This window comes from Adiantum capillus-veneris, chromosome 12, assembly GCF_014529385.1.
Source record: "Adiantum capillus-veneris isolate H3 chromosome 12, ASM1452938v2, whole genome shotgun sequence".
Classification (NCBI taxonomy): Eukaryota; Viridiplantae; Streptophyta; class Polypodiopsida; order Polypodiales; family Pteridaceae; genus Adiantum; species Adiantum capillus-veneris.
In genome coordinates this window covers 33,027,986-33,288,479 of record NC_140942.1, presented here as the reverse complement: position 1 = coordinate 33,288,479, position 260,494 = coordinate 33,027,986, and the positions used below count along the sequence as shown (strand labels likewise).

The 260,494-nt window shown below is 43.3% G+C and overlaps 1 protein-coding gene across 1 annotated transcript; it reads right to left on the bottom strand.

Moving 5' to 3' along the window:
• Positions 1-105,266: 105,266 nt before the first annotated feature.
• LOC147445550 (uncharacterized) lies at positions 105,267-227,181 on the bottom strand. Its single transcript, XM_086525030.1, has 13 exons — positions 226,765-227,181; positions 209,325-209,442; positions 209,035-209,205; positions 179,991-180,136; positions 179,816-179,915; positions 179,598-179,722; positions 170,691-170,771; positions 170,462-170,574; positions 114,435-114,658; positions 114,106-114,341; positions 109,435-109,579; positions 105,641-105,837; positions 105,267-105,498 (listed from the first exon to the last, which is right to left on the bottom strand). Exons 1-13 carry the CDS (start codon positions 227,067-227,069, stop codon positions 105,432-105,434), a joined length of 2,028 nt encoding a protein of 675 aa, XP_086381156.1. The 5' UTR covers positions 227,070-227,181; the 3' UTR covers positions 105,267-105,431.
• Positions 227,182-260,494: the final 33,313 nt, after the last annotated feature.

Here is a 260,494-nt window from a genome sequence, read left to right as displayed (position 1 = left end):
AAAGGGATATACATTTGAAAAATGTTGTAATGTCTATGACGAGACAAAGTTAAATGCATCAATTATTACAGATTATAGGGATGGTTACAGTCGAGATTATATCCAAGCAAGGTTGTCTACTGATGAATGCTTTTTCTAGTATACATGTTCAATTCTTGCAAATGAAAAGTATTTCAAGAATAAATTTTTGATCAAATGGTTGGTAACGCAGAACGTCGGCTCGCATTTTTGAAGGTGGATGTCGAGTGTGTTTTATCTTTCTACTTTTATAGTTATTTGTGTTTTGCCTTTCTTCTTTTGAACTTATTCCCGTTACAATGAATGAGGACAGCGATACATGTAATTTCACCTTCTGGGTTTAGTATTATGGCGTTGACAATGCATGTTGCATCGTTTACCGCACCGATTGTCAAGTTGATGTTTTCAATAATCATGCAACTGCCAATTGCGATTGAATCTAGCTTGTTGAACTTAGGGTCTAGAAGCCACTACTGAAGGACGTTTATGTTGCCTCCTTTCATCTTCATTTCAACTTTTGTAATGTCAATTTGATTGTACAACTTATTCAAGGCAAGGTTGTTATAGTATTGGAGGTCTGATATGTGAGTACAGATTATCGGAGTGGAGTTGTTGATGTAGTCGTGCACATGTGCTTCATCTATAATAGATGCATCCAAGATACAATAGATCTCATCTACAACTGGTTTTCTTTCACAAATAATGGTCAAGAATTGAAGAAATTCACGTCGGCCGTTGCATGTCTTGAATAGAGAGGGGATACTGTTGATTCGTGGTTGGTATCTTGAACTGGTAATGGACTGTAAATGCAATGCTGCTAAGTCTTGTTGTTGTCGGTCCGATGGCAAAGCGCCCAACAATAATACAGAAGTGAGGCAAGCAGGAGTGTCTATTTTATTTGTCTGTCGACCTCGTTTATCGCTATATATGTGAGGTATGCCGCCGCACAAGAGAGACATATTTCTAGATTGTGAGCAAAGATGCCACATTACATGCTCCAGTCTTTATACAATGAAGTAACTTTAAATCATGACCTAGCATATGGATGGTAAGCTAGTTTCAATCTGGCTCCAGATTGCTCCCTAGCCTATTGACACGTGGATTGTAATCTTCTAGGTCTTGAGAACTTCATACTGACACCTAGTACGCGAGAAACGAGGACATATATAGTATGGCTTCAATTATTTAGACACCTTTCTATGGTATCAATTATTTAGAGCTAAAGTAAAGATGCACAAGGTCAATTCACTAATGTGATATACCACGTGCATTCACTACTTGTGTATTCAATATTGTAATACATCACATGCATTGGCTAGCAACCGTATGCAAAGAGTTGTGTGTGTAACTAACATGTGCAGATGTTGATCGTCATCGAATGTATAGTTCTGAAAATGAGATCCAAATAAACCGAAGCAAAGGAAGTAATGCGAAAAATTCTAAAACAAGCAAATAAATAAAGCATGAATGAGCTGCAACAATAAATGAGGTTCTTTACTGACCTACAATGTTATGTTGTTTTTCGATTGTCCAATCTACAAGCTTATATTTGAGTCAAGCTACAAAAAAAAAAATGTAAATAGTTAAACATATCGTCTTGCAATGAAACGTCACAGACTGAACGTGCAAAGTATACAGTGCATGTCATACAGAGGTGCCATACAAAAGTGTGGTGGAGAGTTGGCATTGTGGTCTCTCCAAAAATTTATAAGAAACGGAAGCCGTGTCCTTCCGCATAGCATTTATGTGTTGCGTCAAGCAAATGCATGTGCATGGAAAGTTGGATGTAGATAACAAACCTTGCAGTGTGGACAAAAAACCTTTGAGAAGATATGAATAGATTTTCACTACCGGTCCTGGAGTAGCTCTCCTCCAAGAAAAAATGAGGGTTTGTGTTGACTACAATATCAAACTGATGTGTGCCATCTGCAGCCATCTAAACTTGATCCGATAGATGTTGCGTATATGGACCTTTGCTCATAGGATCCACCACCGAATTGTGGTTATTAGCAAGAGAAGCTCTTTACAGGCTGCAATATTGGCCATAATGTCTGTAAACTTTCTGTTATGCCACCCATTTGTTGAATGGTCATAAGTGAACCGTTGTTAGTGGCTAATGGGTGCTGACATATTGGTGTAGCATTTAATGGTCTAGTAACTTGTGTGTAGCGGAAAATAACATAGACATAGTGAGCATTTCATTAAGAATAGATTCCTAATGAGCATAGCAAGAGTGCTTGGATGGAGAGAGCAACAAAAGCATAACACCTCGTTAGATAGACACGACCAATACTTCAAAAAGAGAGAGAAATTAAGCTTTTGACAACAGTTGAGGACCGGATTTTCATGGAGCCGGTCCCCCCTCCAAAAGGCTTTGTATTATAGGTTTCCCCCATCAAGGGAGACATTTTACAATACAATACTTTGTGTTCCTTCAATAACTTGCTGGTGCAATGAAGATAGAAGCTTCAAGTACCAAGCTTACACTTGAAAACACAACATCAATTCCCTCACAGTCTCAGACCCAAGACCTCACACACCTTCGAAGATGGTGAGAGCTAGCGAGGTATGAGAGTAAATCGAGAGGAAGAAGGAGTATTCTTACGAGAAAGAAGTATGTCTCCTCACATAATCACTCTTAATAGCTTAGCATAGCTTAGTAATTAGCATGGTAGAGGAGATGAGCATGCATTGGAGCTTGGCTCTTGGTTGGATTTGCATCACAAATCCAAGAGTTGTTGGTGTAGGCCTCCCTTCTCACAAGCTTGAAGTAGATGATGAGCTTTCCATTAAAGCTTGAGAAGGAGATAGTCTTCTTTACTTCACACATGAGCTTGTGTGAGTGTGTGTGAGATAATGCCTTGCAAAAATCAGTCCCCCTCTCTCTCTCTCGGTCGACCCCTCTTGCTATTTGCTCATGTTGGCATCCTATTGGCCCCTCCAAAGCTTAGCCAATGACAATTCAGAAGCATAAGTGATAGCATTATGACATGTGTCCCCCTTTCTCCTTTTGTGAGAGCTTTAGGTGTTGGAATTAGGGTTGCAAGAAAACACACACGGCTTGGAGAAGCTGAAGGAAGCTCAAGGCACACAACTAAGAGTGTGTTACTTAGTGTGCAATGGAAAGATAGATAGCCCTAGAATGAATGGGCGTATATACAATCCACAGGGGAAAAAACCTCCTAAAGAGGGAAAAAATGCCCCGGCGGTCCTAGTGTGTTCACACACATCACTACCACATGTATATGGTAACAGATCCCCCTTGGAGTGATGTGGTGTATGAGAGCTAGCACATGAGTAAAGGGAAGTGCCATACCCTGAGGACATGATCAGTCCTCAAAGGGGAGTAAGCCAAAGCTTTGCGGAAAGCTTCGAACTTCTCACAAGACAATGCCTTTGTGAAAAGATCTACAAGGTTTTTCTGTGTTGGCACATAAGGCAAGCTGATCTCTCTTGCTGAGAGCCTCTTCCTGACATAGTGGTAATGCACCTCAATGTGCTTTGTGCAAGCATGAAAAATTGGGTTCCTTGCAAGTGCCAATGCGCTCTGACTGTCAATGTAGATAGTGTTGGCAGTGTCCCATAAGGCGTCTGAGCCATACACACTCAATCGTAGCTGTGAAGACTGCTTTGAACTCAGCCTCACAACTCAAAGTGTCCACATTAGGTTGCTTCTTGCTCAACCATGATATATATGAACTGCCAAGCATGAAACAAAAACCACTTGTGGACACTTGAATGTCAAAACAACCATCCCAACTTGAGTCCGAAAAAGCATGTAAGTCTGGCGGCAATGATCTCCCCTTGGAATAAAACAAGCCAAGATATAAAGTGCCACTAAGGTACCGAGAAATCCTCTTGACAGCTTGCCAGTGCTTAGGCCCTGGGCTATGCATAAATCTGATGACCTGTGAGACTGCAAACTGAATATCTGGCCTCGTGTTGCATACATAAATGAGGTATCCAACAGCAGTTTGGTAAAGAGTGACGTCAACAGGATCGCCAGCATCATGTAGACTCAACTTCAAACCTGTTTCCATGGGAGTGGCAATAGGTTTGCAATTACATAGCAATGTCTCTATGTAACTTTTCTGACACAAGGCAATACCACCATCACAGTGCTTAATCTGTATGCCCAAATAATGATGCAACAGCCCCAATTCTTTCATCTTGAAAGTAGCATTTAAATCAGTCTTAAATTCAGCAATATGTGCCTCATTGGGACTAGTGATCAGCAAATCGTCCACATAAAGAACAACAATGAGAAGTACATTGCCCTCACGCTTAACATACAATGTGCTTTTTGTTGGACTGTTACAAAAGCCTCATTTTGACCAAATGAGTGTCATCTTTCTCATACCAAGCACGAAGAGATTGCTTCAACCCATACAAAGCCTTCTTACATATGCACACTTTGTCCTCGTCCTTTCTTGACAAAACCGCGAGGCTGCGTTACATAAACTTCCTCAAATATGTCACCATTTAAGAAAACAGTAACAATGTCTGATCGATGTACATCCCAACCAAAATGAGCTACCAATGCACATAGAAAATGCACAGTAGTCATAGGACAAGTGGGAGCAAAAGTCTCTTCATAATCTATGCCCTTTTGCTGTGTATAACCCTTTGCAACAAGTCGAGCCTTATGACGATCGATCTCACCATCTGGCTTGCATTTCAACTTGTAAACCCACTTCGTACCAATGGCCTTTTTGCCAGGAGGCAAATCACATAAAGTCCATGTGTCATTTTCTATAAGTGCATCATATTCTGATTGCATGGCAATGATCCAATTTTCTAAATTATTTTCTTTATCAAAAGATAGAGGTTCCTCAACATCATGTAAGCTAGACACAACCAAAGCATAACAATCTAATGCATAGGATGCATGGCTAGAGCTTGAACGAGTACTACTAGACAAATGTACATCCAATTTATTGTCACGCAATGTATGCATCATCTATTTTGGCATACCTCTAGCCTGCTCATTTTCAGCCCTTTCCTCATCAAGTACATCATGTACATCTGCATCAGTAATAGACTAGTCTGTAACATTTTCGGAAACCCCCATAGGCTGTATATTTGCCTCATTGGAATTTACATTCGAGCTTCCACCACTGAAAAGAGGCAACAAAAGTGTCATAAATGTCCTGTGAGCTTACATTACTATCTCTAGTACATGACAGCAAGGGCTGAACAGAATCTTCCACAAACACTACATCCCATGAAACCAGAATACGCTTTGTTTGTGGATGATACAACCTTTAACTTTTGCTTTCAGCACTATAACCAACAAAAATACATTCGACAGCCTTATCATCCAAGTTTCTGCGATGTGTTTGTGGCACCAAAGCATATGCCAAACAACCAAAAACACGCATGTGCTCAATAGAAGGCTTTTTATCATGCCATGCTTCATATGGAGTAATAGACTGCAAAGCTTTCGTAGGACACTTGTTAAGTACATAAGTGGCACACATGATGGCCTCAAGCCAAAAAGAATGCGGCAAAGCTTGACTTTTGACCATACATCGTGCCATTTCCGTAAGTGACTTGTTTTTCCTCTCAGCAACACCATTTTGTTGAGGCGTATAAGGCACTTACATTGGTGTTTTATCCCATGACTAGCCATAAATGCATTAAATTCATGAGACATATACTCCTGTGCGCTCCTTGCCGCACTGTCGAAGCAAGGGCCTTGCCTAACACTGTGTGCGAGCCACAGATGGCTCTAAGCACACAACTAGCTTAACTAGTAAGCTCAAAAGAGGGCAATGGTGTGTCACTCACCGCTCTATGCTCCTGCTGTGGAGGATTCCTCGCCGCGAAGAAGAAGGAGACACCGCTACGTCGCGCTCAACCGCTTCACCGCCGTAGTGCCGCCGCAATGCTCGATCGCACTCTCTCTCTCACATACACACACACACAAGGAGGTGAAGAAGAAGAAGATGGAGATGGAGATGGAGCAAGAGCACTCTTCTATTGTACAAATGAGAGAATGAGTGAATTTTAGGTTTAGTTGGCTTTTATATGAGCTCACCCCATTCACACTTGGGCGCCCATGCTTAGCCAACTAATCCCTTGAATGTCCCAGTTAGAGTGCGCCTCTCATCGGCGATCACTCTTACCCTTTTCCTATTGGTCACAAGCCCGGTACCTGACTCTACCAAATACATAATACACGTCCGTCGTAGGTGATGGGGTGTCCGTGAGCCGTGAGGGTTAACATGCCCCCCTTCGTGATGTAGATTCCGTCCTCGGAAGCTATTGAGTTGAAGCTCGTTCGTCGAGGTGGAAGAGCATTTGAGATGAATGTCCTTAGCCTCCTTCAGTCACTGCAAAATCAAACAACATTGGCACAGTAATTGCATTCTCATAAGTGATTAAAAAGCATATGCAGTTTTAGGTAGACAAATTGATTGGTAAAAGAATTTCAAACAATTTGTCAGCAATGAACATTAAATTGCAATGTAATCAAATGCATAAACAGATGTAAAGGTAAAAAATTAAACAATTCTGGGGTCGCTAATTTGACGGTCGAAAGGCACTAGAGATCGAATATTAATACCATGGGTAAGCTTCTTAATTTTCTGTGGTCAATTAAGTTGTTTAATCGCGAGAGCCAAGTATTCATGTTCGAGGGCTGACTAGAGGCTATATCTAGAAGACCTTGTAGTTAAGCTACCATAAAAGGAATTTCTCATGAAATCATCGCCTGACTAATTACTTTTTCTTTGACCCCCCAAAGTCTTTTCATAGTGATTCAATTTGATGTGTGTGCTTATTTTGTATGCCTTGGGTTTTTTGCTTTTCAAGGAAAAGCGCCCACACTGGGAACCTCTAGGGCTCTAGTACCATAGGCAATACATGTGAGTGAAGTACCAAATCAAGCTGAGATTTCTCTTCTAGCTTAAGATTTTACAGTGTGGCACTTTGATTTTTTGTTTGTTCATTTTCAGCATTTTAATTTTGTAACTTTGGGGGGTTATATAACACTGATACACCTCCCCATGCTCATCACACTAGTTAACTCCCTTTATAATACTTAAGCTAAAGGTCAATAGGGTCAAGCCCACTAGAAAGCCCTAGTACATTTCACACAATGCTGCCTAAATCGGATTAAGAACCTAAGTAACCATTGATTATTAGGAAGGCATTCCCCATGGTATTAAGAGAAGATCTCTAACACCTAACTTGGTCAAACTAGCTTAGTCGGACTGCTTGATTTTTAAACCTAGACAAGTGATTATGACAAAAAATTACATTGAATTAAATGTTTGATACTAAGCAAATGCGGTGAATATTAGGCTACCAATCACAATTAAAGCAGACAATCATAGATGCAAAAAAGATAAGGGGCAATGCTAATGGACAAGAAACACCTGTTTGTGTCGATGGTCGCGCTTGATTTGAAGAGTGAGTCGAGATAAAGATTCCATGAAGGTCCAAATCCTATCAATAGCAACACGCTCCTGTACACACTAGGAATCAAAAGGAATACCTCCAGGAGGCACATTAGTGGGAAAAGGTACCAACACTTATTGAACACAACAAAAAACATAAGGAACCCTAACCTAATTATTTGCACTCCCCCTAGAGAGTCAAGGGAATAGGATATTGTAGAGGTTGGGGGGAAACCCTAAGGCTAAACCCCTATCCTCGTTGTCGAGATAAACAAAGTCATCATCCATGAGACCATATGTGCCATCCGTGTAGTCTTGTAAATTTTCTTCTTCATCATAGGTGCCCATGTTTACTAAGAAGGTCACTAGACGCCTATAGTCATCTTGGTCAAAAGGGTAGGCTTGTGCAATGGGAGAAACGCTCTCTACTAAGTATGGATCAGACGTGGTCAAGAGACGTATCAGCCATTCTAACTCCTCAAAATTCCTCTCACATGCTAGCGTACCTATCAAATCCCATTCACATGCAAGCACTGGAAAGACCATGTGAAATATTTGGGAAAAGTAACGAGGGTACCTCTCACCCAAGGCAGGAGTGGATGATTCTAGCGTACTAGCCATATCTGTACACGCAAATAGATGATGGTTAGAGTGCAAATATTACAAGGGTCGTGTTCTTGTGCATAATTTGTTTTTATGATTTGTGTTATGGCTCTTGCTCTTTTACTTTTTAATCTTGTTTTTGTGAGTATAAGGCTTTATATATACATTCCCTAAGATTGGAGATTAAGAGGTCAGGGAGAAAGGTTGAGAGGGAAGCAAGTGAATAATGGATGTCCACAAACACTCCCCCCTTCCTTGGGTAGATCATATCGTTTGAAATGATGTTGTCACCCTTTGAAACCAGTTGTTCCAAGTTGTTATAGGTGAAGATTTTTGCCAGTAGTTTTCTATTACCTTAGGTGCCTCGTCGAGTTGCAAGGGTGGTAAGGTACTCTCCCAGGATCGAACTTGAAGTGGTTCATTAGGTGATTCTTGAACACTGGAAGGTGTGGATTCCTTTGTAGCTTCATGGAGGTCCACTATTGTAGGTGGAGGCTGTGTAGAAGCTTTTACCTCTATGGATGTATTACATGAGGAGCTAGAAGCTTCATGGAACTCCCCCCTTCCTGAGCTAGGTGGAATAAATTGGTTTTGCCTTGGAGCCCAAACTAGCTCTGGACTAGGGGTGTAGCATTCTGTGATCTTTCCCTTCCCACGGTCTGCCATTGGCTTTAGCGTTACACTGTTTGACTCATATGGGTTTGTTGTCGATAGGGAAGGACACATTTTACGTTTAGGTACCCAGATTTGCTTATTTTCATCATAGTAGCCTTGGGCTTCTAATAGTCATTTTGGAATCCATCGTGATTTGGTCTTGACCCTCCTAGAGCGCGCTCTTGGTTTTCCAGGGAAATTTTTTCTTGGAATGGATGGGAGGGTTGAGGTAGTTGGAAGTAAGGCCTTGGGGTCCCATTGATATGTACTCTTAGGTCGTGCAGGTTGAGTACTTGCAATATTACTGCTCGCTGCAACTACAAGTATTGAAGTGCTAGGTTCATGGGTAGCTGGCAAAGACGAGTTAACCACCTTGGCTTGTGAATGTTGGCTACCTTCAACTTTGCTAGAGTTTGCAACGTAGGTGACTTTGCTTGAATGATAGGGGTAAGAGTCGGTGGTTGCGTCATGACACTACCAGTATCCCAATCAATAGTGCATTTGGTTGCCAACATCCACATGCGTCCCACGTTTACGTTGCCTTCCATAGCTCTGGCGGGCATGACTAGAAACCTCTGCACTATGCTTCCATTGTCATAGACAACAGGGGTCTGAAGGACTCCAAGAATAGCAGTTTTCTTTTTATTAATGCCCTTGACTTGCATCGTACTCGGGGATAGGGTCGGTTTCCCTAATTGACACCAAACTCCATAGGATAACAAATTGTGTTTAGCTCCCGTATCTAATAAGGCATTGTATAGTACTTTCCCATAGGGGCTATTCAGCTCAATTGGGTATCGTAGGGGTGGCTCAAATTCTAATGAGTCGTCATCCGTGTCCTCGAAAAATGCTTGCGTGATTCCCAGATTAGCCTCTCGTTGGCGTCTAAGATGTTGTTGTCGTTCTCGAGCCTCAACTCTTGCTTGGATTTTTTTAAGCTCTGCTTGTTCCTTGGCATCCTTCTTTTGATGGATGGCTTGCAACTCTTCCTGGCTTAGAGGATCATAATATCTTTTGAATTTACTCCCATTAAGGAATCCAATGGTTTCAACTCCATCTAGAGTCTCCACACGAATGGTACCTTGCGGGGTAATTTCACACACTCGATATGGTTCCTTACCAGCGTATTTCAATTTCTTCTTTTCATTACGTACCCCGTACATAAGAACTTTATCACCAACCTTGATGTCTTCATCCTTTAAATGGCTATCGAACCACTTCTTTCTCCTATCCTTCTCCACTAGAGCATTTCGCACAGCTAATTGCCTCTCTTCATCTAGCCTTTCCAGGATATATAATCGCTCAACTAAGGGGTTACCATCCCAACCTTCTTGAGAAGCTACTCGAAGACTAGGAATGACAAACTCCCATGGCATAACTGCTTCTTGGCCATACACCATCTTAAACGGTTGCAATTAATAACAATTTTACACGCAGTACGATACTCCCATAAAGCTGATGTAAGCTTTAGGTCCCAATCAGTGCGATGAGCCTCAATTGTCTTTGTCAAAATGGAGATGAGAGTTTTGTTGGTACTCTCAGCTTGGCCATTTGCTTGGGGATAATAGGGTGTAGACTTGTGGTGAGATATCATGAAGTTTGATGTGAGTTCTTTTATTACTTCATTTATAAAATGAGTTCCATTGTCACTCACAAGTTCAAAGGGGCATCCAAAACGTGTGATAATGTTCTCAAAGAGGAACTTAGCTGTTGTTTTTGCATCCGCCTTTCGTGTTGCTTTTGCTTCAGCCCATTTGATTACATAGTCAGTAGCCACAATGACATATCATGATTGCGTGTTACGTGCAGCCGGACTAATCGGTCCTACAAAGTCTAAGCCCCACTTTTCAAATGGTTGGGTTACCTTGATGGGATGTAGAGGCATCCTATCACTTCTTTGTGGCTTCTTGAAGCGTTGGCATTCATCACATCCTTTTGCAAAAAGTGATGCATCCTTAAACAAAGTGGGCCACCAATAGCCTGACTGTAAGATCTTTCAGGCAGTCAACTTTCCTGAAAAGTGACCACCAGCTACGCCCATGTGTTCCTCTTGTAGAATATATAAATACTCATCCTCGCGGGCACAACGTCTAAGAACATCATCTTTTCCTCTCTTATAGAGAGTTCCAGCCAGTAAGCGATAGGGTTCGCATTCCTTGATTAATTTTCGAGCTATATCTTTTCGCAGCTCTTTGGGTGGAAAACCATTAACTACGAAGTTAACAATCTTTTCACTCCATTCAGGCATTGTCTCAACAATGAACAAAGGAGTATCAGGCAATTCATCATCAACCCCTGTAGGAGCTTCGCCATTAGGGATACGAGATAAATGATCCGCCATGACATGTTTTCTCCCAGGCCTCACAACAACGGTGAAGTCAAACTCAAGAAGAATTAACAACCATCGTGTAATTCGACCTGTGGAACACGGCTTGTTTACCAAATATAGCAATGCTTGATGATCCACATAAAACACAAACTTGGTAGCAAGAAGGTAATAGTGAAATTTCTTTACTGCGTAAATCATAGCTAGACCTTCGCGCTTTGTAGTAGTGTAGTTCATCTCGGCATCATTTAATTGGCGACTTGCAAAGCTAATAGGGTAGTCCAATTTATGTTCTCTTGGTTGAGTTAGAACACACCCAATAGCAAAGTTTGATGCATCAATATGCACATGAAAAGGTACATTCCAATCAGGTGTTCGCAGGATTGGAGCACTTGTTAGGGCCTTCTTTAATAACTCATAAGATTGATAACATTCGTCCATCCAGTGAAACTCGATAAGAAGCTTGTACAATGGACGCGCTATCTCGGCAAAGTTTAAAATAAACCTTCGATAATAACCAACATGGCCCATAAATCTTTGAACTCCTTTATAGTTCGTAGGTGGTGGCAAATCGGCAATGGCTTTAATCTTACTCTCATCTGTGGATATCCCATTCTTGGACACTATATGCCCTAGAATGACTCCATGCTTAACCCAAAATTGGCATTTGAAAGGGTTTAATGAGATGCGATAAAATCTGCACCTTTCAAATATTTTTCGTAGATATAACAAATGCTTTTCCCAAGAAGAATAAACACAAAGGTCGTCTAGGAAAGCTTCACAAAACTCCCTTAGAAATTCTTTAAACGCAGTGTTTATTAATTGGAATGTAGCAGGGGTATTTGTTAAGCCAAAAGCCATAACGCGAAATGCAAACACTCCAAACTCTGTGATAAAAGCAGTTTTAGCTTGGTCCTCTAATGCAATTGTGATTTGATTGTAACCAGAGTACCCATCTAAAAAGCTATAAGCTTCCTTGCCCGCAACTCTCTCAAGCACATGTTCTGAATATGGCAAGGGATAATGATCTCTCCTAGTAGCTGCATTAACTTTCTTGAGGTCCACGCACACTCTTAGTTTCCCATTCCTTTTTGGCACAATGACTATTGGAGAAACCCATTCTGAGTGCTCAATAGGGTATATGAATCCACATTGGATAAGTTTTTCAATCTCCTCTTGTACAATTTTGGCGTACTTAGGATTCATTGGATAGGGTCGTTGCTGGACGGGTTTAGCAGTGTTGATCATGGGAATCGTATGTTGCACCATAGAAGGTGAAACGCCCTTCATGTCATGATATGTCCAAGCAAAGATATCCTTGTATTCCTTGAGGAGCTCCTTAAGTACAGCCTCTTCAGTTTCGGTAAGGTCTTGAGCAATAAAGACTGGTTTAGACTCCTCACCTGGTTTTGCTAATTCTATCTCTTTAACTACCGCTGTACCATCATAGACTCCACTGCTTCCATTGGTAGGTATTCGTTGGGCTTTGGCATACACAACCTTTCGCTCCCCCGTGGTATAAGATTTAAAAATTTCAGGAGCCGTATGTAAGTCAGCAGGCTCTTGTCCTAACAGAGACCTTTCTTTTAGTTCTGCCTCCTTTTGTTGTTGTGCTAACTCTCGATTTTGACGTCTTCTTATAGTTCGACTCAATTTCGGCTCTGTAACCTCCAATTGAGCGAGGTCAATGGGTCGCGGGCTGCACCACATGACACTCTAGAGATGTTCACCCCAATTCTCTACTAGCTTTTGATGAGCATCACATGCCCCTAGATAGCTAAGCCATTCTGCAGTAGATCTTTCCTTGTTTATCCTAGCTCTCACATTTGCTCGATATCGTCGTCTCTTATATGACCTTTGTTTCTTGTTAAGGTTTTGATTTTGGTAAATGTTTGAACTCGACTCGCTTGATAGGTCTTCGCTTGTATCTTCTTCACTCTCATATAAATTACCATAGATGGTCGTACTAGGCCTTGAGTGTTCAGTTTCTATACTTGGTTCACTCGATGTTTCTTCAGGTTCTGAATCCATTTCTCCATGAGATTCCGTTTCTGATGTGTATGTTAAGTATGGAGCCTTGATTTACCCTTGTAATTTTCTGTGGTAAAAGCGCACATTTGTAAGGCCCCCATTATGAGGAGAAGCCATCGTGCGTGAAGGAAAATCACTCATCGGAAACCAAAATTTTCACGGACAAGAATCAGGGGCAACTTTAGAAGCCTCGGGGGCGGAGGCCCCTGAGACTTTTTTTTTGCTGGAATATTCCTTTTCGCCGGAATATTATGGCCGGCCGGCGGCCGGAAAGTGGTCGGAAAACAACCGTTCGGTTGGCCGGTAGTCAATGGCCGATGGCCGGTGGTCGGAAGTCAATGGCCGGTGGCCGGTGGCCGAATTCAAAAGCGGACTTGTCTTCTCAAGGGCGGCCACACATGGGCGGATTGGAGGGTCCGATTTGGACTTATTCGCACAAGGGCGGCTACACATGGCTGTCTCTCATAAGAGAGGGCAGCCCTTTTGGCCTATAAAAGGAGGCCATTTCTACACACATTGCATAGTGTGAAGTTGATGCAACAAGGTGAGTGTGAGGTGGTGAGAGTGAAGCAAGGCGGGAGCTCCATTAAGGGTATAATCCCTTTGTAAACTACTTCTTGTTTTGAAGAACTAAAGCCATTCAGTGGCTGCTTTCCCGTGGACGTAGCCCACATTGGGTGAACCACGTATATCGTGTGTACTCTCTCTCTCTCTCTCTCTCTACTCTATAATCTCGTGTATGTAAATCTGTCTCTCTACATTAAGTAATCTACTCAATTATCTATTTAGCTACGTCTTATTTCCTAACAACCGGTATCAGAGCAAGGTTTGCTTGTAGCTAAATTATCTCAAGGAAAGATTTCCTTGAATTGAGTGGGAGTTATGGTGGAGGAAGGGAAGCTCAAGATTGAGAAGTTCAATGGCAAAAACTACCAACATTGGAAGATGCAGATTGAAGACTATCTCTACCAAAAGGACCTCTATTTGCCACTAGGCGGTCTTGCGAAGAAGCCCGCAACAATGGCAGATGAAGCATGGATTGTCCTTGATTGAAAGGCACTGGGAACAATCCGGTTAAGCTTGGCGTCAACGGTGGCCTTCAATGTTTCGGAGATGAAAACCACGGAGGACTTGATGAAGTCACTTGACGACTTCTACGAGAAACCATCGGCATCCAATAAGGTATTTCTTATGAAGCGCTTGTTCAATCTAAAGATGGCAGAGAATGGTTCAGTTGCAGAACACCTAAATGACTTTAACACAAACATAAATCAACTTCGATCAGTGAAAATCAATTTCGATGATGAAGTGCGAGCTCTCCTTATACTATCATCTCTACCGGATAGTTGGGACAGCCTTGTGATGGCTGTAAGTAATTCTATCTCTGGCACAAGTACTCTTAAGTTTGATGATGTTGTGGGTGTTCTCCTAAGCGAGGAAATGCGAAGGAGAAGTACAGGAGAATCATCAAGTGCTGCACTATCAGTGGAAACAAGAGGAAGGCCTAAGGAGAGGTTCAAAAACCAAAAGGGTCGTGATCGCTCAAGGCGGAGCAAGTCACGCACAAAGTCAGCTCTTGAATGTGGGAACTGCGGCAAGAAGGGCCACGTCAAGAAGGATTGTTGGTCCAAGAAGAAGAAGGAGACAGAGTCTCAAGACAACAAGCCAACATCGGAGGCCAATGTGGCAGGTAAAGTAGAGCAAGATGCTCTAATTCTCTCATTAGACAATGTGTCTAATTCCTGGATAGTAGATTCCGGGGCTTCATTCCATGCGACACCACACAAGCAACATTTCCAAGACTACACCAAAGGTAATTTTGGGTATGTATACTTGGGGACAATGTGCAACCGTCAACTAAATGAGGAGCCTCAACCTATTCCCCGAAGATCTACAAGAGCAAGTAGACCTCCAGAAAGGTTTGTTCCTTCCTTCAACCATCTCTTGATCTCAGATTCTGGAGAGCCGGAATCATATGAAGAAGCTATGCAACATGAATCCAAAGAAGAATGGACAAAGAGCATGCAAGTGGAGATGGACTCACTACATCGCAACCAAACATGGGAGTTGGTTAAGTTGCTTAAAGGTAAGCGGGCACTTCAAAACAAATGGGTGTACAAGCTAAAGGAAGAAGAAGGTGGGAAGAAAAGGTACAAGTCTAGGCTTGTGGTAAAAGGTTTTTCTCAAAAGAAAGGTATTGACTTCAATGAAATATTTTCTCCTGTTGTAAAAATGAACTCAATTAGGCTTGTCTTTAGCCTTGTGGCTGCTCATGATCTAAATCTCGAGCAAATGGATGTAAATACGGCATTCCCTCAGGGTGACTTAGAGGAGGAAATCTACATGCTTCAACCAAAGGGGTATGAAGTAAAAGGTAAGGAGAAAATGGTTTGCAGATTAAAGAAGAGCTTGTATGGTTTAAAGCAAGCATCAAGACAATGGTACTTGAAGTTTGATCGATGGATGTTGGATCATGGATTCACAAGATGCAACTTGGATCACTGCGTCTACACGAAGAATTTGGGAGATGGGAAATTCATCATCCTAATGTTGTATGTTGATGACATGTTGATTGCAAGTGCTAACATGCAGGACATCAAAGACCTAAAAGAGGAGCTGTCCAAATCTTTTTCAATGAAATATTTAGGTGCTGCAAAGAGGATACTTGGTATGAAAATATCAAGGGACAGGACGAAGAAGACAATAAAGCTATCTCAAGAAGATTACATCAAGAAGGTACTAGAAAGTTTTGCAATGCAAAATGCAAAACCAGTTTCTACACCTTTGGCTGGTCATTTTAAACTAACAAAGGATATGTGTCCAAAGACACAAGAGGAGATAGCCTATATGTCTAAAGTTCCATATGTTGCAGCGGTAGGTTCTCTAATGTATGCTATGGTCTGGACAAGGCCAGACATTGCACATGCAGTGGGAGTTGTGAGTAGGTTCATGGACAACCCAGGTAAAGAGCATTGGCAAGCTGTGAAGTGGATACTTAGGTATCTAAAAGGGACAACAACAAATGCTTTGTATTTTGGAGGAACTGATATTTTTCTAGAAGGGTATGCTGATGCAGATATGGCAGGTGACAAAGATACTCGAAGGAGCACTACTGGCTATGTGTTCACGGTTGGAGGCACAGCAGTAAGCTGGGCTTCAAAGCTGCAGAAAGTGGTTTCACTTTCTACCACGGAAGCAGAGTATGTAGCAATGACGGAGGCAAGCAAAGAAATTATGTGGCTTCACAGATTCTTAGAAGAGCTTGGATTCAAACAAGACAATTGTGTCTTGTACAGTGATAGCCAAAGCGCTATCCATCTTGCGAAGAACTCAGCCTTTCATTCAAGGACAAAGCACATTGAGGTGAGATATCACTTCATACGCACTCTTTTGGAAGAGGGACAACTAAAGCTAGGAAAGGTGCATACAAGTGAAAATCCCGCAGACATGTTTACAAAGGTGGTCAACAAGGAGAAGTTGAGCTTTTGCTCATCTTCAATCGGCATTCAAGGATAAGAAGCCAAAATGGAAAGCAGTCACAGGTTTGGTTTGGAGATCAGTATCCAAGTGGGAGATTGTTAAGTATGGAGCCTTGATTTACCCTTGTAATTTTCTGTGGTAAAAGCGCACATTTGTAAGGCCCCCATTATGAGGAGAAGCCATTGTGCGTGAAGGAAAATCACTCACCGGAAACCAAAATTTTCACGGACAAGAATCAGGGGCAACTTTAGAAGCCTCGGGGGCGGAGGCCCCCGAGACTTTTTTTCGCCGGAATATTATGACCGGTCGGCGGCCGGAAAGTGGTCGGAAAACAACCGGTCGGTTGGCTGGTGGCCGGTAGTCAATGGCCAATGGCCTGTGGTCGGAAGTCAATGGCCGGTGGCCGGAAGTCAATGGCCGGTGGCCGAATTCAAAAGCGGACTTGTCTTCTCAAGGGCGGCCACACATGGGCGGATTGGAAGGTCCGATTTGGACTTATTCGCATAAGGGCGGCTACACATGGCTGTCTCTCATAAGAGAGGGCAGCCCTTTTGGCCTATAAAAGGAGGCCATTTCTACACACATTGCATAGTGTGAAGTTGATGCAACAAGGTGAGTGTGAGGTGGTGAGAGTGAAGCAAGGCGGGAGCTCCATTAAGGGTATAATCCCTTTGTAAACTACTTCTTGTTTTGAAGTACTAAAGCCATTGAGTGGCTGCTTTCCCGTGGACGTAGCCCACATTGGGTGAACCACGTATATCGTGTGTACTCTCTCTCTCTCTCTCTACTCTATAATCTCGTGTATGTAAATCTGTCTCTCTCCATTAAGTAATCTACTCAATTATCTATTTAGCTATGTCTTATTTCCTAACAATGTATTGGCCTGAAGCCTTTGAGGAATCATCGGTTTCACTCTCAGGTAGGTGTGCCTCTTTCTTATCATCGGATGTTACATGCGCTACACCTAACATGTTTACTGGTGCAATGTGTGGTATCTCTTCCCCATCTGGTGTTACCCAGGTTGTTCCTCTAGCTCCCCATGTATCTATAGTTGCCGCTAGGTGCACCTAATTGACATTGTCTGACTCAGCCATTCCGGGTAGGATATCCATATAAGGAGAGTTCTCCCCAATATCCGTGTCTTCGTTACACGTGTAACAATACTGTAATGGAACTGAGTGAATTGTCGTGTCTGATCGATTATCAATGATGAATTTATTTCCTAGAGGATGCGTTCGACCACTTAAAAGATCAACTCGAATGACAGAGCCTTGGAACTGTAAGTAGATGTGGTTTTTGGACCAGTCATGCACCATTTTTTCTTCCCTCATGAATGGACGCCCTAAGATCATCTCAAATGACATAGGATGCTTGGAAAAATCCATAACAATGAAAGTCTGCCTTACCTTGTGTCCCAAGACCTTGATTATGAGATCCTTTAGCATTCCAATAGGCGTAACAATAGATCCATTAGCCATTTTTACCACTACGCTTGTGGCTTCAAGGTGAGGTCGCCCCATAGACTCCCAACAACTCTTTTTCACCATGCTGACTCCCGCACCACCGTCAAGGACCCCCTTTACAGTTAATCCATTAGTAGTGATTGGTAGAGTAGCATTAGATTCATCACCTTCAAAGGATTGCCCCAACTTGTTAACGGGTACTTCAATTACAGATTCATGTCCCGCTAGGTCAGATGGTGGTGCTAAATGTTCCTCATCATTCATTACCGAGTCAGGTTTGTTCATATGTGCAAACTGTGGTAATCCGGCCTATAATTCTCCATTGAGGAAGGCTCGAAGAGCTGAGACTAGCTCGGGGTCTTTATATAGTTTGGACATGATGGTGGTTCTAACATCTGAAGACATGAAATCCATCAATTTGGCAACATTTAATGGCATCTTGTGGGACGTAGGACCCTGACAAGAGAATGGTGAAGATGGAATCTCCACTTCCTCAAGGGGGTCGGGCATTCCCTCACCAAACATTCTCTCTAGTAGGAAAGGTGTGTGTCCACTTTCAGATGTCCTACCCTCACTCTCTTCCCGAATGATACTGGGTATAGCTAACGGCCTGTAGTTCTTGTGAGGTTGAACTTGTGTGGGAAACACTGTGTCCAACATCTGGATATGTTTGGGTTCAGGTTCTAATGTTCGTTGAGTTTCTTCCACCAAACCCCTCAGTTGTTGGACTCGTTCAATTTCCACTGTTGGGTTTGGATAGGTTCCAATCTTTCTCTTGCAATCCTCATTTTTTGTCTCTCGTGGCTTATCTTGGGGGTTCGCAACTGGGTGGTTTAACTTTGAATACTCTTTTGGTGTTCGTCGTAATTCCCTCTCGTGATCCTCCTCACTGGCTTTTTCCTTTGTAGTAACAGTTTTGGTCTCCGTGGTCTCTATCGAATCCGAGTCATCCTCATGGTCATTCATATACACGGGATCCTCTCTAGTCCCCATGTTAGTCTTTGAACTAGGTTTTGAGCTAGACGCATTAAGGGATTTCTTTCTTTGTGTTTTCTTCTTTCTCGCTCGGCCAATGGATGCAGCATCTCTCTCTTCGAGGATGTAATTTTGCTTTTGGAGCATCGACCGTGTGAGTGCATTCACTGGTGCTATGTTTATAGTTGGTGGTGTCCCATCAACAATCTCTATTATGTTCAATGGTGTGATTTTCGGTGCGTTTGGATTGTTAGGACACTGTGCGATCAAATGATCTATGCCATAACGATTACAAGTGAGTATTGGCATTGCCAATGCACTCCCTTGACTTGTTTGCATTAGTGCAGCATTCTTTTGCATTCTAATGGGGCACTCAGCTACTCGATGTGGTCCACCACATTCGTAGCACTAAAGAGGTGGTCTCCTGGCAAAACTATTAATGTTTTGGCCTCTTGCTGCTAGCGCAGTAGCTTGATATACCGGTTTGATTTGTCCCCAATGGTCTTCCATATAGTACATGGGACACTCCTCAAGCATGTCGACTCCATAGGTGATACTAGAGTCTATGTCCTCTTCGCAATCTACATAAGTACTAGATGACTCGCAACCTATTTGGTTCATAGGTGTAACTCTTGGATGAGGGGTTTGCGGTCCTAGCACTGGAGGTGGCAACGGTGTGGTTTGGACCACATTTTGGGTTCTAGGGACCATGTGCTGTAATGGCAACTGTTGCTCCATGGGTGGGGTAGGCATCAATGCAGGAACTCGAGGTGATTCTGCCCAAGCTATAGGCGGTCTATTTTCCATGATGCGTTTAAGCATTAGGCAATCCTTCGCTTGATGGCCATACCTACCACACGCATTACAAGTCCCGTTAAACTTTACTCTGAAAGTAGGGCATTCACTCGTAGTATGTGGGCCCAATCAAATTGAGCACCATTGTTGCTCCCTTCTTGGATACATATGAGTGTTTTGTGGAGCACGATTACCCCTAAGGCTTTCTTGGATGGCCTTGGTGAGATCTGCCAAAGTCATCTCAGATATCGTTTGCTTGTTCACGATTGGCTTTATCTTCATTGGCTCATGCCCTGACGCTTGCGAGCTACTAGACTTCGGCTCGGCGGACACTCTTTCTCCTGCAATCATTAAATTATCCTCCAATTGGATTGCATTCATGGTGACTGCTTCCCAAGTAGTGATACCTCTAATGACTAGACCATTATAGATACTTTCATGTCGTAGTCCCCTGATGAATCTATTGAGCAATTGGTTGTTGTTGAATCGCTCGTTTGGATTGCATCGAGAATTCAAATTCTTTAGGCGACTAATGAAGTCTCTCACGGATTCACCTTCTTCTCGTTGGGCTTTCTGGAGCTGAGAGACTACACCCCAAAGTACTCCCTCTCGTATGTATTATTTTAAGAACAGTCTCCTAAGAGTAGAGTAGATCGTTTTCTCTTCTACTCTTAAGGTTCTATACCAATCTCCAGCCTTTCCGCTTAGGGTCAAACTCAAAGCTTTACACTTATGTAGCTCATTGTGCTCTTCCAAGGAATCGCACACATGTTCAAAGACTTCCATATGCTTTCTAGCATCTCCGTCTCCACTGAATTTCTGTGTGAGTTTAGCTACTTGAACTGCCTTGCTCCTAGGCTCTCTATCAGGTGCACTACGCATGTTTTCCACATAGAGCGACCGATAGTTTGAGCAAATGCTGCCAAATCTCCTATTTGAGCAGTTATAATGGGTGTATGTGCTCCTGGAACCACATGTGAGATGGGAGTTGGCCTTGGCCTTGGCATACGCGCGGCTCTTGGGTCCCATATTTCGTATGGTGGTGTACCAGACGGTGGTCCAAAGTTTACAGGCGTGGTCCTAGGCATAGGGGGTGCCTGATATGGCATGTTATTAATAAATGGCATGGCTCCACTTGTATAAGAGCTTGGATAATGCCATTGTGGATTGTAAGCTCTTGGAATAATCGGAGGTGTAGGAGCTACATGAGGCTGAGGTACGACAGGTGCACATGATTGATACATACATGTAGGTATAGTTGGGGGCACTGTGCTACTAGGCATCGACGCAGTGTTAGCAAATGAACTCCATGGTGTACTTCTTGTCATGATCACCACTGGGATATGCATGGTAGCCGTAGTGTCATTAAGAGAAAGATGAGCTAGATCTGGGAAGGTAAAGCTGCCACTTGTGGGCTCAGATTGTATTGAGGCTCCTGGCGAAACAACATATGGAGGATCAATGGGGCTCATTGAGGGAGTCTCCATTTGTGATAGGGTTGGTTGGTTGGCCTTTCCCGTATCCAAGAATCTCATTAGGCCTGTTGAAGGCATGTTGATCCCTATGTTCTGTCTTTCTAACTCGACAATCCTATGGAGGACATCACAGACTTTCTGTTGTTGCTCATCTATGCTAGTAGCACCCGATGTGGATTGTAGAACATCTAACCAACCCACATGATAGGTGTGTCCTGTGTACCGATTAGTTAAAGCTTCTGCTTGTAGGTCATACTCCCAATTTTTGTTTAGGAATATCCCATCTAGGCCTGGCATGCTGGAGGTTTCCCTCAAGGTGGAAGCATTATTGCTCCCCATCGCTTGCCCCTTCGTGACTGCTACCTTGGGAGCACTCGGTTGCTTGGCTGGCATGATTGTTGTCATAGGAGCCTTTGCTTTCAGGGCTCGACTTTGTTCTAGCCTTCGTAGGTTCTCAATTTCCCTCTCCCTTGTTGCTTGCATATAGCGTTCGATCTCTTGTACTTCGGCAAGACTCCTACCATCGGGTAGTAAAACCTCAGAGGGAGATAGTCCTAAAGGATCAGGAGGTGCAGTGGACGGAACATTCACATGCACACTCTCAAGAAGCATAGGGTCTATTTTAGGCATGAATGACGAATTTACTTCCCCACTCCCTTCATTTATTTCATTAACCACATGTTCGGAGCGAGTAGCTCTACTAAGGGTCTCTTTTAAGCGGCTAAACACGCTAGACCCGGGCCGTGGGCCCATGGCATGCATGTCTTGACTTGAACTATCAGGGTTTGGTGTAGGATACCCTTCCATGACTTCGTAGTCAGAGGAAGAATCACTAGACGCGATATGAGGATCTTGGGTCGCGCTACCTTGAGTCCCGGCCGAAGGTCCAGAACCTAGGGTGGAGGAATAATGGGTGCCCGCGTAAATGGAGGCACTACCAATATGCTCGTGCTCTAACACTCGTCCAGAGCATAGGTTCATATGACTTGGATCCCCTAGAAGTATCAGTGAGTGCCCGTGAAGGCTGCTCACCTAGTATTTTTGGGTGTTTTGCAACCCAAGTCTTTTCTTAATTTTTTTTAAATTTTTTGATTTTTTGGTCCTTTTTTTTTGACCCAGCTATAGAATAGAATGTATGATAGCTCAAAACGAGCGTCTCGGTCAGAGGGACGTGTCGTGCTTTACAGCCCTCCGTTTGGTCACTTTATGCCCTCGGAATCCCTAAAACCGTCAATTTCTAGTAGGGAACTAGGCCCAAATTAGAAAGTCTAAGGATGCAAGTGGGAAGAGAAGGGAGGAGAGTGGAGGAGTTGCCCCACATGCTCTCATTCCCTCTTGAGGGGGTAGGGTATATATATAAGAGTGAGTCTAGTATATATCATAAGATTGAGGCTTGGGCTTGGGCTTGGGCATGGGCTTGGGGAAATGATCTCGATCCCGATCAAAATTTTAGTGTAGCCCCCCAATCACTCACGCTTAAATATTTTCAGTTTTTTTATAAAAGATTTTTAAAAAAAACTTAATTTTATTTTTATTTATTTATTTATTTAAGCGACGACCGCGCGCGGTTTAGGTGACCCTTTCTTGGCCACACACACTATCAACACCTACCTAACCTCTCTGTCAACAGCTCACAGACAGCTCACTACCTTATCTACTTACTAACAGTGCTGCTAACCACTAACTAATCTGTTAACCACTCTGCTAACTGCTTACTGACAGTGGGCTAACTGTCCACCTACTTCCTCTCTCACTACCTTACTGTGCAAAGACTGTGTGCAGGCAAACCTTGACAGAAAACTGTGTACAGACTGTGTGCAAACAGAAATTGCTAATTGTCTACCTACTTATTCATTCACTGCGAACAAGCTAACGACTACTAATTGTGCAAAGACTATGTGCGAACAGAAATCACAAAACTTGCAGACAATACAGAAATTAACAACTTGCAAAAAAATAACTTATTCCTCTTCCTCTTCCTCTTCTTTCCTACTACAAACAACTCATAGGAGAAGCACAAAGTGCCTCTTGGGCTTAGTGCAGGGCGATTCCCCGGCAGCGGCGCCAAAAATGTGCGCTCCTTGCCACACTGTCGAAGCAAGGGCCTTGCCTAACACTGTGTGCGAGCCACAGACGGCTCCAAGCACACAACTAGCTTAACTAGTAAGCTCAAAAGAGGGCAATGGTGTGTCACTCAGCGCTCTATGCTCCTGCCGTGGAGGATTCCTCGCCGCGAAGAAGAAGGAGACACCGCTACGTCGCGCTCAACCGCTTCACCGCCGTCGTGCCGCCGCAATGCTCGATCGCACTCTCTCTCTCTCTCTCTCTCTCTAACACACACACACACACACACACACACACACACACACACACACACACACACACATACACACACACACACACACACACAAGGAGGTGAAGAAGAAGAAGATGGAGATGGAGATGGAGCAAGAGCACTCTTCTATTGCACAAATGAGAGAATGAGTGAATCTTAGGTTTAGTTGGCTTTTATATGAGCTCACCCCATTCACACTTGGGCGCCCATGCTTAGCCAACTAATCCCTTGAATGTCCCAGTCAGAGTGCGCCTCTCATCGGTGATCACTCTTACCCTTTTCCTATTGGTCCGACAAGCCCGGTACCTGACTCTACCAAATACATAATACACGTCCGTCGTAGGTGATGGGGTGTCTGTGAGCTGTGAGGGTTAACAACTCCCCCCTCGATCAGAACGGAGGATGCCCATAGTACATTTCGAGACATTTTCAACCATAGCCAAAAATTGTTTGAAGCACATAAAAACTTCGGACTTTGCTTTAAGCGAAAATACCCATGCATGCCTAGAGTAATCATCAATGAAAGTCACGAAGTACAGGTATTTGCCCAAGGATGGAGTTTGCATGGGCCCACAAATATCACTATGCATAAGTTGGAACCTGCATGTGGCCCTAACTGAACCATCCTTTGGAAACTTAGAACGCCGCATTTTACCCAAATACAACCTTCACAAACATGTTTGACAGGTACTTCAAGAGGAGGCAAAGAAGCAACCATATCAGATTTCTGCAAACACAGTAAACTGACAAAATTCAGATGCTCAAAATGTGCATGCCATAGTTTTGCATTTGAAACAACCCTTGAATCTGCAATTGCATTTGCAATGTTTTGTCCACACTTGTCATACAAAGTGAGCTTATACAGCCCACGAGACAAAAGGCCAGATGCAACAATTTCATCACCAAAAGTGAGATCATGAACTGTAAATTTGTCATCCACAAATTTGACTACAAGTACAAGTCTAGCAAGTGTAGATACAAACAAAAGATTCTTCTTGATCCCAGGTACATAAAGTGTATCAACAAGTGTGAAATAACTTCCATTTGGACCAGTAAGCACAATCTTTCCAACTGCTTGAACCGGATAAGAGGCATTGTTGGCACAAGTGACTGAATTTCCATGAGGGGCAAACTCGAGAGAGGTGAACAATTCATGATGCGAGGTAATGTGCTTTGTAGAGCACCACTGTCAAAATACCACACATGTGAATCTGCAGCAACTAACATGCATGCATCGTGGACAATAGGATTTTAAGTGCACTTTGCACTAAAAGCCGATTCTGCATCAACATCAACATCACAGTCTCCTTTCACAGAAGACTCAACAATGGCTGCATTTGTAGTTGAACGAACCACCCTCTTTCTTCTTAGCCTCTTTGGCCTTCAACTTAGGACACTGCTTGATCAAGTGATCATTAGCTTTACAATAATGGCAACGCATCTTCTTTTTGCCCTTAACACCCGAATTTTCAGACAAATTGTTGCCAGTAGAAGCATTAGGAACATAATTTTTTCCACTCGCACAGAACCATAAGAAGTGGCTGCATTGATGTTACCACCCTTTCTCTGAGAAGCAATAAAAGCCTGTTCCACTGCACGCTGCCTAGTCCTGTTGTTTTTTTCTGGAAAGTGACTCTTGCAATAGCAATGTGCATAATGCATCAAACTTGACAACTTCAGGATGTCCTTGGGTCATAAGTCTCCAAGTACTAGCAAAAGTCTGGTAAGAATCTGGTAAGGCATCAAGAATAGTCTGCACAAGGGAACTGTTTGAAATGACTTCGCCTGCAGAAATAAGTTGCTCATTGATATCCTTGACACTAGCAAGAAAAGTGTCCATGTCATCTTCCTCATGCATAATCTTTGATTCTAGCTCTTTACGCAGCAAAGCAATTTTAGCCTCATTGAGGCTTGCATAAAGACCTACTAGAATATCCCAAGTCTATTTTGCAGATTTTGCTGAACGAATGTTGGGTGTAGTGGTGCGCTTCACAGACAACGCAATCAATGCATGAGTCTATACATCCTTTACATCCCAACGAGCTTGTTCTGTCATAGGCAAAACAACTCTAATAGCAACAATCCTTGCAGCAAGACCTGCCACATCCTCAACATCGCCTACATCCTCAGAACCAGAACGTACATCAATGCCCTGCACAATATTTCAGACGCCCTTTGACACAAGAACATGTTGCATCATGTAAGCCCACATAGGGTAATTGTCCCCATCCAATTTGTTCTCAGTTTCAAACATCTTGAACACATCTGTGTTGTTGTCAGCCATGGAAAATGCATGCACCTGATGTGAAAGCTGTCCGAAATGAGGAGAAACTGAGTGAGACCAGCACGAACCTGCAACATACTGTATGGGACCTGCTATAGTAATTGGCGCTAACAAAATTTTTGTAGAAAATGATGAAATTGCCTGCACAGACGTGGCTGTAGTGGAAACAGAGGCCAAAATGAGCCCGAATTAGAAATCTGATCAGACTTAGCTCTACGAGCACTCCTGAAATTTTTTTCGACCTGCGAATGCTCGCCAAAGCTCATAGAAATCGAAGAAAGTGAGCAAGCGTGTGCTGGAGCTGTTGGCGACTAAGCCCGAGAGGACGCAACCTGCTCTGATACCACTTGTTGGAATTAGGGTTGCAAGAAAACACACAAAGCTTGGATAAGACGAAGGAAGCTCAAGGCACACATCTGAAAGTGTGGTACTTAGTGTGCAATGGAAAGATAGATAGCCCTAGAATGAATGGACGTATATACAATGCACAGGGGGAAACCCTCCTAAAGAGGGAAAAAATGCCCCGACGGTCCTAGTGTGTTCACACACATCAATACCAAATGTATATGGTAACATTAGGTATTTAAATAATGCAATTAAACTCTCATTGGACCTCTTAGTCTTCTGGCCAATAGGAATCAGGCAAGCCATTGGGCTGTTGAATGCGCAGTGGACCATTGGGAGACTGTCCCAATAGTCTTCTAGAGAGCGTAATTTCTATTGGTTCTTTTATCAAGTGTTTTAAATGAATTAAACTAAATTTACTCTATCCTAATTCTCATCGGTCCACCTCTATGGCCATCCAATAGGTTTTGAATGCACCTTGGGGGCAAATGGGGTAGGAAGCTGACATGTGTCCACTATGCCCTTTGTGTAAAGGGAGCTTGGAAGAGTGTGTGTGTGTTTTTGTCTCATCCCCTACAAATTGGGCTCGCCCCCTCCTTCCTAGGGATGTGAGAAGACTTTTTAGTCTTCCCCATGACCATCCAATTCTCCCACACTTTGGCCATTGGACATTATCTTTGAATTTTGGAACCTTAGCATTTTGGAAGTCTTAATGGCTAAACCTTAGGGTCTTTGAAGCCCATTGATGCAAATTTCTCTTTTGCAGATCCCCCCCCCCCCCCTTGGTTCCCTACTCTGATCGGTCTGCCAGCCTAACCAATATTCTAGCTTTTTCTCCCCTGGTACTTCCCCATATTAAATGATCAGTTTCACATTAGAAAATCATTAACAAGAATTAGATATTAGTTATTATGACATATTGGTATGTCTGTCTCCAAAAATTCCATTACTCCGTAGTCCCTTCTTTGGCTTCTCCAGCATCTAATCTCTTTTTGTGGAAAAAAGAATTAGCTTCCGCTTCTAATCTTTTATTCTTTCGAGCCTGGTTGGTAGCATAGGCACCTGCATCATTGACTACTTGACTTCCGTTGCAATGCTGCTGCATCTCCTTGGAGCTACACGTTAACCAATTCCCACAGACACCATATTTTACATTGAATTGGTAATGAGAGATGTTTTTGTTTGTCTACAAATTGTTCCGAAATGCTTGCCTCATCAAATTGGCTATCAATAGAGCTGGATGAGGAGTGCGATTAAAGCCAACGGCTCATTAGACCATGACTTGCACTATAAGTGGCAATATTTTGCAATGCCTTCCCCTCAACATTGAGCTGTCTGTCACTAATCCCCCCACACTCTCTGCTAAAAGTGCAAGCAGCTAGCACTGAAGTCCCTAGCTTAATTACTTGAGGATAACCATCATAAGCTTAATTCGATGTGATCGAACCTACTAAGCTTTTCTGCCCTCATGTCCACTTTGACGTTTACTCTTTCCATTTCTTTGGCATTTGCATCGCCAACAGTCTGATAGCATGAGCAGAAAAATGTGATGAACATGCCTATGAGAAGGCAATGAGTTTTGGTGATTCGTCCACTCTAGAGTAGGCCAATTGATCATCGATTGAAATCTGATATCTTCTGTTTCAGTAGCAATAGAACAGATCTATGCCATGGGTTCATCGCACGAAATATCTGATATTTGAGAGTCCTCATCACGTTGGCAAGCATCTGAAGTACTCTCTAGCTAATGAGCAACGCAAAGTGCTTTTTTGGTAGCCTTTCACGTCGTAGTTTTTTTTAGAGCTCTTCCTGGCATGGATTTTTTTAAAAATATTTAAAATTAATGCCATGTGGTGGCTTGAGATACTAGAAAGAGAGCCTTGGGCTCACCAAGTAAATAGCAATTAGTGGGCAGGTTGTACGGACGGCCCAGATTTCACATTGACTGTTGTATGGACGACCCAAAAAACGGGATGTTGTGCTGATGTGGCAAGCCATACGAAATTTTGCAAATTGCATCGGATTTTACACTAGCTGATTGAAGCGCTAGCTTTTGGGGTACTCTATGCTTTTGAGTTTAAAGGCTTTTCATGCCTTGCTTATGGAGATGCAAAGTCAACAACAGGTTGATGAGTGCACATAACATATGCTCCAGTTTGCAAAAGATCCATAGTGTGCAATTTTTTTTTACTCGACACTCGATTGATGAAGTGCATACACATTGGCAGAAGGCCATCAAAACACCGATCAAATCGGCCCTTAAGAAACCTCCTACTCCAAGGATGTTTACTAAAGAAGAACTTAATGACGTCGTCGAAAGGCTAGTCAACTAACTGTTGGGGGCACATAAACAATCAAAGTTGCGCAATAAGGGGACTGATTACCCCGGTTATTTGGGCCGTCAATCTTCTTTTACAAATGCACGAAAACAGAAGAAGCATGTATGTTTCAAAGGACTATCCAGTTCTTCCTCTTTTGACAGGTCGGATAGCTCTTTCTCTTCCAATTCAAGCGAAGAGAATAGAAAGGGCAAGAAGTGAAGCAAGAAACAACATTTTGGAAAGAGCAAGAAGAGCCAAAGAAGAGCATATCCGGACTAGTTTCTGACAGTTTTACTGAGGATTCATCCTCCTCGAAGAGTACGAAATTCAATGATCACATGTTTTATTCTAAGAAGAAACGCTTCTACAGAGCCAATCAATACGATTTTCGCAAGGACAAGGGAAAACAGACCAAGGAATATAAGGAAGGTGGAGAGACAGTAAAGTTGGAATCCTTTTCAGGATTCCAAGATCCCAAGACTTTAGCCTTTATTCAATAGTTTGGCATAGCATTCTTTGGAGGGCGCTACTCAGAGCACTCCAAAATCAGGAGGGCAACACCTTATTTGAAAGAAAATGCATGGACGTGGTGGTCCACTCTTCTTAAATGGAAAGAAGCCCTGACCAAGTGGATAAAATTCAAAAGGCTCTTTATTTCTTCTTGGTTGACTCAGGGATACGAACGAGATGTGATGACCGCCTGGAACCATCTTCGGATGACGAAGGTTGACACTTTGGATGTTTATTGTGAAAGGCTTTGGGACGCTTTTCTATCGGCCTCTTCTTTCAAGAAGGTCACTTTTAAAACAACAAATCAAGCGGTTTTGTTGTGGACTTCCAAAAGAGATCATAGATTATTGCCTTGACCAGAAGCTCGAGTCCATACAACAATTGACGGGACATGCTAAGTGCGGATTCACTATGCATTCGAGTAACTTAACTTACCCCACTGATCAAGTTTCGACACTAAAGATCGAAAAAAACTCAATAAATGATTATAGAAGAACGATGAAGTTCCAAAAAAAGAAGGATGCACGACCTCGATTGACCCAGGATCAGAGATTGGATTATCTCAAGGAGGGGAAGTGTTTTGATTGCGGAGAACAAGGAGACCTTTGCAAAGTGCCCTAAAAAGGTAGATCAAGGACAATCAAAAGACAGGCCAGAGAGTTTTCCACAACACTATGAGGCCCTCAAGCTAGCGAGATCAAGCCTCCTAGAACTGCATGCTATGCATCGTGAGATCTATGTAACTTGGAGCTCAGGGGTGTCTCCTACCTCTCACAGTCTCAACGTGATGTAGGGTGACCCCTCGTCATGTTTTTGTGATGAGTGGGGTGAGGGTGGTGGTCCTTAGAATAATTTTATAACCTGTTATTGTTTACCATCCCCTAGTGCGACTAGAAAATGACCAAACTGATGCTCATCTCTAGACTCCATGATCTGTCATAGGGTGTCCTACAAATAGAGCCTCATATTTTTTCTTTGATAATCTCACATGTTGGACATTGGTAGGAAAAGTGCTCCCTCCTCATCCTCAATCACCCTCTTTATGAAAAGTTGGCAGAACCTCTTAGTTTGACAGGTGTGAGTAGTTCTTCCTACCTCTATGTCTGGCCAATTTGATGATTCCCAAAGCTCACTAGTCACCACATGTGAGTCGTGTGGCATGTATGTGTCCACATAGCATGGTCTTTGGATGAACCCCTCATCTACCAAGGTCAAGAGTGCTCATAGTAATATAGCATCTTTGGGAAGAGGCTATCTAGGTAAAAATCATGTCACTATGGAGCTGCCATAGATCCTAAGTATTGTGTTTCTTTCATTGTCTGAGAGTTAGATAAAGGATGAGTCCTAGTTTTATACTAAAAGGGTATTAATCTATCCATGTCTAGTCCATGTGATCCAAACCACTCTCTCGCGTGTAATTATCAAGAGGAAAATAGCCTCAAATAGCATGGGTGGATTGGCTATTCTTCTCTAATAGTCTATAAAGTCGTGTGGTACAAAGGGCTTGCTGCGGAACAAGGGTGATATCATACATAATTGTGGTCTCCCAATCTATGTCATTGAGGTAGTTGATAGTATAGTGACCCATACTTTTGCAACATACATCAAAGCTAGGGTGATCAAAGTGTCATTTGGTGTAGTGCCCCTAGAGTGTGCCTGATGAAATCTCCTTTCTATTATGGTCAAAGTTGCATATCCTTTGGTAAGTCTAATCGTAGCCATCTTTTCCATGGTAAAGTGTCGAGGTAGGTTGGCAAAGGTGACTGCCAAGTATACATAAGACTCCACCACCTCTACTCATTTACTTGCATCAATAAAGACTATTGCAATCAGTATAAAGATTACTCGACTACCCTAGCAATGCGAAATATCATTACCTTGGTTTTCCTTAGGTTCACTGTCATCCCTCTTCCTATACAAAAGTTGTCAAGAGCCTTGAGGTGTTGCTATAAGCCCTTCTATGATTTAGAGATCAAAACAATGTCGTTATCATAAAGCATAACATGTACTAGGGTACCTTCAAGGTCTACATCCTTGCCATTGACTCGCAGTATGTAATTCGAAATCGCATCAATGTATATCCCGAAAAGGGTTGGGGAGAGTGGACATCCTTACTTCACGCTAATGGTGCTAGCAAGTAATAAGGCCTGATAGGCCTCTGGGACATCGTACTCTCCTTGTCACCTGCTTACATATATAGCCCAAGTCATTTATGAAGGTACACCGAGGCTCTAGAGGTGTTGAAACAGACTCACACATAATGTATCAAATGCTTTGTGAAACTCCACAAAGCTGCAAGGTAGTCTCTTTTTCTCGGGTTTTTGCCACGTTAATGAAGCAACACAGAACAAAGATGTGATCTATAGTAGAAAAGGCCCAAAGTGCTTCCCTCTCAGCATATGAGATGAGCTCTATCTCAAGTATTTCTCCATAGAATTTGGCAATGGTGTGGCCAATAATGATGGTCCTGGGTCTAAGGTGCTGCTAGACTTGTGGATACACACAATATTGTGTCTAGTCCTCCTATAAGGACCCATGCCACAGTTGAGAGAGAGAGAGAGAGAGAGAGAGAGAGAGAGAGAGAGAGAGAGAGAGAGAGAGAGAGAGAGAGAGAGAGAGAGAGAGAGAGAGAGAGAGAGAGAGAGAGAGAGAGAGAGAGAGAGAGAGAGAGAGAGATATGAAATGAGTTGTTATATCAATGCCTTCAAAAGGCCAAAATGACTTCTAAGACCAAAAGGCTATATCCATGTGTGGCTTGAATACAGTGTTAGGGAAATACAAAGATAAAAATAAATGAGGGTACCTAGAGTGGGTAGGTATGTAAGCCTAACCTACATCCTTATAATCATCAACATCCTCATCACATAATACATCAACTCAAATATATGGAGAGGGGTACAACAACATGCGGGCTATTGAGATGCACAATCAAGAGAGAGAGAGAGAGAGAGAGAGAGAGAGAGAGAGAGAGAGAGAGAGAGAGAGAGAGAGAGAGAGAGAGAGAGAGAGAGAGAGAGAGAGAGAGAGATGATATGATATATTAACTTCTTCAAAAGGCCAAAATGACATACAAGACCAATCCGTTATAAAGTGATGAATCTAATACCATGTCTCTGTAGAAAAAAAGAGATACTAAAATGAATCTAGAACTGCTACTAGCTATACAAATGTGCGGGGTATGAACGACTATTGATACAATGGCCCGAGGAATTCACTCTCAATAGAAAAGGACATGCCACCTACGAGTGAAGAGTCTTGAAAAAACCCATCTTTATGGCTCATGAGTAGTAAAAATTACCCCTCTTTCTAAACTTATATGACATATAGTTACTAAAATTATTATGCCCCTAACCTATATATAAGATTTCGTACAGTTTCTTATCTTCAAGTTAAAAAAAATAAAACTTGATGCCATACAAGTAACATTTTTAAAGTTAATACATTAATCCCCCGGGTACAATGGGTGCCCAATACAAGAGAGTGATATATTGGGTGATGAATTGTTGGGGGGGGGGGGGGGGGAGAGAGAGAGAGAGAGAGAGAGGATGAAATGAAATTTTATATTAATGTCTTCAAAATGCCAAAATTAAATATGATACCAAAGGTTACATCCATGTGTGACTCTACTAGTAAGTGCAAACATAAAGATAAAACTAAATGAGAGAGAGAGAGAGAGAGGGAGATGAACCTAAATGAAAATTTTTCCATGGTCTCATTGTACATCTTCAAGGTTTTTCCCATATTTCTTGTGGATGGACCTTTTGGCTGAATTTTATGTAATGCAAAGGATCACAAGCTTGGTGTGTGTGTGTGTGTGTGTGTGTGTGTGTGTGTGTGTGTGTGTGTGTGTGTGTCCCGGATGGAGAGAGGGTGTGTATGTGTATGACAGGTAGTGTGCCTTGCTCTTTCCCTATGCGCCCTCATCAGCTGCACGACCTCAATGCCTCAGTCTCTGCGTGACTTGCACGAGCTTCCTTCCCTGAGCGTCCTACACGTTTGCCATGTTGCAGCCAGCTCTCGAGTCTCAACGCAGCAAGTTGCCCCTACACAGTCAACCAACAGAGCTGCGTTCTGCCCTATGCATTCATTTTTCTATTGCAAGCCTCAGCGTAGTAGATTGCCCCTATGCAATCAACCAGTTCAGTTTTGCGTGAAATAGGATCTCTGTGTACAACAACGTCTTAGTGGTGTTGAAGTAGGATTTGTGTTTTTGGTGCATCTGGTTCTGCACAAGAGTACAAAAAAAGAAAAAAAACTAGCGAATGTTCAATAGATTTTTGTGTACTGTGAGTGTCTTTGAGTTCTATAAGAAAGTAACAGAAGATGTGAAAGGTGGTTGAAGGGAAGATAGCTTCGAAAAAATCAGCATTTTGAGTTTCATGACGGATAATTCCTGCATCTACAAAAGACATAGAGCAATGGACTCTTCATCGGATGAAGCCCTCATCAAGGAATGCCGATACAAAGATTTTGATGATGCTTGTAGGGCTTGGAAGGGTCCGGAACTTGAGAAAGAAGTCATCATTCCTTGGCAAAATGCCCGTGGCACAGGATGTGGGACAATGGGTGGATTTCATGCTTAAACGGCAAGCGATTCGTGGGGTATATTTTGGAGCTCGAGGATTTTACGAGGTTTTGCTCGCAGATAGTGCGGCTAGGGAGGCCCTGCTTGAAATATCTCCGTTGTTCTTCAACAAGAAAATATCACATGTATTGCCATGGGCTCTTACTAACATAAATGCCCAGTATGGGTGGAGGTGGTAAGACTTTCCTCATACATGACGTCACTTTCTTCCGTTACTGGCTTCCAAGTTGGGAAAAGTTGTTTGTCCTCCCAAGTTGGATGCAAATACTAATACATTCTGCATCTTGTGGGATACAAATGTCTCTACGCCGGCAAGCATAATGATAAATTTAGGTGACCCTTTGGTAGGGGAACACCCTTCTACGCTGAAATGGGGCTCTTGTATTTGTTGTGGTAAGTTTGGTCACATGCAATCAAAATGTCCGGAGCCGCATTTGCAGCTTCCTCCTTTGGAATTACCCCCTGCACAACCTTCTTCACCTCCAAAGTCCTCTTTGAAATTTAGGCACAATGCTTCTTTGAGTTTGACAGCACCCTCTTTTATGAATAAGAGGAAAGGAAAACAGGTATTGATGCTTATTGCACCTCCTTCTGTAGCTTCAAAAGAAAAAGAAAAAGAAAAGGAAAAAGAAAAGGAGTTAGAAAATGGCAAAGACAAGAACACAGTCAAGGATGCTTGGATCGTTCCAAAAGAGACGGTCAAGGTTTGAACTCCAGCCTCTTCCCATAATTATGTGCCCCCATGAAGAGTGCATCTCAAACAAAGCTTCTTGACATTAAGTCTCTAGCAGAGGCATGGAATAAGGTGGTCCGTTCATACAAGGAAGAAGTTACACAAGAATTGGCTTCTTTGTTGGGTGCTCTTTAGTCTTTCTCTGCTACCCATTGTGCGCTTTTACCGCACGCATTAAAGGTTGGGAACTTGCTAAATACTGTGTGCGAGCCACGAACGGCTGCAAGCACACAACTAGACTGTCTTAGCAAGTCAAAGGGGCAATGGTGTGTCACTCATCGCTTAATGCTTTGCCATCGTGCAGGATTCCGTGCCACGAAGAAGAGGGAGCCACCGTCGGCGTGCTCAACCGCCTCATCACCGCTGCAATGCTCTCTGTTTCTCTCTCTCTCTCTCTCTCTCTCTCTCAAGCGCGCACACACACACACACACACACACACACACACACACACACACACACACACACACACACCCTCGTGAGCACACAATGTAGAAGAAGGTAGAGGTAGAGAAAGAGAACTTCTTTAACATTCACCTCCAACAATGAGGATTGTATGTCAATATGGACCTTTTATATGAATCCGACCCATTCACACATGGACGCCCACAGTGATCGGTATAGCAAAAATCATGTAAAAATGGGATAAGTGGTGCACCTCTCATCGACAATCACCTACGCACCTATAGGACCAATAAGCCCGGTTCATGACTCAAATAAGTGATAAGGTGTCTATTAAAGGTGATAGGGTGTTTGTAAGTGGTTAGCATGCTCCCCTCCCTGATGTAGATTCTGTCCTAGAAAGCTAGTGAAGTGAAGCCCGTTCATCGAGGTGGAAGAGCATCTGAGATTGAATGTCTTTAGCTTTCTTAACACTGCAAAATCAACCAAAAATAGCACAGTAATTGCATTCTCATAGAGCACATAAAATGAAAAATCATATGCGGTGAATTGACACACAAATTGATTGGTAACATACTATTAAACAACTTTTCAACCGTAAACATTAAATTGTAATATAATCAAACACATAAGCACTTGTAAAGGTCAAAAAATAAACAAGTCTAGTGTCACTAATTTAACAACCGAGAGGCACTAGAGGTCAACTATTAATATCATGGGCAAGCTTCTCAATTCTCTCTGGTCAATTAAGCTGTTTAATTGCGAGAGCAAAGGATTTTATGTCCGAGGGCTGACTAGAGGCTATACCTAAAAGACCTTCTAGTTAAGCTACGATAAAAAGAATTGCATATGAAATCATTTCTTGAATTATTTCCTTTGTTTGACCCACCAAAGTGTTTTCTAGATTGATTCAATTTTTGACGTGTGTGCTTATTTTGTATGTCTTGGGATTTTTTCTTTTCAAGGAAAAGTGCCCACACTGGGAATTTCTAGGGCTCTAGTACCATAGGCAATACATGTGAGTGAAGTACCAAATCAAGCTGGGATTTTTCTTCCAGCTTAAGATTTTACATTTTTGGCACTTTTTTTTTCCACTGAATATCAATTTTGTAACTTTTGGGGGTCACATTGACACTGTTACCCTCCCCAAGCTCATCACAATAGTAAACTCCCTTTATAAAACTTAAGCTAAAGGTCAAGAGGGATTAAGCCCACTAGAGATCACTAGTACATTACAAACAATGCTTCATAGTATCAGATTAAGAACCTAAGTAACCATTGACAATTAGGAAGGCATTTCCCATGGTATTCAGAGAAGATCTGTAATGTCTATCTTGGTCAAACTAGCTTAGTCAGACTTCTTGATTCATAAACCTAGATAGGGAACTATGAAAAAAATTATATTGAATCTAATGTTTAATACTAAACAAATGGGCTCAATATTGTGCTACCAATCACAAATAAAGCAGACAAACATGGATGCTAAAAATATAAGAGGCAATGATAATGGACAAGAAACGCATGTTTGTATTGATGATTTCACTTGATTCAAAGAGTGAACTAGACAAAGATTGCATGAAGTTCCAAATTCCAATACCGTAATACGTTCCTGTACACACTAGAAAACACAAGGAATACCTCTAGGAGGCACATCAGTGGGAAGAGGCATCAACCTTTATTAAACAACATAAAGAACCCTAACCTAATTATTTGCACCACCCTAGAGGATCAAGGAAACATGATATTGAATAGATGGGTGGGTAGCACTAAGTCTAAACCCTTATCCTCGTCATCGTCCGTGAGACCATACGTGCCATCCGTGTAATCATGTAAATCTTCCTTATCATTAAATGCACATATGTTCACTATTAAGAATATCACTAGGCGTGTATAGTCATCTTGGTGAAAAGGGTAAGCTTGTGCAATCGGAGAGACGTTCTCTACTAAGTAGGGATCAATCGTGCTCAAGAGGCATATCAACCATTCTAACTTCTCAATTTTTTTCTCACAGGCTAGTGTATCTACCAAATCCAATTCATAGGCAAGCACCGAGTAGACTATGTGAAACACTTGTGAAAAGTAAAGAGGGTACCTCTCACCCAAGGGAGGAGTGGATGACTCTAGCGTACTAGCAATATCTGTACACACAGATAGATTTTGGTTAGTGTGAAAATATTATAAGGGTCATGTCAAAAGGTCGTGTCCTTGTATTATTATGATTTTTGGATCATGTACTAGAATTTATAGGTTTTCAGCTTATTGTTTGGTGGCTCTTGCTCTTTTACTTTTATATTTTTGTTTTCTTAAGTATAGGGCTATATATATACATTCCCTAAGATTGGGAGATTGAGAGGTCAGGAAGGAAGGTTAAGAGGGGAGCAAGTGAATGATGGACATCAATAAACAGTCCCCCCTTCATAGGGTAGATCATACCTTTTGGAACAATGTTGTCACCTTTTGAAACCAATTGTTCCAAGTTGTAATGGGTGAAGACTTTGACCAATAGTTTGTCATGACCCTAGGCATTTCATCTAGTTGCAAGGGTGGTAAGGTACTCTCCCATGATTTTACTTGAGAGGTTGTTTTAGATGATGGATTTACAATGGGAGGTGCTTTTCTTTCCTTGTTTTTTTGTACAATTTTGGTGGTAGGTGGAAGTTGTGAAGAAGCTTGTGTTTTGGTAGAAGAACAACATGAAGAGCAAGAAGCTTCATTCGTCTTTTCTATGTTTGAGTCGAGCGACACAAGTCGTTCTCGCTTGGGTACCCAAACTAGCTCCTGATTAGGTGTATAGTATTTTGTGATCTTTCCCTTTCCACGTACTTCACTTGGCTTTATTGTTATAGGATTTGACTCACATGGGTCTATAGGTGATAGGTAAAAACACAATTTACATTCAGGCACCCAGATTTGATCATTCCCTTTATAGTATCCTTGGGCTTCCAATAATCATTTAGTAATCCAACACAATGTTTTCTTACATTCCTTGGAGTGAGTGGGGCGTCTCTTACAAGGCTTCTATTTTTTACCGTAAAAAATAGTCGCTAAAGATGATTTAGGGACCCATTTGTATGATTTCTTTGTTATTTTACAATGAGTCTTGTGTGTCTCATGCTTTGTTTCAGCTACCGAAATTGAAGCTCTAGAGAGTTGGGCTATAGGAACAGATGGTTCAACCTCTTGGACATGCAATGTTTTGGGTTGTATTTCCTCAAGAGGTGATATCTCAGGGACTATCACTTGAGTGGTAGGACTAAAACTTGGTTTCTATGTTGTGACACTCCCAGCGCCCCAATCAATAGTACATTTGGTCGCTAACATTGACTTGCATCCTAGGTTTATATTGCCTAAATAGTTCCAGCAGGCATGACTAGAAAGTCTTGAGATACAACCCCGTTTTCATAACTGACATAAGTGTGTGAGGTTCCAAAAACTGTAGTTTTTTTTCTTGTTGATATCCTTGACTTGGATGGTACTCTGAGATAGAGATGGATTTCTTAACTGACACCACACTCCATATGATAGCAGATTATATTGAGCACCTATGTCGAATAAGGCGTTATATAGCACTTTTCCATAGGTGCTATTTAACTCAATAAGGTATAATAGAGGTTTGTTAGAGTCCAACCAATCATCCTCTATTTCAACTTGAAATGCATGTGTAAATCCAAGGTTGGCCTCTCGTTGGCGTCTAATACATTGCTGATGCTTCTTACCCTCAGCTTGAGCTTGCATCTTTTTCAATTCTGCTTGTGGCTTGGCTGCCTTTTTTTAATGGATGGCACCTAGCTTCTCTTGGCTTAAAGGAACATAGTATCTTTTAAATTTACTCCCATTGAGGAATCCAATGGTTTCAGCTCCATCCTTGTGGGGTGATTTTGCATACTCTATATGGTCCTTTTCTCGCATATTTCAACTTTTTCTTCTCGTTATGCACTCCATATATAAGGACTTTATCCCCAACCTTGATATCCTTGTTCTTTAAATGACGGCCAAACCATTTCTTTCTCCTATCTTTCTCCACAAGTGCATTTTGTACAACCAATTGTATTTCTTCATCTAACCTCTCGAGGATATATAAACGCTCAACTAAAGGGTTACCATCCCAACCTTCTTGTGAAGCTACCCACAGAGGAATTATAGACTCCCATGGCATAACTGCTTCTTGGCCATATACCATTTTGATTGGTGTACAATTAATAGACACTTTGTAAGGAGTACGATAAAGCCCATAGAGCTGATGTCAGCTTCAATCCCAATTTGTGCGATGAGCTTCCACTGTTTTGGTCAAGCTAGAAATTAAAGTCTTGTTAGTGCTTTTAGCTTGGCCATTTGCTTGTGGATAATAAGGTGTAGACTTATGGTGGGCTATCATGAAGTTTGTCGTGAGTTCCTTTATCACTCCATTTATAAAATGAGTACCATTCTCACTCACAATATCAAAGGAACAACCAAATCACATAATAATGTTCTCAAAGAGAAACTTAGCAGTTGACCTTGCATCAGCCTTGTGTGTTGCCTTGGCTTCCGCCCACTTTGTCACATAGTCAGTGGCAACAATAATATATCAAGATTGAGTGTTACAAGATGCCAGACTAATTGGACCTACAAAGTCTAAACCCCATTTTTCAAATGGTTGAGTCACTCTAATAGGATGTAAGGGCATCTTATCCTGTTGTTGTATGATCTTTTAACGTTGGAAATCATCACATCCTTTTGCAAAAAATGATGAATCCTTGAATAAGATAGGCCACCAATAGCCTGATTGCGACACCTTTCTACCAGCCTGTCATATCTTGGGCAATGAAAATAGGTTTGGACTCCTCACCTGGGTCTGCTAACTCTATTTCCTTAACTATCACTGGACCATGATAGACTCCATTAATTCCATCAATAGGTGTTCTTTGGGCCTTTGTATACACAACCTTACACTCTTTCGTGCTGTAGGTTTTGAAATTCTCAAGTGCAAGATGTAAATCTGTGGGGTCTTGTTGTTCTGTGGACTGTGATTCCTCTTCTGCTTCCTTTTGTTGTTGAGTTAGCTCTCGATTTTGCCATCTCCTTACAATACGACTAAGCTTTGGCTTCTTTGTAGCTTCTAGTTGTGCGATGTCAATGGGTTGTGGACTGCACTACATGACGCTTTGAAGGTATTCACCCCAATTAACTACCAACTTTCGATGAGCATCACATGTCCCCACATAATTAAGCCATTCTCCGGTAGATTTATTTTCGTTTATCCTAGCACACCCATTTGCTCGATATCGTCACCTCTTATATCTCTTACTCCTCTTGTCTTATTTTTTACTATGGCCGATCTCCAATGAAGAGTCACTAGATGAATTGCTACTTGTGTCTTCTCCTCTCCAGGATAGATTGTCTTCTAGGATACCACTAGGCCTTGAATGGTTTGTCCCCACATTTGCACCAAGATTTAACTCATATTCTTTGTCCTCAGAGTCAATTTCAATTTATGATTTGGACTTCGAATCATGTGGGCTATAGTCTTTTGAGATGCTACTAGTTCCAATGTCAGTCAAGCCTTCATCTTGTAGGTCATTAGAAGCTATATGCATTGCTCCTGTCATATTTAAAGATACGAGTTGTGGCATTTCATCCCCCTCAGGTGTTACCAGGGTCGTTCCCCTATTTCCCTTAGTGTCTATGGTTACTGCTAGGTGGACCCAATCCACATTGTCAGACTCAGTCATCCCAGGTAGAACTTCCATATAAGGGGAATATTCTCCAACATCAGTGTCCTTTTTACACGTGTAACAATACTGCAATGGGACCGAGTGAATTGTGGTGTCAAATCTATGATCAATTATAAATCTATTTCTTAGAGGGTGTGCTCGACCAATTACAAGATCAAATGGAATGACAGAGTCTTGGACATGCAAGTAGACATGGTTTTTAGACCACTCATGCACCATTTTGGTTTCCCTCATGAAAGGACGTCCTAAAATCATCTTAGGTGACATAGTGTGCTTGGAAAAATTCATAACAATAAGGGTATGCGTTAACCAGCGGTGGTTAATGGCACTTTACCATGGACGTCTATGCCATATTTTACTATTTTTAGTAAGTGTCGGTGATACCAAATGGTGTGGATGTGACGCTAAGATGCAAATGAAGTGAAGATCATTGGAAGATGCAAAGAAGAGAAGGACTAGATGCCAACAAAAGGAATTACAATCATCATCAACGGCTACCTATGCTTTATGTAATTCCCCGTCAAAAGACTACAAGTGCAGATTGTAAATATGTATTGGGCTCCTCGTGAGTTCCAACTTGTAACATTTTTGCTATTCTTAGAGCCTAGGCAGTGTAGACATCAGATAAGTGAGTTTGGCCATTTGGGCACCCGACCACTTCTAAAAATTGTGGGAAGTATATAGGCCAAATGCACAAATGTGAAAGTGACTTTTGGAGAGATTACTTTTGGGAGACCTACTTTTGAAGAGAGCAAGCTCTTGGCTACGGAGTTGTGAAGAAGAAGATGGCTATGGAGTTCTCAAGCTCTCTACATGCATGCATTGGCGTATTCGGTGTCAAGCACTAGCTAAACTCTCACCTCTTCTCTCTCATCTACGCATTGATGTAATCCTTGTTCGATTAATACATGATTTGAGACTGATTTGTGTGTTAATTGCTCGCATTAATCAAGTTCCCTCTCTTGTTAAGAATGTGTGTGTAGATCGGTGTAGTCCGTGTGTGGCTTGTGTATGCTTGTTTATGCGCGTGTGCACTTGATTAGTGAATGGTTAGTGGTTGATTAGTGAGCTATGAGCATGATTAAGCTTGTGTGTGAGAGATTAGACCGAATGGTAGAGTAGTAGCATGCTAGCTCATAGCAAAGGCCGTTTAGGCTTTCTTCTCCTTGCCATTAGCGCTCTAATTGTGTAGATTTCCCATCCTAATCCTCTACGTGGCACGCACAAGCATCTCTTGTGTGTTTCCATGCCCTAGCCGGGTCATACTCTTCCTTGGATTTGACAATTATGGCACATGCAAACATTGGCGCCATTGCTGGGGAGTGAATGCCTAAGCTAGAGGTGCCATTGGAGTGATTAGAGGATATTAATTTCTCTCAATTTCATCCTAATTTTCTTGATTTTGGGTTATGTGTGTCGCAAATTGGAGGAAAATTAGTAAGCGTGTGACTTAAATATGCAAAGATTGAGGCTTGCATTACACAAAACAACCCCCACACATTGATTTTCATCACTAATTTCACTTCTTTAAATCAATAATTTTTACTAATTTTCACTAACTTTGGGCTTAATTTCTCATAAATTAGTTGCTGTTTTTGTGCTACACACAAGTGGAATTCTAATTGGGTGTGCTGACAACATTCTTATGTGATCCACACACTTTACTTATACTCCAAATGCGCGCAATGAGTAGCAAAAATAATAAACTAATCACTAATTTTCACAAACTTTGATCACTAATTTCTCACAAATTAGTTGTTATTTTTTGCGCTACACACAAGGGGAAATCTAATTGGGGGTGTGGAAAACATTCTTATGTGGTGTACACACTCTAATTACATTCCAATTGAGTGCAAGGAGTAGCCAAAATTCATCAATTAGTTACTAATTTTCACTAATTTCACAAAAAAATTAATGTGGCATTTTGATGGGAGCTGATTCTAATCATGATTTGGATATATGCCCAATTAGATCGTGTGTCTAATTTCATGCAATTTGATGCTACACATGATTTTTGGTGATTTGTGCTTGTAGGTGAAGCGGCGGTGCGGTTGCCTACACACACACACACACACACACACACACACACCCACACACACACCCACACATACACACACACACACACACACACACACACACACACACACACACACACACACACACACACACACACACACACACACACACACACACACACACACACACACACGTGTGTGTAATCGTCAATTGGAGTGGTAATTTTAATGCGAATGATGATCTAATGTGAGTGCATTTGATCACTCTAAATTTTGATATTTGTAGGTTTTGCTTAAGAAAATTGTGCACACATTTGATGCAAGGTTTATGTGCAGTTTATGCCCGTCTATGTGTAGACGAAGGTGCTAGTTTTGCACAAAAATTGATGCAATTGGTTGACAATTTTGATGCCAAAATGATGATGTAAAACCATTGATGATTTATGGTTATTGTGACACGATGCGTAGATTTTGATGCAAAAAGTGTGTTTGTGGTCAATTGATCTTGATGGATTTCATGTTTGTTTGTGTCAAAACGCTGATTTGGATGTGTCCCATTGGTGTGCGGAAGTTGCAAATTTCTGCACTAATTTTTGGGTCGATTTTGGGCAAAAAACGTAATTTTCAAGTGGCCGTGAATCCTGTTTAATGCAATGCCGAATGATGATTTGACGATTTTTTTGAGTGTGTTTGCATGATCATGTAGCTCAAGAAGTGCAAAAAATTGCTTGATTTTTTTAATACAAAGGCTAATTTTTGGTAAATTTAGCAATTTTTAACTAATTATTTGCCAAAAATTTACTTCAAATTAGTTAAAAGTTATAACATTGAGAAACTTTGTGCATTAACTTAACGTCGGAGTGTGCACGATGATCCCGTGAGAACCTATGATTTTTTTGCCTATTTTTAGCATTTTTTGTGGTATTTTTATACCTTGCGGTGAATTTTTACCGTCAACGTGCACTTGCGGTCTCGCACGCACACGTGCGCGCACTCGAGTTGCACATGTACGCTCACTCCCTCACTACCACACTCTCTCCTTGCCTGTGAGTTTTTGCTGCCCCCGATCCAGCACCCGCACCGTGCAAGGCACACTCCCGCTGTAAATCACGTGTGAATCTCCTCTTTTGATTTCTTTTTTTTTAAAACTTTTTAATTTTTTATTTTTGATTGATCTATTTATTAAAAAAAAACCCCCCTTTTAATTGATTCTATCATATTATTTTGGCTTTATTTTCTATTTTTTATTGTTAAAAAAAAGAAACCAAACTAAAAACATTAGAAAAATAAATAAAAGAAAATGCATAAAAAACAAAAACCTGCACGCTGTCAACCTTTTTCTCTCACTCTCTACCCTAAAAGCGGGCCTCGGGGCTTGAAGCCCCCCGCCAATCACACGCCCACTCATCACCTCCTCCTGTACGTCCACGCGGGCCCTGTAAGTTTGGTGCGCCGAATACGACCGAGCCTGCTCCTCCAATCATGATGGGTTTTTTTGCCCTGAGCTCATCCGGAGCTTCCATCTTATCCGGGGCCACCACTCACGGTCCTGCCAGTGCCCTCTCTCCCTTTCTTCTTCCTTTCTCCTACGTTGACTCCTCATTCCTTGACCTACAGTCTCAAGGCTCCCCCTTGACACCTACTTGCCACCCCAATTCTCCCTCGGCTCCCTGCGCACTACACGCCAAGCCTCTTCATATGCCAACTGGTTGCAGCTTGGGCCTGCAGGCTGCAACAATGTTCTATCACCCTTTTCTCTCTCTCTCTCATCATCATACGCTATATCACTCTCTCTCTCTCTCTCTCTCTCTCTCTCTCTCTCTCTCTCTCCAGCTCCACCACTCGCCTCTTCCTATGGACCTGCAGGTGGAAAAAATTCATACGCCACCCTTCTCTCTCTCTCTCTCTCTCTCTCTCTCTCTCTCTCTCTCTCTCTCTCTCTCTCTCTCTCTCTCGTTGTCATGCACTTACCCTCCTCGGACCTGCAACAACGCTCTCTACCCTTCTCTCTCATCATCATACGCTATCACTCTGTGTGTGTGTGTGTGTGTGTGTGTGTGTGTGTGTGTGTGTGTGTGTGTGTGTGTGTGTGGCTCCACCCCTCGCCCCTTCATACGGACCTGCAACGCGCTCTACCACCTTTCTCTCTCTCGCTCTAAGAAGCTCCACAACATGCAAAGAAGGCAACTTGTCCACTGCCATGTCCAATTCTCTGATCAAAGTTAGTGCAAAGCAGCTGAAGGTGCTACGATAGATTTTTTGGGCCAACTTTTACTCGGTGGAAATGCCTCCCTCTTTCTCTACATGCCTAGGCTCCGCATAAACACGTCAAAGGATGAATAATCATTAACAACAAAAATATACTTGAAATCCTATGTTTCAATGCCTGAATAGAAAATGACAAGACCAGGCAAATGGAGATAGTGGTTGAGATAGGCGAAATCTGTAAGGTCCCTCCCTAAACCCTAGAGCCATTCAGAACTTTTTCAGCCTAGAAAATAATTTAGAAAAAGCAAAACCGACAAAGAAGTCATGCGGACAACGAGACTTTACTCCAGAATGGAAAGACAAAGATATTCCGGAAAAAAATTTACGTAATCCCGAAATTTTTTCCAAAAAGATTAAGATTATTTTTATACTTCTTTGTTAAAAGTCGCGTGGAAACTGATTGAAATCGAGAACTGGCAGAAAAAGGGACTAACTTGATTGGAAGATAAAGTTAAGAGATAGGAATTGAGAAAAAATTGGGGTCCAATAAGAATTAAGAACAGAATTGGGGTCCAATAGGAATTGAGAAGAAATTGGGGTCCAATAAGAATTTAGAAGAGAATTGGGGTCCAATAGGAATTGAGAAGAAATTGGGGTCCAATAAGAATTGAGAAGAGAATTGGGGTCCAATAGGAATTGAGAAGAGAATTGGAGTCCAATAGGAATTGAGTATGCTACCCACCATTTCCTATATAAGCACCCCCTCTCCTTTGTAATTTTACACACATTATTGCTAAGCTACTTACATACTTGCCATGCTCAAGATTATGCTTAAGTAAATCAAGGTTTTCATTAAACCTTGCTCTTGCTCTCTCAATCTCTTGAAGGCCAAGCCCTTGAGGGGTTTGTGAAGAAGCTCCTCTTTCCTTCCTCTTCATTCTAAATCCCTTTCGTTCTTCCTTGAGCCTCACATCTCTTCAAGAAGGACTTCAACCCCACCTCCCTCTTGTTTAGAGGAGGTAATATTCACTTCTAGTATGATTAATTAACTTAAACCATGTGTTTTAATACTAGGAAGGTTTATGTGCATCATATTAGGTTTAAACTTTACTGATAACCTTGGAATTAGGGTTAAGTATTAATGGTAGTTATGCATCATTAAGTTAAGCTTCAAAGGTAGATTTGCATCTTTAAAATAAACTTTAATGATCACTTTGCACTTAGGTGTAAGCTTTAGTGACTACCTTGTACTTTAGGTTTAAGCTTTAATGGTAACCTCGCAATTAGGGTTAAGTGCTAAGAGTATCTATGCATCATTAACTTAAGTTTCAAAGGTAGATTTGCATCCTTAAGCTAAGCTTTAATGGTAACTTTGCACTTAGGTGTAAGGTTTAGTAACTACCTTGTATTTAAGGTTTAAACTTTAATGGTAACCTCGTAATTATGGTTAAGTGCTAAGAGGTATCTATGCATCATTAAGTTAAGCTTCCAAGGTAGATTTGCATCCTTAAGCTAAGCTTTAATGGTAACTTTGTACTTAGGTGTAAGCTTTAGTGACTACCTTGTGTTTTAGGTTTAAGCTTTAATGGTAACCTCACAATTAGGGTAAGTGCTAAGAATATCTATGCATCAATAAGTTAAGTTTCAAAGGTAGATTTGTATCCTTAAGCTAAGCTTTGATGGTAATTTTGCACTTAGGAAAAGCATTGAAAGACAAGCTTCCAATTTAGGGTTTAGCTTCCATGGTGACTTTGTGTGTGACTACGGTTAAGCTTCCATGGCCACCTTGTGTGATTAAGGTTAAGATTCCATGGAAACCTTGTCTCATTAAAGAGAGAAAAGTTTAGTCTCATTATGGTAATCAAGCTTAGGGTTTGCATGTCCCTTGACGGTAGGAAGAGTGTATGGTTATAATCCTCTCTTCCAAGCTTTAATGGAAAGCTCGAACACTCATAAACTATAGGACGACCTTTTAGCTTTCTAAATGGAAATCTAGGCACCATAAGAAAAGAGTAGTTGTCTGAATTCGATAGAAGTAGTTCAATTTTTGGTATTGAAGAGTATTTCTAAAGTTGTCAATTTCAAGTTTGTTTGCAAATACGGGATGGGGGAGATAGGGGATAACTTCGCAGAATTGATCTTCGTGTTGTTTTGAATCAAAAACTCTACAAGCTTCCATGGAGATGTCCCATGGATGGCAAAGGATTACAAAACCTGGGAATCGTACAAAACGGAGATTGAACTCAAAAAGTTGGCATTTTCGAAGAGACATTAACCATCGAATGTCTATGGCAAAAACTCGTTTGTATTTTCTAAATAAACTTGAATGGTAGATAATTAATGAAAGTAGGAATTAAGGTCGATAAAAGAATGAACCTGAAAATTACCAACTAGGAGTTAAAAAGGAATCTCAAGAGGTGATAGACATAGCCCATTGCAAAACATAGATTTAACTAGGAGTTTTGAAGATTGTTTGGAAATGACCGGAAACCAAGATTGAACTTCTGGGGGTCAATTTGATTGAAAGGCCGGTCCATTGAGAGGATTCTCTTTGGGAACTTGATGGAGATTGGCCCTTTTCAGCTAGGGCAGCATAACTGACAAGTTTGTTATACCTAGGTCATTCATGCCTGAAGGATAAGGGATGAATGGGTTTGTTTTATTTTTGCCCGACCGGGTGAAGTAGTCGCGGTTTCTTATTGGAAAACGGCCATAATCCGGATATGGCATGATGCCAATAGTTGGATGAGAAGGTCATACTCAGGGAGGATGATGTGAATTTAATTAAGAAAATTTGTTCAATTCGGTTGCTTAAAAAGGAACTGAAAAGGCTAGAAATATAGGGGCTATCCTCGGCATCTGTCACGAGATGGTGCTATACCTCTCGAAATAAAATGCTTAGGAAGGAATGGTTAAATTACTTGACGAGCCTTTCCCAAACACTTATTTCTAGAAAATATTGTGAAGGTGCTGCCATTTTGAGGGCGTGTAACCGATTATCTTGGTCCTGAGTGAGGCAAGATGAATTGGTTGAAACTAAATCTGTTGCATGATTAGTTAAGAAACTAGTTACAAGTTAATTGTAGTAGATAAAGGTAAAGAAATGAATTAAAAGTTTCTAATTAAAGATCTGGTGGGAACAACCAGATGAATTTTCTTGAACAAGGGTATGCAACAGATTGTATGCTGCTTGTTGTCTGACAATGTCTGATAGACTGTCTTCCTGATTTTGTAGTAGATAAGTACTACCTCGGGAAGGGATTTTCATGAAATGGTTCGGTGGGTGGGCGGATCCGGAGGGTCAGATGGCCGGATGTTGAATAAAAATTTTATGTTAAACACTAGGACTATGCGGGATAAAAACGGGTAAGCGAGAACGAGCGAGACCAGGTAGGATTACAAGATCCCTCTTCTTAGGGAAAAGCGATAACTGCCATGTCTGCTTGTCAGAAAAAAGGGGTTATCGCCATGAACCAAGGGAAAACAAGAAAGAAAGAGCAGATCCTCAAGTTAAAGATCAAGAGAATCAAGACTAAGGACCACAATTTTGGGTGTGGGTAATTGAAAGATGCCAAGGACGGATTAAATTATGATAAGTGGATAGAGTCGTCAAATTGATGGGATTTACCCCCTTGGGTTGGCATTCGAGATAGGTCGGAGTCCTGTCTGGGTGTCTGTCCCAAGTGGGAAGGATACCTGCAAATAGATCTACGTCATTCCCTGGAGCAGTCTGGAAGACTGAGGGAGGTGAGTAGGGTCGAGTCTGGGTAATTCCCTCACAAGTGGTATCAAAGCCTAATTTTGAATCTTGGACCTTGGAATTTTGGATTAATGCATGAGGGAAAAACAACTCAGTCTATTCTACACCCAAACTTCAATAATATATTACAAAATGAAGTCTTGATGTTCCAATAAATTATTCAAAAATTTTCAAGATGGCTTGGGATCTGCCAGAAGAAATTCAGTGGATTATCTATGAGAGGATGGAAACTGCTACGCTAGAGCGAAGGCTCGCTATGCTGGAACATTTTAGAGAGCTCTTATTTTCAGAAACCTATACTTGTCCCTAGGATTTAAGAAAGTGGGAAGTGTGAGTAAAGTTGGAAATGAACGATATAGAAATTTGTGAAAGAATAGGTAATGCACTTGTGCGAAGACGCATGGAAGTAGCATAAATGAATGAAGACGCATGCACTTGTGCGAAGACACATGAAAGTGACATGGATGAAACTTTTATTGAGCTTTACTTGTCATTCTCTCTTAAGCTTAGTAATAAGGAGCAAGATTGGGTAAAGTAGCTACCACATAAAGAATCGATTTTTAGGACATTGACTGGAAGATAATTTTGAGTAATAATGAAGAAATCCAAGAAGTTCTTGTGATTAACCACAAATAAAGCTATAAGTATATATAGCAAGATTCGTTTTGAAATTACTGATGGCTTGAAATATTCAAGAAGAAGAAGTTTATAGGATAGTCCTGAAAGAATGGGGATAGCCGAACCAGAGAACACGTTAGTCATGTTGAGACACCTTATCAAACTTTTCTCCCCTAAGAAAAGTGCCATTTCTACTAAGAAATGGAGAACTTGTGGGTCGAATGGAGTTACACGGTCAACCCTATGGGAACGCGTACAACTATTGAATAATTTACGGATTGAAATAATGAGAGAAAGATGGGATTGGGACCAAAGAGATATGGTATGGTCCAATATTATTTCCAAATTTTGAAAGTAAACTTCTACTTATAGCGTCCAATTTGCCTCATGAAAAGATGTTTATTTATCCAAGCTAGAATTCTGTCTCAGAATTGTGCTAGTCTCTCTTGCTAAATAAAGAATATGATATTGCATATAGTAACCATGCCACCCCGTCGAAAGCTGAGAGAACAAGTTGCCCCTACTGTTGTGCCGATAACTTGCCCTGAAAGACCTGTAAACCCTTCAGAGCAAGTGTCACTTGAAGTTTCAGTAACCTTTATACCTAAAACCACCACTATTGATGCTATTCCTCACCTACCCTCAATTTATTCCAAGATAGATCTCAGGTCATGTTACTACCAGGTTAGGATCAAGGAGCGAGACATTCCCAAGATCGCCTTCAACACCAAGTTTGGGTATTACAATTTTACAGTTAGGCCTTTTGGTCTAACTAACACCCCTGCTACCTTTAATCGCATGGTGACAGATCTCTTCACGAAGAAGTTAGAGGTATTTGTTTTGGTCTTCGTGGGTGACATTTGGTTTATTCAGAATCCAAGAAGATCGTAAACAATATCTATGACAATGTCTTAGAAAGCCATTGAACATGTTTTGAAGCTTCCAAATTTGTGATAAGGTTTTTGAAGTTTTAGTAGCGGATGTCATGTCCCCCATAAATAGGAGAGATTCTACAGCAAGAAGTTTACCCCGTAGCCTATGAATCTTGAGCGCTTAGGATCTCCAAGAAAAACTATCCAATGCATGTTGTAACCACTTCTCTTTTAGCGTTACTATCCCTTTGTGATATGTAAGATCTTGATGTTTTGATTATAGGATGAATACAAATTTTCAACAATATGTAAGATCATGATGCTGTAATTTTTGGAAAAAGAAGGTCAATCCAACCTTCTACTTTCAAGTTCTTGTAGTGCAATGAGAAGTTATTGCTGTGCATTTGACAAATAAAAAAGACAATAAATGAGACGTGCTTAAAAACTCACAAGGAATCAAGATGGGAAAGTGCAATAGATAAGCTCATAAATATTGCGGACATTTAAACTCCGAAGAAGAATAAGAAAACAAACTTATGCGTTAGCCAAGAACTCAAAGTTGGAATCTTTACTCAAGGCACTAAATAGAGATGTATTTAAGAATTTAATTAAAGAGGAGAGACTGACATTTCAAGACAAGGAAGTACCGACAATACTCAAATTTTTCAAAAAAGGGTTATTTCTTCAATTAAAGCCAAAAAGGATTACAAGGGAGGCAGGAAGTGATTACGAGAGAGACAAAAAAATTTACAGCTCATCAAGATCCTCTAATATATGGTCACATAACCAAGTATCGCAAGAACCGCACATATTAGGATGCTCATCCTCTGGAATGCGTTTAGGAGAAACAGCTTGAGCAATTTTGTGGGTATGAGCTGAGAAAAGAAAAGGACCTCTAAGAGGAAGACTCCAGATGGTATCAAGGCAAAGCTTGGAATGGGGGATAAACTGCACAAGCAAGAACAACCTTGCGGATAACACAGGATCTCGTGTCCTTTTGACGTAGTAGTATTGAGGGCCAAGTCCCAGAGCCTCTGTAACCATAGCAAGTCGGGTATTGTTACGAAAATGGTCTCTACCCCAGAGAGTCACTCTTGTGAGATGTCGCCATGTCTTCCATATCTTCTGGCCGACACAAGAATTTGGCTGAAGAAAGAGGAGATCTTTGTATCGCTCTAGGAACTGTCTTTTAACTGCCTCATCTTCACTCTCTTGTAACTTAGTCATTTCCTTATCTGATGACATCTTGGCAAGAAGACTTGGTTCTTCCTGTATGCATCTCTCACTTGCAGAAGCCACAAACACGATGCCTTATTCAAGAAGATAGCTTATTAAGAAAGATTTTCCATGACTCCAATATTATATTAGCAGATTTTTGAGGATGAAGAAGTGTAAGAGAGAAGTCAAGTTGAAAGCGTTAACAAGAAGTTAAGTTGAAAGACGTATCCAAGAAGCTTCATCAATTACATATTTTATTCGAGTTGACAACTCTTTCTTTTTTGTTGGGGAGAGATGCTGCTTTCAATAGACTCAAAAAGACCTCTTGACCAACAGTCTTGTCCTCATCAAACCCTGACTAATTTACTCCTTAGCTCTTCTTTACCCGAGGAAGTTCAACAAGAAATTTAGGTAGAACCCTATTTCAGACCTCTTCTGCAAGAGATTCAAACTCAGAACCCAAGGGAACACTTAACTGACTATACCTTAGCAGATGGTTTATTTTACTACCTGGAAAGCTTCAGCCCCTATATATTCCTCAGATGAAGTGAGAATGTCTGAGTATGGACTTTGTTACAAGTCTTCCAAAGACAACTGGAAACTATGATTCTATTTTTTTCATAGTAGATAAGCTCACTAAGGTGGCTCATCTAATTCCAGTCAAGCAGACAGCCACCGCCATCGTCATAGCCCAAGTATTTGTCAAAGAGGTAGTAAGATTACATGGAATCCCTCAAGAATTATCAGTGATCAAGATGCCAAATTTACTTCTAAGTTTTGGCAAGCCATGTTTCGATCTCTGGGTACCAACTGAATCTCAGCTCAGCATATCATCCAAAGACTGATGGTCAAACTGAGTGAGTGAATCAAGTCATTGAAGATATGCTTCGAACATACTGCAATCAACAGCCCCATCAATGAATCAAGTTTCTTCCCCTAGTTGAGTTTGCTTATAACTCTTCTCACGATCGCAACCTCAGAATGTCACCCTTTAAAGCCTTGTATGGTCAGGAATGCTGAGTCCCTCTTCGATTAGCTGACCTAGCTCTTCATGTTTCTGCCACTAAGTCTACCCTGGAAGATATGGATCAACAACTTCTAGTCATTAGAGACAACCTAAAGAGAGCTAGTGATAGGCAAAAGAGCTATGTTGATCTTCACCGCTCCGCTAGAAGCTTTAGCGAAGGTGAACAAGTTTTCCTCAGAGTTAAACCCAAACGCAGCTCCTTAAAGCTAGGGAAATTTTGTAATCTTGCATTCAGATATTGTGGACCTTTTGGAATCCTTGGAAAGATAAGAGAACAAGCCTACAAGTTAGCCTTACCGCCTCCCATGCACATTCATAATGTTTTTCATGTCAGCCTCCTTAAGAAATATGTTGCTGACCCTCTACATGTTCTGAATCATGATGACACCATTCTCCTCAATCAGGAAGAATTTCAAATGGAACCAAAACAAGTTCTGGAAACTAAAGAGAAGCAATTGTAGCACATGACAATTCAAGAAGTACTAATCAAGTGGAAGGGCTATCCGGTTGAAGATGCTTCCTGGGAAGATTGAGACCAGTTAATTACCCAATTTTAAAGTTTTGGCGGACGAGCACATGTAATTCATCTTTTGGTATCAAATCAATATCTCCCTTTTGTCCAAACCCTTGATCATATTTTTGGTTGATTCTTCGGAACAACTTATAATTATTCTTCAAGATACGATGGCACTTTTGATATAGTTTTTATGCGGATGTAATCAATCATCATATTTATGGAATTCAAGCATCTCTAGTCAGTCAATTCTTTTGAGATTCAAATCGTCTATGGTGTTTTACAAGTCTAATTATACGTGAAATATCTGATTACCAAGTGAAAGATGAGGCAGTAAGCTATATACATAAGAGAAATAAGGATGGAGGAAATAAATTGGGTAACAAGGAAGGAGACATTGCAAGATTAATTGAAAGATCAGTATGAAATCCTTAACTGTCAAGAACATGGTATCAGCTGGATGATATCAGTAGAGAAATGAGTCAACGCTCAAAACGGAAAAAGTTAAAGTCTCGGTAAGAATGGTAAGATTTTTACAAAGTGTATTGAGGCTAGATAGAGAAAGAAGTGAAGAAATGATTTTCAGATCTCACAAGAGAAACACAATCCGGTCACACCAAAGGAAAAATACCTAGTTGAGTAAGATCACATTTAGTAATTAAAGTAACCCAGAGTCATTAAGACTTCTTTATGATTAAGACTTTGGAGTCAGTGCTAAAAATGGAAGAGAAGTGTATTATTCAAGATCCATACCAGCTTCACTGTCTTTTAATCTAAATACCCTAAAGTTATTGGCCATCTTCAATCATAAGTTGACCGAAGATTGAGTCTGACTACTCTCTAAAGCATGTCCCAAGTTGAGGACAACTCTTTCTTTTTGTTGGGGAGTTTGTAAGGTCCATCCCTAAACCCTAGAGCGATTTAGAACTTTTTCAGCCTCGAAAATAATTTAGAAAAAGCAAGACCAACAAAGAAGTCATGCGGACAACGAGACTTTACTCCAGAATGAAAAGACAAAGATATCTCGGATAAGAAATTATGTCATCCCTATATCTTTTCCAAAAAGATTAAGATTATTTTTATACTTATTTGTCAAAAGCCACGTGGGAACTGATCTAGATCGAGAACTGGCAGTAAAAGGGACTAACTTGATTGGAAGATAAGGTTAAGAGATAGGAATTGAGAGGAAATTGGGGTCCAATAAGAATTAAAAAGAGAATTGGGGTCCAATAGGAATTGAGAAGAAATTGGGGCTCAATAAGAATTTAGAAGAGAATTGGGGTCCAATAGGAATTGAGAAGAAATTGGGGTCCAATAAGAATTGAGAAGAGAATTGGGGTCCAATAGGAATTGAGTATTCTACTCACCATTTCCTATAAGCACCCCCTTTCCTTTGTAATTTTACACACATTATTGCTAAGCTAATTGCATACTTTCCATGCTCAAGATTATGCTTAAGTAAACCTTGCTCTTGCTCTCTCACTCTCTTGAAGGCCAAGCCCCTGTGAAGAAGCTCCTCTCTCCTTTCTCTTCATCCTAAATCCCTTTCCTTCTTCCTTGAGCCTCACATCTTTTCAAGAAGGACTTCAACCCCACTTCCCTCTTGTTTAGAGGAGGTAATATTCACTTCTAGTAGGATTAATTAACCTAAACCATGTGTTTTAATACTAGGAAGGTTTTTGTGCATCATTTTAGGTTTAAGCTTTAATGGTAACCTTGGAATTAGGGTTAAATATTAATGGTAGTTATGCATCATTAAGTTAAACTTCAAAGGTAGATTTGCATCCTTAAGCTAAGTGTTAATGGTAACTTTGCACTTAGGTATAAGCTTTAGTGACTACCTTGTATTTTACGTTTAAACTTTAATGGTAATCTTGCAATTAGGATGAAGTGCTAAGAGTATCTATGCATCATTAAGTTAAGCTTCCAAGGTAGATTTGCATCCTTAAGCTAAGCTTTAATGGTAACTTTGCACTTAGGTACAAGCTTTAGTGACTACCTTGTATTTTAGGTTTAAGCTTTAATGGTAACCTCACAATTAGGGTACGTGCTAAGAGTATGTATGCATCATTAAGTTAAGCTTCAAAGATAGATTTGCATCCTTAAGCTAAGCTTTGATAGTAATTTTGCACTTAGAAAAAGCATTGAAAGACAAGCTTCCAATTTAGGGTTTAGCTTCCATGGTGACTTTGTGTGTGACTAGGGTTAAGCTTCCATGGTGACCTTGTGTGATTAAGGTTAAGCTTCCATGGAAACCTTGTCTCATTAAAGAGAGAAGGTTTAGTCTCATTACGGTAATCAAACTTAGGGTTTGCATGTCTCTTGACGGTAGGAAGAATGTATGGTTATAATCCTCTCTTCCAAGCTTTAATGAAAAGCTTGAAGACTCATAAACTATAGGACGGACTTCTATCTTCCTAAATGGAAAGCTAGGCACCATAAGAAAAGAGTAGTTGTCTGAATTCGATAGAAGTAGTTCAATTTTTGGTATTGAAGAGTATTTCTAAACTTGTCAATTTCAAGTTTGTTTGCAAATACGGGATGGAGGAGATAGGGGATAACTTCACGGAATTGATCTCCGTGTTGTTTTGAACCAAAAACTCTACAAGCTTCCATGGAGATGCCCCATGGATGGCAAAGGATTGCAAAACCTGGGAATCGTACAAAATGGGGATTGAACTTAAAAAGTTGGCATTTTCAAAGAGACATTAACCATCCAATGCCTATGGCAAAAACTCGTTTATATTTTCTAAATAAACTTGACTGGTAGATAATTAATGAAAATAGGAATCAAGGTCAATAAAAGAATGAACCTTGAAATTACCAACTAAGAGTTAAAAAGGAATCTTGAGAGGTGATACGGATAGCAAACTCCACTCTTTTTTCTCAATTCAAGTGAAATTTTCCTTATATTCCTTCCACTTAAATAACTACTTTGCATTTGCGATCGGCTCAACACTGCTCACAATTAAATCATTCTAAACGTGCAATAACAAGTTAATGCCAAACATCAAACTGATTTGACTAAAAGGGGACTATCGTAAGGAAATTCAAGGGAAATTTGGTGCTGCTAGCTTCAACCAGGCAAACAAGTGTAGGAATTAGAACAAGTCAGTGAGCTTAGGCTAGAAACAAGCTTTTCTAAATCGTCTAGCTAGAAGCTCCAAGTGAACCTTAAGCCATAAGGAACATTTGCCTAGATTCAAGTCTGCAAAAGTCTTCGAAGCTTACCCTAAAGTGTCAGTAACTCTTAGATGCCATACCAAGAGATTGACTTAGAGATACTAAGGTACAATATTTTGGAAGCATGAAACCAATCATAGGCTAAGATCATAAAGTACCAGTTTCTCTTACCTTAGGAAATCCTAAAGACCTATGTCAAGTGATGAAATGGTAAAACCATATGGGCAAAACATTTATACTTCCAAACAAATCTAGAGCCAATAGCAATAGTGACTATCGTAGTGGCCATAGGAAAACTGGAAATTGAGCACTGCCAGGTAAATTTTGCACATTGCAAGGCATTAATGAGTCACCTTCAGGCCACTTACATCCCAAATTGCATTAAACAAAGGATCACTTAAGTGGGCAGCCGAGACACTTGGAGCAACACTGAAAGTGGGATTGATTCTTTGCCAAATTCAGAGCATTAAATATTGATTAAGACATCAGATTAAAGATCAATACAGAGTTGAAAGCCAAATTTAAATAATTGAGTGTGCCAAGAGCACAACTAGCATCGGTTAGGAGCAAATTGACGGGCAATTTACCCAAGATATAAAATTTTGTAAATCAGTGCAGGAGGCACAATTCCTAGCTAGATTGCAAAAGAAAAAGAAAAAGAAGTAAAAGAAGCTACAAGAACGGCCAATCCACAAAAAAACCTAATGGAAGATTGTATGGGATCTGTGTACATGAAGCTAAGACCAAGTTTTGAGTTAGACATATATATGTTGTCCACGGAAGATCTTCCAGAAGTTAACAATTTTTGAGGCACTGTGCACTTGATAAAAACCAATCTGATGCACAAAAACTTGGCGGTCTCTACAAAGATGTGGAAGGTAGAAGGTACAACTCCGAATCAGCTAAAGAAGCAACGAAAGGAATAGATCAATACTTCAAAGCTCATGAAGATGGTTCAAAGTTAGGTCAAAGATACATATCGACAAAGTGGTAATATTTACTGCTTAGTAATGAGCTTATCGTTAGCTTCACATATAGATCCAGTGGTGTCTCAGACCACGGAATCCACTCAAATGACGGGGCCTACCATGAACCATTTGCCAAAAAATGAAGCCATTGTGAGTAGGAAAGAATTCTTGGAAGCCATATATAAACGACAGTTACCATCCACACCTTCAGTAGTTAGTGTACAACCAGAATCAATAGCACTCAAATGGATGCACGAAAAGAATTGGAAAGATCCAATTTACTTGGATTCTCATGCACAAAGATGGATTCAAATGACTAGAGTAATGACTGTTGGCAAGACAGTTCCAAGAATACTATGGGCCAAGCGCATCAAAGACCGAAGCTATGATATGGATGGAAGATGCTATTATCCAGATCTTATTGCAAAAAAGTTCTCAGTACAAGCTGCATATTTCATCTTGTCACTTGCAACACGAAAAGCCCAAATTGAGCGCTGGACACAAGAATATTTGATACCAAATCAGGTAAAAGTCTGCCACCCTATCCCTTATGTACAACACAAGTCATTGGACGAGAGAATAGTGCACAATACTAACCCTAGATCTTTAGTGACATATGATCAGACTGTGCATGTACACGAAAACCGATCAAATCCTTTCATTACAGAGTGCCATAGACAAGAGCCACAACTACAAAACATTGCACATGCATCACGCATTGCACCAACACAAACAATTTCACAATCAAGGAAAGTACCAGCTATAGTGTTAGCACAACTTCACAAAGACCTAGCTCCATCAGCAAAGCTAGTTGACAAAGCTCAAGAAATGCCCACATCAAGAATAAGTAACATGCCTTTTACAGATAGGGAACACTCTCGGATGGGGGGAGTCCAGTCTCCACCTAAAATTTTGCCATCAGGGCAATCCTATCAAGTGCAAACATCAGTAGAGAGTTTTAATACTCTCTTAAATATCAACAAAAAACAGAAGCCACATGGAGGATCAAGCATACAACATAGTCGGGGACTATGCAGAAGCCACAGGTGAAAGAACACATGCTGGTTGCAGACCTATAATAGTGCACAATACTAACCATAGATCTTTAGTGACATATGATCAGACTGTGCATGTACACGAACACATATCAAATCCTTTCCATTACACATGTGAGTGCCACAGTACAAGAGCCACAGCTACAAAACATTGCACACGAATCACGCATTGCACCAATACAATCAATTGCACAATCAAGGAAAGTACCAGCTATAGAGTTAGCACAACTTCACAAAGACCTAGCTCCATCAGCAGAGCTAGTTGACAAAGCTCACGAAATTCTCACATCAAGAATAAGTAACATGCCTTTTATAGATACGGAACACTCTCAGATGGGGGGAGTCCAATCTCCACCTAAATTTTTGCCATCAGGGCAATCCTATCAAGTTCAAACATCAATAGAGAGTTTTAATACTCTCTTAAATCTCAACAAACAACAAAAGCAACATGGAGGATCAAGTAGACAACATAGTCCTAGGACTATGTAGAAGCCACAGGTGAAAGAACACATGTTGGTTGCAGACCTAGAATTGAAGCTGGTCACAGGAACAAAGGCCGAAACGACCATCTATCAGGGTAATAATGGAAGCTATTATAGGATTCTTGAAAATGAAACAGTGGAAAAAGATAAAGACCCCAAGGCAAAACCATGATCAGTAAAGGTCTTCAAGTACATACATGTCATCCACATGACATACCTACTTAAAGATGCTATGGCCAAGGAATATCAGCAGTATTATGGAAAGATACCCCGTCCAGATACTGTACAACTAGAGAAAAATGGACATTTCTAAAAATGTGGAATTGACCACTTAATACCGAATTGCCCGGTCAAGCTACACTTAGAAAAAATGAAGCAGCATGACAAGCCATTGTAATTGAAGCCACATATGAAATACTAGAGAAAAAGTCTCCGAATGGTTCCCCAAAATGAAAGAAAATCCTATCAAAGGGCACAAGAGACAAGCTTATGACACAGATACTGGAGGTCAAGGGCATTAATGATGTTTTGATCGAAAATTAGGCTGTTAAAAAAGATCAGCTACATCGGATGATCACCAAGAGATTGAAAGATTTAAAGCAAGAGGTCATTACTTATGACACGGATGTAGCAGACAATCCAATTTCCAAGCAAGTTGATGCTAAAATAATTTGTGATACAGTGGAAGAGCAAGTAAAGGCGGTCAAGGACCTTATTCCAATGATATCACCAACCAATAATAATAGCATAGAAAACTCATTGGTCCATGATCTACTTAGGAATGTGATAGAGACAGAGATTAAGTCTCATAGCCAATTCTTTTGTTTACATGATGACTTGATTCAAAAAGCAAAAGTGGTAAAAAGGTCAATTCCTGATACTGTCTTGCAAGAGAGTAACACAAAAGAAGAGTCAAGGATGACACACATTAGGACCAACTTGAACAATCCATAGCAAATGGTGCAATCAGCACAAGACACCTATCAAAAGATGACTGTAAAGATGCCTAAAGAACAATGTAAACCAAATGCCACGGTAAGTGTTGCTACTGAAGAAAAGAGTAAGATTCCTTCTGCAGAGAAATCTAAAGACTCAATCATATGATAAAAAATAGAGGCACATAAAATTGTTCAGTTAACTCCAAAATTAGACAAATCCAGGCCATGTCAACCACAAGACAAAGTTCAAACTTCTCAGGTCAACAAAACTTGATGCTTATCAATAGCTGGCAAAGGCAAGGAAAACGTCCAAGAAAACCCTACATCTTCCTCTATAGAATATAAGTCCAAACAGAAGGACACAAGTACAATTAAGTCATCTCATCCGACAACAACGGCCTCCACATCAAAGGGACCTCAACAGCCTAAAAGGATAATTCAGCCTAAATACCCAACACTAAGCAAACAGAGATGCCAAAGGCATGATAATGTCTATGTTGCATCCCATTACATCCAATTCAAAGATCTAGTGTGGGTAAATGATCCTAGTCAAAGAAAATCGGGTAAACACATGGGATGGATTTCTTCCCAATACAGCTTAAAAGAGAAAGGCTACTATAGTGGTCAAAGGTTTGGTTACCTAAACCTTTAGGTCTTAGGCTATACAGTGGAAAGTGGCTTCAAAACAAGCAAGTCAAGATCAAATCCATCTCAGAGTAGGAGATCAAACAACAAGGCCAAGAATAATCACAAAAATAGATATCATTTTAAAAGGCCTACACATTTTCAAGGGAATTCAACACCCACAGTTCCCAAAGACGACAAAGGATAGCTACATTTGGATACCAAATCAATGACAACACGATTTGCACCATCAAACATTCTTCAAGCGCAAGGGTACTACAAAGGTCAGAAACAAATCTCGCTACCAAAGGCACCAAGGCTAGATTCTTCAAGTGCACAAAAACATCTTGGAGATAATAGATATTACAAACATGAATAGATCACAGATAAAAATCCAGTCAATGCAAGGTAATCTGCAAAACTCAGCTAATGACAAGTAGCAAATACATGTGGGTGCCAAAGAAACAAAATCAGCAGAAGAAGATTGAAGTCATCTCCAACCTCCAACAAAACCAGGAAAATCAACAATGTAAAAACAAAAATGGATCCATCCAATCTTCGCAACTAATGGACCAAAAAGTAAACCAAGCAGTTTTGACAACCAAGGTCACCGAGGTATGGAAAAGGAAACCTATCTTGCCAACATGGTCCTTCAAAAATCCTCTTTTTGAGGATTCAAGCTCTGAATGTCTAGATATATTCTTTGTTGAGAGCTCAAGAAAATAAGTCAAGTCACTAAAAAATGTCAAAAGTCGGGCAGCTAAGCCAATAAATGAGCAAAGCATTAGATCTACTATTTTATGTGGTCTATGCGTCTAGATATTTAGACTATAGCTCAAGCTGGAAGAGTTGGGCATATTGTAAAATTGAGTCGCTCACGCTGGATAGGTGAGCATACGAGTCAAAGTCAATCATTTTAATTGGTGGAGTGGCAAAGTAGTCCAAAAAACACTCACGCACATGTCCATAGTGACGAGAGTGAAAAAACCTTGAGCTTCAAAAGCCCTTCTTGTGAGTGATGGCAGCTCTTGCGGTCATATTTAATTTTGCTTCTCTAGCTACATTCACTCCTAGAAGTACCCATTCAAACTCTTCTCACAGATCATATTGTTTCCCATGCATATATTTGTGCAAGCATATAGAAGGTCCCATCATTGGAAATTTGCATTTGGCACATTTTTTGTTTCCACCCATGCACTCACCTTACAGGTACCAACAAGGACAACTACTCGCATCAACTGTGTGACAACAAAGACTCAACACTTGACGATGGCTACTTTTATTATTCACTCACATGTCATTCAGTATCCTATATTATTGATGTACCTTACTTCACAAAAATTAAGCCACCCATGGCCTAAGAACATTAATAATTTCTAATGCAAGTATACCATTGGGCATTTTCTCCCACGTGGTTTTTCCCCATTGGTCATCCAGGTATTAGACCCTAATCTAGCATAAATACACCCTTTATTTGTACTTTTATTTACTTTTACACTCAACCAAAATTCACTTCATAATTGACCCTTTAATTCCAATCACCATAAAACACATCCCACTTACCCACCCTTGAACACACTAGAATAAACATTCACCTCTAGCAAAAATCATCCCACTATGCAGCCAACCGCAGAGCGCACAGGGATGTGTGCTTCAATTGGATTGGGGGAGTGTTAACCAGCGGTGGTTAACGGCACTTTACCATGGTCATCTATGCCATATTTATTGTTTTTAGTAAGTGCCTGTGATACCAGATGATGCGGATGTGACGCTAAGATGCAGATAAAGTGAAGCTTATCAAAAGATGCAGAGAAGAGAAGGATCAGATGCCATCAAAAGGAATACAGTCATCATCGATGGACACTTATGTTTTATGTAATTTCTCGTCAAAAGACCGCAAGTACAGATTGTAAATATGTATTGGGCTCGTCGTGAGTTCCAACTTGTATCATTTGTGCTATTCTTAGAGCCTAGGCAGTGTAGACATCAATTAAGTGAGTCTGGCCATTTGGGTGGGTGCCCGACCACTTCAAAAATCCTGGGAAGTATATAGGTCAAATGCAGAAATGTCAATGTGACTTTTGGAGAGATTACTTTTGGGAGACCTACTTTTGAAGAGAGCAAGCTCTTGGCTATAGAGTTGTGAATAAGGAGATGGCTATGGAGTTCTCAAGCTCTCTACAGGCGTGCATTGGCGTATTCGACATCGAGCACTAGCTAAACTCTCACCTCTTCTCTCTCATATACGCATTGATGTAATCCTTGTTTGATTAATACATGATTTCAGGCTAATTTGTGTGTTGACTGCTCGCATTAATCAAGTTTCCTCTCTTGTTAAGAATGTGTGTGTAGATTGGTGTAGTCCGTGTGTGGCTTGGCTATACTTGTTTATGCGCATGTGTGCTTGATTAGTGAGTGGTTAGTGGTTGATTAGTGAACTATGAGCATGATTAAGCTCTTGTGTGTGAGAGATTAGACCGAATGGTAGAGTAGTGGCATGCTAGCTCATAGCAAAAGTCGTTTAGGCTTTCTTCTCCTTGCCATTAGCTCTCTAATTGTGTAGATTTCCCATCCTAATCCTCTACGTGGCACGCACAATCATCTCTTGTGTGTTTCCTTGGATTTGACATTTATGTTGGTAGCATCCACTATACTATGGCACACGCAAACAATATGCCTTATTTTGTGTCCACATACCTTGATCTTGAGATCTTCTAGCATCCCAATAGGTTTAACAATAGTCCCATTGGCCATCTTTACCACTATGTTTGTAGTCCCAAGGTGAGGTCTTCCCATAGATTCCCATTAATTTTTAGTTACAATGCTAGCCCCAACGCCACCATCAAGGACTCCCTTAACAATTAATTCCTTGGTAGTGATTGGTATGGTCGTGTTGGATTCATCACCTTCAAAGTATTGTCCCAATTTGTTAACACGTATTTCAACAACAGAGTTCTCATCTAGGTTTTGTTGTAGATCTAAGTGTTCCTCCTCTATTGGCACCTCCCTAGCTCCATCCATCTGTGTAAATTGTGGTAGCCCAACTTTCAGTTCTCCATTGAGGAAAGCTCAAAGAGCCAAGAATAGCTCGGGGTCTCCATATAATTTGGACATGATGGTGGTTGCAACTTTTGAAGCCATGAAACCTATAAATTTGGCAATATTTAACGGCACTTTTTGGGCTTCAATCCCTTGACATGGATAAGATGGGATCTTTATTTCTTCATTAGGGTTAGGTAATCCCTCTGTAAAAATCCTCTCCAACAAGAAGGGAGTACGCCCACTTCTTAATGAATTAAAGTCACTTTCTTCTTGGATGACACGAGGTATGACTAGTAGTCTATGGTCTTTGTGAGGTTGATTTTGCGTAGGGAACACTGTGTTTGTAGTTTGAATCTGCCTAGGTGCTAGCTCTAGATCCCTTGGGTCTCTTATACCAAACCCATTAATTGCTTGAGTCGCTCGATCTCCTCTATAGGGTTTGGGTACATTCCTATCTTCCTATTCGGTTCCTTGGGTCCTGGCCATTGTGGCTCATGATGATCTTCCTTGTTTGTTTCTTTCCTACTGACCATTTTAGTCTCCATGGTTTCGTTCGAATCAAAATCCTCTTCAACGTCGTTCATATACACGGGGTCTTCACCAGTCCCTATGTTGGTCTTTGAACTGGGTTTGACTTCGTTGCTTTTGCGATCTCTTCCTTCCTGTTTTCTTCTTCTTCTAAGATTGGGCAATTGATGATGTGTCTCTTTCTTCAAGAATATAATTTTGGTTTTGGAGCATTGATCATGTGAGTACATTTACTGGTACCACATGTGCACTTTGTGATGGCTCCTCGATAACCTCAATTAAGTTCAATGGCGTGATCTTTGGTGCATTTGGATTATTAGGACATTGGGCAATCAAATGATCTATGCCACATCGATTACACATGAGTATTGGCATTGTAGTTGTACTCGCTTGATTGGTTTGCAGTAGTGTGGAATTCTTTTTTAGTCTAATGGGACACTCGGCTACACGATGTGGACCCCCACACTCGTAGCATTGAAGAGGTGGTCTCTTGGCAACGAAATTGATATTTTGGCCTCTTGCCGCAAGAGCAGCTACTTGATAGACCGGTTTGACTTGTCCCCAATAGTCCTCCATGTAGTATTGTGGACTTTCTTCAAGTGCATCAATCCCATAGCAAATATTAGGGTCTAACTCGTTCTCGCAATCCACACAAGCAACAAATGATTCACGACCCACTTGATTCTTAAAAGTGATTCTCAAATGTGGGAGTTTGTAGTCCTAGCACTGGAGGTGGTAATGGTGATGACGCTGACTCTCCACAAGATGGTCACAAGCTGCACATGCTGCCCAGAGACCACTATGTACAAGCCAACTCCCAACTACTATAGCTCAATGTGCAACCAGCCACTGGAACAAAGTGACTCACCTCGGCTGTCTGGAGTCCCACAACCTCTCCCAAAAATCTAACAAGAACTCAACTGTGAGACCCTCCTTTGCCAATGAGGTACTGCAGGAGGACAAGCCTCTCTCCGTGCTGTCGGCATGTGACATCCTAGTGGAATAGTGTACTGAAAGAAAGGGACGCCTGGATGATTTGCTGAGGAGAAAGGGTCCCTCCAAAACCACTCGCCAGAGGAAAGCTCTCCCAATCCCACAGTCTCTAGTGGCCAGCAGTCTCAAGAGTTGTCGGGTCAGGATCTATGACACAAGTCCTCCCATAGATGCCCACCACTCGGATCCTCTAATGAAAACATCACTCTGCCACCCATGGGACCTCTACTAAAAGTGGATGTAAGCGTCCCCCACCCTGTAGCTCAAAAAACAGGGAGGGTATAGTCTTTGACCAAGCCCAAACTGAGATGAGAACCTCAAGTTGCATGAAGGCTCCCATCCATCTGGGTGCTGCTGACTCGAGAGGTGTGAGCCAATCAGCTGGTACTACCTCTAAGATGTCCTGATACTACTTGCTCTACACCCCTCTCATGCCCTGTAGCTTGATGCTCTGAAGCTCCTGTCACAAGCCTGAGAACTGTAGCCAGTTACCTAGAGTGCATGATGGACCCTCTGCCATGGGACTCCAGGAAACATGAGACCTACTACCAAACCAAGTGGCCTCTCTGAGTGCTAACCATGGGGTTCCAAACAAGGGGCTGTCTCAGGCGCTCCTCCATGCAAGTAGGCTGACACTACTCCAGGCCTCTCCACAGCTGCTCCCAGGATTGGAGTAGAGTCATAGGGAAGCGGTCCTCTAGTCTTCTGCTCAAGCCAACTCTGTGTATCTCTCTAAAAATCCATCTGGTCGTAGGTTGCCAGGGGCCTCCAGCCTGAGTCACTCTAACACTAAGATGCTAAAGCAAGAACTCCTTCGAGGGCTCCTCTCCTGGAAGAAGTCCTCTCATGATAAACTTCCCTAGAAGGGCTCTGCTCTGTTGTGCTAGGTTTGTGATCCCCAACCCTCCTTGATAACAAGGAAGAATGATGACCTACCATCCCACTTTGGCCTGGGCTATCTGAGTGTCACACCCTGACCAAAGGAAGTTCCTGATCAGCCTCTCTACCTGATTGATGCAAGAACTCAAAAAGATCCAACAAGAAGTGATGTACCACATTGTAGCCAACAAGACCTGGTTTGTCACTACAACTCTGTCTGCCAAAGAAAGTCGTTTGGAGCTCCAATGTAACAAATTCCGCTTGATGGACAGGAGGAGGGGAGCAATCTACTGCTCGAGAGACAAGTCCAAGCCAACCTGACAACCCAAGTATCAAACTGTAGTCCCTAGGGAAATCCATCTGAAACCTGTACCTGGAATCCAATCCGAAGTAGGAGCACTACAAACCTAGAAAGCCACTATCTTTCTCTAGTTGATCAGTGCGCCTGATGCACAACAAAAGGTCTCAAGAGCCTGCTCCCCCCTGTGAAGGTTGGCCTCATGGCCATCCAAGTACAAGGCTGAGTCGTCCGCAAACTTAGCATCCAGTACCTCATCTCCCTGAATAGGGAGCGCTAAGCCACGTAAACCTGCATGCTGTGAAACCAAAAACCTGCTCATCGCCTCAGCATAGAACAAGAAGAGGAAGGGGGCAAGTGGGGAGCCCTGTCGGACCGAACGTGTGAGCATGAAACAATCACCTCCACCTCCTGACAAAAGTACCTGACTATGTGCCCGTCTGTACAGAGCTGACACACCTATGATCCAAGCATCTAAGAAGCCCATCTTGTGTAGAGTGCCCTCCAAAAAGTCCTAGTCAACTCTATCGTATGCCTTCTCAAAATCAAGAAGAAGTATCACCAGATCCTCACCACACGAAGCCGCGCGAGGATAGAAGCCTCCCAAAAAGTAAAGATGTTGTCAAGGATACTACACTTCTTGACAAAACCTGTCTGTGTCCCATGTATAATGCTCTCTAGAAGTGGCTAAATCCTCAAACTCAGAGCCTTGGCAAGATTTTTGTAGGATGAGTTGAGGATAGTGATGGGTCACCACTGTCAAATCTCATCCAAGGGGCCACCCTCCTTGGGAATGAGGTAAATTAGGCCCTCACTCATGCTGTCAGGCATCTCTCCTATGTGCAGGATGTGCTGAAAAGCACTGCAGAGATTTGAGCCAAGCAAGTCCCAGTACTCCAAGAAAAAGATGGGAGTCAAACCATCCTCACCTGGACACCTACCACGGGGAAGTTCTCTAAAAGCTATGTGTAGCTCCTCTAGCTGAAGAGGCAGCTCAAGCCTCTGGTGCATCTCCTCAGTCATAAGAGAAGGCATCTGTGTCCACACCTGCTCTTTGCATCGTGATGCTCTACCTGAGGCTTTGTAGATAATAAATCACGATAAAAGTCAGTAGCAACTGCATGCATGTCCTCTGGCTCTGACGCAACTGACAAATCGGGCCTCCTCAATTGACTAGCCTTGGTATGCATATGCCAAGGTCCCATTGCCTCAAAGAAAGAGCTTGTCACTCTGTCACCGACCTGGGTCCACTAAGATGCCTGTCGATAGAAAGCAAACTCATGGCACCTCTCCTCTGTGCTAACAAGCTCCTGGCGAGCGTGCTGCAATTGCTTCTCCAACCAAGGACTGTCTGGATGCTGCTCATGCATCATTTGCAAGGAAGAAACACCATGTTAGAGGTGCTGCTCCTCCTCTCTTGCTGCAGCTAGGCAAGTTGAACTCTTGAAGAAAGAGTCGACTAAGTTGAGAAAGTCTTGGGGCCACTTTGTTAGTAGGAGAATCCTGCATGTCTAAGCTCTCTGACCAAAGAGCCACAACCCGCTCTCTGAGTGCAAAGTCTACCAAGACTCTCTCAGGGATGTGTAGCATTGTGCTCCCCCTCCTCTGCCTATCTATCACTGTGAGGATCACTGGTGCATGGTCTGAAAAGGAAGTCCCAGCCATAATGCCAACTATCCCACCCAAGTCATAGAAGTGGTCACTATTGTAGAAACAATCTATCCGAGATTCACTCCTCCCACTCTGCAGTCCAAACGAGAGAAGGCAAGGATGCTTGAGGGCTTCACAAAGCTAGAATGTTGCCACACATCTGAAACTCGCAGTCATACAAAGCCTCTCCCAAGCTGCCAACTCATCTCCATGCACAGTAGTATGGCTACCTCCAATCCTTTCAGAGGGGTCCTCCCACATGTTGAAGTCACCCCCAATGCACCATTGCTCTACCTGTGGCACAGACTGAACAATCTGAGACCAAAACTCTGGACGTGCACTCACCACATTGGACGCATAGATGTTCAAGAAGCCCACGAGGCAACCCTAAACCTGCATAGTGATCCACTGAGCCCTGCCTGGCACAATAATCCCTCTGCCCACGAGGCAACCCTGAACCTTCATAGTGATCCACTGAGCCCTACCTGACACAATAATCCCTCTGCCCACAATGGCCTACTGTAGAGAATCCAAAATAGTCATACATACCCCACCCTGGATGCCTCGAGGTCCAAATGCTGCTGACCAAAAAGTATCATATCGTTCTCGCAAAAGCTGACCACTATGTCTTATGTGGCTCTCACACAGATGATGCTCCTGTAGCATAAGAAGGTCAATCTCTCCTCCCACAAGGCATCACTGAAGCTCCTGACGCAGTTGGCCTCTCTGACGCTGAAACTAAGGTCCACCTAATCCCTGCACATTCCATGAGACGATCCTTATGGGGGGTGAGAGAGAACTGATGCTGCAGCAGAGCAACTAACCATGCTATCTTTGAGGGAGGCTTGGATGGGGAATAATCTACATCCGAGCATCCCCAAGATAGGCATGACTGCAAAGAGTGTCTAGCCCAAGCCCAAGTAGAGCAAGCCGTGCACAAAGCAACCTCCTTTGTCCAAGAGTCCTCATGTATGTGTACGTAACATGGCGGGCTTTGCGTGTCAGCAAAGAAATGAACCACAATGTGTCTACATCCTGCTGCGTCTGGAGGTGTCACAAAAAACTTGGCCAATAGCCATAGAGTGTGAAGCAAGTTTGTAACCCCTAGGTCTCCCATGTGATGAGAGAACTCTAGGGCCTGTGTCTGCATCCACTCTAACATTGAGTCTAGAGACCACTGAGCCTAGTCCCTCCCACATCGAGGAAAAGAGAAGCCCACCACTGAGTCCAAGGCCTCAATCCCCCTAGCTGCAAGGAACATTTTATGAACTTTGAAGCAGGCTGCCTCAAGGTCTGGTAAGGGGTCATCGAGAAACCGTGTAAAGTCATAGGCAAAGAAATCCCAATGACGATGAATGTCGAAGCTCGTCAGACCACATCCGTTTGTAGTTCATACTCCCAATTTTCATTTAGATACCTCCATCTAGGATTGAGGTGCTAGGGTCCTTTGAACTAGATGCAATGTGGCTCTCTATAGTTTTACCCTTAGTGGTTGCTAATTCAAGAGCACTCGATTGCTCAACTAGCATGGATGATGACATAGGGGCCTTCGCCTTTAGATCTCTCCGTTGCTCTGCCTTGTGTAAGCTTTTGATTTCCTTTTTCCTAGCTGCAAGGATATATATCACTCAATCTCTTGCACTTTGGCTAAGGTAATATAGCCTCAGAGGGGAATAGCTCTGAAGAGTCAGGGGGTGCAGTGAATGGAGTATTCACATGCACACTCTCTAGGAGCATGGGGTCTACATTGGTCCTGAATGGTAAATTTACTTCTCACCCCCTTCATTACATTGCTAGCTCCATGTTTGGAGCGAGTAGCTCTACCAAGAGTCTCTTTCAAGCGGCTAAACATGCTCGGCCCGGACCGTGGCCCATGGCGTGCATGTCTTAGCTTGAACTATTAGGATTGGGCATTGGGTAACCTTCCATGATGCCGTAGTCAGAGGAAGAGTCAGTAGATGCAATATGTGGATCCTGAGTGGTACTACCTTGGGTTCTCGCTGAGGGCCTAGAGCCTAATGTGGAGGAATAATGAGTGCCTGTGTAAACGGAGACACTCTCTATGTGATCGTCCTCTAGCACGCGACCAGAGCATAAATGCATGTGACCTCAACACCGTAAAAGTGTTGGTGAGTGTCCATGAAGGCCGCTCACCTAGTTTTTGGGTGTTTCGCAGCCCAAATTTACTCTCAATTTTAATTTTTTTTGGTCCTTTTTCTAACCAAGCCATGGAATATGGTTTGTGATAGCTCAAAACGAGCATCTTAGTCAGAGGGACGTGCTGTGCTTTACAGCCATCGATTTGGTTACTCAAAGCCCTTGGAATTCTAAAAATAGTATTTTTCTAGTCGAGATGATGACTAAAATTAGTAAGTTCAAAGGGGTAAGTGTGAAGGGAAGGGTGGAGGACTTGGACCTATCCCACATGTCCTCCCTTCACTTGAGGGGGTAGTCCTTATATATATAGTACTATCTATACTATATCATAAGACCGTGACGGAGAACTGAGGCGTGGGCCTGGGCTTGGGCTTGGGCTTGGGGGATGATCCCGATCCTTTTCTTTTAAAATAAGATATATATCTTTTCTTCTTAAAAAAAAAACTTTTTCAAAAAAACTTTATGTGGATAATGTTTTGCTGGGTGGGCGTCAAGCTCACATCTGCACCTTGCAACTCTGTCTAAGCTACCTACAACTAACAAAACCAATTAACGCTAATTAGCACTGCACACACACTGCCTAACACAATAAACTCCACACTGACAGAATAGTCAACCTGCTCACTGTCTACTGCACATTACAGAACTACACTAACTAATAGACATGATAACACCTCCTCATTATAGACATTAACAGATATAACAAAACGTGTTAAAACCTGCACATTACAGACACTAACAGATCTAACATAAACTCATAAAAAACTAAAAATAGATGAAAAGAATGGCTTCAAGAGGCGGCATATAGTGCTTCTCAAGCTTAATGCAAGGCATCCCCGACAACACCTGCCTTCACACCCGGCAGCTTTGGGTAGTTCAGCCAAGTGGGTTGGCTTGTTTGTAAGATTTCTTGTGCTTTCCACGTCCTAACCCTTGGTAGAGGACAAAAGCTGAGGTTGTCTCTGATGTGTTTAGGTGCCTCTACCAAGTGTATTAGGTATTGCGGGTACTTGGTAAGCCAAGCCTTCCTCCACTTTGGCTGAGAATCCACTATGAGATTTACTCCTTCTGGCCTCGAGGTGTCTGCGTTGTAGAGAGGGACCGTTGGCTCTTCTCTGATTCGCCTGTTTATTGTTGCCGCCTCATATTTCAGCAATGGATATGGGAGAGAGGGTTGAATCCATTCACGCCTGAGATTGCTGGCGTCGATTTTCTGAATTGTCATAGATTTGAAAACCCTCTGTTCCCATTCCAAGGCTTCCTTTGTGCTTTCTCTGAGCTCTGCCTCTATTGCTTTACACAATTTTTCCTCCTCTTCTTGTGTTAGATCCCGTGGCTCTTGAGAGGATCCTGCTGTGCTTACCTCTGGCATGGGTGTGTCCACAGGATCTGCCACATTGTCGAGGTCGATGCCCTCATTGGCAGCTGGCCCTGAGCTTTCTGCTTCTGCTTGTTGCCGGCCTTTCAACTCCTCTATTTGCTTGAGGAGTGTCTGCTTTTCCGCTTCGGCTTCTCCGCCCATAGTCACGAGGAGGTCATTGAGTTCAACATTTACTTTTTTAGCTTCCTTGAGCTTTATCTTTATGCTCTCCAATTCTTCTTGTAGGGCTCTTTGGCTGTTTTTCATTCTGGTTTGCATTGCGATAGAACCTTCAGCCATCATCAACCTCTGCTTCTTCTCGAGAGTCAGCTCCTTCTGGAGTTCTTGCATCTGCTGCTCATATATTTGACTCTCAGAAATGAATTGAGTCGAGCTCATGGCTCTAACTCTAGCCGGTGATGCTCGCAGCCTCTGGATGGTTTGATCTTTGACTTTTAATTGGTCCTTGAGCTCAAGGACTTCATCCAGGCTTTCTTCTTGTTCTATTTCCGCCTTTTCCTTGGCATTCCTCATGGACTCTACTTCTTTAGTTTCTTCTGCTAGCTGGAGCGTCAGATTATCCCGTTCTTTTTCGGCATCTCACAATGACTTGCTGAGTTGCAGACACTCTTCTTCAGCTGCTTGTAATCTTTTTGCTGCTGCCTCATTTGCTTCTTCCTTTGCTTGGCAGTTTTGTAGAGCCGTTGCCAAGCTGGCCTGGAGGTCAGCTTCTCTCTCTTTTTGTCCTTGGTTTTGTGCCTGCAGAGTATCCCTTTCCCTCTTGGTCTTTTCTTCGGTGACCTTTAGAGTTATCAATTCTTCGTCTGATGCCACAGATTGTGCTCTTATTCCAGCTAGCATTGTCATCACCACGTCCCAATCATTAGAGGGCGGGTGCAGGTCTACCGTGTCGGTAGCAATTTCCTTTAGCTCAACTAGCCGGATGCCTGGCATCTGTTCTTTATGCTGTGTCCTCGCCAAGTTGAATGTGAATCTGACCCGTTCACACATGGGCACCCACAGTGGTCGATCATAGCAAAATCCATGTAAAAATGGGATAAGTGGTGCACCTCTCATCGGCGCGATCAACTACGCACCTATAGGACCGACAAGCCCGGTACATGATTCAAATAAGTGATAAGGTGTCTGTTAAAGGTGATAGGGTGTCCATAAGTGGTTAACACCCCTTGTAGTGATCCACCTATGGTTGCTTCTGCAGTGGACATGGATGTGCTGATGGAAACTTCCCCTTGATTCCCTTGCTCCACTGTCATATGTGCATATATCATAAAATGCATAGTTCATTGAGATGCATTTTATATAATGTGTGTGGGTTATGAAATCATGACAAGTAGAGGCTAACCTGGCACTATGTACATACATGTAAAGCAGATGTGGAAGTTCTCCATTGGAGGTGCCGCAGGAAGCGTGTGCAAGTGCAAGTGCGAGAGAGAGAGAGAGAGAGAGAGAGAGAGAGAGAGAGAGAGAGAGAGAGAGAGAGAGAGAGAGAGAGAGAGAGAGAGAGAGAGAGAGAGAGAGAGAGAGACCTGGTTTGGGTGGAGCGCACAACAACGTTATCCTATTGCAGCTCCTTATTCTATTGTATTAAAGAATAACTGTATAATGGTTAAGTTAGCAGATGGGTTAGTAGTAAGTGGGGTGTTTGGCCAGTTGGCCTGAATCCCAACAAACTCCCACTTGAAGTCCAATGCAGCCCAAGTGACATGGTATGTACAACTGTGAAGCAATCTAGTGGCTTCAGCCTATACCCGTCAACTCATTGCAATGTGTAAACCGCTCCAAAGCTAAGCCTTTTGTCAAAGCATCTGCTGGGTTGTCGTCAGTGTGTACCTTGACCAAATCAATGAGTTTTTTGGCCAAAAAATCTCTCACGAGATGACACCTGACTTCAATGTGTTTCGATTTGGAGTGAAACACGGGATTCCTTGCCAATGCAAGAGCACTCTGACTATCACAATACATCATTGGAGTCTCATCAATGCTAAGATTTTTGACCAAGCGAGATAACCATACAGCTTCTTGACTTGCATCCAACAATGCAGCATACTCTGCTTCCGTAGTGGAAGACGACGTACAATCTTGAAGACATGACCTCCAAGATACTGCTGCTCAAGCAAATAAGAAGACATAGCGAGATGTCGATCTCCTATTGTCGACATAACCCGCATAGTCTGCATCCGCATAACCGACGATGGATGCATCACTATTCTTGAAGCATAAACACATGCGGACCGTACCTTTGAGGTACCTAAGAATGTGCTTCACTGCTTCTTAATGCTTGCTGCCAAGATTTGCCATATATCGGCTCACTACTCCCACTGCAAAAGCAATGTCTAGTCTTGTGGACACCATAGCATACATGAGACTGCCCATTACCGAATAATATGGTACCTTAGCCATTTCAGCTCGCTTAGCATCATATTTGAGTGCATCTTCCTTGCCGAGTTTCAAGAATGCCTGCATTGGGGTACTCAATGCTTTCCCCCCCTGCATATTGAAACACTGCAAAACTTTCTCAATGTATGTTTCCTGAGATAACTCAAAAATACAATGTTTGCGATCTCTTTTGATTCGCATGCCAAGAAAGTGTGTAGCATCCCCCAAATCTTTCATTGCAAAATTATTGCTAAGTGTTTTCTTCAAGTTGGCAATTTTCGCAATGGATTTTCTAGCTATAAGCATGTCATCAACATACAAAACTAGAATGATCACGAGCCATCATCTAGCTTTCTTGTGTACAAGCATTGATCCTCTTCGCTCCTTTTATATCCTTGAGACCTCAAATTCATATATGCATCAAATTGATGATACCACAACCTTGAAACCTGCTTTAAGTCATAAAGTGCCTTTTTGAGCTTACATGCTAGCTCCTCACGAGAGGCATTCTACTGAACAAACCCTTCACGCTGCTGCATGTAAACATCCTCATCGAGATCCCCGTGAAGAAATGATGTCTTCACATCCATTTGGACAAGTTCCATGTCCTCAATCGCTACAAGACCAAGTATGGTTCTAAGCGTTGTCATCTTGACCATAGGCAAGAAGATTTCATCAAAATCGACTCCCTTTTGCTGTTTGAACCCTTTGGCTACAAGTCTAGCCTTGTACTTTGGATTTGGATCACCTGAGGTAAATTTCTTCTTGTAAACCCATTTGCAAGGTAAAGGTTTCGCATCATTTGGCAGTTCTACCAAGTCCCAAGTGTCATTAGCCAGAATTGAGTTATACTCAAATTCCATAGCATGCTCCCACTTCACCACATCATCCATCATCATGGCTTCTTGGTAGCAGCTTGGCTCACCGCAATCGATCAACATGATGTAATCAAGACCTGGCTCGAAACGCGCAGATGGATGAGAGACTCTAGTAGACCGTCTCACTCCTTTCCCTGTGAAGCATTGCTAGTAGAAGGTACATCACTAGCCCACTGAGTTGATTTCACTGTCTCTGAGGCAACATCCTCAAAAGCGACTCTCTGAATCTCTATTTTCTTGATAGGTTGTTTATGCATCTTTGACTCATTAAAGATCACATTTGAACTACGGATGACTCGATGAGATTCCAGGTGCCAGAGACGACATCCCATCTCTCTATCTGCACCATATCCAATGAAAATACATTTGTGTGGCTTTGGCTCTAACTTCTGTCGAAGTTGTTTAGGCACGTAAGCATAAGCTTCACAACCAAAAACACGTAGATGGTCATAGTGGGACTTATGCTTAGACCATAACTTCTGGAATCTCATAATTGAATGGCGTACTAGGCGAACGATTTATAATGTGCACTGCGGTCAAGACGGCTTCTGCCCAAGCGCCTTGTGTGAGATTTGCTCTAGAAAGAATGGCTGTAACTCTTTCTTGAATCATATGATTCATGCGCTCAGTAACTCCATTCTAAGCTGGTGTGTATGGTGCAGTAAACCGCCTTTTAATCCCCCTTTTAGCACATAAATTATCAAACTCCTTGGAGACATACTCTCCATCGTTGTTAGTCCGCAACCTCTTGAGTTTCTTGCTAGACTGATTCTCAACGAGTGCCAAAAATTTTTGGAACACAGGAAGAACTTGATCCTTATGTTTCAAAGGATATGCCCACACCTTTCGAGTAGAGTCATCTATGAATGTCACAAAATAGCTGCCCCCCCGTAGAGATTGATTGACATAGGACCACAAACATCACTATGTACTAAATCTAGAGGTTCAGCTCGCTTTTGACCCAATTGTAAGTGCACGGACCCAGTCTGTTTGCCATAGATACAGTGCTCACAAACAGGAAAATCAACATAAGACAAGACAGGTAAGTGGCCAAAACGAGTCAGAGTTCTCATTCCTTTTTTGCTAATATGACCTAGCCGGCAATGCCACAACTCAGTAGACGGCAGCTCGGCTATAGGTATGTAATCATGACCAATTTCTGACACATGCATGGAATACAAGGTACCATGATTTTGACCCTTTGCGTACTATCCACGAACCATTGCCAAATGTGGTGTTGTAGCCCAAATCATCAAGTTGACCAATAGAAATCAAGCTTTTAGTCAACATGGGCACATGTCTGACATTACATAAAGTAAAGTGCGTGCCATTCCTTAGATGCAATTTGAAGTTTCCGACACCAAGCAGCACCAAGTCTCACTTTGCCACAAGAGTGAGAATAAGTAGAGAACCACTCTCTATGTGGTGTCACATGGAAACTTGCACCAGAATCTACTATCCAATTCTATGCATACTGCGCATCTTCTGTAACAAGAGTCTCAACAAGTAGATCTGATGTGAAGACCAATACGTCAGAGGTAAGTGGCATAACAACCACTGGAAGAGTCTCTACAATAGGAGCATTTTAGGACTCTAGCACATTGATCTCCTCTATCTTTTCTTTGCCCTTGTTTGAATCATCAGACTTAGAAGTTTCACCAGATTGTTTATCCTTCTTGCTTTGCTGCCAATTTCTGCAATCCTTCTTCACATGCCCTTTTTTATGGCAGTGATAGCACTCGGCATTACGCATAGAACCTTGAGACTTACTGCTTTTGCCACCACTTTGAGTGCGACCCCTCTGTCTATCACTAGCAACATACACATCACCATCCTTCTTGCCTTCGAGAGATTTCCTGCAAATCTCCTCGGTAAATAGACTCCCAAGGACGTCATTGTACACTAAACCGGTACCAGGTTCTGAGTTGCTAATCGCAGTACAGAACGTATCCCAAGACGAGGGTAAACTGCATAGCAAGAAGATACATTTGATTTCCTCATCGAAAACCAAACCCTGAGTGGTCAACTGAGTGAAAATGATATTGAACTCATTAATGTGAGTAGAAATAGTGCCCTTTCCTTCATACAAAGGTCAAACAACGTCTTCATCAACAAAACCTTATTAGTGGCACTTTTGTTCTCATAACGAGAACACAACTTATCCCATACATCTCTAGCAGTCCTTTCTCCAACTATAGTAAAGTACACAAATTCGGCCAAATGCAAACGGAGGGTAGATTTGACCTTAGCATCAAGTTTCTCCCACTCAACATCTGTATACTCGCCCCTCTGGGTGCTCCATGATAGGATCCAATTGGACTTTTTGTATAAGAACACCTTGAATCTGCTCTTTCCAGATAGCAAAATTTGTCCCATCAAATTTTTGGATATTGTAAATATCCTTTTCACCACTAGATGACATGGCTGCAAGCTAAAGATAATATGGCGATAAACACTGGTAATTTTGGGGAAAATTTGGCAGAGTTTCTTCAAAAAAACTGACAGAATCTCATTTCAAAACTGTCACAAGAGATCAGTAACGCATCAAGAGTAATGCTCTCAAAGCATAAGACAGGCGCATCAACCACTAATTGTGCATAAAATGTCAAAAGCTAACCCAAGACTGCCAACACGGCGTCAAATGCACCTAGCCCTCTCTATACATGTCCTATGGCAAGGCCACAAAAAAGGGGTACTCCAGCAACCTGTATCACCAAAAGGATCTCAGCATTCGAGAATCCCCCAGCTCAAGAAAACCTCACGCTATCGACCCTCACAAAAGGTTATGCAGACAAGAAACCAGCCCAGTCTCAAAAAGGGCCTCCGAACCGAGTCTTAGAAACGGTCGGGACTGCCAGAAACAAGCCATATTGGCTCCACAAAAGGTACATATGGCAGTTTCCTCAACTCAGCGTACATCCACTGTCAACAATACTGCAAGGTGCAGTATACGTGCTCAAACATGCGCCAAACAAAATGTGCAAGTAGTAAACAAATCCCTGCGGGGAGTAAAACTGATCTCAAAAGAACTCAAGCACTATCAAAAGAACTCAAGCACTATCAAAAGTGCTAAAACAATGCATATGCGCATCAACTACTCCCACTAAAATCTGTGCTGATGCAAAACACTACAACTTGTAAGAAACCTGGATGTCCTGTATGTATGCAAGAACCTGTGAAGAGATGGATGCCTGAAAAACCCGAGACAATGTTGATGCCGAAAAGTGCTCCTAATCAGCCCATAAACACCATCTCAATACCACATAATAGCCATAAAACGACTATATACCATCCCAAAATAGTCTTTGAACAACCTGCACCTGTGTCCTGTACCTGTACCTGTAGCTATAGCAAAAGTGGAGTTGAAAAATACAACTCCTGCAGCGTAGCTTGGATGAAGCTTTCGACTGCATGAACACCGTTGAAAGGGGGGTAAAACCTCAGGACACCTACTGCAAACGCTCTCGGAACGTTGAATTTGCTGATGCCAAAATCGAAAACCTATTTGCACTTTTGAAAGTGCACGCGCATGCGGATACAAAAACGGCAAGCAAAAACCTTGCTCTGATACTAGTTGAAGGTGCCGCGAGAAGCGTGTGCGAGTGCGAGAGCAGAGAGAGAGAGAGAGAGAACTGCTTTGGGTGGAGCGCACAACAACGTTATCCTATTGTAGCTCCTTATTCTATTGTATTAAAGAATAAGTGTATAATGCTTAAGTTAGTAAATGGGTTAGTAGTAAGTGGGATGTCCGGCCACTTGGCCTAAATCCCAACATCCATAAGCATAATCATCATCATTTTTCGGCCAGACTTCATATTTTGCGGGATACTTGATAGCATATATAGGCAATGCCAATTACACGAGAGTGCTCATGCTTGTTTGACATGAATTAAAGCCAACTATTTCTTATAGTGACCCAAATGGAAAATGAATGGTGGTTCAATGTACGGTTGAAGGAGAAGTCTTCAAATTTGGATGGGTATATGCTTTTGCAGCCTCTAATGTTCGTGCAAGATTATCTCCTTATATAATTGATGTTTTGATGCATTTCTTTGTGGAGATTTTAATAATGCATCAGCTACTGCAGACCAAAATGATAGTCAACCGTATTAAGGAATACCTACATCAAGGACATCATCAATCCAAGTATGGTTTCATACCTTGCCGTCACATCATTGACAATTTGGCAAATGTCATCATAGGCATGGAATATGTGAAATACTCATCGAGATGTTTTGGTTATGCAGGTTGACATTGAAAAGGCCTCTAATACTATGTTATGGAATTATATCGCGGAAACAATGCAAAGCTTCAGATTTGGGCCAAGAATATGGTAGGCGGTCTTCCTCCTATACGCTCATATCACTTTTGCAGGCCTGCTGGCTGGTGCTATCACAAGTGCTTGGACTCTAGGGCATTCAATCAGACAAGGGTGTTCTCTTGATGCTTTGATTTATGCAATTGCTTTGTACCCCTTGTTGTTTCATCTTGAGGCCCTCACTTCTTCGGGTCGTTTACATGGTCTTGCTCTCTTTTTTGTAAAGCAATTTATCAGCCAAGCATCTGCTGATGACTCTCTTTTCATGCCCAAGAATATTAAGGAGGATATGCAAAAAACTATGCATGCTTTGCATTTATTTGGCTTGGCACCTAGATTGCATGTTAATTTTTGTAAATCAAAGGCGATGCCTCTATAGGAATTCGATTGGCATAAGCTTCTACTTTCAATAATGCAGTTTGACATTCAAGCATTGCATAACCCAATCCACCTTTTGAGTGTGAGTGACATTCCATCCAATCGAGTATCCCAAATACCTGGTGATCATGTTTGGAGAAACAATCTCACATGACTACAATAGACCATGCCAATCACAAGAATGAAGTGGCAGAAGCTTCGATTTATGAAAGCTCACTATAAGACCAATCGTAATCCCAAACAATTCCAAAGATTCCATAATCACTTGAATATCACTCTGCTCATTGCAAGGCATAAACAACGAGTCATCCGTATAAGCCTGCCCAATAAAGGTATGACTCAAGGGTAACTGCAAACCATGAAGACGCTTTGCAAAGATCAAGTGATCAAGATACATCAAGGGGTAGCATACAACAAAGAGCTAAGGGGGAAACCTTGCCTAACCGAACAACCAAGTGGCCACGATTCGGTCAATTCACCTTCTAAGATTCCTAAAGACGTACTACAAGCATACAAGAAATACACCACCATTAGGAAAAATATGAACCCCAAAAGGGCCTTGTAAGGATCCCTAATTTTAAGGGATTAAGGTTAAAAATGTATGTGATTTAGGAGACAAGGCCATTGAATGAGGGTATTCTCATAGGCCTTTTTTTAGGCTGTCATAGGCTTTTTGTAGATTGAAATAGAGGCTAGGGAGGGAGGATGGGTATATTCTCTCATTACCCAAAAGAGTAGTGTCCCTTATGACAATAATTACCCTCCCCCTCCCCCTTTCTTTTGCCACATTATCAAGGGTGTCCATAGCTCCAGCCCAAAAAATCACTTTTTTCAACAAAATTAAAAAAAACCTCATTTTTACTAAAACCTTCTCCTCAACGTGTGTATATATATATATATATATATATATATATCCAAAAATCAAAATTTTCTCTCAAAATCTCACTGCTAGACCTGCAAAATATCAAATTTTTATCTTTTTTTATTTTTGTAAGATAGAGGGGACTCGAGAATGCTCATCTCCACCCACCCATGTCCTATATAGGCCCTTGACTTGCTAAACATAGGGATGTCCGTCTTGTCCCTTGGCCCTGCCCAGTCCTACCCTTGGCATGACATTACTCCCCCCTTGGAGAAGCGTTTTCATCCTAAAAAACAAGAGTGGTGATATACTACTGTTTTCCACAGTGAAATCCATCATGGGTCCAACTGTTCGCTTGATCGGAACATGGTTCAACAGGAGGTTCAATAAAACCAAAAGTGACATCTTGATTTTCCAAATTGTTGTCCATTTGCAACCATCTTGTGTTACCGGCTCCTATCCAACATAGTGTGTAAACTCCATTTAGAATGCACATGAGCATGTTAAATGAGTTATCACAATAAGATGTACCTAGAAGAGTACCTCTTTTCACTTTCCACGAAAGTAACTTGCTGACGTAACTCATAAGCCAAATTTAAGTCCTTGACTTGTTATCGTTTTGTATCCGTAAACAACCCTATCATAACCAGTATTCAAGGTTGAGAACCTAAACTATACATGAAGCTCAAACTAGAGCAAGAAATTCTTACGAATTGGATTGTTTGGTGCTAGCGTACGCACTTCGCATATCCTTTAGCACAAGATTACACTTTGTAATCTGCCTAATCTATCTATCCCCTTGGATACTGACAATATTGAGGTTTGTTTCTCCACGATTTACAAACAATCTTCCAAAATGATTGGTAAATAGGGACCACCGTTCCTTACAACATTGGTGATTGGTAGATCCAAAAAGAATCTCATAGAGATACTGCACATAGAGTGCAAAATGCTTCATAAGAAACTAACGTGATGAATATGCATGCCACTCCAAATCAGCCTTTGCTAAACGCTAGGGCCTATAACACTTAGTCTGCATGCATTTAGCAAAAACAAATCCGAATCTGCATATCCATGATCATACTTGCCGATACTTATGGAGAATGTGATGCTCCTAGCACACATTAAAGACTAGTGTAAATAGTTCTGAAAAGAAACTAAATACTTTTTGCTGCAATCATTTGCAAGTTTTGCTGCAATCACTTGCCGATACTTATGGAGAATGTGATGCTCCTAGCACACATTAAAGACTAGTGTAAAGAGTTCTGAAAAGAAACTAAATACTTTTTGCTGCAATCATTTGCAAGTCTTGCTAAAATATTTGAACCATTATAGAAGGTGAAACATTAATCACTTCTAGGTACAAACAATGAAACCTTTTTATTAACAACTCATAGCCTTGCTATATGCATAAACAACCATTTGTTAATGTTGTTTAGCGGCACTTGTAACCTTAACAAATCATTCTACGTATCCAAAAATATTTGTCCACTAAAATTGTTCTTGATACAACGTGCTGAAAAAGGTTTAGAAAACGGATTCGCCCATCACCTAAGGACATCGTTGCGACACATAATTGAAGTAGCAACGCCAATGTCAGTCCTAGAGACTCATATTCTCCACGTGTGGAATATGTCTCAAGTAAGGATGTCTGAAAAAAGAACATCCTTCAAGTACGATATGTACTTGGGTGTGGAGGTAACTGTAAACACACATGCGACGTGCGTGAGAGTGACCCTCATTATCCATGCTCCACACTGGCTAAACCAAACTCCTTGAGTTCTTTGACCATGTTGTATCCCATGTGACAGCATGTGCCAAATCAAACCCTACAAGTGGGTCCATAACTGTGTAATGCAAGAATTTATTTTGGACACTACAACCCAAATTTCTTGTCTCTTACATGACCTTGTCATCTCTCTGAAGAGTAGAAATGGATAAAGCATTCAATCTTATTAATCCAACTTGAAAAACTCAAGCAAAACATATGCAAAAATGAAAATAAACCAAATCATATGCGTACCCGCATTTTGAACATAGTGTTCACTTGCCTGTAGTCAAAGGCACCTGCCGGCATTGAACTAGGAACACTAATTGAAAATCAATGAAATTCAAGTAGTATTACACATGTAACCCTTTGTGTTGCCTTTGTAATCCAAACCCCTTGGTTAATATCTACATTATCAAACCCCTTGGTTAGAGTTTACAGGGGAAATTGATCAACTAACAACCAATAGTAATTGAAGTCAACTTTGAAAGTTGAAATTCTCCGCAACTTGTGGACTTATTTCCTTGAAATTGCAAGTGTGAATGTTCCAAGAATTGACCATCACCACTTAATAAGTGATTTAGTAATCATGAGTTAGGTCTTGCTCCAAAATTATACTCCTATAGACACTCTTAGTGTTGTAGATGAAATAGGAAATCCACTCAAGTTGGAATCCTATTCACAATTGGATCTTTTCTAAACCCAAAAATCCATAATCTTGGATTGTTGTGAACAACCATGCTATCAAAAATGATGGCTTCATCTATACACCTTGGTAGAGACAAGCCCTTACGAGTTTAAGACGTTCAAAAACTCAACTTGATCTTCACACTCAAAGTGTGTAGTGCTAAAAATAACACCCAAAAATTAGTAATGGCAAGACTCTTGCTTGTCCATTAAAATCTGTGGGTACTCAACTTGATAGAATTGTTTGATTTTGAAAGAAATCGCACTGATGGATTACAAACAATTGGATCTTAGCCATTCCAAAATAGGGGACTCTTAGCCCTTCACAAATGGATGGCTCTTAGCCCTTCATGTTACCATATCAACATAGAAAGATTTTAGTAAAATCATGCCTAATTTCACCTTTCTTGCAAAGGATTAGGAAGGAGAGAGAGAGAATTTTACTAAAATCTCGTATTCTATTGTATTGAATTCCCCCTGAGTATGCCTCTATGCAAACAATGGCTACTTGTAGCTTATCCCATAAGCTTATAACAATATACTTGTACCACACTCTCATAAAGAGAGGTACCATAAGTCACATCTTGACCCACCTACCTTGTATGTGGTCGTGACTGCACCAGAGTGACTTAAGTATGGACTTTGCCTTCCCTCTGCAAGCTATAGATGCTTAGGCATGATCGATGCAAAGGTGTTCCCTTGGAGATAATGATAGCCCTACAGATTGAGCCGATACCATAAGTGCCTTGCACAATTGGGTGTGGATACATCACAATTCGTTGTTGTCATACGTGAATTATGAGCTTATATCCTTAATTTGCCAAATTCTTGAACATGTGTTCCAATGCCCTTGATGCCCATTCAATGGGCAATATTTGAGCAAGAAGCCTTGCTTCACGTGAAAACTTCAAAGCACTTTACTTTTCACGATAGGTAGTCCTTGCCAACTTAAAGATTAAAAGGTTCGAAAAACAAGAAAGCTTGAAATTGTTTAGCCTGGTTGCTCTGCTTTGGTCAATTTTCTTGAATTTTTGGAATAAAACACTTGAATCTAGCTCTTAGCCATAAATATTGTGCAAGAGAGAGTTGTCATATGCACCATATACGTCGTCTTAGCAGTAGTGAAATAACATGTCGGCACTTGCCAAGTACCTCCCAAGTTCGTATGCTCATAGTATATTCCAAACTTGAAGTTTTGTCTTTACATAAAATATCTCAGTAGACCCACTTTGGATGCAACCATTGCTCATAGCTACAAGTACTCTTGCTGACATACATATGTCAAAATAGAAAATAATTAATCTTGTCAAAATTTCATAGAGAATCGGTCTTGCCGAATCGTGCAACTTATTGAGAATCATGAGATTGCCCAATATTGATAGAGATAGCATCTACAACTTAGCTATCAAGTATCAACTATTGCCAAATACTGCTTGATCAAAGCAACATTTTCTTGACAAGTTCGAATAGTGAATATTCCTGCGTAAAAGTTCAAAAATGAACCTTGAAGTTAACATACTTATTGACTATCCTTGGCATTGAAAGTCCATAGCTATGAGCTAGATCCCAAGTCAAAAAACATACTAGATACCAATGTAAGACAGAGGGAATTGGAGCATGCTCATCACCACCCAACCATGCCCTATATAGGCCCTTGGCTTGCTAAACATAGAGACCCCCTTGAATGCATGTCCGTCCTGGCCCTTGGTCCTACCCTTGGCATGAAAATTTCCCTCCAAAATCACTCCCCTCTCTCTCACTTCTCCCTCTCTCTTCTCTCTCCTACTTTTCAGTACACACTCTTCCTCCTTCCCTCTCCTTGTTACAATTCCAATCCATAGCTTTGTTGCACCTCTCTCCCCCATAGCTCTCCAGTCCATAGCCCTCCTCTCCACTCCGTAGCTCTCCTGCAACTATACATCGCATAGATCTCCTCTCCAATCCGTAGCTTTGTTGCACCTCTTCATACCATAGCTCTTCCCTCCATAGCTCACATCTCTACTCCGTGGCTCTGCTGTAACTCTCCACTCTTGCCTGAGGCCAACTTTATTCCCCTTGCCATGGAGCTAAATGACATTACAAACCTCCCATCCACAACAAGATTGTCAAGTTCAAAAACGGTTTCTCTACATGTTCGACTGCCAAAGGACTTCGCACCCTCAAAGTGTCATTACTTGCAAACTGCACAACAACGTCGTGGTGCAGGTCACACCAATGTGGACATTTGGGTGCATGGTTGCCTCTACCCTAATGATCTTGCCATCAATGTGTATCCAACATTCAATAGCCTTGCTTCATTCTTACAATATGTAGGTAGAGGGAAGTAAGGTCTTCTTGGATACTGCAAGCGATTGTCGACTATTGAAGCTGATAGCGTACAATGGTCTTTGCATCAAAGTCAACTTATTTCCCATATCACTAGTGGATCGCACAAAAGGATTGTTCATGCAGAGCAGGAAGTGGAAACTCTTAAGCTACAAGTGGAAGAAAAGGATGCTAAGATTGTGAAGCTTGAAGATAAGATCCTGCATCTTAAAAATACGCCCTTAGGTGCAAGGGAACGTAAGAGGAGCTTCAATGCCATAGAGACTTTAGCCCCCAAATGTGGTGCTAAAAAATAAGGGTTATAGCTACAAGGTGCATTTTGCTACACTCCAATCTGTGCTTTAAGTTGCTTTTGTGGTAATGTTTTTGTCCATTCTTGTAGGAATTTTATCCAAGATCTGTGTGGTGGCCACAACCAGGAGGATCACATCCATTTTTTGAGTTTGTGCCTCAAGAAATTGGGATATTGTAGCCCTTCTACGAGCACCAAATGCAAAACATTTAAACAATCATGTCACAAAGGATATGATGCAAAAGTTTTCAAATCTTGTGAGCGATGTTGATGTACAAAAGGCTTGTGATGAAGTGGGAATTAGTACTAAGAGCTACATTGCCTTATATGGTCTCCTTAAGGATGATTTAAGGGAAAGAGGAATTACTAAGACTGTTTTTCCTACACAAGTTAAGGTCATTCTTGCTAAGAAAGCCTCGAACGAGGATGTGTACTTTTGAATATGAGGATATTTACACATAGAGGAGATAATGTCTTCATCCATCTCTACCAAGCGGTCAAAAGGAGTAAGGAAACATACCAATGCAAGCATAAGTGCAAACAGGGTGGACAAGGGATTTCCTTACTCAATGTCAAATAATACTTTTGTTGATTTGAGAAGGCTTCAAATGGCAATGATACATTTTTATGGCGTACCACCTAATGCTGAGGCTACAGTAATGTATAGTCTTTTTTTTCAAATTATGGTTTTCCATATGTTATTTTGGACATTTTGCAGTGCTAGGTTCAAAGTTGGTGTTTGTGCTCAAGCTAAATGAGTGTCAGATTGTGAAGAAACAAAAACTAGAAAGGATGAATATTACTCTCATGAAGAGGCATTATTTCATGCAAAACGTACATCAATGAACGAGGATTGTGCACCATCTTTTAGTGTGCATTCAGAGAAAGAAATTTATTGGCTTGGTGCTATTGAGGTTCCTCAAGAGACCTATGGAGTGATTGGATTTCTGAATGCATTTCGTGGATAGCAGATGTCATTAAGGCACATCTAGCTGGGAAAAAACTCCAAGTAGATGGCATAGGGGAGTTGGAAGTTGACTGGCACTAAGGTGACGATTTGAAAACAATGAAGTGCATTCTATGGTGTAAACAAGGGACCGGAGCTCTATATCCTTGTCCATTTCGCATTAAAGGCTATAAGGGAAATGCACGCAAAAACGCAATAGTCGATGAAACAGAGGAAGAGGACAATTCAAAAAGTACATGTGTGGAAGCATTTGGTACTACGATGTCCTATGCTAGATGAGCCCAATCGTGCCACAAAAGAGAATGTATGGAACCCTGTAATTAACTTCCCTCTCAAACATGTGTATTTTAGCACACTTCATACTTTTATACACATCTTTGATCATTTATTAAAGCTTCATATTGATTATGCCTTTACAATAAAGCCTATGGAGAGTTCGCTTGACACTATCTCAAAAGTGGAAGGGCTCTTAAATTCAATTGGTTGTCATGGGACCAACACCTCCATTGTTGTGCAGAAGAACAATGCAAGCACTCAAGAAGTGGCCCAACTAGTGTCCATGAGTGGACTAAAGGCAAGACACTTTTTGAAGAGGGTTCGGCCCAATAAAAGTAGTGCACATGCCGGAACATCAACATCTAGAGGTGGATGGGAGTTGTGGAAGGATCTTTGCAAGTATACAACGGACAATGATAGCAATGCAAGTGTTGTGCTTAGCCAACAACATGTTTGGGCAGTATTCGACAAGATGATGAAAATACTACGGCTTGCAAGCACAACCAATGAGCAACGACAAGAATTCCAAAATTTGGTGGTCGTCACTACATAGGGTGTAACAATCATTACACACTATATGGCGAGTACTTGCTATTCCACCTTGGTATGTTCTATGCTTTAGTTTTGATCATGAATGTGTTGTGGCTTTATGGGCAGTACATCCTCTATGCACATGGTGCATACTTTATCAGCATGTATAGTTCATTGGATATTTGGAGCACACAAGGTATAGACAAGTCACACTATCGTGCCAGGGGTGTCTACTTCAAGAATATAAGACATGGAGGGGGTTTAGTGCGCTCATGCTATCTTCAACAAATGCTCAACTGATTTTACCTTACAACCTTTGGACGCAAAGTGTCAATTGAACATGCAAGATCAGCGCACTTGGCAAAAGAAGCTCATTGATTGACCCATCCTTGTTCCTCAGAGCACTGGAGATCCTCACAAGGTCCAACATGACATGTAATGTGGCGAGTATCAAGGACTAGGGTGGAAAAAAGTCTGGGCCAGAAGGCAGTAGATGTAGTTGGAATCTCATGATCATGGAAAATCCATTGCACTTAGATGCACATGTTATCCTCGTAATCTGAGCATTACATCATGTTTTTTTGTGTCACAACTCTCTTGTTTTTTGGATCGAGTGTTTTCATTGTTTGATTGCTCACGCAGTTTTTCAAGTAGATGTTTAGCCCTGTGTGTTTGAATAGTTCTCTACTATCATGTGGTTTTGCACTTCAAAAGATTATTTTCTCATGTTTTTAGTGGCTCTTTTCCACCATGTGAATCCACCATTATATGGCCACCCTATATAAAGAGGGAAAAACCTCTCATCACAAACACAAAACACTCTCTCCCTCACCGAATACCACAAGCTCTAAGGACATACCCAAACACACTTTCTAAATGGAAAGGATCAAACAAACTGCACAAAAATTCAAAGACCAATGAGGTGCACAAAAGGCAAAAGATGCATGCAAATCGACAGCCAGAAGAGCTAGCTGACCCCGAACGCACAGAGACGAACACGCGTGTCCGTGGGGAAGGAGGACATCCCAGTGAATCATAGGGTGGGTGGAAAGATGTTGCCAGGAGGGATGGGCGTGACGCCATCCTTCCCAGGTCGCCAAAATGTGGTCAACAAGTCACTGCATAGGGGAATGGGTGCCATGCCTTCTGATCAACCCAACAATGATGAGCGCAACAATGATGATGAAGATTATGATCCTGATGAAGATGCCTCCGAGCCACCTCCCAAGCGTCATCGCAAGTCAAAATTCTACAAGAAGCCGCAAAGAGCACGACCACAAGGAGCTCAGAGGCCCCCACAACGCCAACCTCAAAAAGATCAACACTTTTGTAGATCATTTGTTGAAATCCGTAATTACCAAAAGACAACAAACCTGCTTATCAAGAAAATGGTGCTTATAAAAAAAGCACCATTTGCACGGACATATAAGGAGGTGCTACAAAGCTATAACATAGAGATTTGGATGTCTTCTGTTGCCCTCAAATCAATTCAGGAGACTGCAAAGGTTTATTTGGTCAGTCTCTTCAAAAATAGGTTCTTATATGCTGTCCATGCTAAGCGTGTAAGAATCATGACCAAGGACATGTAGCTAGCACATCGCCTAAGAAATGAGAGATACTTTCTAACGTCAAACCTTTTTTTTAAACTAACCGTTGTATTGGAAACAAGTTTGCTTTGGAACCCTTGTACTAGAATCAAGTTTTCTTTGGAACTCAATGTATTTGCACTTTGCGATAAATACAATCACGTGTCTTATTGTCGCTCTATGTACACTTGAAACAAGTTTTTCTGTTTGTGTAATTTAGCTCATTTTGCAGGAACGCTAGAGAGCATATCTCTCAATGAAGTTAAACTTAATGTCTATATTTCTTTTAGATAATGGATTGAAGGTGAGATGATAATCAACTGTACAAAAGGTTCTTCAGATGGACTGCATATGTTAGATGATGGAAAATTAGGCTAAAAAATCATCCTGTGACTGGCATCAAATTGTCCCTTAAGTGCACTAGGTGCCTTGCATTTTCTAGATGATAGCTAATTGGGAAAGCTTAGCTATGTGCACAAGGCAATGAGGATTGGCTAGACAACAATCTTGCATAGCATTTTTTCGCTCCCTTGTGGACACACCCAATTTGGCCCAATTAGCCATCATCTAACAAATGCAGGGCACTTGTAGTACCTAATGGTAATTTTCATGCCAATTTTTTATCAATGTGCAAAACTAACATTCAAATAGTTAATACAGATCGCTAATGATAAAGTTTTCACAAATTGCTTGGACACTGAAGATGATCAAAACAGTAGATTGAACTTTGCAAAAGATCATGAACAAGAGATATAATTTTCATTTAAAAAGCTTGTACATCAAGCTTAACTATCTTTTGATAGGAGGCGTTTTGTGATCTCTCTACGATGTGCTTAAGCATTGGGTAGGATGGGTGTAAGCATAGATGCAACTATAGCTTGTGCAATGTCAACCCCTAGGGCTTGGCTAAGCGCTATGCGTGTCATGACCTTGCCGCGAAAACCAATGCCAAAAGTGGCAATTGCAAGTGATTTTTTCACCATAATAAGTACATAGACTGTTTGAGGGATGGTGGCTAAGCATAGGAGTTTACTAGCAGCCTTAAGCACCCACAAAATAAAATGGCCGTTGGGGGAGAAATCCTTGTGTATGATGCACACTTCCTACATTGGTAGTTTGCCGACGTTTTGTGCAAGGGCTGCCTGAGGCCCAAACAACGTGACCCCCCCCCCCCCCCCCCCCCCCCGCCCGCCTCTTTTGGCTAGCCCACAAGTCCATGTCCAAAACATCCTGCAAAAATGGAGTTAACTAAATGCAAAGAAAAAAGATAGAATTATCAACGTACAAAATGCTTAGTGTTACCTTTTGTTGCTTATCATCATCATCCATAGTTGATGCGGCTTCAAGGTTGATAGAGGATTTTCTCTCATCAACTTTGTGAGGGATGTGCGAACCAGGCGAGTCGGGGCGGATAGGAGTTTGGTTGGCAACAACCCTGGCTTGTGTTGCAACAAACTCCTCGTCCGTGACTTGACTCTGCTCTACATCAAGAATATCCACTGTCACTAGTGGAATTGTGTCAACAACAAAGTCCCCAATGGAAGCAGCTTATCATCTGTAGGCTCTAGTGTAGGATCAAGGGGGAGCTCCATCTTGGTGCATATGAGGCTAAGACACTCATCTAAACGGACACCAAAAGCCTTTTCCAGATCATGCAAGAATAAATACTCTTCATGTTCAATAATTATGCTACTGAGGCAGCTAATCTCCACTTTGGGAATTGCAGCTTGGGTCACGGCTCTCGGGGTTGATCACCTCAGAGGTGTCGGAAATATGCTTTCTCAGTGCAACTACCCCTTCCAAGCCATGGGGGTATTCGGCGGCTTGCAGTCTTTGCTCACTCTAGACATCTATAGTTGGGATCTTTATGATCCGGTTGCACCCCACCCACTACCAGATGCGGGATCTCCATCTCCTCCCAAAGGAGGGCTCCTCATTGCCAAGGACGAAGAGAGTGGCAATGTTGGACAAGAAAGATTGCCCAATTTTGCGCTTCTTGAAGGAGTCAGCAACTTCCTTTGTTACTTGGTGGAAGTGGTTTGTCTCGTTTGCAATTGAATCAAAGCGGACTAGTCTCTTTGGAAATGCAGTGTCGTCCTTGTGGATGTAGCAACGCAGATCGAATGGCAACCACAACATAGCGTTGTCTTCAAAGTTCACAACATACTTGAGTATATGCACATGCATATACTCTATTATGTGGTGAAAAGTGTCATTGTGGAGTTGTATGGTTTTTTGTAAATCGATTGTGCAGGTGAAGAAGCCGTGAAGATCATTGCGTCCAACATATTTAGTGTTCTCTAGGAAAAGAAGGAACCGCAAAAGAGGGATGTGTGGCTCTTCCGATGCTGTTACTGCATGGGAGGAGGATGTGCTAACATGTGCTGCCATGGTGATCTCTCTCTCTCTCTGTATGTGTGTGTGTGTGTGTGTATTTTTCTTTGTGTCTCTCTCTCTAGCGTTGATAGAAAAATAAGAAACCCTCTCCCCTCTATATACCCCACCCCCTGCAATAAAAGATACCAACCCAAAGCTCTTTGAGATACACACAAATACACATGGTTGGGTACACAAACACCCAAACAAAATTTTAAAAACTTAATCAATGACGATGATACTATAACGATAGCAACGTTTTGAATTTCCATTAAACAAAATGCGTGGCATTAGAGCCGGTTACATTGATCTATCAGATCAACTTAAAGACAGTGTGTTGCCAACCCTCCACTCCTCTTGCACTTTCATGGCTTCCTCCATCTGCCTACCAATCTGAAACAACAAAAAAGCTTTTAATAATACTAACATTTGGCATATGTAGACAACACAAAAATTGAACGGACCTTTTGCCAATTGAGACGAAAGTAAGAATCTTTGATATCTTCATAGCCCAAGATAATCAAGTGTTGTTGTATGTTGGTGAGAGTTCAGTGGTCAGTGACAAGCACAATCTCAGAAACACCATTTGACAAAGTAATGGGTATGTCAAATGTCACAAAATCAACAACATTGGATTGTAGGGGTATCCATTTGACAAAGTAATGGGTATGTCAAATGTCACAAAATTAGCAACACTGGATTGTAGGGGTATCCACTTTTCACTTTTACACATCCAACACTCATAGTGGAAGCGTAGGTACAAAGTAGTGCGCACTATCAGATACCATATCTCGATACCTGAAGCCCCCACCTTACACTTGTATTTATCTCCTTGATGCACTCCCTCAACCATTTCCCAATTATCTCCAAATACAAGTTTTAGTGCTTCATATATAACATTCTTGCTACAAAACATAGTAGGTGTGACATTTGACATAATGGGTATGTTAAATGTCACAAAATTAACAACACTGGATTGTAGAGGTATCCACTTTCCACTCTTACAGATCCAACGCTCATAGTGGAAGCGTAGATACAAAGTAGTGCATGTCGGCATGAAGAGCGTTGAAGATTCCTGTGAGACTCTTGATTGGTTATTCCTCAACAAAGTCGGATGGGAATATATATATATGGCAACACCAAAAACTATCAAGTCAAAAACAAACAACAAGCGTTCAGAATCCGCAACCAATAATGTTTTACGACTTACAATTGAATGGGAAACCTCTCGAGCTTCCATTCCTCAAGCGCATGAAACGCCAAGAGTACATGTGTTGAACAATGGCCATTGTGCCATTGATTCTATGGTTCTTAAAAACAAGAACTTTCCCCTTCCAATGTTCGTCAAGGTTGCCACGGTTTCAAACTCGATAAGGCCCAATAGCTGCAGGTTGCATGAAGACCCAAGATCCTTTAGAAAACACTTGCGGCACACATTCCCCATCAAAATCCCTAGAGTTATGTAAGCAAACCGCTTCTATCTCATCTTTTGGCTTCCTTGAAGTGGAGGGGGTTGACATAATAGCATAAGAAGAAGAAGAGTTGTGGTGTTAGAGAGAGAGGCTTGTTGCTTTAGGAATGAAGAGAGGAGGAGAAGTGGTTGAATGGGAATAAGGGGAGAATAAGAGTTCAAATGGATGGTGTGGATGAAAGGGGGAGACAAGTGGTGCAACTAGGAAAAGCTTTCATTTGTGTTACAACTATGGGAAGCTTGGAGAGAGGGGGAGAAGTGGTTCAATGGGGAGAAAAGGGAGAAGAAGTAGTTCAAAGAGATGGTGTGGATGAAAGGGGGAGACACGTGGTGCAACTATGGAAAGCTTCCATATGTGTTGCAGCTATGGAAAGCTTAAAGCGAGGGAGAGAAGAGGGGGGAAGAGAGAGAGAGAGAGAGAGAGAGAGAGAGAGAGAGAGAGAGAGAGAGTTGTGTAAGTGTAGAGGGACAGAGAGAAGAGAAAAGAGGTAGAATAGAGGGTACTGTTAAGGAATGCATATTTTGGTCAAAGAAAATAGTTTTTTGACCATGTATTTGGTAGCAGAGCTTTTGGGGAGTGAAAAGTGAGATTTAGAGATTTTAAAAAACAATTGAAATTTTAGGGTTACTTTATGGACTCCCATGAAAATGGAGGGAAAGCCCCCTTAGCCCCCCTCCCCCCCCTTTTCCCCCTTCTCTCTCTTTCTAGGGGACAAAGCTATAATCAAGGAAACAAATAGGCCCCCAAACCCCCCTACTACCCTATCTTTTAGATGGTATAGTTGTGGCCACCACCTTCTTCCTATTGGTCCATATTGTAATCATCCCTTAAGCTAAAGGGCCCTTTTGGGGTTCATATTTTTCCTAATGCATTAGCCAGCTTAGGACCAAACCCTAAACACCTCATCATGGCAGCAATGAAGTCCCATTGCACAATGTCAAAGGCCTTTTCAATCAACTTGCACGACCAAGAAATCTTGCTGCGTGTACTTAGCATACTCCATGCCAATCATAACATCAATCAAATTGTTCATGATTTGACAATGGGGAATGAAACCATACTGAGCCTGATGAAGTCGTGCAAATAGATGGCCCTTAATGCGATGTACCAACATTTTAGCCAATATCTTGTAAACCACCAGCATCAAAGCTAATGAAATAATTGCTCGCAAAGTACTTGCTTAGGCAACAATTTAAGTAAACCCTCTTGCCATAATAGTGGCAAATCTTGTTTCTCCCACGCCGCATTTAACATGAAAAACAAGGGTTGTTTAAGAGCATCCCAAAAGTAGAGAAAAATTCCACAGTCAGCCTATCCCAATCGGGAGACATACTTTTTTTAATATAAATCATGATTTAATTTACAAGTGGAAAACCTCAAAGTGAAGAAAACCCACAATAAAGCAGTACAAAAGACAAAGCATTGTGATGCTCCGAAAGCTAAAAACAATCAAAGAAAATCCTGTAAGCTTCAAGAGAGATATCTCCCACATCGTAAGCATAATGTAGGGCTTGTCCAAGAGAAAACTTGAAGTAAGAGAAAGGATCAGTTTTCAATGCATGAAGCATCCGAGAGTTACGTTGGTGCCATATGGTCCACATAACCCAACATTTGAACCAGCTGAAGAAGATCTCAAACGAAGATTGTGGCGTTTGAAGAGCTCCAAAAATCCAAAACCGTCTGTGAAAGATTCTGGATGGGAAACAAAGGTGCAGAGCAGAGGACACCTGCCTCATGAAGGTCCGAGAGTAGCAGCAATCCCAAAGCAAGTGCGTAACAGAGTCGTCAACCCCAAGACACTGGACACAACGAGCAGAGGTAATGCGTCGTACATACAACAAAGCACCAACCAGTAGAGCATCCACCATGCATCGCCACAAGTAAATGCTTTCCTTGAGTGGTAAGTGATTCTTCCAAATGCGAGAGTGTCCTTTGCCACCACACATGAGATTTGAAGAGTGACCACAATGGGGACCACAATTGATTTTGATGAGTCACAATCCATGCATCAAACTGCAGCAAAGCATAAACAGACCTAACGGATACACAATCCATCCTAATATGTGCGAGATGCCAATCAGAGAGCCGAGAGTCCCCAAGTAGGAGAGACACTGGAGAAATATCGACAAGTAACTGCTGAATTTGCTGCCACAAATACTGATAATGGGATCGCAACTCGTAACGAAAAGCAGCAACCAGAAAAGAAAGAACCTCTCCCGCATTATCCACCACCTTATCAACTTGATAACTCCCTTTTTGCGATAGAAAGTAAGCTTGTCAAGGAGGAGAGCGTTGACCCGAAGCGAGAGAGAATGCTTTGCTCCACCAATGGATGCTCTCCAACAAAAATGAGTTTCCTTGAGGAGATTGACGGCCGTGCCAAGATAAATGCAAAGTAATAGCCTTCCAATCCACAACAAGAGACGAAGTGAAGGGACATCCGGATTATGGCCATCCAACTGCCCAAAAGTTACATCCCAATATGAAGGATGCCAATGACCAAAAGACTGCATGACAATGCCTCCACATAATGCGAAACCATGAGCGTCCAAGGTTGTCGCTAGTCCACTTGCGTAGGCAAAAGCATAGCTTTTCGAGCCAAAACATGCCGATGTAAATGTAGAATATTAATCCCTCCCATTTGCTTAGGCTTGCATAACTTATCCATAGATAAAAACTGCAATCCCTTCTTGTGGGAGGATGTACGCCATAAATGCTCCAACATGCATGAGAGAAGAGACACAAGGAGCCGTTGGCCAGCATAAAAGTGGCAAATAGAACTGCACATAAGCCATCATTATGCATTGGACAATTCTGAGTCGCACTTGCAATGGCCAGGTTGATAATTTCCAATAGCTAAGCTTTAAATGCATTCTTTGGAGCACCCATTCAAGTTTCTATGTCGCGGACATTCCAACCGATCGGATATCCCAGATGATGTACTATGGTTTGAGGGGAAACAACCTCCCTATCTACTTGGCCACTGTTTGTTCGCCTACGAATCGTTCAAAGTATCCTGATGGCATATGTTCAGTTCTTTTTGCCATTGTTGCACTCGCCTCGCCATTGTCTTGATTCTCTCAAATCAGCCATTTTGTCTCATTTGTGGCGAACTCATGCATGCAAAAAAGGCCTGCGTTTGATATCGATGGAGAAGCTTTGTACACCCAAGCGCTTTGGTGGTCTAAATATCTTAGACCTGCGTAGGCATGTTCTTGCGAGGAAAGCTATGCTATTGCCTACACTTGCACAACAATCTCAACCTTGGACTCTTATGTTTGCACACTTGAGTCAGCATGTTGTCATGTCCTCATTTGGTCTATGGTAATAATCTAATTGGGAGGTTGCATTTGGTAGGAGGATGGGCATATTCCTAGATGTCCGCTTGCTTCCACCTTGCTCTATACTTGGAAAGAGGTTACGATTCATCTATCATGGAATGCTCAGAGGGAAGGAAATTTGCTCGTTTGGAGAGTCTTCATTGGAGCTATGCTTTCTCTCTTACTTTGGTTGACCGCTCGCCTCGCCAGGTGTACTTCCTCTATTGTCGTGGCATTCAAATGGTTGAGGATGTGGTGGATGCAGATGGATTCACTTTGGAGTTTCACTTCGTTGCTCACCAATTTGAATTGGACATACATTTCCGCCAGTTCTGGAGAGAATTGCAGCAAATGTTGGTTGACTTTTTACCCATTTCACCTTTGCTCGATGGTGATCACATGTCTAACTAGAATCTTTGGGAAATGCCCTTTCAAGGTATTTTTGCATTCGAGTTTATGCTCTTCTTCTACCTCAACCTTGGCTTGCTGATCATTGCAATGCTCTTTGGAACATGCATAAATCTGATATCTAGTGGAGGAAGCTTCTATTTGCCTTATATAAAAGCCATTTTTTTTTGAAGGAGCGGATGTTTCTTTGGCGTTTTTTGTTTGGAGTGCTCCTGGCGGGCACTTTTGTTAAGACGCGCCATACCCACCCTTCATCTGCTCGACTGCGGAAGAGGATGTTTGTCACTTGTTGTGGGATTGTTGCATTACTTGAGATTTCCTTTGCTGCGTATCGGTGTGCATGTGGCTCCATTTTCCTACAACGGTCTTCCATAAACGGTTTTGGGCATTTGGCATTTTCTCACCGGCGTTGCAACGCTCCACGGTCTTCTTCACGTGGGTCGAATTTTGGGCTTACTGGAGCCTATGGCGACATCGTAATGGCTATATGTTCCATCGTATTCATGCAAACCCCTTCCTGTTCTTCAAGCTTTCTCTTAGGCAGTCTTTACCGTTCGCCTTGGAAGTTGGTAATATCACTGCAAAGATACATCAGCTTTCCTATGAGTGCTTTTAGCAATTTTGTACAGTCGAACACGCCTGTGTTCTTTCTCTTGTACTTGATCTTTTTGGTGGGTTTTCCTCGCTTTGAGGTTTCCCATAGGTAGATTAATCAAATTGATTTACAAAAAAAAAAAAGTGTGTGTCTGTTTTCATAAATAATAAGACATAATTGGACTTATACATTCAAAAGACAATTGGCTTCAAAGAAAGGGAAATGATAAATACAAAAACAACTCAGTCTTAAAATTATCTTTGTACAATGTTTGTATGAATGAAGCCTCATTCTAATATACAGATATCAGAAGTACTTCCCTTGCAATAGGTGTATAATAATGTATTGGACAATTGCTAAAAGCTAAGAAAAACCTTCCAAGATAAGATAGAGTCCTTACCTGCATCCATCCAAACAAGACAACAGGTATGTTAGCCTTGGATGTGTTTTACATGTATCAATGGACTATACCAATTGTTATCCATGTCCATATTTTAACATTAAAAAAAAACATTCTAGCTTAGCCCAAAGTAATTATGTTCTTTTATATAAGGTTTTATTAACCCAAAGTTTTTAGTATTTTAGTCTTAGCATAGAGGGCTATACCCCCTATTACTTCAAATGGTAAGTTTCCCAAAACTTCTTTGAGTAAATTAATGGAGCTCCGTTTGTAAAGAAGTTTAAACATACTATAAATAAGTATAGGCCCGTTGTAGAATAAATTCAAAACTGATACAGTTAAAGAGAAATCAGATCCTTCCTACTTTCTACAAGTCACAAACTCCCAGTAAGTCAAGTGGTGAATGCAAATAAAGTTTTGCATTAACCCGTCCTATCAAAAACAGGTGCCAATATGCAATGTAACTGGGAAAAACCACACAAGGTCGCCCAAATATGCAACAACAACGTGTTTTAGCAGGCAGTGTACGGCAAAAGGGATTCCCAAAGTACACCCATCCAGAGGTGTTTATACTAGTTTCCACAAGCAATAGTTTTATCATGTCAACGAATTACAAGGACTGTACCAAGCATAGAAGCGAATAATCATCCGGGGAACACCCCCATCCCAAAGCATCTTACTGTAACAATAACGACACATCCATATGCAATCCCCTTCCGGGTGTACCCAAAGCTTCAATGTGTGTAGATGGGATACTTACCTTCACATTGGGTAAAGCTTTTACCAAACCATTGAGCCAGTTATCACATAGTAAGAGAATATCTTTAAGTGTAAAGTGGTACCAATTATGAGCCAAAACATCATTGTTAAGTACATCCTTACTTAGGCTAATGTGTGTTTATCTGTAAAAAATCGAAACCCAATTGAGGGGTTTAGCCAAAAAACCCTTAGTGCCATTAATTGTCAAAGTAAAGTAACCATAAAGTGATTTTTATCAGAAAGCGACAGGTTTATGGCCCCCATAATTTAAGCAGTGTTTCCAAGCATTATCCTATGACCGAAACTAGTAATCACCGGGTTAGAGCCTTCCTTTTTTTTTTACAGATTTTTACCATACAGTCTGTTGATGATGCATAAAAATATATACTGCATGGTCCAGCCAGGTGGTAGTACCCCAAAATTACAAGCAAATGAACAGTTTTCTCAGAGCAGCCAGAAAATCAGTAAATTATGCCCTAAGAATCAATTATTAACCATATAATAATATGCACAACCATAAAAAAACGAGGCTATAACAATTATAGGTTTTTGAGAAACAATATTCCTTAGTGGTGTTACCAAAGCAATGCCATCCCATACCATGCTCCTTACCAATCAACCAACTCATAGCATGCTCTGCCAAGCCGAGTCAAATCACCCACACACACATCAATACCATAACAAGAATCTCAAGAAAATATGATTGCAACGAAACCGTGAGATCAAACATGGTAACCAGCCTATGTTGTACCTATTGCAAGCTCCATTTTAGGTGCAGTAAAGAAAAATAAACAGTCCTCACACTTTATGTAAGCAAAACTCACACAAGGCTAAGTGAGGGGCAGAGTGCGCCCTCACCTCTTAAATAGGAGGAGGAGGAAGGCCGTCATCCTTGAATATGTGTAGCATGTGGGGGTCTGAGCAAGCGCGGCTGCTTGTGATGCGGTTTGTTATGGCAGATACCACCATAGCGCATTCACGGCAGGGTTTAGAGAGGGCAGTAAACCACTTTATTTGCAAGCTAAAAGTTTTTAATACCTTTTATACTTATAAGGGCAATATCCCTCGGTGGATACCTATATAGGTAAACTAGGAAGCTTGTTTATATGAATCAGAGTTGTTATTTATGCTACAGAATCCCAAAGTTAAGTACCACAATCAATGTGTGTGTGTGTGTGTGTGTGTACGCGTGTGTGGGTGGGTGTATGTGCGCGTGGTGTGACAGCGAGTGTGTGTGTGAGAGAGACCTACAACATCACAGCCGCCTTGTGGGTGTGTGTGTGTGTGTCTATGTTGAATGTGTGTGTGTGTATGCTCGTGGGGTATTTGGGTGTGTGGTGAATCCTTCCGCCGTGTCCGTCGCGCGACTCTATTCTGCACAACATCTACCCTATGCAGGCTCTTTACAACGCGCCGGGGGTTGAAGTTTGATTTTGCCTACACACGGTCCTTCTATCGTCTTGTGTGCGAGAGAGGGGTGTGTGTTTGCTAGCCGGTGTGTGTGTCTGCCTGTGTCTATAGCAGTCATATATCAAAAACTCCCAAAAAAAAGAAGAGAGTGTGTGTGTGTGTGTGTGAGAGAGAGAGAGCTTCACATGGATTCGACTGATAAGTGTACATATAAGCGTCGGAAAGCCATGGAAACTTCGGAGATGGATGCTTTGAGTCTTATCAAAGAATGTTTGCATGAGGACTTCGAGGATGCACGTCAAGCCTGGGAAGGATCCGCTCTTGTTATGGAAGTGCACATCCCTATACAGGAGCTTATGGATCCTGTTGCTCAATATGCACTTAACGTTGTGATTCTTTTTTTCCCGGGTAGAATGCCTACGGCTCAGGATGTAGGCCAATGGGTTGATTTTCTACTCAAACGGCAAGTAGTCTGAGGGGTTTACTTTGGTGCGCGACGGTTCTACGAAGTCTTGCTGGCTGACATGTATGCTCGGAATGCTCTGCTTGAAATGTCTCCTCTTTTCTTCAATACATATATGACTCATGTGCTACCCTGAGCTCTTACCAAGGACTTTCGGAGTCTCATTCATGACAAGTGTCCCGTCTGGGTTGAGGTGGTCGACTTTCCTCGCACTTGGAGTCATTTTCCTTTGTTGGCTACTCAGTTAGGCAAAGTCATTTGCCCTCCTAAGTTGGAAGCAAACCCAAATCATTTTTGTATTGTGTGGGCCACGGATATCCCCACATCAGCAGGTATTTCGATTGATTCTGGGGATACAGTGGTTGGAAAGCGCCCATTTAAGCTTAAATGGGGCAAGTTTGCAAATTCTTGCTTTCGCTGTGGCAAATTTGGTCATATGCAGTCCGAATGTCCGGAACCAAATCTGCAACCACTTCCTTCAGCCGTCCCTGCTCCTCAACCTCACTCGCCTCCGAAACCTTCTACTGAGGTTCAAACCTTCTGTTGGGACGATTAAAGGCAAGGGGAAACAAGTACAATTGTCTGCACTTTGTGCTTCTCCAAGTATTAAAGACAAGGGTAAAGAACAGGTTTCGAACTCTCAAACTTGGATAGTGCCCAAGAAACCCACCAAAGTTGCTACAGCTCGTGTTCCAGCATCTTCTCGTAATTATGTCCTTTGAAGAATGTTGCTAAGAAAAAACTCCCTTGTAATGACAACACTTCTTTGGCTGAAGCTTGGGACAAGGTTGTTCGTTCTTACAAGGAGGTTGTTACTGAAGAAGCTTCTTCATTGCAAGGTGCATTTTTTTTCAATTATCCAGGTCTAGGTCTTCTCAGGTACCTTCAACTGGGGAGGATGTGTCGATGGGCACTGGTACTTGAGTTTTATTCCCCCCTTTCTTTTCCTGTTTCCTCGTCCACTGTATATACCATATAGAATGCATAGTTCTTTGAATTGCATCTCCTATAATGTGCGTGGGTTATGCAATCACGACAAGTGGCAGCTTACCTGGCACTATGTACATACATGTAAAGCAGACATTGTGGTTCTTCAAGAGCATAACCAGCACCAATTTGCAAGACAAACTTCTTACTTTGCGGGCTACTGGATAGCTTATGCAGGATCAACTGGCCATTCTGAGTGCTTATGCTTGTTCGACATGAACTCTTCCCGACCTTGGTCTTTAATGACCCGGCTGGGAGATGGATGGTCATCCAATGTATTGTTAATAGAGAAGTTTTCGAATTTGGAGGATTATATGCATACACAGCTTCTGCAGATAGAGCACGGTTGTGGAGTGCTATCTCTTCTTATTGTTGGCGTTCCAATGCCTTTCTCTGTGGGGATTTTAATAATGCACCAAACCTTGCGGATAATACTACTGGCTATTCTCACATGCTTCATATGGAACGACAATCATGGGACCAATTTATGTCGACCTGTAATGGGCTTGATTTGTGGCCCTTTTTGCATGCGACTGATCCAGGGTTTACTTTTCAGCACAATGCTCAATCCATGTATCGCGCTCGGCTTGATCGCTAGTATCTTTTCACATGCAACAATATGATGACTTTGTATGCGAGATGAGGATTGATTATGCTATGTGTCTCTCGGATCATTTTCCCATATGCTTGAATTTGTTTTGGCTCTTTTGATGTCAATGATTGCCTACATGCCAATAATGCTTATCTCAAGCATGAGTCTTTTCGCACTATGATTGTGAATATCATCCCGCCTTTGCTCTCCCAGATGTATGTTGACATGGACATAGCCTGGTTTCGTTTTGTTATGCGTGTTCAATCAGTTATACAAAATTATGGCAGGGATTATTTGTCACAATTAAGGGAACATGTTAACTAGGCAAAGGATGCTTGTAGTTGATTAATACACTTGGCTAATCATTCTTCTCTTACTGACGCTCAAATGATTGAGTTGTTTTCTGCTCGCGCAATATTAAGGCACAATGATGAGAGGAAATTGGCCAAATGGAAAACTCGAGCTCGTCAACAGGCTTTTGCAGATAAAGGATGTGCTTCTAAACAATCCTTTCAGTATTTGCATCACTCGAGATAGTCTCAAGCTATACGGCAAGTTAAATTACCGTCAGGGGAGTGGACCTCCACTTTCTGAGAGCTAACACTAGCCCTACACTCTCATTATGGCAAGATTTTTGAGGCCCCTTCTTCTCCTACGAGAGAAGCTCGCTAAGCGCGTCACATGTTTCTATCGCAAGTTACTTCCATTCTCTCGATGCGGCAGGCTCAAGACTTGGAAGCTGTTTTCTCTGAGTCGGAATTGTATGCCAGCTTGCTTTATTTGGGTCGATGGAGAGCTCCTGGTTGGGATGGTCTCTCTGTGGAATTCTTCTTGTCATTCTCGGATTATTTGAAGTTGCTTCTATTGTTCATGATGAATACAGCTTGGGAACAACAGGAACTACCCTCCTCTTGGAAAGAAGATTTGCTCAAGATGATTCCTAATTATCTATTGTGTAAAGAATTTTCACATTGGCGGCCTATTACACTTATGCCTGTGGTATATAAATTAATGGCAAAAATGCTTGCTAACCGACTCAAATGCTTTCTACATGAAGGCTTGCATCAATCTCGATACGGCTTCATTCCGCGACGTCAAATTACTGATAACCTCGCGAATGTCATTCTTGGTATGCAATATGCAAAATTTACTCGACAGGATGTATTAGTCATGCAAGTGGACATTGAAAAGGCATTTGATACTGTTCTTTGGGATTACATTGCGGATACCATGCGACATTTGGGCTTTGGGCTTTGGGCCTAGGCTATCCCGTGTCGTGCTTTTCTTGTATGCATACAGTACTTCTGCACGCTTGTTGGATGGTTCTCTCACAGAATCTTGGCCTTTGGGACGGTCGGTAAGGCAGGGCTACCCTCTGAGTGCTTTGCTTTATGCGATCGCTACTCATCCCTTGTTTATGTATTTGGATTCCTTGACCTCCACTGGTAGGCTACATGGCTAGACTTTACCTTCTGGTCACAGTTTGCTGGTCAGGCTTATGCGGATGACTCTTTGTTCATGCCTCGTAATAACTATGATGATGTACAATAGATTATGCATACTCTTCACTTGTTTGGATTGGCAGCAGGTCTCAAAGTTAACTTTTGCAAATCCAAGCTATTGCCTTTGAAAGAGTGCGACTGACATAAGATATTGTGGCCTGGGGAGATTGTTCCTCCCCATGTTCTGGTTCGCCATTTAGGTTATCCGTTGGGTTGGAATGTATCGGCTATGAAGAAAATGGATTGGGTGCTCCAACATCTACATTCCAAGTTGAATTATTGAAAATTGTCCACGTGGCCACTTCATGTGCGTCTCAAGATTGTCCAATTCATCCTTGTGGCTTATGTACAGTTTTACTTGCCTTTGTTATCCTGGCCTCGGTTGCGCTTGCAGTCTCCCATGCCAATATTTTAGAACATTTTTGGCGGACCTCGTCTACCAAGAGGGGCCTTCGGCTTCTATCTATGGACAAGTTGTGTTCTCTGAAGTGGCTTGAAGGGTTGAATATTTTGGACCTGAGACGTCATCTTCTGGCTCGGAAAGCTATGTTGTTACTAGTTTTGGTGGAGCAACAGCAACCCTGGGCTCTCATGGTCACACATTTATGTGCGCACATGGTCACCCCTTCTTTTGTTCATTGGAAACTGACTTATTGGGATGTTGTTTTTGGGAAGCTTGAAGGACACATTCCTGGATGTCCCTTTACTTCTTCTCTAATTGTTGATTGGAAGGTTGTCACTTCGCATTTGGCTTGGGATGGTCGATAATCCTCTGGGGGTAACTCTCTTCGTTTGGAGAGTCTGCACTGGAGCAGGGTTTTTGCTTCGACTTTGATTCAACGGTCTCCTCGCCAAGCGTATTTTCTTTCCCAAAAAGGAATCTATCAGGTGCATCAGGTGGTTGATGACTCGGGTTATGTTCTTTCTTTCGCTGATGCCGTCTCCCGCTTTCGGTTGGGTCTTCACTATTCTCCTATCTTGCGGGAGATTCAAAACATGCTTGCTGCTCGTTCGCCCATTCCTCCTCTGGATGAAGACCCTCGCTTCTCTGATTGGAATCTGGCTACTACTAGATTGGACTGCATCTCAGCTGCCAGTGTCTATGCCATCCTTCAGTCTGATGTATGGATTGTGCATCGGGGTAATCAGCTGTGGTCGCTTTCCGAGTCATCCTTGTGGTGGCAACACACATTGTCTCGTATTTGGCAGAGTCATCTTCCTTTGAAGGAACGTGTTTTTTTGTGGCAGTGCTTGGTGGGAGCTCTACCTGTTGGCAATGTGTTGCATGCTCGGCATATTGCGCCTACCCGCTGCCCCAGATGCCTTGAAGCTGACGAGACCATGCCACACTTATTGTGGTGTTGTCGTCACTCCAAAGCCTTCATTCGGCAAGTGTCGACTGCTCTTCGGCTGCGTTTTCCTTCCGGCTCTTTTCATAGACGATTTTGGCTTTTTGGGGTGCTTCGGTCACAGCAATCTCAGTTTGCGGTGTTCTTCACCTGGGTCAAATTTTGGACTATGTGGGCCATCTGGCATCATAGGAACTCCTTAATGTTCCAGGGCACTCTTGTTGACCCCTTTCCCTATTTCAAATTATCTCTTGGTCAAGCACTGCATTTTGCCTAGGACGCTGGAGACATCGTTCTTGATACCTACAGGATTTATTTTGATTGTTTCTAGCCTTCGGAGCCTCATAGTGCTCCGTGTTTTGTATCCCTTTCTTTTCGTGGGTTTTCCTCGCTTTGAGGTTTCCCACTTGTAAATTAATCAAAGCAGATTTACAAAAAAAAGTGTGTGTGTGTGTGTGTGTGTGTGTGTGTGTGTGTGTGTGTGTGATGCCCCATTAGTGCTTTGCTGTATGCAATTGCCTCTCATCCTTTGTTGATGTATCTTGATTACTTGACCTCTACGTAGCGTCTTCATGGTTTGCAGCTACCATCGGGTCATACCTTTATCGGGCAGGCTTATGCGGATGACTCGTTGTTTATGCCCCGCAATCAGCAGAGCGATGTTCAAGTGATTATGGAAGCTTTAGAATTGTTTGCGAGTGCGGCTAGTCTTAAAGTCAATTTTCGTAAATCAAAGCTTTTGCCACTTCGTTCTTGTGATTGGTATGCTCTATTGTGGCCAGGAGAGATTGTTCTTCCGAATGTAATCACCAGGCATTTGGGTTATCCAATTGGATGGAATGTTACTCACACGCAGAAAGTGGATTGGGTTATGAATCGCTTGAATGTTAAATTGCATTACTGGAAGCTTTCTACTTGGCCACTACATGTTTGCCCACAGATTGTTCAGAGTATCCTCATGGCATATGTTCAGCTCTTTTTGCCATCGTTGCATTGGCCTAGCCATTGTCTTGATTCTATCATGTCGGCCATTTTGTCTCATTTGTGGCGAACACATGCTCACAAAAAAGGACTGCGTCTGATGTCAATGGCAAAACTTTGTACACCAAAGCCCTTTGGTGGCCTGAATATTTTGGACCTGCGTAGGCATGTCCTTGCTAGGAAGGCTATGCTTTTGCCTACACTTACACAACAATCTCAACCTTGGACTCTTATGTTTGCACACTTGAGTCAACATGTGGTTACATCCTCATTTGGTCACTGGCAATCATCCATTTGGGAAGCAATATTTGGTAAGATGGATGGTCATATTCCCGGCTGCCCACTTTCCTCCACCGAACACTTTTGTGTTCCTTTTCTTGTACTTCTTTTTTGGTGGGTTTTCCTCTCTTTGAGGTTTCCCACAGATAGATAAATCAAATTGATTTACAAAAAAATGTGTGTGTGTGTGTGTGTGTGTGTGTGTGTGAGAGAGAGAGAGAGAGAGAGAGAGAGAGAGAGAGAGAGACCCAAATACACGTTGCAACAAATTGATCATGTGTGCGCACAACACATAGTATAACTGACAAGTCTATAATGGATTATGACACTATCCAAACATGAAATATGTTCAATTTGACATGAAACACATCTTTCATAAACTGCTACAACTCTCATTCTTAAGCAAAAGCCCAGATGATAAATGGACGAACCAGTCATGCTATAAGCAAGGGCTCTTGTTCAACTATAATCCCTTTGTAGAACTCCATCATGTTGCATAATCTGAGCATCGAAAATGTCAAAAAGAGGTTATACGATTCCTCAGGAGACAAGAAAACACATCGTTGTACTTTTTTTTTTTCCCTATCGTGATTCCATTCAGATTTGTTTGTTAGAGATCAGCTCATAGATTGTTGATACTTACCTCTCTTTGGTAGCAGGGCTCATTAAATTTCCCTCTTTCAAGAGCCTATCACATATGGTGCTATCAAAAGAGCGGGAAGACCACAGTTGGGGTGGTAACAAGAGGTCAATAAGATTGTCCGCATAGGCAGAAATAAGAGCACCAGTTGAGTCATAACCAGCAAATGTAGATAACTTTTCCAAACAGCAATCAACTTTCTGTAAAATCATCACAACATACTATGCTGAAAATTGAACAACAAGTATAATCTCTCCTTCAAAAATAAATTCACCACCTACATCCTTCCCTATTGCAAGGAAACTCTAAAGACACGAAAACGCTAAAAGAAAAGTAAAGAAGAAGAAAAATACAAATGTATCAATGCACACTCAACCACCTCTTCATGTGGACAAGAAAATTCTTTTGCCTTTGCACTTTCATGGGGCTTTTCATTCCCTAAACTCACCCTTCACTTATTTATGTCGGAAGTTTTGAAGGGACTTTTATTATTTTGAGATTGTGGAGACCTAATCTGACAATTCTTACATAAATATTCACAAAGGCAATTGGGAAAATATTAAAGGAATATTCGAAACATTCAGTTGATGAATGTCACAGTCTGTTGCCCGTAGAGACAACAGGGTTCAATGAGCAAACGTATCTACTTGCCACTATTGCCTGTATGCTTTCATTCCATACACACATGCTAGCCAAATGCTTTACATGTCGTTCCAGGTGTTGTAGTGCCTTCTTGTAATCAAGGCTTTCTGCTTGGCTCTCATTCATAGAAGCTCTAATCACTCTCATTCTCTAAATGAATCCAGGAAAACCCAAACTTCACCTTCTAATGTCAATGCACTAATGGTCGTGGTTTTTCTTCAGGCTCATGGAGGACAGTAAGCAGATTAGCAGCATTGCAACCCTTAGAGTGATGTCGATATTAGGGAATGCTTATGGCATGGACACTTGGGTAGTCAGAGAAAAGATCCTTCTATTAGTTCTTGAATATGCCCAATGGGCTACATCCTCGTCTACATCACCCCTATCATGAGGGAAAACTGACCAAACCATCTGATTATGCAAGTGTCACTTTGTTTTGTCTCCTCCTCTGGTGACTTGTAGGATGACAGCCCATCTCGTGCGAGACGGGATTTTTTTCCAACCAGTGTCCTTGATTGCTCCTTTTATATCTTCTCCCTTGCCATGATTCTCACTCCAACATCACCATGTAGAAGAACAAGCTTCATGACAAGGTTGACCACCCTCAAAACTGTGGCCAACAAGAATTGATCATTCAGTGTTGCTTAAGATTCAAAACACATTGGTCCTCACCTCCCACTGGTTGTTTGTGATGGTCTCTTCTTAAAAAATGTTGATACTCTCCATAGGTGATAAAAGAGAACACCCTTCTTGCCATTTGGGACGTCAAGGAGGAGATTGAACTTGATTGGTCTTTAATGGTTTGTTGGTTCATTATGCTATGATGGCAGCAGTGAGCTGAATCCCCCTTTCATTGATGGTAATTGTAGCTGTGTCAATGTCGAAGGTCTCCGCCACAAGCTCTATTACTACTGCCATATCTTTAGGTATCCTTGCTCCCTCTAACAATAGTGTCATACCCCAATTTTGAACATATATTTACCTATAGCTTGGTATAAGATGGCTTTTGATTGATAGGGCATGCATGCTATATTGCCTACTCTAATGCAAGCTAATTCATTTCAACATATGCATTTCATCCCCTTGAATCTTTGGCCATGCACAAACAACAAAACACATTGCATCAAGTACTTACACCTTTTTCAAGTTTAGGTTATAAAAAAGGCAGAGTTCTTCAAGGGCATGCTGAACAACAATGAACATCTAGTAGTACGACCCCAGCTATGCTTCAAAAACTGAAGCCTATGCTAAAACTCCTAGTTCTACAAACATGAAAAGTGTAATAAGATAGATGATCCAGATGTTCAATAGGAGAGTATCCAAATACTATCCTACCGAGAATCTAGATGGATTCTTGCGTTAGCAAAATCGCCTTGACCACCTTGTAAATGTGGACAGAAGTAGTTATAAGAATATGTGTGAAATGAAATATTGAGAGAACAATAGTTGTCCTGGACTGGAAACTTGCCCGGAGTTAGATGCTTCATTAAGTGGGAAGTGGGACACATGGTAGAAGGAGAGCAACTTGCCTAACAAGTCACCATGCAAGGAGGGGGGCATCTTAGGGACGCCTAAATCAATTTTTGGCATTTTTAATTCGAGGGCTGATTTTTGCAGGTTTTGCAAGTCTTCCCTAGGTTACTTACTACACATGTTGGTACCCATAAAATGCCCCCCCCAACACACACACACACACACACCTTTGTGCTATGTAGCATGTTGTTTTAAAAGCTACAAACTATCTAAAATCCAATTTTCGGTTTGTTTAATACCCATCAGTCCATATGCCTACTTGCATTAGTGATGTACAATGATATGATCATGCTTATGTACTTGAATCACTACGAAATAGTGATTCAAACAATGAATAGAGATGAGATAGAGAGAGATGTCACGGTGGTGTAGTGGTCACTAGATCTCCTCTGAAATAGATGTGGAGTTGCAAGGTGGTAGGATTCTCCAAGGAGATTGCCATGACTCTTTGGCACTTCTCCAAAGCATCGTCTATTTCATGCCCTTTTGACGTACTACTTCACTCCAGGTAAAACAATAAGAAATACCAAAAGGAGCGCCAATCTTCAGGGTGAATCTGATTGTTTTCTCTCTCGCCCTCTCTATATTCTACATGTGATGTGAAGTGTTGGGTTCCAATAATAGGTTGTGGACCACATTAGCTTTATGTCGATAACCTACATGAGACTCTTGACAACAATCTTTGGTTCCATTTTGTGCTTTACCACCCTTCGGTGGTCCCATAGGCTGGTTTCATTCAGTCTATTTCGTTTCAGCTTGTTCAGATGTTTTGAAGTATTCAAGTCACCAAAAGTGGTTGAGGGCTGCCAATTCTCATGTAGGAGTGTCCTATTCCACAATCGTTTCCATCTTCCTTCACTCTTTATTAAGTTCATCTTGTTCAATTTCTTTAAGTATTAAAGTTGATTCAATTATTGTGGATTTGGTAGTTCACTATCTTTCCATTGAACTACTCACAAGCCCTCGGACAGAGCCAGTTTTGATTGAAGTAGAGCATTTTACTTCCCTTATAGGTGGAGACAAGGGGAATCATTTACATGCCACTACATGAATTAGTTCGTACAATGGATTGGGTCTTTTAAAAAGAAAGACTACAAAGTGGCAAGGTCCAAAGGAAGTAAATTGTTGCTTGAAGCTCACCTTGTACCAATGCACAAAACAACATTGAAACAAGATCCTTGATATAAAGCTCCGTGTAAGGTCAATTGGAATGTACTAACACACACACAAGGACCACTATACCTATCACTTTGTCCCCTCCTATCAAAAAGGTTAGAATAGAGTCGCAAATTATGGTATCCTTTCACAAGACGACACAATCCTCGTATGTATAGGTTGGACTAAAACATTATCCCCACCAACACCGCTAACGCCCAATACTGTGGGAAGAAGAAGGTGCTCCTTTTTAAACAATATGTTACTACCTACCAGTTGAATGCCACTTGAAAATAAGAGGCTGGACTATACAAAAGGTGTAGATTACCTGAGCATATCCATAATCAAAGAGACTTAATTTTCTTTAAGGAGCAATATCTCTCATATATCTATGCATTTTGTCAGAAATTCGCATGCAGCAATGCTAACAAGAGTTACTCAGGAATTCAAGGTATCTCAAAACTAACCTCATGACATCCGGTTCTAATGATGGTTCCGGCAGCATTTGCATTTAGTAAAATCCACAAAATAGTAATAACTTCATCCTTGCAAGTCTCATCAAGTGATTCAACCAAGACTCCAATAATAGTCAAAATGCTTGTGTGTACTCCCCTACAAACCACATATTCTCTCGTTTTTTCTTGTAATGTGTAATCATCTTGATTACCTAAAAGAAATTACATGGTTAAACGACCCATCAAACAACTATGTACAAACACTAGCAGCCCAATATTGGACATGCACATGAAAAGCCCATAACTGAGATATTTTTTGATGGAGGTCATGAATGCTTCGCCTGTATGTAAACCCCATCCGAAGGCAACCTTTGTGCTTACAAATAAGCGGATTACACAAATGGAGAGGGAGATGAAAGACTGGAAAGCAGATATGGAGGGATGGTGGAAAGAAAAGGCCAACCTTCTTCAAATGTTTCTCAATGAAGGCGCGCAGTGGAAGAAAGAGAAAGAGGACCTACACGCAGAGCTACAAGCACTTAAGGCGGACTCTAAAGCACTTAAAGAAGAGGTCTCAGCTCTCAAGCGAGAACTTGCTGATAGAGCGAGCAGTGGACTAGAGGAGGGGGAATTCTAGCCTTCGGTAGTAGAGGAAATCAAGGTCATCAAAGAGCAGGTACGGATGATCAAAGAGGAGGAGAAACAAAAGATGGTAAAGACGTCTTCGTGGATGGATGTGATCACGAAGACGCAAAAGAAGGCCGATGAGGCCGAGAAGTGGATAGAAGTCGCTAAGAAAGGCAAAGGGAAAGAAACCACATCTGTCCCCACTTCTACAATCATCAACATGACTCTAGAAGAAGAACAACAAAGGAAAACCAGAGCTTTGCATATAAGAGTAACCGGTCTAAAAGATCGAGATGAGGTGGAAGGGAAAGTTGAAGAACTTCTCCGCATGAGCATCCAGAGGGTAGTCGCCTTTCTCTATACTAGATGATGACATATGGCAGTTTTCTAGGGATGATGATATCATTCTCCTAGGGGACTTCAATGCCCGAACGGGCAACTCGCAGACAATCTTCTACGACACTTCAAATGAGATGCTTAGAGAGCTGGATGTGGGTGAGTTGGGACTTGACAGATGCTCAGATGATAGAGAGCAGACCGAATATGGGAGATACCTCATGGAAATGACGACTACACATGGATTAGCTATACTTAACGGCTTACAACGATTTCCTCGAGCAGCCGGTTTTACATGCCTTCCACACAAAGATGGGGCCAGTACAGTGGATTATGTTATGACACAACCGAGATTTATCCCCTACATTCAGGATTTCACTGTGGGAGCCAGGTCAGTGGGCATAGCAGTAGATCATGCTCTCTTGACACTGTCCGTCAAATTTCAATATAGTACAACCCAGACATCAAGAGGCAAGTCACACACCCGCTATACATTTACTCAGAGACTGATTTTGTTTATACAAAAAAGATCTAGGACCGTCTATTGGAAGGCACGGCTGGTACAAATGATACAAGCCTCTCAGTGGAGGAGTGCACCACTCTACTGACTGAGACACTACATGGGGCTACATCAGTGGCATACCCACACACTCAGTCGGGCAAGAGCCGACATTCTGGGAGCATGCCCCAGAATAGTTGGTATGATGAAGAATGCAGAGAGATGAGAGCCCAGCTTCAGATGGATCTTCTTTTAGGAGTCATCACTTACAGACAATCTCAGATTGCTTTCCGACGCCTTGTGCGACGGAAGAAGTGAGCTTACCTAGCTCAGATGGAACGAGACTTATATCAGATGTTCTTGAGTAGGGACTCAGGAGAAGCATGGCGACTCTTCCATGAGCACTCCCCTCTCCCGGTGATTACTTCACCTAATGTGTGGGGCCAATATGCGACATCATTATATACGGTTCCTGGACAGGAACCCCTTCCAGACCCTACCAAGCCTTGCCCAGCTACGAGCACTTTCTTTACACCTGAGATGGTACAAAGGGCCATTGACAGGATGAGGACCGGGAAGGCATATGATCATGACGGTCTAGTAGCGGAGCACTTTATACATGCCAGGGATATGCTGATGGAGGTTCTCACATTGTTGTTCAATCGTGCCATGTGTGAGGGATTACCTGAGACTTGGAGGTTGTCGAATATTGTGCCCATCTTCAAGGCTGGGGACCCTACAAAGCCTGGGAACTACCGCACTATTATGGTTAGACATTGGCACGGTTGTATGCATCTATTCTGGAGCAACACTTGAGTAATTGGGCAGAGGGCGAGGGTGTACGAGCAAAGGGTCAGGCCGGCTTCAGGAGGGGTTTCTCCACTCTTGATCATATTCTGACACTCAGGGCCATTATTGAGGAGGGCAGATCACATGGGAGACGGATCTATTGTAGCTTTGTGGATTTTCCAAAAGCATTTGACATGGTACCAAGAGCTCGATTGATGCACAGACTGCAGGAGATGGGGGTGCCCATAGAGGTGATTTGGGGGATTATGGCTTTGTACAGATCAGTGGTAGGACATGTACGCACTCCGGAAGGGGTATCCGATTTAGTTCACTCTACTATTGGAGTGAAACAGGGCTGCCCATTGTCTCCTACTCTATTTGGTATGTATGTTGATGAGGTGTCTGAGTACATTGACAGAGAGGGTGACAAGGGTGCCCAGCTGGCAGGGACGTGGATCCCATTGTTGCTATATGCTGATGATATTGTGCTGATATCTGACTCACCAGAAGGTATGCAACGACATTTGGATACACTACGCAGTTTTGCAGAGGATAGTGGACTCTGTGTAAACCTAGGTAAAACCAAGGTTATGGGGTTTAACACCACACCGCAATGGATTAGGAGATCAGTACCTACTTTCAAATATGGTCAGGAGATTGTGGAGTATACAGATGCATACACTTACCTGGGGGTAGTCTTTACTGGGCCGAGATTTTCTTTGAGAAGAGCAGCAGAGACTAGACTAACTAGAGCTGGTGCGGCTCTGGGAGGAATGGAGAGGATGTGTTCGCAGGTTCAGTTCCAGGAACCTAGGACAAAGTTATGGCTCTTTGATACTTTGGTTGCTTCTACTATGTTATATGGGGTGCAGGTTTGGGGACCTTCTGTAGGCCAGGATGGCTGGAGGCGTATGGAGAAGCCCCTGGTATCTATGACCTCTCGGTTGATTAGAGCCAAGGCTTCCGTGCCACATGATATCATTCGAGCGGAATTAGCTGCCCCCCTATGGAGATTGAGGCGCTTACCAGATCAGTCTCCTTTGTACACAGTCTGTGGGATACTACTAGAGACAGATATGCCAGGGTGGCTCTAGAGTCCTCCAGACAATTCCTTTTCAATACTCTCTACAGGCACCCTTGAGGTCTCTGACACGGGTAGAGATTAATAGACTTATTCGTCAGGATCTGATCCAGCTGGACACGAGGAGGACATGGATAGAGCCGTTAGAGGAGTTGGGCACAAAGATGGCTTTCTATAGAGAGCATCTTCTCCACCTCACGGGGGATGGGTTTGTGATTCGACCTAGCTATATGGACACGCATCTTTCTCATGGTTTGCGTTGTGCCATTGGCCAGATACGCACGTCCTCACATCAGCTCGAGATTGAGACTGGCAGATTCAGAGGGACACCAACAGATAGCAGGATATGCCGCTTATGCCATCTAGAGCCAGAGACAGAAGTACATTACATATGTCATTGCACAGTGTACTATGAGATACGAGGACGTTTTCATTGTCTATTCAGAGAAGGTTTTGGGCCTCTATCTAGGGTCATGAGTTATGAGGATCAGAGATGTCTTGGGCTATATCTACTTGAGTTACACAGGAATAGAGAAACTTTACTGAGGAGAGCTGAAGAGAGACAACCCCAGAGACAGATCACAGATTTCTTTACACTAGATATTGTACACCCAGAGGAGCAGCCAACAGTGGAGAGGTCTACCCGCATTACTATCATTCTCATAGACCGAGCATTGGAGCTAGGGAGATCTAGACGACCCCGATGGAGAAGAGGAGCTACACAGTTTCGAAGGAGGCTACAGCAAAGGATTCGAGCCATACTCTTTCGTCGTCCAGAGTATGGCTCGAATCTCTACTCCCCTCCCATATTGTCTTCACATTGTACTGCTTAGTTTAGGATCCCGCAGTATTTATATTTTGTTATCCTAGTTTAATTTATTTTGTTAATCTGACTTTGTATCAGATACACCGCATTGTAACTTTCTGGTCTCATAGGTCACTTTGGCCTTTTGAAGACGTTAATATAACATTTCATTTCATTTCTCTCTCTCTCTCTCTCTCTCTCTCTCTCTCTCTCTCTCTCTCTCTCTCTCTCTCTCTCTCGTCGATTGGACCCTCAGTTCTTAACTCATATGTATCTGATGGCTTCACTAATATGTATCCTTAACTGGTATGTATCTAGTTTTACATTTTGTTAAAAGTTCCAAAACTATCGATGTTCAGCTTCCCTAGTTTGGTTGCAAACCTCCACTACCATGGCTTGGCACTTAATGGCTGATAATTTAAGCTTTGTTTCTTTTCTAAAGCAAGGGTCATACCAGCACTGGGTGGCTGACCTGTGCAGTACCAGTACATAAGACAGACTTTAGGATTTTAACCACTCACATGTGTAATAGTCATTGGGAATTACCGTTGCAAACTTGTAAGAACATCTTGGCCAGTAAGCAGGGAGCAAATATCAGGAATGTGGCAACTCAGCAATGACGATCTGCTTCCTTGCATGATCCAGGATAACACTAACAAGCCTCTACCCTTATCTTGAATAGCAGCATCAGCAAAATAGTCACTGCTGATACGAGGAATCAGAATATCCAGAAATGCTGATGGCTGCACAAAGTGACCTACAAGCTTTGCACATTCTTCAATCTGTGAAGAGTAATTGAATGTTTAGTGAAAGCATGGAAATATCTAGAAGCTTTTTGAAAGTGAACAAGCTCAACGCAATGATTATTCTGTAACCTTTTCACTTATAGAGGGATCTAAGCATGTTTTCATCAATATAAGGATCAAGCTAGGTAGATGCATGGTTGCATTCTCCTCCACAAACGCTAAAACAACATACAGCAGCTTCGCTGCGAGAAGTCTTGGTTCTTGTTGCCAAGCTTGTATATCAGCAGCAAGTGCCTGTAACATTATGCTAAAAGACCGCTTCACCATTATGCGTGCTCCTAAGCAGGGTCTGTCTGCATACAGTGAATGAATTCAACACAAGATTTTCCACATATCAAATTGTTGCCAACGAAAAATATAAATCACTTCCACCACCTGGAAGTTCAATAACGTCATATGCTCTATTGTCAGAAATGATTATGAATACAAATACATTTGGAACTAAAATCCCAACATTAAAAGATTTCTAAGAAAAGCTAAGTGTCAAAGTTTACTGCCTAAAAGTGAACACCTTCTCTAGATTCAAGAGGCTTAACACACAGAAAAGCTCTTTGACCTTCGTTGAACATTAAAAAAGTATGTAAGTGGCCTGTTGACTCATCTGAACATGTGCTACGCAGCAACCTTGCAGAGAATGCAAATTGTGAATAAGCACAACTAAACTTTAGAGGTGTCATCCTATGGAGAACGATGCAGCTGAGAAAAATCATCACCATCACATGGTGTTACATTTCATGATTTCCATAGTTTCACAATACGCAAACCACATATAAGATGCGTAAAGGTATGTAAGTATGACAAAATACCATTCAGATACCCTACGAATTCCGTATGTTGCATATGATATGGCACCCCATAATCAAGGAAAGCCAAAAATCATCACATGAATTAATAATCAGTTCTGCAATAAGGTACATGTTACATGTACCACAAGTAGATGGTGTGGACAATAGATTCTAGATCAGGCAAAGGTGAAAAACACTCAGCTGCACAGAGAGCGAAGTGAATGCCCAAGCCCCAAGAAACTCCATAAATAGGACGGAAAGCAAGTCTAAACATCACACCTAGACAGCCTCTTCCCCCAAAAATAATGTACTGCAGTGAGCACTTCTTGGCCATGCTAAATGAGGGGTTCATCCACAAACCATGCTACATGGACACATACATGCCACATAGCTCACAAGTGGCGATTCGCCAACTCTACGTATCATCACACCGGCTAGAGATAGAGATAGGAAGAGCTGCTCATACCCCCCTGAGCTAAGAGGTTCTGCCAGCTTTGCACAAAGACAAAGTGCACTTTATCTGCAGAAGTAGAGCATATGAGAGTATCAAAGATAGATATGAGGCTCTTTTTAGAAGACAGCCCACCCTACAACATATCATGGAGTCTAGAGATCAGCGCCAATTTGGTCATTTTCTATAAGAGATATATAGACATAGAGAGACATTTATAGTGGCACCAGAGGGTGGCAGAAAATCATAGCTTACATACTTCTTCTAGAGCACAAGAATGCTACCGTAATCCGTCACATAGACACAAAGGGATCACCCTACAGCAGGCTGGCCTATCAGAGGTAGGAGATGCCTCTGAGCTCCAGGATACACAGCTCCAAGACTCCATGGTACAGATCTAGAAGTTGGAGACTCACCACCAACAAGCAACCCAGAAGAGATTTGCTCAAATGCTGACCCAGCCACAATCATATGCACAACTCTTATATCACACCCACCAATGTACCAAATCTTACACCCCCAGTTTGACAAAGGATGGAGCCAAGGTCGGGCAGTTTGATTATACCATGTATTGTATCTTGTATCCTAGCCTCCCATGAATCACTCCTACAACAGGACCACATTTTGTTACTTTGTAGTTTTATCCTTTCCAGATAGATGGAACACACACACATGTATATTTGATTTCTCATAGGATAGTTTCCCACGCCGTTAAAAATTCTCTTCTTCTTCTTCTTCTTCTTCTTACACCAAAGGCACACTGATCGATCGAGCGACCGAGATGGGGAGATCCAGACACCCACGACTGCGGAGGACTACACAGCATCGACGGAGGCTGCATCAGAGGATCTGGATCATTTTGGCCGGACATGCACGACACCCGGTCAGACTACTGACCATGGAGGAGATTGATGAGATCCGCCAACGACCGATGCTGGATCTCTTGTGATCTCTCTTGTGATTTAGCTATCCTAGCTAGCTGCTTAGTTCACACCTAGCAGTTTAGGATTCCATAGCATAGTATTTTCATTTTGTTATTTTGTTACTTTTGTTACTCTGACTTTGTATCAGATCCACCACATTGTAACTTTCTGGTCTCATAGATCACTTTGGCCTTTTGAAGATGTTAATATAACATTTCATTTCATTTCATTTCTCTCTCTCTCTCTCTCTCTCTCTCTCTCTCTCTCTCTCTCTCTCTCTCTCTCTCTCTCTCTCTCTCTCTCTCTCTGGGCCGTTTCCACTGCCTATTCAGAGAGGGTTTCGGTCCTTTATCTAGGGTCATGAGTTATGAGGATCAAAAATGTCTTAGACTATATCTACTTGAGTTACACAGACATAGAGACACTTTACTGGGGAGAGCTAGAGAGAGATAGTCCCAGAGACAAATTACAAATTTCTTTTCACTAGATATGGGACAGCCAGAGGAGCAGCCACCACCACAGAGTTCGGCCCAAACTCACTCGACCAATACTGGCACTCTTATCGACCGAGCATTGGAGCTACAGAGATCCAGACGACCATGACTGAGGAGAGGAGCTACACAACATAGACGAAGACTACATCAGAGGATTCGAGCTATACTCTCTCGACACTCAGAATGCAGATGGGGATAGATCCTCACCATTTCTCCACCCCCCATTCTGTCATTGTTTCACATTTACATAGTTCCAACTTGTAGCATTAGTATTTTGTTCTAGTTTCTTTTGTACCCAGACATGGTATCAGATTCACTATGTTGTAACAAATTGGTCTCATAGGTCATTATGGCCTTTTGAAGACGTTAATATAACATTTCATTTCATTTCTCTCTCTCTCTCTCTCTCTCTCTCTCTCTCTCTCTCTCTCTCTCTCTCTCTAGCCTCAATCGAAGAGCACGAAGCCCTTTACGCATTGATGTAAAGACAGAATTTTTCTGAGCAATGAAAGGCTTTGCTGTAACAGCATCTCAGAACTGAAAAAACTGTCAAAACTTTGCGTTTTTGTTGCCGACTTGAAGGCAATGTCGGACAAAACTCTCAAGGGTGGAAAAATCCACACTTGCCATGGAGAATGATGCAAAATCTCCAAAGAATTTGGATGCTAATCCAACCACTTCGTCTACAACAACAGAAGCAATGATCATCGCTTACTTGATCTCATTACAAGAAACCGTCAACAAGCAAGGTGAAGAGTTGCGCGCACTTGCAATGGAAAATAGTACTTTAAGAGTTCTTGTTGTGGAAAATGAGCACCTCAAGAAGGTTCTTGAAATGCAAACGACACGCTTGGTGCATCTTGAGAATGAAGTTCAAGAATGTAAGCGCTCTCTTGTGGACATGAATGTAATGAAAGAGCGCTTGAGCAAAGTTGAGAGTGATCATGTATTGAAAGAGGAAACGATAGATACAAAATGACATGATGTATGTGAGATGAGAAATGCATCCAAACCATGGGCTGATATATGTAAGGATAATGTGGTTTCTACATCTCCTATCATGCAAGCCATTGTCCAAGCAAAGAATGTTGAGAATGTGGACACTCAAGAATTGCAAGAACGGCAAAAACGCTCAAAGAACATCGTCATTCGTGGAATCAAGGAGGAAAGCATGGAAACACCCCAATCTCTTGCGGTTGCTATTGAAGAGTTTTTTGCTACACACTTTGGCATGTCTGGAATCATGGCTTATGGTGCACATCGAGTTGGAAAACAAGGAGTCCCTCGCTCGGGAGAAAGACCTATTGTATGTACCATGGCTGATGAGGTAAAGAGAAAGATCATCCTTGACAATAGTTGGATCTACCTCAAAGGAACGGGTTGTAATGTATATGAGGATCGCACTCTTATGCAACAAAATGTACGTCACAAAGCATATGAGGAAAGAACCAAGAAGGTCAAGGTGTCATCTCAAGAAGAAAAGTCACTTAAGGAGGATGCAAGTCCACTCAACAAATAGGGACACATGATCTATTAGACCAACTCACGCTTGCGAATAAGCTTTTGGAATTGTAACGGCTATCCATGGAATGCGGCAATTGGCATTGATGAGCTTACCGATGACTCCGATGTGATACTTCTTGTCGAAACATGGGAGCATGATACGCAACGAATTCTTGAATTTAACAAATATGATGTGCATTCTTTGATGTGGACCAAAAATGCAAAGCAACGTAGAGGCCAAGGAGGCATAGCATGTATGATCAAAACCGGTTTGAAAGATGTTTCCATTATCAAAGAAGATAAGTATAAACGCTACTTATGGCTGAAAATCAGCCCACCTAATGGTCAAGTCATGTTTGTGGTTGGTTGCTACATTCCTCACTATGACTCCAACTTTTATGCTCGCTTGGATATGGATAGAGATCAGCCCTTTGTTGAACTAGAGGAAGACATTGCTCATTACAAGGACCAAGGTGAAGTCATTGTCTTTGGAGACATGAATGCTCGCACATATACGTTACAACACGACACATAACAAGTTGACATGCCGTATGTTTCAAGAAGAATGGATGACTCATACATGTATAATCGAAGTTCTAATGATGCAAAAGAATTGGATCACTATGGAAAGTCACTTCTACATATGTGCAATAGTACCGGAATGCTCATTGCAAATGGTGTATCTTTATGGCAAGGCACCAATGACTTTACATGTAGAAAGCACAATGGTGATAGTGTGATCGACTATATGTTGTTTTCAGAAGCCACTCTAGAATGCATACAAAGCTTTACACTTGGTGAATGGAATCCAGAATCGGATCATAGGATGCTATGTATTGACCTCAAGTGTCGTAAAAGACCCAAGCATGTAGCCTCCAATCATGATGTGAATCATTTGTATCTACGTCTAGACTTCAAACGAACACTTATATGTTGATATGGTGGACCAAATATTAAGCATGACAAAGCATCAAGAGAGCCCAACATTAGAATGCAAATGGAAAGTTTTCAAAGAAGTAATTTGCTCTTGTGCGAGGGAATGCTTTTCGGTGAAACACATGTCTTGCAAAAGATCTAAGAAGGGTAGCACCAAGAAGAAATGGTTCGACACGGAATGTAGTCAAGCCCGAAAACACTTGCTAAGGTTGGATGCAAGCAAAGACAAGGAAAGTTACTTGGAACATTCACACACATACAAAGCACTTGTTCAAAGAAAGAGGAGAAAGTGGGAAGTCAAAAAACAACTTCTTTTAGCGCAAGAGAAAGCACATGCATGTGGCAAGTTTTGGCAAAATCTAAAAGACAAGCGTGTTGAGAGCTTTGGTGACTTGACTCTTGAGGATATGTATATGCATTGCAAGAACCTCTATGAGCAACTTAATGTTGATAAGATAGAGTGTTGTAGCTCCCTTCCTTTTATGCCTCCCTTCTTTACCATTGAAGATGTATGTTGCGTGCTTGAGAAACTTGCTACCCGCAAGGCAGGGGACCTTCAAGGTGTCAAGGCTGAAATGATTAAATGGACAAGCAAGAAAACACAATATTGGATATGCGATATGTTTAACCTTGCACTTCAGCATTGCATAGCTCATGATTGGAGTGAAAATTGGATCAAACCTTTGCACAAAGGAGGAGATGTAAACAATGTGAACAACTATCGCACTATAATGGTTGGTTCTTTGATGGCAAAGTTATTTGGATGTATCATGGAGATGAAGATAAGTGAATGGGCTGAAAAGAACAGCAAATGTGCTCTAGGCTAAGTAGGTTTTCAAAAGCATCATAGCACTATTGATCACCTTGTCACTCTTCGAGTTCTTATGGAAGCGTCTCGATTGAAAAGAAAAAAGTTGTATTGTTGCTTTGTGGATTTCAAGAAAGCTTTTGACATGGTACCACGAGGAAATCTTTGGAGACGTATGCAAAACCTTCAAGTACCGAGAGAATTTATGCATGCAGTCTTTTGCATCTACCAAAAAGTGATATGTCGACTACGTATGGGAGATGGAATTTCAGAATTTTTTGCAAGCACCATTGGTGTCAAACAAGGATGCCCACTTTCCCCAACCCTCTTTGGGCTACTCATTGATGAATTGAAATGCATGGTTCTTAGATTTATGCAACAAGAAGGCATAGAAGAAGTTAAGATCGGAAATGCAGTGATCATGCTTTTGCTTTATGCCGATGATGTAGTGCTCTTGGCACATACCTTAGAAGATGCACAAAAGCTTCTGAGTGTCTTAAAACGCTTTTGCCTACATAGCGGGCTGATCGTGAATGGATCCAAAATCAAGGTTATGCTTGTAAAGACCCTCAATGATGAAAATCCATGCATTGTATACAACAATGAGCAACTTGAAGTCGTAGATAGCTTCAAGTACCTTGGCCTTGAGGTTCCATCCAATCATAGATGGAAGGATTGCGCAATGCGTCGCTTGGAAGCCGGAAAGAGGGCTTATTATGCATTTAAGAATATGTGCAATGCTGGAGAGATGAAGTGTTGGGCTCTCAAAAAGTACCTCTTTGACACCTTGGTGACACCGGTGCTTTCTTATGGAGTGGAGGTGTGGGGTGGTAGCATCGGGAAGTCTACTTGGAAAGAGTTTAAGAATGTCCCAAAGCGTTTTCTCACCAACTTTCTCCAAGTCAAGACACAAACACCCTACATGCTCTTACTTCTTGAGTCCGGATCGCTTCCCATTGAGGTCTTGGGCATGTAAAGGGTTGTGGAGTACATGCTTAAGACACAACGTAGCCCTTTGTATCGACTTCCTAGAATCGCATATGAAGCAAGTCAAAAGGTCCAAAAGACATGCAAGAGCAAAATACTAAGTTTGGAGTGGATGCTTGACATCAAGAAATGGTTTGGAAGATGGGATGCATGTCACTTGGTCAAGGATGCGTCGATCGACTCCCAAGTTAATGAGGCCTTCTTACAACACCAATGTATCACGGCTTCGGAGAAATCCGGAGGTTCTCGCTTCAGCCATTACACCACACACATTGCCCCAAACTATAAATCTCTCTTCTTCTCCGAACGCGGTAACCGAACCCATCCCTACATCCTTAACCCCATCCCATTGAGTGCAATCCGCACCATTGCCTCCATTCGTCTTAGTTCCCATTCTCTACGTTGCGAGACAGGACATTGGGGCACTGGTGAGGAGTCTCATCGACTTTGCACCTTATGCCCTCGTCAAGTGCGAGAGAGTGAGTACCAACACTACTTGAGTGCTCAGCTTTTGACCACATTAGGTCCTCTTTTCCCCATATATTCAGCCATGAGCTCTCCCTACATACCTTCCTCTCCCAACCACGATGTGGACTCTCTATTGCGACGCTCATTTCAGCCATTTTTGAGCATCGAGAGTCACTTATGACCTCCACTCACACCAGGTGACATGTTCATTTGGTCCCATAGGTCATATTTGACCTCCGAAGACGATAATAGAACTCTCTCTCTCTCTCTCTCTCTCTCTCTCTCTCTCTCAGGATGAAACATGCAGGGCTGGGGCTGTTGAATGCGCAGGGGGAAGGGCTGTTGAGCGCGTAGGGCTGGGGCTACTTTCTCGAACCTGTGAGCTGAAGACGCCATCCTACAGCCCCAACATCAGCGTTTGCAGTTCAGCCACCTCTGGCATTTCTCTCTCCTCTCCAAGGACAGCCCACCGCCATCCCTTCCCCATCTGCGTTTCAGCAGCAAGGCAGTGTTTTATACTCTCTCTTGCCATCGCCATCCTGGCCCATCTCCATCGCCATCAACAGGAGTCCATTTCCATCATCATCTTGCCCCTTTGCTGGCTGCCAGGTAATCCCCCATCAGCCCCATTCTCTTCTCCCGAATCCATCGTGGAGAACTCTTAGTTTTCAGCCTGTTCCTGCGCTTCACAGAGGGCTGGATAGCAGCCAGCAATCAGCCCAATTGGCCATCTAAATCATCCCCAGAGGTGCTTTGCTACAAGGAGTTACTGCGGGCAAAGTCACTTGAAGTAGGTAACAACTCAGTCGCCCTGGTGGCTTGCGGGGGCTGTTATGATGGAGGTCATGAGCGCTTCACCAGTTTGTAAGTCCCATACGAAGGCAACCTTCATGCTTACAAACAAGCGGAAAACACAAGTGGAAAGGGAGATGAAGGAGAAGGTCCCATACAAAGGCAACCTTCATGCTTACAAACAAGCGGATAACACAAGTGGAAAGGGAGATGAAGGAATGGAAAGCACAAATGAAAGGATGGTGGAAGGAGAAGGCCAACCTTCTTCAAATGTTCCTCAACGAAGGTACGCAATGGAAACGGGAGAAAGAGAACCTGCACACAGAGATACAAGCACTTAAGGCAGATTCACAAGCACTCAAAGAAGAGGCCTCAGCCCTCGAGCGAGAGCTCTGATAGAGCAAGCAGTGGACTAGAGGAAGGTGAATTCTAACCCTCGGTGATAGAGGAAACCAAGGTCGTCAAGGAACACATACGGATGATCAAAGAGGAAGAGAAACAGAAGGTGGCAAAGACGTCTTCGTGGGTGGATGTGATCACGCAGACACAGAAGAAGGCAGATGAGGCCGAGAAATGGATAGAAGTCGCTAAGAAAGAGAAAGGGAAAGAAACTACATATATCCCCACTCCTACAATCATCAACATGACTTTAGAAGAAGAGCAACGAAGGAAGACTAGAGCTTGGCATATACAAGTAACCGGTCTTAAAGACCGAGATGATGTGAAGGGGAAGTCAAAGAATCTCTCCGCATGATGGGTAGTGAGGCTATTCATACAAACTTCAAAGGCATGGAGGGTAGGGAAGAAGACACAAGGAAATGTGAAGACTTCAAAGGAGAGAGCTCTAATCATGCGTTTCCCATCCATGGAGGCAAAGAAGGACTTCTTGAAGAGGCATCCTACACTAAATAAAAAGGGGCATATTCCTTGGAGATGACCTCACACTCTCACAACTTGCTCATATGAAAGAAGTTATGCCCGAGATAATAACAGCTCGAGAGAAGGAGAAAGTGGCCTTCTACAAGGATGAACGACTGGTTATTCTATAATTCTGGAGAGGCGCCCCGCATGACGGCACGAGACCTGTGGGACCACACTTAGAGTGGCTACATGGAATTGTAACGGATCTTTGCGCCTTGACGTAGGCCTTTGAGGATAGTTTCACAAGGAGGGACATTATTTTCTACTCTGAGACGCATCAGGCCCCGAGGCTGTCCATGCCACATGTGAGCAGATACAGATGGGAGATAGCTTGCAGATAGGAGACTCGATCAGAGCACAGAGGACGAGGTTCAGGAGGAGTGGCAGTCTTATTCAAGGAGGAGCTACAGCTTCTGATACATATAGCTCGGAGGGATGAGCATGCTAGGTACATGTGGGTGAGACTGAAGGCAGAGACAGGCAGATACCTCTACATCGCTATTTGCTATTTCCCTCCTAGTACGTCAGTATATGCATCACCTAGAGCACACTCCCTCTTCTCTATTTGGATAATGATATATGGGAGTTTTCTAGGGATGTTGACATTATTATCTTGGGGGATTTCAATGCTAGGACTGCCCATCACCAAACAGTATCCTATGATACCTCAGAGGAGTTGATGCGGGAGCTTCATATTACTGAAATGGGCCTGTCTAGATTATCACAGGATGAGGAGCACACTGAGTATGGCAAATATTTGATTGATATAGGGACTGCACATGGATTGGCCATTTTGAATGGCCTACACAGATTCCCTGCTGCTGCAGGTGTTTTTACACGCTTTCCACATCGGCATGGCGCTAGTACAGAGGATTATGTTATGGCTCCGCCAGGACTCATTGCTTCCTTTTTGGATTTCATGGTGGGAACTAGGCCGGTTGGGGTAGCAGTTGATCATGCTATCTTGTCTTTCACTCTATCGTTCAAGTTCAGCACAACTCCATTGGGAGAGGTCCCCACACATACTCGGTATACCTTCACGAGGGAGACAGATCACGTGTACACTGATGAGATATACAAGCAGCTATGCACTTAGGAGCTAGGACGGCCACTAGATGAGTTCACCCAGATTCTGAGAGAGACGCTCCATGATGCAGCATTAGAGGCATATCCCCAAAGCCAGCCTACACGCAGACAATTTGGGAGCATGCCTCAAGACAATTGGTATGATGAGGAGTGTAGAGAGACGAGGATCAGATTACAGAGAGAGGTGCTCATGGGTACTACTACAAATAGACAGTCACTGGTTATCTTTCGCCGCCTAGTGCGACAAAAGAAGAGGGCTTACCTATCTCAGTTAGAGCGTGATCTGTATCAGTTGTTTATGAGTCAGGACTCTAGTGAGGCATGGAGGCTTTTCCATGAGCACTATCCACCGCCAGCCATCACTTCCACAGAGACATGGGGGGAATATGCTACATCTCTCTATACAACATCGGGGTAGCCACCTTTGCCTGACCCTCCAGAAGCATGCCTAGAGACATGTACTTTCTTTACTACTGAGAGGGTAAGGAAATCCATTGATAGGATGAAGATAGGAAGAACTCCAAATGACGATCTGAAAAGACCGACATGCTCCGCAAGAAGAGCACTTCACATCCATACGCTGAAACCAGCTCTGATCACCTGGCATCCCCTGCCCTGTCCATCTCGGATCTGCAATCATCTCTAGCTTCAAACTTTAATATCTCACACCATGTGTATCTCAATTTGATGAGCCGTCTCGACCAGCTTGTACATCACTTCAAGCTCTACATTTCCAAGCAAAAGATCAACACCTTGAACCTCCTTCACTTGTCATCATAACTGACCCTTTCTGGAGCCCTTTTGGCCCAAAAAACCACATTATGCATACACCACCACTGTCACTTGCCTGCCTTGGCCTTCCACACCTGCTTTAGCACCGTATTATGCATCTGCCAACATACATACCAGTACTTGTGCCCTCTGCTAGGGTCGACACACTTTGGATGCACCATCATTACCCAAACCCCTTCATTTATGTTCAACTAAAAAACTGCTTTATTCTTCTACCAACTACAAAAACTAGCAAACACTATTAGCAAACCAAAAAAAAACCACTACCATATATGCATGGATCAAACACTTGGCATTGGCTCCTTCCATCCACCTGTAGCCGCATCCCATAGTGTCGTACCCCAGCGCATAGACCATCATACTTGTAGGCCGCCCATGGCCTACCTTCAGCACTCCAAGCATCTATCTGTATCCAAACATCTTCAAAGAGAGCACCATCGTGCTCACCATCCTGCTTAACAAGCACATCACAAAACATAGCTGACAACATACTTGACCCTCCCTCCCAACCAAAAAAAGTGAAGGCCTTATCCAAGGACCCCTGTACCTGCTGAACCGTCCACTGCACATCTGTCTTTACCAACCAACTCTTTAACCAGAACTCACATACTTCTTTGGAAAACACACCTACCGCCTGGGATTCTCCTTTATCCACCAAATGACATGTCTGTTGCGTTGGAATCTCCGCCATCTTCGGCTCCACACTCTCCTCTTCATCAGTCAAGCACTCGATTCCAGCATCATTAAGCACTTCTACTTCAACCACCTCTTCAAGATCAATCCGCTCCGCTTGCCTACCAGCTTCAACTGCCTGCACTTCAATCACCTCTTCTACCGCTGCATCATGTTCTACCAAAGTGGAGAGAAACTCTCCCCACACTGCATCATCTTAGTCGTCATCCATAGATAAGGCCACCTCATTCCTTGTGGCAAGATTTTTCACCCGTCCTATCTGCATACCTCCACTGGTGGGCATAGACTCCTCCACTTAGTCTCCATCAAGCACAATGGCTTGCTCTGTTCCCTGCTCTTCTTTCACAGTGGCTACTACCACATCATTAGCTAAACAAAAAAGCCTTTTTACCTTTACCAGCACCGGCTTATCCGACTCGGTCTCCTCGCCATAGGATGTGTGTCACAAAGTGATGACATGGCGGACAGCAGAAACCCTAATTTATGCCAGAAACCCTAAAATTCCTACAAACCCTAATTTTTTCCAAAAACCCTAATTTCCGGAAATCGCGGAGGCTGATTTTATTTTTTTTCGGTGGAAATTTTGAGCGACGCAAATCTCAGCTTTTTGCTATGATTTGGGAGAAAGAGAGAGAAAAAGAGAACTTGCTTTTTACTCACTCTCATTGAGAGAGAGAATCTGCTTTTGCTTTCAAGCTTTTGGGGCTCAGCTTTTGGGCATCCCTTGTAATCTTTAAATTAGTGGTGAGGGCCTCATTTCTCAGAGCATCTGGACGCAGAGTCTGAGAGTGAAACCCCAACCGCTCTCTTGTACTTTGATGACTGATTAATACAAAAAAGAAATACCGAAAGGGGCGCCAGTCTTTGGGGCCAATATCTCTAGGCACGGAACTCCGCCGGGCCAGTGCAAATCTATTGTGATCTGTGAATTCTTTGAAGTGGTTATTTGGTGCTGTCATGATTGATTCTTGACTTGGAGTGTCCAAGTCTGTTACAGTGGTATCAGAGCACGGCCGATTTCTCTTCTACGGGAAATACGATCCCAATTTTTTTTCCGCGGCACCTATGGCTTCACGCAAGGATCAGCCAACTCCCTCTGCATATGGAGATGCGGGTTGGGATCACAACGAAGATTCAGACAGAGAGTATGGCCCACCTCGGCCTACTCAGGCGGAGCAAAGAGAGATGAAGCGTCGTCAATTGATCAACGATGCAACAAAGATGATGCTCAGTTTTGCGAAGGATCCAAAATTGGCAAAATATATGAGCGAGACTTCTTTTCAGAAAGTGCATGCACAAACAGAAAACCACTACACCACTAAAACCCGCTCTCAAGAAACCTTCTGATCACAAACAGTATACAGAGTTCTTCTTCTTCTTCTTCTTCTTCTTCTTCTTCTTCTTCTTCTTCTTCTTCTTCTTCTTACAGTTCTTCTAGCTCTTCAGATTCGAGCCAAGAAGACAGAAAAGGTAAAAAGCGAAGCAAGAAGCAACGCTTCGGAAAGGGCAAGAGAAAGACAAAGAAGGCTAAATCTTGCCCAGAGACTGACAGTTCTACTCAGATTCCGATGATGGAAACTTTTATGTGAACAAGAAGAATTTTTACAAAGCCAACCAGTATGACTTTCTCGAAGATAAAAGCAAGAAAGTCGGAGAGTTTAAGGAAGGTGGCCACTCGATCAAGTTTGATACTTTTTCAGGATACTCAGATGCTTCGAAGGCTTTGTCTTTTATACAGCAGTTTGACATCACTTTCGCGGGAGGACGCTATTCAGAGCACTCCAAGATTCGGAGAGCTGCCTCTTACTTTAAGGGGAATGCTCGTACTTGGTGGTCCACGCTTCTTTTAAACAAGACTGCGCCAATTAAATGGCTGAAATTTAAGAAGCTTTTTATTTCTTCTTGGTTGACAAGAATATGAACGAGATGTACGAGCTGATTGGAACCATCTTCGGATGACCAAGAAAGATACAATCAATGCTTATTGTGAAAGATTCTGGAGCTCTTTTCTACCCGCCTCTTCATTCAAGAAGATCTCGTTCAAAGAACAGATTGAGCGGTTCAACTTGGGTCTACCTACAGGGATCCGAGATCTTGGCCTTTTATTCCGTATCATGGATTACTATGATGAGAGGTGCCTAGGCGTCTTCTTGCTAGAGATTCGTAGACTCAAGAGACTACCCTTCGGACCAAAGGACCTACACAAAGAACATAGAGGATCCATACAGAGGCACATCACTACTTTTTACAGAGGGACTACTCGGGATGGCCCACCACAGGTTACCAAGTCACACCCTCATTGGGGCATTCTTCTTGATCGATCCATACATAGGGACTACTTGGGATGGTCAACCACAAGTTACCCAATCACACCCTCTGTGGGGCATTCTTCTTGATTGAATCATCTAGCTTGGCCGCTCAGGACCCCCGAGGATGTGAGGATCTTCACACCGTAGACGAGGTCTACATCGGAAACTACGGAGCATCATTTAGTGACATCGAGCATGCACCCCCCGAAAGCTGACCATGGAGGACATTGAGGCCATACTACAAAGACCCATGAGAATGTTCATGGGATATGATCACCATTGTCTAATTTCCCCACCGTGCACCTCATTAGCCCTCATGTGATTGTACCCCTTCCTAAGTACCGTCATTCAATTATCTTTATGTTCCCTTGACACTGTACTAGAGTCACACATGGAAGTAACCTTTTGGTCTCATAGGTCATTTGGGCCTTTTGAAGACGTGTAGGATTGGGAGGTTGGCCTCTACAACACCACAAAAAAAGAGGATGAAGAGAATAGCTTTCTCAAGAGAATATTGGCTGATCTTCGCTCACGAATTTTGTCGACCTACACACTCAACCTCAACTAGCTTCTCTCTCTACTGCTTCAACTGCTACTATAATCCATTGCACTCAAAGACACAAAGGAAGCAATAAAATCAAAGGAAAAAGTTACGAAAAAAACATGAAATCTCTGCACTTCTCATGATAAAACCAAAAGCTTCACTCCTTTTCAAATGCCTTTCCATACGTTAGTAGAGATAGCATAGGCGCTTTCATATATATTACATAGTTTGACCAAAACCCATTCAACTCAAAAAAAGTGATGGAACTTGGGAAAACCTTGCCCTTTCAGATATTGTTGCGCATACTCCACCTTTGACTAGCTACACCACAGGGAGTTGCACACAATAGGTCAATATGCAGAGATAAGCACCGGCACCCACTTTCATCATCCCATTGAGGAAAGACGCTGTCTCAACTCACCACACCAGACTCTCGCAAAGAAAGAGGGCCTCACCACAACAAAACCCTCACCCTGCACAGCAAGCTGCATAAACATGGAGCTTCCTGTTCTCTGATGAAACTCCCACCTTACTCACGAACCAAATCTCATAAAAGCTTGAATTTTATTCATGTTTTAAAAGCACTTATTCACTCTTTGAAGTCTGGACACTTCTACATACAAAAATAGCAATATTATGTACGCTGCACAACTGGCCCGCATGCGTAGAGATGGTTGGCATACACTGCCCTTGTACACTTTGTACAAGCATGCTTTATTTACATCCACGGGGTTCAAAAGTACTAAAAAATATTCCTCAAAGTCTTCAGGGTGGCTCCCATTATTCTTCAAAAACACGTCACAATGTTAATATAACATTTGATCTCATCTCTCTCTCTCTCTCTCTCTCTCTCTCTCTCTCTCTCTCTCTCTCTCTCTCTCTCTCTCTCTCTCTCTCTCACACACACACACACACACACACACACACACAAATCATCTCTATAAATCTGAGTGCAAAAGAACCCTAGAGATGTTAGAAATAGCCTATCTCGCAAGATGTACAGAGTTGAGAATTACAAAAGATGGATATGAAAGATCCACCAAATGCAACTCCTTAAGGTGGGGTATGGGAGGACTGCAGAATGAACCACTGTAGTGGGGAGTAATGCCTTTGCATGTGGCCTCTAACAACACTGAAAACCATGTGAGTGATCCCATGGTCTCAAAAAACGAAACATGTGCTCCTCAGCTACCCTCGAGGAACCCGCTGTTGAGTCTCTCTGGCTACGTAGAGTGTAGAACAAAATCCATGACTGAAACCTCTAAACATGTCCAAGTGCCACCCAAAGGTAGTGAGAAGGAGCATGGAACTTTACCTAGTACCTAGCAGAGAGGGTCTTCTTTGCAGGCCGTAAAATGTACAGCCGAACCAATAACGCAATGCCCGTCGAAAGGTATCACGGCGAGAAGCCTTCTGTCAGCCCTCCGCTACACCCTGGGGTGGGGGATGTTGTAGCTTAAAGTGACGAGGACTCTTATCTATTAGGATTCAGCAATATCTAGCATATTTACTGATAGAGAGAGGCTCATAGAACGGGAGACACACCCAGAGACAAATCACAGTGCTACTCCATCCAAAGATTGAGCAGAGACAAGAGCAGCCAGAGGAGGGATACAGGGCATATCAATAGCAAAGGTATACTAGGTGATCAAGCAGCAGAGCTGTGGAGATCCAGGAGGCCCAAGTTGAGGGGATGCACGAGGAGGTTGCAACAAGAGGATCAGATCTATGTTGGCGAGACATGGGAAACACTCTATGCAGACTCTCACTATGGAGAAAATCGATACAATCACGCATTGACTAATGCGAGCCATCTCCAAATTCAAATGCACATATATCCACCACTCTGTATCCGTTCTTTGAGATACACACCCACCTTTTGTATATATACCCCCCAAGCCCTTGATACCCAGCTTGTACAGCTCCAGTAGTGTTTTTGTTTAGTTGGTTTCTTTCTTTCTATCCAGACCTTGTATCAAATTCACCATGTTGTAATTCGCTGGTCTCATACGTCATTTTGGCCTTTAGAAACCGTAATATAATATATCATTTCATTTAATTAACTCTCTCTCTCTCTCTCTCTCTCTCTCTCTCTCTCTCTCTCTCTCTCTCTCTCTCTCTCTCTCTCTCTCAGAAGGGGCTGTATTCTGTGTACATAAGACATCGGGCGATGCTCAATGGCCTATCACCCAGAGAAAGTACAAAAGAGGAGTGACAATGTGTAGGCTATGTAAACATCAAGGTGTTCTGGACAATGAATGTAGAATGAACCACTGTGGGGGTGTACAATGCCATGTAATGTGACCCTGATCCTGACAAAAAAGAACTAACGACCACGCCCAAGTGTGAAGAAAGACGCACTGACGTTGCTAGTGTACGGTCCGCTCTCGATGAGTGAAAAGAGAGACAAGGGGAGGCTAAACAAGCCCCTCTTTCTTGGGTTTCCTGTCACTCTTCAAAAACACGATTAGGAATCAACACGCCCAAGAGGTCTTGCGTTACGTGCGACCAAAACACTCCTTGTGGTTCTTTCCTTGAGTGATACAAAACACTACCAAAGCTCTGATACCAATGTAAGGTGCAGCGGAAGTGAATGTTGAACTTTGCTCAAGATGAGTGCTCCGAACTGTGCTCAAGGGTTCCTTTTACTTACGGAAGGGCAAGCCTTCCATTCCTTTAGTGAGAGAGTGCAATGGACACAAACAAAGTGGTGAACACTGTGAATGAAGGTGCTACTGCTGATTCTGTCGCGATGGAATTGCAAAACGCCGAGGCTAATCTGCAAACAAAAAACGCTAGGGCTGAAAACTATCCTTGCTGAGGAAATTTGCTAATGCTAGGGCTGATCTGCTGTGTCATTTTGTCACCGAGGCTGATCTGCCATGCAAAAACGCCAAGGCTGGTCTCTGGATTAAAAACGCTAGGTCTTGCAACTGGTGCAAAAACGCTAGGCCTGCTGGGGGTCCTGCTGAGAAGGTGCCTGTTGAACCGAAGTTCCTGCTGCCTCTTTTGCCCATAAGTGCTAGCACTAGTTGTCTAAAATAGGGAAAATAGGTCTAGGCACTGTAAAAATGCTCCTGATGGGTTCTGATGGAAATCTGATGATCATGCTGTGTGCGACCAGAGGATATGCATATAATCTAAGTGTCTGGACATGCACAGTCTCCGAACAGACTCACAAAAGTGCCAGATCACTTCCTAATCTAACTAAACTGAACCCATGTCATGAAGTAGCTTGTCCACGTGCACATAGGGTTAGATGTGTCATGTGACAGTGCAATATTACTCTCTTTACTTGCCCATAGGCAGTGTCCATTTCCCGGACAAACTCATCCGCTGCAAATATCTTATTCTTAGTTCATGGGATTGGTAGAAGCAAAGGCTTATCATAAAGACAAATTTACGGTATTGTTATACTTGTACTCGACAAGGGGAAAATATTTCTCGCAGTCAGACTCTCTGTCCGACACATAGGGTTTTCACATATTTAATACTATGGCAATCTCACTCTGCCCATTCGTTTGGGGAGGATATGTAAAAGAAAAATTTAGCTTCGTGCCAAGGTTATCAAACGAGGCACGCCAAAAAAATTCTTGTCATGCGAGAATCTAGATCACTCACAATAGACTTGGACATCCCATGATGCTTGAAAATCTGTGCTAGCAAAACCCTAACCATATGATCCGCTTTTATTGTTTTCCTGACTCGAATAAAATGAGCTTGCTTGCTAAATCTGTCGACAATGGTCCAGATCACAACAGTTCCAGTCTGAGTCTTTCGGAGATTCAAAATAGAATCCATCGCAATACTCTCCCAAGGTTGATCAGGCACAGGCAAAGATTCAGTAACCCAGGTGTCTTATGCTGATCATACTTGACTTTTTGGCAAACCAAACATTCCTTGACATGTTGATTGGCATCTGCTTTAAGGCTTATCCCAAAGAAATATCTTTGAAATGCTAAGGTCGTAGGGAGAATACCCCGATGACCCGCATAAGACAAAGCATGTGCTTCATCCATGATTTTCTTCCTCAATGGCACCGCCACGGATATTTATTCTCTCCCTTCTGTAACTTGCTCCAAATGGAGAAGTCTAGGTAATTCGTGTAACGGAATATGGCTATAACATTGACTATAGCGGAATTAAAGTAACAATAGTGAGCATTTCCTTAAGAGAATTCTTAAAGAGCATAAGGAGAGAACTTGATTAAAGGTAGCAAAATGAACATTATACATAGTTAGCTAGGCATGAACAATACTTGTAAAAGAGAGAGAATTAGAGAAATTGACAATAGTTTTAGGACCGGATTTACTTGGAGCTGGTCCCCCCTCCAAAAGGCTTTTGTATTATAGATTCTCCCATGAAGAGAGACTTGGTATAGTACATGCTTTGTGTTCCTTGAGACCTTGTTGATGCAATGACAAACTTCATGCACCAAAGTTATGCCCGTAACTACCTTGCAAACACATTACCTTGTCCCTGGTCTCAATCCCAAGACCTCAAACACCTTCAAAGGTGGAGAGAGCTAGCAGGGAGTGAAAGAAGGGAAGAGGAAGAAGATGCAGTATACGAGAAAGAAGTAGTTTCCTCACATATCATTACTCATAGAGCATAGCATAGTAATGAAGATGAAGAAGATGGTAAGCATTGCTTTGAAGCATGACTCTTGGTTGGATTTGCATTCCATATCCAAGAGGTGTTGGTGTAGGCTCTCTACTTCTCAAGCTTGGAGAAGGAGATGGAGTTCTTGCTCAACACAAGGAGAGAGTGTGTGAGGGTGGGAGAATGAGCAAAAAGGAACCTCCCTCCTAGCCTTGGTCGACCACTCTCACTCCCTACTCTTGCTTGCACCTCCTTGGCCCTTGCCAAGCTCAACCAATCATAAGCTTAGGTCATAACTAGGAATAGAGGTAGCATTTGGACAGGTGTCCTCCTTTCCCCTTTGAGAGAGAGCTTGAATAATGCTTGAATAAGTATTTAGTTATTCTAGATTCTCATTGGACCTCTCTAAAGGTCATCCAATAGGCTTTAGGCACAATATGAAGGCAACCTTGCGAGGGGCTTGACATGTGATGCCTCTTGTGGAAGGGGTGGCTCTTGGTGTGTGTGGGTAAGTGTTCTCTCTCATCCCCTACTTCTTGGGCTCGCCCCCTCCTTTGTAGGCCACTTGTTGACTTTCAAGCACCTTGGTCATCAAGCACCTCAAGCACCTTAGTCATGAAGCACGACAGGCACCTCAAGCACCTTAGTCAACTCAAGCACGACAAGCACCTCAAGCACAGGCCTAGCTTTCCTAAGGTTAGTGAACGGGTGGGGATGGACGGCAAGCTGCCTGCCAGGTGGGAATGCAACCAAAACGTCTCGAGGACGGTAGGGAACAGCAGGGGACACCAAGGGACGACATTCAAATAGTCAACCTTTTTAAAAATTTGAAAAACTAATCGTTTCTAGCAGCCAGTTCCTCTCCAGCAGCCATATTTTTTTACTTTGAAGCGCCCCAATGGCTATAAAATCCACCCTTTGGGTCCTCATTTCTCGATGTTTTATTAGCAAATTTGCGTCTATATGACTCATGTTCTCTATTTAGTGTAAATTTGTGGTCAAAGTGATGCTCTATGTGTGTGGCATGTGTAGGTCAAAAAATGCCAAAAAACGTTCTTTTTTTTTTGTCGTTCCGACCCAGTCCCTGTTCCCTAACTTTTGCCGTCCCCGTCCCCGTCCCTGTTCCCAACCCCGACCCGTCGTTCCATGTTACTATGCTAAAAGCACATATCTATATTCTAACTCTTGTTTCCCATTTATTTCCCTACATTAAATAATCAGTTCAATATGAGAAAATCATTTAGGATAGTTAGATATTAGATTTTATGACAATTCGGATACAAATCTTGGAGTGATTCCAATTCCTGATGATATACAGAAGTAATTGCATTCACCCTTGGCGATCTAGACAGTGCGTCCATAGCCATGTTCTTACTGTATGAAGGATCTGGAAGTGAAACATGGACAAAAAGTTGGCCCGTCTCATCTGCTTTTCAAATTTCCGTTGCGTAAGAAAATATCGCAAACTCTAATGATCGGTTTTGATCACAAAATCCGCTCCCCCGCTCCCTGAAGATAATGCTTCCAAGTAGACTAGGCATGAATCACAGCCCTAAGTTCCTTCTCGTAGATAGAGACATGCAATTCTGCATTCTTAAGCCATCTACTTTCATAAGCCATTGCACCAATGCAATCACCAAAAGCATCGCAGTGAAGCTCGAATGGTTTCCTTAAGTCTGGCACTATAAAAAAAGGACCATGGCTTAACAAATACTTGAGCCTATCAAATGCTCCTTTTGTCTTGATCCCCATTTGAAAGGGATCTTCTTCTTTGTTAGGTCATTTAGTGGACCTGCTATATGAACAAATCCTCAGTGGATAAACCTCCAATGATAGGAACACAATCCCAAAAATCTACATACATCATTAATTGTAATGGGAGTTGGCTAATCTTGGACCACCTGGATCTTTGCGGGATCTATATTCACTTGGTTGTGAGAGACTAAATGGCCGAGATAGTGTATCTCTGTGAGAAAGATTTCACTTTTCTTTGCATTACACGCAGCTCATGCTCTCGCAGTTCGAAACACTATGTCCAAGTGCTTTCGATGTTCCTCCTCAGTCTTCGAAAAGACGACTATGTCATCAAAGAACACTCCTGTAAAATCTCGGTGTGGACTGAAAATTCGATCCATCATTCGATTGAATGTGGCAGGAACATTGGTCAAAAGGAATTACCAAAAATTCAGAAAATCCAAAGGTTGTGCGAAAGGAAATCTTATGGACATCTTCAAGGGCGATTTGTATCTGATGATACCCGCTCTTTAAGTCAATGCGACTAAAGATGCTTGCACCCTACAACTTATCGAGAATATCGTCAATTCGAGGAATCGGAAAGCGACTCTTGATAGTGATCTTGTTTAGAGATCGGTAGTCTATGCACATTCAAAATGTGCCATCTTCCTTCTACTCTAGTAAAACTAGAGAGCAATAAGGCGAAGTACTTGGTCGAACTAGACCTTTTTCCAGAAGATCGTTGACTTGCTTCAAAATTTCCTCTTGCTGAGCAAGACTTACCCTGCAAGGGGGTTGGTTTGGAGGAGAGCTACCTGGTACAAGATAAGATAAATGCGATGATCTTGTGAATATCTGGGAGGTAGCTTATCCAGAAGAGTGTCCATAAAACAGTCTGTATACCTTTCAATAAATTGAAAATGTTAAATTTGCAAACTAGAGAGCGAACCCTCGTTAGTTTTATCCTTTTTCCATGAAAAAATCAAGTAAGCAAAACGCACTTCTTTATTTCCTTTTTAATAAAGATATGGCTAACAAGATAGGGAATAGCCAATCCCCAACATCAGCAAAAATGTTAATGTTCTTGCCCTCATGCTCAAAAGGGTCTTTTCCACATTATCTGGGACCGGTTTCATATAGTAGTGACATGGCATACCCACATCATATCACATCCCTGGATGGGTACCATCAAAAATGATTCGCGATCCTTGTACACGCCAATCCGAAGATTAAGTTGTCCTTGCACGGGAGTTGCATTGGTGGTCAACCCCTCAAATGTTGATCCGGAAGTGACCCGAATTCCAAGCTAAGTCTGTGTGAGGTGCAAGCGTTTCGTACTATTTCAATGAAATAAAGGTGTCTGTTGATCCAAGGTCATATAGGATCAATATGTTGTTCGCAGATCCCCGGCCCTTCATAAGCCGACGATTCCCTTTTTCTATTTCCGTATTCCCTTAAATCTCAAGAATAGAATTTGAGCTCGGTGGAGCGGGTTCCTTCTTCGAAGATGCTTGTTCCTGTGGTTGTTGCCGAACTAGGCAATCGGTCTTCATGTGCCCTTTCTCGTCCTTGTTCTTTGAAGGTTTGTACTTGGTTCGGTGTGAGATATTTGAGCCATTTTCCAGTACCCTCTGGCTTCTTATGCTGATCTAGGTCCTCGAGGGGACGCTTTTTGCCTTGGTTGCCATGGTCATCATAGATTGCTCTTTGCCTTGCAAGGTACGTGTTGTGTCCATCTGTCTAGGAATTCGAGTGGACTGCAGATCCTCAGCAATGATTGCTAACTCCATCATCCGCTAAAGGGTATCATGGGGGTACACCTTCATACTCTTTCAAAGCGGAGGTTGAAGGCCTGCTTCAAATTTCCGCATCTTTTCCTCGTTGGAAATCTTCATGAAAGGCGTTACTTTCATCCTCGACAATGATTACCGACTCCATCATCCGCTAAAGAGTATCATGGGGTACACCTTCATACTCTTTCGGAGCAAAGGTTGAACGCCAACTTCAAATTTCCGCATCTTTTCCTCGTTGGAAATCTTCATGAAAGGCGTTACTTTGAGAAAAACCGACCAATACTTGTCAACATAAGCCATGAATTGTTCATGTTCCTTCTCGGCGAGCCAATCCTATTATAAGAAACTGCTCACGTGTCAAAGCCCTGAAGAAGGGAGCCAACTTACAGATGCCGACCGAGGGGCCTAAACCCTAAGAAGAACAAGTAACAGAAGAAGAAGTCCTACCAACTTATGGGGACTCCGTCCGATGGGGCCCCAAGTGACATAAAGATTAAAATAAAGCAGGATCCACAGTTGATGACGTGGCAGATTTCCAAAAAATGCGTTGGCATGATGATGTGGCAGGCTGTACGGATTTCCGTAAATTACGTTAGCACCTTTTTGGCTTTGCTTTTGGACCATATGCTTTTGAGTTTGAAGGCTTTATATTGTAAATTGCTTTTGGGGCCTAGGGCCTTCGAATATGAGGTTAGGGCTCATTCTCTGGCATGCTTCCTGGAGAAGGTGCAGAGTCTGGAGTACCGGCTTAACTGTGTTGATGCAATATAAAGAAATACCGAAAGGGGCGCCAGGGTTTGGGGCCAATACTCTCTGGGATGGAATTCCGCCACTCCGTGCCGCGTGTCGTCTCTCTCTTTCAGTTCAGTTGTTATTGAAGTGCCAAAAGTCTGTTCAGTCTGTTCTTTTCTATTGGCAAGTGGTGCCCGTCTTGTGACACCTATTCCTTTCGGATTCCTTCTCAAAGTCGAGCGAAAGAAATTGTTCATAAAATCCAGATTTGAATTGAGTCCACATTCTCACTTGTGTACCTTTTAAAATCTTGGCTAACCACCAGTTGCTTGTTGCCTCCTTGAGATATATTCCAACATGATGCAACTTGGAATCTTTGGTGAAGTTTTCGTTGGAAAAAGCAACTTTAAACTATCTGATAAAAGTTAGTGCCTTGGAGATGTCTCTTCGTCCTGTGTAACTGTCAAACTTGACAATCTTGTCACCAGATTTGGAAACCCGCATCTTGTGGTGATGCTTGCAGTATCCTTCTTGAACTTGGGCTTCTCTTTAGTATTACGTAGGCTTAGATACTGTATGAGAAGTGGAAGTAGTAGTATAATCAGGAGAGTATGATGGAGAAGAGATAGAGACATTGTTGCTTTCATTCAACAGAGTTTTTTTCCTGGCCTTTGCTCTTGGAAGGCCGTTTGTTTCAATTTGGACATCCGTCGTGCTCTTTGGCACCTCTTTCCGTATTTTCCTCCCTGGGTTGTTACCACTACGCCCATCAACATTTGCTCCTGGTGGCCTCTTCATTTTATCCAAAACAATTGGCAACATGAGAAGCTGCTGCAATTCCGTGAGTTGAACCTGTACTTGTTGAAGTTCGTCTTCAGTGGTTCTTCCGTGGCTCGTCATGGTTCTTCCCATTCCTTTCCGAAATCGTCCTCCTTTGTAGGAAAAGTGAGGCGACCGAGCTCTGATACCACTGTCACTCAAAGTATGGAAAAGAAACCTCCGCGCGTCTACTTCATGTGGTCACTCACAGTTCCTCAGTGAAAGCGCCTTCTGTAGCTAGCGTTGGCAACTCTAAGAGCAAGAGAGAGAGCGATGTGTTCTTTTATAGGCTTATGGGGTTGACAAGAATAGTCGGTGAGGTGCCGGCAACAATAGCAAGAAGAGGGGGTGACTCGAATGGAGAGAAGAGAGAAAAAGGCTACCGGCAGCTGTTAGAGAGAGGAAAGAGAGAGATTACTGCCCTCAGGGCTGTTTTTGGCAGATTTTTGGGGGCACCCTCTTTTGTCTTGCTTTATTTTAAAGGGAGGCTGCACAATGATCTGAAAACCGATGCTACACAAACACTTCCCAAGTGTCCCTATTCTCAGGCACAAATGCTATGCAGACATAGATTTCTCGCGGAAAAGCATCTGCTTTCCCGGAAAGCACTTAAAAATATCCCGCTTTTTATAAAAAGATTCTTAGAACCCATCTTTATTCTTGTGCCTGCGTCTTTACGCGTATTTCTTTTTCCAATTCGGATTTCCTCCCAAACCAACGGAATAAACCCTATCCGATGCTCTGTCACCTATCATGTGATGCATCGGAAATACCCACTTCCCAGTCTCTTCCACCGAGCTAACGGTATAACTCCTTCACAAAGCTTAATGTCACCCATCATATGACACATCAGAATTATCCATTCCTGATGGCTTTTATCAATTCCAGTAATCTACAGTTCCTAACTTGTACAATTCAAGTGTACACATTTAAATATCCTAATTTCAATAAATAGAAAATAGTCCATTTAGCAACACTACCATCCACACTGGCAAACCCAGAAACACTGCCTCAAAGACTCGGGCTCTAAAGTACATCTCTGACAAGTTGGATTGTCACAAAGTGATAACGTGGCATGACCAACTTGAAGAGAATGGCTGAGTGGACAAGAGAAACTGAACCTAAACGAACTTGGAGCACCAGTCGCGGGCCCAAAACCCTAAATACCAAAAGATTAACCTCTTGAAGAGATTTTCGTAAATCGCGTTGACATGCTGACGTGGCAGATCATATGGATGCTGACGTGGCAAGGCCGTACGGATTTCCACAAATTACGTTGGCTGCTGTTGGGAGTCTCCAGTGCTAGCTTTTGAGAGCATATGCTTTTGGGGGGAAGTGCTTTTGAACAGATTGCTTTTGGGGCTTTGCTTCTGAGCATCCCTTGTACTATTTATAAGAGCCCATGGGACCTCATTCTGCTGAGCATCTAGACGCACAGTCTGAGAGCAAAGGTCCCTCGAGAGTTGTACCTTGCAATGATCAATGATAAAGAAATACCGAAAGGGGCCCCAGTCTTTCGGGCCAATGCTTCTAGGCGTGGAACTCCGTCGTGCCATATCGACTCTCTCTCTCTCTCTCTCTCTCTCTCTCTCTCTCTCTCTCTCTCTCTCTCTCTCTCTCTCTCGATATCCAGAGTGCAGATGAGGATGGATTCTAGTAGTAGTATCTAGTTCTTTTGTATCCAGACATGGTATTAGATTCACCATTTTGTAACAGATTGGTCTCATATGTCATTTTAGCCTTTTGAAGATGTTAATATAACATTTCATTTCATTTCTCTCTATCTATCTATCTATCTATTAAAGTAGAATGATTTTGAAGTTTTTGTCCGTGTGTTGCTATTGATTTCTCACTTGGAGTGTCCAAGCCTGTTACATGGATCAGGACCAGGGACTGTGGACCAAGTACTAAAAGGCAATCCTGCATGGGCTCTCATCCACATGGCAAAAACATATCCTTTGGCTGATCCAAAGGGTCCAAATGCATGATTAAAACTAGCTCTAGAAAGCGGGGAGGATGCGTTGATCCTGCCATACTTTAGATTGGGGCGTGGACGGTGAGGAGGGTGCAGAGTTTACAAAAGAAGCCTCCTCCCAAGGGAGAGAGAATACTCAAAGAAGGATAGAGGGGCTACTTCATCGTTCAATGAAGGCAACAGCCACTCACCAGGATCCCAATCCAACTGAACAAGTGGCTTTCCTTGTCAAATCCACAATCTCGAAAGTGGTGCCTCGTCAGTAGTGAAAATAGGGTCAAACACATGACCTCCTCTAGAAAGAGCCTACACCTCTAGCAGGCTGCCAATGGACAATCAACTGCTAATCAGGCAAAACCTCACCCTGAAACTCGAGTCTGATGTGACGGACCTGCTCTGTGGTTGGTTCGTGGAGCCGTACTGAATCCGGGAAATGGGTGTCTCCCGGTGCATAGACCTGCATCTGTGGTGTGCCAATCTTTATAGCCGATGAACTTGGTATAACCAGGCCCCACCTAATGGCTATACCAGTAGCACAACTTGAAAGATGGACTGGGAGCGATGGAAAGGAGAGAGTGACCGGAAAACCAGGTATCCGTTGTTGGCTATCAAACTCCTCAACATCAAATTCTTGTGGTTCTAAAACCAACAACCACTCTCTCTCTCTCTCTCTCTCTCTCTCTCTCTCTCTCTCTCTCTCTCTCTCTCTCTCTCTCTCATTGATTACCTGTGATGGCGTGACTACCTACTGCTGCTCATGCATGACTACTTACTGTGGGGGCTGTTGCGTCATCCCCATCCCTTCCCTGGTTTCTGTGCAACCAACACCTCCCCCCCCCCCCCTCAATCGCCCTTGCTGCCTGCTGCCCCGACGTTGACCTGCATAGTCCTGCTGGTCCAGCAGTGAAGCCTTGCAGGAGGTGCTTGAGGATGAACCAATCTGTTGTTGATGTCGGGGATGACAATGTTTATGAGACCCCGCCTAAATTGAAAGGGACATTTCGGCAGAGGATTTAAGAAAGCACACTACTGCCAGGTTCTGTCATAGTCTATCTAGAGTCAAAGATGACTTGTTGTATGACAAGGTACAAGTGATGATTACGGCAAAGCTGAGCCTTTTGAGGGGTGACATTGAAAAGAGAGGTATGCAAATGTGGAGACTTATAAAAAATCTATGTATGCAAATATGAGGAAAGAATTGGACAAAGAGATGCTTGGTAAGCGTGACGAGACGTACACAGCATTGAAGGTTGAAATGCAGACTATAGTGAGAGCAAAAGTGAATGTAATGGAATGTGTGATGCAAAAAGATTAGAGGATGCACTCGCTACTTTTGAATCGTGGAAATCAAATGTGGAAGAATGCATGAGTGAAAAGGATGCATAAATCGAAGAACTTAAGGGAGAACTCACAACTTGTAAAAATATCCCTACAAAGGAGGGAGAAAATCAGCCCTCAATGGTAAATGAGCTCGAAAGCATTAAGGAGCAAGTGAAAACTCTACGTGAAGAGGAAGAGAAGAAGGCACGAACGGCCTCCTCATGGGCAGAGCACCTATTCAAAACACATGAGATAGGTGATAAAGCTGAAAAGTGGAAGGACACAAAGAAAGGAAAAGATAAGATGCGTGAATCCACACCGACATCCACCACTCTCAATATGAAATTGAGGAGGAGCAAAAGAGGAATACTAGATCCCTTCATGTACGTGTTATAGGTCTCAAAGACACTAGAAAAGTGGAAGAAGAAGTGAAAGAACTCTTGAAGCGCATGGGCATTTGATGAGAGAAAGGAAGTTCCAAGGAAAGAGCACTCATTATGCATTTCCCTACATTGGAAGCTAAGAAGGAATTCCTAAAGAAGAGACCAACACTCAAGCAAACTCGGATATTTTTGGGTGATGACCTCACTCTAACACAAGTAGCACACATGCAAGAGATGATGCCAGAGATCAAGGCAACAAGGGAGAAAGGGAAAATTGCTTCCTACAGAGGAGGGAGAGTACTCGTTTTGGAAAGACGCACCACATGACGATGTGAGACCTATGGGACCAACCTTAAAATGGCAGCATAGAATTGTAATGGATCAATGAAGCTAGATGTAGGCGCATTCAAGGATAGCTTCAAGGGAAGAGAATATTTTTTACTTAGAGATGCATCAAACTCCAGGTGGCACATTACCTAGCGTGACGGGATACCATTGGGAGACTACTTGTAGACAGGAGGTGAGATCAACGCAAAGAGCACATGGGTCAGGAGGTGTGGCAGTCTTATTTAGGGAAGAGCTTCAGCCCCTCATTGCTATTGTTCGGAGAGATGAGCACGCCACATATATGTGGGTCAGAGTGAGAGCGGAGATAGGGAGGCCACTCTACATTGCAATATGCTATTTTTCCCCCAACACATCTCATTCTGCATCACCCAAGGGGAACTCACCCTCCATGATACTAGATGAGGACATATGGGAGTTCTCAAGGGATGGAGATGTCATTCTTCTGAGAGACGTTAATGCCCAGGCTTATCGGGGTAGCAATAGATCATGCCCTCCTCACGTTTACCTTCTCATTCCAGTTCAACACAGCTCGATTAGCACAGACACCTACGCATACCTGATACACTTTTACTTCAGAGATTGATTCTATCTACATAGATGGTATATACAGACGCCTATGCACAGAGAAGCCGGGGAGACCTCTAGAGGATCTCACTTATATATTGACTCTGTAGGATGCAGCAGCAGAGGTATACCCACACACTGAGCCTGGGCAGAGACGACGTTCCGGCACAATACCGTAGAATAGCTGGTATGATGAGGAGTGCAGAGAGACAAGAGCCCGACTTCAAAAGGAGGTACTTCTAGGAGTCATCACTCACAAGCAGTCACAGATTGCTTTTCGACGCTTGGTGTGTCCGAAGAAGAGGGCATTTCTAGCTCGATTAGATCAGGATTGGTACCAAGGTCCAATTGGCTTTGAGCGAGGACTCAGGCCATGCATGGCAACTATTCCATGCGTATACTCCCCATCAGTCATCGCTTCTACGGAGGTATGGCGTCAATATGCATCATCTCTCTACACAGTCTCGGAGCAGCCAACTCTTCCGGATCCGCCAGAGCCATGCCCACACACAGGTGCTTTCTTTACCGCGGAGATGGTAAAGAAGGCCATTCTTAGGATGAGGACCACTAAAGCATATGATCATGATGGCCTAGTAGCAGAGCATTTTAGACATGATCTGCTTGCAGAGCTTCTAATGTCTAACCGTGCCATGTGTGAGGGCCTACTTGATACTTCGAGTTTGTCTACTATTGTACCTATCTTCAAGTCAAAGGACCCTATTGAGCCTTGGAACTACCGTACTATCATGATTGGACACACATTGGCACAATTGTACGCATCCATCCTTGAGCAGCAATTTAGTAGATGGGTAGAGAGAGAAGGTGTACGGGCAACAAGACAAGCAAGTTTCAGGAGAGGTTTCTCTACTCTTGATCATATTCTGACACTCAAAGCCATTATTGAAGAGGGGAGATCACATGGAAGAGGGCTCTATTGTTGCTTTGTGGATTTCCGCAAAGCTTTCGATCCAGTGCCCAGAGCTAGACTGATCACAGATTGCAAGAGATGAAGGTGCCCACGGAGTTGATTTGGGGAATCATGACTCTATAGAGGTCAATAGTAGGGCATGTACGCACTCCAGAGGGGATTTTTGATTTGGTCCACTCCACTATTAGGGTGAAAGAGGGGTGCCCGCTCGGCGCTATCTCCTACACTATTTGGCATGTATGTGGATGAGGTTTCTGACTACATTGAGAAGGATGGCGATAGAGGAGCACAATTGGCAGGGACATGGATCCCACTATTGCCATATGCTGATGATATTGTGTTGATTTCTCACTCTTTAGAGGGGATACAACGTCACTTAGATGCTTTGTATACATTTGCTCATGATAGTGGATTGTCTATTATCCTTGGGAAAAACCAAGGTTATGGTATTTAACACCACACCATAGTGGATCAGGAGGTCAGCACCCACATTTACATATGGCCAGGAGACGGTGGAGTATACAAATGCATACACCTATCTTGGGGTAGTCTTCAGTGGACCGGTGTTTTCATTGAGGAGAGCAACAAAGACTAGACTGACGAGAGCTTATGCAACCTTGGAAGGATTGGAGAGAACGAGTTTCAGGAACCTCGAACAAAGCTCTGGCTTTTTGACACTCTAGAGGCTTCAGCTATGCTTTACGGAGTTCAGATATGGAGACCCTCAATAGACCACCATGGTAGATCTGGTAGCACTGATGGATGGAAATGTATGGAGAGGCCTTTAGTCTCTATGATTTCTCGGATGATTCGGGCTAAGGCCTCAGTGCCATATGAGATTATTCAAGTTGAGCCCCTCGTGGTCGAGGCACTTACTAGATCAGTATCCTTATGCACAGTTTATGGGACCTCCCCATAGACAAATATGTTTGGCTAGCCATTGAGTCATCCCAACAGCTAGCGCTACAGGGGGATACAGCATGCTGGTATGGACAGATGACATCATGGTTTTAGTCACATGGTTTCAGCATGGATAGACTGCCTCCGTTCCAATACCCCTTGGATACACCTCCCTATCTCTCACACGGACAGAGATCACTAACTCATACATTAGGATCTGATTCAACTAGATACCAGGAGCACATCGATACAACCAACACAGGATTTGGGCACGAAGATGGCTTTCTATAGAGAGCATCTTCTCCAACTCATGGAGGACGGCTCTGTGACTAGGCCCAGATACATAGATACACCCTTATCTCATGGGGTACCGTCACCGGTGTGCTATTGGCCAGATATGCACATCCTCACATCAACTTCAGATCGAGACAAGCAGATTTCGAGTACCAGCAAAGGCCAGGATATGTCACTTATGCCGTATAGAGCCAAAGACAGAGCTACACTACACGTCACTGCCTGGTGTACTATGAGATACGAGGCCGCTTCCATTGTCTGTTCAAAGAGGGTTTTGGACCACTTTTCTAGAGTCATGAGATGCGAGGACTAGGGATGTCTTGGATTGTTTTTACACGAACTGCGCAAATATAGAGAGAGCTTGCTGAGGACATCAGGGGAGAGACAGAGACAAACCACATATTTCTTTATACCAGCCAGTGGACAGCTAGAGGAGCAGCCATTGCAGCAAATTTCAGATCCCACCCACACCAAAGGTACGTTGATTGATCAAGCAATTGAGCTACGCAGACCCAGGCGCCCACAACCACGGGGGGCCTCACAACATCGACGGAGGTTGTAGCAAAGGATCCAGATCACTCTAGCTCAATGTGAGATGCCCAGTCAGAGTAATGACCATGGAGGATATTGATAAGTTTCGACACCGACCGATGAGGGATCTCCTCTAAGTTTGAACCACCTATCTCTGTTGATTTTATTTTATTTGTATCACTCATTGTATCAGCTCTTACCCCACCCCCCCTCCCCCAATTTCAGTTCTTTGTATTCTTTTTTTTACACTTAGACATTGTATCATATTCACCACTTGTAATTCGTTAGTCTCTTATAGGTCATTTTGGCCTTTTAAAGATGTTAATATAACATTTCATTTCATCTCTCTCTCTCTCTCTCTCTCTCTCTCTCTCTCTCTCTCTCTCTTCCCCCCATGGGTTTGAACTATCTCATTGTTTTTAGGGTTTCGTCACCTCTTTTTTGCTGTTTTTAAGGTTTTGAAACTGTTTTTTGCTGGTTTATTAGGGTTTTGAAACTGTTTTTTTGCTGTTTTTTAGGGTTTCAAATATGTGTTTTGCTGTTTTCTAAAGTTTCGAAGCTGATTTTCTCTTCTTTTTTTTTAGGGTTTCACAAGCGTTTCTTGCTGTTTTTTAGAGTTTCTTGTATTTTGTTAGGTTGTTTTACTCTCTCTCTCTCTCTCTCTCTCTCTCTCTCTCAGAGTGCAGATGCAGATGAGGATGGATCCTCACCATTTCTTCCATCTTTGTTTCACACACTGTTACATCCAGTTTACCGGGTACCTATTGTATCAGCTGCTACACCCACGTAGTTTTAGATTGTAGTAGTAGTAGTAGTATTTTGTTCCACTTCTAGTTCTTTTCTAGTTCTTTTGTACCCAGACATGGTATTAGATTCACTATTTTGTAACTGATTGGTCTCATAGGTCATTTTGGCCTTTTGAAGACGTTAATATAACATTTCATTTCATTTCATTTCTCTCTCTCTCTCTCTCTCTCTCATATGGTCTCCCTCCATTGGGCTACCCATTGACCCCCTTTCACATGGCCTTCCCATTGGCTATAGCTCGCCTCCCTCTCAACATAAAGTTCTCGATCACCAACAAGCGGATATCAACACTTGAAGTTGAAGTGAAGGAGTGGAAGAAAGAGATGGAGGCAACCTTTCTTCAAAAGATGGAGGAATGGAAAGAGGAGAAGAAGAACCTATGCGGAAGGATTTCTCGCATTGAAGAGCAAGCAGCTTCACAAGAAGCCACAACCCGAACTCTCCAAGGTGAGCTTCTTGTAGCAAAAAGTGGGCGGCTCGAAGAAGGCGAAATTCATCCATCCATGATGGAAGAATTGAATACCATGAGAGAAGAAATACGGGTTATCAAGGAAGATGAGGAGAAGAAGTCATGGGCCGCGGTCATCTCCGCAACAAAAAGAAAGTGGAGGAGGCCAAAAAATGGATTGAGGTCACCAAGAAAGGGAAAGGTAACGAAGCTCCTTGTACACCCACTCTTATTAACATGACCCTCGAAAAGGAACAAAGGAGGAGGATGCGGGCTCTACATGTGAGGGTAACCGGCCTCAAGGACATAAACAATGTGGAAAAAGAGGTCACAATCCTCACATCCATGATGGGGGTGGACAAGCCTTCACACACAAAGGCATGGAGAGTGAGCACGAAGAGTGATGGCCCGGGAGAATCTTCAAAAGAGAGAGCTCTCATACTACGCTTCCCCTCCTTGGAAGAGAAGAAGAAATTCTTGAAAAAGAGGCCTACTCTCAAGAAGAACTCTCAAGAAGACAGGTATTTTACTCGGTGATGATCTCACTCTCTCACAGCTTGCGCATATGAGAGAGGTAATGCCAGAGATTACGGCGGCAAGGGAGAAGGGAAAGACCGCCTTTTACAGAGATGATCGGGTGGTGATTGTAGAGCAGCACTCTACATGACGGTGTGAGACTTGTGGGACCACACTGAAGATGGCTACTTGGAATTGTAATGGATCTATGAGGTTGGACGTTGGTGCCTTTGAGGACAGTTTCAGAGACAGGGACATTGTTTTTTCCTCAAAGACTCATCAAGCCCCTAGACACCTTATGCCACATGTGGTGGGATACAGATGGGAGACAGCCCACAGGACAGTAGCGAGATCTGAGCATGGGAGTAGAGGTTCAAGAGGAGTAGCAGTGCTATTTAAAGAGGAGTTATAGCCACTATTACATATTGTATGGAGAGATGATCATGCTAGAATAATGTGGATGAGGCTGAGAGCTAACACACATCGATTTCTAAACATTGCCATATGTTACTTTCCCCCCAGTACGTCAGTATATGCTGCACACAGAGAACAACCGCCTTTCTCTATACTAGATGATGATATATGGGAGTTTTCTAGGGATGGTGGTATCATCCTCCTAGGGGACTTCAATGCCCGAACAGGCAACTCTCTAACAGTCTTCTACGACACTTCAGATGAGATGCTTAGAGAGCTGTATGTGGGTGACTTGGGGCTTGACAGATGCTCACATGACAGAGAGCAGACGGAGTATGGGAGACACCTCGCGGAGATGACGACCATAGATGGGTTAGCCATACTTAATGGCTTACAGCGATTTCCTGGAGCAGCCGATTTCACATGCTTTCCACACAGACACGGAGCCAGTACAATGGACTATGTTATGGCACATGCGAGCTTTATTCCTTGTATTCAGGATTTCATAGTGGGAGCCAGGGTGTAGCAGTGGATCATGCTCTTTTGACATTGTCCGTTTCATTTCAGTATAGTACAACCCACACATCAAGAGGCAGGTCACATACCCATTATACATTCACACCAGAGACTGAATCGGTTTATACAAAGGAGATCTATAGTCGTCTATGCACAGCTAGTCCTGGCCTCTCAGTGGAGGACTGCACCACTTTACTGACTGAGACACTGCATGGTGCAGCATCAGAGGTATACCCACACACTTAGCCGGGTCAGAGGCGACATTCTGGGAGCATGCCCCATAATAGTTGGTATGATGAGGAGTGCAGAGAGATGAGCGCCCAGCTCCAGAGAGATCTTCTTTTAGGAGTCATCACTTACAAACAGTCTCCGATTGCTTCCTGACGCCTTGTGCGACGGAAGAAACGAGCTTACTTGGCCCAGATGGAGAGAGACTTGTATCAGTTGTCTTGAGTAAAGACTCAGGAGAGACATGGCGATTCTTTCATGAGCACTCCCCTCCCCCAGTGATTACTTCTCCTGATGTGGGGGACTAGTATGCAGCATCGTTGTATACAGTTCCTGGACAGGACCCCCTTCCAGATCCTACAGAGCCATGCCCACCTACCAGCACCTTCTTTACCACTGAGATGATAAAGAGAGCCATTGACAGGATGAGGACCAACAGGGCATATGATCATCATGGTCTAGTAGCAAAGCAATTTACACATGCTAGAGATATGCTGGTAGAGGTTCTTGCAGTGTTGTTCAATCGTGCCATGTGTGAGGGGTTATCTGAGACTTGAAGTTTGTCTACTATTGTGCCTATCTTCAAGGCAGATGATCCTGCAGAGCCTCGGAATTTCTGCACTATTATGGTTGGGCACACATTGGCACGGTTGTATGCATCCATTCTTGAGCAGCATTTGAGTAATTGGGCAGAGGGTGAGGGTGTACGGGCAAAGGGCCAGGCCGGTTTTAGGAGGGGTTTCTCCACTCTTGAGTATATTCTGACGATCAGAAATTCCTTGGGCTATATATACTTGGGCTACACAGATATAGAGACCTTTATTAGGGAGAGCTAGAGAGAGATAGACCTAGAGACAGATTACAGGTTTCTTTTTACTAGATATGAGATAGCCAGAGGAGCAGCCATCACTCAAGAGCTCACATTCATTTGACCACTACCGGCCCACACTCATTCGACCACTACCGGCACTCTCATCAACCGAGCACTGGAGCTACGGAGATCCAAACGGCCACAATTGAGGAGAGGGGCTACATAGCATCGACAAAGACTACACAGAGGATTCAAGCCGTACTCTCTCGACATCCAGAGTGCAGATGAGGATGGATTCTAGTAGTAGTAGTGTTTTTGTTCGAGTCTTTTTGTACCCAGACATGGTAACAGATTCACTATTTTGTAACAAATTGGTCTCATAGGTCATTTTGGCCTTTTGACGTTAATAAAACATTTCATTTCATCTCTCTCTCTCTCTCTCTCTCTCTCTCTCTCTCTCTCTCTCTCTCTCTCTCTCTCTCTCTCTCTCTCTCTCTCTCTCTCTCTCTCTCTCTACAAGGTTGTCCCCTATCACCTACACTCTTTGGTTTATATATCGACGAGATTGTGAACTTGATTTTACACAGAGGAGGAGAGGGAGTGGAGATAGGAGGGACTACAGTACATATCCTTTTATATGCAGATGATATCATACTGGTGTCAGAGACGGCCGAGGGCCTACAGCAGCATTTACAAGCTCTAGATAACTTTTGTTTACAGAGAGGATTGACAGTGAACCTTGGCAAGACCAAGGTTCTCATCTTTCATACATCAGCTTCTATCCGTCGACAGAGCAGATTTACAGTAGCAGGAGGAGATATAGAGGTGACAGGCTCATATGTTTATCTGGGGGTGACATTTATAGCAGCTTCTGGAGCATTCTCGATGGCACAGGCAGCCAGAGATACTCACCAGAGGATATGCATCACTAGCTCTGATGGAGAGACAGTGCTACCAGGCCCACTTCCAGGAGCCCCGGACGAAGGGGTGGCTTTTTGATACATTGGTCACCCCTGCACTTATGTACGGATCATTATTTGGGGACCGGGATTGGCAGACTCAGTATGGACACAGATAGAGACACCCCAGGTTCTTATGATCTCCAGCATGCTCCGCAGCAAGTCATCGGTTCCACATGATATTATCCGAGCCGAGCTTGCTGCCCCACCGATGCTGATAGAGGCATTATTTCAGACAGTCTGTCTTCTACATAGATTCAGAGACATGGGGACGGACTGGATATCTTATAGAGCATTTACAGCATCCAAAGAGATGGCTCTAGATGGGGCCACTTGTTCATGGTATGCCCAGACACGAGACTGGTTATCCCGACATGGCATTGATATTGACAGACTACGGCCACTCCATTATGATACTCACACTCCGACCTACTCTCTCTCACGTTTTGAGAGAAATCGGGTCATCAGACAAGAGATATGGCATACCTACATTCAGCGGACATGGCGTCAGCATACAGACCTCCTGCCGCCGAAAATGCTCTACTATTATGAGCATTTTCTGAGGCTTACTGATCAGGGATTCATTGAGACCCCACGATACATGCAGGAGTATATGCCACACCGCTCACGAGTGAGCATCCGCCAGCTTCGAGTCTCATCACACCAGCTGGAGATTGAGAGAGGTAGAGCCAGAGATATACCACGGGAGGAGCGTATATGCCAGATATGCCATACAGAGGTAGAGAGTGAGGAGCATTTTGTGATCAGATGCCCAGCTTACACAGAGCTGAGGGAGAGATATGACATTGGGGACTCCTTACAGCAGTGTATGACACACTATGAGCAGAGGAGATTTGGCCAGTTCTTAGTAGCAGCTTCAGAGATCAGAGAGCAGTTACTACAGCCACCTCAGAGAGGGGATAGTAGGGTCCAGACCACTATCACACAGTATTTTCACAGAGCAGCACCAGATCCTATTACACCCCATACCCGGGGGGGGGGCTTACCCTTTAGCAGGCAGAGGCCCAGCGGGCACGACGCAGACCATGACTCCCAGGATACAGGACACCTCGATATCATCGGAGAGAGATTCTGAGTATACTATCTCTACACCAGCAGCATCTAGAGCAAAGATACTCATTAGCATCTTGGGAGACTGCACTCCATAGCTGCTTCACGCCACCGCCACCGATGTACCACATACTGTCCCCTACTTCTGTTGCATGTTGTTAGTATCCTGCATTTCATGATTGTACTACCCTGCTACATATAGAGGTTCTGGATACACACATGAGCACGTCCTACTTTAGGGCCGCCTATTGTATACTGCACATTACACATACTACACCACATTCCATCATACCACACCACAGGGAGTAGCTTTCCACTTCATGTTCTTAGTTTGTACCATTTTATTTTTCTCGATGCTTGACGCATCAACACATGTATAGGATGTTGTCTCATAGGTCGAGTTCGGCCTTTTGAAGACGTTAATAAAGCTTTCTTTCTTTCTTTCTCTCTCTCTCTCTCAAATTACAGCAGATGGGAGTACCCACAGAGCTCATTTGGGGGGTCATGGCATTATACAAGTCAGTAGTGGGGCATGTACACACCTCAGAAGGTCTATCCACACCGATTCACTCAACTATTGGGTGAAGCAGGGTTGCCCGCTCTCTCCTACTCTATTTGGTATGTATGTGGATGAGGTTTCTGACTACATTGAGAGAGATGGTGATAGAGGTGCACAACTGGCAGGGACATGGATTCCACTATTGTTATATGCTGATGATATTGTGTCGATCTCCCACTCTCCGGAGGGGATGCAACATCACTTGGATGCTTTGCATAGGTTTGCCCAGGAAAGTGGTTTGTCAATCAACCTTGGTAAAACCAAGGTCATGGTATTTAATACCACCCCACAGTGGATCAGGAGGTCAGCGCCCGCATTTACATACGGCCAGGAGACACTGGAGTATACAGATGCTTACACTTACCTTGGACTGGTTTTTAGTGGGCTAGCATTTTCATTGAGGAGGGCAGCAGAGACTAGATTGACCAGAGCCCATGTAGCATTGGGTAGATTGGAAAGGATGTGTTCACAGGTTCAATTTCAGGAGCCTCGGACGAAGCTCTAGCTCTTTGACACTTTGGTGGCTTCTGCATTGCTTTATGGAGCTGAGATTTGGGGACCTTCATTGGATCATCACGGGAGGACAAGCCGCACTGATGGATGGGGGGACATGGAGAAGCCTCTGGTCTCTATAATCTCGTGGCTCATTAGAGCTAAGGCTTCAGTACCACGTGCTATTGTCCGAGCAGAGCTAGCTGCCCCCCTACTAGTGGTTGAGGTGCTCACTAGATCTGTCTCCTTCATACACTGCATGTGGGAACTTCCCAGAGACAGATATGCCCACCTTGCACTTGAGTCCTCTCGACAGTTAGCCATGCAAGGAGATATAGCATGCTGGTATGGGGAGATGACATCATGGTTTCACGTGCATGGGTTCAGCATAGACAGATTACCTCCCTTCCAGTACTCACTGGATGCACCCTCTTTGACTCTTACACAGTCCGAGATCACAAGGCTCATCCGCCAGGACCTGACTCAGCTAGACTCCAGGAGGACATGGATACAACCAGCACAGGAGCTGGGCACGAAGATGGCTTTCTACAGAGAGCATCTCCTCCAGCTTACGGAGGATGGTTTTGTGACGAGGCCCAAATACATGGACACCCACTTGTCTCATGGGATACGATGTGCTATTGGCCAGATATGCACATCTTCACACCAGCTACAGATCGAGACTGGGAGATACAGGGAGTACCAGGAGAGGCCAGGACATGCCCCTTGTGTGACATCGAGCCTGAGACAGAGTTGCACTACACATGCCACTGCCTCGTCTACTACGAGATACGAGGCCGCTTCCATTGCTTGTTCAGAGAGGGCTTTGGACCACTCTCCAGAGTACTATCGTACGAGGATCAGAGATGCCTGGGTTTGTTTTTGCTTGAGCTGCGCAGACACACAGAGAGAGCTTGATGAGAGGAGAGGCTACCCAGTCTCAGAGACAGATCACAAACTTCTTTAGAGCTGCCACTGGACACCCGGAGAAGCTACTACCACAGCAAAACTCGTCGCCTCACACCAGAGGTACACTGATCGACCGAGCGACCGAGCTGGGGAGATCTAGATGCCCACGACTACCGAGGACTATACAGCATCGACGGAGGCTACATCAGAGGATTCGGATCACTTTGGCCCGACGTGCACGACGCCCGGTCAAACTACTGACCATGGAGGAGATTGATGAGATCCGCCAGAGACCGATGCTGGATCTCTTGTGATCTAGCTATCCTAGCTAGCTGCTTAGTTCACACCTAGCAGTTTAGGGTTCCATAGTATTTTATTTTGTCATTTCGTCATCTTGTTACTCTGACTTTGTATCAAATCCACCACATTGTAACTTTCTGGTCTCATAGGTCACTTTGGCCTTTTGAAGACGTTAATATAACATTTCATCTCTCTCTCTCTCTCTCTCTCTCTCTCTCTCTCTCTCTCTCTCTCTCTCTCTCTCTCTCTCTCTCTCTCTCTCTCTCTGGGTGAAAACAGGGCTGCCTAATATCTGGGATAGTTTCCCATAACGTTAAAATACTCTTCTTCTTCTTCTTCTTCTTCTTCTTCCTACACTATTTGGCATGTATGAGGATGAGGTTGCTGACTACATTGAGAGGATGGACACAGAGGAGCACAGTTGGCACGGACATGGATTCCACTATTGTTATATACTGATGATATTGTGTTGATTTCTGACTCCCCAACTCCCCAGAATGGATGCAGTGTCATTTAGATGCTTTGTACAGACTTGCCCACGATAATGGATTGTCTGTTAACCTGAGCAAAACCAAGGTTATGGTGTTTAACACCACACCACAGTGGGTCAAGAGGTCCGCACGCATTTTTACATATGGCCAAAAGACGATGGAGTATACAGATGCATACACCTTTTTTTTTTTTCCAAGAAAAAGATCCTTCTATTAGTTAATGAAAACTGCCCATAGGGCTACATCCACCTCTGCAAGAGAGGGCTACAACAAGCATGATGGGGAGACTCTCCCAATGAAAAAAACAGCATATATACAATGGGGCTAGATCAAGAAATGGGAGGAGGGAAGAGCCACACAGGTGGACAGTAGTGCCATCTGAGCACCCCCTGGACCATGGTGTAGAAAGGCCCAGGGCGCCAGAGTCGAAGGAAAGCCTCGCGGCGCTCCCGCATGCGGTCGGAGCTGCCCTGTAGTCCCTCAAGCTGTCCTCTGAGAGTATGGATCAGCTCTAGCCAAAAGTCACGAATAGTCTCTGCTGGTGGCACAGGGCGAGCCTCAAAGATGCGGAAACAACGGGCCCGCCAGATGAACCAAAGAGCTAGGCCGCTGATGAGCTCCCAGCACTCCTCTCTCTCACTGCACCACTCCTGTGGAGTAAGGTCTGTAGCAAGCTGGAGTGCAGGTTGCCCCCCCTATATCACTATCATCCTACTGGTGGAAGATAGCTCAAACTGTAGTGCCGGGCCCGTGAGAGTGGACCAAGCAGCTGCCCCCCAAGTGTACTGTCAAGCCGCGGAGAGGGCAGGCATCAGCCGAAGAACTCGTAGCCACACCTGCTGGGCCGAAGGACAGTCCCAAAGACAGTGTCGCTGACTCTCCACCAACTGGTCACAGGCTGTACATGCGGCCAAGAGACCACTATGCACAAGCCAGCTCCCTACTGCTGTGGCTCTGTGTGCAACCAACCACTGGAACAAAGTGACGCGCCTCGGCTGTCTGAAGTCCCACAGCCTCTGCCAAAAAGCTGCCAAGAACTCAACTGTGAGACCCTCCTCCTGCCAATGACGTGCTGCAACGGGGCGGGCCTCTCTCTACGTTGCAAGTATATGACGTCCAAGCCGAACAGTGTACTGAAAGAAAGGGACTCCTGGGCGATCTGCAGAAGAGAAGGGGTCCCTCCATAGCCACTCACCAGGATCCCACTGTACTCGTGCCAGTGGACAACACTCCCAAGCCCATAGCCTCCAGTGTCCTGTCTCGAGAGCTACTGGGTCAGGGTCTATGACGCAAGTCCTCCCACAGATGCCCACAACTCGGATCCTCTGGAAACAACACTCTGCTACCTACGGGGCCTCTACTGTAACTCGCTGTAATCGTCCCCCGCCCTGAAGCTCAAAGAACAAGGCTGGGACAGTCTCTGAACAAGCCCTGACTGAGATGAGAACCTCCAGTCGTGTGAAGGCTCCCATCCATCGGGGTGCTACTGGCTCGAAAGGCGTGAGCCACTCAGCTGGAACTGACTCTGAGATGTCCTGATACATGCTCTGAACCCCTCTCATGCCCTGTAGCTGGACACCCTGCACCTCCTCTGACAAACCTGTGAACTCTAGCCAGTCACCTAGAGAGCGCGCTGGACCTGCTGCCATGGGACCCCATGAAACATGAGGCCTACTCCCAACCAGGTGGCCTCTCTAAGTGCTAACCATGGGGTTCCAGACGAGGGGCTGTCGTAGGCGCTCCTCCGTGCATGTCGGTTGTCTCTGCTCTAGGCCACGCCGTAAGAGCTCCCAAGATCGAAGCAAACTCACAGCGAATCGGTCCTCCAGTCTCCTGCTCAAACCAACTCGGCGTAACTCTGTAAAGATCCATCTGGTCAAAGGTTGCCAAGGGCCTCCTGACTGAGGCACCCTGGCACGAAGCCTCGGCAGCAAGAACTCTTTCCAGGGCTCCTCGCCTGGAAGAAGTCCTCTGACGACGAACTTCCCAAGAAGGGCTCTGCTCTGCTGTGCTGGATCAATGATCCCAAGCCCTCCCTGAGAACAAGGAAGTGTGATGACCGACCAAGCCACCTTGGCTCGGGCAACCTGAGTGTCGCGACCTGACCAAAGGAAGTTCCTGATCAGCCTCTCTACCTGGCTGATACAAGAACTCGAGAAGATCCAGCAAGAAGTGATGTACCACATAGTTGCCAACAACACCTGGTTGGCAACTACTACTCTACCAGCCAGCGAAAGTCGTGCTGAGCTCCAGTGGAACAGCTTTCTCCTGATGGACAGGAGAAGAGGAGCAATCTGCTGCTCGGGGGACAAATCCAAACCAACCTGACAACCCAAGTATCGAACTACAGTCCCTGGGGGAATCCACCTGAAACCCTCTCCTGGCATCCACTCTGGCACAGGAGCACTGCCAACCGAGAAAGCCACTGTCTTTCTCCAGTTGATCAATGCACCCGATGCACAGCAGAAGGTCTCAAGAGCCTGCCCACACCTGTGTAAATTGGCCTCCTGGCCCTCTAAGTACAAGGCTGAGTCGTCGGCAAACTCAGCGTCCAAAAGCTCATCTACCCGTATCGGGAGTGCTAAGCCCCTCAAACCAACCTGCTGTGACACCAAAAATCTGCTCATCGCCTCCGCATAGAACAGAAAGAGAAAGGGGGCAAGAGGACAACCCTGTCTGACCGATCGTGTGAGCATGAAGCGCTCACCTCTACCTCCTGCCAAAAGCACCTGACTGTGAGCCTGTCTGTACAAAGCCGACACCCCTCTGATCCAAGCATCTAAAAAGCCCATCCTGCGAAGCGTGCCCTCTAGAAAGTCCCAGTCAACTCTGTCGTATGCCTTCTCAAAATCGAGAAGAAGAATCACAAGGTCCTCCCCACGGAGACGTGCCAAGGCAGAAGCCTCCCAGAAAGTGAAGATGTTGTCAAGGATACTGCGTTCCTTGACAAAACCTGTCTGAGTCCCATGTATAAGGCTCTCCAAAAGTGGCTGAATCCTCAAACTCGGAGCCTTGGCAAGAACTTTGTAGGCTGAGTTGAGGATGGTGATGGGGCGCCACTGTCGAATCTCATCCATGGAGCCACTCTCCTTTGGAATGAGGTAAATCAGGCCCTCACTCATGCTATTCGGCATCACTCCTGTGTGCAGAATGTACTAAAAGGCACTACAAAGATCTGGGCCAAGCAAGTCCCAGTACTCCAAGAAGAAGTTGGGAGTCAGCCCATCCTCACCTGGACAACTACCACGAGGAAGGGCCCTAAGAGCCGTGTGCAGCTCCTCAAGCTGAAGAGGTATCTCCAGCCTCTGGCGCATCTCCTCAGTCACAAGACAAGGCATCTCCGCCCAAACCTGCTCCCTGCATGCATCCTATCTCTCTGACTGGGGCTCAGCCGTCAGTAGCTCACGGTAAAAGTCAGTAGCAACTGCATGCATATCCTCAGGCTCACAAGCAACTGACCCATCGGGTCTCCTCAGCTGAGTGACCTTGGCATGCGAGTGCCGAGGTCCTAGAGTCTCAAAAAAGGCACCTGTCACTCTGTCACCTACCTGAGTCCACTGAGATGCATGTCGGTGAAAGGCAAACTCATGGCGCCTCTCCTCTATGCAAGCAAGCTCCTGTCGAGCCTGCTGTAACAGCTCCTCCAACCATGGACTATCTGGATGCTGCTCCTGCATCCTCTGTAGTGAAGCAATGCCTCGTCTGAGACGCTGCTCCTCCTCTCTCGCTGCGGCCCGTCGAGCCAAAGACTCCTGGAGAAAAAAGTGGCTAAGCTGAGCTAGGCCTAAGGCCACTCTGTTTGCCAGTAGAGCTTGGCTGTCCATGCCCTCTGTCCAGAGCGCCTCTACCCTCTCTTTGAGTGCTGTGTCCAACAAGACCCGCTCTAGGATGCGAAGCATCGTGCTCCCACTCCTCTGCCTGTCTGCCACTGTGAGGATCATTGGTGCATGGTCCGAGAAGGATGTCCCTGCCAGGATGCCCACTGATCCCCCCAAGGCACTGAAGTGGTCACTAGTGTAGAAGCGATCTATCCACGATAGATTCACTCCTCCCACTCTGCGGTCTGATCTAGAGAAGGCAAGACTCTCTCGAGGCCTCACAAAGCCAGAATGCTGCCATGTATCCGAGACCCTCAAGGTCATACACAACCTCTCCCAAGCTGCTAACTCGACTCCATGCACAGTAGCATGGCTGCCTCCAATCCTGTCAGAAGGGTCCTCCAACATGTTGAAGTCCCCTCCTACACACCATTGGTCAACCTGTGGCAAAGACTCAACAATCTGTGACCAAAACTCTACACGAGCACTCGCCACATTGGGCGCATCGATGTTCAGGAAGCCCACAAGGCCACCCTGAACCTGCAAAGTAATCCACTGAGCCCTGCTTGGCACAATAATCCCTCTGCCCACAATGGCCTGCTGCAATGAGTCCGCAATAGTCATACATACCCCACCCTGGATGCCTCCAGGTCCAAAAGCAGCTGACCAAAAGGTATCATAACGTCCACGCAAAATCTGACCACAGCGCCTGATGGGGCTCTCAGACAAATGGTGCTCTTGAAGCATAAGGAGATCAATCTCTCCTTCCACAAGGCAACGCTGAAGCTCCTGCTGCAATCGGCCCCGCTGTCGCTGAAACTGGGGCCCACCTAATCCCTGCACGTTCCATGAGACGATCCTCATGGGGAGCGAGAGAGAATAGATGCTGCAGCAGCAGCAAGACGGGCTATCTTCGAGGCAGGCTTGGATGGGGAGTAATCCGCATCCGAGCGTCCTCTAGATAGGCGAGCCTGTAGTGAGTGCCTGGCCCAAGCCCAAGCAGAGCGAGCCGAGCGTAAAGCAACCTCCTCTGTCCAGGAGTCCTCATGTATGTATACATAGCAAGGCAAACACTGTGTATCAGCTAAAAAGTACACCACAATGTACCTACATCCTGCTGAGTCTGGGGGTGTCACCGCAAACTTGGCCAGTGGCCACAAAGTCTGCAGCAAATCTGTAACTCCAAGTTCTCCCATGTGGTGAGAGAACTCGAGAACCTGTGTATACAACCATCCCACCACTGAGTCGAGGGACCACTCTGTCTCGGTCCTACCGCAGAGAGGAAAGGAGAAACCAACTGTTGAGTCCAAGGCCTCTGTCCCCCTAGCGGCGAGGAACAGAGCGTGGACCCTGAAGCAGGCTGCCTCGTGGTCTGCTGCGGAATCGCCGAGAAAGCGAGTGAATCCGTAATCGAAGAAGTCCCAGCGGCGTCGGAGGTCAATGCTCGTCAGACCACGAGGGATAGCTGCAAGGGAAGATGTCTGAATCTGCAAAGGGGGCCGCAAGAAGGGCTGACCCTCTCTCGCTAGGCGACTCGTGGCAAAAGCGCTGCCAAGAGATCTCCTAGCCGCCGGCGAGGGACCAATCTCCTGAGTCGACTGTGGTACTGAAGCAGGAGGAGGGGGAGAAGGAGCTGGGGGGGGGGGGGGGGGGGAAGAGAAGCGGGGCGAGGTGGGGAGTGGGCGGGAGCAAAGGGCGGGGGAGGGGATGAGGAGGAAGAGGGGAAATCTGAAGGAGGAGGGGCTGGCGAGGGTGAAACGGAAGAGAAGGCTGGCGTAGGAGGCTCCTCCTGCTCAAGAGGACCAAAGCGGTTCCCCGTTGGAACCCATTGCTGCTGAGTAGGCACCTGAGGGCCACTCTGAGTGCCAGGCGGTCGCTGTGGCCCCTGGCGTCGACGGCCACGGGCCTGCTGCCACCCCTCCTCCGCTGGAGCCCCAGGCTCAGAGGGTGGCTCAGAATCTGTGCGCTGTGTCGCTGGCTGAGGCTGCGGCCCAGCCTTGGTAGGCTGGGGCTGAGGCTGAGGTGCAGGTCGTGGTCTCCTCCGTGGACGGGCCTTCGCTAGGTGGCCCATCTGTCTACAAATGAAGCATTGGTTCGGGAGACCCGAGTACTCCACACTCTGCCTAAACCAACCCCCACTCACCCTAGGCAAAAGGATGACCTTCGGGAGCATGTGGGTATCTCTGACCAAAACTCGAACTGAAGGGATGCCGGCCGCCTTGGCAGCTACTGATGCTGCCGTATGAGGTGTCTCCAGAACTGTCCCGATGGCGGAGCCAATCCTGGAGAGCAGTGGAAGGTACTCCCTCCGTAAACCCGGAAAACAGACTGAGATGGGGATGTCTGCCTCCTCTACGAGCACATCCGAAGTCGGGTCAAAACCGTGTCGCCAGTGTCGAAAGTGGGCGCGTGATGCTCGGATAGCCAGTGGACTCATAGCTATGACCTTGGAGGCCATCTCGGAAGTCTCGAACTCGATCTGGTAGTACCCCCGTCCGAGGATCTGGACATCCAAAATCTTGCCCACCTCTGCGAGAAGGCGGGCCTGGAGAAGGTCACACAGCTCTCCTCTGCTGGGTCGGGTGCTGAGAATCTTGCAAATGACCGAGGTCGCCTGCAAACGCTCTACCTCATCAGCTAGGATCGCTTTCTCTGTCGGTGAGAGAGCAAGTCGAATGGTGGGCTCAGTGGTGTCGGGCGAGGGGGCTTCGGAGGAGTCCCTCTGAGGTGGAGCATGAGCCTCCATTAGTGTCTGCTGCTCTAAAGGAGAAGGGCGGACGAGAAGGCCAACGCTTGAGAGCTCGGCAAGGAGAAACCAACTGAGAATCCACTGCCAGGCAATTCAAACGAGGCCTGAGGAGGGGGGGGGGGGGGGGGGGGGGGGGGGGGGGGGGGGGGATAAGGGGGTGGAGCGGCGAGGCAGCGGGCAGCGAACAACAGGGGGGGCAGCGGGCGGGGCTGCACTCTGGCTGGGCTGCGCGCAGGCTCAGTGTAAGCTCAGCAGCGCGCGTGGACAGACAGTGCGCAGGCACGGGCAACGCGCAACAGGGGCAGCGCGAGGACGAGGGCGAAGGGGGGGCTATGGCGCGGGGGAGCAGGAGCAGGCGGGGGGGAGAGGGGAACGTGCAGGAGCAGCAGCGAGCATCGATTATCCCAAAACATATTTTCTTCAAAGAGTTGTCAACAAATCAGTTGTCTGTCTTATGCATACACCTATCTTGAAGTAGTCTTTAGTGGACCGGTGTCATTGAGGAGAGCAACAGAAACTAGATTGACGAGAGCTTATGCAGCCTTGGGGGGGTTGGAGAAGATGTGTTCGCAGGTTCATTTTCAGGAACCTCGAACAAAGATGTGGCTTTAGGCCTCTAGTCTCTATCATCTCTTTGCCGTTTCAGGCTAAAGCATCAGTGCCACATGAGATTATTCAAGCCGAGCTAGCTGCCCCCCCTCTTGTGGTCGAGGCCCTTACTAGATCAATATCTTTAGATTCAAATCTTTCATGCATAATTTATGGGACCTTCCCAAAAATAGATATGCCCGGCTAGCCCTTGAATCATCTCGACAGCTAACGCTACAGGGGGACACAGCATGCTGTATGGGCAGATGACATCATGGTTTCAGTCACATGGCTTCAGCATGGATAGACTGCCTCCGTTCCAATACTCCTTGGACGCACTCTCCCTATCTCTCACACCTATAGAGATCACTAGACTCATACTTCAGGATTTGATTCAGCTAGATACCAAGAGCACATGGATACATCCGACACAGGAGTTGGGCACAAAGATGGCTTTCTATAGAGAGCATCTTCTCCAACTAACACAAGATGGATATGTGATCAGACCGGTCTATATGGACACTCATTTATCCTATGAGATACGATGTGCTATTGGACAGATGCGCACATCATTGCACCAGCTAGAGATTGAGACCGATATATTTGGGACAATACCAACAACGGCCAGGATATGCCAGTTGTGTCATATAGAGCCAAAGATAGAGTTACATCACATTTGTCATTGTCCAGTATACTATAAGATACGAGGCCGCTTTCATTCTCTACTCAGAGAGGGCTTTGGACCATTGGCTAGAGTCATGAGATAACAGGTTCATAGATGCCTTAGGTTGTTTTTGCTAGAGTTGCGCACACACGGAGAGTCTCTTGAGGAGATCAGGGAATGGGAGACATTCACAGAGGGAGATTACTGACTTCTTTAGAGCAAGGGCTCAACAGCCAAATGAGCATGCTCCACAGCAGACTTAGAGGCCATTTATACCAGAGGTATATTAGTTGACAGAGCCATTGAGCTTAGTGTAACAAACTTGGGACACTCCAAGTAAAGATTCTACCGCGACACAGCAGAGATTCACCACAAAACAATTCACAATTCACAATTTATCCGACACGGCCCGCCGGCCGAGTTCCGTGCCAAGAGGTATTGGCCCCAAAGACTGGCGCCTATTTCGGCATTTCTTTTTGTATTAATCTGTGTTCAAAGTACAACAGTGGGAGGGTTCTCACTCTCAGACTCTGCGTCTAGATGCTCTGAGGAGTGAGGGCCCTGCCCACGTATTTAAAGGTTACAAGGGATGCCCAAAAGCAAAGCCCCAAAAGCTATAATCCAAAAGCTTCTAAAAATAAGGTTATCCTCAAAGCCTTGCTAAAATTAAAGCAATAGGCTCCAAAAGCAGTCAAGTGCAAATTCTGGAATTTTCGTACGCTGCCAGCACTTTTTACGGTGCAAAAAGCGGAATCTTCCGTATGATACTGCCACGTCAGCATTTTCAGTGTGGGTTTCGGAAATTCTGCCACGTCAGCATTTCTGCGCATTTGGGGTGTGTGTCCGGGTTTGCTGCCACTTCGTCAAAGTGTCCGGGCATACCATGTCACCAGTTTGTGACATACCCCCCTCTTGAAAGCATTTAATTGCCCTCGATTACGCCTACAAAACAAACAAAGGCCATAAACTGTCTTAGCAAAAACTAATTGTTAGTACCGACGCACTAGGAACAACACATCTAGCACATGTACAATCGACAGTCACATCACAGGACATCACATGACAAATCCCATTCAGACTTCATTCAAATCCCAGACCATTAATCAACAACGTTTTTAACAATCGCATCTAGATCCAGTCGGGACCTCACAGATGCCCGATTAACTAATGCTTATTGCAATCATATACCTAGATGAATCCAGGATATACCCAGATTCACCCTTGAACGAAAGTGCAAGGTATGGACTCATGGTAGTCACCCACGAGACAATATAACCATCAGCTCCATCATGCATAGTATTGACTAAATACCACGACATCCCCACTAACGTCGTCAGTGCCCAATAGTGGGTGTAGAACTAGGTACAAACATATGCTCCCAAACACAACACACCACACGCACACACACATGAGCATACATCAACACAAAGTTCAGCGTGCTGAGTTTCTGTCATGACTCCGGAGATCAAGGGCAGACTCAGCCATAATGAAGCCTAGCACTAAGAGAAGCGTTAAATTGGAAAAAATGGCACAAAAGAAAAGGTAGTTGATAGTGCATACGCACCACAAAAGATAGAAAGAATTAGCACAATATCAATTGGTCGTAACTCGGACCAAAACTTCACAATGTGAGGTCTGCATGTCCGCTATACGACTAAAAAATATACCTAGATAAATCCAGGATATACCCAGATTCACCCTTGAAGGAAAGTGCAAGGTATGGACTCATGGTAGTCACCCACGAAACAATATAACCATCAGCTCCATCATGCATAGTATTGACTAAATACCACGACATCCCCACTAACGTCGTCAGTGCCCAATAGTGGGTGTAGAACTAGGTACAAACATATGCTCCCAAACACAACACACACCACACGCACACACACATGAGCATACATCAACACAAAGTTCAACGTGCTGAGTTTCTGTCATGACTCCGGAGATCAAGGGCAGACTCAGCCATAATGAAGCCTAGCACTAAGAGAAGCGTTAAATTGGAAAAAATAGCACAAAAGAAAAGGTAGTTGATAGGGCATACGCACCACAAAAGATAGAAAGAATTAGCACAATATCAATTGGTCGTAACTCTTGTACTTTGAACACAATCATAACCTGGTCGCAATCATGTCTATAGAGATTTTATCAGACCGAAATGCTACAGTCATTTCGTCTGTCATTTCGTCTATCAGTTCCTGCACTTAAACAAGTCAAGTACAAATCAATTTCACATTATCGAGAATTCCAAATTTTAAAGTCATTACAACAGAATACTGCCAGCAACCCACAGTATCCCTGAAACCCAATAGGGACATCAATGACTTAAGTGTCAAAAATCGGGGCAATTTGTTGACAAAGGAGCAAAGTGACTCCCCTCTTGTGCATACCCGCTGCACCAAATTCCGCCCATGCTGAGATCGGGGTTCTATCGAAGTAGACTATGCTAAACCGAATGCTTCAAGGTAAAGATTCACAATCTGAGGAGTATATGCCAAGTCCTCCTCCTCCATCCACTTCGCATCCAATGTGGAATAGTTCTTGAATTTAACCAAGAACCGCCTTATGGCTTTACCTTTTATCTTTCTATCTTTATGTGCCGATATTTGTTCTTGAACGAGTATCTCCTCGCTTTCCTCCACTTCGGGTTGCTCATCTGGCTCCCCATCATCGGGCACATCGCCTTTAAAAGGCTTCAAGAGACTCACCCAATTATCTTTTCAGTTATCTAGAAAGGTCCATAGTATCTCATGCGAAGCTTTGGAAAAAGCCGCTCCTGTCCTTTTTGTTTCTCAGGCGTGCCTTCTCAAAACGTAAGAGCACCCAATCATTCTCCTTTAATTTCAAATTGCCACCATGTCGATCTGCTGCCTTATTATGTCTTTCTTGAAATTTCTCTAAAGCCTCCAGACCAAGTCCAAGTCCCTTATGAATTGGTTGGCTTCAAAAAATCTTATCTTTTGTGCCAAGGAAGGGTGGAACCTTCGTAGCAAATTCAATAGTCTCAAATGGCGCCTTCCCCATCAAAGAGTGGATCGTGTTTCGTAGGCAAATTCCACCCAAGGGCAAAATATTTTTCCCATGTAGTCTTCCGATCCAAAGAAGAAGATTTCAACAAATCCACTACGACTGAATTTGCAATCTCAGATTGCCCATCTGTCTGCGGGTGGAAAGATGACAAAAAACTAAAACCGTGTGCCAATGTTCTCCCAAATAGCCTTCTAAAACAAACTCGTGAATCGGGGATCTCTGTCCGAGACAATTGTCTCAGGCATGCCATGTAATCTGAATATAATCCGGGCAATGAATAGTCTCGCTAAGTGATCCGGCTTGACTATGCCCACTTTGTGTCTTCGGGAGATCAAAAATGAAATCCATTGCAATACTTTCCCATGGGCGGGTGGGAATGGGTAAAGGTTGTAACAATCCCTGTGCTTTATGCCTGTCAAACTTGACCTTCTGGCATACCAAGCAACTACGTACAAAATCGTCCACGTCCTTCTTGAGTCTCGGCCAAAAGAAGTATCGCTCTACACCTTTCAAAGTGATATCAATGCAGCAGTGACGAGTAACTGGTGGACAATGGCATTCGGTTAGAACCTTTTCCCTCAACGGCTGTGTAACGCACAACATCGTTTTCTTCATCAAGTAGCCATCCCGAATGGAATATCCCGCTACTACCTCCCCATTTCGTATTCGACTGAATGTATCTGAAAAATCTGTATCTGTGGCATACTGATCGACCATGTCCTCGAAGCTTCTATGGTGTATCGCGGAAATAGCTAGAACCAACTGCTTCCGAGACAAAGCATCTACCACCAAGTTCTTATGTCCCTACACATGGACAATCTGGAAGTGAAACTGTGACAAGATGTTTGCCCACCGCATCTGCTTTTCCGAAAGCTGCTTCTGTGACAAGAAGTAGCATAAACTCTGATGGTCAGTGAAGACCGTAAAATCGGCTCCGAGTAGGTAATGTCGCCACTGAGTAAGAGCATGGATTACCGCCAAAAGCTCTTTCTCATATATCTGTGCTGTCAATTCCGGCCTTAAAAATAATCGACTCTCATAGGCAATGACATGGCCTTCTTGCATTAAGATCGCACCCAAACTACGACCACAAGCATCACAATATACTTCAAATGACTTCTGCAAATCCGGAAAAGTCAAAATTGGTCCTGTAGTCATTGCTCTTTCAATGTCTGGAAGTCAGTCACCTCTGTGGGTCCCCACGAGAAAGGGACTCCTTTTTGTGTCAAAATATGCAAAGGGGAAGCAACCTCTGCAAACTTTCTAATGAACCACTGGTAGTAAGAACATAAGCCCAAGAAGCTTCTAACTTCATGGACATTCTTCAAATCGGGCCAATCATGTATAGTCTCAATCTTGGCTGGGTCCATCTGTACTCCTGCTGCTGAGACGATGTGTCCATGAAAGTGTATCTTCAGTAGGAAAAATTCACTCTTCTTGGCATTGATCACCAACTTGTAATCTTGCAATGTTGAAAGACCCTGTATCTGATGATGTCTATGTTCTGCCTCATCCTTGGAGAAGACAATAATGTCATCAAAGAAAGTGTCAACAAAGATCGGTACTCTCTAAAAATCTTGTCCATCATTCGGTTAAAAGTTGTTGGAGCATTGGTCAGGCCAAAAGGCATCACCAAAACTTCATAGAAACCGAAGGTCGTCCGAAAAGCTGTTTTGTAGACATCTCCCGGCACGATTCGAATCTGATGATATCCGCTCTTCAAACCAATCTTGCTGAAACAAGAGGATCCCTGTAGTCGGTCAAGAATATCTTCGATCCTAGGAATCGGAAATCTGTTCTTGATAGTGATTTTATTGAGAGCTCTGTAATCAATGCACATTCCCCGAGATCCGTCTTTCTTCAAAACCAACAACACCGAAGAGCAGTAAGGTGAAGTACTCGGCTAGATAAGACCCGTTCCGAGAGGTCTTTCACTTGGTTCATAATTTCTTCATTCTGGGCTCGGCTCACACAATAAGGTGGCCGGTTTGGTGGTGTGCTTCCAGGTATCAGATCAATGGTATGATCCTCAGGACGAGCTAGTGGCAACTAGCATGGCAGGCCCTCAAAGAAACAATCAGCATGTGAGGGGAAAATCTAGGCGTTCTTTTTGAGGTCAAAACATATTCGACCTTCAATCATTATTCAGTTCTCTCCAAAAAATCGATAAAGAAACTGAATTTTATCAAGTATAATCTATGTGCACTTCATCTGTCAAAGTCGCTTTCTCAGCCCAATAGTCAACCACGGTATTGTTCTTGTGGTACCAAGGGATTTCGAGGAGGACGTCACAACCTCCCAAGGGCATTATGTAGAGGTCCTTGTGCCCTAAATGCCCTTGACATTGCAAACGAAGTTTGCCAATGATCGGTGTAATGGCAACATCCCGTCTGGGTGCCGCTAGAACTACCTCCGCCTGTGGCCTCAGCTTGTCGGGCGTAATTCCAAATCGAGCCGCCAATTCAACTGAAAAGAAGTTGGCCTGGCTCCTCCATCAAAGAAAATGAGGGCTTCCTGATCTTTCACTTTGCCTTAAGTGCGGCAAAGTTTGTACTTTCGTTCATCTTATTCGGTTCAGGCCCCACGCAATGTGGTACCGGTTTTGTTTTCATCTGCCTTTTCTGCCACATTCCTCTGCTGCTCTAGAACTCTCTGGCATGTCTTCAGTCTATTCTTGCTGTGCCTTTTTGGGGCAATTTGCAGAGATGTGTCCATGTTCCCCGCATCCAAAACACTTCCCCTCTTTGAGATAGATAACCCTTTCTCTAAGAGTCTGTCAGGGACGTGTATCTTTCTTTTCTTTGTTCTGGGAACTCTTTCTCTTTCTACTTTCATTGTGAGAGGTTTGTTGGGTTCGCTAAGTCAAGATCTCATCAGTAAGGTAAGTCAAATTTCCCGAATGTATCGTAAAACCCCGTTTCATATGACCCATCAATTCTTCAAAAGAATTTAACTTCTCTTCCAAGCAGTAGTCTCGGATCTCTTTATGAAGTCCGCAGCAAAACCGCTCAATTTGTTCCTTAAACAAGACCTTCGTAAATGAAGAGGCTGGTAGAAAAGAGTTCAAAAATCTTTCCCAATAAGCGTCCAAAGAATCTCCCTTGGTCATCCAAAAATGATTCCAAGCAGTTCGTATATCTCGTTCGTACTCTCGAGTCAGCCAAGAAGAAATAAAAATCCTTTTGAATTTCAACCATTTAATCGGAGCTTCCTTGTTCAATAGAACCATGTTCGAGCATTTCCCTTGAAGAAAGAGGTAGCCCTCCGAATCTTGGAGTGCTCTGAGTAATGTCCTCCAGAGAAAGCATCTCGAAATCCAGAAAAAGTTTCAAACTTAATTGACTGCCCACCTTCTTTGAATTCTCAAACTTTCTTGCTTTTATCTTCGAGGAAGTCATACTGGTTGGCTTTATAGAAATGCTTCTTTGTGTAAAATCTGTGATCGTCGAAGTCCGAACTGTCTGAAGATGACTCCTCTGTAGAACTGTCAGAAACTGGGCGAAATCTAGGCTTCTTTGCCTTTTTCTTGCCCTTTCCGAAGCTTTGCTTTTTGCTTCGCTTGTCCATGTCTTTTTGCAAGTACAGGTTCTGCTTTTCTGCACTCGTCTGTCTTTTCGGCTTTACTCCCTACCTGAGAGGAGAAGCAATCATCAATGGCTACACGCCATCTCGAGTAAATATTATCAACGGATACTTCTTCAGGTGTATCACCAATCCCGGGTCCCTGGAGTACTTACTCAATCTGTTCACACATATGCCAATCTCCAATTGATGTTTGTACTCCTTTTCTGGCAAACTTGTCCGAAAAAATTTTTGACCAAATCTTCATTCTTTTCTTCAATTCCAACGCCGGATCTTCTACTTTTCTTTGCCTTCCCACTGAGAGGTGTCATCTCTGTCATATTCTTCACAAGAACCCATGTGTAATTTGGGATTCTTAATGGCTTTATGCGGTGTAAGACAGAGCGATGAAGACGGGAGCGCGCCCGATGCGTGATGTATGAAGGGTGGGAGTGGCTAATAACTCTGGGGTCAGGACACGAAGATTTTTTCCAAAAAGCTGTGTGCGTTGTAAAAAGGATCGGATCCTCTGTAGAAGAAGAATCTTTCTGCGCTCTAATACCACTATAACAAACTTGGACACTCCAAGTCACGATTCTACCGCAACACAGCAGAGATTCACTTCAAAACAGTCCACAATTCACAATTTATCTGACACGGCCCGGAGTTCCGTGCCAAAAGGTATTGGCCCCAAAGATTGGCGCCCCTTTCGGTACTTCTTTTTGTATTAATCTGTGTTCAAAGTAGAAGAGAGTGGGAGGATCTCACTCTCAAACTCTGCCTCCAGATGCTCCGAGGAGTGAGGGCCCTGTCTATGTATTTAAAGGTTACAAGGGATGCCCAAAAGCAGATCCCCAAAAGCTTCTAAAAATAAGGTTATCCTCAAAGCCTTGCTAAAATTAAAGCAATAGGCTCCAAAAGCAGTCCAACGCAAATTCTGGAATTTTCGTACGCTGCCAGCGCTTTTTACGGCGCAAAAAGCGGAATCTTCCGTATGGTACTTCCACATCAGCTTTTTCAGCATGGGTTGCAGAAATTCTGCCACGTCAGCATTTCTGCGCATCTGGGGTATGTGTCCGGGTTTGTTGCCACTTTGTTAGGGTGTCCGAGCATGCCATGTCACCAATTTGTGACAACTAGACGCCCACGTCTACGAGGGCAACCATGACATCGATAGAAGCTCCATCAAAGGATCCGGACTATTCTAGCACGACATGTGAGACGCCCAATATGACTATTTACAAAGGTAGACATTGATGAAGCTCTTCAACAACCGATGCAGGACTTTCTCGGACAACGCCTGACGCTGGACATCCTTGGGTTTTAGTCTCTCACTGCACTTCACTTTATTTTATTTTTGTACCCAGACATTGGATTAGATCCACCAAGATTGTATCAGTTTGGTCTCGTAGGTCATTTTGGCCTTTTGAAGACATTTAATATAACATCTCTCTCTCTCTCTCTCTCTCTCTCTCTCTCTCTCTCTCTCTCTCTCTCACACACACACACAAGAGGTCTCGAGTTCAAGACTCAGCGGCTAGATCTCTAAGGTCTCTTGGGATTGTTCCTACGACGCTAAAAAAAAATTCTTCTTCTCTCTCAAGCCGATTTCAATGTGGCTCATATTGTAAATGCATAGATTGGGGCACTATTCAATTACACAATCAACTTGTCTTGCCTCTCTCCATGAAAAACTTTATACATTTGCTCAACATACCAAAGTGGTACTGCGAAGCAAAAGAGTGTATCATACATTTCAAAAAAGAAGGAAGTTGGAAGCCGTTTTTGAGAATTGCCAAGATCTCAATGTCCTCCGTAAGATACTGTTTGACATCCTTAACTTCATCCTCATTCTCTCTCTCATATCTGTTTGAATCGTTTTTAGCATTTTGCAGTTTCATGCAAAACAATATGCCCATTTCTCTTCAATGGCAAAGAGAAATATGAAAAAAACATTTGTTTTCTTATAATTTCATTCTTACTGTTGACCAATGCATTCCATCATGTCAAAAGCCAACCCTTGTAGCTCTTTGTTTTCATCGATGAAACCATTCAGTACATACCTGAACAAGAAACAATGAATGATTTCTCATAGAGTGCTTTACCTGAAACTCACTAGAAACACATTGTTACAAGTGAATGCTCACAAATAACTAAATACAGCACCGACTTTCAAGCTAACAGCTATTATATGAATCTTGATTTTTTGTCAAAAGAGAAGACGCTTCCACATCAGAAAACAGTGTATATGAGCATAAAATGCAAGGTGATTTGACCAACTCTAAGGTTCATGAGGTCAGAAAAGTTTGAACAGAAAAACTATGAGAGGGTCTAACACACTTGCACAAAACACACAATCAAGAGACAAACCTATAAAAGAAAGAAGGTAGAAAGAATGGTTTGAAATATATATTTGATTTGTTTAATATTAAAATAAAAAGCAACAACAACTCAAAAATGATTTACACAAATGTGTTCAACCACAAGTTTGAACACCCATGTTCCCTTTTTCTACCAACAAAGAAACTGCCTTTCATCAATACTCTTAAGACATCACAGGGCTATTTGCTGCAGCCAACCTCCTGCCCCTCATTAAGCATTCATTCCAACATAGCCCCAAGTAAATATATGTATACGATTACGTTATATGTAGGTTCTTAAATTATAAAACGAAAAAGATCCCACATGAGAATACATGGTATACTAACTATACATATTTATATACTCATATACATGTGCGTGCGTGTCTCTCTCTCTCTCTCTCTCTCTCTCTCTCTCTCTCTCTCTCTCTCTCTCTCTCTCTCTCTCTCTCACACTTTTCACACTTAGTACTTTAGTACTAAGGTACCCAGACATTGTAACAGATTCACCACTTTTGTATCAGTTTGGTTTCATAGGTCATTCTGGCCTTTTTGAAGACGTTAATATAACATTTTATTTCATTTCATTTCATTTCATCTCTCTCTCTCTCTCTCTCTCTCTCTCTCTCTCTCTCTCTCTCTCTCTCTCTCTATATATATATATATATATATATATATATATATATATATATATATATATATATATATATATAGTTATTTATTTATTTATTTAATCTATTTATTTATTTATTTATATTAAATTATTTATTTATTTATTTATATTTATAATTTTTTATTTATTTTTATTTTTATTTTTATTTTTATTTTATAAATATATTCTTCACCTACCTCAACGGGGATACATATCCCAAACCCAAGGAGGAGAATACTTTGGATAAAATAGACGCCACTTGCTTGGAAGGTCAACAATCCAAAAGTCAGAATGAATGTCTAAAAATCAGTAGACTGCTGATTAGTATGGATAGCTATTTTATTTTCCTACAACTCTAATACGATATTCCAGAGCAGGAAGAACATTGAAAACTACACCTATTTCGGAGGTTTATAGAACAAAATGCTTAGGCATGGTATGTGTCACAAACTGCTGACGTGTCAAAGCCCTGAAGAATGGAGCCAACTTGGAGATCCTGGCCGAGGGGCCTAAACACTAAGAAGAACAAGTAACAAAAGAAGTCCTACCAACATATGGGGACCCCGTCCGATGGGGTCCCAAGTGACATAAAGGAATTAAAATAAAACAGAATACACACGCAGCTGATGACATGGCAGCAGTACGGAAAACCTGAAATTCCGGACAGTGCTGGTGTGGCAGATTTTCGCAAAACGCGCTAACAATGCTGACATGGCAATTGTACGGAATTCCATGATTTATGCTGGCAGCTTTTTAGCATTGCTTTTGGAACATAAGCTTTTGAGTTTGAAGGCTTTTCATGTAAAACTGCTTTTGGGGCCTAGGGCCTTTAAATACGAGGCTAGGGCTCATTCTCCGACATACTTCCTAGAGAAGGTGTAGAGTCTGGAGTATCGGCTTGTACTTAGTTGATGCAATATAAAAGAATATCGAAAGGGCCGCCAAGGTTTGGGGCCAATACTCTCTGTCGTCTCTCTCTCTCTCTCTCTCTCTCTCTCTCTCTCAGTTTAGTTGTTATTGAAGTGCTAAAAGTCTGTTCAGTCTATTCTTTTCTATTGGCCCATGGTGCCCGTCTTGTGACAGTGGTATCAAAGCATCAGTAGTGTGCTTTTCTGAAAGCATATCGTTTCTACCAAAGAGCAGACAAAGCAAACCAGAGACTAATGGAATTTTATTTGAAAGTATCTTCGGGCCCAGAGCCCGGACGTATTAGCCACTCCCACCCTTCATCCATCGCGCATCGGGCGCGCTCCCGTCTTCACCGCTCATGTCTTACAGGACATAAGCCATAAAGATCACTTGCAAGAGAAGGATCCAAGGTTTGTTTCGAGCAGCTGTTTTTCTCAAAGGCAGTGTCAATGCAAATGTTGATCTCTATAGCTACCAAGCCGCATACTCCAAGGACTTGGCAAGCTTTCAAGAAAATTTTTGCCCGAAGTTGTATGGTTTCTAACATCTTCCTTCGAAGTGCAACTTCTGGCAGAGTGAGGTATCCTGAAATTCTTGTCATGGAAACTCTAGCAGATTATAACTTGAATTTTTTTCGACATCTCTCAGTAGGTGTCCCTTTTCGAGCTAAACCTTGGAGGTCCAGTGTGATTGCTATGTCTTTGGACTACCATCGCCGCCAGAGAAACACTGATTGTCCAAAGAGTTGATGGGCCATGCTGTGGTCGGCTACGACCTTATGGAAGGAACCTAACCCTAATTTTTTTGGTGCAGGTTTCAGGATGGAAAGTATGGAGCCAACTTGCAGATCTTGGTCGAGGGGCCTAAATCCTAAGAAGAACAAGTAACAGAAGAAGAAGCCCTGCCAACTTATGGGGACCCCCGTCCGATGGGACCCCAAGTGACATAAAGGAATTAAAATAAAGCAGAACACACACACACACACACACACACACACACACATGCAGCTGATGATGTGGCAATAGTACGAAAAACCTGAAATTCGGCTGATAGTGCTGACATGGCAGATTTCCGCAAAACGCGTTGACAATGCTGACATGGCAGTTGTACGGAATTCCATGATTTACGCTGGCAGCTTTTTAGCATTGCTTTTGGACCAGAAGCTTTTGAGTTTGAAGGCTTTTCATGTAAAACTGCTTTTGGGGCCTAGGGCCTTTAAATATGAGGCTAGGGCTCATTCTCTGGCATGCTTCTTGGAGGAGGTGCAGAGTCTGGAGTACCGACTTGTACTGAGTTGATGCAATATAAGAAATACCAAAAGGGTCTCTGGGATGGAATTCCGCCACTCCGTGTCGCGTGTCGTCCGTCTCTCTCTCTCTCTCTCTCTCTCTCTCTCTCTCTCTCTCTCTCTCTCTCTCTCTCTCTCTCACTCTCTCGAGTCTCTCCCTCTCTCTCTCTCTCTCTCTCTCTCTCTCTCTCTCTCTCTCTCTCTCTCTCTCTCTCTCTCTCTCTCTCTCATCATGCCACATCTCTCTCTCTTTACCATGCTTTCGTTTAGGGTTTGCTGCTGTATTTTAGGGTTCGCGACCTGTTTTTAGGGCTCGCGACCTGTATTTTAGGGTTCGCGACTGGTTTTTTTTTTTTTTTTTTTTTTTTTTTTTTTTTTGGGGTTGTTGGACAGATCTGCGTTTTAGGGTTTGCTGCATTTTCTGCACTTTAGAAACATCAATCCTCTCTTCTCTCTCTCTCTCTCTCTCTCTCTCTCTCTCTCTCATGTCATCCCCAACCTCACCTATGGCAACAAGCAAACTCAAATATATGCTTCACTCCAAACGAATTTCCATCATTGAATTGGAAATGAAAGCATGGAGAAAAGAGATGGAAGATTGGAGGAACGCGAAGACCGTTTTCCTCCGAGAAAATGAAGAAAAGGAGAAGAGGTGGAAGGACGAGAAGGATCATCTTCTCAACAAGATCGCCACGTTGGAGAATAGCATTTTGGACCTCCACAAAGAAGTGTTGGAAACACGGTCAAAAAATGGGCTTGAAGAGGGGGAATTTCAGCCCTCTTTGAGGGAAGAAATTGACAACATCAATGAGGAGAAGAAGTCATGGGCCGCGGTCATATCCGAAACGCAAAAGAAAGTAGAGGAGGCCGAAAAATGGATTGAGGTTGCCAAGAAAGGGAAAGGTAAGGAAGCTCCTTGTACACCCACTCTTATCAACATGACCCTCGAAGAGGAACAAAGAAGGAGGATGCGGGCTCTACATGTGAGGGTAACCGGCCTCAAGGACATAAACAATGTGGAAAAAGAGGTCACAAGCCTCACATCAATGATGGGGGTGGAGAAGCCTTCACACACAAAGGTATGGAGAGTGGGCAAGAAGAGTGAGGGCCCCGGAGAATCTTCAAAGGAAAGAGCTCTCATACTACGCTTCCCTTCATTGGAAGAGAAGAAGGAATTCTTGAGGAAGAGACCTACTCTCAAGAAGACAGGTATTTTCTTAGGCGATGACCTCACTCTCTCACAACTTGCGCATATGAGAGAAGTAATGCCCGAGATTCAAGCGGCAAGGGAGAAGGGGAAGATGGCCTTTTACAGAGATGGTCGGGTGGTGATTGTAGAGCGGCGCTCTACATGACGGTGCGAGACCTATGGGACCACATTGAGGATGGCGACTTGGAATTGTAATGGGTCTATGAGGTTGGATGTTGGTGCCTTTGAGGACAGTTTCAGAGACAAGGACATTGTTTTCTTTTCAGAGACTCACCAGGCCCCTGGCCAACTGATGCCACATGTGGTGGGATACAAATGGGAGACAGCCCACAGAACAGTCACGAGATCTGAGCATGGGAGTAGAGGTTCAGGAGGAGTAGCGGTGTTGTTTAGGGAGGAGCTACAGCCACTACTACATATTGTACGGAGAGATGATCAGGCTAGATACATGTGGGTGAGGCTGAGAGCTGACACAGGTCGATTTCTATATATTGCTATATGTTACTTCCCCCCCAGTACGTCAGTATATGCTGTATCCAGAGGGCAGTCGCCTTTCTCAATTCTAGATGATGATATATGGGAGTTTTCTAGGGATGGTGATATCATCCTCCTAGGAGACTTCAATGCTCGAACGGGCAATTGTCAGACAGTCTTCTACGACACCTCAGATGAGATGCTTAGAGAGTTGGATGTGGGTGAGCTGGGGTTTGACAGATGCTCACATGACAGAGAGCAGACTGAGTATGGGAGATACCTCACGGAGATGACGACTACACATGGGCTAGCCATACTTAATGGCTTACAGCGGTTTCCTGGAGCAGCAGGCTTCACATGCTTTCCACACAGACATGGGGCCAGTACAGTGGACTATGTTATGACACAGCCGAGCTTTATTCCTTGTATTCAGGATTTCATGGTGGGAGCCAGACCAGTGGGCGTAGCAGTGGATCATGCTCTCTTGACACTGTCCGTATCTTTTCAGTTTAGTACAGCCCAGAAATCAGGAGGCAGGTCACACACCCGTTATACATTTACACCAGAGACTGACTCGGTTTATACAGAGGCGATCTGGGATCGTCTATGCACAGTTGCTCCAGGCCTCTCAGTAGAGGAGTGCACTACTTTATTGACTGAGACACTACATGATGCAGCATCAGAGGCATACCCACACACTCAACCGGATCGGAGGCGACATTCTGGGAGCATGCCCCAGAATAGTTGGTATGATGAGGAGTGCAGAGAGATGAGAGCCCAGCTTCAGAGGGATCTTCATTTAGGAGTCATCACCTACAGACAGTCGCGGATTGCTTTCCGGCGCCTTGTGCGAAAGAAGAAACGAGCTTACCTGGCCCAGATGGAGCGAGACTTGTATCAGTTGTTCTTGAGTAGAGACTCAGGCGAGGCATGGCGACTCTTCCATGAGCACTCCCCTCCCCCAGTGATTACTTCTCCTGATGTGTGGGGCCAGTATGCGGCATCGTTATATACGGTTCCTGGGCAGGATCCCCTTCCAGATCCTACAGAGCCATGTCCACCTACGAGCACCTTCTTTACCACTGAGATGGTAAAGAGAGCCATTGACAGGATGAGGACCCGGAGGGCTTACGATCATGACGGTCTAGTAGCGGAGCACTTTATACATGCTAGGGATATGCTGATGGAGGTTCTTGCAGTGTTGTTCAATCGTGCCATGTGTGAGGGATTACCTGAGACTTGGAGGTTGTCTACTATTGTGCCTATATTCAAGGCAGGTGATCCTACAGAGCCTGGAAATTACCGCACTATTATGGTTGGACACACACTGGCACGATTGTATGCATCCATTATTGAGCAGCAGTTGAGTAACTGGGCAGAGGGTGAGGGTGTACGGGCAAAGGGACAGGCAGGTTTCAGGAGGGGTTTCTCCACTCTTGACCATATTCTGACACTCAGAGCTATCATTGAGGAGGGCAGGTCACATGGGAGACGGATTTATTGTAGCTTTGTGGATTTCCGCAAAGCATTTGACATGGTACCGAGAGCTCGACTGATGCGCAGACTGCAGGAGATGGGGGTGCCCACAGTGTTGATTTGGGGGATTATGGCTTTATACAGATCAGTGATGGGACATGTACGCACCCCAGAGGGGATATCTGACTTAGTTCACTCCACTATCGGGGTGAAACAGGGTTGCCCATTGTCTCCTACTCTATTTGGTATGTATGTTGATGAGGTGTCTGATTACATTGACAGAGAGGGTGATAGAGGTGCCCAGCTGGCAGGGACGTGGATCCCATTGTTGTTATATGCTGATGATATTGTCTTGATCTCTGACTCACCAGAGGGTATGCAGCGACAGTTGGATGCATTACACAGTTTTGTAGAGGATAGTGGATTGTCTGTAAACCTTGGTAAAACCAAGGTCATGGTGTTTAACACCACACCGCAGTGGATCAGGAGATCGGCACCGACCTTCACGTATGGTCAAGAGATTGTGGAGTATACAGATGCATACACTTACCTTGGGATAGTCTTCACTGGGCCGAGGTTTTCTTTGGGGAGAGCAGCAAAGACTAGACTGACCAGAGCTTATGCGGCCTTGGGAGGCTTGGAGAGGATGTGTTCGCAGGTTCAGTTCCAGGAACCTCGGACAAAGTTATTGCTCTTTGATACTTTAGTAGCCTCAGCTATGATGTATGGGGTACAGGTATGGGGACCTTCTGTAGGCCAGGATGGTTGGAGAAGTATGGAGAGGCCCTTGGTATCTATGATCTCCCGATTGATTAGAGCCAAGGCCTCCGTACCTCACGCGATCATTCGAGCAGAGCTAGCTGCCCCCCCCATGGAGATTGAGGCGCTTACCAGATCAGTGTCCTTTGTGCACAGCCTATGGGATACTACTAGAGACAGATATGCTAGATTGGCCCTTGAGTCTTCCAGACAGTTAGCTCTACAGGGGGACACTTCATGCTGGTATGCACAGATGACTTCATGGTTTCAGACGCATGGCTTCACCATGGACAGGTTGCCCCCTTTCCAGTATTCTCTTCAGGCACCCTCGCTGTCTCTTACACGGGTGGAGATCACTAGACTCATTCGTCAGGACCTGATCCAGCTCGACACCAGGAGGACATGGATAGAGCCGCATCAGGAGTTGAGCACGAAGATGGCTTTCTATAGAGAGCATCTTCTCCACCTCACAGGAGATGGGTTTGTGATTCGACCCAGCTACATGGACACACATATGTCTCATGGTTTGCGTTGTGCCATTGGTCAGATACGCACATCCTCACATCAGCTCGAGATTGAGACCGGTAGATTCAGAGGGATACCAGCAGACAGCAGGATATGCCGATTATGCCAAAGAGAGCCAGCGACAGAGTTGCACTACATATGTCATTGCACAGTGTTCTATGAGATACGGGGGCGTTTCCACTGCTTATTCAGAGAGGGTTTTGGTCCTCTATCTAGGGTCATAAGTTATGAGGATCAGAGATGTCTTGGACTATATCTACTTGAGTTACACAGGTATAGAGACACTTTACTGGGGAGAGCTAGAGAGAGGCAGTCCCAGAGACACATTACAGATTTCTTTTCACTAGATATGGGACAGCCAGAGGAGCAGCCACCACTGCAGAGCTCGTCCCACACTCATTCGACCACTACTGGCACTCTCATCGACCGAGCATTGGAGCTACAGAGATACAGACGACCGCGACTGAGGAGAGGAGCTACACAGCATCGACGGAGACTACAACAGAAGATTCGAGCCATACTCTCTCGACATCCAGAGTGCAGATGAGGATGGATCCTCACCATTTCTTCCATCTTTGTTTCACACACTGTTACATCCAGTTTACCGGGTACCTATTGTACCAGCTGCTACACCCACGTAGTTTTAGATTGTAGTAGTAGTAGTAGTATTTTGTTCCACTTCTAGTTCTTTTCTAGTTCTTTTGTACCCAGACATGGTATTAGATTCACTATTTTGTAACTGATTGGTCTCATAGGTCATTTTGGCCTTTTGAAGACGTTAATATAACATTTCATTTCATTTCATTTCTCTCTCTCTCTCTCTCATTTCAATTGTTATTGAAGTACTAAAAGTCTGTTCAGTCTATTCTTTTATATTGGTACGTGGTGCCCGTCTTGTGACAGTATTATGGTTGCTTTTGTGTCAGTGGAATATGTTTTCTCGATGGGCAATCACTGCAATATAGTCCCAAAGACCACAATAAGGGTCTTAGTTCTCAGAGCTCCCCCTAACATATTTTCTGGACTGTATGGTATCTCTAGCATAAACATAACCAAAAGTAAGAGTGAATGAGCTGCCTTGTTTCTCTGCAAAGAAGATGATCCCAGTGAGATCCTAGAGATGGAATGTTGGAGATCCGAACATTCCTGGCCTTTACAGGGGGACATCAGAATACTTTGACATGAAAAGAGTAATGTTGTTTTCATTGGAAGTACTGTATTAAAAAAGGGACTCACGGTAAAAGGCGAATCTCATGTTCCCTCCTTTCAGGTAGCTCAAGAAGCCAACGAGTAACAGTCCTCAATAGGGCCTCCCTCACTTTTATAGATCTGTCAGATGCAAGCAGCGCTAAGTACTGTGTCTGCAAGAATGGCAGAACCTATGACATATCAGCAATTGGACATTTCCATCTCAATTCAAAATTTGACTTTGTTAATGACATCTTATACATAACCTTCACACTGGGATGATAAAATTCACTTATTGGTATGATATTCGGGTCCCGATACGCTGTCAACTGATAAAGGGTCTCATGAGCACCACATAGAACTAACCTGTTGACAATTGAAGCTCATGTCAGTCCTCTTTTTATCAATCAAATGCAGTAATGCAGCTGTTATTAAGATTACATCTCTATAGCTTGAATAGCAACAACCCGGACACGGCAACGATTATGAGAAAGAGCATGAAGGATTGAAAAAATAAGGTTCTTGGAAACCGGCTTCAGCACACCCTCCATCACCTCTGCAAATAACTTTAATGTGGAGCACACTTCCTACACAAAGCAGTCTACTTCAAAAGAGAGCCTTCTCTCTCTCTCTCTCTCTCTCTCTCTCTCTCTCTCTCTCTCTCTCTCTCTCTCTCTCTCTCTCTCTCTCTCTCTCTCTCTCTCTCTCTCTCTCTATCTATCTATCTATCTATGTGTGTGTGTGTGTGTGTGTGTGTGTGTGTGTTATAGCATCCTCAACATCCCCGCGTAACTGAAGCGTATAGTGCTTGCCATAATCCTGAATCATACATTGCACACGCATGACGAAACGATACCAAGTGATGTCAAGATTCAAATACATCTGGTCCACCAATGGGGGAATAATATCATGAATCACATCACGAAACATCTCATGCGAAAGATAGGCATTATTGATGTGCAACAAACATTTCCTAGAGAGAAACTGATCCCCCTGATTTCAACCCATACTGGGCACTTGTGACGGATAAGGCTTTGATAATCTTTAGTAAGAGCCCATGGCAGTAAATGTGTCATCTAAGTACCAAAAAACAAAGGGGATGATTCAAGCAACATGTTGCGGGCGTCAGTGTCAGCCAACAAGACTTCATAGAATCCTCTGGCTCCAAGGTAGACACCCCGGACAGCCTGGCGTTTAAGAAGAGAGTAATGCTTCAATCGGGATCTTGGACAGCCTCTAAACGTGAGCTTGCTGATGCCATGACGTCACATTTTGGAAATGTATTTGTTGTTCCTCCTCCAACTTCGATTGAAGCTCATCGTGCCCGTCAACTTCTGTTATCTACGGTGCATGCAATTCTCTCGCCTCATGATGCGCAAGCAATGGAGGTGGATTTTACTGAAAATGAACTGCGTTCAGCATTGATTGCTCTTGGCCGTTGGCGTTCCCCTGGTTGGGATGGGCTCACTGTGGAATTTTTCATCTCTTTCTGGGAGTCCTTGAAAGAGCCTTTGCTCTATATGATGAATGCGGCGTGGAGTAAGCAGAATTTGTCATTGTCTTGGAAAGAAGGCTTGCTGAAATTATTGCCCAAACAGGTACAAAATATTGGCTAAGATGATTGTGCATCGCATTAAAGAGCCTCTTCTGGTGGGTATCCATCCTGCTTAGTATGGCTTTATCTCTCGTCGCCAGATAATGGATAATTTGGCTAATGTCTTGATTGGAATGGAATATGCCAAATACACCCAACAAGATGTTCTCGTGATGCAAGTGGACATTGAAAAAGACTTTGATACGGTACAGTGGGATTTCATTGCTAACACAATGCGAGTCCTTGGATTCGGTCCTAAAATAACAAATGTTGTATTTCTCATGTATGCTCACAGTACGTCGTCTTGCCTTCTTCATGGTGAGCTGACCCATCCTTGGCCACTTGGATGCTTTGTCAGGCAGGGTTGCCCCCTCAGTGCTTTATTGTATGCCATTGCCACCCACCCCTTGTTGATGTATTTGGATCACTTGGTTTCCCTTGGCCGTCTTCACGAATTGCAATTGCCCATTGGGAATGATTTTATTGGACATGCTTATGCTGATGACTCCATATTCATGCCTCGAAATAATCAGGATGACATGCGGGAGATTATGCAGGCTTTGGATACATTTGGGCTTGCGGCAGGCCTAACGGTCAATTTCAAAAAATCCAAACTCCTGCCTCTTAATGCAAGTGACTGGCATCATCTCTTGTGGCCTGGGGAGATAATTGATTCGCACGTGATCGTCAAACACTTGGGGTATCCTATTGGGTGGAATGTAACCAATACCCAGCAAGTGGATTGGGTTATGTAAAGACTACATATCAAATTGCATTATTGGAAATTGTCCACTTGGCCGTTACATGTTCGGCTCCGTATTGTTCAGAGCATAATGATGGCATATGTTCAGTTCTATTTGCTATTGTTACATTGGCCTCGTCCTCGCCTCCAGTCGATTATGTCTGATACTCTATCTCATTTCTGGCGTACCGATTCCCGAAAGAAAGGCCTTCATTTGTTATCGATAGAGAAGCTCTGCAATCCAAAGCGTTTTGGGGGGCTTAATATTTTGGATCTTCGCCGCCATGTTATAGCAAGGAAGGCCATGTTGTTACCTACTCTTGCTCAACAGTCTCAGCCATGGACAGTCATGGTTTCCTCACTTTGTCAGCATGTTGCCACACCCACCTTTGGTCACTAGCAGACCTCCCTTTGGCAGATTGTATTTGGCAAGATGGATGGTTGTATTCCTGGTTGCTCGGTCACCTCGAGTTTACTCATTGCTTGCAAATCTGTTACAACTCCTCTTGCATGGCATGGCCGACAACATCCAGATGGGAATTCAATACGCTTGGAAAGCATTCACTGGAGTAGGGCATTCTCACTTACTCTTGTTGATCGCTCGCCACGTCAAGCATACTTCCTTTCTTGTCGGGGCATATGTACGGTGGACGATGTGGTTGACACGTCTAGGGTTATGCTTTCTTTCTCCCAAGCATAGTTTGGGTGTGCATTATCATCAGATTTGGAAAGAGCTTCACCTCATGCTCACTGTTTTCTTGCCTGTTCCGCCCTTGGCCAATGGAAGCCGTATGACGGATTGGACTTTGTGGGAAAACTCTTTTGATGCCATTTCTGCTAGCAACATTTATGCCTCTTTCCCACGTCATTCATGGCTGGTTGATCATTGCAATGCGTTATGGTCGTTGCATAAATCTGATCGATGGTGGAGAAAGGCTCTTGCTGCAATTTGGAAGAGCCATTTGTCTCTGAAGGAACGTCTGTTTCTTCGGCGTTGCTTGTTGGGAGTTCTCCCTGTTGGAACTCTCCTTGTTGCGCGTCGTATCAGATCTTCTTCTTGTGTCAGATGTTCAGCTACCGAAGAGACTATCATACACCTGCTTTAAGATTTTCGCTTCACAAGGACTTTCGTTGCCCGCATCTCATCATGTATGCGCCTTCGATTTCCCTCAAAGACTTTCCACAAACGGTTTTGGGCTTTTGGCATCCTCTCAACTTCCCTTCAATGTTTTGAGGCTTTCTTCACCTGGGTCGGATTCTGGTCCTTCTGGTCTTTGTGGCGCCAACGCAATCTTAGCATGTTCCATCAGCAAGAAACGGATCTTTTTCCTTTCTTCAAGAAATCGCTTAGGCAATCCTTACATTTTGCCCTTGATGTTGGGGACATATCCCCCAATATCTTGCAACTTTCCTATGTTTGTTTCTAGCCGCCTTTACATTGTGGAACGCTTCTATGTTCTTTCCTTTGTATCTATTTTCTGATGGGTTTTCCTCACTTTGAGGTTTCCCATTTGTAAATAAATCAAATCAGATTTACAAAAGAAGTGTGTGTAGAGCATATGAGGGGATCAAAGGCACATATCATACCTTGTTTATAGAGCAGCCCACTCTACACCAGATTCTTGAGTCTAGAGACCAGCGATAGTTGGGCCGTTTCCTTTTAAAGGCACAACAGCACCGGGACTCTCTCCTTCATGCACTATCTACTATGAGAGAGTAAGACGGACGCAGCTCTCAGAGTTTTTTTAGCGGACCACTACAGCATCACCCTCGAACACACACAGAGGGGTCACGACTCACTACAGCAAGTTGAGTAGCTCCGAGCTCGCAGACGCCCATGTGCCCATGGACGCAGGTCATCACGACTACACCAGAGAGAGATCCAAGAGCGCCACTACAAATCTCTAGAGGAGAGGCGTATTCGGGCCTTCGCAGATCCGGACGCCATCTTGCACGGATTGTTCACACCTTACCCACCCACATGCATCATGTCATACACCCTGACTATACTACTGGACGACGCAAAAGTTATGACCGAGGTGAGGATCTGGTGATACTTCTCGATTTTGAGAAGGCCTACGACAAAGTTGACTGGGATTTCTTGGAGGGTACTCTATGTAGGATGGGCTTCTTAGATGCTTGGATAAGAGGTCTCTACAAACGTGCACACAGTCAGGTGCTTTTGACAGGAGGTAGAGAAGACCTTTCATGCTCACACGCCCGGTCAGGCACGGCTGGCCTCTAGCCCCCTTCTTCTTTCTATTCTATGCTGAGGCGATGAGTAGATTCTTGGTTTCACAGCAAGTTGGTTTACGACGTATGTGGCTTAGCGCTCCCTATTCGGGGCAATGAGTTATTGGATGCTGAGTTTGCAGACGACTCAGCTTTGTACTTGGAGGCCAGCTTGCATAGGTGTGAGCGCCTAGGCTCTTGAGAATTTTTGTTGTGCATCAGGCGCACTGATCAACTAGAGGAAGACAGTGGCTTTCTGGGTTGGCAGTGCTCCTACGCCTAATTGGCTGCAAGGTGAGGGTTCTAGATGGATTCCCCCAAGGACTGCAGTTCACTACTTGGGCTGTCAGGTTGGCCTGGACTTGTCTCGTGAGTAGCAGATTGTTCCCCTCCTCCTATCCATCAGGAGGAAGTTGCTACATTAGAGTTCGGCATGAGCTCCTGCATCAGCCAGGTAGAGAGGCTCTGCTGCCCTAGAGGAGCCGGCCCAAGCATCCCACTAAGTGCGAAGAGTATGCAGCAGATCTATCCAGATGGCTCTCAAAATGGTGAACGTAGAGGAGGACTGTGAGCCCACAATGTGGGCAAATCGAGCCTTCCACATGGTCCAAAGCGTGATGCTCCATACCGTGGTGAAAACTGTCTCCCAAGTAGAAATCCAACTGGTGACCTGCATTTGGGATAATATGTATAGTGCTCGGTCTATAACCCAAGGAAGTAAGAAGGAAGACTGGAATTGTCGGCAAGCCCTAAAAATAGGTGTGTGACCCCGAAAATTGCAAGAGCCATGCAACTGGCTCCCCGTCACGAACCCATCATGGATGCGCACTCTAATCAGCAAATAGCAAACTAATTGTTGCTCAAAGTACGAAAAAGCGACCTCTGCACGTCTACTTCACGCGATCACTCGTAGTTTCTCAACGGAAGGGCCTCTGTAGCTAACGTTGGCAACCCTGAGAGAGAGAGAGAGAGAGAGAGAGAGAGAGAGAGAGAGAGAGAGAGAGAGCTGCCTGCTTTTATAGGCTTCTCGGACCGACAGCAGTGAGTTGTCGGTAAGAGGAGAGAGAAAAAGGACTAGCGGAAGCTATTAGAGAGAGAGAGAGAGAGAGAGAGAGAGAGAGAGAGAGAGAGAGCTACCCTCAGGGCTGTTTTTGGCAGATTTTTGGGGTCACCCTCTTTTGTCCTGCTTTATTTGAAGGGTAATAAGTGGGCAGCTGGCCACTTATTAAAAATGTGTGAACCTATTCGAAAACTTTAAAAAACCCAATGAGCCGAAAACTGATGCGTCCCTGGATGCAATTCTCAAGCACAAATGGTACGCAAACATAGATTTCTTGTGGGAAAGCATCTACTTAAAAGCATCCGGCTTTTTAGTAAAAGCTTCTCAGAACCCATCTTTATTCTTGTGCTTGCATCTTTACGCGTATTTCTTTTCCATGTTCAGATTTTCTCCCATACCAATGAAATATTCTCTATCCGATGCTCCCATCACGCATCATGTGATGCATCGGGAATACCCACTTCCACGTCTCTTCCACCAAACTAACGGTACAACTCCTTCGCAATGCTCAATGCCACCCATCATATGACACATCAAAATTGTCCGTTCCTAATGGCTTTTATCACTTCTAGTAGATCTACAATTCCTAACTTTTACAGTTCAAGTGTATGCATTTGAATATTCTGATTTCAATAAATAGAATTACTCTGAAAAGTAAGAAAATAGTCTATTTAGCAAGATCCCTCCAACTGCTAAACAATTGTCCTCAATTGTAGTGCTTGTAAATATCCTTCCAGAATCTCAGGATAAGATGCTAACTCACGCTCCAAGTCTGTCTTTCTTTCTGCTTCTCTTTCTGCTTTTCTTTCTGCGTGTTTACGATCCAATAGGACATTCCATTTGATAAATGGAGCGAAGTATGAGAAGAAAAGAAGTTCAGACCACGAATCCGGCGAGGGCACTTCGAGGAAGCGACCTTGATTCCAAGAAAGGTCCAAATCACCGTCGAGAGCTTCTCAGGAGAAGAAGAAAGCCAAGAATGCTGCTGTAGTTGTTGCCACAGTTTTGGTCACCCCAAGACGAGAATTTTCCACAACAAACGAGAAAATTAGTTTAAATACTTCACAACTTTTAAAATCACAGTTCAATTTGGTTGACACGGCCCGGCGTAGTTCCATGCGTAGAGAGATTGGCCCCAAAGACTGGCGCCCCTTTCGGTAGTTCTTTATTAATCCTTGAGTAAAGTACAACTCCCGATGGTCCTCTGCTTTCAGACTCTGCGTCCAAATTCTTTCTTTCTTTGCTCCATGCTGCTTGTCTTTCTTTGCGCTTGCGCTCCAAGGCAGCGCGTTGCGCTTCGAGTTTCTATTTTCCTGTCCATAAACATCTGCTCCAAAGCTCCATAGGAGTTAGTGCAATCCTTGTCGTAGATGGGAAAGGGGAAGGGTCGGAAAAACCTCTTGGTGGGGAAAACTCTTCTTCGCCACTCCCATGCTCACCACCTCCATGCGACGTATCCATTCCACTTCGGGTGATGACCATCCACTGAAGTCTTGGGTTCTTAAGTTCACGAGGAACTTGGGTTCTTGGAGATCTTGGGTTCTTGGGTTCTTGAAGTTCTTGAGTTCTTGAGGTTCTTCAGGGTCTGGAGGGTCTTGGGGTTCTTCTTTAGCTTGCAATCTGTGTTAGAGAAGGATCTTCTCTTACCCAAGCAAGAACTTTCTCTAATCAAGACACTCAAATAGCCCGGGCCAAAATAGCATGACAAGTCATCACTTGTAAGGGTGCAACGGAATGAATGTTTGAAGTTTGCTCAAGATGAGTGCTCCGAACTGTGCTCAAGGTTCCTTTTGTTCTTATGGCACGTAGAGCCTTCCGTTCTTAATGAGAGAGTGCAATGATCATAAACAAAGTGAATGGACATTGTGCGTGCAAGTGTATGAGACTGAGAGATAGAGAGAGAAGAGAATACGACACCAGAGATGTTGTAAAACCCTCCTCCGAAGGCCCCACTCTCGTCGGCGAGAGTGGTCTACTATTGATTGCACAAACTGGTACATAGTGGATGCATGTGACTGATGCAAGTCTAAGCTAGATCGATGACGACGACAGGGATGGCGAGACCGATCTAAGGGCTGAAAAGTGACGCCTTTGTACTGCTGTCCAAAGACGCAAATGGCTGAAATCTGCAAATCTTTATCTGCTGAATTCTGACTCTATGTCGGTGACGATGTCGATGGCGACGATGCGACGACGACGCGCTGTAAACACAGATGCTGAAATCTGCGTTTTCCGGGCTGAATCTGCAAACTTCGCGGGATCTGACCATACGGCGAGGATCTACTGCGGGAAGGTGAGATCTGCGAGGTTCGGGGTTTCTACTGTAGAGTCACTGCTGAAAACTGAAAACGCTGATGCTAACTGAGGTTCTGTCGTGATGAATCTGCAAAAGGCTGAGTTGCTTTGCTGATGCAAAAACGCTAGGGCTGATTTCTGTCTTCTGCTGCTGCCGGTTGTCTTGCAATGCAAAACGCTAGGCTGATCTGATGTTCTACTGTCGCCGGGAATCTGCAAGTGCAAAAACGTTGGCTGATCTGGTGCAAAAAAGCTAGGCCTTCTGGTGAGAGAAAACGCTAGAGTTGTCGCAGGGGTTGGTCTTGCTGAGAAGTTGCCTGTTGAGCAAGGTGCTCCTGCTGCCTCTTCTGCCAGAAAGTGCTAGCTCTGGTTTGCTTATATATTATCCTAGCAAAATTGCCCTACCTAGGTCCCAACAAAAGTCACTTAATAAATAAGTTAAAAATGTCAAAAATAGGGAAAATAGGTTAAATGCACTGGAAAATTCCCCTGATGGATTCTAATGGGAATGTTGATGATCATGTTGTGTGCAACCGGAGGATACGCATCTAAACTAAGTGACTAGTCATGCACGGTCTGCAAACAGACTCACAAAAGTGCCATATCACTTCCTATTCTAGACTGACTTGACTGAACTGAACCCTGGTCATGCTGTAGCTTGTCCATGGACACATAGGGTTGGATGTGTCACGTGACATCACTCTACCTTGTTCTCAGGGGAGGTTAGGGATCATAGACACAACACAGTAGAGCAGAGCCCTTCTTGGGAAGTTTGTGGTTAGAGGACTGCTTCCAAGAGAGGAGCCTTGGAAGGATCTTTTGCTTCAGCGTCTTAGAGCTCGAGTGCCTCAGGCAGGAGGCCCTTGGAGACCTTCCAGTAGATGGATCTTTACAGAGATGCACAGAGTTTGTCTGAGCAGGAGACTAGAGGATCGTTTCGCTGTGAGCCTGCTTCGCTCTTGGGAGCAGTTGCGGAGAGGCTTGGAGCAGCACCAGTCCACCTGCACGGAGGAGCGTTTGAGACAGTCCCTTGTTTGGAACCCCATGGTCAGCACTCAGAGAGGCCACTTGGTTGGTAGTAGGCCTCATGTTTCTTGGGGTCCCATGGCAGAGGGTCCAGCACGCACTCTAGGTGAATGGCTTCAGTTCTCAAGTTTGCCAAAGGAGTTACAAAGCGTCCAGCTGCAAGGCATGGGAGGGGTGCGAAGCATGTGTCAGGACATCACAGAAGTAGTACCAGCTGACATGTTCTTCGAGATAGAGGGCGAGGGTTGACTACACAAAGTCTCAGTAGAGACTCCACAGACTACAGTGTTGTTTTCAGAGGATCCAAGTAGTGGGCATCTACGGGAGGACTTGTGTCATCGATCCTGACCCAACAGCTGGCACGAGTGCAGTGGAGCCCTGGAGAGTGGTTTTGGAGGGACCCTTTCTCCTCAGCCGACCATCCGCGGGTTCCTTTCATTCAGTACATTGTTCGACTGGGACGTCACATACTAGCAGCACGGAGAGAGGCTCGTCCTGTTGTAGCACCTCATTGGCACGAGGAGGCTCACAGCTTAGTTCTTGTTAGCCTTTTGGGCGAGGTTGTGGGATGCCAGACAGCCACGGCGAGTCACTCTGTTCCAGTGGCTAGTTGCACATAGAGCTACAGGAGTGGGAAGCTGGCTAGTACATAGTGGCCTTTCGGCAGCATGCGCACCTTGTGACCATCCTTTGGAGAGTCAGTGTCATTGTTTGTGAGACTGCCCTATGGCACAACAAGTTTGTCTTCGAGCCCTTTGGCTCATGCCAGCTCTTTCCACAGCACGACAGTACACTTGGGGGGCAGCTGCTTGGTCCACTATCACGGGCCTTGCACTACAGTTTAAGCTATCCTCCACCAACAGGATGATAGTGATACAAGGGGGTCAACCTACACTTGAGCCTGCTACAGAGCTTACCCCACAAGAGTGGTGCAGTGAGAGAGAGGTGTGTTGGGAGCTCGTCTGTGGCCTGACACTCTAGTCCATTTGGCAGGCTCGCTGCTTCTGCATCTTCAAGGTTCGCCTTGTGCCACCAGCATAGACTGTTCGAGATTTTTGGCTGGAGTTGATCCATACTCTCAAGGGACAGTTCAAGAGACTTCAAGGTAGGTCCAACCGCATGCGGGAGCGCGGAGAGGAGTTCCTTCGACTCTGGCGCCCTAGGCCTTTCTTCACCATGGTCCGAGGAGAGCTCAGATGGCACTACCATCCACCTATGTGGCTTTTCCCTCCTCCCATCTCTTGATTTAGCCCTCATTGTACATATACTGTTTTTTCATTGGGAGAGTCACTCCTTATGGTTGATGTAGTCCTCTCTAGTAGAGGTGGCTGTAGTCCTATGGGCAGTTTTATTAACTAATAGAAGGATCTTTTTCTCGGGAAAAGAAAATTGCTTTTAGGAATACTTTGCTTTTAGGTTTAACTGCTTTTGGGTTGCTTTTGGCATCCCTTGTAAGAATAAAAGGACTCTTAGGGGCCTCACTTCTCAGAGCATCTGGACGCAGAGTCTGAGAGTAGAGGTCCCCTATGGGAGTTGTACTTTGCTCAAGATTTAATATAATAAAGAACTACCGAAAGAGGCGCCAGGTTTTGGGGTCAATACCTCTGGGCACGGAACTACGTAAGGCCGTGTCGTCTCGAAATGAACTGTGATTTAAGTTGTGAAGTATTTGTAGAGAATCCCTCTCGTGTCGCGACAGATTCTAGACTTGGGGTGCCCAATTTTGTTACACTTTTAAGTCTAAATTACCTTCCGATTTACCTCCGAATAGGAATGTGGAGCACAAGATCGAATTTGTACTAGGGACATCTCCACACTGCAGGCTATTGCAAACATTTGGAGAAAAGATTGATTTGACTCAACTTCTCCATTTGTTTTCAAAAAACAAAATTGGTTCCTTTAGGATTTGTGAGGATTTTAGAGCTTTGAATATACTCACCATCGAGCACAAATATCCCATGCCAAGAATAGATGACCTTCTAGATGCTCTATATGGAGCCAATGTATTTAGTAAGATAGACGTAAAGAGTGGTTACCATTAGATTAGAGTAAGAGAAGAAGATGCATATAAAACAGCTTTCAAGACAAGGTTTGGTCATTATGAGTTCTTAGTGATGCCTTTTGGCTTAAGTAATTCTCCAGCAACTTTTATGATGTTAATGAATGATGTTTGAAGACCACTCATGGGACATGTTGTTGTTGATATTTTAGTTTACAATAAGAGTTTGAAAAAGCATGAGCCACATTTGTATGCAATCTTTCAAGCTTTGAGAGAGACATGTTTGTATGAAAATGTAGATAAAATTTTATTGTTTATGGTTCAGCTTGAATACTTAGGTCATATTACTTTGCTATAGGGATCAAGATGGATCCTAAGAAAGTAGGAGCAATTTTAGCACCACAGATTTACCTTTTTTGACACCTTTTTTGGGTTTACCTAGTTTCCATCATATATTTACTCTTTCATAGCAGCCCCTATGACTGATTTGTTGCAAGAGAGAGTTCCTTTTGAGTGGACTAGCAAGCAACAAGAGAGTTCTGAACAGTTGAAGCAAGCAATAGCTTCAGCCCCACTGCTTAAAATTGTTAATCCAGAAAAAACATTTGACCTACATACAGATGCTAGTAGTATCATAGTTGGTGTGGCACTTGGTCAAGATGGAAGGCCAATGGCACTTGAGAGTAAGAAGCTTTCATCTCCACAATTCAAATGGCCTGCTCGTGAGTTAGAATTATATGTTATTATCCATGCGCTCAAGATTTGGCATTATTATGGCGGAGAGTTTAAAGTTTACAAATATCATCATCCCTTGAAGTATTTTTGCACTCAACTAGATTTGAGAGGCCATCAAGCTACATGGGACGACTTAATGGTAGATTTCACATAGAAATTATGTACAAAAAGGGCAAAGAAAATGTTGTTGCTAACGCATTATCACGCACTGTGCATAACATCTATTGTGTTAGAAAGTACTCTACCAAAGAAGCACAAGCAAAAAGATCCTTATTTGAAATCAATAAGGAAAGTCTGCGTCGGGAAAGTCAGCCAATGCGTGGGAGTACTGACTGTGAAGGGTTCTGGTACAGTTATGCTGCCGAAATCGGGCTGGAACAGTGGAAATTCAGCCGAGTTTGTGCAGGGCAGCTTGTAGGGAACCACAGCGTTTATTCCCTCTTTTGAACAATAAAGAAATACCGAAAGGGAAGCCTAAGTTAGGGGCCAATCTGGTGTCCGTCTACTCATACAGGTGCAATCTAGCAGCCTGTATCCCTCTCCCCTTTGTTGTGTATTGAAAGTACAGGTAAAATAGACGACTAATAATGGGTGAAAGCTATCAAGGTTTAAAGTAAAGTCTACCGCCCTTTTTGGATTGAACAGGCCGGTTTCAAAGGACCCTAACACTACTATTATTCATTGGCAACTACAACAATATCGGCTTCGCCTGGCGCGCTCGCTGCTGCTGTGAAATCCTCGCTGCGCAATCCCCCCCTCCCCCCCCCCCCCAGCGCTGCCTTGCCCTCCCGCTGGCTGCCTCCCCCCTCCCGCTTGCCCGCAGCCCCCCCCCTCGCGCTGCCCTTGTCCCAGCCCCCGTCCGCCCGCCCTCAGCCCCAGCTGCCGCCGCCCGCTGCCCTATCCCCTGTGTTTTTTTCGTTGCCAGCCCGCTTGCCCCAGCTCGCTTTATCCCCCCCCCGCCTCAACCCGTTCGCCCGCCTGTTTGGGTCCTTCTCCTCGATTACTCCCTGCAGTTCGGCACTTTCGGCATTTGTTTCAATTCCTTGGAGCAGTGTTTGGCGCGCCCAATTGCAGCACCCTCCCGCCGTCCCCTTCTTACGCCACAGCAGTAGACACGGATGGAGGCTCCAGCTACGCCACAGAGGGACTCGCCAGAAGCCCCCTCGCCCCACCCCACTGAGCCCACCATTCGACTTGCTCTCTCGCCTACAGAGCAAGCGAGCCTTGCCGCAGAGGTAGAGCGATTGCAGGCGACCTCGGTCATCTGTAAGATTCTCGACACCCGACCTAGCAGAGGAGAGCTGCGAGACCTTCTCCAGGCCCGCCTTCTCGCAGAGGTGGGAAAGATTTTGGATGTCCAGATTCTCGGACGGGGTTACTATCAGATCGAGTTTGAGTCCTCCGAGATGGCGTCCAAGGTCATAGCTATGAGTCCACTGGACATCCGAGCATCACGTGCCCACTTTCGACAGTGGTGACATGGTTTTGACCCAGCCTCGGATGTTCTAGTAGAGGAGGCAGACATCCCCATCTCAATCTGCTTTCCGGGTTTACGGAGGCAGTACCTACCACTTCTTTCCAGGATCGGTTCTGCCATTGGGACTGTCCTGGAGACACCTCGTATGGCGGCATCAGTAGCTGCCAAGGCGGTTGGCATTCCCTCAGTTCGAGTTTTGGTCAGAGATACCCACACGCTCCCGAAGGTTATCCTTTTACCTCGGGTGAGTGGGGGTTGGTTTCGACAAAGTGTGGAGTACTCGGGCCTCCCGAACCAGTGCTTCATTTGCCGACAGATGGGCCATTTAGCAAAGGCCTGTCCACGAAGGAGGCCGCGACCTGCACCACAGCCTCAGCCCCAGCCTGCCAGGGCTGGCCGGCAGCCACAACCAGCGGCACAGCGTACAGATGCAGAGCCACCCTCCGAGGCTGGGGCTCCAGCGAAGGAGGGGTGGCAGCAGGCCCGTGGCCGCCGACACCAGGCGCCACAGTGTCAGCCTGGCACTCAGAGTGGCCCTCAGGTGCCTACTCAGCAGCAGTGGGCCCACGGGGAACCGTTTTGGTCCTCTTGAGCAGGAGGAGATCACTGCGCCAGCCCCCACCTCTGCTTCTCCCTCGACAGTCGCTCCCCCCCCACAGTTCCCCCCCTCTTCCTCATCCTCCCCGCCTTCTGCTCCCGTCGCCTCTCCACCTCGCCCCTCTATTTCTGTCGCCCCATCCCGCCCCTCTTCTCCTCCACTCTCCCCAGCTCCTTCTCCCCCCCCTCCTGCTCCAGTTCCTCAGTTGGCTCAAGAGACTGGTCCCTCTCCGACGGCTAGGAGATCTCTTGGCAGCGCCTTTGCCGCGAGTCGTCTAGCGAGAGAGGGTCAGCCCTTCTTGCGGCCCCCTCTGCAGATTCAGACATCCTCCCTTGCAGCTATCCCTCGTGGGCTGACGAGCATTGACATCCGACGCCGCTGGGACTTCTTCGACTACGGGTTCACTCTTTTTCTCGGCAATTCCGCAGCAGACCATGAGGCAGTCTGTTTCAAGGTCCATGTTTTGTTCCTCGCCGCTAGGGGGACAGAGGCCTTGGACTCAGCAGTTGGTTTCTCCTTCCCCCTCTGTGGTAGGGCCGAGACAAAGTGGTCCCTTGACTCAGTGGTGGGATGGTTGCATACACAGGTCTTAGAGTTCTCTCACCACATGGGAGAACTTGGAGTTATAGATTTGCTGCAGACTTTGTGGCCATTGGCCAAGTTTGCAGTGACACCCCCAGACTCAGCAGGATGTAGGCACATTGTGGTGTACTTCTTTGCTGATACGCAGTGTTTGCCTTGCTATGTATACATTCATGAGGACTCCTGGACAGAGGAGGTTGCGTTACGCATGGCTCGCTCTGCTTGGGCTTGGGCTAGGCACTCACTGCAGTCACGCCTATCTAGATGACGTTGGGATGCGGATTACTCCCCATCCAAGCCTGCCTCGAAGATAGCCCGTCTTGCTGCTGCGGCAGCATTTGTTCTCTCTCGCTCCCCATGAGGATCGTCTCATGGAACGTGCAGGGACTAGGTAGGCCCCAGTTTCATCGACAGCGGGGCCGATTGCGTCAGGAGCTTCAGCGTTGCCTTGTGGGAGGAGAGATTGATCTCCTTATGCTTCAGGAGCACCATCTGTGTGAGAGCTGCATTCGGCGATGTGGTCAGATTTTGCGTGGACGTTATGATACCTTTTGGTCAGCTGCTTTTGGACCTGGAGGCATCCAGGGTGGGTTATGTATGACTATTGCGGACTCATTGCAGCAGGCCATTGTGGGAAGAGTGATTATTGTGTCAGGCAGGGCTCAGTGGATTACTATGCAGGTTCAGGGTGGCCTTGTGGGCTTCCTGAACATCTATGCGCCCAATGTGGCTAGTACTCGTGCAGAGTTTTGGTCACAGATTGTTGAGTCTTTGCCGCAGGCCGATCATTGGTGTATAGGAGGGGACTTCAACATGTTGGAAGACCCTTCTGACAGGATTGGTGGCAGCCATGCTACTGTGCATGGAGTCGAGTTGGCAGCTTGGGAGAGGTTTTGTATGACTTTGAGGGTCTCGGATACATGACAGCACTCTGGTTTTGTGAGGCCCTCAGACAGTCTTGCCTTCTCTAGATCGGACCGCAGAGTGGGAGGAGTGAACCTATCGCGGATAGATCACTTCTACACTAGTGACCACTTTAGTGACTTGGGGGGTTCAGTGGGCATCCTGGCAGGGACTTCCTTCTCGAGCCATGCACCAATGATCCTCACGGTGGTAGACAGGCAGAGGATTGGGAGCACGATGCTTCGCATCCCAGAGAGGGTCTTGTTGGACTCAGCACTCAGAGAGAGGGTAGAGGCTCTCTGGACAGAGGGCATGGACAGCCAGGTTTCACCTGCAGACAGATTGGCCTCAGGCCTAGCTCAGCTTAGCCACTTTTTTCTTCAGGAGTCTCTGGCTCGCCGGGCTGTAGCGAGGGAGGCGGAGTAGCGTCTCAGATGAGGCATTGCTTCACTACAGAGGATGCAGGAGCAGCATCCAGACAGTCCATGGTTGGAGGAGCAGTTACAGCAGGCTCAAGAGGAGCTTGCTAGCACAGAGGAGAGGCGTCATGAGTTTTCCTTTCACCGACAGGCATCTCAGTGGACTCAGGTGGGTGACAGAGTGACTGGTGCTTTTTTTGAGACAGTGGGACCTCGCCACTCGCATGCCAAGGTCACTCAGTTGAGGAGGCCCGATGGGTCAGTTGCTTGTGAGCCCGAGGATATGCGTGCAGTTGCTACTGACTTTTACCGTGAGTTACTGTCGGCTGAGCCTCAGTCAGAGCGGCAGGATCCATGCAGGGAGCAGGTTTGGGCACAGATGCCATGTCTTGTGACAGAGGAGATGCGCCAGAGGCTAGAGATGCCACTTCAGCTTGAGTAGCTGCACACAGCTCTTAGGACTCTCCCTCGTGCTAGCTGTCCAGGTGAGGATGGGTTGACTCCCAGCTTTTTCTTGGAGTACTGGGACCTCCTTGGCCCAGATCTTTGTAGTGCTTTTCAGTACATTTTGCACACAGGAGTGATGCCTGACAGCATGAGTGAGGGCCTGATCTACCTCATTCCCAAGGAGGGTGGCTCCCTGGATGAGATTCGACAATGGCGCCCCATCACCATCCTCAACTCAGCCTACAAAATTCTTGCCAAGGCTCTGAGTTTGAGGATTCAACCACTTTTAGAGAGCCTTATACATGGGACTCAGACAGGTTTTGTCAAGGAACGTACTATCCTTGACAACATCTTTACTTTCTGGGAGGCTTCTGCCCTGGCACGGCTCCGTGGTGAGGACCTTGTGATTCTTCTTCTCGATTTTGAGAAGGCATACGACCGAGTTGACTGGGACTTTCTAGAGGGCACTCTCGGCAAGATGGGCTTCTCAAATGCTTGGATCAGAGGGGTGTCAGCTTTGTACAAACACGCTCACAGTCAGGTGCTTTTGGCAGGGGGGAGAGGTGAGCGCTTCATGCTCACACGCTTGGTCAGACAGAGTTGTCCTCTTGCCCCTTTTCTCTTTCTGTTCTATGCGGAGGCGATGAGCAGATTTTCGGTGTCACAGCAGGTTGGTCTTCGGGGCTTAGCACTCCCTATTCGGGGAGAGGAGCTACTGGACGCTGAGTTTGCCGATGACTCAGCCTTGTACTTAGATGGCCAGGAGGCCAATCTTCACAGATGTGAGCAGGCTCTGGAGACCCTCTGTTGTGCATCGGGCGCACTGATCAACTGGAGAAAGACAGTGGCTTTCTCGGTTGGTAGTGCTCCTGTGCCAGATTGGATGCCAGGAGAGGGTTTCAGGTGGATTCCCCCACGGACTGCAGTTCGGTACTTGGGTTGTCAGGTTGGTTTGGACCTGTCTCCCGAGAAGCAGATTGCTCCTCTTCTCCTGTCCATCAGGAGAAAGCTGTTACATTGGAGCTCAGCACGACTTTCGCTGGCTGGTAGAGTAGTAGTTGCCAACCAGGTGCTGTTGGCGACTATGTGGTACATCACTTCCTGCTAGATCTTCTCGAGTTCTTGTATCAGCCAGGTAGAGAGGCTGATCAGGAACTTCCTTTGGTCAGGACGTGACACTCAGATGGCCCGAGCCAAGGTGGCTTGGTCAGTCATCACGCTTCCTTGTTCTCAGGGAGGGCTTGTGTCACAAAAATTACGGAAGCGTAAACTGACGTTTAATTGCATTTCAAATACTCAAGAGAATTAGAGGGAGCGAGAAAACTTGACACTTCATTGGGGACCAGAAGATGGGCTGGTCCCCCCCCATAAAGAGAATATCTTTATTACTAAGGGAGAATCTTTACAAGCACAGGAACGGGGCATACGCCCGTCCTCTATTCTTTCTTCTGTTCTGTTCTGACTACTAACTGAGAAAGTGTTTCCACTTTCTTACTGCTTAGGGGATTTCCCCTCTTCTGCGAGACTGGTTGGAAGCTCTCGAAAAGAGAGTCTATCTTCCGAAACAACTCATCGGAAGCTCTCACAGAGGAGAGTCCATCTTCCGTTATGTGTTGCCTTCATGCTCATTCATTCATGCATCGAACACAAAAGAGAAACAAGCAAAATGCACACGCACATGCTTGCTGTAATTTTCTGCACATAACCTGAAATTCTTACCTGTGCACACCCCTACGCCGAAACAGAGGTCTTCTTCGCGATGGAATTGCACCAAACTTGATGTAGACTTAGGATAAGGAGAGAGAAGAGGATTTCTATGGCTGATCTGCTGAAAACAGCCCTAATCGAGGTGATTAGGGGCTGAAAACAGAGAATTACAGCAGCCGCACTCTGCTAAGAGAGCGTCTACGACCACTTCTCGCAATGAAACTTCACCAGAAGGTGTCTATGACTGTGAGATCCCTTGTTCTTGACAATGGGAGCACAAGGCTACCACATATGTCGCAAGGGGCTGCTCTCAAGCTTCAATGGAGGGCTCCACCGCGTAGAGCACGCTCACATTAGGGGGGGTAGGTGCACTGCCAACCCTGAAAATGAGGGAGGGGGCGCTCCTAAATAGCCATCAGGGAGAGGGGGCGCTAGGAAGAGAGAGAGGGTGAGAGTGAGAGTGAGAGAGAGTTAGTTTGCATTGGTAAGTGTGCCACTTGGCACACTTACTTTAAAAACTTAAAAACCATTCAACTTTTGACTTTAAAAACTTCTAGCTCATTAATTAAAAATGTGCAACTAACTACCAAATGCTACCAATGATTCTTTTATGAGAACACCAAAGGTCTGCGGGCGCAATGCCGCACGGGCACTGCACCGCCTTTACCTATTCACACTTGTCCGGCCGCCCGCTCGCCCGGGCACGGACCGTTAAATTTAATTTCACGAAACTTACCCTAAGGCTTTATTAGCTTTATTAGCCTTAGGGTCACTGTTCTAAGGACCCCATCTCATTCATGTGCTTGTACTGACGCGCGTATTTTTCCTGAGCCTAAAATTTGAGGCTACTCCTTACCCCTTTCTGAAAACCTGATTTCCCAATCACTAGGGCTTCAGGGTAATTTTTGCGAAGGTCCCTCTGAGGTGTTCTAGCCCGCATTTAGGCTCACCTGAGGCCTTAGAACTGCTAGGTCTATTCTGGTGTGCACACAACTAATTAGATAATTCTTTTCTCGTAAATAAATTAATTATTTACAAAGTCTGACTTAGTTACATCCCTCTTGGTTCTAAACAGTTGACCTCAACTGTAGAGCGTCAACATAACTGTGCAAGATGTCAGGGTAGTCCTTGAGATCGGACTCAGTCATCCACTTTGCATCTAAAGGAGTGTAATTCTTAAACTTGACTAAATACTTTCGATGTAGACTCCCCGACTTGAGTTGTCTCCCCGAGCAGTGTATTATCTGTTCAGGTTGAAGGATTTCCTCAGCCTCTTCGACTTCTGGAGGATCTTCTTGTACGGGCGCCAACGGAGGAGGTCCAGCATAGGGTCGGAGGAGACTGACATGAAAAGCATTATGGATTTGCCAATTATAAGGTAAATCCAATCTGAAAGTCACATCATTGACTTTATCTGTAATTTTGAAAGGGCCGTAGAATCTATAGGAAAGTTTGACAACTTTGCCTTTGCCGACCCGCTTTTTCAATCTAGCTTTCTCAAACCGAAGCAGGACATATTGTCCTTTTTCAAGATTGAGATTCCTTCTGTGCTTGTCTGCTTTTCTCTTCTGTTGCTCTTGAGTACGAAGAATCGCTTGCTTTACTTGTTGATGGGCAATATCAATATTGCGCACAAATTCATCTGCGGCGAAGATGTTTTCTTTGGTCACCATAATAGGAAGTAAGAGTGGCTTCCCGTAAATAATTTCGAAGGGGGCTTTACCAGTTCAGGAATGTATGGTATTATTATACGCAAACTCAACTATTGGTAAGTACTATTCCCATTCGGATTGTCGTTCCGAAACATAGCACTTGAGGAGATCTAAAACAGTGGCATTAGCGATTTCGCTTTGACCATCTGTTTGAGGGTGATAAGCTGATGAAAAATCAAGCTTAGTTCCCAAGTTTTCAAACAATGTCTGCCAAAATAGACTAGTCATGCGGGGATCTCTATCGCTGACAATAGTCTTTGGCAATCCATGGTGTTTAAAAATCTGAGCTAGAAATATTCTAGCCATGTGATCAACTTTGATCGTCTTTTTTACTGGAAGAAAATGTGCTTGCTTACTGAACCTGTCTACTATAGTCCAGATTGCATCATTTCCATTCTTGGATCTAGGAGATCCGTAATAAAATCCATGGCAATACTTTCCCATGGCGTGTTAGGCACAGGGAGCGACTGAAGCTTGCCATAAACTTTATGTCTGTCATATTTCACTTTTTGGCATACTAAACACTCACGTACATGTTTTTCAATGTCCGCAAGGTGTGTTGGCCAAAAGAAATACCTTTCGAGGGCACTAGTGGTGGAAGCAATTCCCCGATGCCCGGCATAAGGAGAATTATGTGCTTCATCCATCACCTTTTGTCGTAAGGGCTGAGCTATGCATATTGCTTGTTGACGATAGAGTGTATTATCCCTGATACAATAAGGTGGCTTTGAATGACCAGCTTGAAGATCTGCCCAAATTGTGGCGAAGTCTGGATCTTGAGGATACATCTCACTGAGAGATTCTAGTTCCTCATGATAAATTGTTGTTAGTGCATTGATCTTTGGACGCCTGGAGAGAGCATCTGCAACTGCATTCTTCGTTCCAGAAGTGTGTAAAATCTGAAAACGAAACATTGAAAGAAAGTTGGCCCATCTCAACTGCTTTTCTGATAACTTTCTTTGTGTGAGGAAGTAGCGAAGACTTTGATGATCTGTCTTGATAATAAAATCAGCTCCTAATAGATAGTGTTTCCAAATGGAAAGAGCATGAATTACTGCCATTAGCTCTTTCTCGTATATGGAGACATGCAACTCTGCATCTTTAAGGCGCCGACTTTCATAGGCTATCGCGTGACCCTCTTGGTTCAAAACTGCTCCTACACAATCTCCAGATGCATCGCAGTATACCTCGAAAGGTTTGCGAAGATCAGGGACGGTGAGAACAAGTCCGTGACTCAGTAGATACTTGAGCTTTTCGAAAGCTTGTTTTTGTCCAGACCCCCAATGGAATGGAATCCGCTTCTTTGTCAGGTCATGGAGGAAACCTGCTATCGCGGCAAAAGCCCGAATGAAACGTCGATAATAAGAACAGAGGCCAAGGAAACTTCGTACATCATGTACTGTAGTTGGCGTAGGCCATTCTACAACTGCTTGAATCTTATCAGGGTCCATTCTCACCTGATTGTGAGACACTATATGGCCCAAATAGTGGATTTCTTTTAAAAAGAATTCACCCTTCTTAGCATTCACAAATAATTTGTGTTTGCGTAATTCTTCAAACACTAAGGCGAGATGCTTATAGTGTTCGTCTTCCGACTCTGAGAAGATTAAGACGTCATCAAAGAAAACGCCTGTAAAACTTCTATATGAGTGAAAGATTCTATCCATCATTCTGTTGAATGTAGCTGGTGCATTAGTGAGTCCAAAAGGCATCACTAAGAATTCATACAACCCGAAGGTTGTTCTAAATGAAGTCTTATGCACATCCTGAGGAGCTATGCGGATTTGATGATAACCGCTCTTCAAGTCTATACGACTAAAGACACTAGCTCCTTGTAACTTATCAAGAATGTTGTCAATCCGAGGGGTTGGAAATCGATTCTTGATTGTGATCTTGTTTAGAGATCTATAGTCTATGCACATGCGGAATGTGCCATCCTTTTTCTGTACTAGCTAGACACGTGAACAATATGGAGAAGTACTAGGCCTTATTAAGCCCTTCTCCAAAAGTTCGTTAACCTGCTTGAGAATTTCCTCTTGCTGCATTAGACTAACTCGATAAGGGGACTGATTTGGAGGAGAACTTCCTGGGATCAAATCAATTGTATGATCCTCAGGTCGCGAAGGTGGGAGTTCATTTGGAAGTTCATCTGCAAAACAATCTTTATATCTTTCTATTAACTTAAGTCTTTTTTGCTCTAAAGAGGAAGAAAGTTGTGAAACAGACACATCTCTCTCTCTTGCAAAAATCAAGTACGCTAAAACACACTTTTTCATTTCTTTCTTGATGGCAATGTGATTGGCGATAGGAATACGCCAATCACCTGCATCTGCAAGTACAAGATACTCCTTTCCTCTACGAGCAAAAGATAAGGTTTTCTGAACATAGTCAGGAATGGGATGCATCTTGTAGTGCCAAGGCATTCCCAAGATAACATCGCATCCTTCAAGTGAAGCTACTAAGAAAGACTCTTGATTCTTGTAGTCGTCGACCTTTAGATTCAACTTCCCTATGATTGGAGTAGAGTTTGAGTTCTGCCCTTTGAAAGCAGATTGCCCTTGAATAGAGACTCCAAAACGACTGGGCTGCAAGTTCAGGTCGTCAGCTAGCTTGGTAGAGATGAAGTTGTCTGTACTACCAGGGTCAAACAAAATAAGAGCCCGCTGGTTGTTGATACTACCCCATGCTTTGAGAAGAGCTCTTTCTTTTCCATCCTTGGTTGTATTTCCCTGTACATCTGGGACTGCATTGGAAGAGGGTGGTTGTGGAGGTTTGGTAGGACAGTCTCCCTTCATATGACCAACTTGTCCGCACTTGAAGCATCTTCCTTCACTAATGTATGTTCGCAACTTAGCAGGAGAGAGATATCTCCCTTTCTTGGGTTGATTTGGCTTTGCTTCTACTTCGGAGGCGGTTCTTTTCTTCTTTTGAGAAGAAGTAGAAGAGGTAGGCTGCTCATGGAGAGCCTTCTGCTTAGCATGGTAAGTGCTTTGCTCCATCTTCCTGGGAGTACCCTTGTCATGTATTCCATCAGCTATGCGGGCAGATTCCATAAGTATCTGCAAGTTACCTCGAGGGTAAAGCTTCATAGCCTTTTGCAAGGCTTCATGCAAACCTGCTTCAAACTTGCGCATCTTCTCCGAATCGTCAATCTTCTTGAATGGAGTGACTTTCAAGAGAACGTCCCAAAACCTATCCACATAGCGTGGAACAGTTTCTTTCTCTGACTGTGAAAGTCGATCCCATTCTTTCTTTACCTCTTCCTCATAGTCTGGAGGAAGGAACTGTGCGTAGAACTCCTTCTTGAAGGCAGTCCAATCTTGGGGTTTGCGATCTTCCAGGATAAGGGTTAACCACCAATTGCTGACGGTGCCTTTCAGGTACAAACTAACATGGCAAAGCTTGGATCTTTCTTTAAAATTCCCTTCAGCAAATGCAACTTCAAATTGGCGGATGAAAGCCAAAGCTTTGTCATTATCACGCCGTCCATTGTAGGTGTCGAATTTCACATCTTTATCTCCCGACTTGAATGTTTTCTGCCTGTGGTGCTTCTTCTTATGGTGCTCCTTCTTTCGATGCTTAGACTCCTTGGGGACAGGAGTCCTTTCCCTTGAATGTACTTCTTGCTGCGACGCATCGTCGAGAAACATGTCTTCCGGAGAAACTATGTCTTCCAGATCCTTCATGAAAGAGAACTGAGGGGAATCAGGGGGATCCTGCTCTTGAACTTTTGGATTAAACCGCACATGACGTTCTGGAGATTTCTTCTGCCTCTCGTGCATGCGGGAAGTTCCAATCAAAGGATCTTTTCTTGGTTGTGGCGCCTTTGGGTTCTGCGGGATTTCTCCCGACCCCATCGGCATTTTCTCCTTCCCTTTTTCAAGAGTATGGAGAATCTTTTGGACTTCTGGATGGGAGAGAGCTTTCTGCAACTCTTCCACCTGCTGTTGAAGGAGAGAGAACTCTATCTCGCGTCCTCCCATTTCTGCAGTCTGCCAAGAGTCGTCAATCCCTTCAGGAAGAGAGAGAGGACCTTGCTCTGATACCACTGTCACAAAAATTACGGAAGCGTAAACTGACGTTTAATTGCACTTCAAATACTCAAGAGAATTAGAGGGAGCGAGAAAACTTGACACTTCATTGGGGACCAGAAGATGGGCTGGTCCCCCCCCATAAAGAGAATATCTTTATTACTAAGGGAGAATCTTTACAAGCACAGGAACGGGGCATATGCCCGTCCTCTATTCTTTCTTCTGTTCTGTTCTGACTACTGACTCAGAAAGTGTTTCCACTTTCTTACTGCTTAGGGGATTTCCCCTCTTCTGCGAGACTGGTTGGAAGCTCTCGAAAAGAGAGTCTATCTTCCGAAACAGCTCATCGGAAGCTCTCACAGAGGAGAGTCCATCTTCCGTTATGTGTTGCCTTCATGCTCATTCATTCATGCATCGAACACAAAAGAGAAACAAGCAAAATGCACACGCACATGCTTGCTGTAATTTTCTGCACATAACCTGAAATTCTTACCTGTGCACACCCCTACGCCGAAACAGAGGTCTTCTTCGCGATGGAATCGCGCCAAACTTGATGTAGACTTAGGATAAGGAGAGAGAAGAGAATTTCTATGGCTGATCTGCTGAAAACAGCCCTAATCGAGGTGATTAGGGACTGAAAACAGAGAATTACAGCAGCCGCACTCTGCTAAGAGAGCGTCTACGACCACTTCTCGCAATGAAACTTCACCAGAAGGTGTCTATGACTGTGAGATCCCTTGTTCTTGACAATGGGAGCACAAGGCTACTACATATGTCGCAAGGGGCTGCTCTCAAGCTTCAATGGAGGGCTCCACCGCGTAGAGCACGCTCACATTAGGGGGGGTAGGTGCACTGCCAGCCCTGAAAATGGGGGAGGGGGGGCTCCTAAATAGCCATCAGGGAGAGGGGACGCTAGGAAGAGAGAGAGGGTGAGAGTGAGAGTGAGAGAGAGTTAGTTTGCATTGGTAAGTGTGCCACTTGGCACACTTACTTTAAAAACTTAAAAACCATTCAACTTTTGACTTTAAAAACTTCTAGCTCATTAATTAAAAATGTGCAACTAACTAACAAATGCTACCAATGATTCTTTTATGAGAACACCAAAGGTCTGCCGGCGCAATGCCGCGTGGGCACTGCACCGCCTTTACCTGTTCACACTTGTCCGGCCGCCCGCCCGGGCACGGACCGTTAAATTTAATTTCACGAAACTTACCATAAGGCTTTATTAGCTTTATTAGCCTTAGGGTCACTGTTCTAAGGACCCCATCTCATTCATGTGCTTGTACTGACGCGCGTATTTTTCCTGAGCCTAAAATATGAGGCTACTGCTTACCCCTTTCTGAAGACCCGATTTCCCAATCACTAGGGCTTCAGGGTAATTTCTGCTAAGGTCCCTCTGAGGTGTTCTAGCCCGCATTTAGGCTCACCTTAGGCCTTAGAACTGCTAGGTCTATTCTGGTGTGCACACAACTAATTAGATAATTCTTTTCTCGTAAATAAATTAATTATTTACAAAGTCTGACTTAGTTACAGCTTGGGATCATTGATCCAGCATAGCAAAGCAGAGCCCTTCTAGGGAAGTTCATAGTCAGAGGACTTCTTCCAGGTGAGGAGCCCTGGAAGTAGTTCTTGTTGCAGAGACTTCGTGCTAGGGTGCCTCAGTCAGGAGGCCCTTGGCAACCTTCGACCAGATGGATCTTTACAGAGATGCGCCGAGTTGGTTTGAGCAGGAGACTGGAGGACCGCTTCGCTGTGAGTTTGCTTCGTTCTTGGGAGCTCTTACGGCGTGGCCTGGAGCAGCGACAGCCGATGTGCACGAAGGAGCGCCTACGGCAGCCCCTCGTCTGGAACCCCATGGTTAGCACTCAGAGAGGCCACTTGGTTGGTAGTCGGCCTCATGTTTCCTGGGGTCCCATGGTAGCAGGTCCAACGCGCTCTCTAGGTGACTAGCTAGAGTTCACAGGTTTGTCAGAGGAGATGCAGGGTTTCCAGCTGCAGGGCATGAGAGGGGTGCAGAGCATGTGTCAGGACATCTCAGAGTCAGTTCCAGCTGAGTGGCTCATGCCTCTCGAGCCAGTAGCACCCCGGTGGATGGGAGCCTTCACACGACTGGAGGTTCTCATTTCAGTCAGGGCCTGCTCAGAGACTGTCCCAGCCCTGTTCTTCGAGCTTCAGGGTGGGGGACAATTACAGCGAGTTGCAGTAGAGGCCCAGCAGGTAGCAGAGTGCTGTTTTCAAAGGATCCGAGTTGTGGACATCTGTGGGAGAACTTGCGTCATAGACCCTGACCCAACAGCTCTTGAGACTGGACACTGGAGGCTATGGGCTTGGGAGTGTTGTCCACTGGCACGAGTACAGTGGGATCCTGGTGAGTGGCTATGGAGGGACCCCTTCTCTTCTGCAGACCACCCAGGAGTCCCCTTCTTTCAGTACACTGTTTGGCTTGGACATCATATACTTACAGCACACAGAGAGGCCCGCCCCGCTACAGCACGTCATTGGCAGGAGGAGGGCCTCACAGTCGAGTTCTTGGCAGTCTTTTGGCAGAAGCTGTGGAACTCCAGACAGCCGAGGCGCGTCACTTTGTTTCAGTGGCTGGTTGCACACAGAGCTACAGCAGTAGGGAGCTGGCTTGTGCATAGTGGTCTCTCGGCCGCATGTGCAGCCTGTGACCAGTTGGTGGAGAGTCAGCGTCATTGTCTTTGGGACTGTCCCTCGGCCCAGCAGGTGTGGCTACGAGTTCTTCGGTTGATGCCTACTCTCTCCACCGCTAGACAGTACACTTGGGGGGCAGCGGCTTGGTCCAGTCTCACGGGCCCGGCACTTCAGTTTGAGCTATCTTCCACCAGCAAGATGATAGTGATACAGGGGGGGGGGGGGGGCGTCCTTCACTCCAGCCTACTACAAAGCTTACTCCACAGGAGTGGTGCAGTGAGAGAGAGGAGTGTTGGGAGCTCATCAGTGGCCTGACACTATGGTTCATCTGGCGGGCCCGCTGTTTCCGCATTTTTGAGGCCCGCTCTGTGCCGTTCACAGAGACTGTTCGTGACTTTTGGCTAGAGCTGATCCATACTCTCAGAGGACAGCTTGAGGGACTACAGGGCAGCTCCGACTGCATGCGGGAGCGCCGCGAGGCTTTCCTTCGACTCTGGCGCCCTGGGCCTTTCTATACCATTGTCCAGGGTGTGCTCAGATGGCACTACCGACCACCTGTGTGGCTCTTCCCTCCTCCCATCCCTTGATTTAGCCTCATTGTATATATGTTGTTCTTTCATTGGGAGTCTCCCCATCATGTTTGTTGTAGCCCTCTCTTGCAAAGGTGGTTGTAGCCCTACGGGCAGCTTTCATTAACTAATAGAAGGATCTTTTTCTCGGAAAAAAAAACACTACTATTATTCGATCACACCAAGCTTAAAATTGCATTGTTTGGGTATTTTTATGCCTCCCATTCCGCGCCATTCCCGTTCCGGACCCCTCACCATTCCCCGTTCTGCAGGGGATCCCGTCACCGTTCGAGCAATGTAATAAGCAACATTTCATGTGTTTTGTTGTTTTTTCATTTCGACACATTTCATTGCTATCCATTTCAATGCCAAGACAAAACACAATACAAAAGACATATGTTTCTATAGAATACATAATATTAAGAGGTCTAATAGGTGGGTACATCCTATATATATGGTGGCGCAAGTGGTAAAGTATTTTTTCATTACACACTATATAGCTAATTGAATTTTAAAAATTAAATCAATTTTCATTTTGCATTTTGTCTTCTTGTTTCAAGTTTTTTTTGGAACGTTTCAAGCGTTCCGTGTTTCATTTCGTTTCGAGGAGATCAAACGTGTTTTCATGGGAAACTACCAAAGAGTCAACACATTGCTGAACTGGCCTCTCTGGGGCACCTCAAGCTAATCCCAAAATGCCTCCCAACTACTGACCCTCATGCTCTACCTGCCTATCCAGCTTCTCTAGCTCAGCCTCTAAATCTTGGTTTGGTAACCTCACGTCAGGAGGTCTATCTGGGGGATGCTCTGCCTCATCAATCCTCTATCTCACTACCCATCCATGTTCGTTGTTTGAGCGTATTTGGACTTGTTGGAATTGATGACACCCACTTTGAGTAGTTAAGACCCATGTTAGATGGTTTATTGACCAAACATTAGTGGCTTTGCATTTTCTCAGCTTTGCTCTTCCGACTAACAGTTTGCATTGGATTTCAGGTTTTCTATTGCATACTGCAGGGTCTTTTCATCTTTCCTTCATGGTTCTTGTGGTATGCTGGCCTAGATGGTCTTCTGACCCTCGAAAGCAGTCTATCTCGACCCACACACAGTTGTGGCTAAGTGGTCTAGTTCCGGCTTAACAGTCGGATGACAAGGCTGTTAGCCTAGCATCCGAAAAATGCGGCGCAAATTTTTCTGTAGTTCTAGTATGGATTATATAAGCCACTTGCTGTTTAGGTTAACATATAAATATCAGATGCTTTTGAAGCCTAAGTTGTAAATAACAGAAGCTTTTAAACTGCTTTTTGGCTTTGGGAGCTATAAGTATGTGGTCTTAACACCAGTTCTACCTCAAATTGTGGTGAGTGGTCTAACCCTGTACCAATTGTTGTCTAATAAAATAAAGAAATGCCACCAAGGGTGCCTATTTGTGGGCCAACACTTAGTGAAGGGGAACACTGCTTCTTCCATGTCATCTACAATATCCAAGTGTACAGTTACTTCCAGTTGGGTTTCGGTTATGTTTAATTCTATATTATTGATTTTCCACAAGGCATGTGGTGTCAGTCGGTTACAGCCTCGCAGTTGCTTTGACCTGGGCTGACTCAAAGACGATCCTTTTGTGTGGAGGAAAGGGTACGGAAGCCATGCTTTAAAACCTCTTGTTACGCATGGAGCATGGACATTTTGCTTTGCAACAGTTCACATGTAGCTTGAGGTGCCATGGCTGCTGGCCTCACCCAGTGCTTTGGAGAGAGGAGCAGGTTTTGTGGCCTATCAAAGGGTGTATAAAGGAACAGATTGGGCCTCATGAGGGGAGATCTGGTTATGCAGCACGACATTCAGCCAGTAATCCAAGCAGATTAGCACATTCTATTTAGCTTAAGCCCTCAACATGGGTGGGGGATTTTTCCAAGTTGGAGGTGTTGATTACAATTAGAGCATGTACAGACGAGGGAGAGTGCTTCTTCTTTGAAATTCAGGAGGGGTCCTATGTGCATGATCTGCATTGATCTAAGAGTGAACTTTCCAAATTATATGAGATATTGCAGAGGCAGAGTGTCTATGGATTCTAGACACAAATCTTGAGAATTAGTCTGAGGAAGCTGGAAGTAGCAGGCTTTCAGGCATGGCCTCTAGCAAAACTACAATCGGACCTACGGAATGGATGTGGGAGTCAGGACCCCTCTGTCCCCCCCCCCCCCTTTCGGCCCACCCACCTCCCCAGGCCATCCTGGGGTTCGTTTCTTTCAGCAAACTGCACGACTTGGCCGTCATACATATTGATGTCCACATGGGAGGGCATACAAGGGACTGTGGAGCATTAGCAACGACATTACCGAGGATTTTCTATCTAATTTTTGTTCACCACTATGGCAGGCTCCCAGAATTATTGGTTTCGAGTGTGGCTACTTGCACACAAAGGGGTAGTGGTGGGGATTCGGCTATCCTATAGTGGCTGCTCCTCGCTTTGCCTTGGGTGTGGGCATCAAGTGGAACACTAAAATCACAACACCGTTGCTTATGAGATTTCCCAGAGGCACAATGGTTTTGGCAAAAGATTCTTCGTGTGATGGCTTCCATCCTCCAAGACTGCACGCAAGAAGAAAAAAATGAAAAACATTGCCAGAGAGTACTGCACTTTTGAACTAGCATCATGCATATGGAAATACGAGAGGAACCAGAAAGTTTTGAATATATACCACAAGCACAACTGGATCTTTATCAGCTGCTGCACACATCAATATAGATGCAATATCCGAGCCGAAGGGGCCAATCAAACTCTGCACTTCTTTTATCAACGAATGCACAAGCTGTATGAGTAGAAGTCGTACTTCCTCACTTGGTTCCATCAAAATCCCTTTATATTCAGCCTGATTATCGATTGCAGATATCACTGAAGTTCAACGAAGAGCCCATTTGCTGACCTTCATACTTCAGAGTAGAACTTAGTTTTCTCAGCTATGTGTATGAAGGTTTACTTTAAGCCTACCTCTGAAGATGAAAATGAAGATTTTGAGGGTACAGCTTGCAATGGGAATCGCTCAGATATCACTGAAACTATGTAAGGAAGCAAAACAGCAATAGATTGGGGATTGAGCATCAAAAACCTGTGACCCAACACAAAACAGGATCATATAATAACAATGGCATAAAGAAAAATGTTCAAGAAAAAAGAACAAACTTGAAAACAGCGAGAAAACTACAAGAAGACTCTAGTGGAGTTCAAGAAATATCGAACTGTGGATGTTTAGTGGATGAATCCAGAAGATTTGACAGACTGTGACGGGATATAGTTCCATATAGATGCTTTTGGGCTTGCATAAACTTTGTAAATGGATTTTTGACATGGTATTGCAGATGCATCATATTATTATGTGCACATTCACTATGATCGCTGCCCACGGACTTCGGATTACCTCCAAAGAGACATGAGTTGGGACTCTGCCCTATATTGAGATCGAATGTCACGTTATAACTTACATGCATTGTGATTGGACATGTACGTATAATTTGACATATTTTCCAGTACTATTGGAAATGATTTTAGCCAGTAAGAGAATTTTCAGACGCACCGAGGTGTAGGTAGTTAGCTAGCTTGATTCAATGGTTCATACAGCCACCATAGCACATGATTGCATGACTGCATGATTTTTTCTGAATATTCAGCAAGTATGTGTTGATGGGTGTATGTTACTTTCGTTCTTAGATGTGTTTTGGTCCTTGCCTTACACCCTCAAATTGCAGGGTGATTGTTTGATTTTAGAGGGCAGTTTGTGCCAGGTTAAGGGTTAAGGTTTTGCGCCTAGGTCAAAGGCGCAACCAATCATTGTGTCCATTAGCCAGTCACAGATACAATCTCTCTCTTATAGAAAGGTGGCTCATGCCAAACTCTAAGTTCAAGCCAGAATCCTCGCATGCCACGTAAAACCGATTGCTACTGGAACACAAGCCGTAATAAACAAAACATATTTCAAATCAAACAAGAAACTATATGGAGTTAGAAACTATAGAGACTAAACTTGTACACTACACTAAATGGGTGAAATCTCCCTCTCAAAAGCACCGGCCCATACACAGCACCCCTAGAGCTATTTGTTTACTTGATCACGAGAAAGAGTGTATACAATCAATCTATGCACCTTCACTGAATCTGAATACAACAGGCACGTTCCTCATATACTTGTAGCTCTTGGTTTCCTTTGGTGACCCCAAAAGAAATCGCTATAAACAGCTTGTACATAAAAAGCAACTTGTGTTCCTGTAGCCCATGAGGCTTGTCAGACAAGCCTCTGTGTGAAACATACTACATCAGCATCTGTACATACTACCATGGCATCACTTGTGTGTCCAGCTGACACACCTGCTCTATCCATACAATGTGCCATGTTACAAGCTTGGACGCTCCAAGCGAGAAACCGTATGTCAATGTTCCCCGCATCAAAGCACTTCCCCTCCTTGATGAAGCAAGCTCGCTCCTGAGGAGTAAGCTTGGGTCGTGCATCCTTCTTCTCTGGGTTGCTCTTTCTCTTTCTACTTTCATTCCCAGAAGTCTGTTCGGCTCGTTGTGTCATGGCCTCATCCGTGGGGTAGGTCAGACTGCCAGAGCGAATGGCAAAGCTCCGCTTTGCATGACTCATCAACTCCTGAATAGAAGCTGACTTCTGCTCCAACCAGTGATCTCGGATCTTTGTAGGTAGACCCAAGGTGAACCGCTCAATCTGTTCTCTGAACGAGATCTTCTTGAATGAAGAGGCAGGTAAAAAGAGCTCCAGAATCTCTCACAGTAAGCATTTATTGTATCTCTCTTGGTCATCCGAAGATGCTTCCAAGCAACTCGTATATCGCGTTCATACTCTTGCGTCAACCAAGAAGAAATAAAAAGCTTCTTAAATTTCAGCCATTTAACTGGCACAGTCTCGTTTAAAAGAAGCGTGGACCACCAAGTTCGAGCATTTCCCTTAAAGTAAGAGGCAGATCTCCGAATCTTGGAGTGCTCTAAGTAGCGTCCTCCCGAAAAAGCGATGTCAAACTGCTGTATAAAAGACAAAGCCTTCGAAGCATCTGAGTATCTTGAAAAAGTGTCCAATTTGATCGACTGTCCACCTTCCTTAAACTCTCGGACTTTCTTGCTTTTATCTTCCAGAAAGTCATATTGGTTGGCTTTATAAAAATTCTTCTTGTTCGCATAAAAGTTTTCGTCATTGGAGTCTGAACTGTCTGTAGAGGAGTCCTCTGTAGAATTGTCACTCATTGGGCGAGATTTAGGCTTCTTTGCCTTTTTCTTGCCCTTTCCGAAGCATTGTTTCTTGCTTCGTTTTTTGCCTTTTCTGTCTTCTTCGCTCAAATCTGAAGAGCTAGAAGAACTGTCAGAAGAAGAAGAAGAAGAAGAATTGGGTACTCCTTCAAAGTGAACACGCTTCTTTTGTTTCTTTGCTTTGTCAAATGTCGACTGACGACCCAAATACCCCGAGAAGTCAATACCTTTGTTCTGCTTTTTGCCGTGCTTTTTGGCTTTCTATTGCGCATCAAAAAGCTAAGCAATCTGTGCATCAACCACCTCTTCTAATTCCTTCTCTGAATATTGTTTGTGATCAGAAGGTTTCTTGAGAGCGGGTTTCGGGGGTGGTGTAGTGGTTTTTTGCCACTGCGCATGCACTTCCTAAAAAGAAGTCTCGCTCATATATTTTGCCAATTTCGGATCCTTCGCAAAACTGAGCATCATCTTTGTTGCATCGCCGATCAATTGACGACGCTTCATCTCTCTTTGCTCCGCCTGAGTAGGCCGAGGCGGGCCATGCTCTCTGCCGGAATCTTTGTTGTGATCTCTGCCCGCATCTCCAGATGCAGAGGGAGTCGACTGATCCTTGCGTGAAGCCATAGGTGCCGCGGAAAAAAATTTGGGGATCAGATTTCCCGTAGAAGAGAAATCGGTCGTGCTCTGATACCACTGTAACAGACTTGGACACTCCAAGTCAAGAATCAATCACAACAGAACCAAATAACCACTTCAAAACAATTCATAGATCACAATAGATTTGCACTGGCCCGGCGGAGTTCCGTGCCTAGAGAGATTGGCCCCAAAGACTGGCGCCCCTTTCGGTATTTCTTTATGTATTAATCAATGATCAAAGTACAAGAGAGCGGTTAGGGTTTCACTCTCAGACTCTGCGTCTAGATGCTCTACAGAGTGAGCCCTAAACCACTTATTTAAAGTTTACAAAGGATGCCCAAAAGCAGAGCCCCAAAAGCTTCAGTTCCCAAAAGCAAAATTCTCTCTCTCTCTCTCTCTCTCTCTCTCTCTCTCTCTCTCTCTCTCTCTCTCTCTCTCTCTCTCTCTCTCTCTCTCTCTCTCTCCCAAAAGCAGATGAGGATGGATCCTCACCATTTCTTCCATCTTTGTTTCTCACACTGTTACATCCAGTTTACCGGGTACCTATTGTATCAGCTGCTACACCCACGTAGTTTTAGATTGTAGTAGTAGTAGTAGTATTTTGTTCCACTTCTAGTTCTTTTGTACCCAGACATGGTATTAGATTCACTATTTTGTAACTGATTGGTCTCATAGGTCATTTTGGCCTTTTGAAGACGTTAATATAACATTTCATTTCATTTCATTTCTCTCTCTCTCTCTCTCACAGGAGAGTTCTAATAAAATAAAGCAAGGGAATTTTCTCTCTCTCTCTCTCTCAGGTCCAATTTGCGTTCAGCGCCGTAAAATCCGAAAGTCCGTACTGCTGTCACATGGCATTTTTGCCGCCTGATTTAGGGTTTCAGCCAGCAGTTAGGGTTAGGGTTTCCAGAAATTAGGGTTTCTGCAAATTAGGGTTTGCAGGTTTTAGGGTTTCTGGTAGAAATTAGGGTTTCTGCTCTTGGTAGCCACGTCATCACTTTGTGACACCTATTTTCCCTATTTTAGCCATTTTTCACTTATTATTATTAAGTGACTTTGTTGGAAAATTGGGTAGGGCAATTCTCGTAAGATAATATATAAGGAAACTAGCACTAGCACTTTCTGGAAGAAGAGGCAGCAGAGACCAAGTTTCTGACAGAGCACCTTCTCAGCAAGACCCCCGGGCATGACAACCTAGCGTTTTCAGCCATCAAGAAGCATAGCATTTTTCATCAACTGCAGAACAAGCCCAGCGTTTTGCAGATTGCAGATCAGCCCTGGCATTAGCATATCACAGAACCAGCCTAGTGTTTTTGCAACAGATCAGCCCTAGAGTTTTTGCAAGTTGCAGATACCTAGCGTTTTGCAAATTCCCAGCAACAATTCAGCCCATAGCATCAGTGTTTTCAGTTTTCAGCAGTCCGACTCCGCACCGCAGCCTCCAGATCTCACCTTCCCGCAGCAAATCCTCGTTGCACGGTTACATCAGCCAGTGTTTGCAGATTCAGCCATCACATTCAAATCTTGCTGATCTCTAACAGATGTCGAGATGCACTAAGTTCAAATCATTCATCTCTATAGAGATTTTCCGTCAAAAATTTGCCAAAATCTCCACTGATTTCTTCAATTCCCCCGCTGAGTTTTATATTTTCTTCATCTCCCCTGTGACCCACAGTCAAAGAGGTGTTGTCTCTGTCGAAATTCTCCGCAAGAACCCATGTGTGTTGCAGAAGCGACTGGATCCTCCGTAGAAGAAGAATCGTTCTGACTCCGATACCACTGTTACCGGCTTGGACACTCCAAGCGAGAAATCATTAGGAACACACAAACAGAAACTACAAAATTATTGAACTTTAAGAGAGAGAGAGAGAGAGAGAGAGAGAGAGAGAGAGAGAGAGAGAGAGAGAGAGAGAGAAAAGCAAAGTTGACACAGCATGGCAGAGTTTTGAACCAAGGCGCACTCGGCCTAAAGACTGGCGCCCCTTTCGATATTTCTTTATTGTTTCACTTTGCAAAGTACAACTCCCGAGGTCCAACTCTCTCTGAGACTCTGAGTCCAAATGCTCTCTGAGAAGTGGCCCTCTGGGCAGTTATAAACTTACAAGGGATGCCCAAAAGCAAAGCCCCAAAAACTTATGTTCTAACTTCTAAGCACAAACCGCCAAAAGCATTTGCTACCAACTTACTACATGGGTTGACACAGCATGGCAGAGTTTTGAACCAAGGCGCAATGGGCCTAAAGACTGGCGTCCCTTTCGATTTTCTTTATGTCACGTGACACATCCAACCCTATGTGTCCGTGGACAAGCTACAACACGACAAGGGTTCAGTCAGTCCAGCCAGTCTAGAAGTGATCTGGCACTTTTGTGAGTTTATTCGTAGACCGTGCATGCCCAATCACTTAGAGTAGATACATATCCTTGGGTTGCACACAGCATGGTCATAAGCATTCCCATCAGAATCCTTCAAGGGAATTTTCCAGTGCATTTAGCCTATTTTCCCTATTTTTGACATTTTTCACTTATTATTTTTAAGTGACTTTTGTTGGAAAGTAGGTAGGGCAATTTTGCTAAGTTTGTATATAAGCAAATGTCACAAAGTGATGACGTGGCGGACAGCAGAAACCCTAAAATTCTTGCAAACCCTAATTTCTGCCAAAAACCCTAATTTCCGGAAATCGCGGAGGTTGAAATAAATATATTTATTTATTTATTTATTTATTTATTTATTTATTTATTTATTTATATTTAATGATGAGCGACGCGAATTTCGCTTTTGAAGAGAATGCTTTTTTTTAACAAAAAAAAAGGAGAACTTGAGAGAGAAGAGCTTTTGAACTCTTATGCTTTTTATTTTAAAAGCTTTTGGGGCTCTGCTTTTGGGCATCCCTTGTACCTTTAAATATGTGGAGAGGGCTTCACTTCTCAGAGCATCTGGATGCAGAGTTTGAGAGTGAAACCCTAGCCACACTCTTGTACTTTGATCTGATTAATATAAAAAGAAATACCGAAAGGGGCGCCAGTCTTTGGGGCCAATATCTCTAGGCACGGAACTCCACCGGGCCAGTGCAAATCTATTGTGATCTGTGAATTATTTTGAAGTGGTTATTTGGTGCTGTCGCGGTTGATTCTTGACTTGGAGTGTCCAAGTCTGTTACAGTGGTATCAGAGCACGGCCAATTTCTCTTCTACGGGAAATCCGATCCCCGAATTTTTTTCTGCGGCACCTATGGCTTCAGGCAATGATCAATCGACTCCCTCTACATCTGGAGATGCGGGCAGGGATCACAACGAAGATTCCGGAACGGAGTATGGCCCGCCTAGGCCTACTCCAGTGGAGCAGCGAGAGATGGAGCGTCGAAAATTGATTGATGATGCAACAAAGATGATGCTCAATTTTGCCAAGGACCCGAAGATGGCAAAATATATGAACCAGACCTCTTTGGAAGAGGTACAGACAGAGTGGCAGAGAACCACAACCACTCCCGAAACCCGCTCTCAAGAAATCTTCTGCCTCCAAGAAATATACGGAGAAGGAACTGGAGAACGTGGTTGATGCACGGATTGCTCAGCTTTTCGACGTGCAAAAGAAGGACAAAAAGCATGGCAAAAAGCAGAAGAAAGGCACTGACTTCCCGGGATATTTGGGTCGTCGGTCGACATTCGACAAGGCAAAGAAACTGAAGAAGCGCGTCAAGTTTGAAGGCCTACCCAGTTCTTTTTCTTCTTCTTCTTCTTCTGACAATTCTTCTAGCTCTTTAGACTCGAGCAAAGAAGACAGGAAAAGCAAAAAGCGAAGCAAGAAACAACGCTTCGGAAAGGGCAAGAAAATGGCAAGGAAGTCTAAGTCTCGCCCAGTGAGTGACACTTCTACAGAGGACTCGTCTACGGACAGTTTAGACTCTGACAACGAGAACTTTTATGCGAACAAGAAGAATTTTTACAAAGCCAACCAGTATGACTTTCTCGAAGATAAAAGCAAGAAAGTCCGATAGTTTAAAGAAGGTGGCCACTCGATCAAGTTTGATACTTTCTCAGGATACTCAAATGCTTCGAAGGCTTTGTCTTTTATACAGCAGTTTGACATCGCTTTCGCGGGAGGACGCTATTCAGAGCACTCCAAGATTCGGAGAGCTGCCTCTTATTTTAAGGGGAATGCTCGCACTTGGTGGTCCACGCTTCTATTAAGCAAGACTGTGTCAGTTACATGGCTGAAATTCAAGAGGCTTTTTATTTCTTCTTGGTTGACTCAAGAGTTTGAGCGAGATATACGAGCTGCTTGGAACCATCTCCGGATGACCAAGAGCGATACAGTGAATTCTTACTGTGAAAGATGCTGGAACTCTTTTCTACCTGCCTCTTCATTCAAGAAGATCTCGTTCAGAGAACGGATTGAGCGGTTTACATTGGGTCTACCTTCAGAGATCTGAGACCACTGCTTGGAACAGAAGTCGGCTTCTATTCAGGAGTTGATGAGTCATGCGAAGCGGGGCTTTGCAATTCACTCTGGCAGTCTGACCTAACCCACAGATGAGGTCACGACACAACGAACCGGACAGACTTCTAGGAATGAAAGTAGAAAAAGAAAGAGCAACCCAGAGAAAAGGATGCACGACCCAGACTTACTCCTCAGGAGCGGACTCGCTACATCAGGGAGGGGAAGTGCTTTGGATGCGGGGAAACTGGACATATCTCCGCGAGGTGCCCTAAAAAGGCACAAAAAGAACAGAATGACAAGGACGACGAAAGGCCTGAGACTTCGAGAGCAGCTGAGGACCGTGTACGAAAAGGCAAGATGAAAACAGGACTGGTTCCAGATTGTGTGGGTACTAATCCCGACACCATGGATGAGAGTACAGAACTTTGCCGAGCTTGGGGCAAAGTGAAAGATCAAGAGGCCCTGATTTTCTTTGATGGAGGAGCCAAGGCCAACTTCATTTCACCGGAATTGGCGGCGTGGCTCGAGATTACTCCCGATCGGATGGGACCACTTGCAGAGGCAGTTCTAGCGGCACTCAGCAGGGACGTAGCCATTACACCTGTCATTGGCAAACTTTGGTTGCATTGTCAGGGGTATTTGGGGCATGAGGACTTCTTCATAATGCCTTTGGAGGGTTGTGATGTTCTCTTAGGGATTCCCTGGTACCACAAGAACAACGCCGTGGTCAACTATCGGGCGAGAAAAGCGACTTTGACTACAGAAAAGGGCAGAACAATTGTACTTGATATTAAACTGAAGGGCGAGTCTGTCCCTATTGTATCGACTTTGGCCATTTTAAAATTAATGAAATCCAGTCTGTTTGTTTACTCGATCTTTATGAAAGAGTTGAGTGATGATGATAGGACAAATATGTCTAAACTTGATAAAGAACGCCAAGATTTTCTACACTCTCACGCCGATTGCTTCTCAGAAGGCCTTCCAGGAGAGTTACCACCTGCTCGTCCTGAAGATCATACCATTGATCTGATACCTGGTAGTACACCACCGAACCGGCCACCCTACCGTGTGAGCCAAGCACAGAATGAAGAGATTATGAACCAAGTGAAAGACCTCTTGGAAAAGGGTCTTGTCCAGCCTAGTACTTCACCGTATTGCTCTCCAGTGTTGTTGGTTTTGAAGAAAGACGGATCTTGGAGAATGTGCATCGATTATAGAGCTCTCAACAAAATCACCATCAAGAACAGATTTCCGATTCCTAGGATCGATGATATACTCGACAGGTTACAGGATCCTCGTGCTTTAGCAGGATTGACTTGAAGAGTGGATATCATCAGATCAGAATAGCGCCGGGAGACGTCTACAAGACAGCTTTTCGAACGACTTTTGGGTTATTTGAGTTTTTGGTGATGCCTTTTGGCTTAACCAATGCTCCTGCGACATTTAACCGGATGATGGATAGGATTTTTCGAGAGTATAGGCTATTTGTTGGCACTTTCTTTGACGACATCATTGTTTTCTCCAAGAATGAGGCAGAACACAGAGATCATCTGCTTCAGGTCTTTCAAGCATTACGAGATCACAAGTTAGTGATTAATGCAAAGAAAAGTGAATTTTTCCTACCAGAGATACACTTTTTGGGACACATTGTGTCAGCAACAGGAGTGCAAATGGATCCGGCCAAGATAGAGACTATCCGTGATTGGCCCGACTTGAAGAATGTCCATGAAGTTAGAAGCTTCTTGGGACTATGTTCGTACTACAGGCGGTTCATACAAAAGTTTGCAGAGGTTGCTTCCCCTTTGCATATCTTGACACAGAAAGGAGTACCTTTTTCGTGGGGACCCACAGAGGTGACTGCCTTTCAGACATTGAAAGAGAAATTGACTATGGGACCTATTTTGACTTTGCCGGACTTGCAGAAGTCATTTGAAGTATATTGTGATGCTTGTGGTCGTAGTCTGGGTGCGGTCTTGATGCAAGAAGGCCATGTCATAGCTTACGAGAGCCGTTTGTTCTCTAGGCCGGAGATGACAGCACAGATCTATGAGAAAGAGCTTTTGGCGGTTATCCATGCTCTTACTCAGTGGCGGCATTACCTACTCGGAGCGGATTTTACTGTCTTTACAGACCATCAAAGTTTGCGCTACTTCTTGTCACAGAAGCAGCTTTCGGAAAAGCAGATGCGGTGGGCGAACATCTTGTCACAGTTCCACTTCCAGATTGTCCATTTGCAAGGACAGAAGAATGTGGTGGCAGATGCTTTGTCTCGGAAACCGTTGGTTCTGGCTATTTCCGCGATACATCATAGGAGCTTCGAGGATAAGGTCGATCAGTATGCCACAGATACAGATTTTGCTACGGGATGGGGAGACAGTAGCTGGATACTCCCTTCGGGAAGGCTACTTGATGAAAAAGACTATGTTGTGCGTTACACAGCCGTTGAGAGAGAAGGTTATGACTGAATGCCACTGTCCACCTTTTACGGGTCACCGCGGCATTGCTACCACCATGAAAGGGGTAGAGAGATATTTCTTTTGGCCGAGACTCAAGAAAGATGTGGAAGGGTTTGTGCGCAGTTGCTTGGTATGCCAGAAGGTCAAGTTTGACAGGCATAAAGCACAGGAATTGTTACAGCCTTTACCCATACCCACCCGCCCCTGAGAAAGTATAGCGATGGATTTCATTTTTGATCTCCCGAGAACACAGAGTGGTCACGATGGTATCTGGACTATTATTGACAGATTTAGCAAACAGGCGCATTTCATTCCAGTGAAGAAAACAGTCAAGCCGGATCACTTAGCGAGACTGTTTGTGGCCCAGATTTTTAGATTACATGGCATGCCTGAGACAATTGTCTCCGACAGAGACCCCAGATTTACGAGTTTGTTTTGGAAGGCAATTTGGGAGAACATTGGCACGCGGTTGCAGTTCTCGTCATCGTTCCACCCGCAGATTGACGGGCAATCCGAGATTGCCAATTCAGTGGTTCTAGATTTATTGAAGTCTTATATCTCAGATCAGAAGACTCAATGGGAAAGATATTTACCTTTGGTGGAATTTGCCTACAATCACACGATACACTCGTCGACGGGGAAGGCGCCATTTGAGATTGTTGAAGGTGCTGCGAAGGTTCCACCCTTCCTGAGCACGAAAGATAAGATCTTTGAAGCGGATGAATATACGCGAGATCTGGATACGGCTTTTGCCAAGGTTCGTGAGACTTTGCAGAAGTCTCAAGAACGACAGAAAAAGGCAGCGGATCGCCATCGTCGCGACATGAAATTGAAGGAGGATGATTGGGTGCTCTTACGTTTTGAGAACGCCCGCCTACGAAAGAAAAAGGGAAAGGAGAGGCTTTTTCCAAAGCTTAGTATGTGATACTACGGCCCTTTCCAGATTACTGAAAAGATAAATGAAGTCTCCTTCCGACTGAAACTGCCAGATACTTGGAGGATTCACAATGCATTTCATGTGAGTCTCTTGAAACCTTTTAAAGGTGATGTGCCTGATGATGGGGAGCCTGATGAGCAACCCGAAGTGGAAGAAAACGAGGAGATCCTTGTTCCTGAACAGATTTTGGTAAGAATACGAAGAATAAGGGTAAAGTCCGAAGGCAGTTCTTGGTTAAGTTCAAGAATTATCCTGCACTTGATGCGAAGTGGATGGAGGAGGAGGACCTAGCAGATACTCCTCAGATTGTGAAACTTTACCTCGACGCTTTTGGTTTAGCATAGTCTACTCCAAATGGAACCCAAAATTCAGCTTGGCCGGAGATCTGGTGCAGTGGGATGCACAAGAGGGGAGTCACTCCACTCCTTTGTCAACAAATGCCTTGATTTAGATACTAGAGTCACTGATGTCTCTTTGAGCTTCAGGGATACTGAGAGCTGACAGTATTCTGCTGTATGACTTTATGAAATGGAATTCCTGATAATGATACTGATTTGTTCTTGACTTCTTGTGAGTGCACGAACTGACAGACGAAATGACTGCAGCATTTTGGTCTGATTGATCTCGAAAAGACATGTTTGCAATAGGGGTTAGTCAATCAGACATCGATGAGGTCCCGATTGGACCTAGATGTGATTGCTAGCTACATTGCCGACAAATCATGGTCTAAGATCCGAATGAATGTTGAATGTCATGTGATGTCCTATGATGTCTAGTGATGTCCTGTGATGTGACTGTCGATTTTGTACATGTGCTAGATGTGTGTTCCTAGTACGTAGGTACTAACAGTCGATGTCTGCTAAGACGGTTTATGGCTTTTGTCGGTTTTGCAGGCGTAATCGCGGTCGATTACAATGCTTTCAAGAGGGGGGTATGTCACAAAGTGATGACGTGGCGGACAACAGAAACCCTAAAATTCCTGCAAACCCTAATTTCTGCCAAAAACCCTAATTTCCGGAAATCGCGGAGGTTGAAAAAAAAATAATTAAAAAAAATGAATGATGAGCGACGCGAATTTCGCTTTTGAAGAGAATGCTTTTTTTTAACAAAAAAAAAGGAGAACTTGAGAGAGAAGAGCTTTTGAACTCTTATAATTTTTATTTTAAAAGCTTTTGGGGCTCTGCTTTTGGGCATCCCTTGTACCTTTAAATATGTGGAGAGGGCTTCATTTCTCAGAGCATCTGGATGCAGAGTTTGAGAGCGAAACCCTAGCCACACTCTTGTACTTTGATCTGATTAATACAAAAAGAAATACCGAAAGGGGCGCCAGTCTTTGGGGCCAATATCTCTAGGCACCGAACTCCGCCGGTCCCAAATCTATTGTGATCTGTGAATTGTTTTGAAGTGGTTATTTGGTGCTGTCGCGGTTGATTCTTGACTTGGAGTGTCCAAGTCTGTTACAGCAAACTAGAGCTAGCACTATTTGGCAGAAAAGGCAACAGGAGCCAAGCTCAGCAAGCAACTTCTCAGCAAGACCAAGCCTTGGTGGTTCCCTCCAAGCAAAGATCCCCCATCACTGGTGTTTCCAACAAGCAGACATCTCTAGCGTTTTGATCCCTCATCGCCATTCCCCCCCCCCCCCCCCAGTGCCTAGCATTTTGCATCAGCACCCTCGCCAGCAGAAGACCTTCCCTAGCGTTTTGGAAGTTCAACAACCCTAGCGTTTTCTCCTACAGCTAGCGTTTTTGGACAAGCTTTCCCTAGCGTTTTTGGATCCCAGCATATGCAGCAATGCAGCGATTTTCAGCAATAGAAGAGTAGCAAATTCAGCCCATAAAGAAGTAGCAGATTCAGCCCGGTAAGAACCTCAGTTTTTAGCCTTGAAGATCCTCAGTTTTCAGCCCTAGACCTGCAGATTTTCAGCAACAAAGACCCACAGCCCCCAAATCAACGTTTTTGGCTTGATCGTAGATTTCAACCCATATTGTTTTTGGACAGCAGATAAAAGATTGCAGATTTCAGCCATTAGGTCGACCTCGTCATCCCCGTCATCATCGTCGACATAGCCTAGACTTGCATGAGTCTCATGCATTCCATTTGTACCAGATTGTGCAATCATAAGTAGACCACTCTCGCCGATGAGAGTGGGGCCTTCGGAGGAGGGTTTTACAACGTCTCTGGTGTCGTATCTCTCTTCTCTCTCTCTCTCTCTCTCTCTCTCTCTCTCTCTCTCTCAGTCTCATACACTTGCACGCACAGTGTCCATTCACTTTGTTTGTGATCATAGCATTCTCTCATTAAGATCGGAAGGCTCTACCTGCCATAAGAACAAAACGAACCTTGAGTACAGTTCGGAGCACTCATCTTGAGCAAAGCGCAAACATTCATTCCGTTGCACCTAACATTGGTATCAGAGCTTTGGTAGTGTTCTGAATCACTCAAGGAAAGAACCACAAGAATCACAAGAAAAAAAATTTTGCTTGTTGAGGTCGCACGAACCCAAGTTCGCTTGGGCGTGTCAATTCCTAATCGTGTTCTTGAAGAGTGACAGGAATCCCAGGAAAGAAGGGCTTGTCCAGCCTCCCCTTGTGTCTCTTTTCACTCATTGAGAGCGGACCGTGCACTTAACAGCCGGCCAATTGACGTGAGGTGGGAAAAAGCAACCTTGGTGTGAGCGCAAGGCCGACAAGGGGCGCGCCCGCGGAAAAGAGTAGAATTCGGGTGAAGAGAAGATCCTTCTCAAACACGGTTTGAAAGCGAAAGAAAACCTCAAGAACCTCAGAACAAAGACCCACAAGAACCCAAGTTCCTCGTGAACTTGAGAACCCAAGACCACAAGAACCCACGACTTCAGAATGGTCATCAATCGAAGCAGAATGGATACTTCGCTTGGAGGTGATGAGCATGAGAGAGGCGAAGAAGAATTTTCCCCACCAGGTGGTTTTTCCGACCCTCCCCCTTTCCCATCTACGACAAGGATTGCACTCACTCCTATGGAGGCTTTCGACAAGAGGATGATGGACAGGAAGTTAGAAAGCGAAGAAAGAATCGCAGTCATAGAGCGTAAGTACCAAGAAAGAATGGAAGTCATAGAGCGAGCAAGCCCGCTTGGAAGCCAAAGTAAGAAAAGCAGAAAGAAAGGACGACTTGGAGCGTGAGCGTGAGCAAGCGCGCTTGGCGGCCGAACAGAGCCCTCGACACATGAAAGAGATGTTGCGACTCTTTTCTTAAGTGCAGGCGCACTTTGCACAGAATCAGGAAAAGGAGACTCTATCAGTCTCTTCTTCTCCAAAGCATGACACACATGATTTGCATGATGATTTGATTGACAATGATTTACATGATGATTTGAATGTTAATGATCACCATGATGATTTGCATGATCAAGATGTGATTTCTCACAAGCATGATGATTTGCATGAAGATGATGTGATTGTTCACAAGGATGATGAGTTAGTTGATGCTTTTTCTAGCAAAGCTAATCTCGTTGCAGATTTGATCACTCACGAAGGATCGATCTTGGCTCTCGAGCCTAGGTCCCACGAACCCCTTCAAGACGAATCGATCTTGGCTCTCGAGCCTAGGTCCAAAGAACCCTCACAGGAAGTATTATGTGTTCGCATGATTGATACGCACGCATTGTTCGAGTGTTTCATTCGTGACCGTTTCCTGTATTTTAGTCAGCGTCTTTATTGATCCCTTTTCCTAGGCATGACATATTGTACGTTGAGCACATTTCACTCATGAATAAATACGAATGTATACGGATTGTTCATGAAAAGCTGAAAAGTATGCATTCAAGGACGTCACATTCCATGTCTCTTCCTTGGCACGACACAGTTGTAGAAAGAGCACATGAAAGTATGAGCACCAAGCATGGGCATTTCAGTTGTGAATTGCCACAGTTGATTGCTTTAGATCAGAAGAGAAAGATTCGATCTCATTGTTTGCGTGTGTGTGGTGAACGGTTTGGCACTCCGTCTCTTTGTTCATCGACATTGCATGCACAGTCTTTGAGGAAGACAAGCTTTTTTCCATCCTCACTTTCATGGAATAGGTATGTTCATGGTTTTGTATTGGAAATGGTTTCAGGAATTTTCAGCCATGGAGATTCTTGAAGAAGAAAGAAGCAGGACTCTAGACAAAGTTGAAGCATCGAAGGAGCCACAGAAGACTTTGTGTCGCTTTCGGCGCAGCCCAAAGAAGCAAGCGTTGCAGACCTTTATGAAGTTCAAGTACCGCACGACCCACACATCAGAGTGGGCCGGCGTAGAGTCCCTTCCAGGATTTCGAATGCTATTGGCGATCTCCCTGGACGCCATATAGTTCGGTACCAGTACCTCACTTTGAAAAGGAGGGGATGTCACGTGACACATCCAACCCTATGTGTCCGTGGACAAGCTACAGCACCACAAGGGTTCAGTCAGTCCAATCAGTCTAGATTTAGAAGTGATCTGGCACTTTTGTGAGTCTATTCATAGACCGTGCATGCCCAGTCACTTAGAGTAGATGCATATCCTCGGGTTCCACACAACATGGTCATAAGCATTCCCATCAGAATCCTTCAGGGGAATTTTCCAGTGCATTTAGCCTATTTTCCCTATTTTTGACATTTTTCACTCATTGTTTTTAAGTGACTTTTGTTGGAAAGTAGGTAGGGCAATTTTGCTAAGTTTGTATATAAGCAAACTAGAGCTAGCACTATTTGGCAGAAGAGGCAACAGGAGCCAAGCTCAGCAGGCAACTTCTCAGCAAGACCAAGCCTTGGTGGTTCCCTCCAAGCAAAGATCCCTCATCACTGGCGTTTCCAACAAGCAAACATCTCTAGCGTTTTGATCCCTCGTCGCCATATCCCCCCCCCCCCCCCAGTACCTAGCGTTTTGCATCAGCACCCTCGCCAGCAGAAGACCTTCCCTAGCGTTTTGGAAGTTCAACAACCCTAGAGTTTTCTCCTACAGCTAGCGTTTTTGGACAAGCTTTCCCTAGCGTTTTTGGATCCCAGCATATGCAACAATACAACGATTTTCAGCAATAGAAGAGTAGCAGATTCTGCCCATAAAGAAGTAGCATATTCAGCCTTGAAGATCCTCAATTTTCAGCCCTAAACCTGCAGATTTTCAGCAACAAAGACCCACAGAAAACAATCCCCAAATCAGCGTTTTTGGCTTGATCGTAGATTTCGGCCCATATCGTTTTTGGACAGCAGATAAAAGATTAAAGATTGCAGATTTCAGCCCTTAGGTCGACCTTGTCATCCCCGTCGTCATCGTCGACATAGCCTAGACTTGCATCAGTCTCGTGCATTCCATTTGTACCAGATTGTGCAATCATAAGTAGACCACTCTCGCCGACGAGAGAGGGGCCTTCGGAGGAGGGTTTTGCAACGTCTCTGGTGTCGTATCTCTCTTCTCTCTCTCTCTCTCTCTCTCTCTCTCTCTCTCTCTCTCTCTCTCTCTCTCTCTCTCATACACTTGCACGCATAGTGTTCATTCACTTTGTTTGTGATTATAGCATTCTCTCATTAAGAACGGAAGGCTCTACCTTCTATAAGAACAAAAGGAACCTTGAGCACAGTTTGGAGCACTCATTAAGAACGGAAGGCTCTACCTTCTATAAGAACAAAAGGAACCTTGAGCACAGTTTGGAGCACTCATCTTGAGCAAAGTGCAAACATTCATTCCGCTGCACCTTACATTTTCTTTATTATTTCACTTTGCAAAGTACAACTCCCGAGGTCCAACTCTCTCTCTGAGACTCTGAGTCCAAATGCTCTCTGAGAAGTGGCCCTCTGGGCAGTTATAAACTTACAAGGGATGCCCAAAAGCAAAGCCCCAAAAATTTATGTTCTAAGTACAAACCGCCAAAAGCATTTGCTACCAACTTACTACATGGATTCTCTCTCTCTCTCTCTCTCTCTCTCTCTCTCTCTCTCTCTCTCTCTCTCTCTCTCTCTCTCTCTCTCTCAAGTTGTTTTGAAGTGCTAAAAGTCTGTTCCAATTTATTCTTTCCAGTTGGTAGGTGGTACCCTCATGTTACGTGTACCATGTCCCTCCCTCATAAGAAGAGAGTAATCGCCCTCGGTTACACATACAAAGGAGACATAAAACCAAGACTGGCAAAGCATTCAGTAGCACATATCCTAATACTCACCTGATTATGGGTAATAGTCAACAATCAAATAGTTCACACTGAAGATCCGTATCCTTATCCATTGATTTTGGACAGCAATCATCAAGCACATTCACATCTTAGACTTGTCACATACGCCAAGGCACAACCTGATTCTCTAGAGATAATTTTATAGTTGACACATTGTGTACAATTAGCTTCCTTCTCTTTATTCTTGAACTATTGAGAACTCGAGAGCCCTTGATTGAAAGCTATCAAGTGCAATAATTAGATAGGCCTCTTGCCATATCATGGACATTGTGGGTCTATGGTTTTTAAGAGTAGTAAACATTACGTACATTTATCACAAGCCTCTGGAAGTAACAAAGCAAAACTTTAGAGCTCCCCCATAGATGCCCTTGACATTGCTTGCTTCTCTGCAGCCAATAGTGAGACCCTAGTGAAGAAGATGTGATACAGACCATGGTCATGATGTAGCTCCCACAACAGTGCACGAGCTTGAAAAGGACATCGAAACAAACACTACAATACGTTCAATATGCATACATGAGCAGGAAAAACCAGTGAGAAGGAGTGTTACTCTGAGAGTAAAGAGATGGAATGCAAGCGGCATTTTTCGGATGAATCTGCAAATCGCCTGAGAAGAGGCTTTGCAAGCATTTCTTCCAAGAAGTGCTGAAGAGCGTGCAGGTTGCCATGGCTTTCTTCTGCTTCCATGCTGCCTCCTAATTTCTGATGAGGTCCAAGAAGAGTGGTCTTTAAGTCCTTGAGAGCTTCCAGGCGCTTAGCAGCTGTGGGGTCAACAAGGCCATTCACGTGTTTGATGACCTTCAAGCGCAAAGCTTCTGAAGGAGACGCAGCGGCTTCTCCACAGTCGCCCGCCATAGCCGCGCTGTTTGGCTCCCGCTCAACTCTCCTTAGACACAAGCGACTGTATTCTTGGCGTGCATGCTGCCGCGGACTATTATTACCAGTGTAGCCACTCAAATGAAAATTTGAAGTTTGGATGAGGTTCCCGCATAGAGAGCAGTTAACGTGTACTTAGCTGCCTCCGGATGCCAGTGTACACTTATCGGATGTAGGAGAGAGTGCCACGTGGCCCTCTCCCTTACCCGCCAATATAACGGAAAAGGGGGGAAGGGGGGGGGGGGGGGGGGGGGGGGGGTATATATGGATCATAGATAGTATAGATTAGGCATGCATGCTCCACCAACGAGGTCTATGGACTGTTATGAATGTAGCTACTCAAATGCAAATAAGTTTGGAAGGGGTTCCCACGTAAAACACAGTTAATGTATATAAGGTATGAATGTTTTGCCAATGAGATCTACAGACTATTACCATCATAGCCAAATTGAAGCTTGGATGAGGTTCCCATGTAGAGCATAGTTAATGTGTATTATGTCTTATAGCCCATCTTAGGCATCATATGATGCCTAGTTCTAAAGGGTATACTTATTACAAAGTACTTATATCTTTATCTTGTTCCTCTATACATTTCTTTGAGCGAGCAAGCACTCTCTTGTTTCTTTTTTTTGCTACTGACTTTTAGAGAAGGATAACTTTGGATACCAACAGGGTTTTAATTGGACTTTAGCTTGTGGAACAGTGATGTGGAGCTAATGTAGAGTAGGAGGTGCATCCTAACTCTTGGGACTCTCAAGAAAAGTTAACTTTCTAGATATGTAGAGTGGTTTGAAAGTATCTCCTTCAGTAGAATATATGTCTTTGGGACCATAGCTTAGAGGTAGGGATTTCATTGATGTAATCATGATCGTGTGATTACGTTAATAACTTTGGTAGTTACACAAGAAAACGTGATCACATTAATTGTTAACGTGACTTTGATTATGACCTGCAAAAACCCACAGAGCTGGTTAGTCCGTTGGACTTTTAATTTTCCCTGCGGCGGGTCCCATCGGGCATTTGTATTTTCCCGACGGACCGCCATGTAAGAGGCAATGCTCAGGGGGGGCCCGTCGACAAAATAAAAAAGCCCGACGGGCGTAATTATATATAGTAAACAGCGTGCTTACCGCGGTCCTTTAGATAGGCAAATCCTTGGGGAGTGTATTCGAGTGCCGGGTATAGTCATCTCCTTGTGAATTGACCTAAGGTTACAAAGTCACAGGTCCTTTTTTTGGGCCGAACGTGATTCTTAATTTGGTAACCACTTCTAAAAAAATTTAATTCCTTTACCGAACATAAAGGTACGAAACCAAAACGATTGAAAATTTGGAGAGTCATGCTCATTGCGACGAAGTCATTGATCCAAATTATGAGGGTTGTAATTGGTTTTAGAAGATGAGCATATGTAAATGACAAGTCGATAGTCAAGGGTTGGATGTCTTGTACTAGTGTACCGGGCATATAAAGATCCTTAAAGTCTTGCATTTTTCACCATCATAGAGTTGAGTTGATATACAGTGTCACTACACAATATAAGAGCTATAATCCTTAATTGGGTGAAAATAGCTTTTATATATTAAATTGGTTGCATAAGGAGACCATAATCCTTCACTGGGTACAAGTAGTCCTCAAATGTGTGATTATATTGAAGATTTATTTGCATTAATTCATGCATTGGTTTATACAGAGAGTGCAATATGTATTATGAAATATTATTAGTACATGACATGACCAATCATATATTTTATTTCTTTCGTGTGTTTTTTGTAAACAACTGACATCGTTCAGTGTAGAAGTTGTTTATTCTTTGTAGCATTTGAAATTAGATGTGGCTTATTGTTTGCAAATCAAAGTGGACGTATAAATAATCATCATATAATAATTGCATTGAGAAATTCAGAGCATTGTTGTAGTTATTATGTCGTTTGCTCACAACATAGGTGATCGATATGTGAATTGACTAGCGTGTATTGAAAATCTCATATTGTGCAATTTTGGTTACTTTCATAGTGAATGGTTTTTTAATATATATTGAAGATAAGAAAAATGTTTAACAAATTGAACATCTAGTTCTTTTGTCTTCAGTTTTAATTTAAAAGCAATGGAGTAAAATGTCGACACAAGTGGTACGAAGAAGCCAAAGAATAAAAAAACTCCTAACAAAGAGTGGGATTATGCTCACAACATATGCGACCGATATATAGAGTGGCAATATAAATTTTGTTTCACAACAAAATCAGGCGGTGCACCACGTATTAGGGACCATTTTTTGGGTGGCGTTAAAAGGAGATGTAAGAAATGTAAACATCCTCAGGCACCTGCAATTGCAAAGCGTTTGAGAGAAGAGCTTGCCAAAAAGGGTGGCAAGAGACGAAAGATATATAGCTCTGTTATGGATGCAAGTCAAGAGCAATTAGAGCCAAATATTAACTCCGTTGATCCTGTGGTGACACCAACTAACCTTAGAGAATAGCTTGCGCAGGGGGAGGAAATTTCAAGCGGCATTCCTTTTAAGCGTCACAATGAAGGTGGACTTGGTCAAATGCATCAAAAATCATTGCATCAAAGCTTTCGGGTGCAGTCTTTGGAAGAAGCACAAACTGCACTCGCCAAAGCAATATTCTTCACTGGAAGTGCTCTGGTCATGGTAGACAGCAATCATTGAAAGGCTGCTTGGAAGAAAATCGGTGAGTTTGGCCCGGGATTTTCAGCTCCTCCTTATCACACGATACAAAATGTTTTCTTGGACAAATGTTACATCGAAGTCAAAGAGCATGTTGGAAAAATAATACTTGGGAATGTTTCGCTTTCAGGATGCACAATTGTGAGTGATGAATAGTAATTAATAAAGAAGTGCTTTTCACACATTTTTGCCAATGGTTGTAATACGCACAACTTAAACTTGGTGCTGAAGGACTAGTACACTAGCGAAGAAACCACATGATTCGCCAAAATAATTGACATTGCACGTCAGGTTGTGAAATTTATCTTGAAATGACAAATAGTGCTCAATTTGTATAGAATGTGCATGTCAATGATGTTGAAACTTCCTGCTGAAACTCAGTTCTACATGCATTTTTATACATTGGAATCACTTCTCCGCAATAAGTGCAATGTGATTGGCACATTCAATTGCACAGCCTTTGATGAATGGCAGCTTGAGCAAAAAGAAAAAGTGAAAGATAAAATTACATATCTACGTGGCAACGTAAACAAGGTTGCTTGGTGGAGGAGTGTAATGGATGCAAACCATGTAATGATGCCCGTTATGTTCGTGATTTGCAACCTTGATCAAAGGGTGACAAATTTGGGCAAAGTGTGGATGACATGGTGGTCAGTCCAACAAAGTCTTGAAAATCCCGAAGAGCTAAAAGAGTCTGTAGTAGAGAAGAAGTGGCGACTACCATTCTCTGGCAAACAACGAACAATTTTGGCCAAGTATTTTCATGTAAGGTGTAGTCCACTCTATAGCCTGGCTTACATGCTCGATCTGGAGTATTGGAATTTAGATATGATGTCCAATACAGAGGTGGTCAACGATTTCTATCACGTGGTCAACATGTTCTACTCCGATGTCCATGACCGAATTGATTGCATCAAAGAAATGAGTGCATTTAGATTAAAAGAAGGTCCTTTTGCGAATGATTTTGTACAGGAAATGGCAAAAGAGCAACCTACATGGAAGTGGTGGATGATGAATGGTGGAGAGCAATAATTTACCTTATGTCCCCTTGCAATGAAAGTACTCGCATAATGTGCAGCAAACTTAAGTTCAAAGAGAAACTGGAGTATGTACAAGTATGCTCACAACACTATTCGCAACAGACTATTAGCAGACAGAGCGGATAAACTAATGTATATGTTTTGCAATGAAAAGATATTGAATCACATTAAAAATGATGGCTACGAGGAGGAAATGCCAACCTGGTTGTATGATTATCAAAACGAAGACGAAGAAGAGTTCAACGTTGGTGTATCTCAATGCATTATAGACGAAATAGAAGAGAATCTGATAATAGATGTGGAAGTTGAATTACAAGGAGATCCATAACACTCAAACTTAGAACTAGATAACAACTTCACAGATTGGATATAGCTAAACCATTATAAAAGACCATGAAGTAATATTTAATGTGTTTTGATCATATACAATGCTTCATATTTGCAATTATATATAGTTTGTCGATCTCAATTGTGTTGCTCTGAAGTAGCATCTTGGTCACCAAACAGATTTTTAATTGTGCTAGGGGTATCTTGGCGGGTTTACTTGAATTTATACTCATTTGCCATGCCAAACATAATATATATTTCTTGTGGAATATCTTGTGAACAAATTGCGCATCGGCTACTATTTTGCATTAAATGAATAAGACAGACGAAGTGATAATAATGACCATATGTCAATGTATAATATCCACTCCAACCATCAAAATTCTTGTAGCAAACTGGACATTGGGAAGATGAGGATGCATCCGAAGTAGATGAGGAGACCAAATCTGGATGCGGGACAAGGTGGTTGATGTGTGTCCCTTGTACAGGCGGAGGATTCACTCACTGTGTTAGATTCTAAACGTCTTGGCTTAAGCAATGAATGCTTTTGTCCATATGCACCTGTGTTGGGTAGCTATAGAAAGCCATGTTATTTCTGCATCTTTCTCCGCCAGCTGTGTCCTGTAGATATCTTTCTCTCTCTTTAACTGTAGGTTGGTGTCTTCCACTATCAATGCTAGCTCATCTAGGGTGAAAGTGACACAACTCTCCCTAATATCATGAGTGGCAACAATTGTCGTCTTTGAAGAAATGTCTACTGGTCGTTGTTGCCCAAAGTGAACATATGACATTTTTGCAAAACATAATGCACAATCTGCATTGTGCAGTGGATGGCCATAAACTTCCAAATAGATCCTCTTAGCGTTTTCTTTGATCGCATCGTGGAGGCACTTCAATACCTTCCACCTTCCTTTCTTGATCTCTGCGTCCTCACATGGCCATATTGTTTTGATCATGTCCTTGGTCACTTATGTATTGATCACTTTTCATTGCATGTGGTTTAAATTTGCCCATTTTGAGAGTCGTCGAGCAATGCGCGTCGCTTGCTGTGCCGACATACCGTGTGCTAGAGACTTCATGCACTAAAATGCATTAACAACCGCTTGTTGTTGATCATCAGGCACTAATTGGGTGCCACAAACTTGTCTTTCATCGGCCATTTTCTCTTGGAGCTGCAATGGACGAATAGACAAATATTCAATATCATTGACAAAAATAGGTTCTCACAATTCAACAATCTCATAGATGCACAAGGTAGCAACATCTCGTCCACTACATAAGATGTCATAGCCGAGTAAATCAAATCACACCTAATGCGACTAAACAAAATCACAATTGTCGGACCCAATTGAACCACAAGACAAATTTGAAATACCCCGTATAACACGACAAATTTGAAATGACTAAAGATAATTGACTCAAGGAGGTGAACCACTCCAAACCAGATAATACACTTCAATAAAAATGAAATACCCCAGACAAGACAGATGTATATCATAAAAATGTTTAGATCGGATAAAAAGATGGTGCAAGTTCAACAAGCGATCGTTGGACAGGATTAGGGTCTGTCTTTAAATGTTCTTTGAAAAATATCAAAACGTCAGATGCATTTCTTCTTCGTTCTCGCTCTCTTAACTTCATCCAACAATCTACTTTAATCTAAATGGCCCTCATAACATCTTAATCGGGGTGGTAAAAAACTTCTTCTAGAAAATAAACTTTCCTGGCTGCACTCCAAAAATCTATCAGCATGTCGAATAGATAACCCAATGCATAAATGTTGCTCGATTTTGTGTACGCATTTGTGCACCATGGATCGTATAGTTCTGGAGCAATCCACGGTCACCTAGGCATCTTTGCATCCCTTGCTCTTTGTGCCTCCAAAACTACACAGTCCGACTGTCCGCTTGGATGCAGATAATTAATTGACACGCGCTTAGCTGGCGTTCTGAGCATCATTTCTCAATCAATGATGCCGACCCTAAACCGACTTAAAGACTTCAAAAAATTGTGCAAGATTATATTTATTTAGGTTGATAATCATTTTGACTTTAAAATGGTATGTTTGCTCATATAAAATACAATAAATATAAGTCATTCCTAATAAAATTGTCCAGATCTAACAGAACATGTTAAAATTATAAAACAATTCAAAACCTCTTGGAAAATACATTCATTGTGATGTATATATTATCAATTTTATTTTAACTCATTTAAAACATTGGAAGTATACAAACCGGGCTAGGAAATTGCAAAGAATGTCTTGCTCTTTAAAAGATAGAAATAAATATTTAACATGCAAATTATGTGCAAAAACTTTTTTACATAAAATTTAAATATATGTAGCATTTTAAATAGCAATCATGATTGATGCTCTTTAAAAAGATAAAAATGAATATTTAACATGCAAATTGTGTGCAAATTCTTTTTTATATAGAATTTATGTAAATGTGGCATTTAAAATAGTGATGATGATTGAGGTCCTTTAAAAAGGTAAAAATAAATATTTAACATGCAATTGTGTGCAAATACTTTTTTGCATAGAATTTATGTAAATGTATCATTTAAAAATAGCGATGATGATTGATGAATAAAGCATTCTTTTGAATGTATTATATAATTTAGCTAGTATATAATTTCATAAAACACATAAAAACAACAATAGCAAACAATTCAAACATTTGTATATGAAATACTCTTCACGGTTGCGTTACCGACCAAGTATTTCATATACTTAATACTTAAAAAAATTAATTGCACATGCACATACAAATGGTATGACGTTCGTATGGCCGGGTGAACGACCTGAACGCCACATTTATGCAAAAACAGATACTTCTAACAAACGACACTCAATTAACCGCGTTATCGATCGATGCCTATATGTTTTTTGGGAAAGGGGAAGGGAAGTTGACTCACCATTAGGATATTAGATTCACCACGTTACCTACGTAGTACCCAGACAGTAAGCCAATACTTACCACAAGGACACCATCTTCCCCACGTCACCGAGGTGATGCCCCCGTGCTAAGCATTGTTCCATAGAATAGCTTACGCACACACTCCCATTGTGTGGTAAGATGCCTTAGGATTTCCGTGCAGTACAACAAAAGACACGCTACCACACAACACATACACACACATAACACATACCCGGGTCATGTGGTCAGGTACTCCACTATTGCTGCGCATTGCGACGCAGAGAACGCTCCCACACAACCCCCTCTCTTCTCTCGACGTACCTGCAAAGGCTGTCGTCTCTCTCTCTCTCTCTCTCTCTCTCTCTCTCTCTCACACACACACACACACACACACACACACACACACACAAGATGACTCAAAGAATAACGCCTAGCGGGCTCGATCGAGGCCCTATATATATAATTATGCGGCCCCGTCGGGCTTTTCAATTTTTTCGGCTGGCCCGCGCAGTTAAACTGAAAAGCCTCGCGGGATTTTTGTGGGTTTCCGGGTCGCCCTAAATCGGATTCTTTGTGATCATGTTAACTGTAATCAAGTAAATGTGTCAATAAGACCTTGTGATCACACAAAACTTGTGGTAATTATGTAAATATTAAATCCTTGCTTAGAGGTTATGGTGGTTAGAAGTATCTTAAACATATGTATACATACTCATGGATTTGGGTACATCTCAATGTATAGAGATTTTCTTAATCAAGGCGTTTGATATCAAAAATTCAAAAATTGTTTGGGATGATGCTTAAAGCTAGGAAATGTGTGCCTTTTATAATAAAAAACAATATTTACATGATTTAAATCTTATTTTAGTGGGATTATGTTGAGATTTCCCAATTAAACCCAAGTCTTAGGCTACAAAGTTTAAGGATGGTCGCAAGATGTTAGGGTGAAGTTAAATTAAGCTAGTGGGTATCTCAATTTCATTGTGTATAGTGCATGCGTGCATTGTTTTCGTATCTTACTAGATGCATCCATGTCATATTTCCTTCTCTCTACTTTGAAAAATGGTTCTCAATTTCTGATTTTGTGTCTCACCCTTCCATGAATGACTATATTGCCTTTGTTGAATTCACTATTAGGATATATGGTCAATTTGGAGTTTGAGGCCAAATGATATTTTGTTCATGTGTAAACTCTAAGAGACACGTTTTGGTTCTTTGGAGTATCTCACCTACAAACACTACATTTTTCAATGAATGTAACGAAGTACAATGAACCTCCCATGGATACGTTAGGCATGGGTCCACACACATCACTATGCACTAACTCTAAAGGCTCACTTTTTCGACTGCTTCCCCTTTTGTATGGTGATTGTGTTTGTTTATCATAAAGACAATGCTCACAAACTGAAAAGTCTGAGGAATTGAAGCCAGGCACATAACCAAAACGAGATAAGATTTTCATTCCCTTTTGAGACATATGTCCTAACCAGCGATGCCACAAAGAAACACTTGGCTGCTCGGTTACACAAATTACATGGTTTTTAACATTGGATACGTGTAGCATGTACAAAGCCCCAGACTTTGAACCATGTGCTACCGCTAAAGAACTTTGGTGATCTTCCACGAACTATCACCAAATGTGCATTAATATCCTGCGTCATCCAAATGTCCTGTACTAATCAAGTGTAAGGTCCCTCCCTAAACCCTAAAGCCATTCAAAATTTTGTTTGGCCTAGAAAATAATTTAGAAAAAGTAAGACCGACAAAGGAGTTATACGGACAACGAGACTTTACTCCATAATAAAAAGACAAGGATATTTCAGATAAGAACTTACGTCATCCCTATATTTTTCCTTTAAGATTAAAATTATTTTTATACTTCTTCGTCAAAAGCCTCGTGGGAACTGATTTAGATCGAGAACTAGGAGCAAAAGGGACTAACTTAATTGAAAGGTAAAGTTAAGAGATAAGAACTAAGAAGAAAATTGGGGTCCAATAGCATTTGAGAAGAGAAATGGGGTCCAATAGCATTTGAGAAGAGAATTTGGGGTCCAATAGGAATTGAGAAGAGAATTTGGGGTCCAATAGGAATTGAGAAGAGAATTGGGGTCCAATAGGAATTGAGAAGAGAATTACACCCACCTTTTTCCTATATAAGCACCCCCTCTCCTTTGTATTTTTGGGATACACATATTGCTAAGCTACTTGCATACTTGCCATGCTCAAGACTATGCTTAAGTAACTCAAGGTTTCCATTAAACCTTGCAATTGCTCTCTCCCTCTCTTGAAGGCCAAACCCTCAACTCTCTTCCTCTCTTGAAGGCCAAAACCCTTGAGGGTTTTGTGAAGAAGCTCATCTCTCCTTCCTCTTCACCATAAATCCCTTTCCCTCCTCCTTGAGCGTCACATCTCTTCAAGAAGGACTTCAACCCCACATCCCTCTTGCTTAGAGGAGGTAATCTTCATTTCTAGTAGGTTTGATTAAATGTGTTTTAATATTAGGAAAGTTTATGAGCATCATTTTAAGTTTAAGCTTTAATGGTAACCTTGGAATTAGGGTTAACTATTAATGGTATCTATGCATCATAAAGCTAAGCTTCAAAGGTAGAGTTTGATTAAATGTGCTTTAATATTAGGAAAGTTTATGAGCATCATTTTAAGTTTAAGCTTTAATGGTAACCTTGGAATTAGGGTTAACTATTAATGGTATCTATGCATCATAAAGCTAAGCTTCAAAGGTAGATTTACACTCGTAAGCTAAGCTTTAATGGTAACTTTGCACTTAGATGTAAGCTTTAGCGATTACCTTGCATTTTTAGGTTTTAAGCTTTAATGGAAATCTTGCAATTAGGGTAAGTGATAAGAGTATCTATGCATCATAAAGCTAAACTTCAAAGCTAGATTTACATTCTTAAGCTAAGCTTTAATGGTAACTTTGCCCTTAGATGTAAACCTTAGTGATTACCTTGCATTTTTAGCTTTCAAGCTTTAATGGAAACCTTGCAATTAGGGTAAGTGATAAGAGTATCTATGTATCATAAAGCTAAGCTTCAAAGGTAGATTTGCACTCGTAAGCTAAGCTTTAATGGTAACTTTGCACTTAGATGTAAGCTTTAGTGATTACCTTGCATTTTTAGGTTTTAAGCTTTAATGGAAACCTTGCAATTAGGGTAAGTGATAAGAGTATCTACGCATCATAACGTTAAGTTTCAAAGGTAGATTTGCACTCGTAAGCTAAGCTTTAATGATAACTTTGCACTTAGATGCAAGCTTTAGTGATTACCTTGCATTTTTAAGTTTTAAGCTTTAATGAAAACCTTGCAATTAGGGTAAGTGATAAGAGTATCTATGCATCATAAAGCTAAGCTTCAAAGGTAGATTTGCATTCGTAAGCTAATCTTTAATGGTAACTTTGCTCTTAGATGTAAGCTTTAGCGATTACCTTGCATTTTTAGGTTTTAAGCTTTAATGGAAACCTTGCAATTAGGGTTAAGTGATAAGAGTATCTACGCATCATAAAGTTAAGCTTTAAAGGTAGATTTGCACTCGTAAGCTAAGCTTTAATGGTAACTTTGAACTTAAAAGTAAGCTTTAGTAATTACCTTTCATTTTTAGGTTTTAAGCTTTAATGGAAACCTTGCAATTAGGGTCAAGTGATAAGAGAATCTATGAATCATAAAGTTAAGTTTCAAAGGTAGATTTGCTCTCGTAAGCTAAGCATTAATGGTAACTTTGCACTTAGGTGTAAGCTTTAGTGACTACTTTGTATTTTAGGTTTAAGCTTTAATGGAAAGCTCGAAAACTCATAAATTATAGGATGACCTTCTAGCTTCCTAAAATTGAAAGCTAGGTACCATAAGAAAAGAGTAGTTGTCTAAGCTCGATAGAAGTAGTTCAATTTTTGGTATTGAAGAGTATTTCTAAAGATTTCAATTTCAAGTTTGTTTGCAAATACGAGATGGGGGAGATAGGGGATAACTTCGCGGAATTGAGCTCCGTGTTGTTTGAACCGAAAACTTTACAAGCTTCCATGGAGATGCCCCATGGATGGCAAAGGATTGTAAAAACCTGGAAATCGACAAAACGGGGATTGAACTTAAAAAGTTGGCATTTCCAAAGAGACATTAATCATCACATGCCTATTGCAAAAACTCGTTTGTATTTTCTAAATAAACTTGGCTGGTAGATAACTAATGAAAGTAGGAATTAAGGTTGATAAATGAATGAACCTGGAAATTACCAACTAAGAGTTAAAAAGGAATCTCGAGAGGTGATAGGGATAGCCCATTGCAAAACATAAATTTAACTAGGAGTTTTGAAGATTGTCTGGAAATGACTGGGAACCAAGATGGATCTTCTTGGGGTCAATTTGATTGAAAGGCCGGCCCATTGAGAGGATTCTCTTGGGGAACTTGTCGGAGATTGGCCCTTTTCGGCTAGGGCAGTGTAACCGGCAAGTTGTTATACCTAGGTCATTCATGCCCGAGGGATAAGGGATGAATGGGTTTGTTTTATTTTTGCCCGGTTGGGTGAAGTACCCGCGGTATCTTATTGGAAATCGGCCATAATCCGGGTATGGCCTGATGCCAATGGTTGGATGAGAAGGTTATACTTAGGGAGGATGATATTAAGGAAATTTGTTTGACTTGGTTGCTTAAAAAGGAACTAGAAAGGCTAGGAATATAGGGGCTATCCTGTGCATCTGTCACCAGATGGTGCGATACCTCTCGAAATAAAATGCTTAGGAAGGAATGATTAAATTACTTGATGAGCCTTTCCCAAACACTTAATTCTGGGAATATTGTGAAGGTGTTGCCATTTTGATGGCTGTAACCGATTATCTTGGCCTGAATGGGGAGGCAAGATGAATTGGTTGAAACTAAATGTGTTGCATGATTAGTAATAAAACTAGTTACAAGCTAATTATAGCAAATAAAGGAAAGAAAATGAATTAAAAGTTTTTAAATAAAGATCAGGTGGGAACAACCAGATGAATTTCCCTGAACGAGGATATGCAACAGATTGCATGCTGCTTGTTGTTTGATGATTGATGTCTGCTAGACTGTTGTCTTCCTGATTTCGTAGTAGTTAAGTACTACCTCGGGAAGGGATTTTCATGAAATGGTTCGGTGGGTGGGCGGATCCGGAGGGTCAAATGGCCGGATGTTGATTTAAACCTTTTATGTTAAACGTTAGGACTTCGTGGGATAAAAATGGGTAATCGGGGATGAGCGAGACTTGGTAGGATTGCAAGATCCCTCTTCTTAGGGGAAAGTGATAGCTGCCGTGCCTGCTTGTCAGGAAAAAGGGGTTATCGCCATGAACCAAGGGAGAACAAGAAAGCAAGAGCAGATCCTCAAGTTAAAAGATCAAGAGAATCAAGACTAAGGACCACGATTTTGGGTGCGGAAAGCTGTCAAGGACAAATTGATTATGAGAAGCGGATAGAATCATTGAATGAGGGGAAGTACCCCCTTGGGGTGGCATTCGAGATAGAAAGGAGACCTGTCCGAGTGTCGGTCCCAAGTGGGAGGGATACTTGCAGATAGATCTACGTCATTCCCTGGAATGGTCTGGAGGACTGAGGGAGGTGAGTATGGTTGAGTCTGGGTATGGCCCTCACAAGTGGTATCAGAGCCTAATTTTGAATCTTGGACCTTGCAATTTTGGATTAATGCATGAGGGAAAAACAACTTGGTCTATTCTACACCCAAATTTCAATAATATATTACAAAAGGAAGTCTTGATGTTCCGATAAATTATTCAAAAAAATTTAAGATGGCTTGGGATCTGCCCGAAGAAATTCAACGGATTATCTATGAGAGGATGGAGATTGCGATGCTAGAGCGAAGGCTCGCTATGCTGGAACATTTTAGGAAGCTCATAAATGAGAGATTTTGGGAATTATCAGGATTGGAAGATTACATGGAATGGCAAGGACGGCATTTTTGTTTACATCAATACAATGAAAAATTGAGTACTTATTCACTGAATTGAAGAAGTCTTGTTGAGTGCAAGAGTTGCGGATTTTCCAAGTTTTCTATTGTTAGGACTTCATGAGAATTCAAGATTACTGTAAATTGTACCAAGATAACCTTCAGACACACGGATTTTTTTGATCGAGTGAAGAATTGGATTGCCAAATTGTAAGTCATACAAAAGAATCTTAAGAGTGCAAATGATGACCAAGTGTTTTTTTTAAGTCCGACCAAAAGAAATCCCTTAAAGATGGGAAATTGCAAGAGATAAGCTCACAAATTCTGCGGATCATTCAAAGACTTGAGAAGAATAAGAAAGCAAAATTATGAGTTAGCCAAGAACTTTAAAGAGGGAATCTTTACCCAAGACTATTGTAGACGAAAGACCATTTGCAGAAATTGAAAGCCAAGAACTTTAAAGAGGGAATCTTTACCCAAGACTATTGTAGACGAAAGACCATTTGTAAAAATTGAAAGTACATAGTAAAGAGAAGTCATTAAAACTCATTTGCAATTGAAGAAGAGAGACTGACATTTGAAGAAAAGGAAATACAGACAATACTCATTTTTTTCAAAAAGGGTTATTTCTTCAATTAAAGCCAAAAAGGATTACAAGGGAGGCAGGAAGAGGCAAGAAAGTTTACAACTCATGAAGATCCTCTAATATATGGTCACATAACCAAGTATCACAAGCACCGCACATGTTAGGACGCTCACTCTCTGGAATGGTTACCCGAGGAACAGCTTGAGCAATTTCTCGGGTGTGAGCTGATAAGAGAAAAGGACCTCTAAGAGGAAGACTCCAGATGGTATCAAGACAAATCTTGGAATGGGGGATAAACTGCACAAGCAAAAACAACCTTGCGAAGAACCCAGGATCTCGTGTCCTTTTGATGCAGTAGTATCGAGGGCCAAGTCCCAAAGCCTCTGTAGCATAGCAAGTCGAGTATTGTTGCGCGGGTATTGTTGCGGAAATGGTCTCTACCCCAAAAAGTCACTCTTGTGACATGTCGCCATTTCTTCCATATCATCTGGCCGACACAAGAATTTAGCTGAGGGAAGAGGAGATCTTTGTATCATTCTAAGAATTGTCTTTTAACTGCCTCATCTGCACTCTGCAAGTGAGAGATGCATACAGGAAGAACCAAGTCTTCTTGCCAAGACTTCATCAGATAAGAAAATGACTAAGTTACAAGAGAGTGAAGATCGCAAAATAAGAGGATAACAAGTGCTGATAAAGAAGGGATTGACAGTAGATTATAAAGAAGAAGTGGCGTATCGAAGAAGCCACAAACGCGATGACTTATTCAAAGAAGATAGCTTATTAAGAAAGATTTTTCATGACTCCAATATTATATTAACAGATTTTTGGGGGATGAAGAAGTGTAAGAGAGAAGTCAAGTTGAAAGCGTTAACAAGAAGTTAAGTCGCGAGACGTATCCAAGAAGCTTCATCAATTACGTATTTTATTTGAGTTGAGGATAGCTCTTTCTTTTTTGTTGGGGAGAGATGCTGCCTTCAATAGACTCAAAGATCTCTTGACCAGTAGTCCTGTCCTCATCAACCCTGACTAAATTCATTTCTTAGCTCTTCTTTACCCGAGGAAGTTCAACAACAAATTTAGGCAGACCCCTATTTTAGACCTCTTCTACAAGAGATTCAAGCTCAGAACGAGAGGGAACACTTAACTGATTATACCTTAGCAGATGGTCTTCTTTACTACCTGGAAAGCTTCAGCCCCTAGATATTCCTCAGATGCAGTGGGGATTGTCTGAGTATGGACTTTGTCACTCGTCTTCCAAAGACAATTGGAAACTATGATTCTATTTTTGTCGTAGTAGATAAGCTCACTAAGGTGGTTCATCTAATTCCAATCAAGCGGACAGCCACCGTCATCGACATAGCCCTAGTATTTATCAAAGAGGTAGTAAGATTACATGGAATCCCTGCAAGAATCATCAGTGATCGGGATGCCAACTTTACTTCTAAGTTTTGGCAAGCCATGTTTCGATCTCTAGGCACCCAACTGAATCTCATCTCAGTAGATCATCCGGGGATTAATGGTCAAACTGAGCGAGTGAATCAAATCGTTGAAGATATGCTTTGAGCATACTGCAACCAACAGCCCCAGCAATGGATTAGGTTTCTTCCCCTAGTTGAGTTTTCTTATAACTCTTCTCACCATCGCAGCCTCGGAATGTCACCCTTTAAAGCCTTGTATGGTTAGGAATGTTTAGTCCCTCTTCGATTAGCCGACCCAGCTCTTCATGTTTCTGCCGCTAAGTTTACCCTGGAAGAGATGGATCATCAACTTCTAGTCATTAGAGAAAACCTAAAGAGAGCTAGTGATAGGTAGAAGAGCTATGATGATCTTCACCGCTCTGCTAGAAGCTTTAGCGAAGGCAAACAAGTTTTCTTCAGAGTCGAACCCAAACGCAGCTCCTTAAAGCTAGGAAAATTCCATAAGCTTGCATTCAGATATTGGGGACCTTTTGGAATCCTTAGAAAGACAGGAGAACGAGCCTACGAGTTATAATTATTCTTCAAGATATCGATGGTACTTTTTATGTAATTTTTATGCGGATGTAATCAATCGTCATATTTATGGAATTCAAGCATCTCTAGCTAGTCAATTCTTTTGAGGTTCAAATCGTCTATGGTTTTTTTACAAGTCTAATTCTTATAATACATAAAATATCTGATTACCAAGTGAAAGATGAGACAGTAAGCTATAGACATAAGAGAAATAAAGGATGGAGGAAATAAATTGGGTACACAAGGGAGGAGATATTGCAAGATTTAATTGAAAGATCAATATGAAATCCTTTAATTGTCAAGAACATGGTATTAGCTGGATGATATTAATAGTGAAATGATTCAATGCTTAAAACGGAAAAAAGTTAAGGTCTAGGTAAGAATGGTAAGATTTTTACAAAGCATATTGAGACTAGATAGAGAGCGAAGTGAAGAAATGATCTTCAAACCTCACAAGAGAAACACAATCTGATCACACCAAAGGAAAAATACCTAGTTGAGTAAGATCACACTCGGTAATTAAAGTAACCCCGAGTCATTAAGTCTTCTTTATGATTCAGACTTTTGAGTCAGCACAAAAAATGGAAGAAAAGTGTATCATTCAAGGTCCATACTAGCTTCACTGTCCTTTAATCTAAATACCCTAAAGTTACTGACCATCTTCGATCATAAGTTGACCAAAGATTGAGTCTGTCTACTCTCTAAAGCATGTCCCGAGCTGAGGACAGCTCTTTCTTTTTGTTGGGGAGTTTGTAAGGTCCCTCCCTAAACCTTAAAGCCATTCAGAATTTTTTTTGGCCTAGAAAATAATTTAGAAAAAGTAAGACCGACAAAGGAGTTATACGGACAACGAGACTTTACTCCATAATAAAAAGACAAGGATATTTTAGATAAGAAATTACGTCATCCCTATATTTTTCCTTTAAGATTAAAATTATTTTTATACTTCTTCATCAAAAGCCGCGTGGGAACTGATCTAGATTGAGAACTAGGAGAAAAAGGGACTAACTTAATTGAAAGGTAAAGTTAAGAGATAAGAACTAAGAAGAAAATTGGGGTCCAATAGCATTTGAGAAGAGAAATGGGATCCAATAGCATGTGAGAAGAGAATTTGGGGTCCAATAGGAATTGAGAAGAGAATTACACCCACCTTTTTCCTATATAAGCACCCCCTCTCCTTTGTATTTTTGGGATACACATATTGCTAAGCTACTTGCATACTTGCCATGCTCAAGACTATGCTTAAGTAACTCAAGGTTTCCATTAAACCTTGCACTTGCTCTCTCCCTCTCTTGAAGGCCAAACCCTCAACTCTCTTCCTCTCTTGAAGGCCAAAACCCTTGAGGGTTTTGTGAAGAAGCTCATCTCTCCTTCCTCTTCACCATAAATCCCTTTCCTTCCTCCTAGAGCATCACATCTCTTCAATAATGAATTCAACCCCACATCCCTCTTGCTTAGAGGAGGTAATCTTCATTTCTAGTAGGTTTAATTAAATGTGTTTTAATACTAGGAAGGTTTATGAGCATCATTTTAAGTTTAAGCTTTAATGATAACCTTGGAATTAGGGTTAACTATTAATGGTATCTATGCATCATAAAGTTAAGCTTCAAAGGTAGATTTACACTCATAAGCTAATCTTTAATGGTAACTTTGCACTTAGATGTAAGCTTTAGCGATTACCTTGCATTTTTAGGTTTTAAGCTTTAATGGAAACCTTGCAATAAGGGTAAGTGATAAGAGTATCTATGCATCATAAAGCTAAGCTTCAAAGGTAGATTTGCATTCATAAGCTAAGCTTTAATGGTAACTTTGCCCTAAGATGTAAGCCTTAGTGATTACCTTGCATTTTTAGGTTTTAAGCTTTAATGGAAACCTTGCAATTAGGGTAAGTGATAAAAGTATCTATGCATCATAAAGTTAAGCTTCAAAGGTAGATTTGCACTCGTAATGGTAACTTTACACTTAAATGTAAGCTTTAGTGATTACCTTGCTTTTTTAGGTTTTAAGCTTTAATGGAAACCTTGCAATTAGGGTAAGTGATAAGAGTATCTACGCATCATAACATTAAGCTTCAAAGGTAGATTTGCACTCGTAAGCTAAGCTTTAATGGTAACTTTTCACTTAGATGCAAGCTTTAGTGATTACCTTGCATTTTTAAGTTTTAAGCTTTAATGAAAACCTTGCAATTAGGGTAAGTGATAAGAGTATCTATGCATCATAAAGCTAAGCTTCAAAGGTAGATTTGCATTCGTAAGCTAAGCTTTAATGGTAACTTTGCTCTTAGATGTAAGCTTTAGCGATTACCTTGCATTTTTAGGTTTTAAGCTTTAATGGAAACCTTGCAATTAGGGTTAAGTGATAAGAGTATCTACGCATCATAAAGTTAAGCTTCAAAGATAGATTTGCACTCGTAAGCTAAGCTTTAATGGTAACTTTGAACTTAGAAGTAAGCTTTAGTGATTACCTTGCATTTTTAGGTTTTAAGCTTTAATGGAAACCTTGCAATTAGGGTCAAGTGATAAGAGAATCTATGAATCATTAAGTTAAGCTCCAAAGGTAGATTTTCTCTCGTAAGCTAAGCATTAATGGTAACTTTGCACTTAGGTGTAAGCTTTAGTGACTACCTTGTATTTTAGGTTTAAGCTTTAATGGAAAGCTCGAAAACTCATAAATTATAGGATGACCTTCTAGCTTCCTAAAATTGAAAGCTAGGTACCATAAGAAAAGAGTAGTTGTCTAAGCTCGATAGAAGTAGTTCAATTTTTGGTATTGAAGAGTATTTCTAAAGATTTCAATTTCAAGTTTGTTTGCAAATACGAGATGGGGGAGATAGGGGATAACTTCGTGGAATTGAGCTCCGTGTTGTTTGAACCGAAAACTTTACAAGCTTCCATGGAGATGCCCCATGGATGGCAAAGGATTGTAAAAACCTGGGAATCGACAAAATGGGGATTGAACTTAAAAAGTTGGCATTTCCGAAGAGACATTAACCATCACATGCCTATGGCAAAAACTCGTTTGTATTTTCTAAATAAACTTGGCTGGTAGATAATTAATGAAAGTAGGAATTAAGGTTGATAAATGAATGAACCTGGAAATTACCAACTAAGAGTTAAAAAGGAATCTCGAGAGGTGATAGGGATAGCCCATTGCAAAACATAAATTTAACTAGGAGTTTTGAAGATTGTCTGGAAATGACTGGGAACCAAGATGGATCTTCTTGGGGTCAATTTGATTGAAAGGCCGGCCCATTGAGAGGATTCTCTTGGGGAACTTGTCGGAGATTGGCCCTTTTGGGCTAGGGCAGTGTAACCGGCAAGTTGTTATACCTAAGTCATTCATGCCCGAGGGATAAGGGATGAATGGGTTTGTTTTATTTTTGCCCGGTCGGGAGAAGTACCCGCGGTATCTTATTGGAAATCGGCCATAATCCGTGTATGGCCTGATACCAATGGTTGGATGAGAAGGTTATACTTAGGGAGGATGATATTAAGGAAATTTGTTTGACTTGGTTGCTTAAAAAGGAACTGGAAAGGCTAGGAATATAGGGGCTATCCTGTGCATCTGTCACCAGATGGTGCGATACCTCTCGAAATAAAATGCTTAGGAAGGAATGATTAAATTACTTGATGAGCCTTTCCCAAACACTTAATTTTGGGAATATTGTGAAGGTGTTGTCATTTTGATGGTTGTAACCGATTATCTTGGCCTGAATAGGGAGGCAATTGGTTGAAACTAAATGTGTTGCATGATTAGTAATAAAACTAGTTACAAGCTAATTATAGCAAATAAAGGAAAGAAAATGAATTAAAAGTTTTTAAATAAAGATTTGGTGGGAACAACCAGATGAATTTCCCTAAACGAGGGTATGCAACAGATTGCATGCTGCTTGTTGTTTGATGATGTCTGCTAGACTGTTGTCTTCCTGATTTCGTAGTAGTTAAGTACTACCTCGGGAAGGGATTTTCATGAAATGGTTCGGTGGGTGGGCGGATCTGGAGGGTCTGATGGCCGGATGTTGATTTAAAACTTTTATGTTAAACGCTAGGACTACGTGGGATGAAAATGGGTAATCGGGGATGAGCGAGACCAGGTAGGATTGCAAGATCCCTCTTCTTAGGGGAAAGTGATAGCTGTCGTGCTTGCTTGTCAGGAAAGGGGGTTATCGCCATGAACCAAGGGAGAACAAGAAAGCAAGAGCAGATCCTCAAGTTAAAAGATCAAGAGAATCAAGACTAAGGACCACGATTTTGGGTGCGGAAAGCTGTCAAGGACAGATTGATTATGAGAAGCGGATAGAATCATTGAATGAAGGGAAGTACCCCCTTGGGATTCATTTGAGATAGACAGGAGAAATGTCCGAGTGTCGGTCCCAAGTGGGAGGGATACTTGCAGATAGATCTACGTCATTCCCTGGAATGGTCTGGAGGACTGAGGGAGGTGAGTAGGGTCGAGTCTGGGTATGGCCCTCACAAGTGGTATCAAGGAAGTACCCCCTTGGGTTGGCATTAGAGATAGACCGGAGTCTTGTCTGAGTGTCGGTCCCAAGCGGAAGGGATACTTGCAGATAGATCTACGTCATTCCCTGGAACGGTCTGGAGGACTGAGGGAGGTGAGTAGGGTTGAGTCTGGGTATGGCCCTCACATCAAGCTTTTGGTAAGCTTCGGCATATGTCTCACATTCTTGAGCATGAATGAAGAACCATTCTGAAATTTCAGTTGCACATCGCCGACACCAATTATGTCACAAGCAAAATCATTGTCAAGACGAACACGACCTTTACGGGCTGCATCATATGTACTGAACCACTCTCTGTGAGGAGTCACATGAAACGATGCACCTGAGTCAATAACCCAATCCTGTAAAGCATAGTCATCAGTGGCAACCAAAAATGTTGAATCCATGGCAGATGTGAGATAAATATCTCCATCAGAATCTTTAACAAAAACATTGTTGATCTCTTCAATGTTTATACTGCTTTCCTTAGTCTTGCCTTCTTCCGACTTCTTGTCTTTACCTTTCTCTTGTTTCCACTTTCGATAGTCTTTCTTCATATGACCCTTTTTGTGACAATGATAGCACTCAATGTCTTTTTGGCCACAAGATTTGCTACGAGATTTTCCTCTTTGATTCTGCTTGACCTTTTCTTGTGATTGACCATGAACAACGAGAGCATTGCTAGTACCACGAGAAGTATCAACATTCTTCTTGCTAACCTCTTCAGTAAGCAAACTGCCCTCAACATCAGCACATGTTAAACCATTAGGAGGTGCTGAGTTACTTATGGCTGTGCGAAAAGTATTCCAACTTTCTGGCAGCGTAACTAGCAAGAACATTGCTTTGACCGAATTATCAAAATTGACTCCCTGCGCAGAAAGCTGACTAAAAATTGTGTTGAACTCATTGAGATGGTTGCACATGGGTGTGCCCTCATCCATCTTCAAATCAATTAACTTTTTCATCCAATAAATCTATGATGCTGCACTTTGCTTCTCATACAGGTCACATAACTTCTTCCATAGCTCATAACTAGTCTTTTCCATGTTCACATTGAAGTACACATTCTTCGACAAAGTCAGCATGATGGTGGACCTGGCAAGCTCATCCAACTCCTGCCAATCATACTCATCCATATCCTCAGGCTTTATCCCTTTCATCTTTATCGGCCGGATCTGCTTCTTCTGTACTAAGACATTGTTAATTTTTTCCTTCCAAAATGGGAAGTTAGTGCCATCTAACTTCTCAATGTTGAACAAAGAGTTCTCTGATGATGAAGCCATCACTCGACAAGGAAAAAAAGTGATAGATCCGCTCCACTAAAGAAAATGATAGAAAACCTGAAAAGTTTCGGCTAAGTCTCCCCTGCAAAACTGACTTCTGAACCCAAAACAAATGTGTACAATGACTGAAATGCTGATCAAAGTGGCTAAACCGAAATGATAAAATCTCAAAGAACTGTCACTGTCAATGTCTCCAACTCTAGAAGAGTGTCTCTGACCAACTGAACACTGTCAAAGGCATACGCATAAAGATGACAGCAATGCCAACAATGGTGGGTCAGCAAATGCACACCAATACTTCACTAACCGCATAAAACATACATCCTATGTTGATGCCGAAACTATGGGGATGTCGGGGGCTCGCTCCAAAACTTGTATCACCGAAAGGATCTCCACATTTGAGAATCTCCCAGCTCAATAAAACCTTACCACGACCCTCAACAATAGGCTTTGCATATTTCCATCACAATACATAAACCGCATAAGATCTTACATCAACCACAGAAACCCTTTTCTGTAACCGTTGCAGCGGTTTGTCTGATATAACAGACCCTCAAGATCTTACATCAAATATGCATGTGACAGACATTGCAGAAAGAGTCTGCAACGAAAACATGTACGTAGAAGAATCGACGAGGGTAGACCACCTTGCTGTCTGAATTGAAACTGTGCAAAATTGCAGAAACTTCCTTCTACAAAGTTGTAGACTACACGAAAACGGTTGGAGACCGTAAGAATGGACTTGAAATAAGCTGTTTTTACAGGTCAAAACAGATCTGTAAAAATCCGCAGCTTCTACTTCACGACCTACAGGCAGTCTGAGTGACATATGTGAAGATTTTGAGAAAACTTTCTTCTGCAAAGTTGAAGAGGACAAAAAATCGGTTTATAATGGTGGGAATTGGCTTAAATGAAGACGTTCTAGTAGGCCAAAATAGATTTGCAAAAAATGTGCTGTAGTTTTTGCTGGTTCTTCGTTTGCCTCCCCGCTGAGCTCCAATGGTGCTCCCACTCCCTGAGCTCTGATACCAGTTGAAGAGCTTGTGCGAGAGCATGTGTGTGTGTGTGCAACAATGGATAAGAGAGGAGATACAGGTTTGGGTGGAGTCCAAACACAATAGTGTTAGGGTTATGAGTCCTTATTCTTTTATGTAGAATGTATGGTCAGTGTTAGTTCCCGGTAGTCTCCGGCCGCCCAACACTTAGGCGTGGCACATTGGGCTTTACCACCCCAACAAACTCCACCCACCCACAGTCTCCATCTTCTCCTTCCTTTCTCTCTCTCTCTCTCTCTCTCACACACACACACACACACACACACACACACACACACATGCATGAGTCCACACACATGCTCTTTCAATTGGTATCAGAGCATAGTTCTATGTGAGGCAGCTCATCATAGAGAGCTCTCACTTTGCATTGGTGCATCGACAAGTAGGTGACCATTCTGAATCGCACCATTAGAGCTTGGGGCAGGTGAGATCACTTAGATCTAGAGTAGATTGGGGTGAAGAAGCATTAGGTGAGCTTCATTTTATCTCACAATGTGTATATCAGTAGGTATGAACTTGCATTTGGTTCATATGAGCATTTGGGGGTGTATATGTAGAAAGATTTGTAGCACAAATTTCAATCCCTATGTAAACAACTCATTTTGGCAAGTTTCATGAGTTATTCATCAATTTTTTGAGGGTTGCAACTTTGTAAAGAAAAGTTTTCCTGAATTTCTCACCAATTTTGTTGTAGACTATCAGACTATCTACAGGTCGTGGGTATGCAGCTCAAATTTCTCCCACATAGAAGCGGCTTTTCATGGTTGCTTTTGTTATCTTCATCGATTTTTTGCGCTCTCAATGGGTGGCTTTTCATGGTTGTTTTTGTGATCTTCACCAATGCAAATTTCGATTAGATTTGCAAGACATTTGCATCGGACTACAAAGTGGTTTACTTTTGTAGGTTCATTGATACTCGACACATAGAGCTCTCATCATCAAAATGCATGATCAACATTGGACCTGAGAGTTTTGAGGTCAGATTTTGCAAGATTCTCTCTGGTGCATACTCCCGTCGGTACTTTTTTACTTAGAGAGAGAGTTGAATTTTCTCTCTCATCGCACCACCACCCTCGGCTTCAACATTAGCTTCTTTGGTTTTGATATCAGCATCAAGGGAGGTTCGACACTTCTATCCACTGATGGTGGAAGACTACATAAACTTCCCTCGCATCCTCAACATCCACAACCTTTCTTGGCCTACCATTGATAATATCCTCTACAGACTTTGACACACTTTGAGAAATATCTTTTGTTACACAGTCTCTCTCGGTTCCTACTGCATAACAACTCTTCAACCTAGCATGGGAGCGTGACAAGAGAGAGTGGGAGATTGTAGCGGGAGCATGCTTTTGCTCTCATCCAGATCTAATGAGAGATTGAATTTCTAAGCGCTCAGAGGCAGATTTGTATGCATCGACAATCAAGTGGAGTGTGTTGGATATCCAGTCATTGATGATTCATTCCGATTTAGGTGTAGTTATCGGCCATGACATTATAGGTGGTTGACTTCCTTATGTGTCTGGTTTTTGTCCAAGAGAATGCAATTAGCATGGAGGTGTCTACCATGGATAGATTGGAAGAGGTTGCACAAAGTATGGATACGGATACCATGGACTAAGTACTTGCAAATATCACGTAGTTTTCATTGGCCTTTGGGAGTCTCATGCATGACATTCTAGTGTCAAGACCCAAGATACCAGCTACAATGGGAGTATTTTTAGTTGGGATTGTCAGTCAAGTAATGATTAAAACTAGCATGATGCATTATGAAGCTATGCAAACCATTACAAGATACCTATATGATATAATGTGCAGTCCAACAGAGACACATGCTTATGCATATTACTAGAGCCTACATGGCGGCATGCATGTACTTTGAGAGAGAAAGTGGGTGTAGTTTGAGAGAGTCTCTCACCTACCATTATATATTCTACCAGGTCCTATACTAGATCCCCGTATTGGCACACTCACCTTTAAGTGGGAGGTTCTTTGGGTAAAGGGATTTTTCCTTACCTAGGGTTGGACACGGTGTCTGACCGATAAATTCCTTATTCTTTGTACATATATAGGAGTAAGAATCTCTCTTAGTTTTCTTCTTGAGAGGCTAGCTCCACCCACACCTAGTTTCCATATTCTCCTTCCTCTCTCTTGCATACACGCATCCATATACACACTCTATTATTTCCCAAATCTGTTTCATAGAAATGGAAATCCTTGCTCCACTATATACTATAGCAATAGAATTGAATCCAACATATTCAATAAGAAAATGTAGTATTACCTTCTTCACCTCTGCAATAGTCCCCAAATTTGTTTACAAGTATAGGTTTGACTATTGTTCCTTGTTCATTCTTTTGTTTCAATTGTTGAATATGGTCCCTTGTCAACCCTTGGATTCCCAATTTCTCTAAAATGATGTGCAAGTTTGTCCATTGGTGTGGTTTAATCCTCAGTAGTTCTCCCATTATGGTTGTACATTTAATTGGTGTGGACAAAATGGAATGCAATTTGTTCATGTCCAAAGTCTTCTTCTTGCATACTACTAATTGTCTTTCATGCTCTCCTACGTATGATGGGAGAGTCTTGTTGCAGGGCCTTCCAAGTCTCACTCTATCTTACTGTAGACATAATGAGAGCCATGTACAAAATTGTCAATTCCTGAGATGTAGCTAACACGACTAGTGGATGGAGGCTACAAGACGTTGTCACTCTCTTGAAAAACACACTCAATATTGATCGACTCTAATGAAACACTCAGTTGTATGTCAGACAACAAAAGAGAGTCATCACATGGAGGCTACAAGAGGTTGTCACTCTCTTGAAAAACACATTCAATCTTGATCTACTCTAATAAAACACTCAGTTGTATGTCAGACAACAAAAGGGACTCATCACATTGTGCAATCTTTAGGGCATCCCTTAAGTTTTCTATCTCCTACAAATAGGCTTGTTCCTTTGCATAAAACTGATGGTGAGCACTCTTCGTTTCATTTTCTCAATCTTTAGCTCTGTCTCTAGATTCTTGTTCCTATTTTACAATTCTTGATAGGCCATGTCAAATACTTGGAGTTTTAGGATAGTTGGGTTGGCCCTTAGCTTGTTGAGAAGCTCATTTTTTAAACCCTTGACTTTGCTTGTGCTACCTTGATATTTACCCCATCTAATTGTACATGTAGCCAATGTACATGGGCACTTGTGTCCAAGAAAGAAATTTTTATTTCTTTCATCTTCTTCTTGTTACCATATACATGTGGTAGTGATGTGTGTGAACACACTAGGACCGCCGGGGCATTTTTTCCCTCTTTAGGAGGTTTTTCCCCCCGAGCATTGTATATACGCCCATCACTCTAGGGCTATCTATCTTTCCATTGCACACTAAGTAACACACTCTCTATTGTGTGCCTTGAGCTTCCTTCGTCTTCTCCAAGCTGCGTGTGTCTCTTTGCAACCCTAATTCCAACAATTGGTATCAGAGCACGTTGTGTCCTCCCGCGCTTAGTCGCCCGCAGCTCCAGTACACACCTGCTCACTTTCTCTGATTACAGTGAGCTTTGGTGAGCGTTCGCAGGTCAAAAAATACTTTGAGAGAACTCCTAGAGCTCAGTCTGCTCAGATTTTCGGTTCGGGCTCATTTCGGCCTCCGTTTCCACTACATGCAGTACTACACAAGCTATTTTGTCATTTTGTGCAAGATTTCTGTCAGTGCCATTTTTTGCATAACAGGTGTCTTACAGTCTTCTACGGTTTGTGCTATATAGCACGTGTTGTTCTCGCTCCAATTCTCCTATTTTCGGGCAGTTTTCACATCAGGTGCAACATTTACCATGGCTGACAATAACAACACAGATGTGTTCAAGATGTTTGCTGCTGAGGATAGGTTGGATGGGGACAACTACCCTATGTGGGCTTATATGATGCAACATGTTCTTGTGTCAAAGGGCATCTGGAACATTGTGCAGGGCATTGATGTACGTCCTGGTTCTGAGGATAGGCAATGTTGAGGATGTTGCTGGTCTTGCTGCAAGGATTGCTGCTATTAGAGTTGTTTTGCCTACGATAGAACAAGCTCGTTGGGATGTAAAGGATGCGTAGGCTCATGCATTGATTGTGTTGTCTGTGAAGCACATAATTGTTCCTCACATCGTTCAACAAAATCTACAAAATAGGCTTGGGATATTTTGGCTAGTCTTTATGCAAGCCGCAATGAGGCTAAAATTGCTTTGCTGCGTAAAGAGCTGGAGTCAAAGATTATGCATGAGGAAGATGATATGGACACTTTCCTTGCTAGTGTCAAGGATATCAATGAGCAACTTATTTCTGCAGGAGAAGTCATTTCAGACAGTTCCCTTGTGCAGTCTGTTCTTGATGCCTTACCAGATTGCTACCAGACTTTTGCTAGTACTTGGAGACTTATGACCCAAGGAAATCCAGAAGTTGTCAAGTTTGATGCATTATGCACATTGCTGTTGCAAGAGTCACTTTCTAGAAAAAACAGGACTAGACAACGTGCGGTTGAACATGCTTTTATTGCTTCTCAAAGAAAGGGTGGTAACAGCAATGCAGCCACTTCTTATGGTTCTGTTGCGAGTGGCAAAACTTCTGTTCCTAATGCTTCTGCTGGCAACACTTTGTCTGGAAATTCTGGTGATAAGGGCAAAAAGAAGATGCATTGCCATTATTGTAAAGCTAATGATCACTTGATCAAGTCGTGTCCTAAGTTGAAGGCCAAAGAGGCTAAGAAGAAAGAGGGTGATTCCAATGCAAATGCTGGTTCCACTACAAATGCAGCCATTGTTGAGTCTTCTGTGAAAGGAGACTGTAATGATGATGTTGATGTAGAATGGGCTTATAGCGCAGAGTGCACTTACAATCCTGCTGTCCATGATGCATGCTTGTCAGTTGCTGCAGATTCACATATGTGGTATTTTGACATTGGTGCTACAAAGCACATTACCTCACATCGTGAATTGTTTACCTCTCTCGAGTCTGTCCCTCATGGGAATTCAGTCACTTGTGCCAACAATGCCTCTTATCCGGTTCAGGGAGTTGGAAAGATTGTGCTTACTGCTACAAATGGCAATTCTTTCACACTTGTTGATGCACTTTATGTACCTGGGATCAAGAAGAATCTCTTGCCTGTATCCGCACTTGCTAGACTTGGACTTGTAGTCAAATTTGTGGATGACTGATGTACAGTTCATGATCTCAGTTTTGGTGATGAAATTGTTGCATCTGGCCTTTTGTGCCGTGGGCTGTATAAGCTCACTTTGTATGACAAGTGTGGACAAAATTTTGCAAATGCTGTTGCAGATTCAAGGGCTATTTCAGATGCAAAACTTTGGCATGCACGTTTTGGTCATCTGTATTTTGCCAGTTTGCTGCGTTTGCAAAAATCTGATATGGTTGCTTCTTTGTCGCCTTTTGAATCACGTCTCAAACATGTTCATGAAGGCTGTATTTTGGGTAAGATGCAGCATTCTAAGTTTCCAAAGGATGGTTTAGTTCGGGCCACATGTAGGTTGCAGCCTGTGCATAGTGATGTTTGTGGACCCATGCAAACTCCGTCCTTGGGCAATTACCTTTACTTCGTGACTTTCATTGATGATTACTCCAGGCATGCATGGGTATTTCCGCTTAAAGCGAAGTCTGAAGTTTTTATGTGCTTCAAACAATTTTTGGCTATGGCTGAAAATGTCTCGAAATGTACTATGGGCACCCTCCGTTCTGATCGAGGGGGGGAGTATATGTCTCATGAATTTAATGCATTTTTGGCTAGTCGTGGGATAAAACACCAATGTACAGTGCCTTATACACCTCAGCAAAATGGTGTTGCCGAGAGGAAAAACAAATCACTGACGAAAATGGCACGATGTATGGTCAAAACTCAAGCTTTGCCGCATTCTTTTTGTCTTGAGGCCATCATGTGTGCCACTTACGTACTTAACAGGTGTCCTACGAAAGCTTTGCAGTCTATTACTCCATATGAAGCATGGCATGCTAAAAATCCTTCTATTGAGCACATGCGTGTTTTTGACTGTTTGGCATATGCTTTGGTGCCACAAGTGCAGCGTAGAAAATTGGATGATAAGGCTGTCAAATGTATTTTTGTTGGTTATAGTGTTGAAAGCAAAGGTTACAGGTTGTATCATCCGCAAACAAAATGTATTCTGGTTTCACGGGATGTAGTGTTTGTGGAAGATTCTGTTCAGCCCTTGTTGTCATGTACTAGAGACAATAATGTAAGCTCACAGGACATTTATGACACTTTGTTGCCTCTTTTTAGTGGTGGAAATACGAATGTTAGTTCCAATGAGGCAAATGTACAGCCTATGGGGGTTTTTGAAAATGTTACAGATCAGCCTATTACTGATGCAAATGTACATGATGTACTTGATGAGGAAAGGGCTGAAAATGAGCAGGCTAGAGGTATGCCAAAATGGCTGGTGCACACTTTACGTGATAGTAAATTGGATGCACGTTTGTCTAGTCGTACTCGTTCAGGCTCTCGCCATGCATCTTATGCATCAGATTGTTATGCTTTGGCTGTGTCTAGCTTACATGATGTTGAGGAGCCTTTGTCTTTTGATGAAGCACAGAATTCAAAAAATTAGATGGCTACCATGCAATCAGAATATGATGCACTTATAGAAAATGACACAGGGACTTTATGTGATTTGCCTCCTGGCAAAAAGGCCATTGGTACGAAGTGGGTTTACAAGTTGAAACGCAAGCCGGATGGTGAAATCGATCGCCATAAGGCTCGACTTGTTGCAAAGGGTTATGCACAGCAAAAAGGCATTGATTATGAAGAGACTTTTGCTCCCACTTGTCGTATGACTACTGTGTGTTTTCTATGTGCATTGGCAGCTCATTTTGGTTGGGATGTACATCAATCAGACATTGTTACTGCTTTCTTGAATGGTGACATATTTGAGGAAGTTTATGTAACTCAGCCTCGCGGTTTTGTCATAAAAGGACAAGAGGACAAAGTGTGCAGATGTAAGAAGGCTTTCTACGGGTTGAAGCAATCTCCTCGTGCTTGGTATGAGAAAGCTGACTCTCATTTGGTTAAACGAGGCTTTCGTAACAGTCCAACAGAAAGCACATTGTATGTAAAGCGTGAGGGTGTTGTACTTCTCATTGTGGTTGTTTATGTCAATGATTTGCTGATCACTGGACCAAATGAGAGACATATTGCTGAATTTAAGGCTGATTTGAATGCTACTTTCAAGATGAAAGATTTGGGGCTGTTGCATCATTTCTTGGGTATACAGGTTTAAGCAGTGTGATGGTGGTATTGCCTTGCGTCAGAAAAGTTACATAGAGACATTGCTATGTAAGTTTGGACTTGAGGATTGCAAACCTATTGCCACTCCCATGGAAACAGGTTTGAAGTTGAGTCTACATGATGCTGGCGATCTTGCTGATGTCATTCTTTACCAAACTGTTGTTGGCTGCCTCATTTATGTATGCAACATGAGGCCGGATATTCAGCAGATTTATGCATAGCCCAGGGTCTAAGCATTGGCAGGTTGTCAAGAGGATTTTCTGCTACCTTAGTGGCACTTTACATCTTGGCTTGTTTTATCCCAAGGGGGGATCATTGCCGCCAGACTTACATGCTTTTTCGGACTTAGATTGGGCTGGTTGTTTTGACACTCGAGTGTCCACAAGTGGTTTTTGTTTCATGCTTGGCAGTTCATGTATATCATGGTTGAGCAAGAAGTAACCTACTGTGGCCACTTCGAGTTGTGAGGCTGAGTACAGGGCAGTCTTCACAGCTACGGTTGAGTGTGTATGGCTCAGACGCCTTATGGCTGATTTGGGTGTTGGACAGGACACTGCCAACACTATCTACACTGACAGTCAGAGCGCATTGGTAGTTGCGAGGAACCCAGTTTTTCATGCTCGCACAAAGCACATTGAGGTGCATTACCACTATGTCAGGGAGAGGCTCTCAGCAGGAGAGATCAGCTTGGCTTATGTGCCAACACAGGACAACCTTGTAGATCTTTTCACAAAGGCATTGTCTTGGGAGAAGCTTGAAACTTTCTGAAAAGCTTTGGGCTTACTCCCCTTTGTGGACTGATCATGTCCTTAGGGCATGGCACTTCCCTTTACTCATGTGCCAGCTGTCGTTCCCCGCATCACTCAAGGGGGGATTTGTTACCATATACATGTGGTAGTGATGTGTGTGAACACACTAGGACCGCCGGGGCATTTTTTCCCTCTTTAGGAGGTTTTTCCCCCCGAGCATTGTATATACGCCCATCACTCTAGGGCTATCTATCTTTCCATTGCACACTAAGTAACACACTCTCTATTGTGTGCCTTGAGCTTCCTTCGTCTTCTCCAAGCTGTGTGTGTCTCTCTGCAACCCTAATTCCAACACTTCTCCTGCTCCTCACTTGTTATTGAGAGATGTTCCATGGTCTTATTCATGTCTATCAATATCATCTTACAAGTTGTCGATATCGTCTTAGAATTGGTCATGCAAGCCATTGTACTCTTTCAGAAATGCTTCTTCCTGTTAGCAGATGGACCCAACAAGCACCCTCCTAGTTGGCCATATCTTTTCCAAACCATCATTTTTGTAATCCTATTATTTTTTTCGAGAAAGTCTTGTAAAAAAGAGGAACTATGATCATTAGGCCAGATGATTGTTGAGCCACATTCTTGTAAAATCTGAGCTGTAATCTTTATCTTGAGTTTTGAGCCTTGTAAGCCGGCCACTAGCCAAAAGAGCCCTAGGTATAAAGTTTAAAATTTTAATTTTGAACACCTTTGTATCATTATCTAAAGTTTTGGAGAGCTTTTGAGCATATGACTGAGAGTGACTACTCTCACACATTTTATAATCCATTTTTCTCCAACTCTGGTAATGAAATTTTGATTTTGTCAAGTGCATTGTCTTCCTTGTCTTGTCTTGTGTTATTTAAGTTAAATGTAGGTGATACATTTTTTTGCTTGTATCATGGACCAATTTCTCTAGGATCTATAGATAGGATGTATAACCGTGGTATACATGGTGTATAAGTTATGAGGAATTTTACACTTGCATATCATATAATATTCCAATCATAATTTCTAAGATTTTTATGTTTGATTAGCCAAGGAAATTTCTTTGCTATGTCTCTCTCTCTCTCTCTCTCTCTCTCTCTCTCTCTCTCTCAGCAAAAGGGAATCTTCAAATACTACATTGTTCTTTAAAAGAGAAGACGTGAAGCTATATAAGAGACATTGATAATTTTCTCTCACAATACTTTGAAGTAATTAGACCTAAAGATGTATGCTTACCTAACTCTTTGCAAATTCACCTATGGCTTGTGCTCGATAGTGGACATATTTGATACACCATGTATGTGTGTATTCTAGGGGGCTTTGTTAATAGCATGGATAGGCTCTTTGGCCTTATTTATCTGCCTATAATTGCTTAGAAAATAAAAAAAGACATTATTTCTCCCTTAATCACTTTATATTATAAAAAATAAAAGAGTGTTTCCATAATTGTTCTGTAATTGTAGCTTAAACTTACACACTGCAACCGCAAGTCATTACTACACTCAAACTTTGTTTAGTCATAGCAACATAGCCTAACATAATGCTCACAACATCAATGAGTTTCAACCATCCAACATTCTCATTGAATCTCCACTCTCTCTTTCTCTCTCTCTAAGAGAGAGAGAGAGAGAGAGAGAGAGAGAGAGGTGAGAGAGTGCAAACTTGTAGATCTTGCATAATGAGAAATAGTGTTGTAACTTTGTAGGTGGATCCAAACCTAGTAAAAATTCACAAAATTTAAGGCTAACAGTGCTTGCAAGAAGGAAATTGGAGTGGTCCTATCATCATCTCATCGCCCCAATACACTAAAATGAAGTAGGAGACCATGTCTTTGGAGCATGAATGTTCATATCAAGAAACCGTTCTTTAAAACTGATACTCCATCCTTCATCATCTAATTGGCTATATGGAATCATGCTCTCTCTCTCTCTCTCTCTCTCTCACACACACACACACACACACACACACACACACACACACACACACACACACACACACACACACACACACTAGTTCTTTTAGCTTTTTTGAGGGTTTTTTTCACCCATAATTGGCACCTTTATGACAATATGGACACATACCTCCTTGGAAAAGGTCTTTTTCACCATTATTCCTATTATCACAACTATGAAAATTGCACCATTTATTGGTGCTTAAACCCCACGTGGGACTATGACCTCATGGGATTATGGCTTTGAAGGACTATGATAGAGTACGTGGGAACCTGTTCCTTGCATGACACCTGCTATCCCTCGATTTTTCAAATGCTCATAAAGGAGCATCACGCTTGGCGCTCTGTTGCTACTGACTCTCTCTCTTGCTCCTACACTATCTATGTATTCTCCTGCATACTCACTACTTCTCCATCTCTAGCCTACCATAACCCCTTTGAAGGGAGGATGGCGGTGGCCGCTTCTTGTGCTCCTAGGCCTTGGGAGTTGGGCAGATTGTGCTGATTGAATGAGTCTTCCATGCGATGCATTCACCTCCGGGACCTTCCATATAAGAAGGTGAGGGTTGCTTTGGCCCCTTACTTAGCCTTGGATTTATGTTTTTTGTATGTGTATGGGATAAAAGTGAGAGACAGCTTTTTCATATGTCTGCTTACCATGGTGCTATGGAGTTGGTTGAACGTGGTGCACCTTCTCAGGTCTGTAAACTACAACGCTTGCTCTATTTTGCAAAATTATGTTGTTCTTTCTACTTTACATCCGCCAAAAAAATGGGGTTTTGGTTTTTTTTCATTGTTTACTTAGCATAATAAGATTGGTTTTTATAATGAAAATGGCATATGAACTTTGAGAATAGTGGAACTAAGAAAATTAGAGTGAGCATTTTTGTGAGTTACTTTGAGAACATAGAGGGTGAACTTAATTGATGGTAGAAACATAAACATAGTACTTAATTAACTTGGCATGAACAATACTTTTGCAAGAGAGAGAGTATTAGAGAACATGATAATAGTTGAGGACCGGATTTACTTGGAGTCTGTTACGGCATTAGTCGCACATGTGGTC

Excerpts from the sequence above, each read along its gene's own strand:
- LOC147445550 (XM_086525030.1), bottom strand. The coding sequence starts at position 227,069 with ATGGCGGGCGACTGTGGAGAAGCCGCTGCGTCTCCTTCAGAAGCTTTG. Across the intron at positions 179,723-179,815 it reads TTTATCATCCCAGTGTGAAG|ACACAGTACTTAGCGCTGCT; the intron begins GTTATGTATAAG and ends CCATTCTTGCAG. Across the intron at positions 109,580-114,105 it reads GTTCTTACAAGTTTGCAACG|GGGAGTACACACAAGCATTT; the intron begins GTAATTCCCAAT and ends TGTGGTTTGTAG.